Source organism: Pelodiscus sinensis, chromosome 16 (genome assembly GCF_049634645.1).
Source record: "Pelodiscus sinensis isolate JC-2024 chromosome 16, ASM4963464v1, whole genome shotgun sequence".
Classification (NCBI taxonomy): domain Eukaryota; kingdom Metazoa; phylum Chordata; order Testudines; family Trionychidae; genus Pelodiscus; species Pelodiscus sinensis.
Genome location: NC_134726.1, coordinates 1037496 through 1313841, shown reverse-complemented (window position 1 = coordinate 1313841; position 276346 = coordinate 1037496). Strand labels below are relative to the sequence as shown.

The 276346-nt window shown below is 59.2% G+C and overlaps 7 protein-coding genes and 2 long non-coding RNA genes across 25 annotated transcripts; 7 read left to right on the top strand and 2 right to left on the bottom strand.

The window, feature by feature from the left end:
* Window positions 1-13631: 13631 nt before the first annotated feature.
* LOC142818559 (uncharacterized) lies at window positions 13632-20058 on the top strand. 2 transcript variants are annotated; one of them, XR_012896077.1, is made up of 3 exons: window positions 13632-13796; window positions 15246-15762; window positions 19427-20058. It is a non-coding gene; the product is annotated as an uncharacterized LOC142818559 (long non-coding RNA). The 2 variants fall into 2 exon arrangements; XR_012896076.1 differs by having other exon boundaries at window positions 15246-15794.
* A 27047-nt stretch (window positions 20059-47105) lies between these two features.
* LOC142818544 (uncharacterized) lies at window positions 47106-51979 on the bottom strand. Its single transcript, XM_075898932.1, has 3 exons — window positions 51924-51979; window positions 48884-49587; window positions 47106-47795 (listed from the first exon to the last, which is right to left on the bottom strand). Exons 1-3 carry the CDS (start codon window positions 51977-51979, stop codon window positions 47536-47538), a joined length of 1020 nt encoding a protein of 339 aa, XP_075755047.1. The 3' UTR covers window positions 47106-47535.
* On the bottom strand, window positions 47106-52677 carry LOC142818558 (uncharacterized). The gene is made up of 2 exons (XR_012896075.1): window positions 52039-52677; window positions 47106-47298 (listed from the first exon to the last, which is right to left on the bottom strand). It is a non-coding gene; the product is annotated as an uncharacterized LOC142818558 (long non-coding RNA).
* A 27443-nt stretch (window positions 52678-80120) lies between these two features.
* TBC1D24 (TBC1 domain family member 24) lies at window positions 80121-110772 on the top strand. Of its 4 annotated transcripts, none has more exons than XM_075899019.1 (7): window positions 80121-80265; window positions 95138-96172; window positions 102861-103019; window positions 105781-105844; window positions 108794-108889; window positions 109294-109528; window positions 110349-110772. In XM_075899019.1, exons 2-7 carry the CDS (start codon window positions 95214-95216, stop codon window positions 110501-110503), a joined length of 1668 nt encoding a protein of 555 aa, XP_075755134.1. In that variant the 5' UTR covers window positions 80121-80265; window positions 95138-95213; the 3' UTR covers window positions 110504-110772. The 4 variants fall into 4 exon arrangements, with proteins under 4 accessions (XP_075755134.1, XP_075755136.1, XP_075755135.1 ...); XM_075899021.1 differs by lacking the exon at window positions 80121-80265 and adding an exon at window positions 81128-81342; XM_075899020.1 differs by lacking the exon at window positions 80121-80265 and adding an exon at window positions 86384-87430.
* Window positions 110773-148206: 37434 nt separating this feature from the next.
* On the top strand, window positions 148207-164546 carry ATP6V0C (ATPase H+ transporting V0 subunit c). The gene is made up of 3 exons (XM_075899018.1): window positions 148207-148413; window positions 161868-162051; window positions 163728-164546. Exons 1-3 carry the CDS (start codon window positions 148338-148340, stop codon window positions 163930-163932), a joined length of 465 nt encoding a protein of 154 aa, XP_075755133.1. The 5' UTR covers window positions 148207-148337; the 3' UTR covers window positions 163933-164546.
* A 4676-nt stretch (window positions 164547-169222) lies between these two features.
* On the top strand, window positions 169223-188571 carry AMDHD2 (amidohydrolase domain containing 2). 3 transcript variants are annotated; one of them, XM_075899010.1, is made up of 12 exons: window positions 169223-169364; window positions 172320-172465; window positions 175725-175861; window positions 176658-176797; window positions 177081-177135; window positions 181420-181632; window positions 184380-184468; window positions 184813-184957; window positions 185591-185698; window positions 186164-186232; window positions 186745-186846; window positions 187082-188571. In XM_075899010.1, the coding sequence occupies exons 2-12, from the start codon at window positions 172383-172385 to the stop codon at window positions 187168-187170; spliced, it is 1230 nt and encodes a 409-aa protein (XP_075755125.1). In that variant the 5' UTR covers window positions 169223-169364; window positions 172320-172382; the 3' UTR covers window positions 187171-188571. The 3 variants fall into 3 exon arrangements, with proteins under 3 accessions (XP_075755125.1, XP_075755124.1, XP_075755127.1); XM_075899009.1 differs by lacking the exon at window positions 169223-169364 and adding an exon at window positions 170796-170819; XM_075899012.1 differs by lacking the exon at window positions 169223-169364 and adding an exon at window positions 171128-171253.
* A 1292-nt stretch (window positions 188572-189863) lies between these two features.
* On the top strand, window positions 189864-200285 carry C16H8orf33 (chromosome 16 C8orf33 homolog). 4 transcript variants are annotated; one of them, XM_075899013.1, is made up of 8 exons: window positions 189864-190088; window positions 191572-191635; window positions 193136-193226; window positions 194963-195100; window positions 195661-196364; window positions 197313-197403; window positions 197555-197701; window positions 197851-200285. In XM_075899013.1, the coding sequence occupies exons 2-8, from the start codon at window positions 191627-191629 to the stop codon at window positions 198063-198065; spliced, it is 1395 nt and encodes a 464-aa protein (XP_075755128.1). In that variant the 5' UTR covers window positions 189864-190088; window positions 191572-191626; the 3' UTR covers window positions 198066-200285. The 4 variants fall into 4 exon arrangements, with proteins under 4 accessions (XP_075755128.1, XP_075755131.1, XP_075755130.1 ...); XM_075899015.1 differs by lacking the exon at window positions 189864-190088 and adding an exon at window positions 190691-190938; XM_075899014.1 differs by lacking the exon at window positions 189864-190088 and adding an exon at window positions 190691-191293.
* Window positions 200286-200938: 653 nt separating this feature from the next.
* On the top strand, window positions 200939-268374 carry LOC106731912 (uncharacterized). Of its 8 annotated transcripts, none has more exons than XM_075899002.1 (19): window positions 200939-201077; window positions 209075-209123; window positions 212022-212107; window positions 214665-214715; window positions 218160-222675; window positions 232537-232600; window positions 236312-237445; window positions 241277-241493; window positions 244337-244494; window positions 245779-245880; window positions 248399-248596; window positions 249314-249864; window positions 250692-250956; window positions 260232-260430; window positions 260508-260650; window positions 261906-262019; window positions 263303-263509; window positions 266872-266965; window positions 268100-268374. In XM_075899002.1, exons 7-19 carry the CDS (start codon window positions 236566-236568, stop codon window positions 268161-268163), a joined length of 3192 nt encoding a protein of 1063 aa, XP_075755117.1. In that variant the 5' UTR covers window positions 200939-201077; window positions 209075-209123; window positions 212022-212107; window positions 214665-214715; window positions 218160-222675; window positions 232537-232600; window positions 236312-236565; the 3' UTR covers window positions 268164-268374. The 8 variants fall into 8 exon arrangements, with proteins under 8 accessions (XP_075755117.1, XP_075755120.1, XP_075755116.1 ...); XM_075899005.1 differs by having other exon boundaries at window positions 212017-212107; window positions 263306-263509; XM_075899001.1 differs by having other exon boundaries at window positions 212017-212107.
* On the top strand, window positions 268322-275054 carry LOC102458993 (uncharacterized). The gene is made up of 2 exons (XM_075899017.1): window positions 268322-268454; window positions 269258-275054. The coding sequence occupies exons 1-2, from the start codon at window positions 268431-268433 to the stop codon at window positions 270161-270163; spliced, it is 930 nt and encodes a 309-aa protein (XP_075755132.1). The 5' UTR covers window positions 268322-268430; the 3' UTR covers window positions 270164-275054.
* Window positions 275055-276346: the final 1292 nt, after the last annotated feature.

Genomic DNA, 276346 nt, shown 5'->3' with positions numbered 1-276346 from the left:
TTGGTTTGGATTATTGATTCCTGTCCAGTCTGGAGATTGTCGCTTCTTTTGGTCCTAATTTGGGACAGGAAAGCCAATCCCTCCCCCCGCCCCAGGCATTCCCCTGGCTCGTCCAGGTCTCAGCTCCTGGCCGGATGGTCGGTGGGGGGCCTCTAGCGAAGATGGGCTGCGTGACAGCAGCTGTTATTTCTCTGAACGCGTGGCCGAGGGCCCCCCGCGCACTCCGTAGCCACGGCAGCTCTTGGGCGGCGGGCTCTCCAGGGGATGGGGCAGAAGGGTGCGAACCGGAGCCCCGCTCTGGCCTTGTCCTGCACAGGCCCGACTGTGCTACAAAGGGACGGGTCTCCGCTCCTCCGCAGGCTCTGAACTAGTCCGTATCAGCAGCCCCGCCGGCGGCCAAACGCCGCAGCCCTGGGGCTGTTCGACATTTCTTATCGTGTGTTACTGGGCGGTGGCTGCTGACCGGCCGCTCCCCGCTGCCAGGGTGGGCGTGCGACTCAGGGAGCAGTTTCTACAGAACATCCCCTCTGGCAACCGGAAGCACGACGCACCCTCTGCCTTCCCGGCCGTGGTCAGAGGGGCCCGCTGCTTGTGGGGCGCACGCCTGGCTCTGCCCGCCAGTGGGGAAGGGGTGAGCAGCACGGCCCTTTGGCTGCTGAACTGTCCTTCGCCGGCGCCTGCTCCGCGCGCTCTGGTGCGCTCCAGGACTGTCCACGCCGCTGTCAGCCAAGGGGGAAGCACAGAGGCCTGAAGCTCTGTCCACGAGGGAGCAGTTCCTCCCCCATTGCCATGGCCACGTGGCAGAGGTTGGCTCCTCCCTACCTGCCTGTGGGAGGAGACAGCCATTCGGCGAGGGCCAGCGACTCCCAAGCTCCCGCTCTGCGCTTGCCCCGCAGCCCGCCCTGCCGAGGCCCGTGCCGTAAATAACATGGCGCTCCCTGTGCCGGGCACACCCTTGAGCGACGCTGCCTGCGAGGCCGGGCACCATCGCCCTACCCCCCTCAGGCCAGCGCTCGGTTGCGATCGCAGCCCTTCTGGGAACACGGCCCCTCCGCCCACCTGCACACGCCGCTTGTCCTGCGATCGCCTGTGCCAAAGGGCCCGGCCGAGCTCGCCTCCTTCCCAGGCCCCGCCGGGCAGGCACTCGGGGCCTGGCGCCCTGTGCCCGACGGCAGCCCGGGCAGAAGGAGGTGACTGTGTTTATCGTCGCCAGCGATGCACTCATGGAGCGGAGGCCTGCGCTCCTAGCGCGGTGAACTCAGAACCCGACGCGACAGGCCTGGGGTTGGCAAACGGCTTCGTCACCCCGACTGGCTCTTCCCAGGCGCCGTCTCTGCTCACAGCTCTGGCGGGCGCATCCCTTTCCGGTGCCTACATCCTGTCTGGGGGGAGCAGGGAGCGGAGGTGGGTGGGCATTAGGACCCAGGGTGCCCCAAAAGTTCAGATGCCCTAGCTCAGGGCTACTCAACACGCGGCCGGTTTGTTGGTGGCGCGGGGCGGTTTGGGTTTACGCGCGGCCCGCAGGTCGGAGCCAAAACCAAAAAGTCGTCAATAGAACCGTCTTGTGTGGATCTGCGCGTCAGTAGTGACGTCCCTGGGCGGTCTTGCTCAGTACAAGGGCTGCCAGGTGTCGGGGATCGGGGGATGTTGCATCTCACTAATATCCGCAGAACTGAGGGTCTGTCTACACTAGCCCCCTAGTTCGAACTAGAGGGCTAGTGTAGACAGACCCTGACTTACACGGGGCCTGCGTGTTGTGCAGTCTCACCTCAATCTCTGTATTCATGCCCGTCAGTGTGAAAGAAGCTATTTGCATAGATTTGCATATATATTTGCATGTACATGCAACCACACTTAAGTTGTGGCCCGTGGCATGTGCTGTGAGTACCATTGGGGCCCCTGGGGCTTCTAAAGTTGAGTAGCCCTGGCCTAGCAGCTGCGTATGGCCAGCCCTGGTCCTGCTCCTCCGGGCAGTCTCTCTGCTCTCCTCCCCAGCCCCGGACAGGTCCAGCAGGCTGGGCCAACTCACAGGCTGACTGGTCCCCAGCAGCTAGCCCTTACAGCGGCAGGCTTCCCTCCTACACCACTCTGCCCCCCCAGACAATAGTCTCACACACACACACCAGCCAACTCCCCTCCGTGCAGTCCACACGCGGGTGTTAACACAGGCTCACTAGCCCACTTTACACGGGTACCTTTATTTCGAGTGGCGACAAGCCCAGCCCGCACACGTGGTCACGCCCCACCTCCCATGTGCACACGTACTCATCCCTGGCACCCACCCCAAACACGCACTTACCCACCCGCCCAGCTGCTGTGCATCACATACCTATGCACGTGCACACACGGATTCACTCTCCCCACCACATGGGGTCAGCCATTTTCCCTCCCTCCTCTACAGATCACACCGAGACCCCTCCACACACATCACTTCCCCCCACGCCCTGCCCTCCTGGCTTTGCACATGCACACGTGCCCCCTGGCATCCGCATGCACATGCACACACGGCCACCCAGGAATCTCGCATGCACACAGCCACCTGGTAATCTCACACGCACGCACGCACACATGCACACAGCCACCTAGGAATCTTGTACACATGCACACACGACCACCTAGTAATCTCGCTCACACGCATGCTCGGCCACCTAGTAATCTCATGCACATGCACATACAGCCACCTAGTAATACCATATGCTTGTGCACACGGCCACCTACCAATTTCACGCACACACAGCCACCTAGTAATCTCGCACACATGGCCACCTGGTAATCTCATGTACATGTACACACAGCCACCTACTAATCTCTCACAGACGTGTACACACACACACCTAGTAATCTCATGCACACGTGCACACGGCCACCTAGTAATCTTGTGCACATGAACACACAACTACCTACTAATCTCGCGTGGGTGCACACGCACAAAGACACCTAGCAATCTCGCACGCACGTGCACACGGCCGTCTAGTAATATCTCCCGTGGAGCACGGTCAGCACTCGAGCACCATAGAGATGGGGCTACAGCTGACCCAGAGAGGCCCTGTCACCCAGAAACATGTGGCAACCGCTCCAGTGGCCTTGGACTTCTCGGAAGCAAGGGCCTGTCTGGCCGCACCGGCAGCTCTGCGTGTGGCCCTCCCCGGGAGCACATGAGCAAAGCCAGGAGGTGGAGAATTCAGTCCACCTGCTCCTGTGGAAAGCGCAGGCGCGGAGGTCTGCTCCGAAAGGCATGCTTCTAGCCCAGCGGGACAGAGCTGCTCCTGGGGCAAGGCAGCAGCTGAGAGCTGCGTGTGTCCTGCTGCCTCGGCGCAGGCCGCGCGGGGAGCGGGAAAAGCGAAGTGGGCGTTCGTCGTTCCAGGCTCAGCGCAGGGAAAGCAGGACTCCTGGGGCGGGCAGTTCAGCGGGGTCAGGGCTAACCCAAGCCCAGCGGATGGGAGCGGTGAGGGAAGCTGGAGGAAAATCAGAGTCAAGCACGGAGAGGTAAAAGCTGTGTCAGGGGCTCCCGGGAGAGAGGAAACGAATGTACAATCCAAACAGAACGGGCAGGGTTCACGTGGCTGATGCTGCCTCTCTGGGGGGGTCTAATTTTACATTCAGCTGTTGGGGAGCTGGGAGGGCAGGACTCAGGGGAGCCGGGCCACAGCTGGGGGGGAAGCAGGGGAGCTGGATTCCCCTTATCTGTGGATGGACACACACGGCCTGGGTTATGGTTTGGCACAGTGAGCGTGGGAAGGAGCGAGTGGCCGGCCAGAGTCCTGTCCTGGCTTTGATCCGGTTCCCGGTGGCTAGACAGGTGTGTCTGCCTCAGACGAGAGCCCGTTCCACTCTCCAGCCCAGTGGAGGAAGGGTTAAAGCGGGGGGGCCGTGTTCAGAGAGACAGCGCGGATCTGAGAGGAGACCTTTGCGTCCAGTACGCCATCGACTCGCCCAACTCTTGGCACAGACTCAAACCCCGCGGTGGCGTTCGGCTGCCTCTGGCAGTAACGGCAGTGACGGTAACTGGATGCCGGCATTGGGACGAGCCGAGAAAAGAGCAGAAAGAGCGACAAGGAATAATGGGGTCGGACTGCGTGAGCCAAATCTGCCCTCGGTGTCACTCAGCTGCCGGCACTGGGGCAGTTACACCGGCGGTCGAGGCGAGTTCAAAAACGTCCGAGCGAACTTTTGGGGGGAAACGTTTGGCTTTTTCCATCCCCTCTGATGTTCTGACCAAAGGCTTTTCAGTCTCGCGGAAACCACGGCCGGAGATTTCTAAAGAAAAGTATTTTTTCGAATAAACGTCTCGTGAAAGCCAGTCGGCTTTGCTGCAGAGCCCCCGTATGGGAGGACTGCCATTGGCTCCTGCTGCCAAGACAGGTCGAGGAGGCCTCCGGGCCCCGCGCTGGCCTGCCGACGGGCCAGAATGTTGGAGCGCCTGGTCCCGGCACAGAGCTTCAAGCCTCCGGACCTGGCCTCGGCTCCAGGCCGACACTGCCCACCTCAGCCAGGCTGCTGGAAACAGCCACCACTGGTTGACAGATGATTGAATGTAAAAGACTTGGGGGTTATTTTTCTTTGCTTTCTGGTTCTGAGCCTGCAGGCCACAGGTCCCATTTTCGCACCATTCTCCTCAACGAGGCTAGAAACGTGGATTTGTGATGGACGCCGAGAGTCTCGTGAAATGACATGACTCCCGGGGCGGGCCAGCGCCCTGACCCAAACAGCCGAACATCTCTCTCCCCCAGGGTTGCCAGATGGTTGAACAAAAAATACTGAACAGCCCTCTCCCCCCGAACAGAAAAATTCTGTTGAGAAAAAAAAGGGGGAGACCAAAGTTGTTGAGGAAAAAAAAGGGCGCTGCGCCTTTAAATGGCCCCGCACTCCTCACCCCCCCCCCACCCTGCCAGACGTGGCAGAGAAAATTGTCCCCCCCGGGCTTCCGTCCAAGGGAAACGGGAAATTCCCGACATTTCACACGTCCGGTATTTCTGGGGGTTTTAACGGACGGGGGGGCCCGAATAACGGACAGTGCTCGTAAGCGCAGCGAGCGGGGGGGTTCGCTGCTAGAGGGGGGCAGCGATCGGGGGGGGTCACAGCCAGAGAGCGGGGGGCTCGTAAGCTCAGCGAGCGGGGGGGTTCGCTGCTAGAGGGGGGCAGTGATCGGGGGGGTCACAGCCAGAGAGTGGGGGGCTCGTAAGCTCAGCGAGCGGGGGGGTTCGCTGCTAGAGGGGGGCAGTGATCGGGGGGGTCACAGCCAGAGAGTGGGGGGCTCGTAAGCTCAGCGAGCGGGGGGGTTCGCTGCTAGAGGGGGGCAGCGATCGGGGGGGTCACAGCCAGAGAGTGGGGGGCTCGTAAGCTCAGCGAGCGGGGGGGTTCGCTGCTAGAGGGGGGCAGTGATCGGGGGGGTCACAGCCAGAGAGCGGGGGGCTCGTAAGCGCAGCGAGCGGGGGGGTTCGCTGCTAGAGGGGGGCAGCGATCAGGGGGGTCACAGCTAGCGAGCGGGGGGCTCGTAAGCTCAGCGAGCGGGGGGGTTCGCTGCTAGAGGGGGGCAGCGATCGGGGGGGTCACAGCCAGAGAGCGGGGGGCTCGTAAGCTCAGCGAGCGGGGGGTTCGCTGCTAGAGGGGGGCAGCGATCGGGGGGGTCACAGCCAGAGAGCGGGGGGCTCGTAAGCTCAGCGAGCGGGGGGTTCGCTGCTAGAGGGGGGCAGCGATCGGGGGGGTCACAGCCAGAGAGCGGGGGGCTCGTAAGCTCAGCGAGCGGGGGGGTTCGCTGCTAGAGGGGGGCAGCGATCGGGGGGGTCACAGCTAGAGAGCGGGGGGCTCGTAAGCTCAGCGAGCGGGGGGGTTCGCTGCTAGAGGGGGGCAGTGATCGGGGGGGTCACAGCTAGAGAGCGGGGGGCTCGTAAGCGCAGCGAGCGGGGGGGTTCGCTGCTAGAGGGGGGCAGCGATCGGGGGGGTCACAGCTAGAGAGCGGGGGGCTCGTAAGCTCAGCGAGCGGGGGGGTTCGCTGCTAGAGGGGGGCAGTGATCGGGGGGGTCACAGCTAGAGAGCGGGGGGCTCGTAAGCGCAGCGAGCGGGGGGGTTCGCTGCTAGAGGGGGGCAGCGATCGGGGGGGTCACAGCTAGAGAGCGGGGGGCTCGTAAGCTCAGCGAGCGGGGGGGTTCGCTGCTAGAGGGGGGCAGCGATCGGGGGGGTCACAGCCAGAGAGCGGGGGGCTCGTAAGCGCAGCGAGCGGGGGGGTTCGCTGCTAGAGGGGGGCAGCGATCGGGGGGGTCACAGCTAGCGAGCGGGGGGCTCGTAAGTGCAGCGAGCGGGGAGGTTTCACTGCTAGAGGGGGGCAGCGATCGGGGGGGTCACAGCTAGAGAGCGGGGGGCTCGTAAGCTCAGCGAGCGGGGGGTTCGCTGCTAGAGGGGTTCCTCTCAGTGGAGGGTCAGAGAACCCAGAGGCCGCCAGAGCCCTCTGCGGGGTGCAGCCGGTCCCTTGGGCAGGCTGAGTCTGCGGCCTTGGTCAATTCATTTCCCCATCTGCCTTGCTACCGCCCTGGGGCCAGGCGCTCACAAGAGCCATTGAGGCACCAGCAGAGGAGCCAGACTGAGGTGTGTTCTGCACTCAGCGACCCCCTGCAGTTGGGGGCTCAGCCGAGCTCTGCACCCAAATCTTTACTGGACTTTTTGGGAAGCCAGGCCCTCTCTGGCAGCCTCCTTCCCCTTCCACGTAGCTCCCTGCAGGCCACGGTGCGAGGCAGACAGCTCGCCTTGAAGGGAGATGCCTGGCCCAAGGAGTTCCCTCGTTAGTGGTGAACGAGCTGAGTGGGCGGGGGAGGCTAGTGGCCTGCCATGAGCAGGAGGTCAGACTCAATTATCAGGATGGCTCTTCTGGCCTCAGAGTTTGAGCCTATGAACCCACAGAAGAGAGTTCTGCCATCCACAGTGAAGGAGTGGTGCTCTTGGATGAAACCAGTAGCAGTAGTAGGACGTTATCCTCCAATCGTCAGTCAATACAGGAGGAGCAATACACAGTGTTGTGCCCCAGGGAAATGGCTCAGGACAGGCCGTGAGGGGCAATACTTCCCCCAGCAGGGGAGCTTAGGGCCTAGTCCTGTAGCTGGACTCTGGCCAGGGTACCAGTGCTCACATGAGTGATGGAGGCTCTCCGGGAAAGGCAGGGACTGAGCGCTTGTGACCGTGTGTTTGTACGGCACACGGGCGCCAGCCAGAGCATGCACGAGGCTCCGTACACGCAGGACAAGAGGGTCCCCGTTCCCCAGACCAGCACAAGGAGGGACAGAAGGCTGCTAGTGCAAACCACAAAGGAGAACCAGGGGCCGGTGAAACCACAATGGCTAACGGGATGACCAGCCATCGCTGCAAACCGAGCTGCCAAACCGCTGTTCCGAGCCTCCTGCTCATTGCAAGCAGTGACCTCGGGAGGGAAGTTTGGCCCTTGGTGCTGTAGAAAAAAGGCCTCTCGCCAGCAGTAACTCAGAGAGCGAAACCCTCGCAGAGCGCCCCTCAGCTCGAGCGCATGCGAGCGGCAGAGAGCGAGCAGGCCCCAAGCTGCTCAGCCAAGCTCTGATGTTATCTTCCAATGGCCACGCCAAGCTGCGCGGCGACGCTCCCAGAGCAAACGCCCTGTGAGCGCTCGCGATCTCCGCTCGCTGTGTTTAGACTTGGGATGCCAATGTTTATCCGCTCTTTAAAAAGCCATTCAGTGCACGTCCCAAATTAACTTCAGCTGTGAGCGCAATGGGAACATTCCGACATCAGATTTCAGACACTTTGGTGTTATTTAATTCTTGGAAACGCTTTTTCTTTTTAAATATAAAAATATTTTTTAAAAAATCTCCAAGGTTTCGGAGAGTGGAACCGCTCCCTGTGTGGTCTGCGGAGCCTGGCTGCAGAGCCCGTCCCGAAGGTTCACCAGCGCTGCTGTAAATTGTCTCCTTATCTTGCTCCTTCGCTTTCTGTTTTCACGGAGACCCATCTTGGGCAGGGGAAGGCTACGGAAGCCTCCGCAGTCGAGGCTCAGGCCCAGTTGCTACAGCATCCGGGGCTGGGCAGGCTCTCGGGGGTAACTCAAAGTTGCTCCACACAAGTACCCAGCCCCCGAGCGCCTCCTGCTGGTGCAGTCGAGGGCTGGGGTAGCTAGGAGTTCCCCTGCTTTCCATTTAGGGTTGCCAGATGATTTAACCAAAAATACCGAACAACCACCGCCCCCCAAAAATCACTGGGGACAATATTCTGTTGAGAAAAAAAGAAGGGGGAGACCAAAGTTGTAGAGCAAAAAAAATTTTAAAATGAAAAAATTAAAACCCCAGCGTGGCCCCTTTAAGAAATGCCTTTGAGGCTTTTTGGCCGTAACAGGCTGCTGGCGGCCGTCTGCCATCTTGTCTCCCTGCTCCGGGCCGGACAGCTCCCCTGCGGAACCCGGTGAGCACCCGGGATATTCGCCTCCTGGCCGGGAAAACAATCAGAAAGTCCCGGACGTTGTAGGACATCCCAGGGGTCCGGTATTCTCTGAATCCTTTTACCGGACAGGAGGCCTGTGCGGGTCCACGCCGGACACCGGGCAGCCCAATTCCCTTCCTGCTGCCCCGGGCGGGCGGGGAGCTCTCCATTGGGTGGCCCACCCTGCCCCGGAAGGCTCAGCCCCTGCCCTGTGCTTTGGGCCGCAGTAGGTCTCATGCGCTCTGGGCTTTCCAGGGCTCTGCGCCGGCCAGGGGCACCCGCATGCGAGCGGCCGTAGGGACCCGCCACGTCCCGGGGGCTGCCAATGGGCCCGGGAGCAGAGCGTGCTGCAGGCTGGGAGCAGCAGCTATTGGGGCAGCTCTGTGCCGGCCAGGGGGCGCCCTGCACGGGGGCTGCTCTCCGGAGGCCATTTCACCCCCACTTAAGGCTCCTTCGGCTGCCGGAGCAGCAAGCGGGAGCCGGGCTGTAAACAAGTCGGGCCCGGGGCCAGTGGTCCCTTCCAACCGAGTGAGCTGTGGTCCGGGCCCACAGCCACAAACCGCCCCATGGTGTCAGCTTCCAGCGAGGGCGTGACCCATGAGAGTGGCGGCCGTGTCGTCAGCAGCCCTGGGGCTCGGGTGCGGCTGCTCACTCGACTCCCGCGCCGGCAACCCCATGGCAGCCTCGCGCCCTGCTCCGCAGCTCAGCCGTGGGCAGCCGGCCCCACTCCCCAGATCACTGCCCCGGAGAGGCCGCCTTGCCTGCGCTACTCAGAGACGCGTCAGCGCTGGGGCCAGAAGGGCCCATCGTGACAATCTCCTGCCCGTCACAGGCCCAGGACCTCCCCCACCCACTCCCGCCACGGACCCCCAGCCTCTGGCTGAGTCACTGACGCCTTCAAATCACAGTTTAAGGCAGGGCCACTTAACTCTGGAAGCCCCAGGGGCCACGATGGTACTCACAGCACATGCCACGGGCTGCAACTGAAGTGTGGTTGCATAGACATGCAAATCTATGCAAATCTATGCAAATAGCTTCTTTCACACTGACAGAGATTGAGGCGAGACTGCACAACACGCAGGCCCCGTGTAAGTCAGTTCTGCTGATAATAATAAGATGCAACATTTCCCCGATCCCCACCACCTGGCAGCCCTTGTACTGAGCAAGACCGTCCAGGGACGTCACCACTGACGCGCAGATCCACACAAGACCGTTCTATTGATGCCTTTTTTGTTTCAGCTCCCAGCCGCGTGATGAGCCCCAAGGAAACCCACTGCACCACGGGCCGCACACAAACGGGCCACGGGCCACATGTGGCCCACGGACCGCGCGTTGAACAGCCCTGGGTTAGAGGCTTCAGGTTACAGAGAATCCCTCACTGACATGAGCTTAAACCGGCAAGTGGCCCAGGCCCCACGCTGCGGAGGCAGACAAAAACCCCTCCAGCATCTCTGCCAGTCTGAGTGGGGGACATTCCTTTCCACCCCCCACACAACCCCAGCCAGGCCCTGAGCCTGCGGCCGGGCCCACCAGCCACATCTCCGAGCCCTGCCCATCCCACATCGCATCACCGGCCGTTGGGTATGTTGATTGACGTCAGGTATGCAAAGGCCCAAACGCGCTCAGTCTAGCTAGAGACCTAAAGGGGAACAAGACGACATTCTACAAATACAGGAAAAGCCAGAGAAGACCAGGGCCAGGGTAGGCCCGTTGCTCTGAAGAGGGGAAAACAAACAATAACAGAAAATGTGGGAATGGCAGTGGTGCTGACCGACTTCCTTGTTTCGGTTTTCACCACGAACGTTGCTGGTGATTGGATGCCGAACGTAGTGAATGCCAGTGACAAGGGGGTAGGTTCGGAAGCTAAAACAGGAAAAGAACAAGTCAAAGATGACTTAGACAAGCCACCAGGGCCTGATAAATGCATCCCAGAATCCTCAAGGAGCTGATCCAGGAGGTAGCTGAGCCTTTCGCTGTCATCTGTGACAAGCCATGGCAGTCAGGAGAGATTCCAGAAGCCTGGAAAAGGGCAAATCTAGTGCCCGTCTTCCCCTTCCTTTCTCTGGGTGAGCGCAGGCGTGGGCTGGAGCTGCTGGCACCTGCCGTCCCACAGCAGGGCCGTATCTGTGGGGCCCGTTGAGAGGCGCGGCAGGCAGGCGCCACAGAAGCTCAGTGGTATGATTTAGGGCCAGGAAGTGGCGGGGGCTACACAAAACAAGCCGCCTCCGCAGAGCAGCGCAGCGTTACGAGTGGTCCTGGCCCTGCCGCACGCCTCTTCTTCCTTTTAGAGGCAGCACTGATTGCTCGGCCTCGTGGCTGCAGAGGGCTGCTGGTGCCAGCTGAGCGGCAGCCAAGTGAAATGTCAGGGGAAAGAAAAACACACTCCCAGGAGGTGGAATCAGTGAGCATCTCCCAGGGCGTCTGCCCCCCGCGGAGCCCTGCCTGGGCACCAGCAGCGGTGGGTAGCCGCTCACATCATCTGCTCCCCCACTGGCACCGAGTCAAGAAGAGGGCGAGGAATCCACCGCCCACGGTGCCCATGCATCTCGCCCTCAGCCGCCTCGCCCCCAACCTTCATTCGCGATCCCTGCTGTAACCAGGCATCTAATGGCAGACTCCATCTTTCGCCCACCCATGTTTCTGTCAGCGCATCATGCTGCTGGTCTCACCGCGCCTTGCTTCATATGCCCCCGCCCCCCGCACCTCCCGCGCCCCAAATACATTGCTCAATTCCAGCTCATATAGCTCTGACGTATGAGAGCTTGTAAGGCCCGGCCTGAGTCAGGGTTGGTCCTACCTTGGCGGGGGCTGGACTCTATGGCTCCTGAGGGCTCTGATGACACCCAGGTTGCTGTGCCGAGTGGTGGCCAAGCTCTGAGCTCAGCGTGAAAAGCCTGGCCGCGGTGCCTGAGTGCAGGTGTGTGCTGAGACCTTCTCCGCAGGGCGATCTGGACCCGAAGCCAGCGATGGGTCTGGCCCTGCAGAGACGCCCGTGGACATCTGGGAGCTGGGGGGAGCTGCACGTGTGCAGAAAGTGGGACCCAGGGAACCTGAGAGTGACAGCGACTGCAAGGGATGGAGACGGCAAGCCCCAAAGACCATGGCTAGGACCCTTATGTACCCTGCTCCCTGGGAACCACTGAGAAGCAAGAAGGGACTTCCAGGCGGGTGGTGACACCTGCTTCTGATGCGGCACCTGTGCAGGCTGAGGGGACCTGTGGGAGTGGGCTTTCCAAAGGGACGCAGGCACGAGCTCCCATTGACGTGCTGTGGGAGCTGGGCCCCCAGTCTGGAAACATCAGCAGAAGTTACGTCCGGCTCTTTCCGGCTCCCTCGCTTGCTCTCCACGGATTCAGTGCAGCTTCTACTGACCTCAGTGGGAAGGAGACCAGACTCGCAATTAACAGATCACAAGTTAGCAGAGTGCTGCTCTGACTGTGGAGTTGCAACTGTGGCTCCTCTATGTGGAGAAAGGGGAGCGGGAAGTCCCCGGGACAACGGACCTCGTAACAGCAGAACCTCAACGATTCGGGGCTCCTGCAGCTTTCGAGGTGCATCCAAATGTCTGGCAGGTCAGCTGCTGATGCGAGGCTTCTCTAGCTCTCTCGGGGCTGCAGAACTCTTTTGAAAATCTCTGGAGGAGTAGCTTTTCTCCCACGATTTCCGGCATTTCCCACGGCAAGACAGTCTGGGAAACACTGCAGGAATAGCCTTTCTTGAGGTATTTTGGCAACTTTACTTCCAGCAGGACTCCAGCAAGTACAAAGGCTGCAAAACCTAAAGATAATAAGAAAGAAAGTTAACGGAACTTTTTCAAACACTAAAAAGTTTGACTTGGGTGCAGTTCAAGTGTGAGGCGAGAGTTCAGGCAGGGCTCTTCTTCCCTCTGAATGAGGCACCCTCCTGCCTGGGGCTAACAATAACACCACAGCGCTGAAGAAGATACAGTACGTGGATCAGTGGATGCAAATAAACATACAGGCTGTGTCTACACTGGCACCCTTTTCCGGAAATGCTTAAAACGGAACAGTTTTCCCTTATAAGTATTTCCGGAAAAAGCGCGTCTACATTGGCAGGATGCTTTTCCGGAAAAGCACTTTTTCCGGAAAAGCATCCGTGTCAATGTAGACGCGCTTTTCCGGAAAAAAGCCCCGATCGTCATTTTCGCGATCGGGGCTTTTCTGCGGAAAAGAAATCTGGGCTGTCTACACTGGCCCTTTTCCGGAATAGTTTTTCCGGAAAAGGACTTTTGCCTGAACGGGAGCAGCATAGTTTTTCCAGAAAAACACTGACAATTTTACAGTAGATCGTCATTGCTTTTCCGGAAAAGCAAGTGGCCAGTGTAGACAGCTTGCAAGCTTTTCTGGAAAAGCGGCTGCTTTTCCGGAATAAGTGGCCCAGTGTAGACACAGCCACAGAAACTAACAACCCTTAGAGACAGGCCCACAGCACAATGGAAAGATCCAGATTCAGAGCTTTGCAAAGGTTAAGGGCATGTGGATCTGAGGCATCAGTCTGACCCAGGACAAGAGACGACGCGCAAACTTTGGATCCAGATTCCAATCCAAATGACCAAATGTTCTGGGCGAGAGTATTTCTATTCGTTAACTAATCCTATTCGGCACTAGAACTGTGTGGAGAATGGCAATTCTAGTTCATGAAGGATTTTGAGATTTCAAAACTTGCCTTTGTATTAAAATTTCAAAACTCCGAAGGAAATTTTTTTTAAAGTTAATTTGTTTTGGGATGATCAAAATATTTTGTTTCCATTTTGACTTTTTTTATTTTGTCTGATGATGTCATTCATGATGTGATGATTCCTCCCACCCAGGCTTTCTGAAAATTGGCTTATAAGTATAAATAGGCATCACTCAGACATGCTTGGGACAAAATCCCTCACGTAACCTATCAACGTTAATGCTACAATCTGCTGGATCTGTGTCTCCCATTTTGGTGCACGCATCGTTCCTGCAGATAGAGTTAGAAAGATGACGTGAAACTGTTTATAGTTTGAAGTGTGCTAATGAGACATCACTGGTGCTCCGGGAGTCTTAACCATTTGGTGATCAGCTTAACAACTTGTAAGCAGCCTTGTTTGCTCTGTAAATCCAAAGGTGATTGGACTTGTCAGTCATGTGACAGTACCACCTGGTACTGGGATTATTTTTTAACCCAGGCAGTTTCCATGGAAGGGGGAATGTAGCACGAGAGTCCCATTCTGGGGGGAAGACTACTTACGCAAGGGGAAGTTAGCAGGACTTGTCTTGGGCTGGCTTGGAAACAAAGAGAACTAAAGCCCCAAGTCAGAGTAAATGATCATCTTTGGCTTGAAGGCTTGCCTGAAACAAGATCAGCACTTTAGGGTAAGAATTTGCTTGCGATCAGTTTTTGAGTAAATTGGAACGAGCGCTGCGTTTTCTTTTCATTTTAACTTAGTATCTTACTTTGATCTGTTTTCACTTGCAAGCACTTCAGTCCTACTCTTTGTACTTAATAAAAACCCTTTCCTTTCCTCTCAGGCCCAGTGTGAATACTTGTTACCGGGGGGGGGGTGCGCATGTTCTCTCTTTCATTGATAAAGAGGGCGAACCTCCTCGTGAGCTTTCCTTGTATAAAACGTTTACTCAGAGAAAGACGGATTTCTCTGGGGGTTGGATCCTTTTGGGGGTTGGTTTCCTGGGTGCTGTGCCCTACAATGGCACCTTCCCAGAGCGAAGTGTTTCAGTGTCTGCATTGCTCCTCAGGGGGGCAGCAACCCCATCTCTGTGCCTTGGCTGGGGAGACCAGAGAATGTGTCCCAGCAGGACAGGGTGGGGTGGAGCCCCAGAGAGCAAGAAGGTGGGTGTCAGTGGCTTGTCGAGCACACTGGAGACCAATCCTGGGGGAGGGGGGTGTCACACATAGCATGACAGAACATGTTCTAAAAAATTGAAGTGAAAAGTCGTTTCAAAAGAAAACAAAGTGGTTTGTTCCACAAATGTTGACATGGGGCATTTTGACATTGCCAGAATATTTTTTCTAGTGTTTCTCTGAAGCAAAATACTAGCAAAACTGACCCAGTTTTGCTAGGTGTTGTGCTCGGAAAGGAATAGGTTTTTATCCGAGTCCTACTTTGCTCTATTTCTGCTGTCCCCAAGCACTACACGACCACTAACCAATTAACTCTTTCTAGCCCTTCACATTCAGACACCCTCGTCACTGTTGTTATTCTTATTGATGGGCTTGGATTACGGCAGAACGTCCAGGCCCCTAGTGTGCTCAGGGCTTCCTGGCGTTCGGGGTGGCACGTTCATGTCATCAGCGATAGTCCACCCCCCCAGGGCTCACAGCTTCTGTAGGCAGGGCCAGGGCTGGGTTGGTATTCGCATGGGGGAACAGGGAGATTAAGTGACTTCCCCAAGGCCACGGTGAGCCTGTGTCTGAGCAGGGGCTGAGCGCAGGCCGTGTCAGTTGAGGAAATTCTGTTCCACAAGAGTAGCTGCATTTTCCAAAGCGCTCGAACAATAAGCACAATCCAAATGGCAAAGACAACAGAGCATGAGCAAAGGAAATCAAATATAATAATTAACACACTCTTGGTCACATATTAACGGCTAGTAGCTCGTGGTAACCACTTCTGGATGGACTCTACCCAACATGCATTTAATTAGCGTTTGAAAAAGCCACAGCATGTTTTTAAAGGCCAATTAGAAACATATTCACTGAGGTTAGGCGCTATGTAGCAGAGGCCTGTGAGAACTAGCTATGTGCTGATTACAGCTCTGTTAATCGTCAATAAAGGCGCTAATCATCGGTGTGTGCTTCTCTCCCAGGCGGCAGCTTTATTCAGCCCTAATGAGACGCATACTTGGGAGCTGCCCTTCACAGCCAGCCGGAGCCAGGGAAATGGCCTTAGAAGCAGCGAGTTGCTGGGTAAAGAGATTCCCTCCCTCGCAGGCGCTTTCCGGCGCGACCCTTACACCGGGGGGACGTACCCACCCAGCGGGCCAGGCAGCAGGTGTGTCCCTGCCAGCGACGTGATGCGCAGGGCTGGGCAGGTCAGTGCGGCTTGTGCTGGGCGCTGCACATACACAGGCTGCGTGTGAACCCCTGTGATGAGCCGGGAGGCAGCAGGACTCGTGGGGGCCCCATGAATGCCCCCCAGTTTGAGTGGGGGTTGTACGGCAGGATGGCTAAGCCAGACCCCATTCCCAGGGGCGCATGCCTGGAGGGCCCACTCGCTTGCAGCCTGCTGCCAGGCTCCCTTGGCTGCACTGGTGTCTGCCCATGCGCCTGCCCCCGCTGCCGGACTCCGCTAATCCGGGACGTGTGCAGGCTGCGCCCAGGCAGGTGAGCTGGTGGGGGCCCAGCAGCCAGGAGGGGTAAGTGTGACAGCGCGTCGGGGTCCCCGACCCTGCACCCCCGTAGCAGCAAGAGGACACCCCGCCGGCCAGTACAACGGGGGTTATTGCTTCTCCGGGACACAGCCCGGCACAGACGTGACGTGGCCACAGGAGTCAGGGCCAGGACGCCTCAGACCCACAGGCCCCTGACCCCCCAGTACTCAGCTTAGTCTCTTCTCTCCATGTTTTCCCAGACCAGACTGCCCAGCTCCCAGGCCCTGCCCCCAGCCAGGTGGCGTCTCCCCCTCCCTCCCTTTGTCTCTCCCCCGGAAAGAGCCTTGTTCTCTGCCCAGGCTGGGCCGAGGTGTCTGGGCCAGGCCACACGTGGTGAGTCCGTGGGAATCTCACAGCCCAGCGCAGGGGGACCCGGGTCACAGAGCAGACCCCCCCCACGTCACAGTAGGGAAGAGACGGGTGCAGGGAAGACGCCAAGCGTTGGCTCGTGCTGGGGAGAGCCCCACCCACGTTCCCGTCAGGCCTCCCCGAATGGCGCTTTGGCTGGTTGGGCTTTGCTGAGCGCTTCTGGGGCACAGTCGGGGCAAATGCACAAGCGGAGCCTCTGCACCAGAGGCCAGAGGGGCTGGAACAAGGCAGCTGTTCCCATCCTGTGCGGTCTGGCCTGGGACACCCGGCAGGCTGGGGGGGGGCTGTCCATTACTGGCCCCCGCACCCTGCCCCTTCCTGCCATCGCCCTGCCCTCTCCCCCATGGCACCCATCCCCCGAGCACACAGCTTTGGGGATCGCGGGGGGGGGGGGCTCGGTGTCAGGTCAGATCGCGGGGGGGGCTCGGTGTCAGATCAGATCGCAGGGGGGGGCCGGTGTCAGGTTGGGGGGGCTCGGTGTCAGGTCAGATCGTGGGGGGGGAGGCTCGGTGTCAGGTCAGACCGCGGGGGGGAGCTCGATGTCAGGTCAGATCGCGGGGGGGGCTCGGTGTCAGGTCAGATCGCGGGGGGGAGGCTCGGTGTCAGGTCAGATCGGGGGGGCTCGGTGTCAGGTCAGATCGCGGGGGGGGGCTCGGTGTCAGGTCAGATCGCGGGGGGGGCTCGGTGTCAGGTCAGATCGGGGGGGCTCGGTGTCAGGTCAGACCGCGGGGGGGGGGGCTCGGTGTCAGGTCAGATCGCAGGGGGGGGGCCGGTGTCAGGTTGGGGGTGCTCGGTGTCAGGTCAGATCGCGGGGGGGGGGAGGCTTGGTGTCAGGTCAGATCGCGGGGGGAGAGGCTCGGTGTCAGGTCAGATCGCGGGGGGGGGAGGCTCGGAGTCAGGTCAGATCGCGGGGGGGGAGGCTCGGTGTCAGGTCAGATCGCGGGGGGGGAGGCTTGGTGTCAGGTCAGATCGGGGGGGCTCGGTGTCAGGTCAGATCGTGGGGGGGGAGGCTCGGTGTCAGGTCAGATCGGGGGGGCTCGGTGTCAGGTCAGACCGCGGGGGGGGGCTCGGTGTCAGGTCAGATCGCGGGGGGGGCTTGGTGTCAGATCAGATCGCAGGGGTGGGCCGGTGTCAGGTTGGGGGGGCTCGGTGTCAGGTCAGATCGCGGGGGGGGCTCGGTGTCAGGTCAGATCGGGGGGGCTCGGTGTCAGGTCAGATCGTGGGGGGGGAGGCTCGGTGTCAGGTCAGATCGGGGGGGCTCGGTGTCAGGTCAGACCGCGGGGGGGGGGGCCGGTGTCAGGTTGGGGGTGCTCGGTGTCAGGTCAGATCGCGGGGGGAGAGGCTCGGTGTCAGGTCAGATCGCGGGGGGGGGAGGCTCGGTGTCAGGTCAGATCGCAGGGGGGGGGCCGGTGTCAGGTTGGGGGTGCTCGGTGTCAGGTCAGATCGCGGGGGGAGAGGCTCGGTGTCAGGTCAGATCGCGGGGGGGGGAGGCTCGGAGTCAGGTCAGATCGCGGGGGGGGAGGCTCGGTGTCAGGTCAGATCGCGGGGGGGGAGGCTCGGTGTCAGGTCAGATCGCGGGGGGGGGAGGCTCGGAGTCAGGTCAGATCGCGGGGGGGGAGGCTCGGTGTCAGGTCAGATTGTGGGGGGGGAGGCTCGGTGTCAGGTCAGATCGGGGGGGCTCGGTGTCAGGTCAGATCGCGGGGGGGAGGCTCGGAGTCAGGTCGGGGGGGCTCAGTGTCAGGTCAGATCGCGGGGGGGGCTCGGTGTCAGGTCGGGGGGGCTCAGTGTCAGGTCAGATCGCGGGGGAGGCTCGGTGTCAGGTCAGATTGCGGGGGGGGGCTCGGTGTCAGGTCGGGGGGGCTCAGTGTCAGGTCAGATCGCGGGGGAGGCTCGGTGTCAGGTCAGATCGCGGGGGGGGCTCGGTGTCAGGTCGGGGGGGCTCAGTGTCAGGTCAGATCGCGGGGGGGCTCGGTGTCAGGTCAGATCACGGGGGGGCTCGGAGTCAGGTCAGATCGCGTGGGGGCTCGGTGTCAGGTCAGATCGCGGGGGGGCTCGGTGTCAGGTCGGGGGGGCTTGGTGTCAGGTCAGATCGCGGGGGGGAGGCTCGGAGTCAGGTCAGATCACGGGGGGGCTCGGTGTCAGGTCAGATCGCGGGGGGGCTCGGTGTCAGATCACGGGGGGGCTCGGTGTCAGGTCAGATCACGGGGGGGCTCGGTGTCAGGTCAGATCGCGGGGGGGCTCGGTGTCAGGTCGGGGGGGCTTGGTGTCAGGTCAGATCACGGGGGGGCTCGGTGTCAGGTCAGATCGCGGGGGGGGGCTCGGTGTCAGGTCACATCGCGGGGGGGGGCTCGGTGTCAGGTCGGGGGGGCTTGGTGTCAGGTCAGATCGCGGGGGGGAGGCTCGGAGTCAGGTCAGATCACGGGGGGGGCTCGGTGTCAGGTCAGACCGCGGGGGGGGCTCGGTGTCAGGTCAGACCGCGGGGGGGGGCTCGGTGTCAGGTCAGATCGCGGGGGGGCTCGGTGTCAGGTCGGGGGGGCTTGGTGTCAGGTCAGATCACGGGGGGGCTCGGTGTCAGGTCAGATCGCGGGGGGGGGCTCGGTGTCAGGTAAGATCGCGGGGGGGGGCTCGGTGTCAGGTCGGGGGGGCTTGGTGTCAGGTCAGATCGCGGGGGGGAGGCTCGGAGTCAGGTCAGATCGCGGGGGGGGCTCCCCACGTCAGCAGGTGTCTCAGGGGAAGTGGGGGGCAGTAGCGTGAGTGCACCCACCAAGTGCGCTCTCCATCCCCCACTCCTGCTCCAGCCCTGCCCCGTTCCAGTGCCAGTCCCAGGCAGGAGCCCCCGGGGGTCAGAGAGCCCCACGGGCAAGGGCCCGGTACAGCTCGACTGCTCCCCCAATGCCTTGTCCGTCCAGGGGCTCCAGTGGCAGGAGCAGCCCCCGGGCCATCCCTGGGCCTTCGCTTCATTCCCTCCTCCCTGGGCCCAGGGAGGCCGCCTCTTCCCAGAGCCCTCAGTCCCTCTGCCCACAGCCACTGGCCCATTCCCGCGCCCGGAGCGAGCAGCCCCCGCGCCGTGCTGCACCCCGCCCCCACGGCCAACAGCTGGAGCTGGAGGGGATGCGGGGGGGCGGGGCGGCCAGAGCAGGAGACACGGGCGAGCAGCTGGTTCCCGTTAGCTGCTGTCAGCCGTCACGTTCCTGCAGCTGGACAAAATCGCAACATCTCTCGTGTTATTAATTAACGTGTTTTCACAGAAAATAGAAACGTCTTTCAAGCCCAGGGACGAGTTAATCTGCTGCACAAATTGGCCCTAACAGCAGCCCCAGGCCCGCCGGGGAGCGGGAAGGGGCGAATGAGCTTCCCCAGACTGAGAGGTACAAGGCTGTTTGAAACCAGAGCAGGCCAGGTGCAGCACAGTCCCCCTCCGGCCATCTGCCCCTCTGCTTTCTGTCACCCGCAGCCAGCCGCCTTCCCCGCTCAGGCCTGGCAGAGCCCCGAGAGGACAGGAACCGAGCCACAGCCCGTGAGGAGTGCCCCCTCGGCGCAGGCTCAGCTTTGCCCCCGTGTGGCGGGCACATTTCCACCGAGCGCCGCTGGCCGAGTGTCGCCAGGGCACTGCTGCGAGGAAGCTCATGCAGCTGGGACAGTAGTGTGATGGCACGTCGGGGTCCCCCGACTCCTGCACCCCGGAGCGGCACCAACAGACTCCCCCAGCCAGTAGAACAGAGGGAGTTTATTGCTTCTCCAGGATACAGCCCAGCACAGATGGAATCTGGTCACAGGACAGGCCTAGGATGCCTCAGCCCCCCTTGAGATGGGGGAGACTGGGCCCCTAAATCCCAGCCCCTTGCTTAGGCTGCTTCCTCCATGATACCAGCCAGAAACTGCCTCCATTCCAGCCCTGCCCCCCAGCCAGGGATTGGTCTCAGCCTTCCTCCCTTTGTCTCTCTCCCTGGGAGGCACCTGTCGGACAGGTTGGGAGACCCTGGCCTAGTGACTCATCCGCTGTCCTGTTGGGCCGTGCTACAAACAGCCGCCAGTGGAGTCACCCACTGCCCAAGCTGTGACGGACCGGGCCGTGTCCGGGCACAGCTGAGGGCGTCCGCTCAGGGCGAATTGCTCGAATCCGGGCTCCTTACAGCCCCCAGACTGGTGACCTCTCCGAACAGGCCACAAACCAGTCCCACAGAGCGCTTCAGCTGCCTGCCTGAAGCCTCCCGAGCAAAACCCCTCCGACACCCCAGCAATATCCGTGCCCCAGATGGCCCCGGGCCTATACACAGGTGGGGGGTCCTAGCACCCAATCCCACCTACCCCGAACAAGTCCTGTCCGGTTCCAAGAAACCAGCCACAGATCCCTGGTCAATTTACCCTCTGGACCTTACCACAAATCATGTTGGGCCAATCCTTTAGAATCTAACAACTAAAGGTTTATTATCACAAGAAAGAAAAGCCTGAGAGTGAGGTTGTTAAAGGTTAGTACGTTACATGCACCGAATCTCCCAGTCCTCGATGCAGGCTTTAGCAGAGATGTTACAGCTGCTGGTTTAAAAGTCCTTGTTGCACATCCTAGCATCAGGATGGGTTCACAGGTCTTCTGGGCTCTTCGATCCCTGCAGTGCTGCCTCTGGGATGAAGTGCTGAGCTGAGAACAAAAATGGAGACCACCACGTGGCCTCTTTATACCTCCTTCCTGGCCTCTTCTTGGCTATCGCAGGTCACCTGGTCCCCGGCTTATTCCTGTGTTCCCTGCTGGTAGCCTTTAGGTGTGAGTCACCCTCATTCTTTAGGTGTGTCCTTGGCCCATTGAGAGCCATTGTCCCACAGGGCCTTGCTGATTAGCATGTCCATAGGCCGGGCCCTGCCCAATGCTCAACCACATGCAGGGAAATCTTCAGTGTCCACACAAGTACATGCTAATAATAGCACACACAGACATTATACACACACAGGAACAGCGTACATAGGACTATCAGACAGTGAGCTTCTATTCAACACCCCACATGGCCCCCCTTTATACCATTTTCTGGGGCCAACACCCCCACCTATGGGTGCAGCAGTGATCTGGTTGCTCCCCTCAAAATCCAGTAACATGACACCCCCAACGCAAAATTGATGCAGGAAGTGATGCCAGTAACATCACTGAGGGTATCACAGGCCTCCCCATGCTTTGGCTCTGTGTCATCTCATGTTCTAACCCAATGGCAGAAACAACAGTACAGAGCTGGGTGAGTGTATGAGAGCCCAGTGTGCCTAAAAGAGGCTTCATTATTGCAAGGTCTGCCCTATTGACACCCATGACCTTGCACTGTCTCACCAACCCAAGGTAGAACTTAGTAAAAACCACAGCTACTTGGATCTGCTTCTACGGCATGATCCCCATGTGTGTCAGGTGATTTTGCCCAGAGCTGAAGGAAATAGTGAATTTATCCAGGCCAGCTCTGGCAACTCTCTGAACAACAATTAACACTGTGTGAATGCAGGTATTCCACCCCAAATCGTGTAGGCATTTTTGCATTTAGCCATGAAAACAAAATGGTGGCGTGCCTCAGTTTCCCTTCTCACACAGGACCTTCTGGCTGGAACCTTCTTTGTCCTGTAAGAAGTTCCAAGACCAGTTACAAGTGTTAACCACGAAATAGCAAGATCACAATGTCCCCTTACATACCGTCTGTCGTTTGCTACATCTCCAGACAGATTACATGGTATTTTCATAAGATCATGCCCATTGTAAACCTTTACAATTCTCTGCCACAATACTACAGTGGTTACAAGAATTAACATCAGTAACAAGAACAATCCTATCTCAGGTGTATACTGACATTCTCCGTCAGGCCCCTTCTCTGGCCCCACCCCCCATTGCAGTTTTGGCCCTTCAGGTTTAAACTGCAAATCTTCTTGGCCAAAGCAAGTCCTGCCCCTCCCCCTTGTCCTCTGGGCTCCAGGCCTGAAACCTCTGGCCAGACCAAGACAATGGGCTGGCTGGGCGTGACTCCCTGGCTCACAATGGCCCTGGAATTCTCCCCCTTCCCCCACTCAGTGGGGTAACAGCAGTGAGCTGTAGACTCCCAAGTCTCTCCTCTGTCCCTCTCTAACCTCTGTTTCCACATGGAACCAGATATCAACCTCCCTGATTGATTATGAGTGTCCACCGTGTCCAGAGATGGGAGCTTAATCGCCATCTCCTGCATCCTAGGGAGGGTGACCACACAGCTGTTCTGCTCTGCATACTTAGCTACCCAGCCCTTCTCCTGAATCTGAGACACTAAGTTCCCACTCTCCTCATCCACCTGGGAACAATCCTGTCCCCCACACACTGACTTCCCAGCAAGCTGGTCACACACGGTCACTGGATTAGCAGCCTGCTCCAATTCTCTGGCTGTTCCTGCCTCATCTGGAACAACCCTCAGTCCCTCCGAGACCTCTCCACCACCATCCACACTGGGTTTCCCTAAACCCAAGTCAGTGGAGTCACTGCTAACAGACAAGTTCTGTCTGTCAGGCACCAAAACAAGTGCCTCACACACCAAGCTGCTGCCCTTTACAGGCAGAGCTTTCTCCTGAATGCCTTCTCCCAGCAAGGCCCTGTCACCTCCCTCAGTCACAGCAAATTGCTTGCTACAAGCACTGCCAGGACTCTCCTCCCTATGAGCTTCCTTAAGCCACAGTTCACCCTTCTCTGGCTCTGCAGCAGCCTTGCCCTGCTGAGCCACAACCAACTCCTCCTGCAATTCCCTTACTTCCTGAGTCATCTCTGGCCCCTCTGGTGGATTCACAGACAATCCCCTCTCAGGCACACAGACAGACTCACAAGAGACAGGGTCAGGGGCACCTTCTCCCCCTTTGCAGCTCTCTAGATGGCTGTAAACTTCCACACCATCATTAGGCTCCAGAGTTAACACGACCTCATTCTTTCCTTGTGCCCGGTCTAAGGGGTCACCCTGGTCCCACAGAGTCACTCCCCGCTTTTCCAGCCACACAGCAGCATCAGGCACAATATCAGTGTCCCCACCGTCTGGTCTCTGGGGTTCTGGCAAGACACTGCCTGGATCCACCCAAGTCACAGCATCCTCCTCCCCGGCAGATACAACCTTAGAGCCACCTCCTTTCTGGGCCTTCTCTGTATCCAGACCCAACTCTGGGACAACAGCCCTGCTCTCAGCCATCACAGGCCATGGGGCACCTTCATCAGAAAAAGGAAGAAACTCCTCCCCACACTCAGACAGACAACCAGAGACAGTTTCTCCCTTGTCCCAACACCCCTGGCTAATTTCAGGCAAACAGCTAGACACTGAGACAGCTTCCTTTACTGCCCCACTGCTACTTCCACCAGCCAAATTGCCAGCTTGCACACACTGTGCTTCTTCACACAACTCACTTTCAGCTTGTGCAGGTTCAATTCCACAAACCTCACCAGCCACCAACTCCTCAACTAAAACTTCACTCTGGCCAGCCACTCCAGACTGCCCCAGAGAAACATTTCCCTGACTTCTGGGCTCTTCCTGCCCTGGTTCTGATTCCAGCCTCACCTCTGAGGCATCAGACGGGCCCTCACCCCCAGGCTCACTGCCCCCCTGCACAGACACACAGCCGTCTGCCACAGGCACACATGTAGAGACACTTTCCCCTTGGTTACAGTAAAACAGACTAGCCTCAGAAAACTTCCCAGAGTCACCTGTACCCCCCTCACAGCCCCCATACCTGTTTTGGGGCTGGGTCACAACATTTGCCATGTCATAGTCACCCCACATGCCCACACGGTTGCACACTGAACTCCCAGGAGGATCCAGTCCCTTTTGATCTTTTGTTCTCTTAAGCTGAAGTTCAAGGCTTGCCATTCTCTCTGCGTGTTCTGCCTCTTGCCCCCGCCGTCTCTCAGCATATTCTGCCTTTTTCTCCTCAAGTTCCCGATCCATCTCCTTCTGTCTCTTAGCAATTTCTTCCTCTGCCTTCTGCCTTCTTTCAGCAGCTTCCTTGGCTTGCTTCTGCTCCTTTCATCCACATCTCTGGTTAGTAACAACACTACCAGATCTAGTTTAGAGGCCCTTTTCCTACAGGCAATGCCTCTCCCCAAGCACAAATCCTTCAGAGCACTTTTGCCCAGATTCTCATATAGTCCCGGGCTCATCGCAGCGGCTCTTTAACCAACCAAACTCTCAACACCAAAAATCAAATTTAGACAGCGTAGGGTCCTGATCCCAAAGCTCAATTGACCAAGATCTGTGGATCCTGCCGACTACGCCACTGTGACGGACCGGGCCGTGTCTGGGCACAGCTGAAGGCGTCCGCTCAGGGCGAATTGCTCAAATCCGGGGCTCCTTACAGCCCCCAGACTGGTGACCTCTCCAAACAGGCCACAAACCAGTCCCACAGAGCGCTTCAGCAGCCTGCCTGAAGCCTCCTGAGCAAAACCCCTCCGACACCCCAGCAATATCCGTGCCCCAGATGGCCCCGGGCCTCATACACAGGTGGGGGGTCCTAGCACCCAATCCCACCTACCCCGAACAAGTCCTGTCCGGTCCCAAGAAACCAGCCACAGATCCCTGGTCAATTTACCCTCTGGACCTTACCCACAAATCACGCTGGGCCAATCCTTTAGAATCTATATCTAAAGGTTTATCATCACAAGAAAGAAAAGCCTGAGAGTAAGGTTATTAAAGTACAGTACGTTACATGCACCGAATCTCCCAGTCCTCGATGCAGGCTCTAGCAGAGATGTTACAGCTGCTGGTTTAAAAGTCCTTGTTGCACATCCTAGCATCAGGATGGGTTCACAGGTCTTCTGGGCTCTTCGATCCCTGCACTGCTGCCTCTGGGATGAAGTGCTGAGCTGAGAACAAAAATGGAGTCCACCACATGGCCTCTTTATACCTCCTTCCTGGCCTCTTCTTGGCTATCGCAGGTCACCTGGTCCCCGGCTTATTCCTGTGTCCCCTGCTGGTAGCCCTTAGGTTTGAGTCACCCTCATTCCTAAGGTGTGTCCTTGGCCCATTGAGAGCCATTGTCCCACAGGGCCTCGCTGATTAGCATGTCCATAGGCCGGGCCCTGCCCAATGCTCAACCACATGCAGGGAAATCTTCAGTATCCATACAAGTACATGCTAATAATTGCACACACAGACATTATACACACACATGACCAGCGTACATAGGATTAGCAGACAGGGGGCTTCTATTCAACACCCCACATGGCCCCCTTTATACCATTTTCTGGGGCCAACACCCCCCACCTAGCAGCAGCAATCTGGCTGCTCCCCTCAAAATCCAGTAACGTGACACAAGCCCAGCAACCAGCAAGGCCCCCCCACACCACTCTGGGTTACAGAGCAGACGGCACCCCCACTACGTCACAGGTAACCCTCTTGGTGCCCCGCCCGTGGGAAGCTGGCGCTAGGCAAACGCTGACGGGAGGAGCCTGGCAACAGGTCGGGTGCTGCCTGACTTCTGGCTGGCACCGCGGGGCGCCCACCTGGCGGGCGCCAGGCCCACGCCAGTGACATCCCGCGGCACCGGCAACGGAAGATGGATTTGTTAGGGGCCTGCAGTGAGTCGCTCCCGACACAGGGACCCAAGGACTGGCAGCTCAACACCTCGCCCCAGACACCTGCCGGGGGGGGTGCTACCCCCGACCAGCTCTTCAACCCTGGACACAGCCCTGGCCAGCAACGGCCGCTTCCTCCCCCGCTGCACAAGACTCCGCAACGTGAGGCGAAAGGGGGACCGAGCAGAGCCCCACCCTGCCGCGTGGCTTTCCCAGCAGCCTCCGTCCGGCGCCTCCAGCTCACCCCGGCCGGACGGTGCAGGAAGGGCCAGACAGCAGCAAAGCAAACAAGGAGCGAGGCGCAACGGGCTCAGGTTGCGGTGGGGGGGTCCAGGTTGGTTATCAGGAAAAACGATCTCCCTAGGCAGGCGGGGAAGCGCTGGGCTGGGTTCCCTGGGAGGGGTGGAGTCTCCGTCCCTAGGGGTGTCTAAGTCTCGGCTGGACAAAGCCCTGGCCGGTTGATGGAGTTGGGTTGGTCCTGCCTAGCGCAGGGGGCGGGACTCGATGGCTCCTGAGTCTCTCCCAGCTCTACGGTTCTAGGATTCAAGCTGGCCGCTGGCTCGAGCCCAAATGCAGAGCCCACCTGGAAGAAGCGGGACCATTTCTGTGGGGTGAAGCGCCCTGCCCCTGCCGGCGACTGGATGGGGCTCGGGGGAGGCCCCTGCAGCAGCCCCCGCCATCGGCCTTACGGCCTCCCCTCTTCCCACCAGCAAGACTCCTCACTCCAAACCTCGGCAGCCCCCCGAGAGGAGGCGAAGCCTCGGTGCCCCCGCCCCGCCGTCGCTCTGTGGCAGGGCCCGGGGCCGTGTCAAACACGAAGGCCTGCCTGTGCGCCGCGCTGGCGTGTCCCTGGCCGGATTTCCCTGGGACTGCTCATGGAGCCGAGCTGTGTTCTCAGCCGCACCCATGCAAGCCTAGAGGAGCCCTGCACCCCCCAGGGGACGGCTTAGGCCCGAGGCCCATGGACTGGGCCCCCAACGACACCGACCCGCAGAAGCGGCGGCAGCAGCCCCGGCCCCCGGCCGCCCCCTGTAGCCCCGCTTGGCCCCCAGGCGAAGAGGAGGGGAAAGAGCTTGCTGCGAGGATGCTCTGCACCTGCCCCGCCTGGCTCCCGGCATCAGCCCTTGGTCTGCTCGACAGCTGCGTGCCCGGAGAAGGGGGAGAGGAGGCGCAGGGCTGTGCGTTTGGTGGAGCTCCGGCACCTCCGTGGAGACGGGACGAGCCACAAAATCCAGGTCCAGAGGTAGGACGAGAATGCCCCGAGTTGGAGAACGCCTGAGCCCAGCAGTCTCCTGTGGCCGGCTGTGGCATCTGGGTCTGGCTGCTGGGTCACATTCCAACTGCCCTGCAACCCTGGAAGGAAACCAGGCGGCACGGCCACGGGCCCTGGCCCCACGGTGCGAGTCACATCCCTGCAGCCCGTGCCCACCGCGCCGGGAGGCCGCCAGCAGCCCGCAGCAGGGACGAGGCCTCAAAGCGTTCCCAGCCACTGACGCTCTCGTCCCAGCGCAGGCGCCACGGCCCATGGCCAGAGAGCGCGTGCTGCGCTGGGCCGGACCCCAGGGCCGGGGGCCCCCAAGAGGCTCGTTATTCTGCGCATTTCAACGGGGCGGATGGGCTGGGGCGTCTCCGGAGCGGCGGGACGGCGCGTCACAGGGCCAGTTACAGACCTGCCCAGAAATCCTCTCCCACCACCGCAGTCGCCCAGACGAGGCCTCGGGACAGGTCGGGGCAGGTTTCACCACCGTCTGGGGACAGGCAGGCCTGGGCTGGGATCAGGCCGCTCCCCAGCTGGAACCAAGCGTCCCAGGAGAGGAGGAGGAGGAGGAGGACGCAGCCGCCATGGAGGGGACAGCGTCTCTGAAGTCTCCCCGGCACAGCAGGCGGGCGTGCTGGGTCCTCGTCCCGGCAGCTCCAGCAGGGAGCTGTGGTTCCCTTCCTGTGGGCTGCCCCGCAGGGCAGGGCTTGTGCTGGACGTCCGGGCTCCTTCTCCGGCCTGTGGGCAGTGGGGGAGGGGCGGGAAGTCCCTTTCCTCCATCAAGATCCCTCGCACGGGCGAGCCCGCCAGACCCCTGCGCTGGGCGGGTTTGGGTGGGAGCCACTGAACTGCCCCGTAGTCAGCTCCAGCCTCGGCCAAAACCCTCCAAATGCCTGTGGGGGAGCAGGCCCCCAGCAAACCCTGCGCCCCCATTGGGGCAGCAGCCAAGGTCTCGTGGGGCCTTGGCTCCGGCTAACCCGGAGTGCGAGATCCCGAGGGGCCAGCACCCAGACAGCTCCTTGGGCCCGGCCCTGCAGGCGCCCCGCCCCCTCCCCCAGCGAAAAGCAGGAGTGGGGAGCAGAGGTGGGATTTCCTGCCAAGGGCCCAGCCAGCCGGGGACCCGGGGCCAGAGCCGGCGCTGCCACACGGCGGGTGGGTGCGGGGCCCTGCTTGCAGCGAGGCGGCCTGGCTCCATCGACTTGCTTCCTTAGGGCTGCAGCTGCCCCGGGCAATGCTCCTGGGGATCCGTGCCAAGCGAGCGCCATGCCGGGTTTGCCCCTCCCGGCAGCACTGAGCAGGCCCGGGACTCCTCGGCGGCCCTGCGGCAGGGAGGGGGAGGCTGGCTGCCGCTCGGCGCGGCGGGAGGGCCCCCGGGAGGGAGCCCTTTGGGGAGCTTGTGATGAACACGCAGAGGCCAGAGCCCGAGACACGCCTCGTACACCCACCCAACCCCCGCCTGAACCTCGGGCCAGCTGGGCCTGTTCCCAGCCCCGGCCTCTTAACTCTCCTCGCCCCTGGGCCCGAGGTGGGCGCCAAGCGTGGACTCAGGCGCCACTCAGTCGCTCCTGCTTGTGGCCACCCCTCGGGCGCTCGCCCCCGCGCCTGTCAGGAGAGCTGCCGGGGGTGCCCTGCAGGCAGGAAAGGGGGCGCAGGGCAGGTGTTGCCTGGCAGCGCTGCACGGTTGGCGTCACGAAAGCAACAGGCCGAGGAGGGCCGCCTGCCATGGCCAAGGCCGGCCCCACTTCCCAGCCGAGCCCCTGGCACCGCGCTGAAAGGAGGGGACCCAGACGTGCTGTCACTGAGCCCTGGCTGTGCGCTGCTCCAGCCGCAGCATCGCGCCTCCCTCCCTCCGGAGCGCTGGGAGGCACCCAATGCTGCCTTGCAGAGGTGGGCCAGGGCCCCCGAGCCAGCAGGCTCACGAGGCTTCCCAGCACAGGAACCACGCAGACCAGAGACCCCCTTTGATCTGTGTCTGGTGCACGCAGCCAAGGCGCTGGGCATGAGGTAGCGCTGCCCTCCTGGGGTTTCTTGGCTGGCTAGTTTCTTTCCACAGCCGGCAGAAAGCGCCTCTCCCCGCTGCCACACTGAGCTGAGCCTCTGCTGGCACAGGCGCATGGTGACAGCGCGGGGCAGTGGTTAGCATAGGGCGTGAGGCGTCAGCAGGGCTGGACCCCGGGCCCTGCTCCCTGCTGTGACCCCTCAGGCCACGGATTCCCCGCCTTGTTTGCGTGCACTGATTTGGGGCTCTGGACGAAGAGCAATAGGTAAGACTTGGGGGCTGCCTGCCCCACAGCCCGGCAGGGAGTGGCAGGCCAGCCCAGGCTGCCTGGGAGACACTCCCTGCACATCCGGATTCAGCCCATTCTACAATACCCAGCGCCCTTGGAGAGCCCCAGCAGCTCTCTGGTCCCCCACCACCATGGCCCCAAATCTGGCCCCCAGGCACACGCTGCACGGTGCAGCACAAGGGAGAAGGGGACCCGGCCAGCACGCCCCCAGGCACACTCTGCAGGGTGCAGTGCAAGGGAGAAGGGGACCCGGCCAGCACGCCCCCAGGCACACTCTGCAGGGTGCAGTGCAAGGGAGAAGGGGACCCGGCCAGCACGCCCCCAGGCACACTCTGCACGGTGCAGTGCAAGGGAGAAGGGGACCCGGCCAGCACGCCCCCAGGCACACTCTGCACGGTGCAGCGCAAGGGAGAAGGGGACCCGGCCAGCACGCCCCCAGGCACACTCTGCAGGGTGCAGCGCAAGGGAGAAGGGGACCCGGCCAGCACGCCCCCAGGCACACGCTGCAGGGTGCAGCGCAAGGGAGAAGGGGACCCGGCCAGCACGCCCCCAGGCGCACTCTGCACGGTGCAGTGCAAGGGAGAAGGGGACCCGGCCAGCACGCCCCCAGGCACACTCTGCAGGGTGCAGCGCAAGGGAGAAGGGGACCCGGCCAGCACGCCCCCAGGCACACTCTGCACGGTGCAGTGCAAGGGAGAAGGGGACCCGGCCAGCACGCCCCCAGGCACACGCTGCAGGGTGCAGCGCAAGGGAGAAGGGGACCCGGCCAGCACGCCCCCAGGCACACTCTGCACGGTGCAGTGCAAGGGAGAAGGGGACCCGGCCAGCACGCCCCCAGGCACACTCTGCAGGGTGCAGTGCAAGGGAGAAGGGGACCCGGCCAGCACGCCCCCAGGCACACTCTGCAGGGTGCAGTGCAAGGGAGAAGGGGACCCGGCCAGCACGCCCCCAGGCACACTCTGCAGGGTGCAGTGCAAGGGAGAAGGGGACCCGGCCAGCACGCCCCCAGGCACACGCTGCAGGGTGCAGTGCAAGGGAGAAGGGGACCCGGCCAGCACGCCCCCAGGCACACTCTGCAGGGTGCAGTGCAAGGGAGAAGGGGACCCGGCCAGCACGCCCCCAGGCACACGCTGCACGGTGCAGTGCAAGGGAGAAGGGGACCCGGCCAGCACGCCCCCAGGCACACGCTGCACGGTGCAGTGCAAGGGAGAAGGGGACCCGGCCAGCACGCGCCCAGGCACACTCTGCACGGTGCAGTGCAAGGGAGAAGGGGACCCGGCCAGCACGCCCCCAGGCACACTCTGCAGGGTGCAGTGCAAGGGAGAAGGGGACCCGGCCAGCACGCCCCCAGGCACACTCTGCACGGTGCAGTGCAAGGGAGAAGGGGACCCGGCCAGCACGCCCCCAGGCACACTCTGCAGGGTGCAGTGCAAGGGAGAAGGGGACCCGGCCAGCACGCCCCCAGGCACACTCTGCAGGGTGCAGTGCAAGGGAGAAGGGGACCCGGCCAGCACGCCCCCAGGCACACTCTGCAGGGTGCAGCGCAAGGGAGAAGGGGACCCGGCCAGCACGCCCCCAGGCACACGCTGCACGGTGCAGCGCAAGGCAGAAGGGGACCCGGCCAGCACGCCCCCAGGCACACTCTGCAGGGTGCAGTGCAAGGGAGAAGGGGACCCGGCCAGCACGCCCCCAGGCACACTCTGCACGGTGCAGTGCAAGGGAGAAGGGGACCCGGCCAGCACGCCCCCAGGCACACTCTGCAGGGTGCAGTGCAAGGGAGAAGGGGACCCGGCCAGCACGCCCCCAGGCACACGCTGCAGGGTGCAGCGCAAGGGAGAAGGGGACCCGGCCAGCACGCCCCCAGGCACACTCTGCAGGGTGCAGTGCAAGGGAGAAGGGGACCCGGCCAGCACGCCCCCAGGCACACTCTGCAGGGTGCAGTGCAAGGGAGAAGGGGACCCGGCCAGCACGCCCCCAGGCACACGCTGCAGGGTGCAGCGCAAGGGAGAAGGGGACCCGGCCAGCACGCCCCCAGGCACACTCTGCACGGTGCAGCGCAAGGGAGAAGGGGACCCGGCCAGCACGCCCCCAGGCACACTCTGCACGGTGCAGTGCAAGGGAGAAGGGGACCCGGCCAGCACGCCCCCAGGCACACTCTGCAGGGTGCAGTGCAAGGGAGAAGGGGACCCGGCCAGCACGCCCCCAGGCACACTCTGCAGGGTGCAGTGCAAGGGAGAAGGGGACCCGGCCAGCACGCCCCCAGGCACACGCTGCACGGTGCAGTGCAAGGGAGAAGGGGACCCGGCCAGCACGCCCCCAGGCACACGCTGCACGGTGCAGTGCAAGGGAGAAGGGGACCCGGCCAGCACGCGCCCAGGCACACTCTGCACGGTGCAGTGCAAGGGAGAAGGGGACCCGGCCAGCACGCCCCCAGGCACACTCTGCAGGGTGCAGTGCAAGGGAGAAGGGGACCCGGCCAGCACGCCCCCAGGCACACTCTGCACGGTGCAGTGCAAGGGAGAAGGGGACCCGGCCAGCACGCCCCCAGGCACACTCTGCAGGGTGCAGTGCAAGGGAGAAGGGGACCCGGCCAGCACGCCCCCAGGCACACTCTGCAGGGTGCAGTGCAAGGGAGAAGGGGACCCGGCCAGCACGCCCCCAGGCACACTCTGCAGGGTGCAGCGCAAGGGAGAAGGGGACCCGGCCAGCACGCCCCCAGGCACACGCTGCACGGTGCAGCGCAAGGCAGAAGGGGACCCGGCCAGCACGCCCCCAGGCACACTCTGCAGGGTGCAGTGCAAGGGAGAAGGGGACCCGGCCAGCACGCCCCCAGGCACACTCTGCACGGTGCAGTGCAAGGGAGAAGGGGACCCGGCCAGCACGCCCCCAGGCACACTCTGCAGGGTGCAGTGCAAGGGAGAAGGGGACCCGGCCAGCACGCCCCCAGGCACACGCTGCAGGGTGCAGCGCAAGGGAGAAGGGGACCCGGCCAGCACGCCCCCAGGCACACTCTGCAGGGTGCAGTGCAAGGGAGAAGGGGACCCGGCCAGCACGCCCCCAGGCACACTCTGCAGGGTGCAGTGCAAGGGAGAAGGGGACCCGGCCAGCACGCCCCCAGGCACACGCTGCAGGGTGCAGCGCAAGGGAGAAGGGGACCCGGCCAGCACGCCCCCAGGCACACTCTGCAGGGTGCAGCGCAAGGGAGAAGGGGACCCGGCCAGCACGCCCCCAGGCACACTCTGCACGGTGCAGTGCAAGGGAGAAGGGGACCCGGCCAGCACGCCCCCAGGCACACTCTGCAGGGTGCAGCGCAAGGGAGAAGGGGACCCGGCCAGCACGCCCCCAGGCACACTCTGCAGGGTGCAGTGCAAGGGAGAAGGGGACCCGGCCAGCACGCCCCCAGGCACACGCTGCACGGTGCAGTGCAAGGGAGAAGGGGACCCGGCCAGCACGCCCCCAGGCACACTCTGCAGGGTGCAGCGCAAGGGAGAAGGGGACCCGACCAGCACGCCCCCAGGCACACTCTGCAGGGTGCAGTGCAAGGGAGAAGGGGACCCGGCCAGCACGCCCCCAGGCACACTCTGCAGGGTGCAGTGCAAGGGAGAAGGGGACCCGGCCAGCACGCCCCCAGGCACACGCTGCACGGTGCAGCGCAAGGCAGAAGGGGACCCGGCCAGCACGCCCCCAGGCACACGCTGCAGGGTGCAGCGCAAGGGAGAAGGGGACCCGGCCAGCACGCCCCCAGGCACACTCTGCACGGTGCAGCGCAAGGGAGAAGGGGACCCGGCCAGCACGCCCCCAGGCACACTCTGCAGGGTGCAGTGCAAGGGAGAAGGGGACCCGGCCAGCACGCCCCCAGGCACACTCTGCACGGTGCAGCGCAAGGGAGAAGGGGACCCGGCCAGCACGCTTCCAGGCACACTCTGCACGGTGCAGTGCAAGGGAGAAGGGGACCCGGCCAGCACGCCCCCAGGCACACTCTGCAGGGTGCAGTGCAAGGGAGAAGGGGACCCGGCCAGCACGCCCCCAGGCACACTCTGCAGGGTGCAGTGCAAGGGAGAAGGGGACCCGGCCAGCACGCCCCCAGGCACACTCTGCAGGGTGCAGGGCAAGGGAGAAGGGGACCCGGCCAGCACGCCCCCAGGCACACTCTGCAGGGTGCAGTGCAAGGGAGAAGGGGACCCGGCCAGCACGCGCCCAGGCACACTCTGCACGGTGCAGTGCAAGGGAGAAGGGGACCCGGCCAGCACGCCCCCAGGCACACTCTGCAGGGTGCAGTGCAAGGGAGAAGGGGACCCGACCAGCACGCCCCCAGGCACACTCTGCAGGGTGCAGTGCAAGGGAGAAGGGGACCCGGCCAGCACGCCCCCAGGCACACGCTGCAGGGTGCAGCGCAAGGGAGAAGGGGACCCGGCCAGCACGCCCCCAGGCACACTCTGCAGGGTGCAGCGCAAGGGAGAAGGGGACCCGGCCAGCACGCCCCCAGGCACACTCTGCAGGGTGCAGTGCAAGGGAGAAGGGGACCCGGCCAGCACGCCCCCAGGCACACTCTGCAGGGTGCAGTGCAAGGGAGAAGGGGACCCGGCCAGCACGCCCCCAGGCACACTCTGCAGGGTGCAGCGCAAGGGAGAAGGGGACCCGGCCAGCACGCCCCCTGGCACACTCTGCAGGGTGCAGTGCAAGGGAGAAGGGGACCCGGCCAGCACGCCCCCAGGCACACTCTGCACGGTGCAGTGCAAGGGAGAAGGGGACCCGGCCAGCACGCCCCCAGGCACACTCTGCAGGGTGCAGCGCAAGGGAGAAGGGGACCCGGCCAGCACGCCCCCAGGCACACTCTGCAGGGTGCAGTGCAAGGGAGAAGGGGACCCGGCCAGCACGCCCCCAGGCACACTCTGCAGGGTGCAGTGCAAGGGAGAAGGGGACCCGGCCAGCACGCCCCCAGGCGCACTCTGCAGGGTGCAGCGCAAGGGAGAAGGGGACCCGGCCAGCACGCCCCCAGGCACACGCTGCACGGTGCAGCGCAAGGGAGAAGGGGACCCGGCCAGCACGCCCCCAGGCACACGCTGCACGGTGCAGTGCAAGGGAGAAGGGGACCCGGCCAGCACGCCCCCAGGCACACTCTGCACGGTGCAGCGCAAGGGAGAAGGGGACCCGGCCAGCACGCCCCCAGGCACACTCTGCACGGTGCAGTGCAAGGGAGAAGGGGACCCGGCCAGCACGCCCCCAGGCACACTCTGCACAGTGCAGTGCAAGGGAGAAGGGGACCCGGCCAGCACGCCCCCAGGCACACTCTGCAGGGTGCAGCGCAAGGGAGAAGGGGACCCGGCCAGCACGCCCCCAGGCACACTCTGCACGGTGCAGCGCAAGGGAGAAGGGGACCCGGCCAGCACGCCCCCAGGCACACTCTGCAGGGTGCAGTGCAAGGGAGAAGGGGACCCGGCCAGCACGCCCCCAGGCACACGCTGCACGGTGCAGTGCAAGGGAGAAGGGGACCCGGCCAGCACGCCCCCAGGCACACTCTGCAGGGTGCAGTGCAAGGGAGAAGGGGACCCGGCCAGCACGCCCCCAGGCACACTCTGCACGGTGCAGTGCAAGGGAGAAGGGGACCCGGCCAGCACGCCCCCAGGCACACTCTGCAGGGTGCAGTGCAAGGGAGAAGGGGACCCGGCCAGCACGCCCCCAGGCACACTCTGCAGGGTGCAGTGCAAGGGAGAAGGGGACCCGGCCAGCACGCCCCCAGGCACACTCTGCACGGTGCAGCGCAAGGGAGAAGGGGACCCGGCCAGCACGCCCCCAGGCACACTCTGCACGGTGCAGCGCAAGGGAGAAGGGGACCCGGCCAGCACGCTTCCAGGCACACGCTGCAGGGTGCAGTGCAAGGGAGAAGGGGACCCGGCCAGCACGCCCCCAGGCACACTCTGCACGGTGCAGCGCAAGGGAGAAGGGGACCCGGCCAGCACGCCCCCAGGCACACTCTGCACGGTGCAGCGCAAGGGAGAAGGGGACCCGGCCAGCACGCCCCCAGGCACACTCTGCAGGGTGCAGCGCAAGGGAGAAGGGGACCCGGCCAGCACGCCCCCAGGCACACTCTGCAGGGTGCAGCGCAAGGGAGAAGGGGACCCGGCCAGCACGCCCCCAGGCACACTCTGCACGGTGCAGTGCAAGGGAGAAGGGGACCCGGCCAGCACGCCCCCAGGCACACTCTGCAGGGTGCAGTGCAAGGGAGAAGGGGACCCGGCCAGCACGCCCCCAGGCACACTCTGCACGGTGCAGCGCAAGGGAGAAGGGGACCCGGCCAGCACGCCCCCAGGCACACTCTGCAGGGTGCAGTGCAAGGGAGAAGGGGACCCGGCCAGCACGCCCCCAGGCACACTCTGCACGGTGCAGTGCAAGAGAGAAGGGGACCCGGCCAGCACGCCCCCAGGCACACTCTGCACGGTGCAGTGCAAGGGAGAAGGGGACCCGGCCAGCACGCCCCCAGGCACACTCTGCAGGGTGCAGTGCAAGGGAGAAGGGGACCCGGCCAGCACGCCCCCAGGCACACTCTGCAGGGTGCAGCGCAAGGGAGAAGGGGACCCGGCCAGCACGCCCCCAGGCACACTCTGCAGGGTGCAGCGCAAGGGAGAAGGGGACCCGGCCAGCACGCCCCCAGGCACACTCTGCAGGGTGCAGCGCAAGGGAGAAGGGGACCCGGCCAGCATGCCCCCAGGCACACTCTGCACGGTGCAGTGCAAGGGAGAAGGGGACCCGGCCAGCACGCCCCCAGGCACACGCTGCACGGTGCAGTGCAAGGGAGAAGGGGACCCGGCCAGCACGCCCCCAGGCACACTCTGCACGGTGCAGCGCAAGGGAGAAGGGGACCCGGCCAGCACGCCCCCAGGCACACTCTGCAGGGTGCAGTGCAAGGGAGAAGGGGACCCGGCCAGCACGCCCCCAGGCACACTCTGCAGGGTGCAGTGCAAGGGAGAAGGGGACCCGGCCAGCACGCCCCCAGGCACACTCTGCAGGGTGCAGTGCAAGGGAGAAGGGGACCCGGCCAGCACGCCCCCAGGCACACTCTGCAGGGTGCAGTGCAAGGGAGAAGGGGACCCGGCCAGCACGCCCCCAGGCACACTCTGCACGGTGCAGCGCAAGGGAGAAGGGGACCCGGCCAGCACGCCCCCAGGCACACTCTGCACGGTGCAGCGCAAGGGAGAAGGGGACCCGGCCAGCACGCCCCCAGGCACACGCTGCAGGGTGCAGTGCAAGGGAGAAGGGGACCCGGCCAGCACGCCCCCAGGCACACTCTGCAGGGTGCAGCGCAAGGGAGAAGGGGACCCGGCCAGCACGCCCCCAGGCACACTCTGCAGGGTGCAGTGCAAGGGAGAAGGGGACCCGGCCAGCACGCCCCCAGGCACACTCTGCACGGTGCAGTGCAAGGGAGAAGGGGACCCGGCCAGCACGCCCCCAGGCACACTCTGCAGGGTGCAGCGCAAGGGAGAAGGGGACCCGGCCAGCACGCCCCCAGGCACACTCTGCAGGGTGCAGTGCAAGGGAGAAGGGGACCCGGCCAGCACGCCCCCAGGCACACTCTGCACGGTGCAGTGCAAGGGAGAAGGGGACCCGGCCAGCACGCTTCCAGGCACACTCTGCACGGTGCAGCGCAAGGGAGAAGGGGACCCGGCCAGCACGCCCCCAGGCACACTCTGCAGGGTGCAGCGCAAGGGAGAAGGGGACCCGGCCAGCACGCCCCCAGGCACACTCTGCACGGTGCAGTGCAAGGGAGAAGGGGACCCGGCCAGCACGCCCCCAGGCACACTCTGCACGGTGCAGTGCAAGGGAGAAGGGGACCCGGCCAGCACGCCCCCAGGCACACGCTGCACAGTGCAGCGCAAGGGAGAAGGGGACCCGGCCAGCACGCCCCCAGGCACACTCTGCACGGTGCAGCGCAAGGGAGAAGGGGACCCGGCCAGCACGCCCCCAGGCACACTCTGCACGGTGCAGTGCAAGGGAGAAGGGGACCCGGCCAGCACGCCCCCAGGCACACTCTGCAGGGTGCAGTGCAAGGGAGAAGGGGACCCGGCCAGCACGCCCCCAGGCACACTCTGCACGGTGCAGTGCAAGGGAGAAGGGGACCCGGCCAGCACGCCCCCAGGCACACGCTGCACGGTGCAGTGCAAGGGAGAAGGGGACCCGGCCAGCACGCTTCCAGGCACACGCTGCAGGGTGCAGTGCAAGGGAGAAGGGGACCCGGCCAGCACGCCCCCAGGCACACTCTGCACGGTGCAGTGCAAGGGAGAAGGGGACCCGGCCAGCACGCCCCCAGGCACACTCTGCAGGGTGCAGTGCAAGGGAGAAGGGGACCCGGCCAGCACGCCCCCAGGCACACTCTGCAGGGTGCAGCGCAAGGGAGAAGGGAACCTGGCCAGCACGCCCCCAGGCACACTCTGCAGGGTGCAGTGCAAGGGAGAAGGGGACCCGGCCAGCACGCCCCCAGGCGCACTCTGCACGGTGCAGTGCAAGGGAGAAGGGGACCCGGCCAGCACGCCCCCAGGCACACTCTGCAGGGTGCAGCGCAAGGGAGAAGGGGACCCGGCCAGCACGCCCCCAGGCACACTCTGCAGGGTGCAGTGCAAGGGAGAAGGGGACCCGGCCAGCACGCCCCCAGGCACACTCTGCACGGTGCAGTGCAAGGGAGAAGGGGACCCGGCCAGCACGCCCCCAGGCACACTCTGCAGGGTGCAGTGCAAGGGAGAAGGGGACCCGGCCAGCACGCCCCCAGGCACACTCTGCACGGTGCAGTGCAAGGGAGAAGGGGACCCGGCCAGCACGCCCCCAGGCACACTCTGCAGGGTGCAGTGCAAGGGAGAAGGGGACCCGGCCAGCACGCCCCCAGGCACACGCTGCACGGTGCAGTGCAAGGGAGAAGGGGACCCGGCCAGCACGCCCCCAGGCACACTCTGCACGGTGCAGCGCAAGGGAGAAGGGGACCCGGCCAGCACGCCCCCAGGCACACTCTGCACGGTGCAGCGCAAGGGAGAAGGGGACCCGGCCAGCACGCCCCCAGGCACACTCTGCAGGGTGCAGTGCAAGGGAGAAGGGGACCCGGCCAGCACGCCCCCAGGCACACTCTGCAGGGTGCAGTGCAAGGGAGAAGGGGACCCGGCCAGCACGCCCCCAGGCACACTCTGCAGGGTGCAGCGCAAGGGAGAAGGGGACCCGGCCAGCACGCCCCCAGGCACACTCTGCAGGGTGCAGCGCAAGGGAGAAGGGGACCCGGCCAGCACGCCCCCAGGCACACTCTGCAGGGTGCAGCGCAAGGGAGAAGGGGACCCGGCCAGCACGCCCCCAGGCACACTCTGCAGGGTGCAGTGCAAGGGAGAAGGGGACCCGGCCAGCACGCCCCCAGGCACACTCTGCACGGTGCAGTGCAAGGGAGAAGGGGACCCGGCCAGCACGCCCCCAGGCACACTCTGCACGGTGCAGTGCAAGGGAGAAGGGGACCCGGCCAGCACGCCCCCAGGCACACTCTGCAGGGTGCAGTGCAAGGGAGAAGGGGACCCGGCCAGCACGCCCCCAGGCACACTCTGCAGGGTGCAGTGCAAGGGAGAAGGGGACCCGGCCAGCACGCCCCCAGGCACACTCTGCAGGGTGCAGTGCAAGGGAGAAGGGGACCCGGCCAGCACGCCCCCAGGCACACTCTGCAGGGTGCAGTGCAAGGGAGAAGGGGACCCGGCCAGCACGCCCCCAGGCACACTCTGCACGGTGCAGTGCAAGGGAGAAGGGGACCCGGCCAGCACGCCCCCAGGCACACTCTGCAGGGTGCAGCGCAAGGGAGAAGGGGACCCGGCCAGCACGCCCCCAGGCACACTCTGCAGGGTGCAGCGCAAGGGAGAAGGGGACCCGGCCAGCACGCCCCCAGGCACACTCTGCACGGTGCAGCGCAAGGGAGAAGGGGACCCGGCCAGCACGCCCCCAGGCACACTCTGCACGGTGCAGCGCAAGGGAGAAGGGGACCCGGCCAGCACGCCCCCAGGCACACTCTGCACGGTGCAGCGCAAGGGAGAAGGGGACCCGGCCAGCACGCCCCCAGGCACACTCTGCACAGTGCAGTGCAAGGGAGAAGGGGACCCGGCCAGCACGCCCCCAGGCACACTCTGCACGGTGCAGTGCAAGGGAGAAGGGGACCCGGCCAGCACGCCCCCAGGCACACTCTGCAGGGTGCAGCACAAGGGAGAAGGGGACCCGGCCAGCACGCCCCCAGGCGCACTCTGCACGGTGCAGCGCAAGGGAGAAGGGGACCCGGCCAGCTCGCCCCCAGGCACACTCTGCACGGTGCAGCGCAAGGGAGAAGGGGACCCGGCCAGCACGCCCCCAGGCACACTCTGCAGGGTGCAGTGCAAGGGAGAAGGGGACCCGGCCAGCACGCCCCCAGGCACACTCTGCAGGGTGCAGTGCAAGGGAGAAGGGGACCCGGCCAGCACGCCCCCAGGCACACTCTGCAGGGTGCAGCGCAAGGGAGAAGGGGACCCGGCCAGCACGCCCCCAGGCACACTCTGCACGGTGCAGTGCAAGGGAGAAGGGGACCTGGCCAGCACGCCCCCAGGCACACGCTGCAGGGTGCAGTGCAAGGGAGAAGGGGACCCAGCCAGCACGCCCCCAGGCACACTCTGCAGGGTGCAGTGCAAGGGAGAAGGGGACCCGGCCAGCACGCCCCCAGGCACACTCTGCAGGGTGCAGTGCAAGGGAGAAGGGGACCCGGCCAGCACGCCCCCAGGCACACTCTGCACGGTGCAGTGCAAGGGAGAAGGGGACCCGGCCAGCACGCCCCCAGGCACACTCTGCACGGTGCAGTGCAAGGGAGAAGGGGACCCGGCCAGCACGCCCCCAGGCACACTCTGCAGGGTGCAGTGCAAGGGAGAAGGGGACCCGGCCAGCACGCCCCCAGGCACACGCTGCAGGGTGCAGTGCAAGGGAGAAGGGGACCCGGCCAGCACGCCCCCAGGCACACTCTGCAGGGTGCAGCGCAAGGGAGAAGGGGACCCGGCCAGCACGCCCCCAGGCACACTCTGCACGGTGCAGTGCAAGGGAGAAGGGGACCCGGCCAGCACGCCCCCAGGTGCACTCTGCACGGTGCAGTGCAAGGGAGAAGGGGACCCGGCCAGCACGCCCCCAGGCGCACTCTGCACGGTGCAGTGCAAGGGAGAAGGGGACCCGGCCAGCACGCCCCCAGGCGCACTCTGCACGGTGCAGTGCAAGGGAGAAGGGGACCCGGCCAGCACGCCCCCAGGCACACTCTGCAGGGTGCAGTGCAAGGGAGAAGGGGACCCGGCCAGCACGCCCCCAGGCACACTCTGCACGGTGCAGTGCAAGGGAGAAGGGGACCCGGCCAGCACGCCCCCAGGCACACTCTGCACGGTGCAGTGCAAGGGAGAAGGGGACCCGGCCAGCACGCCCCCAGGCGCACTCTGCACGGTGCAGTGCAAGGGAGAAGGGGACCCGGCCAGCACGCCCCCAGGCGCACTCTGCACGGTGCAGTGCAAGGGAGAAGGGGACCCGGCCAGCACGCCCCCAGGCACACTCTGCAGGGTGCAGTGCAAGGGAGAAGGGGACCCGGCCAGCACGCCCCCAGGCACACTCTGCACGGTGCAGTGCAAGGGAGAAGGGGACCCGGCCAGCACGCCCCCAGGCACACTCTGCAGGGTGCAGTGCAAGGGAGAAGGGGACCCGGCCAGCACGCCCCCAGGTGCACTCTGCACGGTGCAGCGCAAGGGAGAAGGGGACCCGGCCAGCACGCCCCCAGGCACACTCTGCACGGTGCAGTGCAAGGGAGAAGGGGACCCGGCCAGCACTACTCTGCATGTGACCAGGGACCCTCTGGCAGCAGCCTTGTCCTGCCCCTGACCCGCCTGGCCCTTGAGGCAAGGCCATGCAGCCTGGCCGGAGCCCCCCTCGCCTGCCCAGCCCAAGTGCTTCTCTGAGAACCAGGCCTGGTGCCCAGCCAGGGCCAAACTGGCCCTTAGCTGCTGGGCAGCTGTTTATATACAGGGCTGCCCCAGCAAGCTGCACCCCGATTGGCTCCTTAAAAGCCTCTCCCTGATTGGCCAGCGCCCTGTGCCCGCTCCCGCCTGCCTTAACCCCTTCCGGCCAGCGTGGGCCAGTCGCCTCACCACAGGGGTCAAATGTTCCTGATGGGTAGGAACAAGTCGCCCTGTGGCCCCGAGAGACTAACAAATGGAGAGAGAGAATCAGGAGCTCTCGGGGGCAAAGCCACTTCCTCAGGGGGCGGGGGCTGAACCCGACCAGAAACTTCACACACCAGCGATTTATTCCATCCCCGCTACAAATCCGCTCCGAGAACTTGGCCAGGAGTGTGTGCGTTTGTTCTCCCTCGCCGCTCACCTCTCCCTTCCCTTCCCCCGGCCGTAACCCGCCAGGTGCCGGGTCGAAAGGGCTGGCGGCTGTGGGATTATGGCCGGGGCGAAGAAGAGCCCTTGGTTGGGTTACATTGATGAATAAACAGCTCTCAAGTGTGATGTCCGGGAGCGGAGCACAAGGAGGGTCACAGGCGTCGGAGTGAGACGTCCTCCAGCTTGACGTATTTGACACCGTTTCGAAATAACTGCCGCCTGTGTAGACGCAGACTAAGCTATTTCAGAGTGGTGTTGCCATGTGGACGTACCCCTAGCGACATCGCTGGGGAGGGAAAACTGCAGATTGGGGTCAGCACCGACCTGCACATAAGCTGTTGTCCACAAGCACAGAAGGCAGGCGGGATAGGCCTAGACAAGGGAGCTGAAGTGTGGCTAATGAGGAGCCTTCCAAGTAGGTCTGCCAAGCCAAGGGACTTTTGAAGACACTGGGACTATTGTAGGCCTAGCTGGCAAAGTCACAAAGCAAGTTTATTGTTTGATGGGTTGGATCAGAAATCCCCTTGGCATTGTCCCCCCCCCCACTGACACCCCCTTCCTGCCCTCGGGGGCACCCCACCACCCTGTGCTGCTGGGTCAGAAGCTCTGGCCTCCCCCAGCCCAGGCTCAGAGCTGGGGTTACCGCCCCCCTGCCGAGCGACACAGCTCCACTCCAGGAGGCACCCAGCACCCAGGAGACCAACCCCCAAAAGGGGACCAACCCCCAAACACATCTGTCTTAGTCTGTGTAAAAGAGAAAACTCCTCAAATTGGGTCCGCCCCCTTGATCAATGGCAGAGAGAGATGCGCAGTGGGTGCCCCTCCCCAGGTAACAAGTATTTACTCGGTGCTCGGTAGACAAGTGTTTTATGAAGTATAAAGAGTCGGAGTCCAGTGGTTTCAAAACAGACCAATCAAAATGACTAAATTAAAACAAACAAAACCCACCAGCTAATCCCGATCCCCCAAGGAATGCGTTTCATGCCAATTCTCACCCTAACCAGCTGTTCGAAGCATCCCTTTCACAAGCCAGGCAGCCTCCTAGCTCGGCCTGACCCCTCCCCCTTTCAGTCTTGGATGTTTCCGAGGGAGGGGGTGTCTCCTGGCATCTGGCAACTCCCCGATTGTTTGGTTCCCCCCTTACGTCCCTTCTGCCCCAGGCAGGAATTCTTTGGGCTCCCTTCAAACTTTTCTCACCTCAAGGGGAAGGTACCAGCTCCAGCCTGGGTTTCAGCACCAGCGGCCTGGGCTTTCTAGGCCCTACAGGACAATTCAAATATCGTTGGGTTGAGTCCTCGGGATCCCGAACGGGCCTTGTTCACACACTCAGAATAAAGAGCAGTGTCACACTTTCCTCCCCCACAGGCTGCCAGTGGGGAAGGACAAAGGAGGCAGCTGGCCCAGGGACATGCCAGATGCTCCAGGCGCACGGACAGGAGACACAGTCAGCCTGGAACTTTAAGTGACTGTCACATGATGCATTTTACACACAGCACCTCTGAGTTATTCACCTTCAGAGGCCAATGTTCAGAAAGCCAGGGGAGGTGACAAATGTGGCTTCACCTCGGCAGCCTTCTGTCTGCACAGGCCTCGCTTGTGAGCCACTGACACAGGCGCATGCTCCTTGGGCCAGATTTCTTAGATGTCTGCACTGCCCAGGCACTGCCTCAGTTTCCCTCGGGGGAGACACACCAGCAGCCAGCACTTTTTAAATCACTGCAGTGCCTGTTGTTGAGACTCAGTCACAGAGCGGGTAGCGCAAGGGGGGGTACACTGTGCTCTGGTCAGTGCAGAGAGCATGGGGGGGGAGTACACCATGTTCCGGTCAGTGTGGAGGGCTGGGGGTGGAACACCGTGTTCCGGTCAGTGCAGAGAGCATGGGGGGGGAGTACACCATGTTCCGGTCAGTGTGGAGGGCTGGAGAGTACACCGTGCTCCAGTCAGCGCGGAGAGCTGGGGGGGTACACCGTGCTCCGGTCAGCGCGGAGGGCTGGGGGGGAGTACACCGTGCTCTGGTCAGCGCGGAGGGCTGGGGGGGTACACCGTGCTCCGGTCAGCGCGGAGGGCTGGGGGGGTACACCGTGCTCTGGTCAGCGTGGAGGGTTGGGGGGGGTACACCGTGCTCCGGTCAGCGCGGAGGGCTGGGGGGGTACACAGTGCTCCGGTCAGTGTGGAGGGCTGGGGGGGGGTACACCGTGCTCCGGTCAGCGTGGAGGGCTGTGGGGGGGTACACCGTGCTCCGGTCAGTGTGGAGGGCTGTGGGGGGGTACACTGTGCTCCGGTCAGCATGGAGGGCTGTGGGGGGGTACACCGTGCTCCGGTCAGCGTGGAGGGCTGTGGGGGGGTACACCGTGCTCCGGTCAGCGTGGAGGGCTGGGGGGGTACACAGTGCTCCGGTCAGCGTGGAGGGCTGGGGGGGTACACCGTGCTCCAGTCAGCGCGGAGGGCTGTGGGGGGGTACACCGTGCTCCGGTCAGCGCGGAGGGCTGGGGGGGTACACCGTGCTCCGGTCAGCATGGAGGGCTGTGGGGGGGTACACCGTGCTCCGGTCAGCGTGGAGGGCTGGGGGGGTACACTGTGCTCCGGTCAGTGCAGAGCATGGGGGGGTACACCGTGCTCCGGTCAGCGTGGAGGGCTGGGGGGGGTACACTGTGCTCCGGTCAGCGTGGAGGGCTGTGGGGGGGTACACCGTGCTCCGGTCAGCATGGAGGGCTGTGGGGGGGTACACCGTGCTCCGGTCAGCATGGAGGGCTGTGGGGGGGTACACCGTGCTCCGGTCAGCGTGGAGGGCTGGGGGGGTACACTGTGCTCCGGTCAGCGTGGAGGGCTGTGGGGGGGTACACCATGCTCCGGTCAGTGTGGAGGGCTGGGGGGGGGGTACACCGTGCTCCGGTCAGCGTGGAGGGCTGTGGGGGGGTACACCGGGCTCCGGTCAGCATGGAGGGCTGTGGGGGGGTACACCGTGCTCCGGTCAGCGCGGAGGGCTGTGGGGGGGTACACCGTGCTCCGGTCAGCGCGGAGGGCTGGGGGGGAGTACACCGTGCTCCGGTCAGCGCGGAGGGCTGTGGGGGGGTACACCGTGCTCCGGTCAGCGCGGAGGGCTGTGGGGGGGTACACCGTGCTCCGGTCAGCGTGGAGGGCTGGGGGGGTACACCGTGCTCCGGTCAGCGTGGAGGGCTGTGGGGGGGTACACCGTGCTCCGGTCAGCGTGGAGGGCTGGGGGGGGTACACCGTGCTCCGGTCAGCGTGGAGGGCTGTGGGGGGGTACACCGTGCTCCGGTCAGCGTGGAGGGCTGTGGGGGGGTACACCGGGCTCCGGTCAGCATGGAGGGCTGTGGGGGGGTACACCGTGCTCCGGTCAGCGTGGAGGGCTGTGGGGGGGTACACCGGGCTCCGGTCAGCATGGAGGGCTGTGGGGGGGTACACCGTGCTCCGGTCAGCGTGGAGGGCTGTGGGGGGGTACACCGTGCTCCAGTCAGCGTGGAGGGCTGTGGGGGGGTACACTGTGCTCCGGTCAGCGTGGAGGGCTGTGGGGGGGTACACCGTGCTCCAGTCAGCATGGAGGGCTGGGGGGGGGTACACCGTGCTCCGGTCAGCGTGGAGGGCTGTGGGGGGGTACACCATGCTCCGGTCAGTGCAGAGCATGGGGGGGTACACCGTGCTCCAGTCAGCGTGGAGGGCTGTGGGGGGGTACACCGTGCTCCAGTCAGCGCGGAGGGCTGTGGGGGGGTACACCGTGCTCCGGTCAGCGTGGAGGGCTGTGGGGGGGTACACCGTGCTCCAGTGAGCGCGGAGGGCTGTGGGGGGGTACACCGTGCTCCGGTCAGCGTGGAGGGCTGTGGGGGGGGTACACCGTGCTCCGGTCAGCGTGGAGGGCTGTGGGGGGGTACACCGTGCTCCGATCAGCGCGGAGGGCTGTGGGGGGGTACACCGTGCTCCGGTCAGCATGGAGGGCTGTGGGGGGGTACACCGTGCTCCGGTCAGCGTGGAGGGCTGTGGGGGGGTACACCGTGCTCCAGTCAGCGCGGAGGGCTGTGGGGGGGCTACACAGTGCTCCGGTCAGCGCGGAGGGCTGTGGGGGGGGTACACCGTGCTCCGGTCAGCGCGGAGGGCTGGAGGGGTACACCGTGCCATGGTCCAGGCAGCATGGAGTGCCATCTGTCCCCATCCCTGCCCCTCCACCCGCTGCTCCGCCACTTCCAGGAGCATGGAGCCAGCAGCTCCCACCTTGCCCAGGGGCGGTAGAGACTGTCAGCCCCCAGGTAACAGGCCTGTCCCAGTCGGGCGATGTCTCTCTTTTCCTGTTTAACACAACTGGGCTGTTTCCAGCCTGGACCGGCTCAGAGCTGATGAACTGGAAGTGGACTTCTCCGTCACTAGTTAGCCATTCCTCCAGCAGTTGTGGCCACAACGTAAAAACGGTCCATGAAGAACGGGGCTCCCCATCTCTAAGAGCGAAGAATCCTCCCCCAGCAGCAATCAGTCCTTTGGCCCTCTTGCCACAAGCGGGACAGAAAGTTCTTTGCTTTCAGTCTCACGTGTTGATTGATCTTATCGCAATTCTTGGGGCTCGTCCAGATCCGTGTCTTGGGTTTTAATTTGATCTGGTTTTCATTTTCCAGGATTACCCTGCATCTTACTCTGAGCTTCCCTGATTGACCTTAACACACACATGCAGGCACCAAAAAATAAAATTGCCAGATTCAATCAGGCATGTTTGTTCAAGACCTTTTGGAAATTTTTGGATTCTGTCCAACTTTTCATTTCTTACATGCGTTTGCTGTACTCTGATATTTATAGTTTTATTTCACATAAATGGCTCCTTATGTTTCCCTCTTCCTGTTCCTGAGGGAGTGACCGTCAGGGATGCTGTCTGTCTGTCTGTCTGCTGGGGATGCTGTTTGTCTGTCGGGGTTCCTGTCTGTCTCTCGGGGATGCTGTCTGTCTGTCTGTCTGTCTGTCTGTGATGTTGTCTCTCAGAGTTACTGTCTGTCTCTCAGGGATGTTGTCTGTCTGTCTGTCGGGGTTCCTGTCTGTCTCTCGGGGATGCTTTCTGTCTGTCTGTCTGGATGTTGTGTCTCAGAGTTACTGTCTGTCTCTCAGGGATGTTGTCTGTCTGTTCGGGTTGCTGTCTATTGGGGATGCTGTTCGTCTGTCTGTCGGGGTTGCTGTCACTGTCTGTCTTTTTGTCGGGATTGCTGTCTGTCTGCCTTGTCAGGGATACTGTCTGTCTGGGTTGCTGTCACTGTCTGTCTGTCGGGGTTGCTGTCTTCTTTCTTTCAGAAACTCCCTAATGTTTTTTCCATGTTCCATAAATATTTTTGACTGGATTCTACATTTGCCAGACATTGTTCAGTCTTTGACCAACTGCTTAATTTCATGGAGGATGTTTTCCTCCTTAGTGGTTAAAGGATCAAGAGGCAGGGATCAAACAGAGACAGAAGAGACTCCACCATGCACATTTGTAGACTGACTATTTCAGGCTCTTTACAGCATTAAATGGTGATGAATGCAGGGGGCCAACAGGATGACCTGGGGATGGGCTCTGCGCTCAGAATCAGGGGCCCGAGCACTATCCCACCTCTGCTACTGACTTGCTGTTTGGCCTAGAGACTGTCACTTCATCTCTCTCAGGGCGGTCGCCATTAGTCTGTAAAAACAACAGGTAGCTCTGTGGCACCTTCGAGACTAACCCACATGCATCGACTCATGAGCTTTCTGAGCAAGACCCGCTCCCTCAGACAGGCTGGAGTGGAGATAACAAACCAAGAGCTCTAGAACCGCAGAAGCACCTGTCATTGCAGGACCCGTGCTAACGAGGCTAATTGTGCTTCAGTCCATGCTTATGGGCATATCAAGAAAAGGAACCCTGTGAGCCCGAGTTCTGCTAGACCCTCGCTGCTCCCCCACCTCTAGGGCCAGCAGGGGGGTAGGGAGGAAGTGTGAAGTTGGGGCCAAGGCTGTGACGCGAGGTGTCCGCTTTTTGCCTGGAACGCCCCTCCAAAGGGTTCTGGCAGCTCCGCTCAGCACCGACAGAGCCCTTCAAAGTGTGGTGGGGGCAGGGCTGGCGGGCTCCCCACCTGCGACCACACAGCTCCTGGAAGTGGCAACACGACCCTTGGCTCCTGCGTACAGGCACTGCCCCCACTGGTCAGGAACAGAGGGGAGACGAGATTAGTGCTCCGAGGGACAAGAGAGGGGCCCGTAAAATCCTCTCTGGGGAGGGGAAAGGCATTAACAAGGACTATTTACTCCCTCCTGCAACAAGAGCTGGGAGCACCCAAGGAAAGCAATAGGCAGCAGCCATTAAAACAAATAAAAGGAAATATTGTTTCACACGATGCTCAGTGGAACTCCTCGCCAGAGGGTGTTGTGAAGGCCAGGACTGTAGCAGGGCTCAGAAAAGAGCTAGCTAGATTCCTGGAGGGCAGGTCCATCAGTGGTGTGAGCCAGGTGGGGCGGGGCTGGCGTCCCTGGCCTCTGTTTGTCTGGCAATGGGCGACAGGGGAGGGATCACGTGAGGATTCCCTGTCCTGTTCCCTCCTTCTGGGGCACTGGCCGCTGTGGGCGACAGGACCCTGGGCTGGATGGGCCTTGGTCGGACCCAGCCTGGCCGCTCTCATGTTCTTAACTGTGGCCAATGGAAGCCGGGGAGATGCCTGCGGGCAGGGCGGCGGGCAGGCTGCACAGCTGCCCGCACACCCCTGCACCTAGGAATCAAGGGACATTGCTGCTTCTGGGAGCCATCTGGGGTGCTCCCAGGGCTGGAAACCCTCCCTCCATCAACCCCCTGCCCCAGCCCGGAGCCTCCTCCCACACCCAAACTCCCTCCCGGAGCCTGCTCCCCAACCCCCTGCCCCCTCCCACAGCCAAACTCCCTCCCCGAGCCTGCTCCCCAACCCCCCGCCCCCTCCCACAGCCAAACTCCCTCCCCGAGCCTGCTCCCCAACCCCCCGCCCCCTCCCACGCCCAAACTCCCTCCCCGAGCCTGCTCCCCAACCCCCCGCCCCCTCCCGCGCCCAAACTCCCTCCCCGAGCCTGCTCCCCAACCCCCCGCCCCCTCCCGCGCCCAAACTCCCTCCCCAACCCCCCGCCCCCCTCCCGCGCCCAAACTCCCTCCCCAACCCCCCGCCCCCTCCCGCGCCCAAACTCCCTCCCCAACCCCCCGCCCCCTCCCGCGCCCAAACTCCCTCCCCGAGCCTGCTCCCCAGCCGGGACCCTTCCGGCAGCCCAACCTCGTGGTCCAGCCCTGGGGCTGCCAGCCCAGCCGGGAGCCCCCGAGTCCCGCTGGCTCGGGCGGGTGTAGACGGACCCGGTCGGGGTGCAGAGGGAGGCGCGGGGCGGGGGGCCGGGCCAGGTCCCGCCCCGCAGGGCTGCCTTTAGCCCCGCGGCTCGGCCCGGGAGGGGCGATGGGAAGGGGCGGGCGCTGCGAGCCGCCGGGCCCCGCCCTGCCCAGCCGGGGGGGGGGGGGACGGACCTTTGCTTGGCCCCGCCCAGCAGCGCCCCCCGACCCCCTGCAAACGCCGCTTTGCAGCAGCCGCCCCCTCCGGCACCTGCGCCCGCCCGGGAAGTGCGAAGCCACCCAGGGCGCTGCAGGCCGGGCCCAGCCCTGCGAGTCCTTCCCCGGCTGACGGGGGGACCTGCCCGTTCCCCTTTGGAGTGCGCCTGAGCGGGGACCCGCTGGAGGGCTAGGGACCCCCCCCGCCCCCCCGAGCCTGAGCGGGGACCCGCTGGAGGGCTAGGGACCCCCCCGCCCCCCCCCCCCGGGACTGAGCAGGGACCCGCTGGAGGGCTAGGGACCCCCCGCCCCCCCGAGCCTGAGCGGGGACCCGCTGGAGGGCTAGGGACCCCCCCGCCCCCCCGAGACTGAGCGGGGACCCGCTGGAGGGCTAGGGACCCCCCCGCCCCCCCCGAGCCTGAGCGGGGACCCGCTGGAGGGCTAGGGACCCCCCCCGCCCCCCCGAGCCTGAGCAGGGACCCGCTGGAGGGCTAGGGACCCCCCGCCCCCCCGAGCCTGAGCGGGGACCCGCTGGAGGGCTAGGGACCCCCCCGCCCCGCCCCCCCCGAGCCTGAGCGGGGACCCGCTGGAGGGCTAGGGACCCCCCCGCCCCGCCCCCCCCCCCCCGAGCCTGAGCAGGGACCCGCTGGAGGGCTAGGGACCCCCCCCGCCCCCCCCCCTGGACTGAGCAGGGACCCGCTGGAGGGCTAGGGACCCCCCCCGGGACTGAGCAGGGACCCGCTGGAGGGCTAGGGACCCCCCCCGGGACTGAGCAGGGACCCGCTGGAGGGCTAGGGACCCCCCCCGCCCCCCCCCTGGACTGAGCAGGGACCCGCTGGAGGGCTAGGGACCCCCCCCGGGACTGAGCAGGGACCCGCTGGAGGGCTAAGCCCCCCCCCCGAGCCTGAGCAGGGACCCGCTGGAGGGCTAAGCCCCCCCCCCCCCGAGACTGAGCAGGGACCCGCTGGAGGGCTAGGGACCCCCCCCGCCCCCCCCCCCGGGACTGAGCAGGGACCCGCTGGAGGGCTAGGGACCCCCCCGCCCCCCCCCCCCGGGACTGAGCAGGGACCCGCTGGAGGGCTAGGGACCCCCCCGCCCCCCCCCCCCGAGCCTGAGCAGCGACCCGCTGGAGGGCTAGGGACCCCCCCCGGGACTGAGCAGGGACCCGCTGGAGGGCTAAGCCCCCCCCCCCCCGGGACTGAGCAGGGACCCGCTGGAGGGCTAAGCCCCCCCCCCCGAGACTGAGCAGGGACCCGCTGGAGGGCTAAGCCCCCCCCCCCCCCCCGAGACTGAGCAGGGACCCGCTGGAGGGCTAAGCCCCCCCCCCCCCCGAGACTGAGCAGGGACCCGCTGGAGGGCTAAGCCCCCCCCCCCCGAGACTGAGCAGGGACCCGCTGGAGGGCTAAGCCCCCCCCCCCCGAGACTGAGCAGGGACCCGCTGGAGGGCTAAGCCCCCCCCCCCCCCCGAGACTGAGCAGGGACCCGCTGGAGGGCTAAGCCCCCCCCCCCCGAGACTGAGCAGGGACCCGCTGGAGGGCTAAGCCCCCCCCCCCCCCCGAGACTGAGCAGGGACCCGCTGGAGGGCTAAGCCCCCCCCCCCCGAGACTGAGCAGGGACCCGCTGGAGGGCTAAGCCCCCCCCCCGGGACTGAGCAGGGACCCGCTGGAGGGCTAAGCCCCCCCCCCCCCCGGGACTGAGCAGGGACCCGCTGGAGGGCTAAGCCCCCCCCCCCGGGACTGAGCAGGGACCCGCTGGAGGGCTAAGCCCCCCCCCCCCCCGAGACTGAGCAGGGACCCGCTGGAGGGCTAAGCCCCCCCCCCCCGAGCCTGAGCAGGGACCCGCTGGAGGGCTAAGCCCCCCCCCCCCCCGGGACTGAGCAGGGACCCGCTGGAGGGCTAAGCCCCCCCCCCGAGCCTGAGCAGGGACCCGCTGGAGGGCTAAGCCCCCCCGGGACTGAGCCTGGCCTGATGAAATTGCTGGGTCTTGGTCTGGCTGCTCAATGGGGCCGGGGCCCTGCAAGCAGCTGGCTGCTCCCTTGGCCCCGTGCCGATCGCCCGGAGGGCGGAGGGCAGCGAGGGCCGCTGGAGACGCGCAGGGTCTCGTGGAAACAGGCCCGTCTGGCGAGTGCGAGGCCCCCCGGGAGCTGCCCGGAGGAGACACCGGCCAGGCCGAGCCGGGCGCCGGGCCCTTCCCTGGAAGAGGAACAGCGCCCTCTCCTGACCGCCCCCCGAAGCGCCTGGCTGGGCTGGGCAGAGAAGCCGAAGAACGCCCAGCCGCTTGCTCCGCACCCCGGGATGCCGGGCTGCTGGGGACGTCCTTCAGCAGGGCAGGGCGCCTGAGCGACGGCTGCCAGTACGGCCAGACCAGCGCTCACAGCGCTGCGCCTCCTACGGCTCGTCCTAGGGAAGGGGCCGGGCCAGTAACTCTAGGAGCGAGGGGGCGAACGCGAGGCTCCAGTGACGCCTGTCTAGCAGGGACGGGGCCCTTAGGGGAAGTCCTGGCTGGGACCCCTGCAAGCCCTGGCTCAATGGGGCCACGTGGGCTGCGGGCGACCCTGTTCCACAGGCAGGTGCAGTTCTGCTCCCGTGTGCTCTCACACAGTGTCCACGCCGCATTTCACTGGCCCTGCCTGTGGCCTAAAGGGATTCGGACCCGATGCCAAGAGACCACTCTGAGCAGCGCCCCGTCTGCGGGCGTGGGCCTGGCAGGGCTGTTTGCTCCTGAATTCTCGCCCAGCACAGCCAGCTCTGGGGCGAGCTCATTCGGACCCTGCCTACCTGCATGTCTGGTGCTTGCTGGACTCCCCCCAGTGCCCAGGCCCCCTGTGTCCCATTGCGGGGAGCCCTGGGCAGACCAACACTGCACCTGTCCAGCGCTCATGTCTGCACTCACCGGAGGGGCAGTGCTCCAGCATCCATCTTCCAGGGTCTGCGTTAGCCCTGCCGAACTGAACCCTGAGGAAGGGAGTGGACAGGAGAGTTTCTCCCATTGGCTCCCGCAGCGAGGCTGCCCCCAGGAATCGAGGTACGGTGCGTCGACTGCAGCTAGGCAGTGCCTGATCTTCTCTGTGTGTAGCCCTGGCCTCAGCTGCAGAGGCCCCCGTCCGGGGCGTGCCCAGGCCCACACGGCAGCTGGGGCAGAAAGGCAGGAGTTAGCACGTAGTGCTGGGAGGCTCCTCGCAGGCAGCTTCTCCCAGGCTGCTGCTGGCGTCCAGTCCATCGCCAGAGGCCAGTCATGCTGCTGAGCCCTGGGCTCCAGCTCCCATAGCGCTCGCTCTCCTCGGCAGCTGGCGAGTGCAGCCCTGCCTGGCTCTCCGGGCTCGGAGGCTCTGGAAACATGGGCACCGCCTCCCCGCTCCTCCTGCCCAGTGCTCCTGGCAGGCAGCAGGCTGGGAATAAGGCTGCACGAGCCAAGCATGCCCTGACCTCCGCCCGCGTTGCTGGCCATCAGGTTGCGTCCTGCGGTGGTCTCGGACCGTGGGCAAAAGCTGCTGCAATGCGGGTGCAAGGAGCCCTGTGAAGTTCCCTCCTGCCCAGGTAAGCGGAGGCTGCGCCCTGAAGGAGCAGGGTTTATTCCCCCTCCCTTGCCCTTCTCGTCCCCGTCGCCTGTCCGCATCCCTCCCTCACGCCCCTGCTGATTGCAGGCTGATGGGCTCATCTCCTCCAGGCTAGTGACACACACAGACTGGCCCCGAAAACGATTGACCCCGGTCTGGTCTTCCCGTGGGAGCTGGGCCCCGGCTGCACCGTCCGGCGCCCTGGTGCGACCGTCAGCTCCCAGTGCTCCCGGTCTGAGGCAGGGTAACTCCCCAGCATGCCTGGCCTGGTCCTGCGATGTGCCCCCGCCAGGGTGCAAGAGACGGGGCAGTGCCCCACGCCAGGCCCGGCCTCTGCGCCATCCGCACTCCCCGGTGGGCCTCGCGCCCAGCCCCAGGGCCTGGGAACCAGGCGTGGCTTGTTGCCTAGCAACACTCTGCCACGCCACACTCTCCCCCGGACTCGTGAACACCTCGTAAGGGCCGGCCGAAGGGCAAAGGGGGCGCTGCGTGAACCAGCCGGCCTCGTGCCCGCCCTGGCACTAGCATGTTGCAGCAGCCCCGCTCAGCCTGTCCCGTGCACGGCCCCGCAGACCTGGGGGGTGTCTGGATCTAGCGGACCTGCCCCAGGGACTGGCCCCGGGACCCAAGGCCCATGCTGAGGCTGCGAGGGCCCGGCCACCCGCAGGGACACCTGCAGTGTTCTGCCAGCCCCCAGGCCTCCTACATAAGAGCGTAGGAACGGCCAGGCTGGGTCCGACCAAAGGCCCATCCAGCCCAGTGTCCTGTCTGCCCACAGTGGCCAATGCCAGGTGCCCCAGAGGGAGGGAACCGAACAGGGAATGATCAAGCGATCTCCCTCCTGCCATCCATCTCCACCCTCTGACACACAGAGGCTGGGGACACCGTTCCTTACCCATCCTGGCTAATAGCCATCAATGGACTTAACCTCCATGAATGTATCTAGTTCTCTTAAACCCTTATATTATGGGATCAAGTAAATAACTAGGACTCACGAGAGTTCCTGGCAGGTAACGTGACACCATACGGGAGCTCCCTGCCCCTGCCCAGCCAGCATGCTCACTCCGACAACATGCCTGGAATCTCCTCTCTGCCCGGCTGCACAGCACCCCGTCGCTGCTCCAGCCAAGGGCACAGAGCAGGCAACAGCCAGGCCGGGGCAGCACCGTCCGTTGCACGCTCAGCCCCAGGCGCAAGCTGCCCAGCTCTCGTCCAGCGAGGTTTGATAGCCAGCTGCGAAGGCCACACACACAGGGAGGGCTGGTGTCAGGGGTGTGAGCAACAGCCACGGGGCTGGGGGAGAGAAACCTTCATACTGACTGGAGCCGCCCAATGCAGGATGCGGACTTGGCTGCGTGTCTGGGTACGTGCACTGAGCAGGCATGTGCAGGGTGGGTGCACATTCACAGCATCTGCATTGGGTGGGGGAGGCGTGTTTAGGGTGAACACGTGTGGGCAGGGCCTAGAGCACTCACAGAAGTATCTAGGGCATGCCGGTGGGTGGGTGTGCTAGGGAGCTCAGTGAGGAGGGAGAAACAGTAGCAGGAAAGGTGGAAATGGCAGAGGTGCTTAACGACTCCTTGGTTTCAGTCTTCCCCGAGCAGTCTGACGAAGGAATGCCTCCCAGTGAATGCTAGTGGGAAGGGGGTAGGGTTAGAAGAGAAAATAAAAAAGAACAAGTGAAAAATGACTTAGAAAAGTTAGCTGCCTGCAAGTCCCCAGGGCCTGATGAAATGCACCGTACAGTACGCAAGGAGCTGATAGAGAGGTATCTGAGCCTCTAGCGATCGTCTTTGAAAAATCATGGAAGTGGGGAGAGATTCCAGAAGACTGGAAAAGGGCAAATCTAGTGAAAAAAGAACAACCCAGGAAACTACAGACCAGTCAGTTTAATTTCTGTGCCAGGGAAGATAATGGAGCAGGTAATTAAGGAATCCATCTGCAAACAGCTGGAAGATAATAAGGTGATCGGGAACAGCCAGCATGGATTTGTAAAGACCGAATCATGTCAGACCAATCCGATAGCTTCCTGTGATAGGCTAACGAGTCGTGTGGCTAAGGGAGAAGCGGTGGATGTGGGACACCTACACTCCAGTAAGGCGTTTGATACACTCTCGCATGATCTTCTTATCAATAAACTAGGCAAATACAACCTAGATGGGGCTACCCAGGTGAGTGCATAATGGCTGGACAAGCGTTCTCAGGCTAGGTCTACACTACAGAGTTTTGCACAAAAAGCCCTTTGCACTGCCAGTCGCGCGTTGCTCCCGTTTCGGGGTGGCTGGTCGGAGAGCAGGGCCCACTAGCTGCCACTTGCAGTTTAATCTCCCAATATTTTGCAAAATGGCTTTTTCATGTTGCCATGTTCTCGGGGCCTGAGGAGGAAAGCGCGTGGCCCAGGCCCAGGCCCAGGCTTCCAGTCCACCTGGGCAGCGTGGAGCTGAGCGTGCGCTGGCAGCACTGGCTGTGATGGGGACAGCTCTGAGGAGAGCGGGCAGTAGCAGAGGGGGCTGCTTCGCATTAGTCCTTGCCAACATGGTGCATTTCTTCGGTTCTGCGCCAGTCACGCTCTCCCTGGGTCATCTCCCCGGGGGGAATCAGCGTCGCGCCAGGGACAGTGCCCATGCACGCCGCCTGGGGCTTTGGCCCCGAGTTGGTTACCTGGAAGCAGACTCCTTTTCTCAATCCTATTCTGAACCTACAGGGCTGGCGGCTGCTGTATCCGAGGCAGCAGCGCGAGGAGCCAGGCGGGAGCTGGTCCACGAGGGGAGCCAGTTTAAAAACCAGCTCCCCTTATGGACCGGCTGCCTGTTGTCCTGCGCTGCTGCCTCTGAGAAAAAGGCAACCGCGCGGGGTGGCAGCCCCTGTCCAGGGCGGGTCTGAGCTCCCAGACCTGGTGTGAGCCAGAACTGAGCCAGGCCGCCCGCCCACCCGCCCACCCGGCTTCCAATGCACTCGAAATGCAGAGCCGCCGCAGGGGTAGGGCCCAGGGCCCATCGCAAGCCAGGCCGCCCGCCCACCCGCCCACCCGGCTTCCAATGCACTCGAAATGCAGAGCCGCCGCAGGGGTAGGGCCCAGGGCCCATCGCAAGCCAGAACTGAGCCAGGCCGCCCGCCCACCCGCCCGGCTTCCAATGCACTCGAAGTGCAGAGCCGCCGCAGGGGTAGGGCCCAGGGCCCGTCGCAAGCCAGGCCGCCCGCCCACCCGCCCACCCGGCTTCCAATGCACTCGAAATGCAGAGCCGCCGCAGGGGTAGGGCCCAGGGCCCGTCGCAAGCCAGGCCGCCCGCCCACCCGCCCTCCAATGCACTCGAAATGCAGAGCCGCCGCAGGGGTAGGGCCCAGGGCCCGTCGCAAGCCAGGCCGCCCGCCCACCCGCCCGGCTTCCAATGCACTCGAAATGCAGAGCCGCCGCAGGGGTAGGGCCCAGGGCCCGTCGCAAGCCAGAACTGAGCCAGGCCGCTGGCCAGCCTGCTAACAAGTGCACTGGGGAGCGTGGGGGGATGTGTGCAGTCGAGAGCAGTGTTTCTCAACCAGTGGTGTGAGTTCCCTTAGGAGTACTCAAGACAAGGCTGGGGGTATGTCAACACAACTGAAATTTGGAAAAATGGAATTTTTGGTTTAAGTGTTACAGCGCTTTATTATTTTTTTACTTTTTACACCCAAAAATGTCATCACCCGCCCACCTACGATTAAGTAGTTTAAACAAATGTGTTGCAATGGTAGGAACAAAATTGTGTGTCTAAAAACTGGGGGTACTTTTTTTAAAGGGGTGGTGTGATGGCGCATTGGGGGTCCCCCATCTCCTGCACCCCAAAATGGCACAGACTCCACCAGCCAGTGGAATTGAGGGTGGTTTATTGCTCCTCCAGCACAGCGCAGCACAGATGTAATCTGGTTACAGGAACTGGGGGCTAAGAGGCCTCAGTGCCCCCGTTGAGATAGGGGAATCCCAGCCCCCTCCCCAGTTCCTTCTCCCCTGCTTTCCAGCCAGGAACTCACTCCCTCTCCTCCAGCCCTGCCCCCCAGCCAGGGCAGCATCCACCTTCCTTTGTTCCTCTCCATGGGGGTCAGCTGGCCAAACCAGTTGGGATACCCTCTTTGCATAGTGACTCATCGCTTGTCTGCTCGGTGGAACTACAGACAGCAGCCAGAGAGTTAGCAGGTTACCCCCCACTACGTCACAGGTACTTTATTAAAAAAAAGGTTGAAAAACTCTGGTTTATCGCATTAACCTATAAGCTTTTGCTTATCAGTTAATCGGTGAATCGGCTGCACTATTACACCCTTAGTCTGTGCATCACAAAGGGCACTGTGCAAACATCCGTGGTCTCGCCTTCCTGGATGCAGTTCCCAGAGAATCGGGCTGCTCGATAAGACATTTTCCCTGTCCCCAAGAGTCTGAATTGGGCCCTCCCACTGGTGTAAGTCCCTGGGTCTCTGTTTCTGCATTTGCAATGACACTACCCTGCTTTGGAACCTCCTTTGAGACTCATGCATGGCAGTGTCTGTAGTCTCAGGCCAGGTAACCAGCTAGCAGGACCAATCCACTGACTTGGGTAGCACAACACTCAGTTACACGTGCAAAGGGCCTGGCCCGAGAAGTGCATTTTTCTCACCACCTCTGCTATGCTCTTAGCCACTGTGAAGTTGCCCGTGCCCACCTCTGCTTTTGTATCACAGAAAACGTGTCCGGGTTCTAATGTCTGACCCTGCCAGCGAAGCCAGGCAGAGATTACTAACCTCTGGAAACACGGACAAACCAAGCAGTGAGACCTACGCAAGAGAGGCAAGCTCTTGTCTAATGACCCCAGCCCACGAATCTGACTGCACCCCTAACCCATCCCCATGCCCCTCACCCCTTACTAACAAAAAGCCACTGAATTCCAGGCCCTTTAAGACAGGTTCCACTGGAACAATTTCCTGTTCCTTTCCCCCAGCTTTCTTAAAGTGCTAAGAGCCATACCCTCAGAACTCACTGCTAAAGCCACCGCACTGCCTCTGCTACCGGGGAGAGGGACATACTAACACAAGGCCAAGGGTTTCCTAATCCCAGGGGAGAGAAAAGTCTGTAAGCGGTCGGGGAGCTCGGGAGGCACAAAGCAAGCAGCCCAGCCCTGTCCCAGACAGACACTTGCTCCTTGACTTTGGCAACATGTCCGCTCCATGCTGCCAGGCCAATCAAGCCAAGGGAATGGATTCCAAGGGCAGGGAATGTCAGCGGGCTGGGGGCAGGGCAAGGCAGGAGTGCGGCTGAGCCGAGCCGGTGGGGGAGGAAAATCAGTGCAGCCCGGGAGTGAGGATGCGCTGCCCCCAGCCAGCTCTCCCTGCGCGAGGGAAGAGCGCACTGCAGGGCATCCCGGATGCTGCTCGCTCTGGTCTGAGCCGCGTGGTGCTGAGCCCCCGCCACAGCTCCGCTCTCCCCCGCCGTCGCCGTCATGCGGCTCATCACTCACTGCCAAGATGCACCATTTCTGCTCAGACTTTCCGGGGAGGGGAGAGCCTCCCCGCCGGCCTCTCCTCCCCCAGCCACGCCCCCAGGGGACTAAGTTCACTCCCAGCGTCTCTTGGAAAGGGGGCACTGTCCGAAAGCTGCTGGGCTGGAGGCAAACTCGCCCGCTGTGATCGCCTGGAATCTTAACATGCGCGTTTCAAGGGAGGGGGCCCTCCTCTCCCAGCTTCTACCCCCCACCCGCCCAGACGGAAACCTGAGCTGCACAAAGTCAAGGAGCGTTAGGTGCTTTTCTCCGCTGGGTGGGAGCCAGTGTCTGCAGGCGCCGCTGCTCCAGCTGATAAGAACGGCCGCACTGGGTCAGACCAAAGGTCCATCTAGCCCAGTATCCTGTCTGCCGACAGTGGCCAGCACCAGGTGCCCCAGAGAGGGTGGACCGAAGACAATGATCAAGCGATTTGTCTCCTGCCATCCCTCTCCAGCCTCTGACAAACAGAGGCCAAGGACACCATTTTATCCCCTGGCTAATAGCCTTTTATGGACCTGACCTCCATGAAATTATCTCGCTTCTCTTTAAAGTTAGATATGATCCGGAATGAAATGGAGGCAGAGCTGAATCCCAAGCTAATGGGGGCGCTGGGCAGGGGGCTAATCCCCCCACATAATGTCCAAGTAATGGTTTCAATCGGGGACCATCTCAAGAGCAAAAGCTACAGGCACCCTAGTACCTCCACCTCTGGGCTGTCTTTGCCACCTGTTTGGCTGCTTTCCTGCTTTCAACCAGGTGATTCAGGCCTCTTAAGGTTGCAGATGGTTTCAACCAAACTACCAGACACACTTGAGGTGACATCACAAGCTACATCACATCTGAGTTAGTAGAACTGACCGGACATTTCTATTGTCTCCATTTGTTTCCCGAACAGGAAGCTCAAATACTGGACTGTCCGGTTCAAAACCAGACCCCTGGCAACCCCAGGGCCTATCCTCTCTTCCCTGCCACAGCATCATTCCCCGGGGAAGGTTCTCCAGGCTCGACCCTGCTCTCCCAGCACCACAAAACAGAGGCAGCTCCCCGGAAGCCGATGCAGCCACCTGCCTTGGAGTGGGACGCCAGGCCCCCTCTAGATCCGACAGGAAATGCCCTTTCCAAAGGGCTGGGTTGCACTGCTCCTCTTTTGACTCCTCCTCCCTTTTCTCTCTCCACTTCCAGCAAGAGGGTGGCACAGGGACCCGAGAGTCACAGCTGGGAAGCGGCACCTTTGCCATCCACTCCAGCTGGAACTGAGCATGCTCAGTCTCTTTGAAAATCAGACCTACCCTCAAATTTCTACCACCCTATACTGGAAACCCACCGACCATTACACTCACCTTCATGCCTCCAGCTTCCATCCCAGACATACTTCCCAATCTACTGTACACAGCCAAGACACAACCGGATTTGATCCAATCCCACAGACAGAGACAAACACCTCTAGGATCTATATAGAGCATTCCTAAAACTGAAATACCCACCCGGAGAAGTGAAACAACAGATCGACAGAGCCAGACGAGAACCCAGACAGGAACTCCTCCAAGCCAGGCCAAGAAGAGAAAACAACAGCATTCCACTTGTCATCACCTACCGCCCCAACTCAAACCCTCCAGCGCATTGTCAGCAACTACAGCCTGCCCTGGAGAATGACCCTCGCTCTCACAGGCCTTGGGGCACAGGCCAGTCCTCCCCTACAGACAACCCCCGAACCTCTAACAAATTCTTTCCAGTCACCACGCAACTCACCTCCGTCTCACTCACCCAGGACCCCACCCCTGCAATCAGCCTCAGTGCCAACTCTGCCCACACAGCTACACCAGCGATTTCAACACTGGACCCACCACATCAGAGGTTCATGTAACTGCCCATCCACGAACGTGATCTATGCAATCAAGGGCCAGCAATGCCCCACTGCCATGGATCTGGGCCAAACTGGACAGTACAGGAAAGCATTAATGGACACAAATCTGATATCCGTAAAAGCAAGACACAGAAACCCGGTGGAGAACACTTGAACCTGCCCGGGCACTCATGAATGGATCTCCAAGTCACCGTGTTGGTTCAGGCCAATTCCACAGGCCAAATACACAGGGAAGGATTGGAACTTAACTTCCTTCACAAGTTTAATTCTTATGCAAATGGTATGAACAATGGGTTGGCTCGCATAGTACCTTCCACATCCTATGACTTGACCAACCAACCCAGCAACGGAGGTGCTATCTGTCCTTACCAGCCCCCAGTAACTACCTGACCCATCTACTCACTGTCTCTCTTTTTCCACTTTTCTCCTTTCCCCTCCCCTTCCCTTATTGATTCTTGGATCTGGACTTCTAATGCTCCAGCCATCTGAAGAACTGGCCGTGCCCACGAAAGCGCGTGATCCCATTCCCATGTTCTGTTAGTCTGTAAGGTGCTGCTAGTCTATTGGTTGTGGTTTAAGTTTTTCCTCAGCCTGTTGTTATCCACCCTCACTGTTATTTGCATGATGGTGCTGCCCAGAGCCCTACAGCCGGGTAGTAAAGCCCCAGTTCTTTGGGCAGTAAGGGCAGAGACATTCCTGCCTCAAGCACAGGTTTGTTCAGCCAGTTCTAGCCCTTCTGCCTTTCCAAGCGCCTCCTTGCACAGAGCATGAGATGCCCGGGCATGACGTGATGTCACAGCCTGGGACTTTAAAACTGCTCAGAGCAGCGTTGCACCGCGCGGCCTAGCTCTGGGTTCGGACTCCGGGGACTTCTGGGGCCAGAGCACAGACTCCAGCCCCGCAAAGTGGAAGGCAGAAGGTAGGGGAGGGCAGAGAAGGGGGAAAACTAGGGGGAAGGGGCAGGAAAGGAAGGGGCATGTGCGGAGGGAGAGGGGGTGGGAGAGGAAGGGGCATGTGCGGAGGGAGAGGGGGTGGGAGAGGAAGGGGCATGTGCAGAGGGAGAGGGGGTGGGAGAGGAAGGGGCTTGTGCGGAGGGGGAAGAAAGGGGAAGGCACCACGGGACAGCGCGGAGGAAAGACAAATGCCAGGCGGCCAAGTGCAGACAATGAGGAAAAGGGCAGGAGGGGAGGTGTCAGTGGGAGGGGGACAGGGTGATGCTGGGAGAGGAGAGGGGAAGGGCATTGGAGGTTAGGAGGGAGGGGAAGGTGCTGAGAGAAGGCTTGAAAGAAGGGGTGGGCATGAGAAAGGTGGGGCTGGAGCAAGTCATGTGTGAGGGCACAGAGGGGCATGAGGGGAATGGGGGCAGAGGGTGGAGGGGGTGGACATCAGGGAAAAAGGGGCAGGGTCAATAAGGGAAGGGGGAGGCACCAGGAGGGTGCAGGGCTAAGGGAAGGTGCAGGTGCCAGGGGATTCTGGGGGTGAAGCAGAAGGGGAGACACCTGCAGAGGAGGGACCAGCACCAGAGGAGAGAGGCGAGGGAGGTGTTAGGAGAGGGGATGAGGAGGGGTAGCTCACATGATCAGAGTGGGGCTACTGGAGGAGTGGGCACAGGGGGGAGAGAAGGGCTGGTGGAAGGGGGTATGTCACAGGAGGGCTGAGGGCAGTGAGAAGGGCAGGAGTCAGGCCAGCAGAGGAGGGTGAGGAGTTGGGGGGCAGCGGGCACCAGGGGAGCTGATGGAGCAAGGGGAGGATACATGGTAGCAGAGGGGAAAGGTTGAGGTTTATAAAATATTTATTAATAACTTGGGTGCCACAGTGGCACATCCAAACAAGCCACAAACTCAGTACTGGTGCACAACACAAAATTCATTCTGCTCACGGGAGGAAACTCTTAGGCTCTGTCTACACTGGTGGCTTCTTGCGCAAGAACATCTTACGGAAGGGTTCTTGTGCAAGAACACGTCCACACTGCCATGCGCAAGCTGTGCTTTTGCACAAGAAAGCTCCGATGGCCATTTTAGCCATCCCAAGAAATCCCTGCCGCATGTCCACACGGCCCTCTTGCACAAGAGCAGGCGGGCAGTGTGGCTGCTCTGTGGGTTCTTGCACAAGAACGGCTGTACTTGCGCAAGAAGCCGCGAGCGTAGACATAGCCGTAGAGGGAACACTTCCCCCAGCCTCTCCGCCCCGAGTCAATGTCACACACTTTGGGTTAATGCAATCACAGGACAGTTGCATGAGGGGGCTTTGGTGGAGACCAAACTAATCCTTGTTGGTAGGAGGATGGTGGAAAAATTCCTTCAAGACTTTCTGGTCATGTGTCCATCTTGCCCCGAGCGTGTTACCTACAGAGGCCTGGTTAATGGGGGTCAGGGTGTGGTTAACGGTCAGGGGGTATGGCTAATGAGGCACCACCAAAAATTATACAAACCTGCCTCCCCTGTTCCTTGCTGTTCTCTGCCAGTGGTTTGTGGCTCTACACATCCCCTCTGAACCAAACGATGGCTCAACTCCACACCACTCCCCGCTGGTCCTCTGGTGGCTTTGCTCTCATTTCTTCTGGGTTTGTCCATGTTTCTTGAAGTTCTTCACCTCTTGGGTGACGTCTCCAGCTAGACTCTGGCTGGAGGACCAGCTGCTGAGAAACATGAGGCGAGCTTTGTTCTTAGGCTCTGTCACTGGGCTTTCCAACTAGGAGGTCTTCTAATTCTGAAAAGAACCCGTCCCACGTGGCTCCCGTTTCTGCAGGCGGATACTAGGGAAAGATTTGCTCTGGGCTGTTGTCTTTCCACTCGAACTCCGTCATCAGTCACTGATGCTTTCCTTTACAACAGGGCTACTCAGCATGCGGCTGTTTGTTTGCGGCACGCAGTGCAGTTTGGGTTTACGTGGGGCTCATATGCAGCCCCCGGCTTGAACATGGTCTCCGGGAACACGCTTCACAACGGCCTTTTGTGGTTGTCCATAAGGGTCTTCTGCTGAGATGCATTTTAGTCATTAAATTCACGGACTGTCATTGCTCCATACAAGTGCTGCCCTGAGGGTGGAAATGGGGTAAATATTGCATTGTATTAATATCAGCAGAACTGACATAAATAGGGCCAGCGTGTTGTGTAGTCTTGCTTTAATCTTTGCATTCTTGCCCATCAGTGTGAAAGAAGCTATTTGCATATATATTTGCATATATTTGCATGTCTATGCAACCACACTTAAGCTGCGGCCCTAAGCGTGTGCTGTGAGTATCATTGTGGCCCCAGGGGCTTCCAGAGTTGAGTAGCCCTGCTTTATAAAATCCCCACCGGGGGGCAATTAGCAGTAGTTGTCCCAGAGGAAGGATGGTTGAGCGCAGTGTCGAAGCCCATATTCTTCACAGAGCTATTGTTCTGGTCTGAATGTGGCATAACTAATGTGTTTTATGCAAGATGAGTCTTAGGCGGGCTCATTGGGAAGGGTCTGATTTACTAATGCTGACTATCTGCTTTGGTATTTGAGATTAGGAACACTGGCTATGAGGCTGTGTTTCAAACGTGCTACTTCGGGTGATGCCCTTTGGATAAAACAATGGAAAACCCATCAGCAAAGACAATGGACTGTGAAAAGCTTCATCTTCCTGAGCATGCTCTGAACAGCCTGCGAGGAATGGCAGCTACAACCCTGCAGACATGTGGCCTGGGATTGGCTCTCAGCCTGGGATGCCGGTGTTCTGCCCTGGAAGACAAAGCGTCCTGCCATACACAGAAGCTATGAAAGGCAGGGGAGTGACATCACCAGACTTCCTGGGAAACACCTGGAAACAAACCCTGAGCTGGGGGAAGAAGAGTTGAGCCCAGACGGGAGGGGTGTCTAGCCAGGGAGTGAAAATCCCAAGCTGGAGGACAGTGAAGCCGGCTTTTAGGAATCTCAGTGATGTGCCTGAAACAACATTTAGGACGAGAAATGATTCTGCATAGCCAGTCTCTTGAGGGTGTGCGTTAGCTGCATGTTTGTTTTATTTGGTCGGCAATCCGCTTTGTTCTGTTTGCTAACCTCTTATCATCACCTACCATCTACCCTCTCCGGTTAATAAACTTGGGTTTGTTTATTCTAAAACTCAGTTTCTGCAATTCATAATCGGGGAGGGGGCCAAAGGGCTGTGCTTATCTTTCTCCACACTCAGGGAGGAGACAAATTTCATACCCCTTGGGTCTGCACTCTCTGGGAGGTGGGCACCTAAGGGCCCCTGGGGGCAAGTGCCTTAAGCCAAGTCTTCCCAGAGTCTGTGTCTTGCTGCAGCTGGGCATGGCCCTGCCTGTGCGGGAGCTAGAGGAGATTTGAGAGCCTGGCTCAGCAAAACAGAGGAAAGGGGGCCCAGCCTGGTGGAACAGTAGGGCCAATGGTATCCGATGGCACCCCAAAAGGTTGATTTAAATTTTTTCACAGACCCCCAAACTCCATGATCAGCCCACGACCAGGTGCAGATCAGCTGACTTAGGCGTGCAAGGCTCGGATTCTCAAGCTGAAAATTCACTAGGTGACGTAGTGTGGGTACCTTGCTGGTTGCTGTGCTGGGCAGTGGGTTGTGAGTGACCTCCACTGGCTGCTGGCTGCAGCACGGCCCAGCAGGGCAGGGGATGAGTCATTATGCAAAGAGGGGCTCCGAACCTGTCTGACAAGCTATCTCCCAGGGAGCGGAACAATGGGAAGAAGGGGAGTGGAGCCCTGGCTGGGGGGCAGGGCTGGAAGTGAGTTAGTTAGTTTGGGTCTGGGAAGCAGGGGAGAAGGAGCTAGGGAGGGGGGCTGGGATTGTAGGGCCCAGCCACCCCCCATCTCAAAGGGGGGCACTGAGGCCTCCTAGCCCCAGTTCCTGTAACCAGATGACATCTGTGCTGTGCTGTATCCTGGAGAAGCAATAAACTCCCTCTGTTCTACTGGCTGGTGACGTCTGTTCGGGCCACTACGGGGGTGCAGGAGGCGGGGGACCCCGACGCGCGCAGGGGAACCCATCTCCCTAACGCATGAAGCTGGCTCTGCACAGCACTGTGTGCTGTCTGCTCCCCGGGAGACCAGCGGGCGTCCGTGGCTGGCAGTGCAGCAGGAGAGGGAAACCCTGGGGTGGGCGGCTGAGTGCGCGTGCCCCAGACCGCAGCTGCTCCTTCGTCACCGACCGGCGCCGGGAGCTGAGACCCTCTCTCGCTCAGCCTGTCGCACGCTCCTTGCACGAAGCAGCAGTCACCGGTCTGGGGCAGATGGAAGCTACTAATCAGGGCTGCTCAGCTGTTTACATGCGATTAACTGGTCAAGGGCCCTGCGACAGCCCTGCTGCTTGTGTTAACACGCGAGTGACATTCGTCTGCCCAGCTTCCAAGAGTGGGACCCTCTGCCTGAGTCTCACGAGCCTGAAAGAAACGCTGAGGAGCCTGCAGACGCGCTGGCTCAGGAGAGCGAGCGGGCGGCGAGGAAGGGCAGAGCAGAGCCCGCCCCTCCTCACTTCCCGCTCTGGAGCTGACGCAGTTTGCTCCGAACAGACTCATCTGCCTTCAATTCCACGGCTGCCGCTCACGCTGCAGAGCCATCCTGGTTCTGCACAGGCTCCTGGAGCACCAGAGACCCGGTTTCAATCAGAGCCAGGGTAGGTGCGGAGCAGAAACGAGCGGATGGGTCGGAGCAATTCCAGAGGAGGCTGGTTTGTCCATGGGTGGGTGAAACCAGTGGGGCTTCGGTGGGAAGGACCAAGTTTCCTGTTTGCCCACATCCCCTGTAACCAGGGCAAGGGCAGCGCAATCAGACGAGCGACCAATCTCTGCTCCTGGGCAAACGGCCTCCAGACGTGACTCCATCCCAACAGCAGGCAAAGGTGGCGAGCCCCAGGACAGGAGAAGGGAGCCGATAAAACCAGGCTGGCAGCCACAGGGCCACCACCACCTCCCAGCTACAGAGCCACATAACCCCCGCTGGACCCAAGTGTGACCGTTGTATCGACGAGTGGGAGGAACGCTAAGGCGCCGGGAACACCTACAGCAGAGAAGCAGGAACTGGCCAGAGGATCTTCCCGCCAAAGCAGGCTGGCAGAAGTTAGGCTTGGAGAAAGAGGGGAACCAAGGGAAGGAGGAATTTCTTGCTCAGGTGGACTAAGGGCAGTCTGCCAGCCACAGCAACCTCCACGTGGCCAGCTGGCCCCATCCTGCCTTCCCCAGGACCTCAGCCTGGCAGGGTGCCTCATAAAACCCCAAACAGGTTGACTCCGATTCTCCTGGCATTCTGGGGCTTTGCCTCCTGCTCAGGGACCCAGGCCTGCCCCAGGGGACGCCTATGCTGGTGTTCTTGGGCCAGAGACCTTGTCTGCCATACTGAAAAAGCGATTTGTCTCGCACACCATGATCGGCAGCCTGGACTGGGTCCCTCCTTCTCCTCCCCCCCCCCCCCCCCCCGGCCTCTCTCCCCCAGCGTACATACTTTGAGAGGACGGGAGCTGGGGCAGGAGAAAACCCACACGCTGTTGTTGTTGGTTTTGGCCCAGCAACTGCAAGTTGCTTCCAGCAAGAGCAGGATGAATAATTGCCCAATTAACTGAAGGAACTGCCAGATGTGTGTTTGCTTTCATACCAATCCAGCCCCACGTGTCTAGCGTGGCGGAGAACCTGGGGGTGGGGAAGGAAAAGGTCGGGACTTTGCGAGTGAACGCGGCCGCAGGGGCAGGCCTGGCTGCTGGTTAAGTGTCTCTCCCTCCCTTTCTTTCAAGGGGGAAATGGTCTGTTTAACAGCCCTGGGGAGAATGAAATTCATCCCGCCCGCCGGAGCGCCGCCGCATGTGCCAAAAGTCCACCCGGGGAGAGGAAAGTCAATCCCATGGTTTGATTTTTATCAGGTGCACATACAGTGAACGCTCGCCAGGCAGGCACGGGGGCCATGGGACAGTGTCACACTAAGCAGGGGGTTCGGGCAACCCAACATGAAATCTAGCCCTTGGGGTGCACAGAGGCCGCTGCACTCTCGAGGGGGCTCGGAATCGCTCTTCTCCGCCCCCCCCGTAGCGCTGCCCATTGCCAGCGGAGCCCCACACACGACAAGGCCCTTGCGGAGACCTCACCGCGTTGGCCGCATCAGCCCTGCCGGCTGAGGACCCGAGGGAGACTCCCAAACCCAGGTGACGAATCTCAGGGACCGTCCCAGAGCAGGCGGGCTGGAGCACCTGGCTAAAGAGGAACAAGTCGCCAGCACACGGCGGCATTCACCCAAGAGTGCTGAAGGAACGAAATGGGAAATTGCAGAACTAAGTGCGCATGTGACCTGCCATTTACAGCAGCTGGAGGACAGCTAATGTGACTCCAGTTCTTTAAACGGCGCCAGAGGCAGCCCTGGAATTGCAAGGCAGTAACCCTGACTGCAGGACCAGGCAAGATGATTGAAGCTACAGTAAAGAAGAGAATTACCGGACACGGGGTTTGTTAGGAAAGAGGCAACGTGCTTTTTGTACAGGGAAATTGTGCCTCGCCAATCCAGGGGCCAACAAGCCGCCGCACAAGGGGGATCCAACGGATCCAGTGGATATAACGCACTTCGATTTCCAGAAAGGCTTTGACAAAAGGGAGCTGTCATGGGACAAGGCAGAAGGCTCAGTGACTGGTCAAAGGGTAGGAACAAAAGGCCACCTATCAGAATGGAGAGAGGGAACTAGTGGTGTCCTGCCGGGGTCTGTGCTGGAACCAGCCCTATTCAATGTATTCAGGAATGATCTGGAGAAAGGGGTAAACAGGGAGGTGGCAAAATCTGCAGAGGATAAAGACCTGCTCAAGATAGTTGAGTCCCAGACAGACGGGCGAGCTGCAAAAGACTCTTAAGTTCTGTTCATCGTATTGCTCGTGTCACCATCTTCCTGGGGGGCTATGCGTGCCGGCCATGGCATGGCTAACTGCAGGGCTCCGGCACAAACACATGCTCCCCTGTTAGGTCTCACACCTGCCACTGGGCAGCAGCAACTTGGGGGCCATCGCAGCCACATTCTCATTAACGAAGGCTGAAGGTTCTGCCATTGGGGTCTTGCTCAACACCTCACCCCTAGCTCTGTGCTGCAGGATCAAGCCCTACAGCTGAGAACGAAGGAGCTGGTTGGTCCAAGCAGCTTAGAAGAAGAGGAGACCTATCTAAAGCCAATGCCAATGGCCCTGGTCTTTGAATCCCCACCATACCTGAGAATCCCCTGGCTTGTTTCCACAGCACATCCCTTCCAATGCGGAGTCAGTACAACATCCCACCAGCTGAGCGGGTCCCGTCACGTCTCATTCCGCAAGCCCAACACCGGCGCCCCTGCAACAGGCGCCACCCGGCAAAGCGCTTCTCCCGCCTCTTCCTGAGGGCGCTGGATGGCTCCGACAGCAATGCGCAGCTCCTGACCCCTTGCAGCAGCGGGGCAGGCCCGGTGCCCACCATGCAAATACCCTCAAGGAACTAGCAGCTACAAGAGGCCCTCTGTGACAGATGGCAATTTCCTGCACTAGCCTGGATAAAATGTATTGAATTCACTTAAACCTTACGGAATCAAGTTTAATACCTTTGGGGTCCATCGTATTACAAATGCAATTTGTATGTGTTATTGTAGGATTGGTTGTATCTTTGCCAGGAACATGACTAATGGACGTGTTGGGAACTTCAGAGAACTGTTTTGGACAATATGCATGAAGTGGGTTTCCTCAGAGGTACTTGGGAGGCCTTTGGAAGCTATGCCTTGGGGGAAAGAACCCACTGTCTACTCATTCCCTACTCTGGGGAATCCCCCGGGTCAAAGACCACTAATGCATAGTTAGTTCTGACTCTTAGCTGAGACTTTTATGAAGTTTCAGTTTATCACCTGCCAGGGTCCAAGTTGAAGTTCAGGTGACCGTTGATAACCTTATTAGCATTCATGTAGGTTCTTTTATTAGTTTTACTTGTTGATGAATCACTGTTAATTCGTGTGATTAACTCAAAAATTAATTGCCATTAAAGTCAATCCTTATTCACCACTGTTTAACTATGCTGTTAAAAATAGAATATCGGTTGAAAGTTATGAAATATTATGGAGGCTTATCTACATTTCAAGTCACCTCACACAAGTACTGTAGTGCAATCTCTTTATCACGAAAGTGCAACTTACAAATGTAGAATTTGTTGTTGTAGAACTGCCCTCAAAGCCAAACAGTGTAAAACTTTAGAGCCTACAGATCCACTCAGTCCTCCCCCTTGTTCAGGCAACCTCTTAGGGAAACACCTTTGCTTCTGTTTAAGGGCAGTAGTGCTGCCTGCTTCTTATTTACAATGTCGCCTGAAAGTGAGAAGAAGTGTTTCCGTGGCACTTGAGTCGCCAACATTGCAAGGTATCTCCATGCCAGATATCTAAGTAGCCATATGCTCCTTCCTGCCTTGGCCACCATTCCAGAGGACCTACTTCAATGCTGATGACACCAGTTAAAAATAGTAATGCATTAGTAATTTGTGCCTGGATGCCTTGTGGCTCCTGTCCTGTTTCCCTGCATTCTGCCGTCTGTTTCACGTGAAAGCAGGGCTGGATGATGGCCCAGCACACGTTTGCTTTAAGAACAGATTTGACAAAACATAAAGACGGTCCCAGGGAGAAATTTCTAAAAATAGCCACAGCACTGTACCCAAGGTCTGACAGTCTGATGTGCCTTCTGAAATCTTAAAGGGAGGAGACATGGAGCTTTCTTTCAGAGGTCTGAAAGGAGCACCACTCGATGCAAAAACTATAGAAACCGAATCACCGGAAAATTGCTGGTGGCATCTGACACAGATGATGAAAATGAACTCTGCTTTGGACCATTATTGAGCCGAACCTGTCATCAGCCTGGACACGTGTCTTCTGCAGTGGTGACAGAAGCATGAAGGGACATATGAATTCTTAGCACATCTGGCACATAAATATTTTGTGACGCCGACTACACAGTAGTAGCATGCAAATGCCTGTTCCCACTTTCAGGTGTTACTGTAAACAAGAAGCAGGCAGTACTGTCTCCTGCAAATGTAAATGTACTTCTTTGTGTGAGCTACTGGCTGAACAAGAAGCAGGACTGAGTGGACTTAATGCACTGAAGTTTGACATTGTTTTATTTTTTAATTCAGTTATTTTTCCACATAATTCTACATTTGTAAGATCAACTTTCATGATAAAGAGGCTTCATTACAGCACTTGTAATGGGGGATCTGAAAAATACTATTTCTTTTGTTTTTGCAGTGCAAATATTTGTAATAAAAACAAATATAAAGCGAGCACTGTACATTTTGTATTCTGTGTTGCAATTTGAATCACTATTTTTGAAAATGTAGAAAACATCCAAAATACTTAACTAAGTGGTATTCTATTATTGTTTACCAGTGTGATTAATTGCAGAATTAATGACAATTCATTCTGGAATCGCTTGACAGCCCTCGTTTGACTCTGGTTTCTTTGCCCCCAGAAATAAATAAGCTTGCACGGAAGGAGCGTTGTGGGAGGTGAACTGTGGCAGTTACTCTGGGACAAGTGCTGAAGAGAAAGCAAACAGGCCCACTTGTGCGGTCGCATTTTGCTAGTGAGTTAATGGCACCATGAGGGAGTCGCGCAGCCTGAAAAGCCCCTGGCCAGAAAGGAGAGGCGTGCAGGGGCAAAGGCCAGGGAGCTGGGGGTTGAGCTTGGCTGCCCTGCCCAAGTAGCAAAGGGACACACAGGCCTGCTGCCCTGAGCTGTGCCACCCTCCATGAGCAAATGGCAGATGCTGAGTCGCGGGGAAGCCATTCAGCCAGCAGCCAGCTCTGCCCCGCCAGTGGGACGAGCCGACCGTGGCCGAGGGACTTTCCAGACAAGGGCCCCCCGAGGAGCTGGGGCTGAGGGCCAGCACAGCAAAGGAGCAGGGCGTGGGACCCCTGGGCCCTTGGAAGAGATATGGGAAAGGGCCAAGCACAAGCAGCCCTGCTCCATTCCTGTGAAACGCTCGCACAGCCCTCTGGCCGGGCCCCTCAGCCTCACTCACCGGCGGGCAGCTTCCCGTGCGCGCCCCCGCTCTCTGTCCGCAGCCCCTCAGCCTCACTCACCGGCGGGCAGCTTCCCGTGCGCGCCCCCGCTCTCTGGCCAGGCCCCTCAGCCTCACTCACCGGCGGGCAGCTTCCCGTGCACGCCCCCGCTCTCTGGCCAGGCCCCTCAGCCTCACTCACCGGCGGGCAGCTTCCCGTGCGCGCCCCCGCTCTCTGGCCAGGCCCCTCAGCCTCACTCACCGGCGGGCAGCTTCCCGTGCACGCCCCCGCTCTCTGGCCAGGCCCCTCAGCCTCACTCACCGGCGGGCAGCTTTCCGTGCACGCCCCCGCTCTCTGGCCAGGCCCCTCAGCCTCATTCACCCAGATCTCTGCCGGCGCGAGGGGGGGCAGCTTTCCGTGCGCACCCCCGCTCTCTGTCCGCAGCCCCTCGGTTTCCCCTGGCACTTGTGCAAACAGTGGCATGAACTGCACGGCCACGGGGACTCGGGCTCATAGCGATTCACGCTGGACACCCCTTGAGACTCAGGGCCCCGCTGCCCCGGCGGGAGCCTGGAGCTGCCGATGCGAAGGGGAAAGAGGTGGCCTGTGCAAAGCCCTGTGGGAGGGGAGGTGCCCAGAGGCATCTGTACCCACCATGCAGAGCACGCTGTAAGAGACTCTGGGGACCCCCCAGCCGAGGGAGCCACCACCCTTCAGTGCAGCCCACGCTCCTGCTGCCTCCCGGCCAGACGAGGTGCTAGGGGAGGCTGCTGATGGCACCATCCAATGGGGCATCAGGACCCTGCTGCAGGAGAGGGGCCGAAGCTCTGGGTCTGCAGGAGTTTCTGAGGGGGGGTAGCAGCTTGCCTCTCCTCAGGCCTCCTCCCTCCCCACCACCCTGCGGGGCTGCACGTGGGCTGTAAATGCTTTCGACATGGCACGTTCCCAAGCCTGCGCCATAAATCACAGTCCCAGGCCAACAATAAGGCAGGTAATAAGGCCACTGTTTTGTCCCGCCAACGGCACAGAGGTGGCAGCGGGGCGGGGGAGGGATGCCTATTAGCACCGAGCGGGGCTCTCCATGCCATGGAGACTGTTTGTTCAGCTGGAAACCAGCATGGTGCTTAGCCCAGGAAAGCACGTTAATGAAAACAGAGTGTGGAGGAGGGGCGGCTCTGGCACAGAGTGGCAATTCACTCGCTAGCCCGGCTGCGGGGGAACCTGAGCCCCACGGAGCCTCCATTCGCCCACTTGCTGTTCACACCTTTAGGAGCAGGAATGGCCCCGTGCCGGGTCAGGGCTAGGGAGGTGCTGGGCCCGGAGCACTGTTTGGAAAGCTGAGTCCCCTGGCCATTCGGCCCCCCTCTGGCGACCTTCCCCGGGGCCTCTAGGCCTTCGCAAGACACATCCAGAGCATCCTAAGGAAAGCAAGAGACTGGTGCAGACTGGCCCTGCAATACCCTGCTATGGGGACTACTGGCTGGGTTGCTACTGGTCCATGGTGAATGCACCTCCAGCCTGTCTGGCAATATACCCCGCTGGTCAGACCTGTGTTGCCACGCAGTCTTGCCAGTTACACCTCGCTCCCGACACGGGGAAAGTACTCACTGATCTGCCCAAGGAGGTTGCCAGCCAAAGGCAGCTTCTCCCTAAATACCGGGGCCCACCGCAGACCTCAAAGGCTGGGTCGATGGCAAGGCAAACGGGGCTTAGAGCCTGCGACACTCTCAAAGAGCAAACATCGAGTCCTACGTATTGATCTGCTGCACAGAATGTGGCCATCGCGTGGTTTCTGGGACAGCACGCCTGCCCCTTAGACTACACCGAGCGACCTCAAAATCTTCCCGCCAGGCAAAGCCTGAACAAACAGACTGCGTTTACAGGAGACCACGAAGGTCAGAAAACTGCCACTCCACCGGGGAGGCAAATTCCAAAGTGTGCCCCCCCGACCCTATGTAAGAACACTTCGATTCTAATCTCAGGGCTGGTGACAAGCCCGGCCAAAAGACCCTGACTGATCAGATGCAACCTAATGTAACGGGGGGCTCGCGAGCTGACAGGACCCACCCCCATGGGCCTCTCCAACATCTGAAACTGCACCTGGAAGCAAGTGGGCAGCTGGTGTAATTGACAAGCGTCACAGAAACTCCTTCTGGCTTGTATTTGAATCTCTCTTCTTCCTTAAATGTGTTCCTTTATAATTCAACTCCAGTGCTGCGTGCGATACAGGAGCAGTGGTTTTAGGTGGAACTGGGAGACTGTGGGACACGGCTCCTTGGGAAAGAGAGGATCTGGGATTTCTGGGGCTATCCCGTGCTCAGGGCTGGATAGCACATGGGGACTCTGGAGAGGGTGCATCTGCTGCCATGGGCTGGTGTAGCACAGAGTGTAAGTGGCTGACAGGCTGGCCATATGTTCTCAGGGCTAACAACCGGCTGGGTCAGGCAGGACTCCCTCAGGCTGAAGGCAGGTGAGGACGAGATGACTCACAGCCCCGAGTACCAAGCTAGAGGCCACTGAGCAGTGATGCTCGGGTGAGTACCAATGCGTGTGCCAGCAGGAGCAGCTGGCCAGTCCTGGGTGAGCACTGAGTCCCCAGGAGGGGCTGACAGCATCACCCCGGGACGCAAGGAGAGGGCAAGAAGTGAACAAAGCAGATGGGGTGGGAAACACGGGCAGTCCGGCCCTCACCTCAGCACACGGCAGCTGCCCTGGAACCGCGGCTCCCAAGCTGGTCCGTGGCCACGTGCTGGCTGTCCCTGGAATGCTGGCTGCTGCATGGCGATGGTCCCTCCTTGTGTCTCGCTGCTCCCCGCGCTCTGGCATGGGACTGCTGGGCTAGCCCAGGCGAGCAGGCGGGCACCCCGCACAAGCGCCGTGCTGCACGAGGACGTCGTGCACACTGCGAAAGCGCGTGTGCCCAGTTACCCGCCCGGCAGCTCCAGTTTTCCACACTGGGGCCAGGCTGCCCAGCTTTTTCTCCCTTCCAGTGAGAGCTCTGCGCCTGCGGCAGGGCCGGAGCCAGAGCCCACAGGCCCTAGAGGCCGTGCGCTCCGGAGACTGACTCCTCCTTCGCTGGCTCTGGGACCGCTGCTCCCCTAGGCACAGAGCCTGCCCTCACACACCAATGTCCATCCCGCCCAGCTGGTGGGCCCCCCGCTCCTGTATCCTCGAGCAGCCCGTCCTCGGCTCCCAGGCCCACGTGCTGCTGCGTTGGCAGCTTTCCCCTCATCCCAGCTCGCTCCAGCCACTTGGCCACGTCTCGTCCAGACTCCGCGTCCGTGGCAGCCACCCCCGGCCCGCATGTGACCTGCCTAGTGCTCCTGCAAGGCACCTGCCTGACGCCGCTGGAGACGTAAGCTCGTCAGGTTGCCATGGAAACGGGCGGAACCACAAACGTGCCCCATTGTTCTCTGGGGCCGACATGCCTCACTCTGGCCTGGGCTTAAAGGGCAGGCTTGTCTCCACAGCCCCCAGCTCCCTTGGCTTCTGTAAAGCTGCTAACTAGGGACCCAACTGTGGTGGCAACTTTCCGTGGTACAGACACTTGTCTAACAGGGACTAGTCTTCGGTCCCCAACTAGGGATCTCAGCCGTCGGTTAACTGAAGTCGAGTGACCGCATGAATTCTTATCGGTTACCACAAGGGAAGCCAGTTGAAAAACCAGCTCCCCTTGCGGGCCGGCTGCCTGACGCCGTGCCTGCTGCCTCGGATCCAGAGGCAGCAGCGCGGGGTGGCAGGGGGCTCCTCGGGAGTGGGTCTGGAGAGCACTGTCCGAGGGGGGCTGAGCCAGGCTGTCTGCCCACCCAGCCCTGAACACACTTTAAATGCACGGTCGCAGCAGAGGTAGGTCGCGGACCCATCGCAAGCCAGGGCTGAGTGGCAGAGGGGAGGCGGGAATGCGTGTAGTCGATAGCATTAACTGACAGGCTTTTGCTTAGCGGTTCATTGATTAATCGACTGCACTATCACGTCCCTATCCCCAACCTCATGTCCATTGCTCACTAACCCACTGTCAGATTCATTCATAACTGGCATCCACTCTGTTGTGGTCTAGACCTGGTGAGTGAGGTTCCACGGCTCCTGGGGCCTATAGCTGCCTCATCCTGAACAGTCACATGTTCTCCACTCCTTTTGAAAGCCTCTTCTCCGCTGCCTTCACTTCACCTGCCAGCTACTTCCCCAGCGCAGCATCTGCAGCCTCTCTGGGCCCTAGAGCACTGCTCTGACCTACCAGCTCACCCTGCGCCCACATCTGCACCGGTTCTCCACTGGCAAGCATCCAGGCCAGATTTGCCTCCTTGAAACTGGCCTCGGCTCCCTGAGGGACTGTGTCCCCACCCCTTGCATGACCACAGCCTCCCACAGCAGCACTGAGCCCCTGCTGCAATGAAACCGTCCTCCGGCAGAGGGCTCTCCAGGGAGGCAGTGTTGCTATTCCTGTTCCTGAGCGGCGTCCAGATACCGCCATGTGTGCACCAAGCCAAGAATTCAGGCAGCTAGCTAAGGCTCTTCTCTAGCCCCCTTGCCAGAGCATCCAAGCGCCGCACAAAACGTCCCTGTGCAGAAGGGCAGGGCCATTGTCTCCACCATATGGATGGGAACAAGGAAGCTAAGTAACCTGTCCAAGGTCACCCAGGAATTCTGTGGCAGAGCAGCGAGCTGGCCGCAGGGCCCACGCTAGTCACTGACCACTGAACCACCCTTCCCCTCAGGTAGTCAGAGCCCATTTTTGTAGCACGCTCAGTGCCATACTCTGCCGCCCTGTGACCAGCGCCCCCCGCAGGCACTGGGAGCTCCATGTCCCCAGGGCTTCCAGGCCAGCTGGGAACTGTCAGGACAGCAGTTGCTGCAGGGCCAGACCATCTCCATTGCTACAGGGCAAAAAAGCACAAGAGAAAGTGACTCTGGCCAAGTGTTACTTAGGGCTCTGACTCCACTAGGCATTGCACCATGGCCCGCCCATTCGCAAAGGCTAGGCTCTCTCCTTGCCACAGCAGGTTCAACCCAGCGTCCCCATGTCCACGGGGCTGAGAGCACTGCCCCTCCTCACCAGCAGTCTCTTGGGTGGGGCTTTGAAACATGCTGCAGACACTGGTGACGTAGCAGAGAAGCCCTCAGCCCAGACGGTCAGGGATTTCACCAACCTCAGCTCTCTTGTGAGGCTGAGAAAGGACTGGAAGCCCACGCTACAAAGACACCATCAGCTGTAGGCTGCCTAATCAAAAGTGTCCTTTGCAAACCCACCGGCCGGTAAGTGGAGAGGGGAAGTAGACGGTACGGAGAGAACGCTTCAGCAGGTGGAATTTGACAGAGGGGTTTGGAACGTGGCCCCTCGCTACCACGGACTGTACATAACTTCACCCCAACCGCCATCTTTGACCCCTCTTGCTGCACTTTTCCCAGTCCTCTTTCCCTGCTACACCCTTCAGTGTCTCCTCACTCTGCATTTCTTCACTCTCGAATGAATAGTTCATGATAGTCGATTATATTTCTTGTATCACCAGCCTGGGAAAAGCATCAATGCTTTTATCAATGGATTTTTCACTATGGCTTGTGGAAATGGCGCCATCACACACGCTTAACTAGTGAGTCTCAAGCAACCACAGCCGCACGAGCCACATATTATCAGGGTTACTTTGTAATTCCAGCCCTGCCGAGGAGCTCTGGCACTCTCGCCAAAGGAAATGGAGCTCAACACGCCTGACTTAAAACAGAGGGTTACGGCAGCCTCCAAAGCACTGTGAGAGACAGGGTAGCAGAGATGGAGCCAGGCAGCAGCATCTGATCTCCAGGCATGGCTAAGCCCAATCATTTCTGGTGATGAGGGTCCTGTAGCATCTTCCTTGTTTCTCTTTACGGTCCACTTGCATTTGGGCAAATATCACAAATACTAGGAACTCCTAAAGCCCCACTCACTCCAGGCTCCTTTCAACTGCAACAGCAAGCCCCTGCTCTGTGTGGTTTGCTTTATGTCCTTTTCCCCTGAGCTGTCTGTCTGTGCAGTTGGATAGCAAACCTTTTAGGGCAGGGATCTGTGAGCTGTTGAGCAGGTACTCACCAATCCAGCACAACATAGTGCACTGAAATAGTGCTGCATAAAAGATTCACTTATTCATTTGTACGTACTAATCTTTCATGTGCTGCTTACTTACCCAGCTGAACACAGAAAGTTTGTTTTCTTACTGCTACATACAAGAAAACAAACTAAACATTATGGCTACATCTACATTGGCAAGATTTTGCGCAAATACTCTTTAACGCAAGAGTTTTTGCGTTAGAGTATTTGCGCAAGAGAGCGTCTACACTGCCATGTGCTTTTGCGCAAAAGCATCCGTGCCAGTGTAGACGCTCTCTTGCACAAGAAAGCTCCGATGGCCATTTTAACCATCGGGCTTTCTTGTGCAAGAAATTCATGTTGCCTGTCTACACTGGCCTCTTGCGCAAAAACACTTGCACAAGAGGGCTTATTCCTGAGCGGGAGCATCATAGTTCTTGCGCAAGAAGCACTGATATCTTACATTAGAAAGTCAGTGTTCTTGCACAAGAACTCGCAGATGGTGTAGACAGGCAGCAAGTTTTGGCACAAAAGCAACTGCTTTTGCGCAAAATCTTGCCAATGTAGACACAGCCTAGGAAAGTTCTTCCTGGCTGAAAGGAATTGGTGTTGGTGCTGGCCATTTCAAGCTTTGCCAAAAGGCACTGACTTTGTTACTGAGCTATCCAAATCTTAAAAGTGCACCTACAATGACAAGAGTACTTTGTACTTATATAGTGCTCTTCCTCTAAGCAGATCATAATGCCTAGCTCAGACCTCAACGCAATTCACAACCTTTAACCTCCAGCTGAGTCCTAATCTACACAGAGCAGAGTGGAATAATTATTTCTGGTATCTTGCTTACAACACTCCTGTTAATATGTCCCAGAATGATGTTTGCTTATTTTGCAACAGTGTCATGCTGCTGACTCATATTTAGCTTGTGGTCCACTATAACCCCAAATCCCTTTCTGCAGGACTCCTCCCTAGACAGTCATTTCCCATTCTGTACGTGTGAAACTGACGTTTCCTCTCCAAGTGAAGCACTTTGCATGTGTCCTTATTAAACGTCACCCTATTTACGTCAGACCATTCGTACAGATCAGTCTGAATTATGATCCTACCCTCCAAAGCACTTTCAACGCCTCCCAGCTTGGTATCATCTGCAAACTGTACGCTTTCTATGCCATTATCTAATCATTGAAGCCAGTTCTGTGGCTTAAAGATCAGTGGCATGGGACTCACCAGCTGCTGAGACAAGAGGCCCATCAAGCTTTTGTCCAGCCCCATGTGTGACATTTCTCACTCTCCAAGGCCCCTGGAACTGGAGGTGGGGGGGGGGGGGGCAGCCAGCACTAGTGTGAGACATGGAGTTAAGGGCCCCAAGTGAGCATGGCAGCTCAGTATGGGGTCTAGGGTTACCAGGTATCCAGTTTTAAACCCTCCTGCCCAGATGAAAAGGGCCCCAGCAGCTCTAGTCAGCATTGCCAGCTGAGCCATTACAAGTCTGGTCAGCAGTTCTGCAGGCCTAAGGCAGGCTAGTCCCTGCCTGTCCTTACTTCTGCCCCACTCTCCTCCTGCCTCTCCCCCAGCCCAGCCCCCTCCTGCCCCAATCCCTTCCTGCCCCTCCCCCAGCCCAGCCCCCCTCCTGCCCCAATCCCTTCCTGCCCCTCCCCCAGCCCAGCCCCCCTCCTGCCCCAATCCCTTCCTGCCCCTCCCCCAGCCCAGCCCCCCTCCTGCCCCACTCTTCTCCTGCCCCGCCCCAGCCCAGACCCCCTCCTGCCCCAATCCCTTCCTGCCCCTCCCCCAGCCCCCCTCCTGCCCCAATCCCTGCCCCTCCCCCAGCCCAGCCCCCCTCTTGCCCCAATCCCTGCCCCTCCCCCAGCCCAGCCCCCCTCTTGCCCCAATCCCTGCCCCTCCCCCAGCCCAGCCCCCCTCCTGCCCCAATCCCTGCCCCTCCCCCAGCCCAGCCCCCCTCTTGCCCCAATCCCTTCCTGCCCCTCCCCCACTTCAGTGACAGGGAGTGAGGGGAAGAGAAGGGAGCCAAGAGGCTCTGGGAGACAGACCCATAGTCTCCTATAGACAACCACCCAACCTCAAGATGATTCTTACCAACAACCACAGGACATACCACACTAATACCAACCCTGGTACCTTCCCTTGCAACAAACCCCGTTGCCAGCTTTGTCCACATATTCATTCTGCGGATACCATTATTGGACCTAACCAAGTGAGTTATAAGATCAAGAACACATATTCCTGCGCATCCAGAAATATAATCTATGCTATCGTGTGCCGAAAGTGTCCGTCTGCTATGTACATTGGACAAACGTCTCAGACACTTCGCCAAAGGATCAATGCCCACAAAACAGATATCAGACAAGATCACAAAGAAAAAACAGTTTCTTGCCATTTTAACCAGAAAAGACACTCTCTCAATGACTTAACCACCTGCATTCTGCTACAAAGACCTTTTACATCTGCACTTGAAAGGGAATCCTCTGAACTGGCATTCATGTTAAAATTCGACACTCTCCGAGAAGGAATGAACAAACACTCAAACTATCTTACCCATTACCAAGATAGCTTCCCCAGTTATCACCTCTAATACCATTAACTCACAAACATCCCACTCTCCCTACCTCTAATATCATCAATTCACAGACACTTACCTTCCTTCCTCCCGCCCCCCCCCCCGCATCCCCCTCCTGTTCTGAAATGTGATTTGTCCTTTTCATATGTGTTCATTTTTTTAATTGTATCCTTTGGTATATATGGTTGTGACTACTTTCTTCCACTATTTGATCTGAGGAAGTGGGTCTGGCCCACGAAAGCTCATCATCTAATAAACCATCTTGTTAGTCTTTACAGTGCTACATAGTCCTGCATTTTACTGAGCCAAGGGAAGAGTGAGGGGGCGTGGCCGGAGGGGAGGGGCGGGGCTAAGTGTCCCGTTGTACCCCCTAGAGGTGAGAGGCCCTGTCTGTCAGAGCACTAGGCTCGCTCTGGCTCCGCCCTGTCAAATGGCAGGGGGCGGGGCTCGTGCTGCTACAGCGCATACGCAAAATAATCCTGGCGGCGACTTGCCCCGGGCGCAGACAGCGGCGCATGCGCCTGGCTCCTCGCCTGCGAGGCTGGAAGGCGATCGGCGCCTGCGCCCTGGCGCCGTGTGCGAGCTCCCATGTACGCCTGCGCGGGGAGCGGCTGGTACCCGAGCGGGCTGGTAAGGGAGCGAGCGGGCGCGGCGTGTGATGCGGGGGAGGCAGTGGGGGGAGCGGGGGCAGCGGCACTGGGGGGAGGGGCTATGGGGGCTGGGGGGGAGGCAGTGGGGGGAGCGGGGGGAGCGGCTGTGGGGCAGTGGGGCTGGGGGGGAGCAGTGGATACCTCCTTGGGGCTGCGGGGCAGCAGGGGGAGCGGCTGTGGGGCTGGGGGGGAGCAGTGGATACCTCCTTGGGGCTGTGGGGCAGCGGGGGGAGCGGCTGTGGGGCAGTGGGGCTGGGGGGGAGCAGTGGATACCTCCTTGGGGCTGTGGGGCAGCGGGGGGAGCGGCTGTGGGGCTGGGGGGGGAGCAGTGGATACCTCCTTGTGGCTGTGGGGGGAGCGGCTGTGGGGCAGTGGGGCTGGGGGGAGCAGTGGATACCTCCTTGGGGCTGTAGGGCAGCAGGGGGAGCGGCTGTGGGGCTGGGGGGGAGCAGTGGATACCTCCTTGGGGCTGTGGGGGGAGCGGGGGGAGCGGCTGTGGGGCAGTGGGGCTGGGGGGGAGCAGTGGATACCTCCTTGGGGCTGTGGGGCAGTGGGGCTGGGGGGGAGCAGTGGATACCTCCTTGGGGCTGTGGGGCAGCGGGGGGAGTGGCTGTGGGGCAGTGGGGCTGGGGGGGGAGCAGTGGATACCTCCTTGGGGCTGTGGGGCAGTGGGGCTGGGGGGGAGCAGTGGATACCTCCTTGGGGCTGTGGGGCAGTGGGGCTGGGGGGGAGCAGTGGATACCTCCTTGGGGCTGTGGGGCAGCATGGAGGGCTGTGATGGACTGGAGTTGGTGCCTGGGGGATACTGGGGTGTGCCTGGGGGGCTGATTGGGTGGGTGTAGCAGGAAGGGGCTGTGCAGGGAGCGGCGGTTGGGTAGGGATGTCCCTTGGGGAGTAGAGGAAAGCTGTATGGGAGTTTGGATACAGCATGGGGGGGTCCATATCAGTGCACAGGGGTTGGAATGTAGCAGTGGGGTTCAGCGGGACTAGAGGTGTTCTTGGGACGGCCGTGTGTCTGGTGACGTGGTGCACAGGAATCACCGGTAGATGGAGAATGGTAGGTACACTGAGAGCCGGGATGCACCAGCTACTACGGGGATTGAAGAAAGGCCTTTAGGCTCAGATAGTGGTGGGAGGGCTGGAGATTTTAGTTTGTCAAGGGGTGGGGAGACTGAGTACCAGGGGAAGATTGGGGAGCCTCTCTGGTATTTCTAGAAGATATAGGCTAAGCCAGTGTTGCCTGCTCTTTCTCTATCAATTGGCATGGATGTTGACACCATAAGCAGTCGGAATTGTTAGTAGTTACTGAGTGGTTGTTTTGGAAACACAAGTGACAAGCATGGATTTAAATCTGAAGGACCTATCTCATTTTTTTATTCACATGATGTGAAGTTTAATGTAGCAGACTGTTTGCTGTTGGATTAAAATTTCCATTATCCTGTAGATTAAGGGAACCACTTTGTGTAAACAACAGTGAAGTGTGCTTGTTATTTTCTACATGTTTGTTTAAAATCCAGTAAAAACTTCACAGTGCACACAAAGTAGAAATATAGATAAACCAGGCTCCAAAAATTAACCTGATGGTAGCATTGAAGATTATGGGTTTGATTCCTACATCCTCTGTTACAGGGCATCCCCACCATAAGCCGCCCTGGTATACATCTGTTCTGCACTAAAGTCGTTGATGCTTGTAGGAACTGATGTGTTATAAGTCCTCCCATTCCCTGATCTTAAGTTGCACAAAAAATCCACCAATTTGCGCAAATGGAAGTCAGCTGCAGGAAAAAAATTCCCTGCTGTAAGTTGTTTCGCTGTAATTCCAAGTTTTTTGGCACTTATCTTGGACTTAATGCAAGGACGGCCTGTATAACAAAGTGTCTTCAAAACATCCATGTGCGTTTATATTTAATAGAGGCTGATTGCAATCATGAGTTACCAATTAAGTCCTGGCAGTGACTTTTTTTTCATTTTGCACAATATCTGGTTTTGTGTAAGGGGAAACAGGGCTACGTGAGAGCATGTAATAGCTAGGTGCAAAATAGCAATGCTCTAGGATGTAAATTTCGATTAAGCAACTAATTGAGTAGTCGATGGAATTTTGGATAACTTCTTGGTACAAGTACTGAGGGAACCGTCCAGGGGCCATGCACAGCTTGACCTGCTGCTCACATACAGGGAGGAACTAGTAGGGGAAGTAGAGGTGGGTGACAACCTGGGAAGCAGTGATCATGAGATGGTCGATTTCAGGATCCTGACCAAAGGAAGTAAGGAGAGAAGCAAAATACACACCCTGGACTTCAGAAGAGCAGACTTTGACTCCCTCAGAGAACTGATGGGCAGGATTCCCTGAGATGCTTACATGAAGGGGAAAGGAGTCCAGGAGAGCTGGCAGTATTTTAAAGGAGCCTTATTGAAGACATAGGAAGAAACCATCCCAATGCACAGCAAGAAAAGCAAACGTAGTAGGCGACCAGATTGGCTTACTGGAGAAATCCTTGGTGAACTTAAACACAAAAAGGAAGCTTACAAGAAGTGGAAACTTGGACAGATGACTAGGGAGGGGTATAAATGTCTAGCTCAAGAATGCAGGGGAGTTATCAGGAAGGCGAAAGCACAACTGGAATTGCAGCTAGCAAGGGATGTGAAGGATAACAAGAGGTTTCTACAGGCATGTTAGCAATAAGAGGGTGATCAGAGAGGATGTGGGGCCCTTACTGGATGAGGGAGGTAACCTAGTGACAGCTGATGTGGGTGTGACGTAGTGGGGGTACCTTGCTGGTTGCTAGGCTGGGCAGTGGGCTGTGGGTGACCTCCGCTGTCTGTACCACGGCTCAGCAGGGCAGGGGAGGAGTCATTATGCAAGGGGGCTCCGAACCTGTCCGCCCAGTTATCTCCCAGGGAGCAGAACAATGGGAAGAAGGCGGAGTGGAGCCCTGACTAGGAGGCAGGGCTGGAAGAGAGTGGTAGTTTCGGTCTGGGAAGCAGGGGAGAAGGAGCTAGGGAGGGGGGCTGGGATTGTAGGGCCCAGCCACTCCCCATCTCGGGGGGGGGGGGGGGCACTGAGGCCTCCTAGCCCCAGTTCCTGTAAGCAGATGACATCTGTGCTGTGCTGTATCTCGAAGAAGCGATAAACTCCCTCTATTCTACTGGCTGGTGGAGTCTGTTTGTGCCACTACGGGGGTGCAGGAGATGGGGAAACCCCAACACGCTGTCACAGTGGGAAAAGCTGCTTTCTTTGCCTCTGTCTTCACGGACAAGGTCAGCTCCCAGACAAATGCATTAACTAGACAATGCAGTATGGGAAGGAGGTGGACAGCTCTTGGTGGGGAAGGAACAAGTTAGGAACTATTTAGAAAAGCTAGACATACACAAATCAATGGGTCAGGATTTAATGCTTCCGAGGGTACTGAAGGAGTTGGCAAATGTCCTTGCAGAGCCTTTGGCCATTACCTTTGAAAGCTCGTGGAGATCGGGAGAGATCCCGGATGAATGGAAAAAGGCAAATGTAGCGCCCATCTTTAAAAAAGGGAAGAAGGACAATCCAGGGAACTACAGACCAGTCAACCTTAGCTCAGTCCCCAGAAAAATCATGGAGGGGATCTTCAAGGAATCCATTCTGAGGCACTTGGAAGAGGGGAAGGTGATCAGGAATAGTCAACATGGATTCACAAAAGGCAAGGCATGCCTGACCAATCTGATTAGCTTCTATGATGGCTCTGTGGATTTGGGGAAGTCAGTGGATGTGATATAGTTTGACTTTAGCAAAGCTTTTGATACGATCTCCCACAATATTCGTGCCAGCAAGTTAAGGGAGTGTGGATTGGATAAATGGACTGTAAGATGGATAGAAAGCTGGCTAGACTGTCAGGCCCAGCGGGTAGTGATCAACGGCTCAATGTCAGGTTGGCGGTTGGTTTCTAGCGGAGTACCCCCAAGGATCTGTTCTAAGAACGGTTTTGTTCAACATTTTTATTAATGACCTGGATGAGGGGATGGATTGTTCCCTCAGCACGTTTGCAGATGACAGTAAGATGGGGGAGAGGTAGATACGCTGGAGGGCAGGAATAGGGTCCAGAGTGAAATCTGATGAGGTTCAACAAGGACAAGTGTAGAGTCCTGGGATGGAAGAATCCTAAGCATTGTGGAGTGTGTTCCCAGTGGAGGTCATGTTCAAAGGATCCCACCTGCGGGTTGTGTGTTGAGCCCCACGTAAACCCAAACTGCACCACGGGCCACAAACAAATGGGCTGTGGGCCGCATGTTGAGTAGCCAAGCTGATAAGGCTCAGCTTCTGAGCAGTGTGCAGTGGGACTATCAGAAGTGGGGAATAAGCGGTGCTATGTTCAACCTTTACAGCCCCTGGATTTTGGGAACAAAAATGGGTGGGGAGGTAGTACCATTATTCTGGTTCTCTACCACCCGAAGAGGAAATTCCTAAATTACTGGCTTTGCAGCAGCACAACAGAGCTAGACCATAGAAGACAAAGTCTGAGCTAAAATGTCTTGGCTTTCAAGAGTATGGAATTCAAATCCTGTTGAGGTTGCACTTTTATTAACTATTCTATTATTATCTTCCTTCCATGCAGTCATATTCTTACTGCTTTTCAAAAGCAGGTTAGAGCAAAAACTTTTCGTAAGTTCTGAAAAGCCTTGTTAAAACCAGAAAGTTCAGTAATATAAAGATACAACATCTATTCAGAGCTACCTCAGAAAAGAGCACAGTCTTATTAATGTGGCTTCTTGCAGATACAGCGATTGTTATCGCTGAACTATTGTAATTTTTGTATGTGTTACCAAATTAAAACATTTCACTTGCTGCATGTAATGTTTGTATATACCAGATGTAGAATCATAGAATACTAAAACTGGAAGGGAGGTCATCAAGTCCAGTCCCTGCCCTCATGGCAGGACCAAGCGCCATCAATATCATCCCTGACAGATGTTTATCTAACTTGCTCTTAAATATCTCTAATAATGGAGATTCCACAACAGCCTCCCTAGGCAATTTATTCCAGTGTTTAACCACTCTGACAGGAAGTTTTTCCTAATGTCCAACCTAAACCTCCCTTGCTGCAACATATGCCTATTGCTTCTTGTTCCACCCTCAGAGATTAAGGAGAATAATTTTTCTCCCTCCTCCTTGTAACACCCTTTTAGGTACTTCAAAGCTTATCATATCCCCTCTCTCTTCTTTTCCAAACTAAGCAAGCCAGATTCTTTCAGTCTTCGCTTATAGATCATGTTTTTTTAGACCTTTAATCATTCTTGTTGCTTTTCTCTGGACCCTCTCCAATTTCTCCATCTTTCTTGAAATATGGTGCCCAGAACTGAACACAGTATTTCAGTTGAGTCCTAATCAGTGCAGAGTACAGTGGAAGAATTACTTCTCATATGCCTTGCTTACATTACTCCTGTTAATGCATCCCATAATGATGAAACAAAATGCAGGACAATGTAGCACTTTAAAGACTAACAAGATGGATGGTTTATTAGATGATGAGCTTTCATGGGCCAGACCCACTTCCTCAGATCAAATAGTGGAAGAAAGTAGTCACAACCATATATACCAAAGGATACAATTTAAAAAAAATGAACACATATGAAAAGGACAAATCACATTTCAGAACAGAGGGGAGATGCGGGGGGGGGGGGGGGGGAGGAGGAAGGTAAATGCCTGTGAGTTAATGATATTAGAGGTGGGGAAGGGTAGATGTCTGTGAGTTAATGATATTAGAGGTGATAATTGGGGAAGCTATCTTTGTAATGGGTAAGGTAGTTGGGGTCTTTGTTCAACCCCCCCGCAGAGAGTGTCGAATTTTAGCATGAATGCCAGTTCAGAGGATTCCCTTTCAAGTGCAGATTTGAAAGTCTTCTGAAGTAAGATGCATGTGATTAGGTCATTGAGACAGTGTCCTTTCTGGTTGAAATGGCAAGAAACTGTTTTTTCTTTGTGATCCTGTCTAATGTCTGTTTTGTGGGCATTGATTCTTTGGCAAAGTGTCTGAGACGTTTGTCCAATGTACATAGCAGACGGACACTTTTGGCACATGATAGCATAGATTATATTCCTGGATGCGCAGGAATATGTGTTCTTGATCTTATAACTCACTTGGTTAGGCCCAATAATGGTGTCAGCAGAGTGAATATGTGGACAAAGCTGGCAACGGGGTTTGTTGCAAGGGAAGGTACCAGGGTTGGTATTAGTGTGGTATGTCCTGTGGTTGTTGGTAAGAATCATCTTGAGGTTAGGTGGTTGTCTATAGGAGACTATGGGTCTGTCTCCCAGAGCTTCTTGGAGTTTAGTGTCCTGTTCCAGTATAGGCTGTAATTTATTGATAATGTGTTGGACAGGTTTAAGTTGGGAGCTGTAGGTGATGACAAGTGGTGTTCTATTGTTGGTTTTCTTGGGTCTGTCTTGTAGTAGACGGTTTCTAGGTATTCGTCTGGCTCTTTCAATTTGCTTTTTTATTTCTCCGGGTGGGTAGTTGCGGTTTATAAATGCTTGGTAGAGATCCTGAAGTTTCTGGTCTCTGTCAGTGGGATTAGAGCAGATGCGGTTGTATCGAAGGGCTTGGCTATAGATGATGGATCGTATGGTGTGTTCTGGATGGGAGCTGGAAGCATGTAGGTAACTGTATGAGTCAGTGGGTTTTCTGTAGAGGGTGGTGTCTAATTTTCCATTGCTGATTTGTACTGTGGTGTCCAGGATATGGATCTCTCATGTGGAATGGTCCAGGCTGAGGTTAATGGTGGGGTGTAGGTTGTTGAAATCTCTGTGGAACGTCTCCAGTGATGATTATGGGGTTTTGTTGTTTTGTTGTGCAACAGCGTCACACTGTTGACTCATTTAGCTTGTGGTCCACTATGAGGTCTAGATCCCTTTCTGCAGTACTCTCTTAGACAGTCATTTCCCATTCTGTATGTGTGAAACAGATTGTTCCTCCCTAAGTCCTTATTGAACTTCATCCTATTTACCTCAGACTATCAGCCTTGTGATCACCCTCTCCCCCCCCCCCAGTGCTTAATGAGCGGGCAGGCCTGACTTAGGAGAGAAGGCTTTAAATGCTGGAGGCAGACGGACCAGGAGAGCGAAGCAGATGGGAGTCTGAGAGGGAGTGAGAGATTCCCCCCACTGAAGGAGCAAGGTGAGAGTACTAGCTTTGCTTTACGGGACGGATGGTTCTTTTTTTCCCGTTTCAGGTGATTTCATTCTTTCAGTTAGGTGTCAGTTGGGATTGTGTGTCTGGGAGTGTGTGAGCCTTTGTTCTCTTGATTACACTTGATCAGCCTGACTGAGCCTTGTGATCACCCTCCCCCTGTGTGTTTGAGGAGATGGTGGCTGTGCTGCCCGCTGAGGGGAAGTGGTGCTTTGGAGAGGAAACGATGCTTCTCGCCAGCTGCCGGCTGCATGGCTGCCCCCTGCTCTTCCTGAGTCTCCAGGCCTGCACTCGTGCTGCTGAGCGGGGCTGGTCACAGCCTTTGGGGGTCTAGCTGGGGGATAGAGTTGGGGGCCACTGGAGCAGCCACTGAGCTCGCAGTAGGGAGAGCAGCCTGGGACTGGGGGCTGCTGGAATTGGTGCTGAGCCTGCGGGGAAGGAGGTGTCATATGCAACTTAGGGCACCATGCCACACAATTTAGTGGTGCCCTACGCAGCTGTATATGCCTAAGGATGGCCCTGCCCCCAGATCATCTTCTGCAGTACTGCTGCCTACTCAGTTATTTCCCATTTTATATCTGTGCATGTGGCTTTTCCTTGCTAAGTGTGGTACTTCGTACTTTTGGTAACAGAATATCATTTGTTGAAGTCATTTTTTCCCAGACAAATTCTCCAGTTCATCAAGGTCCTTTGGAGTTCTAATCCCGTTACCCATACATTTTATAAGCATGTTCTCCGTTTCATTATCCATGTCACTAGTAAAAATATTGACTGTTCCCAGACTAGATACATGCTTCCTGATCAACAGCAAATTACTGACTACGGTCTTTTAACCAAGTGCTTGCCCATGCTATGGCAGTTTCATGTAGACCACAGTTTCCTAGTTTGCTAATGAAACTGTCATGTGGTAGCTGGTACTATTACTGCACTTCCCACTAATTATTGTACAGATGGAAGAAGAAAGCTGATAGGTGTGCACTGATACAATGTTACTGTTGTGGTCACAATGCTAATGCACACACTGGTGTCTTTAGATATTTTCTGCAGGCACGTACAACTGAATTGCTTCATCACTTCTTTTCCAATGTCTCTGATTTCCCTTAATTGTTTAGTGTTATGATCACTCCTGGGTTTTAGAAGTATATTCCCGCTATCTATTAATGTTCCCCCTCTTTGTAAAAATTCGCTACAAGCTTCGACTGATGTCGTTTCTATGCTGGTCATAATCTAAATTTGTAAATAATAGTTGAACGTGGTGAAGGGTAACAAGAAGGGTTTCTCCAGGTAGGCCTCAGGAAGGTCAGGGAAAGTGTTGGGACCTGTACTGAATGGTGAAGAAAAGCTAGTGATGGATGATGCACAAAAAGCTGAAATACTCAATTTTTTTTGGTCTCGATCTTCACAGATAAGGTCAGCTCCCAGACTGCTGCACTGGGCAACACAGAATGGGTAGGAGGTGAGCAGCCCTCTGTGGTGAAAGAACAGCTTAAGGAGTGTTTAGAAAATCTGGATATGCACAAGTCCATGGGGCTGGATCTAACACATTTGAGGGGGCTGAGAGAGTTGGTTGATGTGATTGCAGAGCCATTGGCCATTATTTGAAAACTCAGGGCAATCGGGGAGGTCCCAGATGCCTGGAAAAGGCAAATGTAGTGCCCATCTTTAAAAAAGGGAAGGAGAATCTAGGGAACTACAGACCAGTCAGCCTCATCTCAGTCCCCGGAAAAATGGAACTGGCCCTCAAGGAATGCAGAGATTCTTTTCCTCTTCTTTGAAACACTTAGAAGAGAGGAAGGTGATCAGGAGCAGTCAGCATAGATTCGCCAAGGGCAAGTCATGCCTGACCAACCTGATTGCCTTCTGTGATGACATAACTGGCTCTGTGGGTGCGAGGAAAGCAGGGGATGTGATATACCACCTTGAAACTATGCGCTCATATTTTTAGGGAAATGTTTTAAATATGAATATGCATAACTTGAATATCCTTTATGCAAAACAGGGCACGTAACCTATCATTCAATATCTTGTAATTCTCTGAATGTGTATAGTCAATCTGAGTGCATGTATCTTTCTTGTCTGTGAAGTTAGAAATGTGACGCATAAACCTGAAAAATAGTGATAGAGATGCAGCCGTGTTAGTCTGGTTTAGCTGACACAAAAGACAGGACTATGTAGCACTTTAAAGACTAACAAGATGGTTTATTAGATGATGAGCTTTCGTGGGCCACACCCACTTCCTCAGATCAATATGTGGAAGAAAATCAGCACAACCATATATACCAAAGTGATACAATCAAAAAAATGAACACATGTGAAATTGACAAATCAAATGTTAGAACAGAGTGGGGGTGAGGGGGGAAGGTTAGTGTCTGTGAGGTGATGACGTATTGCTTATTGCTTCAAAGAGACTTTAACTCCAGACTTCAACGAGACGCTTCAGAATTGTCATTCACCCTTAATTTGACACTTTATGTATGTGTTTAAACAAAGACTCTAATTCTCACCCATTACAAAAATAGCTTCCCCCAACTATCACCCCTAATGTCATTACCTCACAGACACTAACTTCCCCCCCTCACCCGCACTCTGTTCTAAACTGTGATTTGTCAATTTCACATGCCTTCATTTTTTTAATTGTATCACTTTGGTATATATGGTTGTGACTATTTTCTTCCACTATTTGATCTGGGGAAGTGGGTCTGGCCCACGAAAGCTCATCATCTAATAAACCATCTTGTTAGTCTTTACAGTGCTACATAGTTTAAGCATAAACCTGTCTGTTAATCTAAGTCAGGCCTGGGCAAAATATAGCCTGTGGGCCGGATGTGGCCCGCCGAGGCAGCCGGGAGCCCCAGGCAGGCTCCCCAGCTTACCCATAGCTCCACTGCCATGCAGAAATAAGAAACCCAGCTGCAGAGATCCCTTTCTGTTTTAAAACTGGAGGGGAAAGGGGAAGTTTTAGGAACCGCCCCACCCCCAGCACATTGCCATTGGCCCATTTCTGGCAGAAACCAGCCAATGGAAGCTGCTTGTTGAACTAACAGGCAGCTAAGAAGAATCATGCCCCCTCCTGGGCTCGAATATTCATGATGCACATGGCCTGGCAATCAGGCAGACCGGCTGGGAACATTTTAAGCTCTGCAGTCAGGCAGGCTAGTTTGGCAGCTGGCAAGTAAGTCTCCTGGCCACGGCCTGCTTCTGGTACCCCAGCCCTTTCCTTTCCTGACTCTCTGCCTCTCCCCCCACTCACATACCCAAACCGTCTGTTCCCCTCTTGCACCCATACCCCCTTCCAGATCTGGTACCCCAATCTCCTGCCCCAGATCACAATCCCCTCCTACCCTAGGTCCCATCCCAAACCGCTGCCCTTCAGACCCCTACCCTAGGTCGCAACTGCCTGCTTCATCCCAACTCCCTCCCAAACCCCACTCTCTCTCCTGCACCCCAGTCCCTTACCCGAAGCTCCCTTCTGCACCCAACCTCCATCCCAAACCCCACATCTCCATTAATATCATGGGAAAGTACGGCCCTCAACCACTTTCCAAAATCTTGGCATGGCCCCCCCATCAAAAATTATTGCCCACCCTTGATCTAGGTCTTCTAGGGAAAGCCACGAGTGGTACTTAAGGAACTTACTGGCTCAAAGCAAAGATCTGTGATTGGTCTTATTTTTCTGGTCAGCCTAAACTGTGGTTGGTCCTGCAAAGACTATTGCCCATGCCACCTGGTGCTGGAATCCATCTTGAGCTTGGTATTTTTCTGGGGTGCGGGTGGGGGAATTGAACAAAGATTTCCTTCCCTGAAAGGTTTATTTAAGGGATGGGAATCAAACAATGATGATCCTCAGCTGGCTTCCCAGACTGCTCCCCATCTCAAGAGAACACATGAAAGGACCTGGGGAAAAAAAAGCAAAGAACTCAGAGAGTAGAAGCTGTTAGAGCCAGGGCAGAGAAAAGGCTTGAGGCACTTTACCTAAATAAGGGTGGGGAGAGAGCTTAGCTGCAGCGGGGGTTTTAGTTTAGTAACTTACTTTGATTTGTCATCACTTGCAACCACTTAGGTCCTGCTTTTTATATTTAATAGAATCACTTGTTTATTATCAAACTCTGTGTAAATATTGTTACCCGGGGTGAGGCGAGAAATGGCTGAGAGTATCTCTTACATTTGATATTTGAACATGTGAACTCTACGGCCTTTCTCTATGTCAATCTTTTATACAGAGTAAGATGGATTTATTTGGGCTTTTGGTCCCTTTGGGGGCTGGACTCCTGGGTGCTATCATATCCCTGTAACTTAGCCCTCCTAGAGTTTATCCATAAGCAGTGTCTGGGTTACACTTCTGGAAGCCTGTTATCCAAAGTCTGTGCCTTTTCCTGGGGAGCAGGGCAGGGTGATGGGGCTCACCAGAGGGCAGGTAGGCAGGCTCCGTGGTATGACTTATAGGGCAAGATTGAGGGAATTGAGTATTATGCATGTGTAGCCCCAAAAAAAGTGATTCTGGGCTAAATATGCAGAAACCTGTAATGGTGCCCATAATCCTGATTTATAAGGATCTGGGAAGATGACATCTAGAATACTGTATTGCATTAGTTCTGTGCATCTCAGCAACAGAAAGACATGGGGTTTTGACTGTAATAAAACTGATAAAGAGGGTGAGATGAGAAAAGATTAAAAATTATGCTCAGCTTGTCTAAAGGGAGACAATTGTCTTAATTACGTTGAGACTCTGTGAATGTCAAGAAGGGATAGAATTATTTTACATGCATCAAGGGGATATGAGTAGGAAAACAGAATGAAATTAAGAAAAGGATTTTTTTGCTGACTCAGAAGAGCTTCCTGAGTGAGATCTATTGCACTATGAAATAATTAAAGGGAAGTGATGGAAGCTCTGTGAACTATTCTCTCAGGATTATCTGCACTTGGAAGATAAGACCTCATGAAAATATCTTACTTCCTTAAATCATGCACTGAATGTGGATTGTCTCCAAATTGCCATGTTTTCAGTTAATTGACTAGGGGAGCATTGGACAGGCCTCTGTAATTTATTAATTCTGCCTTCTGCCACATTTTCCATTCCATTAACAGAATTACCGTTGCCTGCTTCCTTTTATTTGCTTGTCATCTGGGTAACTTTCTTTTCACTATCTTTCTTAAAGCTGAAGTGAAAGAGAATGTTCTCGCTGTCCCAGCAGAAGAGGCGATGCCATACAAAAATAAGATTTTCCACTGAAACTCTGCATCAAAAATGAACAGTTGGGCCAGAAAATAAAGAGACCCGGCTTTCACTAACAAAGGGCCATAAAGATGTCAACTGAAATTGCATAGGGATATTGATGAATGATTAGTAGATACCCACGGCACAACAGAACAAGAGCTTTTCAGCAGAACTTATTGCAAGAGAAATGACACTTAAACTCAGCTAAGCTGGCCATATTCTAATGCGAGTGATGATATTCTTATTTCCTAGATCTCCCCTCACATGTTCAGCTCTAGAAGTTATTCTTCTCTTTTGCTTGAAGAAACTGTCTATAATATTATTACATCTTAATGTACAAATCAAGAGAGCACCTGTTTTCAAATTTCAATGACATTTTTAAAATCAATCATTTAAAAATTGATCTGCGGTGTTTTTATTGTTTAAAAATCATACAATGTTGACCATAATAAGCCTGACTCGCATTAAGAGGAGTTACTTGCATATCTTGTCAATTCCCTATGAACTGATTGGTGTTAAAATAATGATGTTTTCCAAAACTGGCATTTCACCTACATCTTGCATACTTGTAGCATAACAGTGAACCACGATTTTGAAATCAACATTCATCTAAAGTAGCAGAGGTTTCATTGGCTTAGCTGACAATTGCCTCCTTTCCCCAAACATATTGCATCCTGATTTGTACTCCACAGATATTGTTGGACAGCTATCAAATTTAATTGCAGCATATATTTTTATAAACATGTTATACAACGTGCTAAAAGAAAGAAAAGAGACTATTTTCCCCTCCAGATAAAGACCACCAGCCAACCTCCTAATTGTACGATGCAGAGCCATTCCCATACTTTTACTAACTTAATAGTTATTTTTCCTTATCACTTACTGCAGTATTACTAACCTCTGTCTCCTCTGCATCCCTGGTACGCTCATATTTGAGTAGAGGTTATGTATAAATTGTCACATCTACTCCCTCAAATGTGAGTGACTATTAATTTTCCCCTCCATTAAAAAAACACAACAAAAACCATCCCAACAACTTTGAGTAGTCATAACTTCACATTCTCCAAGAGCACTGAGGCATAACTGAGATGTTGATGGTTTATACACCAAGGGGTCTATGACTGGGAATGCAGCAATTTCCTATTGGTACAAAAATACTGCAGAAGAAATGAAGGTCAGCTAATACACACTTGTACCTTCATTCCCTTAACATATTCGCTCTTTCTTCCAGCTTCTTCTCTACCCCCTATATTTGTAGAAGTTGAGTTTAATAAATGCTATTCCTACTATTTTTATTTTGGAAGAATACAGGAACAATAGAAATCAATGCACCCTAACCTAAAGAGGATTTTCATTAGCAAACATGAGTTACTTAGAAAAGCTAGCTAAAGTTGTAGGTGAGTGTGCAGATATTTGCACCACAGGATAAACTGAACATACCACATTAACACTGGAATCCATTTCTGCACACTAGGATCCAGTTAGTTCAGTGAATTGGAGCGATTTATTGGAATGCTTTCTTTCAAGAGCAGTGCACAGAGTTCAGCGGATTGCCTAAATGAGGTTAAAGGCAATTGGATCTCCCTGTGAATTGCCACACACTGTGTAAGCAGCACCAGCCCTCGCTACTGAAATTGGGCTTCTGAGCCAGCACCCTGCGTGTAGATGTGAATAATGCCCTCGTGCCCCGAGAGCTGGGTGAGTGCGTTCTACTCTGGCTTTCTTCATGCCATGGGGACAAAGTTCTTTAAGATCTGGAGCCCTACCATGAACTAAAACTGCTACTCTGCACGCCTCACTCCCTCAGCTGGCTGCGAGGCCAGGGTGAGAGCTGGTTCATGGAAGGGTAGCAACAGAAATCTGGCATTAGGACCCTGTGCTTGAAGTAAAGTTGCATTAATGGCATCTTAATGTGATCCAACTAGAATGCATTTAATTACTGTGATGTGCACAAAACAGCAGGAGTTATTTAAGTCAATAGTGATCCAGAGAGAGAATTGGCACTAGAGACTTTTTAAAGGAAACTGGGTCTAAGAAAGTGTAGGATCACTTCCAAAATCTCTCAGATTTTGAGAGCTAAATGTACTGTCAGACTGCACACAGAGCATGCTGCTAACAACCAAATGCAAAGGGTTCCAATGATCATGATTCTTAAACCCAGAACCTGCGCATACCTTTTGATGTGATTGATTACATTTACAACTAATGTAAAGTAATTCCCATTGGCTAGGGGAACTGCACATTGGAAAATAGTTACATCTACACTTGGGCTGGTTTTGACTGTATTAGTTAAGCGTGGATTAACAACACACTGTGGTGTAAAAATGGAATTAAAATATTCTAAATCTGCATCTGGAAACTTGCTTCCAGTTGGAAGCTCTTTCATAACAACACAAACCAACCAGAATTTCTTTGCCTTGAAGAGGATGGGGAATGTTCTGCTACAAGAAACCTCTAACATTCTTTTCTTTCTCTTCCAGGAGAAAGTATGAGTCCCCTACAGCCCAGATAAGGTCTTTGCTCTTCTGTCTTTCTGCAAAAACATTCCCTGCAGCCATGGATGAATATACCCGCTTTGTGGATTGGGACAAGATGGATGCCACCATCCAGACCCAGGACCCAAAGGAGCTAATCTGCTCAGATTTCCAGGAGTTCAAACAGCTTGCCCGACAGGGCTATTGGGCCAAGAACCACTCTTTGAGAGCCAAAGTGTACCAGAAGCTAATTGGCAACATCTCATGTCGCACAGTGACACCAGATGCAAACGTGTACCGGGACATCGTTGTGAAGATTGTCGGCAAGCGTAACACAGGCACCCTCCCATGGCCAGAGTTTGTGGATAACAGTCTGGTTCCCAATTACTGTTTGAATGCTGAGGGCATTGGGGCAGTCAGGAAGATTATCTGCTGCATCGCAAATCAGTTCCCTGACATATCGTTCTGCCCAGCGTTGCCTTCTGTGGTGGCTCTGCTCCTGCACTACAGTCGAGATGAGGCAGAGTGCTTTGAGATGGTCTCTCGCATCCTTGCTTGCAATGACCCCTCCAGGCGGCTCATTGATCAGACATTCCTGGCGTTCGAGTCCTCCTGCATGACCTTTGGAGACCTGGTGAACAAGTACTGCCAGGCAGCGCACAAGCTGATGGTGGCCGTATCTGAGGACGTATTGGAAGTGTACTCTGACTGGCAGCGGTGGCTCTTTGGAGAGCTGCCCTTGATGTATGTCACGCGGGTTTTTGATGTGTTCCTGGTAGAAGGCTACAAGGTGCTCTACCGGGTTGCACTAGCCCTTCTCAAAGTCTTCCACAAAGTGAGAGCTGGACAGCCCATGGAGTCGGACAACGTGCAGCAAGACATTCGAGCTTTTGTTAGGGACATTGCCAAGTCGGTGTCTCCTGAGAAACTGCTGGAGAAAGCCTTTGCCATACGGCTTTTTTCCCGGAAGGAGATCCAGCTTCTGCATATGGCCAACGAGAAAGCCCTGCAGCAGAAAGGCATCACCGTCAAACAGAAGAGGTAAGGCCCCCAGGTGCTCTATTTACTCGGCCCTGCCTAGCAAGATCAACTGGCTCTTTCGCTCTAGGGAGGGGCAGCCAACTCTGAGAGGTCAGTTAGGAAGCTCAGGTCTCTGATAGCTCATCGTGTTCCCTTTATCACAGAGGAGTCGTCTTGGGGAGATGGCAACATGTGGGGCTGCAGCAAAGCTGCCGACTTTGCACGAGTGTTGCTGAAATTATAACGACATATAATCTTAACTGTTATGCCACTTGGAATGTAGCAGTTTTGACAATTTGCTCCTCCAGGAACAAACTTCCAACTATTGATGTAATCACATGTTCACTACAAATATTAAGAGGTGAAGAGCAATTTTTAGTTTTTTTTTTTTTTTTTTTTTTTTGCTGAAAGTCATTGAACTATAATGGATCTCTATTTACAAGTGATATTTGAAAAGGAACTTTACAGTCAAAAAAGCCTCTTACAAAAATCTGAGAAGACTTTGTAAGGTGTGTAGGTAGAGTCTGTCTGTTTAGTGATAGCTAGGAACACATCTGATTACAAATGAGTGCTTTGGAATAAACCAGTCACAACAGAATGGCTAAATGCTGGGACAAAAGTTGGGTCATGCTTTCTCATCAGACCTGGGAAAAAGGCAAGCGGGGAACTTGCACACTGATCCAATAGCTATCTGACCATGCTAGAGTACATGATATGCTACTTCACAATGATGAAGAATGGGTAGGAATTGTGTCCCTAGCCTCCATTCATCAGGGAACGGAAATGGGTGACGGGAGGGATCACTTGATGATTCCCTGTTCTGCTTACTCCCTCTGGGACACCTGGCTTGGGCCGCTGCTGGGTGACAGGACACTGGACTAGATGGATCTTTGGTCTGACCCATCTGGCCGTTCTTATGAGACACAGGACAGTAAAGTTCCCTGAGGGAGTTCCTCATGCATGTAGACCAGGTGCAAGAAGGAAGTCCTTGGAGTACAGCTTTCGGGCCTCACTTTCCTTGGCAGCTCTCTCAATGTTTAGTACATTCTCTTAAACCCAACAAGGCAAGCCTTAGGGAAGATTTGTGGTGTATGAATAAAAGTTGATTTAGAAACAGATCCTATAACTCTACAGCCACCATACAAAGCTGTTTGACTGGAGGAAATCTCTCCTAAAGGCTGTTTTTTGAAACCTAACTAACTCTCCTGTCCTTCACACGGAAAACTCGCCATTGAAAAAAACCTGGGAGCATAGTTTCTGGAATGGTATAATCCAGAGTGATGATCTTCCACGTTCTTCTTCTAAATTGTGGGACCAGGAGGTACTCGCAACTAGTGTACTTCTCAGGGCCACTGGCGCAGAACAGGGAGATTGACTCAGTACCCCTGAAGGACTTTTATTTGTGATTATGGAAATATATCCTTGGTCAGATCTTGGCCATTGAAGTAACATCCTCCTTGATGGTGCTTTTACGTGCCGCTGTTCATCTCTTCGTAAGGTAGACATTCCCGTCCAGCTGCTTCCTACATCCTGCAGACCTTGATGTGTGACTTCTTCATGTTGCTCAGACCTCTAAAGCAGTGGTAGGCAGCCTGCAGCCCATCAGGGCTCTGTGTGCGGCCCATCAGACATTTTGTTTGTTATTGTCCGTGTGCAGGGCTGCCAGCTTCTGCTGGTTTTCGTCCACATGTTTGGGGCTTTTTCCCCGACTGGTGCCACAAAAGTGGCACGCACATAAAGAAAACCAGGGCACGTGAAGTGAGGTGGGTGCTGACTGCACACGGCATTGACTGAGAGCCGTGCACTCCCTCTGCATCCAGTCACCGTGCTGCTGCTGTTCAATCGGCACTCCCTGCTAATTCTAGTTATGAATCATGGGAGACCATCTTGGTTCCAACAATCTTGAGAGTCACTCATGCAGCCCACTGCTGCTCTAAGAGTCAGCACCTTCCCTTGGCAGGCGCACTCAGCATCCCTTCAGGGCTTCTGTCCGCGCAAGTGTTGGTTAGAAACTTTGGACGAGGGAGGCTACCGAAGCAACCAGGACCTCCAGGCCACTGCTGCCGATGCACTACACTGGAAGCATAGACTGTGCGACAGTCTGGGTATCTCACGTCCTTCTCCCAATTGGGGAAGGTCAGACAAGGTGAAACAGCCAGTGTGTATGCTCTTCAGAGAGAGAGAGAGAGAGTGGGAAGGGGAGGAGGAGCCAGGAGCTGCTACTAGGCTTAGAAATGATTTATTGATAACCAACCCAGAGCACCAAAGGTGTGGTTTTAGGTTCCTTGCAAGCAAGGTGCAGTGCTTTCATTGCCAGGGGAGAGCACCAAGCAGAGTCACTGGCTAATGAAAAGTGTTTTCGCCTTTTCTGTGCCATTTGCTGGAACATGACATAATCTCTGATCTTTGGAAGAGAGATTGTGGAGTAGGTTTGACCCAGGGCAGTAGGTTGGCAAAAGCATGTGCAACAGAAGCGCTCTTTCCAGTCCCTTGTCCAAACTGGTTTGATAGCGAGTGAGATTTGGGAACTATTGCCTTGCCATCCTGCTGTGCATGAGGAGAAATGGACTGAGGGCTGAAGGGAGAACAGGAGAACTGATGCTAACTGAGGAATGTTGTTAACCTTTCCTCTTCGTTTCTTTGTGGGTGGTGTTTGAATCCAACCTTATTCTGTGTTTTTCCATAGGCTCCTTCCATGCATTTTTCTGGGGATATAGGAAATCACTGATCTGTTTTCCTGTCTTTTTTTATGTCTTTCTCCTCGTGCACTCTCCTTCTGTCAATTCCATATCCGCTGCATCCCTCCTGTTTGCAGTGTTTCATCTTCTAAAAGGTAGGTTAAAATGTTAAATGTTTGTGCTTTGCTCGTTTCTTCTGTCTTTGCTTGACTGCATTTTCAAAAGCAGTGTCAGCCTTGCCACGCTGGGGCATTAGCAGCCGTGCTGATTGCAGCAATAAACAACAAGGTAAATAGTTCATTCCTGGATATGTCCTTGAGAGAAGTCTTCAAATGAGGGTTCATGTGACCATCCTGCTGACCTAGCATTATTGGTCTATGCAGGAGGCCTCGATTTCATTCATAAATATAGCTCATCCTCTTGGGATGGAAATTCTAGTATGAGTGATTGGACTCTTCAGGCCTTGTCTACACTGGAAAAACTACACCCTGTTAGAAAACATGTTAACTAGAAGTGTTTGTACAGTGCCTAGCAGAGAGGGACCCTGGGCCATGACCAGGATTCCTAGACACCACTGCAATACAAGTAATAAAGCTCAACTAATCTGTCAGAACTTACATGGTTATTGTTAACCCTAACAGGGAGAACAATTTAAAACATGACTTGTCCATGGCCTACATTAGGCGCTAGATTGCTTAGCGCACTTTCCTCCGTGTTCAAGTTCTGAAAGAGTTTGGAAAAAATCATGGATTTAAAAACTCACCCTGGTTGTGGGAGGTTTCAGAGCTAGTACAAGATCTTGAGAATTAGAAAAGGTGATTCAGTGGCTATGTATTTATCTTGAATCGTCATGTTCATTATATGCAAAGTGTATCTGCTCTGGTTGTTGCTGATGCGTGAAATGAAAGCTAGTTTGATCTTCCTGAGCTCTGGCTGTAAAGCATTCTCATTTTAGTGATGGATCTGTCTAAGAACCCAACTTCCCACCAAAACTGTAAAGATTTGAATGTGCTACTCTGGCAGCATGGCAATTAAGAAGTGAGAGTCCTTTCTTCCATACATTTGATGTATTTTAAACACATTAAATAGAAAATTGCAATGCAAATGCAGGTAAACTAATGGTGAAAGATAAAAAGAACACTCATGAATGGCAGAAATCTTTAATGGGTAAATGACTGCAGCTTTGCAGTATTAGGTCCAGCTCTAGTGGCTATGACAATTGCATGGCTAATCCATCGTCAGGAGGCTTTCTCAATACGTTATTGGCTCTTTCTGGATAATGAGAGATGACTTCTAGTGGGGCAGCACTAACGCAGAACTCGTAGTACTAGCTCCTAGATTCTATCCCCAGCAACATGCATAACCAGAGTTCCCCACCAGCGTTCCCTGTAAGCTGAGCTCCCTGGGGTCACCCAGGAGAAATTGAAATGCCGCCCAGCCGATTAGCAAAGTGCCCACAGAGTATGTGGGCAGAACGAGTCTCGACTGGTGATGCACATCCACACGTGCCTCGGTGCACATCACAAAATTTGTTCTGCACGTGGATAGAAGAAAATGGAGGGAATGCTGATGCTGGGGCGCAGGAGTGACGGGGTTTGTGGCTCTGGGGAGATATGCCTTCAGGTGCTGGAGGATGGCTATGGATTCATGTGGGAGCATTGGTTCAAAATGGGGTCTCACCTGCCTTGTGCCAGACAGAGCCAACTGCCTCTTACTCAGCATCTCCCCCCAGTCCTGGGGCGGGCGGAGACGCATCATCGTCCACTAGAGCTGGGGGCTACAGGTTACAGCCGGCGTTCCCTGTGGGCTGTGCGCTCCTGCAGCCCTTCGGGGGGGTTCGTGCCGCCCAGCTGATTAGGGGAGTGCCCATAGCTAGGTCTTGTTTCTGCGGTGGCACACGTTTGCACACACCTCGGAGCACGGAACATTTATCTTGCACATGGAAGGAAAAAATCCCCAGCGGGATGGAAAAGGTTAGAGGGCATTGTCCCCCTCTCCCACCCAGCCTATCTGAGCTGTTCGTTTGAATTTGCCGTCTCTTTGAGAGGCCCCTGCCCCGCTCAGTGCAGGCAATTTCAGGTGTCACTTCTGCAACACTGAAACACAAATGTAATTCTTCTGGCTTCCGTCCCATCAGTGCTGGTCAGTCGCTGGCTAATGTGGGGATTTCTGCTACCCGAGGAAGGATATGGAGGACTTCCCCGATTCTCTCCCGCGAGGCCACCCTTTCTAATTGCAGAGATGTGTCAGTGCACGGGGTCTCCGATCTAGGTTCGGTTCCTGGCTCAAACACAGATTTCCACTGTGACCTCATACGAGCCCGTCTTTCCTGTATCTCCGTCTCCTGTCTGTAGAACGGGCATAACGCTCCCTCACCTCCCAGGAGTACTGCGCGGGAAGTACTGCAGTGATGGGGTCTGTCTGAGTCCCTAGACGGGGAGAGGAGGCCAGGGCTGCAGTGCAAGTGGTGATCCCCACTGCCTGTCGGAAGGTTAGTGAGCTTCAGATAGCGACTTGTGCCTGAGCTGACACCCGGTCTGCCTCCCCATTAGGAACGCTGACAGCGAGGCAGCCCCGAGGAGCCCCAGTTGCTATCGGAAATGACACAGGATTGGTGATTTTGGGCAGCTCAGCAAGCCGTGGAGTAGGGAATGATGCCCCTACGTGACTGCTCAGGACTCCCAAGTGGCGATGTAGCATTGCTCACGCTGTGGGGCAGAGGTGGGGAGCCAGGTGCGGCCCCTGCCTTGCCTGAGTCCATTCTCCGAGGCTCAGGGACGGATGGACGGACACGCCCGCCACTCCACCATGGGGCTGGAGCACACAAAATCTTTCTTGTGTGCGGCCCCCACCTGATTTGTCTGAGAGTCAGCAGGCCCTGCCCCACCCCTGCTGTAGGGCGCTCGTAGCTACACTAACACACTCCGTGCATTACTTATGAGGGTGTCTCTGCATTCTGGGACGTGTTGGGGCAGGAAAAGAGCTAAACCAAGAATGGCCGACAAAAATAGCATCAAACCTAGCAAGAGCTCGGGCCCCCTTCCCACATTCAGGCCACCCTCCTGGGGTCAGAATTGAGTCTCCAAAGCATAGCCTGGCTGACTGCGCTCTGATTGCTTAACACCTTGTCTGAGCCCTTCTGTCTCTTCCACCAAACGTACTTGGTTATCGCATTTATACTTCTGGTGCAGTAACGCTTCTTACAGCTTCTGCTTTTCTGGGTGTGAGTGGATTGATTCCATCTCTAGCCCAGGGCAAGGGAGGGTGGGTAAATGTACGGATCCTGGTATTGCCATGCCTGAGAGCTCAAGTCATGAGCCAGGCCCCACAACTCAAGAGGCTGGATTTTAAAATCAAATTTGGGGTCTTTTACTTTGCCTTTTGGTTCCTGTAACGTGCCCTTGGATCACTTTTCAAACTTTTCTCTGCAACCGCGAGGATGCAAAACGTCTTTCAGCCAAAAGCAGAGATTCTCAACAATGCCATGACTTCAGGAGCCAGGCCTTTCAGATGGCACCAAATATCATGAACCTCGTGATAAAATTGTGCAAGTGGCAATTCTGTGATCTCTGTAATTCTGGTGTGACTAGGATATTTGCAGGAATTCTCTAATTCCACATGTATAAACAGGACTAGAGACAAGCAAATGCCACTGTGTTTGTCTGGACCTGGTATACATTCTCCCCTGTGGGGTGCTGCTATTAGTGGGGCTGCCCTTGAGTGGCAGATCAACCTGAATTTATTTTTAAGGCTGTGATGTTTCTGCTTTTCATTCAACCATGTAGCTCCTCTGCACCAGCCATTGGTAGCATGGCTGAGTTAGAACTGCAAAGTTCTCCCCAGTAAAGCCACTAATCCTCACGGATTCCACTGAACAGCAGCAGTGTGTCAAGCCATACTGTCCTCGCCTGGCCTGGTGCTTGGGACAGCAGGGTACTGTACTGAGGCATGTTCTCGTGTTCAGTCGCCCCTTTGCTCGTTGCTTGTCAGATTTCTGTCTTGCGCTTAACATTGTCTCCCCTGGTCTACAGGCAGAACGTGCACTTGGCAGTGCATGCGGAGAACTTCAAGTCTGAAATTGTCAGCGTGAAAGAGATGAGAGACATTTGGTCCTGGATCCCAGAGCGCTTTGCACTTTGCCAGCCCCTATTGCTCTTTACCACCTTGGAACATGGCTGCAGCCTAAGCAGGTAATCTAATCTTTCCATGTTGTACGGGTAGAAAAGAACAGCCAGCCAGGGCTTTCTGAATACAGAAGACCTCGTGCAAAGCAGGGCTCACCAAAGTGTGCAGCCAGAGACTAGTATAGGAATGACAGATTGCAAATGTCAGGGAAGACTGAATCTCTTGTCCCCCAACTGAGTTAGTTGCTGCAAAGATAGAGACCAAGGCCCTGCCTCCACTTGGTGTGAACACTAGTCCTGAATTCCCACTGTTTGCATGCTAGCCCTAGGAGCTGTCATTCATTCAGAGAAGCACAGAAATGCAGGGCTGGGATAGGGATGTTAAATGTCGATGAATCAGCTGCTCGAGTAGTCGATGGAATTTCATGGACTGCTCGAGTAGTCGATGTGGGGTGAGGTGCTCGCTATTCCCGCTGCACCTCTGCTTTTTAAATGTAGTAAGAGCTGCCCACGGCTCCTGCTACATTTCAAAGGCAGAAGAGCAGAGGGGACTGAGCAGCCCCCACTCGCCTCGGTTCTGCCTGTCCCTTTGGAATGTAGCGAGGGTGCCTCTAGGAGCTGCATGTCAAAGGGAGAGGCACAGCAGTCTGGGGCGGGGGTGATACGTCAAGTCACTGCTCCACTACCCAATAAACATGCTTATCGGGTAGTCAACTAGCCACGTACATCCCCAGGCCGGACGGGACCTCGAGACATCTGGTCCAGCCCCTGCACAGCGGCAGGGCCAAGTAAACTGAGACCAGCGCTGACACGTGTTTCTCCAGCCTCTCCGCCAGTGGTGGGGATTCCGCAGCCTCCCTGGGAGGCCTGTTCCAGACTTTCACTAGTCTTGTAGTTAGATGTTGTTCCTAATTTCCTTTGTCTGCCTTGCCTCTCCCTATCCCAGTGTCAGTGGCCGTTGAGAACAGCCGGTCGCTGTGCTTCTCACACCAGCCCTTAACAGATGCAGTCGTCTTTTCTTAAGACTAACCGTGCCCAGGCTTTTAACCTTTCCTCGCCGGGTCAGGTTTTCTAAACTTGTATTAGTTTTGTTGCTCTCCTCTGGACTCTCTGCAGTTTGTCCAGACCTTTCCAAAGGCTTGGTGCCCAGAACTGGACCCGGCTCTCCAGCTGAGGTCTCATCCGTGCCAAGTAGAGCAGGACAGTTGGCTCCCGTAGCTTGAACGCTCGAGAGCAGTAATAGCCTTTTCCCAATTGCATCGCATTGTTGGCTTGTGCTAACCTGGTGATCCACTGATACCACCAGGTCCTTTTCACCAACACTGGCTCCTAGCTCAGTCGCTCTCAACCAAGAGTCCGGGGCTGTGAGCAGATTCCCGGGGGTCCACCAAGCATGGCCCGTGTTAGGCTTGTTGAGGCCCAGGGCGGAAAACTGCAGTACTACTGCATGGGTCTTAAGCCTGGGGCCCTGAGCCCCATCACCTGGAGTTGAAGCCAAAGCCTGAGCAATGTAGCTTTGTAGGGACCCCTCTGGCATGGCACTTGCCCTGCTGGCTGTCCTTTAACACCTGCCCTGACTCTTCTACGCCGAAATCCAGTTATTGGGCAACACGGGGGGGTCTCCCATTGGCTTCCCTTACTCTTCTCACCTGGAGTAGCAGAACAGGGTTGGCAGGAGAATGATCTTCAGGTCTTTGCTAGACTCACTATCTCAGAGAGTCAATCTGGGCTGCATTGTAGCTGGAGCCTGACATAACTGGGTCGGGTTAAGCGGCCTTACGTCGACCTACCACTGTTGTGTAGATCAGGCCTAACACTCTCTTGAACAGGAAACGGGGGGTTAAATGACCTGCTGAGGTTTTTTCCAGCCCTAATCTTCTGTGATTCTGTGAGCGTTGGAGCAATGCTCACACTGGCTCTCTGTTTCACCTAACACTAAGGACAGGTTACCCCCTCTACTCTTGGGCAGAAGGCAAAGAATAAGCCGCAGAATAAAAAAGACACTTAAACGTGTGCTGGATGCGACTGGCAGGAAGCGTGTAGCAGGGGGAGAGCTGTCATGGATTTTTAAAAGTCCAGGTACACGGTTTAAAAAACAACTGCAAATAGAAATAGCCTGGCGAAAACGCCTTCCCCGCTGCGTCTGAAATGTCTCCAAATGCTACAGCCACAACATGCCAAAGTCTGGTTCCCAAGACACGTGACTGGCAGCCATAGCCAGGCCTCCGATGAAGGGTCATGCCTTGGCGAATGGGAGGGGGGGTGGGTTCCTTGTGCCCCAGCACAGAGTGCTGAGGAGGCAGAAAGCTCTTCATGCCTCATGACACCAAGCGCCAGGGCCTGGTTCTCTGCTGTGCGGTGCCTTGTGTAGCCAAGTCACCCCATTCGGCTCGGTGCAAGGATGTTACGTTTCCTTGACTCACCTAGTCGCTCTGGGAATAAGCCGGGGAGCGTGCTGGCTCTTAATGCATTGAAAAGGCTGGTGCACAGCGGGGTCCGGCACGAGCTGGGAATCCGCTGCCCTGGCTTGTGCCGGTCCCCCTGCTGCACTTGGGGCTTTTAACTGTGTGAAGAGCTGGCGTTTGCTTATCGGCTAGTCGCTTAGCTCCCCCCATGCTGCTCAGGTGTCTCTGCAGGTGCAAGGCAATGGGGAGCCAGACCCCTCCCTTGGAGACACTAGCAGAGGTGCGGTCAGCCCTGCAGTCAGGGCGTCTCGTGCCAGCAGGCAAGCCTGGGGCTGGAGAGGCTGTGGGGCAGGGGCGCTTGCATGCAACAGCTGATGTACGCAGGGGGCGATCGCTGACGGAGCCGTCTCTTCGCACGCCAGGTTCTATTCTCACAGCGAGGGGCACGAGCCAACGCTGCTGCTGATCAAGACGACAGCCAGAGAGGTAAGGGGCATGGAGATGCCACCCGCCACCCGTCCTGCGTGCAGTTTGTTCCATGGAGCAGGGGGAGGCGGAGAAATGCCTTCCTCATGGGCGCTCCCTGTGCTGACGAGCCAGGGGGACCTGCAGATGAAATACTTTCACCTGGGTCCAGGCCTGGCATCCCCTTTGTGTCCGTAGGTGGTGGCAATAGCTCCAGATTGCAGGAAGCAACTCCCCCAGAGCCCTTCTGTCCCTGCCCTGTTTGCTAGGTGAGCGCTCAGCTGCACATTTGTGGCCCAGAGAAGGCGTTTCCCTCCTGCACAAGGATCACCTGGATGGCAGCAGTGCTGCAGAGTAGGATGCCAGGTACCATGCAATTAGTCGTGAATTCGTAGTGGTTACACGACTGTTGGCTAGTACCCGGGGACGGAGCCGGCAGCCAGGGCGCTCCCAGCCCCACCCTGCGCTATTGCCCCTCTGTCAGAGGCTGCAGGGCAGGATGGCAGGCGGGAGCCAGGCTGGGAGGAGAGCCAGTTTAAAAACCAGCTCCCTGCACAGACCAGCTTGGGGATCTGAGCTCCCCAAGCAGCAGCCCGTTTGTGGGGGGTCCACCACGGCATCCCCTGGCCACAGGGCGCTCAGACCCCCCCATGGACCAGCTTCTGTCTGTGGCGAGCCCAAGCCACTGTGGACGGAGGCTGCTTCGCAACAGCCTCCCCTACCCCACCCCCACGATGCTGCCTCTGAGGAGGGTGGCACTATGGAGCTGGTGCTGGGGGAAGCCAGCTTTTAAGTGGGCTCCCCTCACTGCACTGGAGGGGGCAGGGGAGGCAGCCTGGTCTGCAGAGCTGGCGCGCAAGAGGAGCCTGCTTGAAAGCCATTCCTGCACTTCTCAGTCCAGCCTGCCGCCCTCAGTCTCGCGTCTATCAGAGGCAGCAGTGGGGGGGGCAGGTGGATCCCGTGCTCGTGGGGAGCCTGTTTAAAGCCAGCTCCTCATGGGCACCAGCTCCCGCTTCCCCCGCGTTGCTGCCTCTGATACAGAGGTAGCGGGGGGGGGAGAGAAATGCATGTAGGCGATGAGCCCAGGTTATCAGTTAATCATGTGGCCGACTGCACGTTGGTGTCCCTACTGCAGGGTTTCCTGCTACACCGAAACCGCTCTCAGAATGCTGCTCCTGTGGCTGTGGTGCAACCAAACACGCTGCACAGGGACACTGCGGGGCGCTCTGAGATGAGGAGCGGGCCGGGCCGGGCCGCTGGGGACAGAGGGAGGCCTGCTGCTGGCGACTGTACCTGACAGTATTGGGCTTCTCTCTGGCCTTGTGGGGTAGCTCTACCAAAACCCTGCAGCCCATGCTGCTCACGTGTAGCCTGCAGGGGTCGGTTACGTGGGGTTTGCCTGCAGGTAACTAAAAGCAGATTTGGGGTCACTATTTCTAATCCTCAGGCCACAGTGGCTAGGAAAGTGGCTGACGTGGTGGCCGTGAGACCCAGAGGAAGAGGAAGGCCTCCTGGCCAACAGAGTGCTATTAACGCCCATGCTGCTGGCCTCTGATCTGTCGGGTCAGCCCTTAGAAGCTGCAGAGGCAGGGGAGACGAGTCGAAAAGGGCACTGGTTTTTTCCGGGGTTTATAATTGCGTATTAGAAGCTGGAAACATGAAGGCTTGTCTACACTGGCACCCTTTTCCAGAAAAGGGATGCTAATGAGACACTTGGGAATTGCAAATGCCGCGGGGGATTTAAATATCCCCCGCGGCATTTGCATGAACATGGCTGCCGCTTTTTTCCGGCTTGGGGTTTTGCCGGAGAAAAGCGCCAGTCTAGACAGGATCTTGCGGAAAATAAGCCCTTTTCCGGAAGATCCCTTATTCCTAATTTCAAGTAGGATCCTTGATATTTAAATCCCCCGCAGCATTTGCAATTCCCAAGTGTCTCATTAGCATCCCTTTTCCGGAAAAGGGTGCCAGTGTAGACACAGCCAATGTGTTAATTCCCCCACCCATCCTCCTCAGAGCCCAGGAGTTTTTTCTTGCTTCTTATGGAGGCAAATTCCAGCAGTGGGCCACCTTTCCGTTCCCTCCTCTGCAAGCTGCATTGCCCGTTTCTTCTTGCTGCTGGGTGTCAGTAGGGGAGACGACGTGCTGGTGCTGACCGAGATAGAACTGCTTGCCTGACCTAGCACGATGGGTGCTGGCAGTGTGAAACCGTGCTTTCTGCCAGAGTCCAGAGGGGCTGCATGCTGAGCGGCCCTACCAGTTAATCCAGCTGCACCTGGCCCTCGGCTCCACGATTGGCTGTGGGAAGTCTTGCTGGTGTGGAGGAGGTTGCTGAAGGCAGCAGGGACACGTCGCATTCTCTGGAATTATTGCCTGTTCGCTGCTGCACAGCCAGCAGTGCTCTGCGATGAGCATTGATGCTATTGCAACTAAAACAAGGACGTGGCCTTTGAACGTCCGCAAATTTAGCATCTTGCATTTAGGTCTGTCTATGATGCTTCTGCCTGTGGTACTTCCATGTCCCCCTCGCCATCACCATAGTATCTGAGCACCTCCTAACACCCTGATGGACTATTATCTCCATGGTACAGATGGGGAACTGGGGTGCAGAGCGGCTAAGTGACTTGCCCAAGGTCACCCAAGAAGTCTGTGGCAGAGCATGGAATTGACGCTTGTTCGCCAGAGTCCCAGGCTAGCATGCTAAGCACTGTCCCACCCTCATCCTCCGAACCCGTGGGGGGGAAATAATGTTTAAAATGTAGACGTGCCAGTTCCACTGCTGATCCGAATCTAGCTTTCAGGCTAAATGTCTTGTGACTTCTTCCTCCACTGATCTGGAGACTTTCAATATTAAACTACATTAGACCTTAAGTTGTGGGCTCCAAAACCTATTGGTATCCGTGAATGTAAACTACCCAGTGTCGTCTCCGTGGTGACTGGTGAAAAGCCCCCTGACCTTGCCCTTTGCTCTAGGTCTGCGGCGCTTATTTGTCAACCGACTGGAGTGAGCGCAGGCGAAGAGGTACTCAGCTGAGTTTCTTTGGGACTGGAGAGTGCTTTGTATTCAGGGTAAGTGGTGAGGCCAGTGTGGGATGGCACCCCGTGTCCACAGGCTGACGAGCTTCTATCCCAGCCCGGCCCTTCTGGAATCCCCTAGGAAGGGTTGTGGGAGAGGTTTCCTGCCCAGCTTTACAGGGAGGGCCATTCCCCTGGGCACAGAATGAGTCTCACAAGGCCTGGGCATGGAAGATGATCATTCGGAAACCACCACGCATCACCACGCCTTACCCTCGTCCCGCTACAAGGAAGAAGTCTCTCTGGCACATTCCTGCCCTTTATACCAAAGGCTGGTCCGCATGGCTCACCGGTTGTACTGGCAACGCCAGCAGCTCCAGGGCTGCTCCACATTCAGAACTCGCAGGGGACCAGATGCTGACCACTGACTCCTGGCTGCCTTTTCTCCTTCTGCCCAGCTGCAGCCGGAAGTGGAGCGCTATGAGTGGGTGATAATCAAGCACCCCGAACTGGCCGTGACGGCTTCTGAGCAAGGGACTAAGTCTCCGCAGGTTTCCAGTGTCCTGTCCTCCAGCAGCATCCACTCAGATGCCTCAGATCGTCTCTCCCCCTTCCTAGCCACTCGCCACTTCAACTTGCCTTCCAAAACCGCTTCCATGTTCATGGCTGGCAGCAATGAGTGTGTCATCATAGGTAAGTCTGTGCAGGGTCCATGCAGTTCCCCTGCCTGCTCGCCCTGCTCACCCCAGCAGGAAACCAGCCAAGCTGAGTGTAGTATTTATGACATTCCAGCAGTAGCTAGAGCAAGAAAAGTGACTGAAAACACAGTCTGTTCTCAAACCTTGCATCTCGATATTTGTGAGTACTAGATGCTGCAAGCCCAGCCAAGGCACAGCTCCAGCTGCGTTCTGCTGCATATGGTATTACGGATCATTCTGGCCTACAAACTTAGCTGGCAGTGAGGTGGTGTTGAAGCACAAGGTAACTAGTCTGCAGTAGCTTGTTCTGCTGCGCCTGTCAAATGGCACCAGTACAGTCTTCGAAGGTCTGTGCAGTAATTTGTCTCTTGCAGATCTGATCAAAGGCAGTGCACTTAGAGATTCCTTTGATACTGTTCTAGAGGATTGTATCAGTCCCGCTGCTGTTCCTTTTGATTCCCTGATTTCTCTCTCCCCGGTTTGATATTGCTCACTAAGTTGACTAAGGGCTTCTGTCTTGATTTGTTCTATGTAATTGAAGTTCAGATAACTAGTTAGTAACTTCCTGGAGCCAGTCTGACTGGGTGGTTGTTCCTGAACTTGCCAAAATGGTCACTTGCAGTTCTGCTAGCTTCATGACAGTTCACGCATAGAAACAGGTGTCTAAAAGACAGCAGCTGAGCGTGGTGCTGGGTCGCTCTTTATTCCAGCTGTCCCTGGTGGTAAAAGCCGTCAAGCCCCTTCTCTCTGTAGCTGTAAGTGTCACATCCCAAGAAATGCAGAAGTAATATCCTGTGTGTTCTTCCTCTCTCTAGGAGGTGGCGATGGCCAAGCCCTCTACCTTGACGCAGACCTGAACCATGGGAGAACCAGCCACTGCAATACTTTTAATAATCAGCCACTGTGCTCTGAAAGCTTCCAGATCTCCTCCTTGGAGGTGTGGGGCTTCAAGGACACTATGAGTGTCTGAGGCTAGACCCAGCATCAATTAATGAGCCTGTTGGACGTCTCAGAATTCCCAAGAGAAATACCAGTGCAAGACCAAGCTAGCACAAAAATTCCACTTGGCTCCTTCTAGCTTAGTGGCTGTTAAGGAGCACACTAAATGCAGGGCTGGCTTGTTTAGTGTTGCTCCTTATACAGGCTAAGTGGTGCATTTGGTTAATTCCTTTTACCTCTAGCAAACTGGATTCAAATCCTGATTTAGGTAACAAGTGAAAATGTGGGTGTCTCATTTGAGTCCTGAATGGACATGTGTTCGCATCCTGTGACCACCATGCAATCGGTGCAGTGAACAGTCTGTGAGGCCCAGGCTGGAGCTGCTGGGGACGGAGGAATATTGGTAGAACTGTGCGTGGCTTGTACATCCGTTTGCCACGTGCGGGAACAGAATAGTGGTTGCTAAGTTATTAATGCAGGCTATTGGTCAGTGCTCTCTAGACGTGAACTTTGCAGATGGGTCCTCCAATCAGGCAGATCCATGCAAGCATCTTCAGCCCTCTTTCCTGAGCAAATCAGCAAAGCCCTTGGCCTCTGAAAGGAATGATGCTTAACAGCTGTTTTTCCCCACATCTGAACCCTTGTGGTGTTCATCTGCTTTCGGAGGCTGCCCCTCTGTAGGAAGCAGCCACTCTGGGAAAACACATCCTCTGGGGGCTGACTTTCTGTTGACATTCTTACCACATATCAATTGTGACTTCCAGTTGTAGTATTGTGACTCGCGGCTCAGGCAGCTAAAAGCCGGCAGGATACACGCAGAGCACAAACTCTCCCCTGTGACACGAGGCTTTGCACCACCTGCAGGGACAGAACATGATTGTATCCATCAGTTCTGGCTTGTCTGGGAATGTACTAGTTCCCCACACAGGCACTAGGGGGTGCTGCTTCTCTATCACCTGGGTCTGCCTAGTGCCTGGAGAGACTAGTGCTCTTTCACTACCATCCAGGCATGATTTGTCACTAATGCCTCGGGGGGAGGGGCAGGTGAACCATCCTTTCTCGGTGCCCAAGAGTTCTGGCGCCCTTCTCCGCAGTGAGGAAGCGATTCCCCATTGCCTGACCCCTGCTGCTAGCAGTCCAGCTTTGAGACTTGCCCTGTCCATGCGTGTGAAGGAGATTCCTCTGCACACCTCAGCAGGGCGCGTTCTACAGCCAGAAGGCGGGAAGAGAGAGCGGGCTCCCTTGCCAGGTGCAGACACAGCAATCGCCCTACAATGGAGCGCCGTGATGATCACATTTTTGAGAGGTGCATTTCTTTGCTAAAGGGAGATGAAATATGCAGTGCAAATCAGTGACGGGGGCTGGGCAAGATCTGCTCAGAATCCAGGGCTGAGATGAGCTGGTTAGCGCCCCCATCGAAGGGCCTGGCAGGCAGGGCATTGCCTCTCCAGAGTCCCCAGGCGGAGGTGGGCCTGGAAGATGAGCAGCAGCTTGTCGGAGCCCTTCCTGAAGAACCCAGGTCAGGGATGGCCTGTGGCTGCACCTCTTTAAATGACCGAAGTACGTCAGCCTGTGTGTCGTCAGGATCTCCTCGGGCTGCGCGTCCTGCCAGCGCAGGAACGCCACAGGTGGGCAGGGCAGCACCGTCCTTGCCCCGGGCATCCTTGCAGGGCCTTGCGTGTGCTTGCAAGGGCAGCGTCATGGGGCCAGCCCAGAACCTGGGCTCTGGCCTGGCGGAGTCACTTGTGTCTGGAAAGCAGACGCTGCCAGGGTTAAGCCGAAGCCCATGTTCTGTTCGACTCCAGCGGCTCTGTTCCGGCTTGTTTTGCTGCTTGCTTGGAAAAGGCCTCTCTGGGCCTGTGAGCTGCAGAGGCCGTTGACTGACAGCCCACGGGGCTGCACACGGCAGGTGAGTGAGTGAGTCAGGCTGGCCCCTGCTTACAGGGTTAGTCTCCAGATCTGAATTGACTGAGCTAAGCCCCTTTTATCTTCTAGTCGTGGAACACGCCCACCCCTGCCGCTGCATCATTGCCCGTAGAAAGAGTTCATGTCAGAGCCCCGTAGGTCAGTCAGCAGGCGTTTCCACCCCCGACGGCTCGTCACCACCCTGCTCCGAGGAGCGGCGTCAGGACAGGCAGGGCTTTTGTACCTGGGCTGCGCAGGGAGGCTTCCCCAGGGCCGACGGCTCGTCCCCACCCTGCTCCGAGGAGCGGCGTGCTCAGGACAGGCAGGGCTTTTGTACCTGGGCTGCGCAGGGAGGCTTCCCCGGGGCCGACGGCTCGTCACCACCCTGCTCTGAGGAGCGGCGTGCTCAGGACAGGCAGGGCTTTTGTACCTGGGCTGCGCAGGGAGGCTTCCCCGGGGCCGACGGCTCGTCCCCACCCTGCTCCGAGGAGCGGCGTGCTCAGGACAGGCAGGGCTTTTGTACCTGGGCTGCGCAGGGAGGCTTCCCCGGGGCCGACGGCTCGTCACCACCCTGCTCCGAGGAGCGGCGTGCTCAGGACAGGCAGGGCTTTTGTACCTGGGCTGCGCAGGGAGACTTCCCCGGGGCCGACGGCTCGTCCCCACCCTGCTCCGAGGAGCGGCGTGCTCAGGACAGGCAGGGCTTTTGTACCTGGGCTGCGCAGGGAGGCTTCCCCGGGGCCGACGGCTCGTCACCACCCTGCTCCGAGGAGCAGCGTGCTCAGGACAGGCAGGGCTTTTGTACCTGGGCTGCGCAGGGAGGCTTCCCCGGGGCCTGGCTGGCCCTGTTTGCACATTGCTGACAGTGAGGGGAGGTTTGCTGCTGACCACGGGCCGGGAAGAACAAGCGCAGGTCCAGGGTCTGCAGACAGTCAATGGCCCGGGTGTGGGTGGATCATCTCCCAGTGGCTGGCTCTGTACAGTCTCTACAGGGGATGTGGCACAGGCGGCAGATCAGGCGCCAGGCTTGCACTTGAGGGGCTAGCTGAGCCCCCGCTCCATCGCGGTGCGGATGCACCTACCAAGCCTCCACACGTGGCCTGACTTCACTTCCTGCCTGAAGGAGCGCCCCACATTGGGGCACGGGTTGTGTGGCGAGTAGCTTCTCGGGAGCGGTCTGTGTCTAGGCACAGAGCTTGCGGTGTGAGGGGCAAGGGCATTCGTATGGCTTGGAGCGCACATTGCCTCACACGGGGACTTGGGGGGCCACTCGTATGGCTTGGAGCGCACATTGCCTCGCACGGGGACTTGGGGGGGCACTCGTATGGCTTGGAGCGCACATTGCCTTGCACGGGGACTTGGGGGGGCACTCGTATGGCTTGGAACGCACATTGCCTCGCACAGGGACTTGGGGGGGCACTCGTATGGCTTGGAACGCACATCTCACACGCGGAACTGGGGGGGCACTCGTATGGCTTGGAACGCACATCTCACACGCAGAACTGGGGGGGCACTCGTATGGCTTGGAACGCACATCTCACACGCAGAACTGGGGGGGCACTCGTATGGCTTGGAACGCACATTGCCTCGCACGGGGACTTGGGGGGGCACTCGTATGGCTTGGAACGCACATCTCACACGCAGAACTGGGGGGGCACTCGTATGGCTTGGAACGCACATTGCCTCGCACGGGGACTTGGGGGCACTCGTATGGCTTGGAACGCACATCTCGCACGGGGAATTGGGGGGGCACTCCTATGGCTTGGGACGCACATTTCGCACGGGGAATTGGGGGGGCACTCCTATGGCTCGGGACCCACATCGCCTCGCACGGGGAATTGAGGGGGCACTCCTATGGTTTGGGACGCGCATCGCCTCGCACGGAGGACTGGGGGGGCACTCCTATGGCTCGGGACGCGCATCGCCTCGCACGGGGAAGTGGGGGGGCACTCCTGTGGCTCGGGACGCGCATCGCCTCGCACGGGGAAGTGGGGGGGCACTCCTATGGCTCGGGACGCGCATCGCCTCGCACGGGGAAGTGGGGGGGCACTCCTATGGCTCGGGACGTGCATCGCCTCGCACGGGGAAGTGGGGGGGCACTCCTATGGCTCGGGACGCGCATCGCCTCGCACGGGGAATTGCGGGGGCACTCCTATGGCTCGGGACGCGCATCGCCTCGCACGGGGAATTGGGGGGGCACTCCTATGGCTCGGGACGCGCATCGCCTCGCACGGAGGACTGGGGGGGCACTCCTATGGCTCGGGACGCGCATCGCCTCGCACGGGGAAGTGGGGGGGCACTCCTATGGCTCGGGACGCGCATCGCCTCGCACGGGGAATTGGGGGGGCACTCCTATGGCTCGGGACGCGCATCGCCTCGCACGGGGAAGTGGGGGGGCACTCCTATGGCTCGGGACGCGCATCGCCTCGCACGGGGAATTGGGGGGGCACTCCTATGGCTCGGGACGCACATCGCCTCGCACGGGGGATTGCAGGGCTGGCTTGGTGGCTCGGGTGACCCAAGTGCATGGAAGGCTCCATGGTGTGCGCCCTGCTGCTGGAAGCAATGGTTGGCGAGTCGGTGCAGCTGTGAGCAGTGACTCCCCCCTTGCCCATTGGGATGTGGGAACCAGCGGCCCCTCTGCTGCCTGCCATCCACCTTCAGTCGGCCCTCGGAGGGGAGTCATGAAGCAGCAGGTTCAGGTTCCCCGGGGGGGGGGGGAGGGGGTGGTGCTAAAAGGCCCTAGGGGGAGAGTGCTAGATCCCACTAGTCCAGGTGAGTGTCCTGCAGCAGGGTGAGCAGGAAGGAGCGAGCGAGGAATCCGTTGCACAAAGCTCTTCCTGGTCTCGTAGCGATTCCTTGGGCCCCTTGGTGGCTGTGTAGCGGATCTCTGCGAGCCCCCGGCTGCCCTGAGCTGGGCCCTGCTAGCTACGGGGCTGTCCCGTTCTCTGGTTACACGATGGTGACGAGCCGCCCACGCGGGTTCCCGGCAGCGGCTGAGCAGTGGTGCGTGTGCTGCACGCGGCGCTCTTGGGACGGGGGCATAAGGCCCATTCTTAAGACGCCCAAGAGAGGGAGGCTTCTGGGTCTCTGCATTGCAGCCGAGTTGGAAGAGGGACTTGTACCGTCGGCCCGTCTGCACGCCCACCCGGCGGTGGAGCCCTGCGCTCGGTGCCCTGCGATGATGCGGGTAGCGTGGCGCTCAGGTTCTGGTGGAGATTCAGTTGCCTTTATGGCCACCTCTGGCTTCCTGTTCTGCACTGCAGCACTGGAGTGCACAGCGGGTGTCTGGGGCCAGGGAAGGCTTGAGACCAGAACCATCCCCAGCCTCTGAAAATGGGCTGAACTCCCCGTCCCACACCCAGCACTGACGCTGTCTCCCACCCAGTGTCTGTGTCACTGGGACGCGAATTGCTCCTCAGAACCGTGTCCCCTTCCACGCTCTGTCCCTGGCACCAGGGAGGTGACAGACAAGGAGCCGCCGCTGCTGCTGCCTTCTCCACTGGAGCAAAGAGCCCGAGTGTCACAGAAAGGGCTAAAAGCAAAAATCTCCTTTAGCCTCCACAAATGAATTTTCTTGCATATCAATCAGCTAACCCCATCACTGGTGTGTCTGAAAACAGAGCAGTGCTGAGCCTCCTCTTCCTGGCCGTGGAACTGAGTTTGTATTGACGCGGGGACCTCATAGCAACACTCATGTCTCAAATGGACAGGGACCAAAACCTCGCCTGCAGCTGGGGGGGGGGGGGGACTTCAGCAGCTACAATCCACATCTGGAATTCGCCAGGCGCACAGATGCAGAGGGGCTCAGATACCGTCTCCTCAGTGTGATGAAGCTCTGTCTTCTGAGATGAATTCTTACCAGTCTGTAGGTATTAGGAATGCAAATGGTTTTCTGAGTGACATTTTTCTCCAGTGATAGAAATGTAGCCGTGTTAGTCTGGGGTAGCTGAAGCAAAATGCAGGACAATGTAGCACTTTAAAGACTAACAAGATGGTTTATTAGATGATGAGCTTTCGTGGGCCAGACCCACTGATCTGAGGAAGTGGGTCTGGCCCACGAAAGCTCATCATCTAATAAACCATCTTGTTAGTCTTTAAAGTGCTGCATAGTCCTGGATTTTATTTTTCTCCAGGTGATTGTGGTGCTGTCTAATTGTGATGTTTCTAGGCCATGTAACGACATCTTCCATTCATGTCAGTGTTGAGTGTTTGTCACTGCACAGAAATCGGATGGAATTGTTAAAATAAAATGTAAATATGAGCTGTTGGCTTTAGCCTGTCAGCAGAGCTGTCTGGGATAGGTTTCTTCTTCTGAAGCCAGATTTTCTAGTAGCACGTGGTCTATGTCATGAGAAATAACCGCCTTCAAAAGCTGCAAGGAAAAATGGGTCTCTCCCGTTTGTGGGTGGGAATAGTGGTACAGACATTAAGTGACTCAGCCAAGTCACACAAGGAGTCTGTTGCAGAGCAAGGAATGGAGCCCAGATCTCGCAGTCCCAGTCCAGGGTAAGAATCCCAGGACCACCCTTCCTGCCCCCTTTTCAGGTGCTTTATCCTGGGCCCCCCGGCAGACAGTCATGTGGCGATATGGCTTGCAGAACACCCCCCCACACACACACACACGGCAGGCAGGCATGTGGCGATATGGCTTGCAGAACCCCCCCCCCACACACACACACACGGCAGGCATGTGGCGATATGGCTTGCAGAACACCCCCCCACACACACACACACGGCAGGCAGGCATGTGGCGATATGGCTTGCAGAACACCCCCCCACACACACACACACGGCAGACAGGCATGTGGCGATATGGCTTGCAGAACACCCCCCCACACACACACACGGCAGACAGGCATGTGGCGATATGGCTTGCAGAACCCCCCCCCACACACACACACACGGCAGACAGGCACGTGGCGATATGGCTTGCAGAACCCCCCCCCCACACACACACACACGGCAGGCAGGCAGGTGGCGATATGGCTTGCAGAACCCCCCCCCCACACACACACACACGGCAGACAGGCACGTGGCGATATGGCTTGCAGAACCCCCCCCCCACACACACACACACGGCAGACAGGCACGTGGCGATATGGCTTGCAGAACCCCCCCACACACACACACACGGCAGACAGGCATGTGGCGATATGGCTTGCAGAACCCCCCCCCCCCCACACACACACACACACGGCAGAGAGGCATGTGGCGATATGGCTTGCAGAACCCCCCCCCACACACACACACACACACACACGGCAGACAGGTGGCGATATGGCTTGCAGAACCCCCCCACACACACACACACACGGCAGGCAGGCATGTGGCGATATGGCTTGCAGAACCCCCCCCCCCCCCACACACACACACGGCAGACAGGCACGTGGCGATATGGCTTGCAGAACCCCCCCCCCACACACACACACACACACGGCAGACAGGCACGTGGCGATATGGCTTGCAGAACCCCCCCCACACACACACACACGGCAGGCAGGCAGGTGGCGATATGGCTTGCAGAACCCCCCCCACACACACACACACACGGCAGACAGGCACGTGGCGATATGGCTTGCAGAACCCCCCCCTACACACACACACACGGCAGGCAGGCAGGTGGCGATATGGCTTGCAGAACCCCCCCCCCCACACACACACACACGGCAGACAGGCACGTGGCGATATGGCTTGCAGAACCCCCCCCCACACACACACACGGCAGACAGGCATGTGGCGATATGGCTTGCAGAACCCCCCCCCCCACACACACACACACACGGCAGAGAGGCATGTGGCGATATGGCTTGCAGAACCCCCCCCCCACACACACACACACACACGGCAGACAGGTGGCGATATGGCTTGCAGAACCCCCCCCCACACACACACACACGGCAGACAGGCATGTGGCGATATGGCTTGCAGAACCCCCCCCCCACACACACACACACACACACGGCAGACAGGTGGCGATATGGCTTGCAGAACCCCCCCCCCACACACACACACACGGCAGACAGGCATGTGGCGATATGGCTTGCAGAACCCCCCCCACACACACACACACGGCAGACAGGCATGTGGCGATATGGCTTGCAGAACCCCCCCACACACACACACACGGCAGACAGGCAGGTGGCGATATGGCTTGCAGAACCCCCCCCCCCACACACACACACACGGCAGACAGGCATGTGGCGATATGGCTTGCAGAACCCCCCCCCCACACACACACACGGCAGACAGGCATGTGGCGATATGGCTTGCAGAACCCCCCCCCCCACACACACACACGGCAGGCAGGTGGCGATATGGCTTGCAGAACCCCCCCCCCACACACACACACGGCAGGCATGTGGCGATATGGCTTGCAGAACCCCCCCACACACACACACACACGGCAGACAGGCAGGTGGCGATATGGCTTGCAGAACCCCCCCCACACACACACACACGGCAGGCAGGTGGCGATATGGCTTGCAGAACCCCCCCCCCCACACACACACACGGCAGACAGGCATGTGGCGATATGGCTTGCAGAACCCCCCCCCACACACACACACACGGCAGACAGGCATGTGGCGATATGGCTTGCAGAACCCCCCCACACACACACGGCAGACAGGCATGTGGCGATATGGCTTGCAGAACCCCCCCCCCACACACACACACACACACGGCAGACAGGCATGTGGCGATATGGCTTGCAGAACCCCCCCCCCCCACACACACACACACGGCAGGCAGGCATGTGGCGATATGGCTTGCAGAACCCCCCCACACACACACACACACACGGCAGACAGGCATGTGGCGATATGGCTTGCAGAACCCCCCCCCACACACACACACACAGCAGACAGGCATGTGGCGATATGGCTTGCAGAACCCCCCCCCCACACACACACACACACACACGGCAGACAGGCATGTGGCGATATGGCTTGCAGAACCCCCCCCCCACACACACACACGGCAGACAGGCATGTGGCGATATGGCTTGCAGAACCCCCCCCCCCACACACACACACACGGCAGGCAGGCATGTGGCGATATGGCTTGCAGAACCCCCCCACACACACACACACACACACACACAGCAGACAGGCATGTGGCGATATGGCTTGCCGAACCCCCCCCCCCCCACACACACACACACACACACACACAGCAGACAGGCATGTGGCGATATGGCTTGTAGAACCCCCCCGCCCCACACACACACACACGGCAGAGAGGCATGTGGCGATATGGCTTGCAGAACCCCCCCCCCCCACACACACACACACGGCAGAGAGGCATGTGGCGATATGGCTTGCAGAACCCCCCCCCCCACACACACACACACACGGCAGACAGGCATGTGGCGATATGGCTTGCAGAACCCCCCCCCACACACACACACACACACACGGCAGACAGGCATGTGGCGATATGGCTTGCAGAACCCCCCCCCCCCCCCACACACACACACGGCAGACAGGCATGTGGCGATATGGCTTGCAGAACCCCCCCCCCCACACACACACACACGGCAGACAGGCATGTGGCGATATGGCTTGCAGAACACCCCCCCACACACACACACACGGCAGACAGGCATGTGGCGATATGGCTTGCAGAACCCCCCCCCACACACACACACACGGCAGACAGGCATGTGGCGATATGGCTTGCAGAACCCCCCCCCCCACACACACACACACACGGCAGACAGGCATGTGGCGATATGGCTTGCAGAACCCCCCCCCCCCCCACACACACACACACGGCAGACAGGCATGTGGCGATATGGCTTGCAGAACCCCCCCCCCACACACACACACACACACACGGCAGGCAGGCATGTGGCGATATGGCTTGCAGAACCCCCCCCCCCACACACACACACACACGGCAGACAGGCATGTGGCGATATGGCTTGTAGAACCCCCCCCCCACACACACACACACGGCAGACAGGCATGTGGCGATATGGCTTGCAGAACCCCCCCCACACACACACACACATACACACACACGGCAGACAGGCATGTGGCGATATGGCTTGCAGAACCCCCCCCCCCACACACACACACACACGGCAGACAGGCATGTGGCGATATGGCTTGCAGAACCCCCCCCCCCCCCCCACACACACACACACACACACACACGGCAGACAGGCATGTGGCGATATGGCTTGCAGAACCCCCCCCCCCACACACACACACACATACACACACACGGCAGACAGGCATGTGGCGATATGGCTTGCAGAACCCCCCCCCACACACACACACACACGGCAGACAGGCATGTGGCGATATGGCTTGCAGAACCCCCCCCCCCACACACACACACGGCAGACAGGCATGTGGCGATATGGCTTGCAGAACCCCCCCCCACACACACACACACGGCAGACAGGCATGTGGCGATATGGCTTGCAGAACCCCCCCCCACACACACACACACGGCAGACAGGCATGTGGCGATATGGCTTGCAGAACCCCCCCCCCACACACACACACACGGCAGACAGGCAGGTGGCGATATGGCTTGCAGAACCCCCCCCCACACACACACACACACGGCAGACAGGCATGTGGCGATATGGCTTGCAGAACCCCCCCCCCCCCACACACACACACACGGCAGACAGGCATGTGGCGATATGGCTTGCAGAACCCCCCCCCCCCACACACACACACACGGCAGACAGGCATGTGGCGATATGGCTTGCAGAACCCCCCCCCCACACACACACACACGGCAGGCAGGCATGTGGCGATATGGCTTGCAGAACCCCCCCCCCCACACACACACGGCAGACAGGCATGTGGCGATATGGCTTGCAGAACCCCCCCCCACACACACACACACACACGGCAGACAGGCATGTGGCGATATGGCTTGCAGAACCCCCCCCCCCACACACACACACGGCAGACAGGCATGTGGCGATATGGCTTGCAGAACCCCACCCCCACACACACACACACACGGCAGACAGGCATGTGGCGATATGGCTTGCAGAACCCCCCCCCCCACACACACACACAGCAGACAGGCATGTGGCGATATGGCTTGCAGAACCCCCCCCCCCACACACACACACGGCAGACAGGCATGTGGCGATATGGCTTGCAGAACCCCACCCCCACACACACACACACACGGCAGACAGGCATGTGGCGATATGGCTTGCAGAACCCCCCCCCCACACACACACACACACACACACACACACACACACACACACACGTGCTGTCCGAGAGCTCACTTGAAACAGGAAGGGGGAGTCCCGGGGTTGGCAGAAAAACTTCCCTTGCTCAGCTCTTTGTGTGCGAATGGGGGGGGGGGTTTGCAGGTCAGTGGCTGAGGCCAGAGAGCCCAGGCATGGGCTTGGGAGCAGCTGTGGGTGCTGCCAAGCTTTGTGCAGGGGGTGCGGGGGTTAACGCTGCACCCTGGGAGGGGGCTTGGGAAGTCGGCGGCTCGTGGTTCTGTGGCAGACGGACCCGTGTGCCTGTGCCCGCAGGGCTCGTGGAAGGAGACCCGGGCCGTGGCTGAGGCATGCAGCACGTGGGCGCAATGGAGGAGGAGCGCTCTGTGCCAGGCCGGAGGTGCAGCGGCAGGGCAGCTTTGGGGATGGCACAGGCAGGTCCCTCCCTCCCCACGGCCCCGCTGCCTGGGAGCTGTGCACCACGCCTACAGCCGGGCCGCCTGTAATGTCGGCCACAAGCCAATGGGCTACAGGAGCCTCTGCCAGAGGGCAGCCGAAACGCAGGGGACTGCAAACCGTGCAGCGGGCTGCACCTCCCAGCAGCGCCCCAGGCCCAGCCTGGCTGGTGGCTGCAGCGGGAGCAACCCACCGCTCTGAGCACCGCTCCCATCACTGCTCGCACACAAGGCTCCAAGGCCGCCTGGCCACTAGCCCATCGTGGCTCCCAGTGCGGGGGCTCCAGCTTGGACATCTGAAGTTGGCCGCAGCCCGTCTGCAGGACAGGCCAGCGCCTGATCTGTGTAGGGGGAACGTAACTGACATTTCTTACAGGGACGCCTGGTCCGCATCCTCAGGGCTGCCACGGGGCTGGTGCAGGAGCCAGGGCGCTCTGGCTGGGGGGGCTGCATGAAACACCCCCTGCCGCTCCCTTCACCTTTGCCCAGGGGCCAAGTTGCCGCAAGGTCGGCTCCCGCCAGTGCAGCGAGGGGCCAGCAGGACTGGCTGGAGCACCCCCTGCACGGCCCCTTTCTTGCCTGAGGGCGCAGAGGGGCACCCAGGGCTCCGCCCCGCGGGCCTGGGCCTGCCACTCAGGCGTGGGGCACTGGGTGCAGTTCATGCCATTGCTGCTCCCTTCTTGGTTTTCTCTGACTCATCCTGGAGTGTAAGAGCCCCACCCCGCCCTGCCGGCAGACAGGGAAAGCCAGAGAGCAGCCCCGGGGGCTGGCTGGGGACCCCAGTGCACAGGCCTCCTGCGCCCCAGGCTGCTCCAGGCCGGCCAGCGCTGGTGTCGCTTTGGCCAGCCTGGCAGGAGGAGCTGGCTGGCAGCAGCGTGTCCTTGTCAGCACTGCTCGGGGCGCTTGTGTTTCTCCTGCAGGCTAGCCTGTCCCCGGCAGCGCTGTCTTGCTTCCTGCATGGCTCAGGAGCAAAGTCCTGGCCTTGCCCTGTCTGGTGGTGAGCCCTTCCCCCGGCGCTGCCAAAGCGCGGCTTGTTCCGGGCTGCGTCTGCGTCTCCTCTGCTGGCCACCTGCCCTGGGCTCTAGATCCAAGGGGCTGGCGTTTGAGCCCCGCAGTGCGGCGCGGCCCTGGAGACCCCAGCGCAGAGCCCGTCTCGGGCCAGCACCTACCCGGGGCTCCCGTCCCTCGGCGCGATCCCTGACGTCTCTGCCCCCGGGAGGTCCCCCACCCTCAGCTCTGCCGGAGCCTGGCAGCGGGCTTGGGACTTCCCCAGAGACGGCCTCTGTCCCCGTGAGTCGTGGCCGGGGCGGTGACTCCCAGCAGGGAGCGTGTTCCTCGCTGACTCCCCCAGAGGGGAGAGAGGGAAGCAGCCCCTCCCCACGCCAAGGCCGGGCAGGGGAGACTCGGCACTGCGTGTGCTCCAGGCAGCGGGGCTGCCCACAGTTCGAGCGCCAGCTCTGGCCACCTGCTGCTTCGGAGAGATCTCCAGGCCTGTGCGGCTGCCCTGCCCGAGGGATCTAGCAACGGTGCGGCTAAGGGCGCCCTCCAGCCGTGCCTGGTAGCCCTTGCGTGCGTGTGACCTGCCCCCGAGCCAGCTGGCCTGCCCAGTCCTCCTGGGCACTGCCTGTTTCATTGTGGCCGGTAGCACAACGGGTGCTGCTCAGCTCCCCTCGCAGCGCCTCCTGCTGGCACTGACGCGCGCTCCTTGCAACTTCTGCTCCTGCGCTGTGCAGGCGGCAGCCGGCAGTGCTGGCCCTCGGAGAGGCAGCGCAGTCGTGCGAGTCCCACCCCGGCCAGGCTGCAGGCTCCCAGCACGAGCCTGTCTCATCCCGGCCTGCGCTCGAGTTCTAGCGGAGCCCGTTCGCAGCTTCCGTTACACAGACTCGCGTGCACGTTCACACGCCCCTCTTGAAAGAGCACGTGCACACTTGGGGCACGAGCATCAGTAGTGAGAGCAGTGCCCTGGGGGCAGCTCGCTCACCGGGTCCTGTGGGAAGGTGAAGTTGCCACGCCGCTCGGGCCTAGGCTCAGCAGCCCGGGAGCCGTTACGTCCTGTCCCAGCATTTCGTGCGGTTCCACCGGCAGCGGCCTGCGCTGGGTCTGCGCCATCTCCGTGTGGCAGGCTCCGGCGCTGCGTGGCGCTAGCGCAGCGGGCTGCTCGTGCCGTTCATCACCCTGGTCCTCACTGAGCGGGGGCCCAGAGAGCGGCAGCCTTGGAGCAGCTACAGGCAGTGACCTGTACAGGTTGTGGGGTGGGGTTGCGCCATCAGCAGCCCCCCAATGACGAGCGCGGTGGCTAGAAGCGAGTGGCAATTGCAGCGCGGAAGCTGGCGACTCCAAAGTCCCACCAGGCAGTGAGTGTCTCCTGCGAGGTCATGAGCCAGACCCTGCCGTGTGACTCCAGATGTGCCAGGAGCAGTGACTGGTCTGGCAGAAAGGGGGTTCCCCAGCTGTGGAGGGGCTAAGAGCACAAATATTTCCAGGTTGGCAGGAGCCACGTTGCAATGGGGTACGCCAGCAGGAAGGGGGTTCTGAATCGCTGCGCGCGTTGCAGCCATCAGAGCAGGCTGGGCCGCGAAGGGACGGGATGCCCGTATCTCCGGCACCGCCGCTCGGTGCAGAAAGCTACAAGCGGCGGCTTTCTGCAGAGCAGGAGATGAATGCGGGGATGTCGCAATGCCCACGGGGTCCTGGGAGACCCTGGGACCCCTAGTGCCACAGCGCATGGCACTTGGGCAGCAGGACGGAGCAGTTCAGCACAGGCCGAGTGGGGGCGGGTGGAAATGTGCGAGGCAGATTAGAGGCATGCGAGCGACGCCTTTCCAGCGGGTTAGACCTCCCTGAAAAGAACAGCTCCACAGCGCCGGCTCATGGCTGGCGAGTTCTATGGCTCATGGTGCCCATGCTCGGTCTCTCCCCTGGCCCTGCCTGGAGTGGGCCCTCCCCACACGTCCCCCCCCGGCTCCAGACTGTCCCTGCCTTGCGCAGCTTTCAGTCGGCTCCCCCTTGCCGGCGCTGGCTGCTGGCTGCTGCTGCCAGCGTTTATAGGTGACCGGGAGATGCCCGGGCGTGACGTGACGTCATGACCCGGGACTTTAAAACTGCTCGGCGCAGTGTTGTGTCGCGCAGCCTAGCTCCGGGTTCAGAGTCCAGGGACTTCGGGGGTCGGAGTGCAGACTGTGGCCCCGCAAAGTGGAAGGCAGAAGCTAGGGGAGGGGGAAAACTAGGAGGAAGGGGTGGGAGAGGAAAGGGCTTGTGGGGGGGGAGAGGAAGGGGCTTGTGGGGGGGGAGAGGAAGGGGCTTGTGTGGAGGGGGAAGAAAGGGGAAGGCACCACGGGACAGCGCGGAGGAAAGACAAATGCCAGGCGGCCAAGTGCAGACAATGAGGAAAAGGGCAGGAGGGGAGGTGTCAGTGGGAGGGGGACAGGGTGATTCTGGGAGAGGAGAGGGGAAGGGCATTGGGGGCTAGAGAGGGGAGAGGGAGGTGCTGGGAGAAGGCTTGAAAGAAGGGGTGGGCATGAGAAAGGTGGGGCTGGAGCAAGTCATGTGTGAGGGCACAGAGGGGCATGAGGGGAATGGGGGCAGAGGGTGGTGAGGGGGTGGGCACCAGGGGGGAAAAGGGGCAGGGGCAGTGAGGGAAGGGGGAGGCTCCAGGAGGGTGCAGGGCTAAGGGAAGGTGCAGGTGCCAGGGGATTCTGGGGGTGAAGCAGAAGGGCAGACACCTGCAGAGGAGGGACCAGCACCAGAGGAGAGAGGCAGGGCAGGTTTGTAGAGGGAGGTGTTAGGAGAGGGGAGGGGGAGGGGTAGCTCACATGATCAGAGTGGGGCTACTGGAGGAGTGGGCACAGGGGGGAGAGAAGGGCTGGTGGAGGGGGGGTAGGTCACAGGAGGGCTGAGGGCAGTGAGAAGGGCAGGAGTCAGGCCAGCAGAGGAGGCTGAGGAGTTGGGGGGTAGCAGGCACCAGGGGAGCTGATGGAGCAAGGGAAGGAGACAGAGCAGCAGAGGGGAAAGGTCGAGGATTATAAGATATTTATTAATAACTTGGGTGCCACAATGGCACATCCAAACAAGCCACATGAACTCAGTACTGGTGCACAACACAAAATCCATTCTGTTCATGGGAGGAAACTCTTAGGCTCTGTCTACACTGGCAGCTTCTTGTGCAAGGGTTCTTGTGCAAGAAGTCTTGCACAAGAACACGTCCACACTGCCTGTGCGAGCTGTGCTTTTGCACAAGAGCATCCATGGCAGTGTGGATGCTCTCTTGCCCGAGAAAGCTCCAATGGCCATTTTAGCCATAGGGGTTTCTTGTGCAAGAAATCCCTGCCAAGCATCCACACTGCCCTCTTGTGCAAGAGAGCTCACACCTGTTAGAAAAGAGCGTAGCTCTTGTGCAAGACACCCTCTCGTACCACGCCGTACTGTAAATTTCCTTGCACAAGAGCAGGCGGGCAGTGTGGCTGCTCTGTGGGTTCTTGAGCAAGAACGGCTGTACTTGTGCAAGAAGCCGCGAGCGTAGACATAGCCGTAGAGGGAACCCTTCCCCCAGCCTCTCCGCCCCGAGTCAATGTCACACACTTTGGGTTAATGCAGGACAGGTGCATGAGGGGGGTTTGGTGGGGGCCAAACTAATCCCTATGGGTAGGAGGATGGAGGGAAAAGTCCTTCGAGAGGGGTCACATGACATCTTTTATTTCTGGTCACGTGTCCATCTTAGCCCGGGCATGTCACCTCCAGAGGCCTGGTCAACGGGGGTCAGAGGCATGGTCAACGGGGGTCAGAGGTGTGGCTAATGGGGAACCACCAAAAGTTATACAAACCTGCCTCCCCTGAGCCTGCTGGGTCTTGTACGTGGCACAACACTCGTCAAGGTGAGGGTGAAAAGTTGGCTCAAGCCTCGTGGAACGAGGTGTACAGCTAGTTTGGATTAGGAAGCCTAATCCGAACTAGCTAGTCCGTGCCGCATGTAGCCGCGCGGCACGGGGTCCGACCTAGCCGGCATTTAAAAATGGCGCCAGCTGGCTTTATGCAAATGAAGCCCGGGAAATTCAAATCCCGGGCTTCATTTGCAACTCCGTATGACTACATTACCCCCCCTAGTTCGAACTAGGGGGGTAGTGTAAACATACCCTGACACGCAGTGACGTGTAACACTGTGCTACGCACTGCAGTGCTTAACGAAATCGCGCTTTGCAGCTGCACTCTGAGACGCAGTGACATGTAACACTGTGCTTGGCACTGCAGTGCTTAACGAAATCGTGCTTTGCAGCTGCGCTCTGAGACGCAGTGACATGTAACACTGTGCTTGGCACTGCAGTGCTTAACGAAATCGTGCTTTGCAGCTGCGCTCTGAGACGCAGTGACATGTAACACTGTGCTTGGCACTGCAGTGCTTAATGAAATCGCGCTTTGCAGCTGCGCTCTGAGACGCAGTGACATGTAACACTGTGCTTGGCACTGCAGTGCTTAACGAAATCGTGCTTTGCAGCTGCGCTCTGAGACGCAGTGACATGTAACACTGTGCTTGGCACTGCAGTGCTTAACGAAATCGCGCTTTGCAGCTGCGCTCTGAGACGCAGTGACGTGTAGCACTGTGCTTGGCACTGCAGTGCTTAACGAAATCGCATTTTGCAGCTGCGCTCTGAGACGCAGTGACGTGTAGCACTGTGCTTGGCACTGCAGTGCTTAACGAAATCGCATTTTGCAGCTGCACTCTGAGACGCAGTGACGTGTAGCACTGTGCTTGGCACTGCAGTGCTTAACGAAATCGCATTTTGCAGCTGCGCTCTGAGACGCAGTGACGTGTAGCACTGTGCTTGGCACTGCAGTGCTTAACGAAATCGCATTTTGCAGCTGCGCTCTGACACGCAGTGACGTGTAGCACTGTGCTTGGGACTGCAGTGCTTAATGAAATCGCACTTTGCAGCTGCGCTCTGAGACGCAGTGACGTGTAGCACTGTGCTTGGCACTGCAGTGCTTAACGAAATCGCGCTTTGCAGCTGCACTCTGAGACGCAGTGATGTGTAGCACTGTGCTTGGCACTGCAGTGCTTAACGAAATCGCGCTTTGCAGCTGAACTCTGACACGCAGTGACGTGTAGCACTGTGCTTGGGACTGCAGTGCTTAACGAAATCGCATTTTGCAGCTGCGCTCTGAGACGCAGTGACGTGTAGCACTGTGCTTGGCACTGCAGTGCTTAACGAAATCGCATTTTGCAGCTGCGCTCTGAGACGCAGTGACGTGTAGCACTGTGCTTGGCACTGCAGTGCTTAACGAAATCGCGCTTTGCAGCTGCGCTCTGAGACGCAGTGACATGTAGCACTGTGCTTGGGACTGCAGTGCTTAACGAAATCGCATTTTGCAGCTGCGCTCTGAGACGCAGTGACGTGTAGCACTGTGCTTGGCACTGCAGTGCTTAACGAAATCGCGCTTTGCAGCTGCACTCTGAGACGCAGTGACGTGTAGCACTGTGCTTGGCACTGCAGTGCTTAACGAAATCGCGCTTTGCAGCTGCACTCTGAGACGCAGTGACGTGTAGCACTGTGCTTGGCACTGCAGTGCTTAACGAAATCGCGCTTTACTAGGGAGCACTTGTGATTTTCATGGCCTAGGATTCCAGTAAGCGATCCATTGAATTGCTTGTGCATATCTTGCTGCCACCTGCTACCACAGTTGGTAGGAAGCTAGTGAGGATTACTTATTGAAAACCTGCTTCTATTGAAGCCATAAACAGCACCACCCCCACACGCCCAAACCTGGTGAGAAACAAGAGGCGCTGGAGAGCACAAGGAGTTTGGGAGGGCGCGGAGAAGAGTTCTGAGCGCGCGGAGGGACGGGCGGGCACGTGTGCTCCCTGTGGAGCGTTCAGAGGCACTGCAGCAGCTGCGTTTGCTCCTCAGTGACGTGCTCAGCCTCTTGGTAAGGTCCCTAACGAAAGCCCCGTGTTTTTTCTGACCCGCGTTTGTTTCCCGTTGCTCCGTGTGCTCCCTTCTTTTGTATCTGATGTTGCAGCAGCTGCCAGAACATGGCCCCCTCCCGCATTGCTCCGGCTCAGATGTTTTCTCATTGGCAGACCCTCTGCGCCCAGTGGTGCCTCTGAAGACCACGTCTGCAGCAGCGTGGGGCAGGCCGCAGGCGCATGCTTGGTAAGTGCTCGCACAGCGCTGGGATGACCCAGTGAAACACCCCTCCAGTAACGTGCCAATTGCCTTCTCACTGAGCCGTGGGAGCCCAAGCATGGCGAGCGTGTGCCAGGGCAGGGCCTTCTGCCTGGGGAGAAAAGCAACGTGCCAGGGTCGCCAAGCAGCTGTACATTTCCCCCTCTGGCCGCAGGTGGAGCCCAGTGCGAGGGCAAGACCCTGTCCCTCTGTGCTTGCCTGCTGGTGCTCGGTGCACCTGGGAAGGCGGGTGGCGGCGAAGAGGAACTGGCCTCCAGCTAGACGGGCGCCTCGCGTTGACGCGCCCTCCCCGGCACGGGCCACGCGGAGTTAGAGCCACTGGGGCCTCCCCCACCGCAAAGGCTCTCCAGGGAGGGGGACCTGCCTGCAGGATGCCCCCAGCAGGAGCCAGGCTGACGGCACTGAGCCCTGGCATTGCAGGAGGGACTAGGCCCATCCGGGGACGCTGAATTGGCCCCTGGTTAACGGGGCCCATCGGTCGGGGGGAGCCAGATGCGCAGGTGTCCTAAGCAAGACTGGTTTGCAGGGGCTCTCCGGGGCAGTGTCTGTCCTGGCCTCCGGGGTCCTGGTGCTGCTTTGGAGGGGCGCAACGCAGCCCTGCCAGCCTGCTCGCTGGCCGCTAGCCAGGGCCGCCTCCCTCAGTGTCTTTCCAGAGCCTTGGGTACAGCTGCTGGGGCGGGAGGGAGGGGCGAGGTCCTGGCAGACAACGATCAGACCAGGCGAGTCCACGAAAGGGTGTGACCTGTCCTCCCCGGTCCAGCCAGAACCCACTGGCGGGCGCTGGCGCTGGCGCTCTGCTTTCCCGGTACACACAGCGCAGCGCAGCCAATGCCAGCCAGAGGTCGGCTTCTAGAGGCGTGGGCGGGGGCCTGCTAGCTGCTGAACCGGCCCTGCCAGAGTGGGCGACTGACAGCGCTTCACAATAACGCCCCCCCACGCCAGCACGAGGGGGGCTGTGATCTCACAGCTGTGGAACAGGCATGGCCAAAGCGGACGTGATCCCAGGCCTGACCCCTGGGCTGTACAAGCCCCGTGTCACTGTCCCAGAGCGGCAGGCTAGCCCCCTCCCCCCGGCCGTTGCTGGGTTTCACTGTCGCTCCCCCTTTCTTCCGGCGGGCGCAGCCCTGCCTCCCTGCTACCTGCCTGTCTCGCTACTGGATGGGGAGGGGAGCAGCCGGGTCACTGCTGCGCCCATGGGGGGTTGCCCCGAAAGTCGGTACAAAGGGGCCCTGGGAGGGGTCAAGCAAAAGCCCTTCTCCCGAGTCTGTGCGCGCTGGTCATGTGATCGTGTCGTGTCTGTGTGTGGAGTTAGACACATGGAGGCTGCAAACGTCTCTGTGTGGCTGAGCAGTGGGCCGGGAACGCCCAGCCAACGGATATGCTAATGAGCGAGGCTCCGGGGACAATGGATCTCTAAACACCAAAGCCACACCCGGCCACGGACCATGTGACCCTCTCCAGCTGGGAAGAGACCAGGATGGATCCAAAACGCCATGTGGAAGACTCCATTTCTTGTCTTCAGTTTTGCTCCGAATCCCAGATGCAGCCTCGCAGGGAACAACGAGCCGGAAAGAACCGTGGACCCGTCCTGGCATAGGATGTAACCAGAGACTTTTAAACCAGCGGCTGTAACATCTCTGCTAGAGCCGGCATCGAGGACTGGGGGATTCGGTGCATGTAACGTAGGATCCTTTAGCAACCTCACTCTCAGGCTTTTCTTCCTTTAGTAATAAACCTTTAGTTGTTAGATGCTGAAGGATTGGCCCAGCGTGATCTGTGGGTAAGGTCCAGAGGGGAAATTGACCAGGGATCTGTGGCTGGTTTCTTGGGACCAGAAAAGCCCGTTCTGGGGAGGTGAGATGGGTTCTATAACCCCTCACCTGTGTGCAGGCCCGGGGCTCACTGGGACACAGGGTATCTGAGGGGTTTTGCTCGTGAGGCTTCTGGCTGGCCGGCAGGCAGCGGGAGCGCTCTGGGACTGGTCTGTGGCCTGTTTGGAAGGTCTCCAGTCTGGGGCTGTACAGAGCCCCGAGTTTGAGCAATTCGCCCTGAGTGACGCCCTCAGCGGTGCCCAGACCCGGCCTGGTCTGTCACACTGCCCCATGCCCACCTACAGCAACGGGCCTGCTGCTTGCAATGGTCGCTACTCTTCATTTCCTACCGCATCTGGCGCCTTTCCCATTCTCTGCCGGGACGTCTGCACAGCTGCGTTAGCTCGGAATCACTGAGGCGGTCCCAAAAGAAGCTGGTGCGTGTCTACACTACACTCAGGCCAGCCTGAACGCCAGTTACACCATTAACCCCCGTCGGCCAGCACCAGCATAATCGGGGGGGGGGGAACTTGTCCCTGGCCTGCAGGAAATCCCTCCACAGCCTGAGAGCTCAGAGGCTGCGTCTGGACCACACCTCCCTCCACAGAGAAATGCAGATTAGGCACGTTGAAATTGCTAATGAAGCAGGGATTTAAATATCCCCCGCTTCATTAGCATAAACATGGCTGCCGCTTTTTTTCAAAATGGAGTTTTGGGGGGGGGGTTGAAAAAAACGGCAGTCTAGACACGGATCTTTTGAAAATACAGGCAGGCCCCGAGTTACGCGGATCCGACTTACGTCAGATCCGCACTTACGAACGGGGCTTTCTCGCCCCGGAGGTCGCAGGCAGCGGGACCGCCCAGAGCGCAGCGATCCCGCCACCTCGACCTCCGGGGCGAGAAAAGCTGCTCCGGGTGCCCCTAGTCTGCTGGGGACCGTCTCCAGCAGACCAGGGACACCCGGAGCAAAGCCGCAGCGGCGGCGGGGTCCCGCGCCTCTGAGGCTTTGCCAGAGCAAAGCCTCAGAGGCGCGGCACCCTGCCGCCGCTGCAGCTTTGCTCCCCATGTCCCTGGTTTGCTGGGGGGGGGGCACAGCTAGTGCCCCCCCAGCAGACCAGGCTTTTGTTGTGGACCCTGGGGTAGAGCAGCTGGGGTGCTGCCGGGATGGTCCTGCAGGGACCTACCTGGCAGCCCAGCTGTTCTGTCCCCGGCTCGAGATTCAGCCGCTGTTGAAACTGATCAGTGGCTGATTCCAGGAAGCTGGGGGCAGAGCAATTCTGCCTCCAGTTTCCTGTTGTCAGCCCCTGGTCAGTTTCAGCAGCAGCGGCTGAATCTGGAGCCAGTTCCGACTTACATACAAATTCAACTTAAGAACAAACCTACAGTCCCTATCTTGTACGTAACCTGGGGACTGCCTGTAAACCCTCTTTCGAAAGATCCTCAAAAAAAAGTTCCTCAAAAAATGAGGATTATGAGATCTTTCGAAAAAGGATGTGTTTTTCGACAGATCCACGTCTCAACTGCCGTTTTTTTGAAAACTCCATTTTGAAAAAAACCGGCGGCCATGGTTATGCTAATGAAGCGTGGGATAATTAAATCATTAGCAATTTCGACTCATCTGTCGAGAGAGGTGCGGTCTAGACTCAGCCAGAGTCTCTCGGGAGAGGCGGTGCCGGGGGCCAGTCGCGCAGCCGTGGCAGGGCCAGGCCTTAGTAAGCGATGACGAGCTGCTTGCTCCCCCAGGCTCGCTCTGTGCTGGGAGCAGGGCCGCCCAGCAAGCCAGGGTGGGGCTCTGGTGCACCCCGCTCGTCCAGCAGGGGCGTCCCGCGCGGGGCTGTGTGGCCCCCGGGGCACTGCGCCGGGCCGTGCACACTCAGACCGCGTGGAACGGGGACAAGCGAAGCCCAGCTGACCTGAGGCCGCCGCGTTGATCCGCGCTGGTGGGTTTTCAGCCACCCGCGATCTCCCAGCGATCTCCGGCAGCCCCGAGGCCGCACGCGGGGCTGTGCATGCGCTGGGAGGAGAACGCTCCCCGTCCAGGCAGGGGGGTTCAGCTCAACAACGAGCGTGCGAGGCACGTAACGATCGTGAGATGGAGGCGCCGCGACGGCATTTCATTGCCCCATGTCACCGAGGTGCCGCGCTGCAGCTACAAGTGGCCAGACGCTCAGCCCGGCCTTTCTGAAATCCTGCCAGTGCACGTCACGACGGACTCGGTCACATCTCCTCTTGCCTGCAGCCCACTCACCACTCAGCACCTTCCTCCTGCTTGTGTTACGGGCCGGGTGAGAAGGGGAACACGCTGTCACTCGCCCTGCACACCTCTACCCCCCACTACCAGCCTGTGCAATTCCTGATCCTGGCAAACCCAGGCCAGATTAAGGGGGGCGCTAGCCAGGCAGCTGCCCAGGGTGCCAACCTATTGGGGGTGGCTGATGGCAGCTGTAAGGCGCACAGCATGCAGGGGGCGGGGCTGTGCATGCACCGTGCGCCTGGGGGCGGAGCTGCGCATGCATCACGCACCCGCTGCCTGGGGCGCAGGAATGGCTCGAGCCGGCCCTGGGCAAACCCCTTGGCTCTGGCTGGCGTTGCCACGGGGCTGGGAGCTGCTCCTGAGCAAAGCCCTGAGCTCAGGATGCTCCTGACCAGCCGACATCAGGGAGGCTGGAGTTCTCCTGCATGTGCAGGGGCCTTAGATCAGGGTGCAGCCCGGCAGCGGGTGCGTGTCCTTCTCTGGGCTCAGAGCCCTGGGTCATGGCCGGGCTGATGCCGCCTCTCGGGGGGTGAACTGGACCCCACAGGGAGGGTGCAGGGTGCAGCCCCCCCCGCCCATCAGCTCGAGGGCAATGGTGGTGGAGGAGCAGAGGCCCCACTTCCATCCTGCCAAGGGCTGCGGCCCCAGGAGGCGGGTTTTGTGGTGCAGCCCACAATGAGGTTGCCGTGTCAGGCCCCGTTTCCGTGGTATCCGAACACCTCACAATCGTTAGTGTGTGTCCTCACACAGGCACAGGAGGGCCACGCTGCCGATCGTACACATACAGGGAAACTGAGGCACGGGGCGGCTAAGTGATCTGCCTGAGGATGCACAGGCAGTCTTTGGCAGAACAGGAACCGAGCCCCAGTCCTGCGCTAGTGCCTTAACCACTAGACCATCCTGCCTCAGTGTTGTCAGCTGCTGTCTGAAAGGACGCCAGATCCAGCGGTTTCGGAAGCCCGGCTCCTGGGCTGCAAGGTCACAGTCCGGAGCAGACAGCAGCCGTGCCAAGGCCTTGCTCTGTGCACGAGGCTAGTGCAGGACGTGCTGTGTGCGTGCGTCAGCACAGGGCCGGGCTTGCACGAATGGCTCAAACGGCCGGGGCCGGGGCCCAGAGAGAGAAGGAACCGAATGCTGGTGGCCGGGACAGTAGCGCGCTGGTCACTTGCTGCCTGGATCAGAGGCGAGCTTCCTCCAGGCCCCCCGCCTGCACGAGCGGGGCCGCGAAGGGGGCGTTTCTGGCCTGCCGAGGCTCCTCTGCCACGGCGTGGGCGTCAGTGGCCTTTCCTCTGGGGCCTAGGGAGGGGAGCCTGCGGCGCACACGTTCCTCCTGCTGCTGTGGGCGGGGTTGCCCTGCGCCCCAGGACCCCGTCCCCAAAAGGGGTCGGATAAAAGCCTCCCTCCCCCCCGTCTCACTTGGCTAGTGAGACTGGGAGCTCGTGGGGGCAGGTGCCGTCTCCTCCTGCTGGTTTGTACAGCGCCTAGCGCAAGGGGCTTGGCCTCGGCAGAGGCGGGAGGGGCTGCTGGATGCAAAGAGTGAAGAATCACGTACGAAAATGAAACCCAACAGGCTGCCAAGCCAAGAGCCATTCCCCTCCCCGAGCGGGCTCGGCGCCAGCCCCCCGCCGTGATGACAGAGGCGCCGTTTCCCGCTGTCGCCTGGCTCAGGAAGGCCCTTGGAGCGAGAGCTCGGAGAGGGGAGATCTGGGAACGGCCGCAACGGCCACTTTCCACAAGCCAGGCCGGGGGGCGGCAAGAGGAAACCCTCCCGGCAGCTCGTCCCCTGCTGCCGTTTTCACTTGCTCGGTGAAGTAGAAAACAAAAACCTCTTGCAAATGTTCCCACCCCGCTGCCCGGAATTAGCTCCCGAGGAGGGGGCCTGCCCCTGCCAGCACCAGGAGCTGACGCGGCCCCCGGGACTAGGTCCTTGCTGGGGGTCCAAGCAGCCAGGCCGGCTTTCCAGACCCGGTCAGATGTGGCCTGAGGGTTTTGCTAGATCAGCTAATCCCCTCGGCTCCCCGTGGCTGCAATGCTGCGTGTGGGCTGCAAGGCCAGAGCCAGGGGGTTAGGAGACCCCAAACCTGATCCGGATCTGGCTCCGTTCCATCCCCCCAAGCGATAGACAAGGCCAGAGCCAGGGGGTTAGGAGACCCCAAACCTGATCCGGATCTGGCTCCGTTCCATCCCCCCGAGCGATAGACAAGGCCAGAGCCAGGGGGTTAGGAGACCCCAAACCTGATCCGGATCTGGCTCCGTTCCATCCCCCCGAGCGATAGACAAGGCCAGAGCCAGGGGGTTAGGAGACCCCAAACCTGATCCGGATCTGGCTCCTTTCCATCCCCCCCGAGCGATAGACAAGGCCAGAGCCAGGGGGTTAGGAGACCCCAAACCCGATCCGGATCTGGCTCCGTTCCATCCCCCCGAGCGATAGACAAGGCCAGAGCCAGGGGGTTAGGAGACCCCAAACCCGATCCGGATCTGGCTCCGTTCCATCCCCCCAAGCGATAGACAAGGCCAGAGCCATGGAGTTAGGAGACCCCAAACCTGATCCGGATCTGGCTCCGTTCCATCCCCCCGAGCGATAGACAAGGCCAGAGCCAGGGGGTTAGGAGACCCCAAACCTGATCCGGATCTGGCTCCGTTCCATCCCCCCCGAGCGATAGACAAGGCCAGAGCCAGGGAGTTAGGAGACCCCAAACCTGATCCGGATCTGGCTCCGTTCCATCCCCCCGAGCGATAGACAAGGCCAGAGCCAGGGGGTTAGGAGACCCCAAACCTGATCCGGATCTGGCTCCGTTCCATCCCCCCAAGCGATAGACAAGGCCAGAGCCAGGGAGTTAGGAGACCCCAAACCTGATCCGGATCTGGCTCCGTTCCATCCCCCCAAGCGATAGACAAGGCCAGAGCCAGGGGGTTAGGAGACCCCAAACCTGATCCGGATCTGGCTCCGTTCCATCCCCCCGAGCGATAGACAAGGCCAGAGCCAGGGGGTTAGGAGACCCCAAACCTGATCCGGATCTGGCTCCGTTCCATCCCCCCAAGCGATAGACAAGGCCAGAGCCAGGGGGTTAGGAGACCCCAAACCTGATCCGGATCTGGCTCCGTTCCATCCCCCCAAGCGATAGACAAGGCCAGAGCCAGGGGGTTAGGAGACCCCAAACCCGATCCGGATCTGGCTCCGTTCCATCCCCCCGAGCGATAGACAAGGCCAGAGCCAGGGGGTTAGGAGACCCCAAACCTGATCCGGATCTGGCTCCTTTCCATCCCCCCGAGCGATAGACAAGGCCAGAGCCAGGGGGTTAGGAGACCCCAAACCTGATCCGGATCTGGCTCCTTTCCATCCCCCCCGAGCGATAGACAAGGCCAGAGCCAGGGGGTTAGGAGACCCCAAACCTGATCCGGATCTGGCTCCGTTCCATCCCCCCGAGCGATAGACAAGGCCAGAGCCAGGGGGTTAGGAGACCCCAAACCTGATCCGGATCTGGCTCCGTTCCATCCCCCCAAGCGATAGACAAGGCCAGAGCCATGGAGTTAGGAGACCCCAAACCTGATCCGGATCTGGCTCCGTTCCATCCCCCCAAGCGATAGACAAGGCCAGAGCCAGGGAGTTAGGAGACCCCAAACCTGATCCGGATCTGGCTCCGTTCCATCCCCCCGAGCGATAGACAAGGCCAGAGCCAGGGGGTTAGGAGACCCCAAACCTGATCCGGATCTGGCTCCGTTCCATCCCCCCGAGCGATAGACAAGGCCAGAGCCAGGGGGTTAGGAGACCCCAAACCTGATCCGGATCTGGCTCCGTTCCATCCCCCCGAGCGATAGACAAGGCCAGAGCCAGGGGGTTAGGAGACCCCAAACCTGATCCGGATCTGGCTCCTTTCCATCCCCCCCGAGCGATAGACAAGGCCAGAGCCAGGGAGTTAGGAGACCCCAAACCTGATCCGGATCTGGCTCCTTTCCATCCCCCCGAGCGATAGACAAGGCCAGAGCCAGGGAGTTAGGAGACCCCAAACCTGATCCGGATCTGGCTCCTTTCCATCCCCCCGAGCGATAGACAAGGCCAGAGCCAGGGGGTTAGGAGACCCCAAACCTGATCCGGATCTGGCTCCGTTCCATCCCCCCCGAGCGATAGACAAGGCCAGAGCCAGGGGGTTAGGAGACCCCAAACCTGATCCGGATTTGGCTCTGTTCCATCCCCCCGAGCGATAGACAAGGCCAGAGCCAGGGGGTTAGGAGACCCCAAACCTGATCCGGATCTGGCTCCGTTCCATCCCCCCGAGCGATAGACAAGGCCAGAGCCAGGGGGTTAGGAGACCCCAAACCTGATCCGGATCTGGCTCCGTTCCATCCCCCCGAGCGATAGACAAGGCCAGAGCCAGGGGGTTAGGAGACCCCAAACCTGATCCGGATCTGGCTCCTTTCCATCCCCCCCGAGCGATAGACAAGGCCAGAGCCAGGGGGTTAGGAGACCCCAAACCTGATCCGGATCTGGCTCCGTTCCATCCCCCCCGAGCGATAGACAAGGCCAGAGCCAGGGGGTTAGGAGACCCCAAACCTGATCCGGATCTGGCTCCTTTCCATCCCCCCCGAGCGATAGACAAGGCCAGAGCCAGGGGGTTAGGAGACCCCAAACCTGATCCGGATCTGGCTCCGTTCCATCCCCCCGAGCGATAGACAAGGCCAGAGCCAGGGGGTTAGGAGACCCCAAACCTGATCCGGATCTGGCTCCGTTCCATCCCCCCCGAGCGATAGACAAGGCCAGAGCCAGAGGGTTAGGAGACCCCAAACCTGATCCGGATCTGGCTCCGTTCCATCCCCCCAAGCGATAGACAAGGCCAGAGCCAGGGGGTTAGGAGACCCCAAACCTGATCCGGATCTGGCTCCTTTCCATCCCCCCGAGCGATAGACAAGGCCAGAGCCAGAGGGTTAGGAGACCCCAAACCTGATCCGGATCTGGCTCCTTTCCATCCCCCCGAGCGATAGACAAGGCCAGAGCCAGGGGGTTAGGAGACCCCAAACCTGATCCGGATCTGGCTCCGTTCCATCCCCCCGAGCGATAGACAAGGCCAGAGCCAGGGGGTTAGGAGACCCCAAACCTGATCCGGATCTGGCTCCGTTCCATCCCCCCGAGCGATAGACAAGGCCAGAGCCAGGGGGTTAGGAGACCCCAAACCTGATCCGGATCTGGCTCCGTTCCATCCCCCCCGAGCGATAGACAAGGCCAGAGCCAGGGGGTTAGGAGACCCCAAACCTGATCCGGATCTGGCTCCGTTCCATCCCCCCGAGCGATAGACAAGGCCAGAGCCAGGGGGTTAGGAGACCCCAAACCTGATCCGGATCTGGCTCCGTTCCATCCCCCCGAGCGATAGACAAGGCCAGAGCCAGGGGGTTAGGAGACCCCAAACCTGATCCGGATCTGGCTCCGTTCCATCCCCCCGAGCGATAGACAAGGCCAGAGCCAGGGGGTTAGGAGACCCCAAACCTGATCCGGATCTGGCTCCGTTCCATCCCCCCGAGCGATAGACAAGGCCAGAGCCAGGGGGTTAGGAGACCCCAAACCTGATCCGGATCTGGCTCCGTTCCATCCCCCCGAGCGATAGACAAGGCCAGAGCCAGGGGGTTAGGAGACCCCAAACCTGATCCGGATCTGGCTCCGTTCCATCCCCCCGAGCGATAGACAAGGCCAGAGCCAGGGGGTTAGGAGACCCCAAACCTGATCCGGATCTGGCTCCTTTCCATCCCCCCGAGCGATAGACAAGGCCAGAGCCAGGGGGTTAGGAGACCCCAAACCCGATCCGGATCTGGCTCCGTTCCATCCCCCCGAGCGATAGACAAGGCCAGAGCCAGGGGGTTAGGAGACCCCAAACCTGATCCGGATCTGGCTCCGTTCCATCCCCCCGAGCGATAGACAAGGCCAGAGCCAGGGGGTTAGGAGACCCCAAACCCGATCCGGATCTGGCTCCGTTCCATCCCCCCGAGCGATAGACAAGGCCAGTGGCCCAGCCCCACTGCAGGGGGCCTTGTAGGGCAGGGTCTCGAGCGCTGGTTCTTCCACGGTTCAGAATGGCGCCCGTGAAAGGGCAGGTGCCTTTTTCTCTCAATAACTCCCCCCCAACCCTTTTCTTTTGCTCAGCAAAAGCTCCTTGGTGACCCCATAGAAGCATGGGGTATGTCTACACTACAACGTTAGTCCGAATTAACGTTGTAGTGTAGACGTACCCATGGTCTGGTGTCCCTCGGTCTTACCCAGCTGAAGAACCGCGGGGCTAGAGCCGCAGCGGCTGGCGCTGCCCCGGGAAGCCGGATCCCTTTTCCCTCCGCAGGCTGAAGCGCCGGGTGCGCGAGCTGCGGGGCCCGGGGCCGGCGAGGGGCCCAGGAGAGCGGGAGGCTCAGCACGTGCAGCGCTCGCTGGCGACGGTCCTGCCGCGGCGCCGGGGACAGACAGTCCCAGCCCGGCCGGGAGGGCGGGGCACGAGGAGCCACTGGCTGAGTTCTCGGTGCGGTTTGCTGTTTGGCGGCTGGGCCCGTTCACCCCCCACTGCCAGCCCCTTTCCACGAGGCGCGTGGCCTGCAGGCGTTCTCCCCCGCGCCCCGCCCCGCAGCTCGCGCTGGCTTGCGGCCCCCGGCGCGGGCACAGCCCCCGTGGCAGCCGGGAGCGCTGCCCGAGCAGGAGAGAACAGCCCCGGGCCCACGAAGCGGCTTAGCAAGCCAAGCAGGCGCGAGGTTCTCCCCAGAGCCCCGGGCGTGCGGCTGGGCGGCCTCGTGCCGGAGGCCGCACGTGAAACGCAGGCGAGCAGCAAGGCAAGCGCTTCTCAGGCCACGTAGCAGCCTCTGCAGCCCCAAGAGCCCACGCGTGGCTCCCCAGGCCCTGGCTCTGCGCCAGCACGCCTCGGGGAACGGGGGTTCTCAAAGGGGGCTGCGAGGCCGTCCCAGAGGGAGCCCCGAGGGGTGTCTCCGAAGCTCTGGGGAACGGGGGTTCTCAAAGGGGGGCTGCGAGGCCGTCCCAGAGGGAGCCCCGAGGGGTGTCTCCGAAGCTCTGGGGAACGGGGGTTCTCAAAGGGGGGCTGCGAGGCCGTCCCAGAGGGAGCCCCGAGGGGTGTCTCCGAAGCTCTGGGGAACGGGGGTTCTCAAAGGGGGGCTGCGAGGCCGTCCCAGAGGGAGCCCCGAGGGGTGTCTCCGAAGCTCTGGGGAACGGAGGTTCTCAAAGGGGGCTGCGAGGCCGTCCCAGAGGGAGCCCCGAGGGGTGTCTCCGAAGCTCTGGGGAACGGGGGTTCTCAAAGGGGGGCTGCGAGGCCGTCCCAGAGGGAGCCCCGAGGGGTGTCTCCGAAGCTCTGGGGAACGGGGGTTCTCAAAGGGGGGCTGCGAGGCCGTCCCAGAGGGAGCCCCGAGGGGTGTCTCCGAAGCTCTGGGGAACGGGGGTTCTCAAAGGGGGCTGCGAGGCCGTCCCAGAGGGAGCCCCGAGGGGTGTCTCCGAAGCTCTGGGGAACGGGGGTTCTCAAAGGGGGCTGCGAGGCCGTCCCAGAGGGAGCCCCGAGGGGTGTCTCCGAAGCTCTGGGGAACGGGGGTTCTCAAAGGGGGCTGCGAGGCCGTCCCAGAGGGAGCCCCGAGGGGTGTCTCCGAAGCTCTGGGGAACGGGGGTTCTCAAAGGGGGCTGCGAGGCCATCCCAGAGGGAGCCCCGAGGGGTGTCTCCGAAGCTCTGGGGAACGGGGGTTCTCAAAGGGGGGCTGCGAGGCCGTCCCAGAGGGAGCCCCGAGGGGTGTCTCCGAAGCTCTGGGGAACGGGGGTTCTCAAAGGGGGCTGCGAGGCCGTCCCAGAGGGAGCCCCGAGGGGTGTCTCCGAAGCTCTGGGGAACGGGGGTTCTCAAAGGGGGCTGCGAGGCCGTCCCAGAGGGAGCCCCGAGGGGTGTCTCCGAAGCTCTGGGGAACGGGGGTTCTCAAAGGGGGGCTGCGAGGCCGTCCCAGAGGGAGCCCCGAGGGGTGTCTCCGAAGCTCTGGGGAACGGGGGTTCTCAAAGGGGGGCTGCGAGGCCGTCCCAGAGGGAGCCCCGAGGGGTGTCTCCGAAGCTCTGGGGAACGGGGGTTCTCAAAGGGGGGCTGCGAGGCCGTCCCAGAGGGAGCCCCGAGGGGTGTCTCCGAAGCTCTGGGGAACGGGGGTTCTCAAAGGGGGCTGCGAGGCCGTCCCAGAGGGAGCCCCGAGGGGTGTCTCCGAAGCTCTGGGGAACGGGGGTTCTCAAAGGGGGGCTGCGAGGCCGTCCCAGAGGGAGCCCCGAGGGGTGTCTCCGAAGCTCTGGGGAACGGGGGTTCTCAAAGGGGGGCTGCGAGGCCGTCCCAGAGGGAGCCCCGAGGGGTGTCTCCGAAGCTCTGGGGAACGGGGTTCTCAAAGGGGGCTGCGAGGCCGTCCCAGAGGGAGCCCCGAGGGGTGTCTCCGAAGCTCTGGGGAACGGGGGTTCTCAAAGGGGGCTGCGAGGCCGTCCCAGAGGGAGCCCCGAGGGGTGTCTCTGAAGCTCTGGGGAACGGGGGTTCTCAAAGGGGGGCTGCGAGGCCGTCCCAGAGGGAGCCCCGAGGGGTGTCTCTGAAGCTCTGGGGAACGGGGGTTCTCAAAGGGGGGCTGCGAGGCCGTCCCAGAGGGAGCCCCGAGGGGTGTCTCCGAAGCTCTGGGGAACGGGGGTTCTCAAAGGGGGGCTGCGAGGCCGTCCCAGAGGGAGCCCCGAGGGGTGTCTCCGAAGCTCTGGGGAACGGAGGTTCTCAAAGGGGGGCTGCGAGGCCGTCCCAGAGGGAGCCCCGAGGGGTGTCTCCGAAGCTCTGGGGAACGGGGGTTCTCAAAGGGGGGCTGCGAGGCCGTCCCAGAGGGAGCCCCGAGGGGTGTCTCCGAAGCTCTGGGGAACGGGGGTTCTCAAAGGGGGGCTGCGAGGCCGTCCCAGAGGGAGCCCCGAGGGGTGTCTCCGAAGCTCTGGGGAACGGGGGTTCTCAAAGGGGGCTGCGAGGCCGTCCCAGAGGGAGCCCCGAGGGGTGTCTCTGAAGCTCTGGGGAACGGGGGTTCTCAAAGGGGGGCTGCGAGGCCGTCCCAGAAGAGCCCCGAGGGGTGTCTCCGAAGCTCTGGGGAACGGGGGTTCTCAAAGGGGGCTGCGAGGCCGTCCCAGAGGGAGCCCCGAGGGGTGTCTCCGAAGCTCTGGGGAACGGGGGTTCTCAAAGGGGGCTGCGAGGCCGTCCCAGAGGGAGCCCCGAGGGGTGTCTCCGAAGCTCTGGGGAACGGGGGTTCTCAAAGGGGGCTGCGAGGCCGTCCCAGAGGGAGCCCCGAGGGGTGTCTCCGAAGCTCTGGGGAACGGGGGTTCTCAAAGGGGGGCTGCGAGGCCGTCCCAGAAGAGCCCCGAGGGGTGTCTCCGCTCCAAACCCGCTTGGACTCCAGCGTTTCGAATGGCGTTCACCGTATAGAAAGGGGGCTGCGCTGCGGCGCGCGGGGTGCACGGAGCCGCCGGGGCAGAGGCAGCGAGGCCGTCCGCTCCGCGCGACGGGAGGAGGGTGGTTCGCGGTTGGTTCGCTAATGAGTGGAGCCCGGGGCTAGGGCCGGGAGCTGGGGCGCAGGCGATCTCACGGCTGGTAACTCCTGTCCTCGTTCCCCCGTGGGTGAAACAGGAACAGTGACACGGCTCCTTTGCGAGCGCTGCAGCCGGCGGCCTCGTGACACGGGCGGGAAGGCGGGGAGCTGGGGGTTAGCTGGGAGCAGGGCAGGCTGCCTGAGGGGCACGGCACCAGCTTTCGCCTGCACACAGGTTGATTACAGGAGGAGCCCCAAGAGCTAAGAGCCGCTGGCCCTGTTGGCGTTGCAGGACGACAGCCGGAGGGCACAAGCCAGCCTCCGTGCGCAAGGCTCCGTGTCACTTCCAGGCGGCCACTCATCCCTTCCCATGGTGCTTCTGGGCCCAGCCTGGCCCCGCTCCCGCCAGCGTGACCTCGCACGGAGTATGCTTCCGAATTGCGGCCCCAGCCTATCGTCCGGTTTTGTCTCCGTTCCCGGCGCGAGGACGGCTCAGCCTGCGGGGCGCAGCCTTGGGAATCGGCCTGTTCCAGGCACGGCCCCTTGCTTCTGACGCACGTGGCTGCAAATGCTGCGGGGGATGATTAAAAAATCCCATCTGCCTTCCCCGGGACTTGCAGCATGAAGATATTTCACTTCCTGCCACGGCCTGCACAACCCAGTCACATAAAACCCCCGTCTGGACTCACATGACTTCCCAGTGTTGTATTAAGGCAGCGTGGCCTAACAGTTAGAGCTCAGCGCCCTGAGACGCACTCCCTCTGCGCTCGCAGTGAGCCCCCCCGCCAGCAGAGCCTCCCCCCCACCGGCCAGAGCCCAGCTCAGCACAGACCCTGCGGGGCCCCGCGTGGTGCAGCGGGGCAGCCGGGCCGAGGGGCTGGCGCACCCCTCGGAGACACATGGCCCCTAATGGGAAAGCTGCCTTGCGAGTGTCCCCCGTGACGCGAGTCCTGTGCGGGCCAGGGCGCTCCTGGGCGCCTTGCTGGGGACAGTGCTGGCTGGGGGGGGGGGCCGGGATCCAGGGCTGCCAACTGCGCCCCCCCCAGCCGGGACCCCGCTGGTGTGAACGGCCTTTGCTCTGGGACATAGAGGGGCCTCCAGTTTGTTCTCCTTGGCCTCACGCCCGGGCTAGTTCCCTGTCCCAAAAGGAGGCACAGCTGGAGGGGAGAGGGGGTACATTTGGGGGTGCTGTGGGGCGGTGCTGGAGGGGAGGGAGGGGGTACATTTGGGGGTGCTGCGGGGTGGTGCTGGAGGGGAGGGGGGGTACATTTGGGGGTGCTGCGGGGCGGTGCTGGAGAGGAGGGGGGGTACATTTGGGGGTGCTGCGGGGCGGTGCTGGAGGGGAGGGGGGTACATTTGGGGGTGCTGCGGGGCGGTGCTGGAGGGTAGGGAGGGGGTACATCTGGGGGAGCTGCGGGGCGGTGCTGGAGGGGAGGGAGGGGGTACATTTGGGGGTGCTGCGGGGCGGTGCTGGAGGGGAGGGGGGGTACATTTGGGGGTGCTGCGGGGCGGTGCTGGAGGGGAGGGAGGGGGTACATTTGGGGGTGCTGTGGGGCGGTGCTGGAGGGGAGGGAGGGGGTACATTTGGGGGTGCTGCGGGGCGGTGCTGGAGAGGAGGGGGGGTACATTTGGGGGTGCTGCGGGGCGGTGCTGGAGGGGAGGGGGGTACATTTGGGGGTGCTGCGGGGCGGTGCTGGAGGGTAGGGAGGGGGTACATCTGGGGGAGCTGCGGGGCGGTGCTGGAGGGGAGGGAGGGGGTACATTTGGGGGTGCTGCGGGGCGGTGCTAGAGGGGAGGGGGGGTACATTTGGGGGTGCTGCGGGGCGGTGCTGGAGGGGAGGGAGGGGGTACATTTGGGGGTGCTGTGGGGCGGTGCTGGAGGGGAGGGAGGGGGTACATCTGGGGGAGCTGCGGGGCGGTGCTGGAGGGGAGGGAGGGGGTACATTTGGGGGTGCTGCGGGGCGGTGCTGGAGGGGAGGGAGGGGGTACATTTGGGGGTGCTGTGGGGCGGTGCTGGAGGGGAGGGAGGGTGGGACACTTAGGTACCAGGCCAGGTGGGCAGTGCTGCAGGTGGGACACTTAGGAGCCAGGCCAGGTGGGCAGTGCTGCAGGTGGGACACTTAGGAGCCAGGCTGGGTGGGCAGTGCTGCAGGTGGGACACGTAGGAGCCAGGCCGGGTGGGCAGTGCTGCAGGTGGGACACTTAGGTACCAGGCCAGGTGGGCAGTGCTGCAGGTGGGACACTTAGGAGCCAGGCCAGGTGGGCAGTGCTGCAGGTGGGACACGTAGGAGCCAGGCCAGGTGGGCAGTGCTGCAGGTGGGACACGTAGGAGCCAGGCCAGGTGGGCAGTGCTGCAGGTGGGACACTTAGGAGCCAGGCCGGGTGGGCAGTGCTGCAGGTGGGACACTTAGGAGCCAGGCCAGGTGGGCAGTGCTGCAGGTGGGACACGTAGGAGCCAGGCCGGGTGGGCAGTGCTGCAGGTGGGACACGTAAGAGCCAGGCCGGGTGGGCAGTGCTGCAGGTGGGACACTTAGGAGCCAGGCCAGGTGGGCAGTGCTGCAGGTGGGACACTTAGGAGCCAGGCCAGGTGGGCAGTGCTGCAGGTGGGACACTTAGGATCTAGGCCGGGTGGGCAGTGCTGCAGGTGGGACACTTAGGAGCCAGGCCGGGTGGGCAGTGCTGCAGGTGGGACACTTAGGATCTAGGCCGGGTGGGCAGTGCTGCAGGTGGGACACTTAGGAGCCAGGCCGGGTGGGCAGTGCTGCAGGTGGGACACTTAGGATCTAGGCCAGGTGGGCAGTGCTGCAGGTGGGACACTTAGGATCTAGGCCAGGTGGGCAGTGCTGCAGGTGGGACACTTAGGAGCCAGGCCAGGTGGGCAGTGCTGCAGGTGGGACACTTAGGAGCCAGGCCAGGTGGGCAGTGCTGCAGGTGGGACACTTAGGAGCCAGGCCGGGTGGGCAGTGCTGCAGGTGGGACACTTAGGAGCCAGGCTGCAGGGTGTGAGTCTGCAGGGTGTGAACTGCCCCACATCCCTGGGAAGTTCCCGGAGGCGGAGGTGTGGACAGCACACCGGTAGATGGCCATGGCTCGCTTATAATACCGTTATTTAAGGGTTGGGCGGGCAATGTGGTGGGATGCGCAGCGTCGATAAATGAAAGGAACGATGCTAAAGAGCTACAAGGTGAGTGGGATTTGAGTAATTTTAAAACTTCATTCCCACATTTGTATTCAGCCACACAAATAGCATTGCAGGCTCTGCTGCACGCTCCCATTGTTAAAGGGCGGGTAGACGTCTCTGCGCCCGCGTGTCGCTGCCCCTGCATGGGTCCTACCCCGTCTGTGCTGGGAGAAGTGAAGTAAAACCCAGCAGACTCCGTGGTGGCTGGACCCTGACTGGAGGCCGCTGGGAGACAGCGGGAAGCGACACAGCCGCAGCAGCAGGAAGCTGAAGATCAGCGTGAGAGCAGAAGTAGCAGGAGCCCAAGATGGCCGCACCGCAGTTCCACAGCAGTGGACAGTCCAGGTTGCAAACTGTGGTGGCAGCAGCCAGAGGAGCGGGAATTCCCCAGCTAAAGGCAGCCGAGGGCGCCTCCGCAGCCTTGCGGGGCCAACGGCCTCGATAGCTGTGTGTATCCCCGGAGCTCCCTGTCCATAGGATGGCTGGGGGGCGCCCCAAGCCTGCACTTTGGAGAGCCTCGCGGGGGCCCTCGACCATCCTCTGGCCGGGTCCCAGGCGAGCTGGAGTCGGCTGTGAGGAGAGGCTGATGCAGGACAGCAGCAGGGGTCCACCCCCTCCCGCACTCACCGCGGAGGTGGGATCCGGAGTGGCAGTTGCCCACCCCGCCGCCCTCTTCCAGCCTGCTGCGTCCCACTTCTCCACAGCCCCCGGCCCTGGGTGCTCCACTTCCCGCTGCCAGGGAGAAGCGAGGCGCAGTGGGTTGGGAAAGAGCAGGGCGGGGCAGAGTGGAGGGGGGTCCGATCCCTGCTGCCGCCCTGTGCCAGCTAGTGTTGCCCAGTGGAGGGGCCAGAGTAGGGGAGGGAAAGGGGCGCAGGCGTGGGGCTTGAGGGAAGAGGTGGAGTGGGGACAGGATGACGTGGAGGTGGGGCCTGTGGCAAGGGAGGTTGCCATGGGCCCCACACCTGGGGCACTTAGGGGATGTTGCCCCAGGTCCTGTGCTCCTCCTGCTTCTCCCTAAACATGACGAGGAGTCCTGCAGCACCTTATGCCCAAATAAACACGTTAGTCTTTAAGGTGCCCTAGTCGTTTTCCAGTTACAGACCAATATGGCTGCCCCTCTGATTCTTATCCCTACTTCATGGATAGGGAAACAGAGGCTAAGGGGTGTCTATACAAGGACCTTACAGTGGCCCAGTTGTACCACTGCAGCTGCATCCCTGCAATGTGTGTCTGCAAGAAAAAGGCACCAAAAATAAAGAGGAGGCTGGAACAGCTTTCACCAGGAGAGGTGAACACAACTGGGCTGTCCAGCTTGGACAAGAGACACCGGGTGGGGGTGGGGGGGAAGAGCTATAAAATCCTCACTGGTGTGGAGAAAGTAGATCAGAAGGTGCTATTTGCTCCTCCTCACAGCACAAGAAGGAGAGGCCATGGCAGGTTAAAACCAGCCAAAGGGAGCCTGTCTTCACCCAAGGCACAGACATCCTGCAGTGTGGCCCTCTGGCTAGAGCCCTGCAAATCTGCGGATATCGGCTTTGTTGCCCTGGATGTCCCTGCGAAAATCTCTGGCTCATTTGTGCAGATAGAGATGTGGATGCAGACAGGAATTTTGTTTAAAACAAACAAAGGAATATTGTTCTTCAGATGCAGCAGGTGGGCCTGTGGAACTCCTTGCAGCAGGATGCTGTGGAGGGCCAGCCTATGAGAGCTGCAGGTCCATGGGTGGCTGCTAGCCGGGATGGGCAGGCATGGACCCCGCTGGCAGGATGCCTCAGGGGATGCGGGGGGAAGAGGGGGCCCCGGCTGCGCACGCTGCGTCTACGCGGCCAGGCCCCCGCATCGCCCCGCACGCCGGCAGCCCCGAGGGGGCGGGGACTGCTGTTCGATACACGCCCCTTATGCAAATGAAGCTGAATCACGCTCAGCTGTGGCCGCCGCGGCCCAGCCTCAGCCTGGAGGAAGCGAACGAGGGGGTGGACTAAACCATCTGCGCAACCTTGAGGGGGGAGGGAGATACGCAAATCCCCCATCAGGCCGCTTGGAGAGCGAGGGATGGGCCCCCGTTTGGTTTGTAAGGGGGGACAGCGCACTGGGCTAAGGAATAGCGTCCGCATGACCACGAGTGGGGCGCGAACCCCCTCGACTGTGAGTGGTCTCATCCCCGAGGGGCGGGGGAAGGAGGGGACGCCGGCGGGGCGGGTCACGTGACCGGTCGACGGCAGCCATTTTGTCCTGCGGTGGTCGGGTATTTAGAGCGCAGCGTCCGCAGGCAGCGCCCGTCCGTGGAGCCGCGAGCGCCTCGCCTGCCCCCCCAGCGCGCACCGCACCGGCCCGGCCCCGCCATGTCCGAGGGCAGCGCCCCCGAGTACGCCTCCTTCTTCGCCGTCATGGGCGCCTCGGCCGCCATGGTCTTCAGCGGTGAGCGGGGGCCCGGGGGGCGGGCAGTGGGGGGGCCCGGGGGGCGGGCAGCGGGGGGGCCCGGGGGGGCGGGGGGCTCTAAGGGGCTGGCAGCCGCGCGGCCGGGGGGGGTCTGAAGGGGCGGGCGGGGCTCCCCGCGGAGCAGCTGCCTGGCCCCTCGCTGGGTGCCCCCCCCCGCCCCGAAGCTCTTCGGTTCGCTCCGCCGCCATCCGGGCAAGCGGGGCTCGCGAGCCTCGGGGGGGGGGGGGGGGACGCGGAGGGTCTGGCTGACGTCACTGGAGAGCTCCGCTGGCGGAGCGTCCCGGCCGGCCACGTGACTGCTGGGCGGGCGGCCGAGCCCGGGAGCCCCCTGCCCGGCTTCCCCGCGGGGCGCTGCCGGCTGGGAGCCCGGCCCGGCGCTGGGGGCTGAGTACGAGGCTCTCCACTAACTGCGCTTCAGCCGCCCGTGAGCCCGCAGCCCTCGCGGTGCCAGTTAGCCTGTTAGTACCTGCTGCCATTAATGGGGGTGTAAATGTGAGCCTGGCGTGAGCCTTCTCCAGGAGCCTGTACTTAGTCCTAGTGAACTAGACTTGTGAATCCTAGCCATACTGACAGCTTTGCTTGCTCTTTTCTAGGGGTGTGAAGGACTAGTTGACTATGCCAGTTGACATGCTAGTGGACTGTTTGCTTCCCCCTCCCCCCATCAGAAAGTGGCAGTAAGATGGGGGAAGAGGCTGCATGTGGTGGTTCAAAGTGGCAGTGCATCAGCTGGAGACTCCTCCAACACTGGGCTCCATGCAGTGCTGCTGCTTTGAAATGCTTCAGGGAGCAGGTGTCAGGGGCAGTGCTGGATGGAGTCCACACTGTGCTTTCACTTTTGAAGTGTAGCAACAGCCCTAGAATTGCCCTATTGACTAATCAAATAATTGATGCAAAATGCATTGACTGTTCGATTAGTCGATATTTAACATCCTTACTCTTCCTTTCATGGACCAAAGCGAAGTGGAACCCTCCCTTCCATTTTATGTATGGGAGCATTTTAAGGAAGCCACTCATCACCACCTGATACTAAACTCAAGCAGTGAATCATTCATGGGTTTGTTAGCCACCTAGTCCTACAAAGGAGTCCATTGGTGTCATACTGACTTGACTTTGAAAACTCAGGCATCTGTAAACATGGCAAAGGCCACTGATAAATAGTATATAAAACATTGCATTACTGCTTTCCACATATAACTAGCCTTTTTCACTCCTGTGTTTGACACTTGTGATTATGTACATCCTTGCTCAGTGTAAAATGTATGCACTATTTCTTCACTAGGCAGCTGAATTAATCTCTTACAGAATTACACAATCAGGAAAAAACAAGCCTCTCTGTTGCCAGTTGTAGATGGGAGATAAAATTAAGCTGTTTAGGATTAAATTTTTACTGTTAAATGTCAGGAAACCTAAATTTCAATGTATGCAAACAGACAAAATCCCTTGATTGAAACTTAGCATTTTGCACTCTGCCTATTTGCAAACTCACCACTACCATTTGAGGATACTGACTGTATTTTGATAGTTCATTCATGCTTAAAGCTGTAACTCTTGAATTTCATATGCTGCCATTTAATTATCTAACCCAATATTCAACTCAACTTACATCAATAAAACACTAAGATATCTGTTGCAGATCTTTTGTAAAGTACATTATACAGTGATCAACTCAACCTTACTTGGTTAGCCACACTCCAGCATAATCTGGCTGCCAGACACCGTGGCTACATCTAGACTGGCATGATTTTCTGCAAATGCTTTTAACAAGTTTTTGGTTAAGCATTTTTGGAACAGAGCGTCTAGATTGGCACGGACACTTTTCTGCAAAAGCCAAAATAGGGGTCTTGGTGGGTTGAGAGGAAACACTCTTCTAAGACTTGAGTTTCCTTACCTTCTCTGCTTCACTTAAGACAACAAATTTACCACAGTGTCCAAAAGCTGTATTAGCGTTCAGTTGTAAGTGCTTGAGAGAGCAGTCTTAATAGGTTTAGAGTTAGACCCCTCCAGAATGGAGGTTGTTGTAACTGTCTCCTGACAGAATGACTCCACTGCCCTGGTGATGTCTGTGGTAGGGCTTTTACTGCCTCTTGAGCTTGCCCAGAGCTCTTCTGGCTGTTGGAGAGCTTGACAGTTTACCAGCAAAAGTTGGTTCAGTAAAGAGATGACTTCACCCACCTTGTGTCTGATCACTTCACTTTTCAGCTCTACTAAAACATGCCTCATCACCCTTCAGGTAACATGATACCTGCTGTTGGTAGCCTGACTGCTAGCTGCCACACCTTTACAAAACCACCTTCCTGCTATGACTGGGTCTCAGCCTGCTCCTAACTGTATGAGCACAAAGAATGGTAATGAGGGAGGACTAGCCACTGTCTTGATGTGAACTGATCCTGTCAACACATTAAAGGGATGATTTACTGTGAAGTCTAATGATGCTGTTGCATCTGACCAAGCTTTTATGTGACTGTCTTAAAGGCAGCCATTTCATACTCCTGTTAGGAGTTGACCAGTTTCTTAAAGGAGGGACTACCCTAAACTAACCTGGAAAGCTAACCATTTATGGGCTGGGCATAGATCACTCAATAATACAGCATTGCCTTTCTAGCTCCAGGCTTTCTTCTGAATGGCTGGCTATTAGCTGAGCCTTGCTGACATTCCTGTCAAGATAAAATGAGGCAATATCTTTGTCTCACATGATCTGTTACTGCACATGCATGGCTAGAGCATTAATATCTACAATGTCCAGTAGCACTTCTAACTGGGAGATAGCACAACAGTATGTTCCAGTGCTTCTTGCCTGAGCACTAATTGTTTCAAGATGACTGATTTTAGAAGTGAGACATTTGCAGGTCTGTGGGGGCGGGGCGGGGGGGGGGGGGGAGGAGAGGCAGGACCTTTAATGCTCTAAAACAGGGTTTCCCAACCTATGGGTCACCATTATATTTCAGAAGGGTCGCCAAGTGTCTCCCCAGGTGGGTCACCAAGTCTTTCTGAATTATCAAAATGGGTCCCCTTTTGGGAAAAGTTGGGAACTACTCTTCTAGAATGTCTGGGTTCAGTCAGTGCAGCAAACTTGACATGTTTTACTAACCTTTTCAAGTCAGTCTACCTTGAAAGTCTTATGCACTGTTTATTGTGAGACTTGTATTTCAGAGACTTCTGTCTTTAGTAAACATGTTCAAGGCTTGTTCTGTCCTGGCAGGCTTGATGTGGAAACAGTATTGCATATAGTCCTTTGTGTTTGGTTTGAACACTGGCTCCTGATTATAGTAAATAGCTAGCAGGACTTTAGTGGCAACTAGCAGCATCTGGCAGACGGTGACCTTCATGTATCTGGAAATCTTCAGACTTACTCACTCTGATCAAGTGAGTAAACCACAATCATTGCTTGCGGTTTAAATAGCTTTTTTCTATTTCCATTGTAAAACATGGGGTGGCTAAATGTCAGATGCTGTTGAGTGGTCAAATTATATAATCCTTTCCATGTTATGACTCCTACAGCACATCCTCTCTCAAAGAGGCATGGTATTTAGGCCAAGTGGCCTGCCTTTGCATGTACACCAGTGGAGACTTCATGCTTGGAGTGTTGCTGTCAGACTCCTAAATCACACTAACACGAAGTCAAACTGCATATAGATTATAGCCTTAAACTCTGAATTTGTCCTAGAGGGCTATGCTGCAAGCATAAATTATTTCTTCCATCAGTCTTCCAACCTCAAATAGCAGAGGATTAGTCGTGTGCAAATTAGTTCCTTTTATTACTGCTGCAGAACTTTTATCAAACACAGGCCTGCTTACAGGTAAATCTTCCCTGCTAGGTTCTTTCACTACAGTCCTAGTATCTGTAGACTGCCTTGGAATTACTCCATCACATTGACTAACTCTCCATGGCTGTGCCTGGCTGAGTTGCCTGGCTTGCATTAGAACAGATCTTGGTGGCAACATGAACATGGAACCCTGGACTGGCAGGGCTGCAGCGGCCCTTAGAGATTCTGTCCAGTCACCTGGACTGGGGTAGGACAGTCCCTGGCAGTCTGCCTAACTGCTTTGTTAAAATAGCAAGAGCTGGGGATTTAGTCACTATTCTTACTAGGAAAAGCTTTGTCTGCAGCAAGGACAACTTAGGTAAAAATTAGGGTAAAGTTGATTTACTACTTACTCTACCTTTGGTGCACATGGAGAAGAATCAATCACTAACCTCTGGTAAGTTTCAGAGGTAGCCATGTTAGTCTGTTTCAGCTCTAACAAGGAGTCCAGTGGCATCTTAGACTGACAGATTCTCCTCTGGCAATGTGGTGGTCTGTAAGATGCCACAGGACTCCTTGCTGTTTATCTTTTTGAGCCTTAACATTCCCCCTCATTTTAGTTTTCTTAAGACTAAACATGTCTAACTTTTCCTCACAGGCTAGATTTTATAAATCTTATTTTTTGAGGTCTTCTCTGGGATATCTCCAGTTGGGCACTTCAAGGAAGATGTGGACACTCAGAACTGGACACCGTATTCCAGCTGACGCCTTTCTGGTGAAGAGTGGAACAGGGCAGTTTCTGAGTGGTGCATCCATACAGTGAAAATGCATCCGAGAATGACACAGCCTCTGATGCATTCTAGGGATGTGATAGTGTGCATGTGTATGCAGTTAACCGATGAGCCTGGGCTCACTAGTTAAACTTCATGGTTACATGCACCCCTTTCCTCCTCCCCCCATGCTGCTGCCTCTATTGTGAACTTAGTTTCTATATTTAAGAGTATAGGCTGCGTTTCAGAGTTATGGGCATCTTGTTGGGCCATGGGAGGACAGTGCCCCATACAGACTCTGTGGGCAGTCTGAAACTAGATGTTGGCTTCTGCCAGCAGACCAGAAAGGGGCGAGTTGAGTTAGTGGCAGAACAAAGTGGAACTCAGTTCCTGTAAACTTGTGCTTGGTCCCTTGAACGGTATCCAGCATTGTATACTGTAGGAGTGTGGCAAGGTCTCTAACAGGAGGGCATGTTGGCCTAACACGCTGAAACACTTGTGAACATGCACAGAGCTCTGAGGCTAGCTGTCTCAGCCTGAAACAAACGTTCAGAGAACCAGCCTCTGACCTGTTGCTGCTTTTAAAGCTTTGAACATAGGAAACAGATGGGCATGTTCCTACTCCATAGCAGAACTTCAGGAAAGGGAGGCAAGGTTAAACCAGTGAGGGGTGGCTAGACTTCTCCGACAGTGCCCTGACTAGCTGGAGACAAGGATTCCAGCATCAAAGGTGAAGCTTTGTTTTACTAATCCCATTGGCTGGCTGCCAGACTAACGTTGCTGTCCCTATTAGTTGGTTGCTTAAAACAAGGTCAGTCTGACCTCTGTCTGCAGTTCCCTTTTGGAAAAGTCACCCAGAGGTGCTGTCCCCATCTTTATTCACCTTCAGCCTCTGTAGCAGCAGCTTATGGTGCTGCAGCTTCCAGGCTCTGAGCCTCAGCTGGGTCATAGAATCATAGAATCATAGGACTGGAAGGGACCTCGAGAGGTCATCGAGTCCAGCCCCCTGCCCTCAAGGCAGGATCAAGCTCCGTCTACACCATCCCTGACAGATGTCTATCTAACCTGTTCTTAAATATCTCCAGAGGGAGATTCCACCACCTCCCTTGGCAATTTATTCCAATATTTGACCACCCTGACAGTTAGGAATTTTTTCCTAATGTCCAATCTAAACCTCCCCTGCTGCACTTTAAGCCCATTACTCCTTGTCCTGTCCTCAGAAACCAAGAGGAACAAATTTTCTCCTTCCTCCTTGTGACACCCTTTTAGATATTTGAAAGCCGCTATCATGTCCCCCCTTAATCTTCTTTTTTCCAAACTAAACAAGCCCAGTTCATGAAGCCTGGCTTCATAGGTCATGTTCTCTAAACCTTTAATCATTCTTGTCGCTCTTCTCTGTACCCACAATCTATTGCTGGACAACGTGAACCACAATCTATTGCTGGACAACGTGAACCAGTGGAGCCTCCTCTTTCCATCTCATGTTTTCTGCTCCTGTCTCTAGTCCTTATTAGTCATCAGTGGAAAACAAAGGATCAGTTTCACTTCACGTTGAAGAGTGATTCACATCAACCCATCTCTGGTATCTGAGCAACTTCTTTGCCTGTACAGTAGGGATGTAAGCAGCTAGAAACTATCCAGTAAGCATATGCTTATCGGATAGTCAACTAGTGACTTAATTATTCACTCTTCTCCCTCCCCTGGCACTGCCTCTCCAGCGGGGAGGGGGAGCAGGAGCTGGTGCTAGGGGGATCTGGCTTAAACAGGTTCTCCCAGCACTCTCTGGGGGTGGGGTGAAAGGAGCACAGCAGGGAACTGGTGGTGTCCACCTCTGAAATGTGGCAATAGCGGGGCTCTTGTACACTTCAAAAGCATGTGGGGAGCATGGGGCTAGTGGGGGACTTAAGCAGTCCTCTGCTGGCCCCATGCTACCTGCAATGCTCTGCCTTTGAATGTAGCAAGAGCTGGTGGGGCTTTTGCTACCTGTCAAAGGCGGAGGTGCCCTGATCAACTCAAATAGTCAGTCGAATTTGTATCAACTATTTGATTAGCTGATCTAAGTGTAACATCCCTGCTGTACAGCTGAACTTGATTAGTCTGTGGAGGTAATGAGTGGGTGTAACTTGGAGAATTATGGGCAGGAATCTCCAGTGAAACAGAGCAGGCAAACCTGCAGAAAGCAAAGTCCAGTCAAAGGAAGGTGATTCTGTACTGATGGGCATTGGAATTAAGTGAGTTTACAGAACAAATGTGTAACTTACTGGAGGAAAACTGAGGTTGAAGGAATAGGTTTCCTCTAGTTCAGACAAGCTACTGTGGTGGTAAACTTCATAGTGTACATCAAGCCTAGATGAAAGGTCTTGTATCTTGCTGAGGGGAAACAGGGAGCCTGTTCAGCAATTACACAACTCTAAAAATCCCAAATTTTAACATCCTAAACACTGCAATCCAAGCTTACCTTGAGTGAGTTACATATGTAGCTTTCATTCCAGAGCCTTGGTGACAATCCATTGTAGAACATAAGCCTGGCCCTGCCCTCTGAGCGGGATCATGCTTATGGGGCAATCTTAATTAACACATGGCTCATGTCAATTCAGGATTTCTTTAGACGGTAGAGAAATGAGGAACTTGAGACTTGACTGGTGGGCAAAAGTGAACTGCTTAGGGTTGTAGTTGAGTAATATAGTAGAGTCTGACCCCATGAGTTACTAGCATATTCACAACCTGCTTCCATGTTCTGCCCAATAGAGTAGTCAGCAAGCTGAGATGAACTGCAGCTGTGAATTAAGCTATTACTGACTGGAGGGGAGGGCCATCTGAGGTCCCTGAGTTCTGTAGCCTGTTTAAATCAAGTTTAATGGGGTAACCTTTTACATAAGGTCACTTAATGTAAAAACTTAATGGGTGCCAGCCAGTGGGAGCTGCATAGCCAATGCTGGAGACCGCACACAGCCTCCTGATCTCTCCTGCACCCATGGGCCACAGACATGCAGCTTCTGGCCCATGCTGTGGAGACTGCCCATGGGCAAGGTGACATTAAGCAGCAGGCTTAGTCACACAAGACCATACTGAAAGTGCATACGAACAAGTCACACAATGGCTTTCTAGTCTGGTCCTTTGCCAGCTCCCCAGCTGAATACCTCCTCCACCCTATTAGCCACACTGAAATCTATTAGCCACACTGAAATCCCTTAGTCACTTGCAGTAATATAACTTGTACCAGAAACTAAGCTAGGACTTTAGCAACAAGTATGGATTCCAATTGAAGATTTCCTTTGGTTTTGCTTCTAACCTTGTTCTGCTTTGGAACGCCAACTCTGCCAGCCCCTCAAGTCGGCAGGAGCTGCAACCTGGACTAAGCAGTTGACAAAGCTGTGAAACTAGCTTCCAGGAGAAGCATTGCCAAACTGTTCAAGTATGGAAATATTCTCAGATTTCAGATTTACAGAAACAGGAAGGCATGTTTGGCTGTCCACTGAATTCTTCCTCTACAGTACTACTTTCCTGCAGCACTCTCAGGCTGTCCAAGCCAGACAGACTTACCATGGTCTTGTTCTAAAAGTTACCTTCTGCACAGTTACATGTAGGCTGCTGTACAGCACTCACCAGCTCCTGGGGAGCCAGCTGTCCCCATAATACTTCCTTTGTATCCGAGACAGGGAGGCCAGGTGGGAGCAGACTGCCACCCTGCATGTAGCTGCTGAATTTTTCAGCAGTTAAATGGTTACTTAAGCACATTCTCACCTAGCTAACTGTGCATATTCAAAAGATTTTTCTTGTATATAGTTCTTGCTTTCCTTTGTTTGTGAACCTATTACATAGCAATAGGAGAGACTCTGTTAGTTTAGGAAGGGTTCCTCCAGTCTCATGCAAAGACTGGAGGAGTTAGGGGTAGAAAGTAGAGATGTTGACAGGTAGCTGGTCAGACAGTTATCCAGTAAGCATCACCTGTAAGGGAGATGCATTAACCAGTACCTGGGAGCACCCCCACCTGCAGACCAGCCATAGGCAGAGGGCTGCTCTAGGCCTGCTGGGCTCCTGATGCAGGGCTGCCCCAGGCAGGGGCCACAGCAGCCCTTTCCTGGGGCCTGGGAGCAGCAGTGCTGGAGCAGCTGCCTGTGGTGAGGGCCTCCAGCCCAACCCCAGCAAGTGGCAGGGCCAGTCCAGTCCCCCACCCACTCCCCCTTAATCAGTTGTGTGTAGTGGCAGCTCTGCATTAACCCATTGCGTGGGGCTCTGCACCCTAGTAGAGGAACTGAACTGGCAGGTTTAAAGGAACTAACCCACGTCTTGCCAGTCAGGCAGGGAACAGCAGCTTACAGTAAGCACTTCCACTTCCACGTCCAGGACTGGGGTCACTGCTGAAGGAGATGGTTATCTGGCTAGCTTTAAATACAGACCTCCTGGCTCTGCTCATACCAAGCAGTGAGACCCACCTAGTGCAGGCAGAAGTTATTCAGTCTTGGATGAGTAGGAGGGGTCTGTATGGCATCGCACCTCTACAATGTCTTTGCTGCAGTCGACTGGTAAAGGGCTAGGGCCCCAGATTCCTTTCCTTGGGCAGATGAATGCCCTGCTAGTCAGCCTGAAAGGCCTGTCCTCCACAGAGTAATGCAGGGGGCTCAAGCTGCCTACATCTAGCAAAGTGCACTACTGCAACTAAACATGTATAAACTAGGTGTTTAATATGGGGTAATAGACTATTCAGTTAACCTCATGGATTCTTCTGGTGTCTCGGGGGGCAGTGCGCTCTGGCCCCCCTCCCGAGGAGCCCCTGCCACTCTATGCATGTGCCAAGTGGGAGCTGGTCCACAAGGGCAACCAGTTTAAATACCACCTCCCCTTATGGACCAGCTGCCTGTCACACCGTGCTGTTTGAGGCACAGCTCAGGGTGGCAGCAGGGCCTGACTGGAGGGGAGGGCCATCGGAGGTCCCTGAGCCAGGCTGGCTGCCGGGTTCCTAATACACCTGAAATGCAAAGCTGCAGTGGGGGTAGGTTCCAGAGCCAGGACTGAGCCAGGCTGCAGGCCAGCCTGCTAAAAAATGTACTGGGGTGGGGAGAAATGCATGTAGTCTGTAGCATTGACTGTTAAACTTTTGCTTGTTTAATCGACTGCTATTGCATCCCTAGTATAAACCACACGCAGGTCATACTACACCACACAAGCATCTGATGGGTATGGCTTGCACACTAGCAGCATGTTGCTAGAATTATTCTGGATTAGCTCTCCTACTTATGGATGTTGCATTTAGTGATTAATCTAACTGAATAGTTGATGGAATGTGCATTCCATTAGTCGATGAGGGCGCAGCCACCTTTAAAAGTAGCAAGAGCTGGCAGGACTTGTACATTTCGAAAGCAGGGAGCACGAGGTCAGCAGGGAACTGGAGTACCCCCAGTTCTGTGCTCCTTGCAGTGCTGCTGCTTTTGAAACGTAGCAAGAGCTCCTGCCACGTCTGAGGCAGAAGCGCCACCAGTTTCTGCTGCATGTCCTCCCTGTGGAGATGGGGGAGCCAGCTCCTGCTCCCCCTGCCTGATAGACAGCAAGTGTGGGAAGTGACTAGCCAGAACACATGCTTATCAGCTAGTCCCTTATGTCCCTAAGCTGAAGAGCAGCAATTGTTCGAATTCCCTGAAGGGGGTATGGGAATGTCTGTCTGTCTAATCTCACATGGTGGGTAGAAGATGAGCAGGGACCCGGCACCCTTTCATCAACACATCTGGCTCAGTGAGATAAGCAGCAGGCTTAAAACAAAGGCATTCAGCCAATGCACAGGCAGCATGTGACACTTACTGCCAGGAGGTCTGAAAGCCAAAGGTGTAACAGACTTTATCTGCAGTTGATGCACCTCTCCATGAGCAGTTAGCCAGGATGGTCAGTGACACAGCCCATGCTCTATCGAAGGACAGGCCTACACAATGGGGGTCAGGTGTTAGCAGCATTGCTCCAATTGACACACCTTAGAGCTACTCCCTGCAGGGTTCACACCATGCTGTCCTGACAGAATAAACTCTCCCATCAACTCTTCCTATGGTACTCTTGATTTCAGCAGCTCAATAGAGGGAGCAGCAGCCAATTTAGTGGGTCTTCACAAGACCTCCTAAATGGACTCCTGGTAGACAAGTTGCTGCAGGATCAATCCACCCTATAGTGGAGACCTGCCCTAAATGCCCCAGAAACTGAATGGATGGATCATTGACTACCTAGTTCTGGTCATTCCCTCTGAAGCACCCAGCACTGGCCACTGACCAGATATTGGGGGGCTAAAGGGGCCATTGTTCTGTCCAAATATGGAGAGCGTAAGAGTGGTGCTATCAGGGATGGCACAACTTTCTGTTTAGTTTTCCAAAACCAGAGCCCAGGCTTGAATACACTAAATACTCAAAGCTTACTACTCTACTGGGTAGAATGTTCCTCTTCCCAGCAAGGGACTGATTAGCTCCAAATCCCCTATAATTGATAGCTACACTGGCAAGAAACGGACTAGTTCCTGTTCACAACTAATGCTGCTTTCCAAAACTACAGCCCCAAACAGCATTTGGGACACTGATCTAGTTGCAGGCTGAAAGTACCAAAATACTTGATCCCTGTCAGTGTTCCCCTTCTCCATGTTCCTAGAAAATAGTTAAATGTCAGTATTCAGTGGGGGCAGTGGCCTAAAATTGTAACCCAGCATAGTTCTAGAAATGTTCATTTTTAAGGCTCTCTGCCTTCTAAGGCAACTAGAAATCTTAGTGATGTAGCAGTGATTTGACATCTGAAGCAAAAAACTCAGGTAGGGCAAGGTCAGAATTTACATGTCTGGGAGCTAAGTTCTGTTACTCCTCTTTGTATCTTGTGCAAGAAGTGCTGCAGCTTCCTGACAGACCCAATCACTGCCTTAGAGGCCAGCTGGGACCATTATTACAAATCTGAGACTATGGCATGTCTCAAATTCCAAGAGTCTACTTCTAGGCAAGTATTTCAATCTTGGACTTGCTGCATGGCAAGACTCGAGGTTCCTGTTACACTTGCCTTAGAGAAGTTGCCTCTAGAGCTGTTCTAAGTATATCAGCTACTGTTTAGCAACCATTAATGCAGCAATGGGGAATTTGGAAGGAAAAAGCTGAACAGACTCATTGTCCAGTTTTCTTAACCAGACTTCAGCTTGGTAGCCAACCCTTACAGAATATAGCATCTTCCTGAGTTTGAACGCCTAAGTTTGTGCCTTCTCCCAGCAATGTAGACGTTGCAAGTAAACCCCTAGTAGAGAAATCACTGTAAAAGGTATGAACCAAATTACTGTAGACTGCATTGACTCTGAAAAGATTAGTTTTGTAACAGACCGTGTGTACCTCAGCTTAGCAAGAGAAATTCAGCCTGGGGCTTCAGTTGATCTTTCTGTGACTTGTAAGGAATATTACAAGGAATCAAATAGCTTGTTCCTAATTACAAATGTGGAGGATGTTCTTGTAAACCCATTGGCTTGAAGTATTGAACCACTTTAAAGTATAGCTGTTACCTAACTGCGTTTCTGCATTGAAGCCTGAAATTTCACTGAAGTACCAGCTAGAAGCACAAGTGTTTCATTTGAAATCCTCTATTCAGAAGCTCTGTGGTAGAAATCTGTCCTGGGAATCTCCTACATTACTGTCCTTTAACAGAAGGAGCCATTGAAGGTGCCTAGAATGGGAGGCCTCACCCAGGCTCTGAATACCAGGATGTCCCACGTCTGCGCCTTATCCCTGGAGGCCAGGGGTGGGGAACCGTTCTTGGGTCGCACAGAATCAGTCAAGCTGCACAAGTGAGAAGCAAAAACTCCTCGCTGATGTGGCCTCTGAGAAGCAGAAAGACATTCCCCTCGCACACCAGGGCCCAGGCTAGTAGATTTGTGTGGGCTCCCCAATGCTGGGGGTGGCCCTGAGCCTCGGGCCAGATCCAGGAAAGCCATGGGGCCGCATCCAGCCCTGGCCCTATGTTTCCCATGCTTGCTATAGGCTCCTATTGAATAACTGCTGGTGCTTAGCAGTGTAAACTTCTGTTCCCGGCAAGGGAGAGCTGTAAGTAACCTCATCAGTCAGGGAGCTGAAGTCAGTAAAACGTTCCTGCACCGCAGCTGGGTTCTGAGAATAGCATGGGATTCTACACGCCTCTAGACGGCCTGCTGTGCGAAGGCAGACTTACTCTAGAAGTTTCTCAGTTGAGGATTTTTGTGGCTTCCTCCATGCAGGGCTGTTTCAGTTGCATCAGCCTGTGTAATGGTTGCGGTGCAGTTTCACTTCTCAGAGCAGGGTCCCTACTTGTAGTACACTTCCCCTTAGTGGTGACCTGGATCTCCCTATTGTGTGATCTTGGAAATGGAAGTGGTGTGCACATTTCAGTGCAGCTAGATGGAGTGGGTTGGACATGTCACTTGAGGACTGCTCCTCTCTACAGGGGCTCCAATATAGAAGTCCAAAGCCCTACAGAGGAAGGATGTCCCCAAGTTCTCAAGCTGTAAACGACACAGGACTCCTAGTATGCCTCTTGCGTTGATCTGAGGTGCTTCCCTTGGTGCACTTAAGTAGTTACACTAGACATATAGCACCTGTTATCTGCTTCCTAACACAGTTCACCCCGTTTCAGTGAGCATACAGTCTCTGCTGCTCATCAGCTCAACACAATTCCGCTGGCTGGCCACAGGCTGGGAAGCTTAATTCCATTTAATTGCTAGGAAATGGCAATGTCCAGATGACACAGCGCATGCTAAGCTAACTGCAGTGTGGGGTGGGTAGGTGGAGCAGGCTCCATCCCAGAGCAGTGCGTTCTTGCTTCCTCATTTGGAGATATTTGAAGCTGATGGTGAAGTTCTGTGCAACTTACTAGGATACTGTCCATGAGACTCCTGCTCTGTGCATATGGTGTGAGGGATCCCACTAAAACCCTTCCTCTCCTCCAGCCCTGGGCGCTGCTTACGGAACAGCCAAGAGCGGCACAGGTATCGCAGCCATGTCTGTCATGAGGCCGGAGCTGATCATGAAGTCCATCATCCCTGTTGTCATGGCGGGGATCATAGCCATCTATGGCTTGGTAGTGGCAGTCCTCATCGCCAACTCCCTTGCACCGGGCATCACACTATTCAAGTAAGTGGCTACACCCGTCCATAGCAATGATGGGAGTGTTGACCTGAAATTCTTGACCCATGTCAAATGGCTGGTAGGACTTAAACCCTACTGCAGAGAAGATACTTCTAAGGAGTGCTTGGCTACTGTGGTGATGAGGGCAGGGCGTATAGAGCATTTTATAGCTCTAGAATGGGCCTGGCTGTTGCAGCATTACGAGCTAAGGTTCAAATCCCCTTTTCACTGCCCTACTAGGAACTCGCTATGCTGGAGTTTCACTACATGGTCATACCACCTTGCCATTGGTTGGAAATAGTACTATAACCAGCATCTAAAGCTGTCCCGTAATGTCATTAGCTACTGAATGTAAATGGTCCCTGATTAAGCAGATGACTTAATCCATACCCCTTTCAAGGTGTGAACTTAATCAGGCTGGTCATACTCAAAACTTGAGCTTTGGTATTAGATGTTTATGAATAATTCATCTTGCTGCTTATTTCAGAGTACTTCAGTGTGTAGGTAAATTAACCCTGTAGCTACACTAACCTCAACAGTTGTCTCTCTGCACCAGGGCACTCAAATCCAGTCTTTCAGGCTTCCTGAGAGGCTGGAACTAGCCTAAGAATTGGTAGCCTGCAACAGTAACAGACTGGCTTAGGATGGCAATAACACCTGTTTCCCTCCTAGCAAGGGACACTATAAAATGTCTTGATCCTAAGTGGGTAGCAAAGCAGAAGTTTCTTCAGTCCTTAGAAATGAAGGAAGGGCCTCTAGGCGAGGGCAGCTCTGCTTCAGTAGCAGATTGGGAAACCATCTCTAAGCTAAACGGAGTACTCTATGCCTGGATTCCTAAAGAGGCGCTAGCGCACTAAGCCTGCATTTACATCGAGCTATTTCGGAATAGCTGGTGGTGGCTTGCAATAACAATGCACATCTACACAGCAGCATTATTTCAAAACACTGTCAAGCTGCAGGACAACTTACCCTGACTCCTGGAACCCTCACTTCATGAGGAGTGCGGGAGAGTGCTCTTCCTGCTATGTAGCCAGTGCCAAAAGCCAAAGTAAGCCACTTTGACTCTTGCCCTGCTGTGTAGACATGCCCTCGCTGTCCAGAGTGGTCGTGTTCAACCTCTTGGTGCTAGGAATAAGACTGCATCCTAATGCAGGAGTTACTGCACTGTGCTGTCAGCAGCAGAAGTGAGACACAGAGCTGGCACGCCATGTAGTCTGGCAAGTGACTTTGGAGCAAATGGCCTTCCTGCATTGCGCAGCTACCACCACATCCATTGCTATAAGACTGAATGCCTGAGTAATGAACTGCCCAGAAAACATGCGCAGCTGTAGACAGGCTTGAATTTTGAATGGACCCTTTGAGTCTTGCATAGCTTCATATGTTGCCAGTATTTGGAACACTGCTGGAGCTGTCACATGCTGCCAGGGCTTGTGCCCTGTCGGTGTGCGTTTAGACAACGAATTAATGAGTGTGGTTGGCAGTCTTACTACTCCTAGGGTCACCTCCCGCCACTGGCAGGTGTCGAGTTGGGAAGGTCCATCTCCACCTTGGCAGGGAAGGAGCTGCTCTTCCAAAGGGCTAATGGGGGAGCTGCCAAGTCTCTGCAGAATCAGCCGTTTGACCAGTCCTTGAACTTGGGACTTGTCATTCACCACTAAACCTGTCTCCTCCTTGATCTACAGGAGCTTCCTTCAGCTGGGCGCTGGCTTGAGTGTGGGGCTCAGTGGCCTGGCAGCTGGCTTTGCCATTGGCATTGTGGGCGATGCAGGTGTACGGGGCACAGCACAGCAGCCCAGATTATTCGTGGGAATGATCCTGATCTTGATCTTCGCTGAAGTCTTGGGTCTCTATGGCCTCATTGTTGCCCTCATCCTTTCCACAAAGTAAACACCACAGAGTATGATGTAAAGAATTCAACCGACCACATTTAAAACAAACAAGCTCCAGAATGAAAATGGTCTCCACAATGTGTACAGTTGTCTTAATTTGGTAGTGGGTTTCCTGTAAATGCGCAATGTGTTAGTGACTTGTCTGTCCTGTGTACTTCAATATTGAACTGGATGGGCTGCCCAAGCCCAGGGCGGGCTTGGTGGGGCCTACATGCATCTTCCCAGCCACTTGCCATTAGAGTAAGACTTCATGTATCAATAGGAACTAGACCATGTAACTTCTCTTCACTGGATGTTTATTTATAAAAGACTTGACATGTTCATACATTATGGAGCAAGAATTTTCAATTTCCCATGCTATATATATTCATAGGTAGGTAGACTATTACATTGTGGGGTTAATTGTAAGTGCAGAGAATTCCTTGGCTGTAACTTGATTCTAAAGATTGCTGTAGTGTCCTGGTATTGGAGTGAGAATTGTTTGTGTTACTAATACAGCAAATGTCAAACACTCATGTGTTTCCAGTATGTATGCTGCAGCATCAGTCATGCACCCAGTGCTGGGTTCGGCAGTTATACAAGGTTCCAAATAAAACTTCCTCCACTACCGTAGCAGAGTGTGGCTTATTTTACATCTGAAACAGGCCTGCACTGCGCCTCCTAGATGTCCCTGAGGATCATGGGAGGAGGCAGGGTTCCCCCACAACTGAGCCTAGAGCAATGGAGCACTAGCTCATAGAGCAGTGGAGCTAATGCTGCATCTGGTTGTAAGCTTCATGTCCTACCAAGGAGAGCTCTTGACCTAATGGCTGCCAGAGCAATACTCTGCTAGCACTGGGCAAGATGCTGCCTGCCCTCGGTCCTTCCAGCCTGCTGCATGTAAGTCAGTTATGGTGCTGCTGTTGGCTCAGCTGTGGCTGCATTAGTACTTGGTGAACAGCCTTTGGAAAGGGTGTGGGGCTGACAATACACAACTGACCACCCCTCTACTTTCCCAGTATGCGGACTACAGCAGAAAAGCTACATGGAAGCAACCAGAGCCTAGAAATGCACCAGAATTCACTGCTTGAGGGCTCAAAATGGAACACTTAGTAGCAGGAGGCCAACTCCCTTGAACAAACTCCTTAGCTCCCTGCTAGGGATGTTAAAGGAGTAGTTGAGTAACCTCCAGTTAGTATTGGCTACTTAACTAGTCCCTGGGGCGGGGCTGGCAGCCAGTGTAATCCAGTTCCACTCCCAAGGAGTTCCCTGCCACTAACACTGGGTGTCCGGCAGAAGGTGGTCCACGAGGGGAGAAGGTTTAAAAAACAGCTTCCCTGGTGGACCGGCTGTTTCAGCAGCACATGGCCTTTGATACAGGGTGGCAGCAGCCCCTGTCTTGAGAGGGTGGAGTGGGATCTGAGCTCCTGGACCCAGTATAAGCTGGAACTGAGCTGGCTGGCCTGCCTGGCTCCTAATACACTTTAAATGCAGCTCCACAGCTGGAGGAGGTCCTGGACCTGTTGCAAGCCAGGACTGAGACAACAAGCTAGCCAGCAGCCTAAAAAAATGTGCTGGGGGGAGGGGAAGGAATATACATGTAGTCGATAGCATTAACCTAAGCTTTTGCTTACTGGTCGATTGACTACACTATTCCATCCCTACTCCCTGCCATGCAGAAATCACCAAGGAGCTTATTGAGCAGCTAGTGCTGCTCTGCTCCGGAGGCCATAATGGTACAGCACATGCTGAGGGCTACAATTGAAGTGTGGCTGCATATATGCAAATAACTTCTGCACTTTTAATGAGCAATGACAGTCCAGGAATTTAACTACTAGGCACATCAACAGAAGACCATTATATTGGCTCCCATGTGTGGGTTGTAGAGCCCTGTGTAAACCCAAACTGCACCCAGGAGCCAGTGTTGAGTAGCCCTGTGCTACAGTGCACATGTTCCTGGGGAGGGCTTGAACCTATGCTAAACCTTCCTTAGTGGGACTTCCCCTGAGGACAGGCTTTCTGCTGCAGCAGGTGCAGAATGTACCCAGTGATGCACTGGAGCTCATGAGCAGCAGGTGATGCTGGAGGCAGCCTGACTGGCTTTACCATGGTCCCCAGTGGGCAGTGCCAGGCATGTTAAGGCATCTTGCTGTGAGATGAAACAATCTTTTAAACACAAATCTGCTGGGCTGGGATAAATGCAGCTGGGAATGCCAGGGCTTTGGCTCTTGGGTGAGGGTGCTTGGCTGTGGCGCCTGGACTACTGAGGTCTGAGTATCTCTGCTAGCTTGAGGCAAATGTGCCAGCAGCCTTGAGCACCCACTTGTGGCTCAGGGTGGTCCTGCAGATACCCCACCACAGCAGTCTAGTCACTTAGTGGTCCTATGGTGTTTGAAACTACTGTCTCATTTTGCTTTAAAGTCCCCTTGAATCCTGTTTGGTACAAGCCAGGAGTAGGCCCAGCAGAAGCTTGCAATCAGCCCCAAGTTGCAGATTGTAGGCTGCAGCCTTTCCAAGAAGTAGCATATTTTCCCATGTAGCATATTTTCTAGAAGTGAGTGATGAGCCAGTCACCTGAGCCTCTCCATTTGTTAAAACATCTTCAGTGTGTTAGTCAGGGTGCCTTTTAAAATACATGTCTGCAGTGGTGGTTCTGAAGTAAACTGGCAGGAATGCTGGTGAAGCTAGTCTTTTCTGTCCTGCTGGGCTAGAACGCTTCTCTGGTACTTCTCATACCAAACTTTCAGAAACTTTATCTGGAAAACACCCCACTCAATTCGGAGGCATTTCTCTGGGTGTAACCTGGTAACTTTTGAAACTTTATCTGATCAATCTAGAATGGTCAGGGGATGTTCTAGGCATCCCTGGGCAGAACTCGATTGACATTAGAACAATGGTTTTCCCTGGCTGTGCCTGCAGAGAGCTAGCAATGTGCTCAGCCTGGAGAAGCATCAAAGCCTGCAATGCCCTAATCATCCCATCAAAAAACCTTTTCCAAGAGATTCCTCCACGTGGCTCAGGCAAAATCCCTTCCCAACAGCCCCCCTACATAGCCCCAGCGCTCTGGAAATGCAACTTTACCACACCTGTTTGCTGCTCCACACATCCATGGCCTGATCACCCCAGGAGCTGAGCAGTCATACATGAATCTGGAGAGAAGAGCTGACTGCTGCCATTCTGGGTGAATTCAGGCCTACTGACTTGTCCTGTGACTTCTAGCCAGCCATCATACTGATGGAACCAAACTGCCTACCTCGCTGGGGATGAGTGCAAAGGGCTTTGAGATGAGGGCAGGGGACCAGGCCGGATCCTGGGAACATGACTGCATTTGTAAGGCAAAGGTAGCGTGTCCCTATTCTAGTTTACTGAGCTCAGAAAAAGGAATAAAGATGCTTTACAAGGCTATTGTTATAGTGGTTGTTCCTAACAATCCCAGTCAGGAAGAAGGGCCCCATAGTGCGAGGTGCTACAATGAAAAGACAGCGCCTGCCCCAAAGGGTTTACAATCTAGGTGTAAGGTAGCAGAGGCTAACATGGGGAGAGAACGAGGTAACACTGAGATGTAAGAGAGCGTCTACACTGGCATATGTCTTTGTGCAAGAGATGTGCTTTTGTGCAAAAGCATCCGTGCCAGCATAGATGCTGTCTTGCGCAAGAAAGCTCCGATGGCCATTTTAACCACTGGGCTTTCTTGCGCAAGAAATTAACATTGCCTGTCTACACTGGCCAACTGCGCAAGAGGCTTATCCCTGAGCGGGAGCGTCAGAGTATTTGTGCAAGAAGCACTGATCTCATACAATAGAACATCAGTGTTCTTGCGCAAGTACCTCCGCCAGTGTAGACAGGTGGCAAGATTTTGCGCAGAGCACGGCTGCTTTTGCGCAAAATCTTGCCAAAGTGTAGACAGCCCAAGAGTACTTGGGAACCTCTTCCAAGAGCTCTGCATCACACTGCTTGGAGACTTACCAGCACTAAATGCTGCCAACCCCCTTAGAGTCTGGCTGTGCAACATCGCTCAGTCTTGTCCAGTGAATGCTGATTGTGACCGGCAGAGAGCGAATCCACTGAGACACTCAGCAAGTGCAAGGGCTGCCAAGAAAAAGAACTTTGTGTTTTCAAGTCCTGTCCCCAATTCAGACTGCATCAAAACCAGGGAGGCAAGCCTAGAAGGAACGGAGCTGGGACGTGGCCGTGCTAGTTCATGGCATCCTTTAGGGATAGTTCCCCAGATCTGTCAGCTACTAATGGGTTGCAACAGGCAGCAGAAGTCACGTCCATTCCAGCTGGGCAGTCGCCTTTCCCAGATGGGCAGCGAAAGCTGATTAGTTATGCAGGGCCAAACACACACAACGTGCCCAGTGCTGTTCAGGACACCAATATCAAGACAAGCCACTCCCCTGCAGCGCATGACCTAGGGGCCTGGGAAGACCTTCCGGTTTGGCTGCCCCTAAGATATTCAGGGCTCGGGGGCATGTCTACACTGGAGACCAGCACCCGCTGCACTTGGCCCCGGCAGCAAGAAAAATTGCAGCGTTGCTCTTTGGGTTCAGGCTGGAGCTTGACACCTAGAGTCCCAGAGCCCAAACTCCAGCCCAGGCCCATACCCCACACTGCGACCCACCCCCACACCTGGCCCCCAGCGACCCGCCCCCACACCTGGCCCCCAGCGACCCACCCCCACACCTGGCCCCCTGCGACCCGCCCCCAGCGACCCACGCCCACACCTGGCCCCCAGCGACCCGCCCCCAGCGACCCACCCCCACACCTGGCCCCCAGCGACCCGCCCCCAGCGACCCACCCCCACACCTGGCCCCCTGCGACCCGCCCCCAGCGACCCACCACCACACCTAGCCCCCTGCGACCCTCCCCCAGCGACCCACCCCCACACCTGGCCCCCTGCGACCCGCCCCCAGCGACCCACCCTCACACCTGGCCCCCAGCGACCCACCCCCACACCTGGCCCCCAGCGACCCGCCCCCAGCAACCCACCCTCACACCTGGCCCCCTGCGACCCGCCCCCAGTGACCCACCCCCACACCTGGCTCCCAGCGACCCACCCTCACACCTGGCCCCCTGCAACCCGCCCCCAGCGACCCACCCCCACACCTGGCTCCCAGCGACCCGCCCTCACACCTGGCCCCCTGCAACCCGCCCCCAGCGACCCACCCCCACACCTGGCCCCAGCGACCCGCCCCCAGCGACCCACCCCCACACCTGGCCCCAGCGACCCTCCCCCTCTCCCATGTTCCGCCCCCTTCGCTCCCTCGGGGTTTGCGCGAGCGACCTCCCCAAAATGGCGGCGGCGGCTGACTGGCTCCTTTGCTCGCCCCTCCCATCATGGCAGCCCCTGGCGGCCGATCACGTGCTCCGGCCGGGCGCCCCGCCCCAGGCCCCTCCCACCAGCTGCGCGAGCTCACGTGACCCGGCGCCGGGCAGGGGCGGCGTCGCCAGGTAAGGAGCCGAGCGGCCGGGCCCGGGTCCCTGCCCCCCCCCCTCGCCCCGCCCCCCTGGGACCTGTCCCCCCGGGTCCCTGCTCGCCCCCCCCCGGGTCCCTGTCCCCCCCCCTCGCCCCGCCCCCCTGGGTCCTGTCCCCCCGGGTCCCTGCTCGCCCCCCCCGGGTCCCTGTCCCCCCCCCTCGCCCCGCCCCCCTGGGACCTGTCCCCCCGGGTCCCTGCTCGCCCCCCCCCGGGTCCCTGCCCCCCCCCGCCCCGCCCCCCTGGGACCTGTCCCCCCGGGTCCCTGCTCGCCCCCCCCGGGTCCCTGTCCCCCCCCCTCGCCCCGCCCCCCTGGGACCTGTCCCCCCGGGTCCCTGCTCGCCCCCCCCGGGTCCCTGCCCCCCCCGCCCCGCCCCGCTGGGTCCTGTCCCCCCGGGTCCCTGCTCGCCCCCCCCCGGGTCCCTGCCCCCCCCGCCCCGCCCCCCTGGGACCTGTCCCCCCGGGTCCCTGCTCGCCCCCCCCGGGTCCCCGCCCCCCTGGGTCCTGTCCCCCCGGGTCCCTGCTCGCCCCCCCCCGGGTCCCTGTCCCCCCCCCTCGCCCCGCCCCCCTGGGACCTGTCCCCCCGGGTCCCTGCTCGCCCCCCCCCCCGGGTCCCTGCCCCCCCCTTGCCCCGCCCCCCGGGACCTGTCCCCCCGGGTCCCTGCCCCCCCCTCTTGCCCCCCGCCCAAGCCGCCAGCGAGGCCGAGCCCCCGCCCCTCGGCGAGTCGGGGCGCCCCCGGCCGGTTTCTGCGGGCTCCTGGCGGGTCTGGGCTCGGCGCGGGGGGCCCGTGGCCCGAGGGCTGGTCGCGGGGACTCGGCCGGCGGCCCGGGAGCTCCCTGTGGCTGTGCCGGCGGCGGGTGCTGCAGCTCGCCTGGGGCTGCCCGCAGGGCTCGGAACCGGCCTGTGGAACTTGCAACCTGCTGTGTCCCGACTGGCCGGTGTTTCCCAAACGCAGCTGCTCCTGGCCAAGCTTGCCAGCTGCCTGCACCGCCCCTGGGATTCCCACCGGAGCCCTGGCTTCCTGCTGTCCGAGTCCGCGCTGCTCCCGGTCGGGCAACAGCCTCTTGTGCAAATCATTTGCGCTGGAGGGCCAGTGCAGCCAGCACAGGACTGTCTTGTGCAAAAAGCCCCGATGGTGAAAATGGCGATGGGGCTTTTTTGCGGAAAAGCGTGTCTAGATTGGCACGGACGCGCTTCCACAAAACGTGCTTTTCACAAACACGTCCCTGCCAATCTAGACGCTCTTATCTGCAAATGCTTCTAATGGAAAACTTTTCCGTTAAAAGCATTTGCGGAAAACCTGCCAGTGTAGACGTAGCCCCCCTGTGTTGGCGGCTTAAGGAGTGTCGTCGCTCCCCTCCGCCCCGGCTGGGCCAGAGGCGCTGCTCTGCGGCCGTGACGGGCCTGTGGCCTTGCACACGCTGGACACGGGTTAGTGGGGAAATGCTCGAAATAAATCCGCAGTCCTGGAGCAGCCCCGTCCCCTCAGGCGCTTTGTGCCGTGTCCCCGAGATCGAGATCAGGTTACTTCCATCCTCCAGCCATGCAGAATCCTGCACGGCAGCCCCCCTGTTCCAGCTGGGTGACACGGAGCCTGGAGCCTCGTTCTTGGCACACGCACAATGCGCCTCTGGTGGTGCGTGCCCATGGTTCAGCCCTGGGTTTGGCCCACGGGCTGGGTCATGAGCTTCCCTGGACAGGGCCAGGTATTGACCCGCACGCTGATCCCTGCCCCCCAGAGCCTTGTGGACTCCAGAAGAGCTCCGTGCAGATGTAAGGGTCTGGGCAGCAGCTTGCACAGTCGGGGTCCAGGCAGTACAGTGAAACAGAGGAGCGCAAAGAAGTGATGCTCACTAAATTAAGAGGTCTGGTCTTGCTTCCCCCTCCCTTTTTTCTGCCATCTGCCCTTCTGCCCCACAGTTATTTTTTGGAGTCACAGTGGCACCCGCAGGTCCCATAGCAGTAAGTATTGGGGACAACTTGTTCTTCCTGGCCTCTGGGGACAGGACGAGAAGCAATGAGCAGAAACTGCAGCCAGGGAGGTTTAGGTTGGACATTAGGAGAAAGTTCCTGCCTGTCAGGGGGTTAAACGCTGGGATACGTTGCCAGGGAGGTGGTGGAATCCCCGTCTCTGGGGATATGTAGGAGCTGGTTAGATGAATGTCTAGCAGGGATGGTCTAGACCGGTCAGTGCTTCCCAAACTTTTCGGCAGCTCCCCCTCTTTTTGATCTTTGAGAAATCCTCACGCCCCCCTAACCTGCAGCAAAACTTGGGGGAGGGGAATTAACCAGGGGGGCTGGGTTACCTTGCACCCCCTCCCTGGAATTTCTTCACGCCCCCCCGGTTTGGGAACCCATGGTCCAGACAGTGCTGGGTCCTGCCATGAGAGCAGGGGACTGGACTCGATGCCTCTCGAGGTCCCTTCCAGTCCTAGGATTCTATGACTGTGTGACCCCTGCCCGGTCGTTGGCACCTGTCGAACGTATTCGCACTCGTCTTCTCTCTGTGCAAAGCAGCACCTGCTTCCCCTCCGCCCGCCCGGCCCAGCTCGGTGCCCTAACCCCCTTCCCCTCCACCCTCCTGGCTCAGCTCGGTGCCCTAACCCCCTTCCCCTCCGCCCGCCCGGCCCAGCTCGGTGCCCTAACCCCCTTCTCCTCCGCCCGCCCGGCCCAGCTCGGCGCCCTAACCCCCTTCCCCTCCGGCCGCCCGGCCCAGCTCGGCGCCCTAACCCCCTTCCCCTCTGGCCGCCCGGCCCAGCTCGGCGCCCTAACCCCCTTCCCCTCCGCCCGCCCGGCCCAGCTCGGTGCCCTAACCCCCTTCCCCTCCGCCCGCCCGGCCCAGCTCGGTGCCCTAACCCCCTTCCCCTCCGCCCGCCCGGCCCAGCTTGGCGCCCTAACCCTCTTTCTCTCCTTCCTTGTTTTTCTGCCTAGGCCTCGGGGAGGTTGCAGGACACGTCCCATCATCTGCATCACTCCCCTTCACTCAGCCCAGCGATGCCGTCCAACAAGTCTGTCTCGGACGCGCCAATCTTGCAGTTCACTAACTGCCGGATTCTGCGGAGCCACCAGTTGCAAAGGTGAGCCGACGGGCCTGGCTGCATGCGCCCGGTGGGGCTGTGATGCCGCCGCAGGTGAGGCCTGGGCACTGGGAGCCCTTTGGGAGAACGGGGTCCAGCAGCGCGTGCCTGGCGTGGCACACAGAGCTCTGTGCAGGGCCGCTGGCTGGGGCACCACCTGGCTTGGAGAGCTGCAGTTGTTCCCACAGCGGGTCCAAGGGGCACTGACCAGAACGGGGCAGACCCTTACCAGGCCCGCCTGATCCATGCGCCCCTCTACCCGCATCCGTGTGAGGGCAGGGAGGGGCCCGGCCTGGAGCTCGGCCAAGGAGGCTGTGGCCTTGGTTCGTGTTTGGGTGCCATGCGGCTCCCTGGGGCGGGGGTACCTGCTGTTCATTCGGTTCTTGCCCCTGCTGGGTCAGGCTCCAGGCCCTGCGCTGGGGGGCCTGAGGGCTGCTACCTGAGCTCACCGCGGGGCAGGGGGGCTGAATGGCACAGAGATGTGAAACCCCATTTCGTTAGCTGGCTGGTTAACGGTGGAGTGAGGCTGGGGGCTGCTCTGGCCGGGCTGGGGGCAGCCCTCGCTGGTTAACCTCACCCCCCCGGTCAGCCCTCGCTGGTTAACCTCACCCCCCCGGGTCAGCCCTCGCTGGTTAACCTCACCCCCCCGGTCAGCCCTCGCTGGTTAACCTCACCCCCCGGGTCAGCCCTCGCTGGTTACCCTCACCCCCCGGGTCAGCCCTCGCTGGTTACCCTCACCCCCCCGGGTCAGCCCTCGCTGGTTACCCTCACCCCCCCGGGTCAGCCCTCGCTGGTTACCCTCACCCCCCCGGGTCAGCCCTCGCTGGTTACCCTCACCCCCCCGGGTCAGCCCTCGCTGGTTACCCTCACCCCCCCGGGTCAGCCCTCGCTGGTTACCCTCACCCCCCCGGGTCAGCCCTCGCTGGTTACCCTCACCCCCCCGGGTCAGCCCTCGCTGGTTACCCTCACCCCCCCGGGTCAGCCCTCGCTGGTTACCCTCACCCCCCCGGGTCAGCCCTCGCTGGTTACCCTCACCCCCCCGGGTCAGCCCTCGCTGGTTACCCTCACCCCCCGGGTCAGCCCTCGCTGGTTACCCTCACCCCCCGGGTCAGCCCTCGCTGGTTAACCTCACCCCCCGGGTCAGCCCTCGCTGGTTAACCTCACCCCCCGGGTCAGCCCTCGCTGGTTAACCTCACCCCCCGGGTCAGCCCTCGCTGGTTACCCTCACCCCCCCGGGTCAGCCCTCGCTGGTTACCCTCACCCCCCCGGGTCAGCCCTCGCTGGTTACCCTCACCCCCCCGGGTCAGCCCTCGCTGGTTACCCTCACCCCCCCGGGTCAGCCCTCGCTGGTTACCCTCACCCCCCCGGGTCAGCCCTCGCTGGTTACCCTCACCCCCCCGGGTCAGCCCTCGCTGGTTACCCTCACCCCCCCGGGTCAGCCCTCGCTGGTTACCCTCACCCCCCCGGGTCAGCCCTCGCTGGTTACCCTCACCCCCCCCCGGGTCAGCCCTCGCTGGTTACCCTCACCCCCCCCCGGGTCAGCCCTCGCTGGTTACCCTCACCCCCCCCCGGGTCAGCCCTCGCTGGTTACCCTCACCCCCCCCCCGGGTCAGCCCTCGCTGGTTACCCTCACCCCCCCCGGGTCAGCCCTCGCTGGTTACCCTCACCCCCCCGGGTCAGCCCTCGCTGGTTACCCTCACCCCCCCGGGTCAGCCCTCGCTGGTTACCCTCACCCCCCCCGGGTCAGCCCTCGCTGGTTACCCTCACCCCCCGGGTCAGCCCTCGCTGGTTACCCTCACCCCCCCGGGTCAGCCCTCGCTGGTTACCCTCACCCCCCCGGGTCAGCCCTCGCTGGTTACCCTCACCCCCCGGGTCAGCCCTCGCTGGTTACCCTCACCCCCCCGGGTCAGCCCTCGCTGGTTACCCTCACCCCCCCGGGTCAGCCCTCGCTGGTTACCCTCACCCCCCCGGGTCAGCCCTCGCTGGTTACCCTCACCCCCCGGGTCAGCCCTCGCTGGTTACCCTCACCCCCCGGGTCAGCCCTCGCTGGTTACCCTCACCCCCCGGGTCAGCCCTCGCTGGTTACCCTCACCCCCCCGGGTCAGCCCTCGCTGGTTACCCTCACCCCCCCGGGTCAGCCCTCGCTGGTTACCCTCACCCCCCGGGTCAGCCCTCGCTGGTTACCCTCACCCCCCCGGGTCAGCCCTCGCTGGTTACCCTCACCCCCCCGGGTCAGCCCTCGCTGGTTACCCTCACCCCCCCGGGTCAGCCCTCGCTGGTTAACCTCACCCCCCGGGTCAGCCCTCGCTGGTTACCCTCACCCCCCCGGGTCAGCCCTCGCTGGTTACCCTCACCCCCCCGGGTCAGCCCTCGCTGGTTACCCTCACCCCCCCGGGTCAGCCCTCGCTGGTTAACCTCACCCCCCCGGGTCAGCCCTCGCTGGTTAACCTCACCCCCCCGGGTCAGCCCTCGCTGGTTAACCTCACCCCCCCGGGTCAGCCCTCGCTGGTTACCCTCACCCCCCCCCGGGTCAGCCCTCGCTGGTTACCCTCACCCCCCCCCGGGTCAGCCCTCGCTGGTTACCCTCACCCCCCCCCGGGTCAGCCCTCGCTGGTTACCCTCACCCCCCCCGGGTCAGCCCTCGCTGGTTACCCTCACCCCCCCCGGGTCAGCCCTCGCTGGTTACCCTCACCCCCCCCGGGTCAGCCCTCGCTGGTTACCCTCACCCCCCCCGGGTCAGCCCTCGCTGGTTACCCTCACCCCCCCCGGGTCAGCCCTCGCTGGTTACCCTCACCCCCCCCGGGTCAGCCCTCGCTGGTTACCCTCACCCCCCCCGGGTCAGCCCTCGCTGGTTACCCTCACCCCCCCGGGTCAGCCCTCGCTGGTTACCCTCACCCCCCCGGGTCAGCCCTCGCTGGTTACCCTCACCCCCCCGGGTCAGCCCTCGCTGGTTACCCTCACCCCCCCGGGTCAGCCCTCGCTGGTTACCCTCACCCCCCGGGTCAGCCCTCGCTGGTTACCCTCACCCCCCGGGTCAGCCCTCGCTGGTTACCCTCACCCCCCGGGTCAGCCCTCGCTGGTTACCCTCACCCCCCCGGGTCAGCCCTCGCTGGTTACCCTCACCCCCCGGGTCAGCCCTCGCTGGTTACCCTCACCCCCCGGGTCAGCCCTCGCTGGTTACCCTCACCCCCCCGGGTCAGCCCTCGCTGGTTACCCTCACCCCCCGGGTCAGCCCTCTGGCGTGCGGCTCTTCCCGCAGGGAGGACCTGTGGGTGCGAGAGGGGAAGATCCTCGACCCGGAGAAGCTGTTCTTCGATGAGAAGGGGTCTGCTGACGTCCAGCTGGATTGCAAGGGCAGCATCGTGGCCCCCGGGTTCATTGACGTGCAGATCAATGGTGAGCCGCTCCGGGCCATGGCGCAAGGCAGCCGAGAGTCCAGCGCCGGCCCGCTGCCCGTTGGACTCGGCGCCCTGCTCTGAGCGCGGACCTTGGGGGATGAGCCGAGTCTGCCGATAAGAGTCGCGCAGCCTGGGCCTGGCGCAGCCCTCGGGCCTCGTCCGGCGACCCAGCTTTGTGGGCACAAGGCAGCGTTTGCCAGCAAAGCGCTGGGGATGGAGGGGGCCGCGCCGCGCCCTGTGGGGGAGGGGGGCCGCGCCGCGCCCTGTGGGGGAGGGGGGCCGCGCCGCGCCCTGTGGGGGAGGGGGGCCGCGTCGCGCCCTGTGGGGGAGGGGGGACGCGTCGCGCCCTGCGGGGGAGTGGCAGGCAGTCGGGCGGCTGGTGGGGGGCAGGGGGCGGGGGAGTGGCAGGCAGTCGGGGGGGCGGGCGGGGGAGTGGCAGGCAGTCGGGGGGGGGCGGCGCTCTTGTCCCCGAGCTCTAGCAGGGCCGTGGGGCAGCACAGGCGGACGGTCACCCCGGGGAGAGGCCGGTAGCGCTGGCAGGCGGAGGGCGGAAGGCAGGGTGGGCCGGTGCCTGGGCAGGGGCAGTGCGGGGGGAGGGGTCTGCCCTTGGGGGCTAGTCCCCAGGGCGACAGGTGCACCCCCCCGTTCCCAGGGGTTCGCTGCGCAGCCCTGCCCCCTGCCCCACTCCTGGGCTTGGCGCCTCCCACGGCTGATCTCCAGCCGCTCCTCCCATCGGCCCTGGCGCGCCCCTGCCCCCCGAGCGCCCGGCTCCCCTTGTCTCCTTGGCGGCGCAGGGGGCTTCGGGGTGGATTTCTCCCTGGCCACGGAGGACGTCGAGTCGGGGATCTCGCTGGTGAGCCGGAAGATTCTCTCCCACGGCGTGACCTCCTTCTGCCCGACCCTGGTGACCTCCCCGCCGGCCGTGTACCGCCAGGTGAGAGGCTGCCCCCGTGCGCCGGGGCTAGGCAGAGGGGAGGCTTGTCCCTGGGGCGGCTGCCGGCCGTGTCCCCGGGCCAGGCATGTGGCAGGGGGGCTGGGCTTGTGGGCCCCGAGAGGGCGTCCCCCTCGCAGGGCCGAACCCTTTCTGTGTCGGGCTGCAGGCCAGGCGCCGCAGGAACCCCCCGGCCCAGGCAGCTCCTGTGTCCCGGCAGGGGGCTGCCTCTTGCGCTGCGGCCGGGGGGGTGTCCACGAGGCTCTGACAAGCCCCGTCCGTCTAGGTCCTTCCTCAGATCAGCGTGCGGAACGGAGGGCCCGGCGGAGCTGGCATCCTGGGTAAGGCCCCTCTGCCGTGGGCGGGGGGCAGGGCCCTGGCTCCCAGATCTCCAGACGCTGGCGGCCCAGTCCCTCCCTCAGCCTGTCGCGCTCCCCTTCCTGGGCGTGGGTGCGGCGGGTCGCCCTGCTGGGCTGGGGCCGGGGGCTGGGGCCGGGGGGGGTGTGTCGCCCTGCTGGGCTGGGGCCGGGGGGGGCGGGTCGCCCTGCTGGGCTGGGGCCGGGGGGGGCGGGTTGCCCTGCTGGGCTGGGCCGGGGGCCACGATGGCGTCTCTCGCGCGGCGGAGGGGAGCAGCAGCGTCCGGGGGTGGCAGGGAGCCCTCGGCCGGAGCCGTGGGGCGAGGCTCCGCTGGGGGGGCTGCACCGCAGGGACCTCGCTCTGCTCCTCGGGCCGAGCCGCTGGCATTTGGGCCAAGCTTGTGAGGAGAGGGGGAGTTGGGCAGAGGAGGGGTCGGGGGAAGAGCCATTCCAGGGGCCCGCAGCTGGTGAGGTCGGGGAGCCAGGCCGGGCACGTTCCAGGGACTCCCCCCTCTCCACTCCCGGGGCGGGCGGGGGCCGGGCACGTTCCAGGGACTCCCCCCTCTCCCCTCCCGGGGCGGGCGGGGGCCGGGCATGTTCCAGGGACTCCCCCCTCTCCCCTCCCGGGGCGGGCGGGGGCCGGGCACGTTCCAGGGACTCCCCCCTCTCCCCTCCCGGGGCGGGCGGGGGCCGGGCACGTTCCAGGGACTCCCCCCTCTCCCCTCCCGGGGCGGGCGGGGGCCGGGCACGTTCCAGGGACTCCCCCCTCTGCCCTCCCAGGGCGGGCGGGGGCCGGGCACGTTCCAGGGACTCCCCCCTCTGCCCTCCCAGGGCGGGCGGGGGCCGGGCACGTTCCAGGGACTCCCCCCTCTCCCCTCCCGGGGCGGGCGGGGGCCGGGCACGTTCCAGGGACTCCCCCCTCTGCCCTCCCAGGGCGGGCGGGGGTTGGGCACGTTCCAGGGACTCCCCCCTCTGCCCTCCCGGGGCGGGCGGGGGCCGGGCACGTTCCAGGGACTCCCCCCTCTCCCCTCCCGGGGCGGGCGGGGGCCGGGCACGTTCCAGGGACTCCCCCCTCTCCCCTCCCGGGGCGGGCGGGGGCCGGGCACGTTCCAGGGACTCCCCCCTCTCCCCTCCCGGGGCGGGCGGGGGCCGGGCACGTTCCAGGGACTCCCCCCTCTCCCCTCCCGGGGCGGGCGGGGGCCGGGCATGTTCCAGGGACTCCCCCCTCTCCCCTCCCGGGGCGGGCGGGGGCCGGGCACGTTCCAGGGACTCCCCCCCCTCTCCTCCTGGGGCGGGCGGGGGCCGGGCACGCTCCAGGGACTCCCCCCTCCCCTCCCGGGGCGGGCGGGGGCCGGGCACGTTCCAGGGACTCCCCCCCTCCCCTCCCGGGGCGGGCGGGGGCCGGGCACGTTCCAGGGACTCCCCCCTCTCCACTCCCGGGGCGGGCGGGGGCCAGGCACGTTCCAGGGACTCCCCCCTCTCCACTCCCGGGGCGGGCGGGGGCCGGGCACGTTCCAGGGACTCCCCCCTCTCCGCTCCCGGGGCGGGCGGGGGCCGGGCACGCTCCAGGGACTCCCCCCTCCCCTCCCGGGGCGGGCGGGGGCCGGGCACGTTCCAGGGACTCCCCCCTCTCCACTCCCGGGGCGGGCGGGGGCCGGGGCACGTTCCAGGGACTCCCCCCTCTCCCCTCCCGGGGCGGGCGGGGGCCGGGCACGTTCCAGGGACTCCCCCCTCTCCCCTCCCAGGGCGGGCGGGGGCCGGGCACGTTCCAGGGACTCCCCCCTCTGCCCTCCCGGGGCGGGCGGGGGCCGGGCACGTTCCAGGGACTCCCCCCTCTGCCCTCCCGGGGCGGGCGGGGGCCGGGCACGTTCCAGGGACTCCCCCCTCTCCTCTCTCGGGGCGGGCGGGGGCCGGGCACGTTCCAGGGACTCCCCCCTCTGCCCTCCCGGGGCGGGCGGGGGCCGGGCACGTTCCAGGGACTCCCCCCTCTGCCCTCCCGGGGCGGGCGGGGGCCGGGCACGTTCCAGGGACTCCCCCCTCTGCCCTCCCGGGGCGGGCGGGGGCCGGGCATGTTCCAGGGACTCCCCCCTCTCTCCTCCTGGGGCGGGCGGGGGCCGGGCACGCTCCAGGGACTCCCCCCTCTCTCCTCCTGGGGCGGGCGGGGGCCGGGCACGCTCCAGGGACTCCCCCCTCTCCACTCCCGGGGCGGGCGGGGGCCGGGCACGTTCCAGGGACTCCCCCCTCTCCCCTCCCGGGGCGGGCGGGGGCCGGGCATGTTCCAGGGACTCCCCCCTCTCCCCTCCCGGGGCGGGCGGGGGCCGGGCACGTTCCAGGGACTCCCCCCTCTGCCCTCCCAGGGCGGGCGGGGGTTGGGCACGTTCCAGGGACTCCCCCCTCTGCCCTCCCGGGGCGGGCGGGGGCTGGGCACGTTCCAGGGACTCCCCCCTCTCCACTCCCGGGGCGGGCGGGGGCCGGGCACGTTCCAGGGACTCCCCCCTCTCCCCTCCCGGGGCGGGCGGGGGCCGGGCATGTTCCAGGGACTCCCCCCTCTCCCCTCCCGGGGCGGGCGGGGGCCGGGCACGTTCCAGGGACTCCCCCCCCTCTCCTCCTGGGGCGGGCGGGGGCCGGGCACGCTCCAGGGACTCCCCCCTCTCCCCTCCCGGGGCGGGCGGGGGCCGGGCACGTTCCAGGGACTCCCCCCCTCCCCTCCCGGGGCGGGCGGGGGCCGGGCACGTTCCAGGGACTCCCCCCTCTCCACTCCCGGGGCGGGCGGGGGCCGGGCACGTTCCAGGGACTCCCCCCTCTCCGCTCCCGGGGCGGGCGGGGGCCGGGCACGTTCCAGGGACTCCCCCCTCTCTCCTCCTGGGGCGGGCGGGGGCCGGGCACGTTCCAGGGACTCCCCCCTCTCCCCTCCCGGGGCGGGCGGGGGCCGGGCACGTTCCAGGGACTCCCCCCTCTCCCCTCCCGGGGCGGGCGGGGGGCCGGGCACGTTCCAGGGACTCCCCCCTCTCCGCTCCCGGGGCGGGCGGGGGCCGGGCACGTTCCAGGGACTCCCCCCTCTCCCCTCCCGGGGCGGGCGGGGGCCGGGCACGTTCCAGGGACTCCCCCCTCTCCCCTCCCGGGGCGGGCGGGGGCCGGGCACGTTCCAGGGACTCCCCCCTCTCCCCTCCCGGGGCGGGCGGGGGCCGGGCACGTTCCAGGGACTCCCCCCTCTGCCCTCCCGGGGCGGGCGGGGGCCGGGCACGTTCCAGGGACTCCCCCCTCTGCCCTCCCGGGGCGGGCGGGGGCCGGGCACGTTCCAGGGACTCCCCCCTCTGCCCTCCCGGGGCGGGCGGGGGCCGGGCACGTTCCAGGGACTCCCCCCTCTGCCCTCCCGGGGCGGGCGGGGGCCGGGCACGTTCCAGGGACTCCCCCCTCTCCCCTCCCAGGGCGGGCGGGGGCCGGGCATGTTCCAGGGACTCCCCCCTCTCTCCTCCTGGGGCGGGCGGGGGCCGGGCACGTTCCAGGGACTCCCCCCTCTCTCCTCCTGGGGCGGGCGGGGGCTGGGCACGTTCCAGGGACTCCCCCCTCTCCCCTCCCGGGGCGGGCGGGGGCCGGGCACGTTCCAGGGACTCCCCCCTCCCTTCCCGGGGCGGGCGGGGGCTGGGCACGTTCCAGGGACTCCCCCCTCTCTCCTCCTGGGGCGGGCGGGGGCCGGGCACGTTCCAGGGACTCCCCCCTCTCCCCTCCCGGGGCAGGCGGGGGCCGGGCACGTTCCAGGGACTCCCCCCTCTCCCCTCCCGGGGCGGGCGGGGGCCGGGCACGTTCCAGGGACTCCCCCCTCTCTCCTCCCGGGGCGGGCGGGGGCCGGGCACGTTCCAGGGACTCCCCCCTCTCCCCTCCCGGGGCGGGCGGGGGCCGGGCACGTTCCAGGGACTCCCCCCTCTCTCCTCCCGGGGCGGGCGGGGGCCGGGCACGTTCCAGGGACTCCCCCCTCCCTTCCCGGGGCGGGCGGGGGCTGGGCACGTTCCAGGGACTCCCCCCTCTCTCCTCCTGGGGCGGGCGGGGGCCGGGCACGTTCCAGGGACTCCCCCCTCTCTCCTCCTGGGGCGGGCGGGGGCCGGGCACGCTCCAGGGACTCCCCCCCTCCCCTCCCGGGGCGGGCGGGGGCCGGGCATGTTCCAGAGACTCCCCCTCTCCGCTCCCGGGGCGGGGGGGAGGGGCCGGCTCTGGGCCCCCCTGGGGTGCGGAGGAGAAGCAGCCGTGGGTGTTTTCCCTGCTGGCGGGCAGGGGTCCACCTGGAGGGGCCGTTCATAAGCAAGGAGAAGAAGGGGGCGCACCCAGAGCAGCACCTGAGCACCTTCGAGGCGGGGGCCTTCCAGGACGTGCTGGCCACCTACGGGCCCCTGGACTGCGTGCGGATCGTCACCCTGGCCCCCGAGATGGGGCGGAGCAGCGAGGTGATCCGGGAGCTCGCCCAACGGGGCGTCTGCGTCTCGCTGGGTGAGGCTGCGCGGCCGCGTGGGCAGGGCCGGCTGTCCGCTCCCTCGCTGGCTCGGGCCTGACCCCTGCCCGGCGCGGCGCAGGAGAGTCGCTTCCCGTGGAGCCAGGCCCTGCCCTCGCCTTCCCCCCACACCCCCCCACTAACCAGCTGATCGGGGCAGGCAGGAGGGGGAGGTGCTGCTCTGTGGGGCCTGCCAGCAGGTGGGAGGTGCTGGGTTCGGAGGGGAGGTGGTGGGGGGCTGTAGGTGGGGGGGAAGCACTGGATACGGGGGGAGGCGGCGGGGGGAGGCGCTGGGTTCTGGGGGGAGGCAGCGCGGGGCTGTCGGTGGGGGGAGGCGCTGGGTTCTGGGGGGAGGCGGTGGGGGGCTGTCGGTGGGGGGAGGCGCTGGGTTCTGGGGGAGGCGGCAGGGGGTTGTTGGTGGGGGGAGGCGCTGGGTTCGGGGAGAGGCGGCGGGGGGCTGTCGGTGGGGGGAGGCGCTGGGTTCTGGGGGGAGGCGGTGGGGGGCTGTCGGTGGGGGGAGGCGCTGGGTTCTGGGGGGAGGCGGTGGGGGGCTGTCGGTGGGGGGAGGCGCTGGGTTCTGGGGGGAGGCGGTGGGGGGCTGTCGGTGGGGGGAGGCGCTGGGTTCTGGGGGGAGGCGGTGGGGGGCTGTCGGTGGGGGGAGGCGCTGGGTTCTGGGGGGAGGCGGTGGGGGGCTGTCGGTGGGGGGAGGCGCTGGGTTCTGGGGGGAGGCGGTGGGGGGCTGTCGGTGGGGGGAGGCGCTGGGTTCTGGGGGGAGGCGGTGGGGGGCTGTCGGTGGGGGGAGGCGCTGGGTTCTGGGGGGAGGCGGTGGGGGGCTGTCGGTGGGGGGAGGCGCTGGGTTCGGGGAGAGGCGGCGGGGGGCTGTCGGTGGGGGGAGGCGCTGGGTTCGGGGAGAGGCGGCGGGGGGCTGTCGGTGGGGGGAGGCGCTGGGTTCGGGGGGGAGGCGGCGGGGGGCTGTCGGTGGGGGGAGGCGCTGGGTTCGGGGGGGAGGCGGCGGGGGGCTGTCGGTGGGGGGAGGCGCTGGGTTCTGGGGGGAGGCAGCGGGGGGCTGTTGGTGGGGGGAGGCGCTGGGTTCGGGGGGCGGCGGGGGGCTGAGGCGGAGCGTGCGGCAGAAGCGTTGGTGCAGCAAATCCCCCTACAAGGGCCCATGGTGCTCCGGCCCCCATCTCCACTGGTGAGAGACAGCTTGTTCTGTGGCTGGACCAGCAGCGCCCGGGGGGGGGGGACCAGCAGCGCCTGGGGGGTGTGTATCAGCAGCGCCCGGCAGGAGGGGTGTGGATCAGCAGCGCCCGGGGGGGGGGGGGTGAACCAGCAGTGCCCGGAGGTAGGGGGGTGTGAGGATCAGCAGCGCCTGGCGGGGGGGGGTGTGGGGACCAGCAGCGCCCGGCGGGGGGGGTGAACCAGCAGTGCCCGGAGGTAGGGGGGTGTGAGGATCAGCAGCGCCTGGCGGGGGGGGTGTGGGGACCAGCAGCGCCCGGGGGGGGGGGACCAGCAGCGCCTGGGGGGTGTGTATCAGCAGCGCCCGGCAGGAGGGGTGTGGATCAGCAGCGCCCGGGGGGGGGGGGGGTGAACCAGCAGTGCCCGGAGGTAGGGGGGTGTGAGGATCAGCAGCGCCTGGCGGGGGGGGGTGTGGGGACCAGCAGCGCCCGGCGGGGGGGGTGAACCAGCAGCGCCCGGCGGGGGGGGGGGTGTATCAGCAGCGCCCGGCGGGGGGGGGGTGTATCAGCAGCGCCCGGCGGGGGGGGGGTGTATCAGCAGCGCCCGGCGGGGGGGGGGTGTATCAGCAGCGCCTGGCGGGGGGGGTGTGAGGATCAGCAGCGCCTGGCGGGGGGGGTGTGGGGACCAGCAGCGCCCGGCGGGGGGGGTGAACCAGCAGCGCCCGGCGGGGGGGGGGTGTATCAGCAGCGCCCGGCGGGGGGGGGGGTGTATCAGCAGCGCCCGGCGGGGGGGGGGGTGTATCAGCAGCGCCCGGGGTGGGGGGGTGAACCAGCAGCGCCTGGCGGGGGGGGGGGGTGTATCAGCAGCGCCCGGCGGGGGGGGGGGGGTGTATCAGCAGCGCCCGGGGGAGCCCTTGGGGCCTGGCGAGGGGCTTTGTAAGTGAACGCTCGTCCCTCCCACCACAGAAACTGCTCCCGCAAAAGCGCCCTCCTCCCCCTCTCGTGGCTGAGGCCTGACACGGCGAGCCCTGGGCACACTGGGAGGCTGCAGCAGGATCCAGGCGCGCCCATGCTCCCAGGCTGGCCCGGGGCAGGAGGGGCATTGCCAGCAGACTTGCAGTGGGCTGGCACACCGGCCCGAGGGCGGGGGGCAATGGGAGGAGTCAGCGGGGCCCCGGGGCGCGTGGGGAGGGCGGGGGGCAATGGGAGGAGTCGGCGGGGCGCGTGGGGAGGGCGGGGGGCAATGGGAGGAGTCGGCGGGGCGCGTGGGGAGGGCGGGGGGCAATGGGAGGAGTCGGCGGGGCGCGTGGGGAGGGCGGGGGGCAATGGGAGGAGTCGGCGGGGCGCGTGGGGAGGGCAGGGGGCAATGGGAGGAGTCGGCGGGGCCCCGGGGCGCGTGGGGAGGGTGGGGGGCAATGGGAGGAGTCAGCGGGGCGGGGGGCAACGGGAGGAGTCAGTGGGGCGGGGGGTAACGGGAGGGGTCAGCGGGGCGCGTGGAGAGGGCGGGGGGTAACGGGAGGAGTCAGCGGGGCGGGGGGCAACAGGAGGAGTCAGCGGGGCTCTCTTTACAGGCCATTCGGTGGCCAATCTGTCCCAGGCGGAGGAGGCCGTGCGGCACGGGGCCACCTTCATCACCCACCTGTTCAACGCCATGTTACCTGTGAGTACCCGCCCCGGCTCCGGCCAGTCCGCGCTCCCCGGGACTCGGCGTCTGCGCGCGTCCGCCTGGGTTGGCGGCGCTGAGCGCAAAACCCCTCTTGCCCCAGTGCCGGCCGGCTGGCGAGGGCTGGCCCAGGCCCCGTGCTCTGCGCGTGGCCCCGGGTGGGCCTGGGTTCCGTGGCCCCAGGCCAGGCTCCCGAGCAGGCAGCAGAGTGGCCCAGCAGCATGAGAAGTCGGGACAGGGTGCAAGATGAGAGAGCGCCCCTCCCCGGGACCCCGGCCGCCCTGGGTGCTGGCAGGCTGCGGGTTTCTCTGCGACGCGCGCCCGTTCCGCCCCTTGCGCAGTTCCACCACCGCGACCCTGGCATCGTGGGGCTGCTGACAAGCGACCAGATTCCTGCCAGGCGGAGGGTGTTCTACGGCATGATCTCCGACGGGATCCACACCAACCCTGCGGCCCTGCGCATCGCGCATCGCGCACACCCCAAAGGTGAGTCCTGGGCCCGGCTGCCCGATGCCGTGCGCCCGGGTCTGCCGGCCGACCGCCTCCGCCAGGGGTGCGCCATGGGACGGCTCCCCTTCAGGGCGGGGCTGGCCTGGGCCCCGGAGAGAGGGAGCCGTCACTGGTTGGGCCCGGTGCCGGTTCCTACGCAGTGATGCCGAAATCCCTGCTGCGGTCGGTGGGGGGTGCTCCCGGGGCTCCCCAGGAATGGTCCCTGCCAGCACCCCGGCGGGGGCAGGGCAGAGATGCCCTGAGATTGTCCCACGGTCTTACCCTGGGATGTGGCCTTCCAGCCGGGGGGAGGCCGAGAGCGGCTCTGCCCTGCCCGCGCTGCACCTGTTTGTGGCTAAGCAGGGACGTCAGGGCCCCCGCGCCTGCATGGTCCCTGGGACTCCCATGTACTCGCCAGCCCAGACCTTGGGTGACCTGCCCGCCTGGCCTGCCTAGGCCACCGCCCGGGTGTGCCCGAGCTGGCCAGCCCTGCCGCTGCTCTCAGGAGGGTCCCGGCTCCTGCCGTTGGCCCCCAGGGCGCAAGGCTGGGTCCTGCCCCAAAGGCCAGGCCAGGATCTGCCAAGCGGGGCCGCAGGCTGGCGCCAACGTGGCCCCTCTGGTCTCCCGTAGGCCTGGTGCTGGTGACGGACGCCATTGCGGGAATGGGCCTGGCCCCGGGCAGGCACACCCTGGGCCAGCAGGTGGTGGAGGTGGACGGGCTGAACACGTACATTGCAGGTAAGCGCTGCACACGCCGCTCGGCCCCCTGGGACACGCTGCGGAGGGCAGAGCCCGGCCCCCCGGCTGTGTCTGCCCCGCACCGGGCTGAGGCCTGACCAGGGGAAAGGCCAGTGGCGTGAGCAGCACCCTCTGCCAGTGCCGGAGGTCCCGCGCTGCGAGCCCAGCCCCTCTGCGAGCCCCAGCTCTCCCGGCCGGGTGCCCCTGGACGCGAGGTCCCCAGAGCAGAGGGCGGAGGCCGGCATGGGGGTGCCGCAGTTAGAACAGGTCAGAAAACTGACGTGGGTGGACACCTGCGGACTCGGGCAACCCAGCGCGCGGGCGACGGTGACAAGACCCCTGCAGGCCGCGGAGCCCCGCCACGGAGCCCCGCCACGGCCCCAGGCTCGTCCCACGCGTGGGGCAGGGCTGTAGCCGCACCTCGCTGCCAGACAGCCTTGCCCAGTTTCCTCTCTCCCTGGCCAGGGACCAAGACGCTGAGCGGCAGCGTAGCGACCATGGACTCCTGTGTCCGGCACTTCCAGGAAGCCACGGGTGAGCCTGCACCTCTGTGGGGTGGAGGAAGGAGATCTCTGCAGCAGGGCTGGGAGTGCAGCGCCCCAGGCAGCAGGGAGAGGTCAGGCTTTACCCTCGCCAGCTCCTCCGCAGCCACAGGCGCAAGGGGACCAGGGCTGAATTACCCTGTCGTCCGCCCCCAGCCGCGCTGACCCTTCCCCCAAGCACCGGCCCGGGGGGCCTGAAGAGCCACGTGGCCGGGGGCTCCCAGGCTGGGCCGGGACCTGTCGTACTAACGTGAGGGGTCAGAAGAGAGACGTGGGAACGGGGGACGCAGAGAGGCCCGGGGTGGTCAGTGTCCTGGCAAGCAAGCGCAAACATTCCAACGCCGAGGCTTGTTGGGCAAGTACAAGAGAGAACAAGAACCAGACACGAGCTTTCAATCGGAATCGGAAACGGAAACGGAATCGGAGTGCCAGGTGGTGGCAGGCCCTGCGCTGGCACCTGCCTGGGCGAGACTCGGCTGCGGTAACAAGCTGTTCTCCCCTCAGGCTGCAGCGTGGAGACAGCCCTGGAGGCAGCGTCCCTGCACCCTGCCCAGCTTCTGGGAATGGAGCGCCGCAAGGGGACCCTGAGCTACAACAGCGACGCAGGTAGCTCCCCGCCCCGCTCCCCGCGGCGCAGGAACATGCTGCCCTCCTGCGTGGCCTGGCGCCTGGGTGGGGCAGTGGCTCCCTTGGCCCCCTCCCGTGCCGGTCGCAGCAGCCGGGCGATGGCAGCCTTGGGAGGCAGCTCTGCCCCTGACTGCAGGCCCCGGCGTCTCCTCCAGGAGCAGGCGCTGTCACCGCTACGGCCCTGATTCCCGCGGCTTCGCTTCTGTCTCTGCAGATTTTCTGCTGCTGGACGACAGCCTGCACGTGCGCGCCACGTTCATCGCGGGCGAGAGGGTCTGGAGCCACGACGGCTTCGCCATGTGAGGGGGGAGATGCCGGAGCCTGGCCGTGCCCCTCCCCCGTGACCAGCTGCCGCACTGTCCTCTCCTCCCGAAGACCTTGGCCTTTCTTCCCCCGTCCCTTGGAAGTGCCCATGAGCTGCGTGACCCTGGCAGCCCTGCCTGCAGGGAGAGCCGAGGGCCGTGGCGACTGGGGCAGCCTGCTGGAGCCACCTGAGTCTCCGTCCTCTCGGGAGCACTGGGTGAGCCCTGCTGGAGAGGAAGAGGACGCGGCTCCGGGCTGTTCTGTCAGCGAGACGCCCAGCACGTAACTCGGACGTCGCTTCCCAGAGGAGGCCTCTGGCTGCCCCCACAGCGCCTCTTCATGCCCCAGTGTCCACTGCCCCTTGCCTAGAACAGCCCAGTGACAGGCCGGCTGGGGGCCTGCGGAGGGCCCATCTCTCCCCACCAATGGGAGCCAGGGACTGAGTCCATGCTGCACCCCTGCTGTCCCGCACCCCAAAGCAGGGTGCTCTCAGGTGCTAGGCCAACCCAGAGCCTCCTGGGACGAGACCCTGCCCCCTCTCCTCCTGCCTGGCAGAGCCGTGAAAAGCAGGAGCTCCTGGCTCCTCGGCTGCCTTGCTGCTTGGTGCACGGACGCCACGCTGCAGCAGAAAGCCACGGTGCTCTTGAGCCATGTAGGCATGCAAAGCGGGTCCCGCAGGCCTGGCCTCGCCCCGGGGCTCACCGCAGCTTGCGGGGCGGGTGGTTTCCTTGCCTCGGTGAGGAGGTGCCATGTGTTTGCTGTGGGGGACGTAACTGGGACGCCATTCCCCGGCCGCAGGGTTCTCTCCTTTCTATGCTCGCTGGAAGCTCTGCATGGCATTATGCCCCTATTAGATGGCTGCTCCTTCTCCTACTGCGTCTCTTCGCTGGCGGGATCGGCTCGCTGGAGGAGGCTGAGCTTGATTCTGAACCTACTGCAAGAAAATGGATCTGAGCCGCCCCCTCGTAGCCAGATCCGACCATCCCTGAGCCGTTGCTGGGCCTTAGCAAACGTGGAGTTTGGAAACTGGCAGGTTTCAGTGAGGTTCTTTTAGAAGTTCACTGGAAACATCAGAAAGGGGCTCCTTGGAGTTGGGAGCCCCGCCTCAGAGACCTCTGCCTGAGGTCTGCAGGCCCCTGCCCCCGGAGATGTCTCACAGGCACCACTGGGGTTCCAGCCTCACCAGCGGCGCTTCGCAGCCAGGGAACCTCTGTAGGAAAATGGAGGCAATTCCAGGACCAAAAAAGGTTGAATAGACCTTGATTTTGGGACTATTTTGCTTAATTTTCTCAACATTTCTTCATCAGCGCGCACTGAAGGCCGCAGCGAGTCGGACACGCAGACTGGCGTGTCTCTGCGATCCCACAGGATTAATAAAACTGTCTGTACACATGGTTGAAATGCTCCCGCGCACCCTCTCCTGTGCGTACACAGCACACTGTGGGCTGAAAGGGCGTGGTAGCAGGCTGGGAACAAGCTGGTCGGCTACAATACAGGGGTCACTGTGACAGGTGCCCTTCCCCCCCCCTGTGGGGTACAGCCTGGAATCGGGTCCTGCTGGGCCCATCTGGATCACACTGCCTGTAACAAGCTTCAGAGCCCTCCAGGCTTGGCCTCATATGCAGGCAGGGGCTGCACCCTGCTGTGTGCATGAATATTTTGGCCCGTCGCTGCATGAATCAACAATAGAGGCTCCAGCCAAAATCCCCTCAACCCAGAACCCTGGACTGATACTGTCCTTCCCTAGTGGAGAAGCCTGACCAGTAAAGATTAGTAGATTCGCTAGCCTGCCCCTCCCGCAGGGCGGAGGAATATGCACAACCCTTGACAAGAGTTGAGATTGTTCCTGAAACGCTTCTCACACGACACTTGTTGAGGTGAAATAGAAACTAATGAACTACAGAAAGGTCAGACTTTAAGAACTGAAGTGATAGCAGCCCGATCAAAGATTACCTAAACAAAACAATCTAACCCTTATAGCTAAAGATGATTTGGATTGGTGGCTCACGCGGTTCGATAGCACAGGCAGGACTCCTCTCCCTGGCTGGGACCAGCACTCTCCCCGTCAGTCTGTTCTAAGATGTTTCCGGGTGTTCTCCTAAGAGGAGAAGCAGGCATCTTGGTAGGGTCAGTTCCCTCTTTTAGAGTCTCTTCCACAAAGTGGGAACCTCTGTGTTCCAAGCCAAGTGCCTTGCTCAGTTGGTGTGAAAACAGCTATCGAAATGGAGTCCAGTGTAATGCGAGCTTGTGACATGCCCTTGTGCGTTTTCCTGAGTCCTCTATCTCAGCCCAGTACCCGTATTCTAGCTAGAATGTCCTCGGGAAAGTCCATCAAGTGTGGCTAGTCTTGTCCTTGGTCCACAGTGAGTTGTGTATTTTCTGGGGCCATTCAGCTTGACTAGTTCCTTCCCAACTAGGTGTAAAGCTTTGTGGGTGTTACACTGAGCAGTTGATATGCAGTTGAAGGAGGGGGATGCAGAGGGGGGAGCATGCAATGCAGAGAGGGGGATGCAGTGGAAGGAGAGGGATGCAGAGAGGAGGAGCATGCAGTGGGAGGAGGGGGATGCAGGGGGGGAGCATGCAATGCAGAGGGGGATGCAGTGAAAGGAGAGGGATGCAGAGAGGGGGAGCATGCAGTGGAAGGAGGGGGATGCAATGCAGAGGGGGATGCAGTGCAAGGAGGGGGCGGGGGGTTGTGCAATATGAAAGCCGGCACCCCACCTAGCGCGGCTCCTTTTGCTCCGCTTACGGGCCCCACGGGAGGCGGCTCCTGCCCCGGCGGCTGCTCCCGAGTTGGGCGGGGGAAGCGCTGCCGGAGGCTGCTCCGCCCGGACACGGCGCGCGGCGGAACCAGGGGGCGGGGCAGCAGCGCGGCGGGGAAGGAATTCGGGGCCGGACCGACCCCACGTGACCGAGAGGTGAGGCGCGCGGTCGCTGCGGGAGGGCGGGGCTGTCCCGGTTGGAGCCCAGCAGCGCGCGCAGCACGTGGGGGGCGACCGGGTGCAGAGCCCCCCCCCCGATCCCTCTGCAGCCCCGCCCCCAGATCCCAGCCCCCCCATCCCTCTACAGCCCCCCCCGATCCCTCTGCAGCCCCGCCCCCAGATCCCAGCCCCCCATCCCTCTACAGCCCCGCCCCCAGATCCCAGCCCCAGCCCCCCCATCCCTCTACAGCCCCGCCCCCAGATCCCAGCCCCCCCATCCCTCTACAGCCCCGCCCCCAGATCCCAGCCCCCCCATCCCTCTACAGCCCCGCCCCCAGATCCCAGCCCCCCCATCCCTCTACAGCCCCGCCCCCAGATCCCAGCCCCAGCCCCCCCAGCCCTCTACAGCCCCGCCCCCAGATCCCAGCCCCCCCCATCCCTCTACAGCCCCGCCCCCAGATCCCAGCCCCAGCCCCCCCAGCCCTCTACAGCCCCGCCCCCAGATCCCAGCCCCCCCCATCCCTCTACAGCCCCGCCCCCAGATCCCAGCCCCAGCCCCCCCAGCCCTCTACAGCCCCGCCCCCAGATCCCAGCCCCCCCCATCCCTCTACAGCCCCGCCCCCAGATCCCAGCCCCAGCGCGGAGAGGAGCCAGGTCCCGCTTTCAGCCTCAGTGGCCGTTGCCCGAGGGGTCGGGGTGGGACGTGTCGGTAACGGGAGGGTCGAGTAACCTCGGGAAACCCTTCCGGGTCGTGGCCAGTATCTAGGCGCAGCAGGGAGCGGGGCGGGCTGCTGAACACATGCACTGTCCCGGGGGAAGGAATGTGCATCGTCTATGGCATTAACCTGTAAGCTTTTGCTAATCGGTTAATCGGCTGCACTGTTACATCCCTAGTGAGCATCCCCCCGGTGACTCCTGTTGGTGGCTGAAGGAGCTGGCGTCTTGGCGATGGAGCACCAGTGGAAAGCTCAGCCCTTTGCTCCTGCGTGGCCTCTAGAGCAGTGTTTCTCAACCAGTGGTGCGAGTACCCTAGGGGTACTTGAGAGACGGCTGGGGGGGGCACGTCAACACAACTGAAATCTGGAGAAAACGGAATGTTTAAGTGTTTAGTATTTTTGTACTTTTTACACCCAAAAATGGCATCGCCTGCCCAGCTATGATGAAGTTGTTTAAACAAATGTGTGGCAACGGTAGAACAAAGGGTGCGTGTCTGAAACCTGTAGGTACTGGGGGTACTTACAATTTTGTTTAAAAGGGGTTCTATATACTAAGGTTGGGAAACACTGCTCCACAGGACATGTATGTAGCCCCTTCTTGTCTCCCGCCCTTCGAAATCACCCACAGGAAGGAGCTTTCCAAAAGAGCTCTGAGGCAGAGCGGCCATGCTCCTTTCACCCCCGAGATGTTACTTGGAAGCGTTCCCGTGGGCGCTTCCAGTGTCGGCTTTGATGCGCGCTCACTCATTGTCTCATGCTTCTAGGTCGTAGGAGCCAGGTAGGATTCCAGAGCTGAGCCTCAGCCAGGCAGCTGTCCTAATGGAAGAGGTAATCGCTCGGTGCACTCTCCTCTGCTTTCCGCATGCAAGTTGATTGATACAACTAAGGCTGCCACTGCCCTGATCTTTCAAGGTGTCTTCCTGCTGCCCTGTGCAGAGGTTGCCATGCATTGTCTTGCCTCCTTAAAGCTCCCCCCGTTCACCACATGAGCAGGCCTGCTGTGTGTCCATCGCTTGATGTGTTGTCAGGGCTTTTTTAAAAGCTCTCTTGTGTTTGTGGTGATAAATGCAATGGAACAGATTCTTCAAAGGTCAGTACTTGGCTGCCAATAGGACATTCAGGTATCATAGACTCCTAGGGCAGGACGAGACCTCCGGAAGTCATCGAGTCCAGCCCCTGCCCACTTACAGGTAAAAAGGTGGTGATTGCAAAATGAAACTAATTCAAAATCTTTCAGAAAATTAAAGAGGGACCAAGATCATTTCCAATTCTTCTTTAAACTAGCACCTTTAAACCTACACAAATTATTTTCATTTCAGCTTTTCCCTATGGTATAATCTTGAGGAATTTATTAATTGGGCATGGGCCTGCTTTGAGCGCGGGGTTGGACTAGGTGAGTTCCCAAGGTCTCTTCCAAGCCTAAGCCTCTGTGATCGTGTGAAAGCTTGGAAATCACGTAGCGTCAGCCCTAAGATTTATCACTCTGGTAGGAATGAAGGAAGAATCCGGGCCAGAGTTTTAAACCTAACTAGTGATTTTGTGAGCCCAACTTGAGACACCTTAAAGAGGTCTGATTTTCAGACAGTGATGGGTTCCCACCCTCTTGAATTCAGGGCCCCTAGAGGTACCTCAGGTTGAGCCCCCAAAATGATCAGTCAGTTTTGAAAACCTTGCCCCTCTTTTGGGATTTGGGAGTGCTCTGCTTGTTCAGTGTAGCTCATTTATGTATGTTCAGGTGTATCTGTTTGGTTTTGTTTGACATACCCAGCCTTTCTATTGTATCAGAAACAGATGAGGTAATGCAACCAAGAGAGGTTGGGTGGGGATGGGGTACAAGTTATTACAAAGGAGATAATCTCCTAACTGAGAGATCTGTTAGGCTGGAGACTGTTTTGCAAAGATGATTGGTGGGAACCCCATTACGTAGGACCTTTAAATTAAATAGGGCATCAAACTGGGAAAGTCCTCACCGCATGGAAATGCACTGCATGACAGTCAGCTGACACATCTTTTCTGTCACTAACTTCTATGATCTAGCGGCCTCATCAATAGGCGTCAAACAACTTAACCACAAACCACCACCACCACCCCACCATTGAGCCTGGATTAATACAGGCCCATAGTCCTTTTATCCTCCATTGCTCTGCAACTGACGTGCAGCGTTCCGGATATTGAAGGCCAGATGGAACCATTGTGACCCTCTTATCGTAGCTCAGGCCAGAGCGTTTTAGAACAACCATTTATGGGGTCCACTGGAAGGGTGTGAGGTTGGTGCACCTGCACCCCTCACTTCAGGAATAACTAGGTGTGCCCTTCCCGATATTCCAGGCTCCCCAAGGGACATTCCGCGATGAGCTGGAGTGGTGTATTTTGCAGCTGGAAACAGGCCTCCTGCGTCTCGGTCCAACCCCAGAACAAGGTACGTTGCCCCGCTCACGTTTTCTGCCTAAAGTCTAAGCTCTGTGCTGGTTTAGTTCACCCAGAAGCCATTCTAATAGCTCTGTCTATTGAATCGTAATTGAGATTCCTTCTAAATTTGAAATGTAGCGAAACCTTTGGGCCTTATTTAACGTCTGTTCCACTTTAGACTCTATCTGCCTCACCTCACTTACTCCTGTGAGCTGGGCTTTCCTTCCTCGTGCATTGTTTCTTCTCTCCTCATTGGCCTTTTAGCCCCTCTGCCTCATTCCTCCCTTCCCCTTAGCCGTGCCCCTCCGCGTATGTTTCGACCCTCTCCTTCAGGCTTTCTGCAAGGCCTTGCAGCTCCAACAGCGGTTTCACCCCTCAGGGGGCTTCAATCACTCTTACTCTGCCGCTGATGCTTCAGCTGAGATGCAGTCCTGCACTGTCCAGTGGCTGCCGCTGCGCAGATCAACAGGGATGCCCCTCAAATAGGTGTCGCTTTATTTTTTAAGCATGTTCCTCGTTGCCCGTGTGACAAGGGTGAGGGAGACCCATCCAATGCAGAGCCCAGTGCTCCCACCTCTCTTCAGTTGTGCTTGTCCTGAATAGCTGGGCAGTGTGGCTCAATAGCCAGAGACAGTAGCTTTGCCTCCGTTGTCAGGGCTGTGAGGCCTAGTGGCCAGAGTCCATAGATGCACTCCTCGTAGCGGGCAGTAAGGTCTAGTGGCAGAGTGGTCTCAGTTGGGAAGGGAGCCCCCATGCACGGGAAAGGGCGTGGCAGCCCAGGTGGTGAGGTTCTGTCCAAATCACGCTGACTCAAAATTCCAGTTCACTAACCACGCCTCTGCCGCAGTGCCCCAGCCCTGCTTTGTGCTGTCGTTCCCATTGCTGCACCCTGGGCGTTCCGCAGCCACCACAAGCTCTGCAGGGCCTCCCTGGCTCTCGGCACCTGCCTGGCTCGCAGCGTCTCCAGCTTCAGCTGACCCTTGGCTGGAGCCAGCGGCATGGAGCCCTCCTCCCTGATGGCCAGCCCCAGCTGAGCTGAGCGTACACGTCTGAAGCATGCCCAGTAGGGCGTGGCTTCCTCAGCCCCAAAGGAGGGTTAACCCTTCCCCAGCCTGTCACACCTGGGAAAAGAGGAAATCATGTCAAAGAGAAACTTTGCTGCCCATTAGAATCCTGGCTTCAGGAGTATTCAGGGACACTTCGGGAGTGGAACTGTGCCCATCCCGATTCCCAGCTATTCAGGACAAGCACCGTGCCCAATATCATGCCCCCGGCAGAGACCACTTTGTGAGGCATCTGGCTGAGTGTGTCATGGTGCACATGAGGATCCAAAATTCCTTCCTGGACCCTGCAGCCACTGGCTTATGCAGAAGCATGAGCTGTGCCTTTTCTGTAGGAGAGCATTGCTCCGTGTGTTGTTGGTCACACAAGTACCCTGAAGATAGAGCCACCTGCCAAGGACAGGTGGGATAGAGATGTGTGCAGTAACAACGAGCACATAGGAATTCGCTTCCTCCCCCGGAAGCATCGCATGGTGTTGCGTCCATTTGTACAGAGCCTGAAGCCACTGAGAAGGGGCTAATTCTGTAGGTGGTGTCCCAGGGCCGCGACCGGCAGCCGTTCCAGTCTTCGTGCAGCCAGAGAGTAGCAACTGGGCACTTGGAGACCTTGCTCTGCTCTAAGTAGCGTGTGGGACCCGCTGTGATGTGTTTGTTCTCTTTGTGTCGGTCGGCTTGTGGAACGCAGCAGAGGAGACGCAGCGCGTCCTCAGGATCCTGCGCTCCCACAAGGCTCCCTTTGTGAAGAAGCGGCAGGTGATGAGCCACGTGTTCGGGGATTACCGACTGAAGATGGCCGAGGAGCGGAAGAGGGTGGAGAAGGCAGGTGAGGCTGGTTCCTCTGATGTGGTGTCCAGGTGTTAGCAAATGGTCTTTCTTGAAGCTTCTCATCCAGTCATTCCCATGAGGAGTAACCCTTCTCCCCCCGCCCTGTTCTTTACAGGGCCAGTCAGAAGCCGTTCGGGTGCAGGGGCCTGGAAGCACGTGTTAGCCCAGGGCTGAAGTAAAGACTGAAACTTTGTGGCGTCGCTGTGGGGTGGGGCCCAGTGTTAAGGAGAAGTGCGTAATGTGGGAAGTGCTATTAGCGGCAGCGGGAATAAGGCCTACCGTGGCCCTGAGCAGGGCGGATGGGATCCGTGGGGGAGTGTGTCCCCCAGTCTCTCTGTGTGTGCGGCAGTCCCATGTGGCAGTGGAGACCGAGCTAGCTCTGCTGAACCCGCAGTCCCTTGCTGGTGCCAGTGAAATAGCAGAACCAAAGCTCACGATCGCATTCTGCATACACACGGGCTGGGTGTTTCTTACAGAAGTGAATGGTTCTAAATGTGGCACCAGCATGGGAAGAAATCAGAGAATTGATAGAGATGCAAATCTTCCTCTTCTCTCTAGCCATGAAACCTGGGAAAGCGCAGATACAGCAAGGGAATGCGCAGGCTTCAGGGAGCGTGGTGTATCGGAAGCGATCTGGACAGACCTCTGAATCAATAATTAACTGGTTTGCGCCATCTGATAACAGCTTCCAGTTCAACTTTGCACTTTCTGAGAGGGATCCACAAGCAACCGACGCAACTTTGGAAGAGGGCCAGGGGGTAGGTGGCTCCGAACAGAGGCCCACCCGTGCACGTTCCTCAAAACTGGAAGGTTGGAGTGGAGGGTTGAACTTATCCACCCCTGGACAAGAGCCCAAGTTTGCTTTCAATTTTGTCATCCCGGATAAAGACGGCCCCATGATGCCATGTGTTGTTCCAGTCCAAAGAGTGGAGAGTCTAGCAGAAGACATGAGATCAGGTGACATATCATCTGCAGGACCAATGAAGCATTCAACTTTGTTAGACCCTGCTAAGCCTGAGGCCATGGGCAGTGTGGGTGGAGGATCAGGGAAAGAGATCCCCATTTCCGAGACCCAAAAACCAGAGCTTGCCCCTGTCGATGAGGTGGGAGCAGGGAAGGCAGCAGCAGCTGGAGCACCCAAGAAGAAGAAGAAGAAGAAGAAGAAGCCGTCCAATAGTAAGAAGGAGATGGCAGAAGCTGAGGTCAACAGGAAGGTGAAGGTGGGAGCCAGTGGTTGTGAAGACACGGACAAGACCTCGCAGGTACGAAAATGGATTCCTGGCTAATAAACAAACCTAACTCACTGTGCAGGCTGCAGGCTGCCCTTGGAATGTATGCGGGGGGGGGTCTAACTCTGGGGGGGGGCACGGGTGGGACCGGATCTGAACCCTGTTCTGTTTTATGCAGCTTAGCCCATTAGGGTTTCATTGTGGCCGGAAACCTAACCAGTGGGGGTGGACTCGGTGGCTCAAGTTGATGTTGCTTTGCCCTTCCCTAGAGCCATGCCTGGGCGCCTGGGAGCACTTTGCAGACACAGAACGAGGCCTTGCAGCACCCCACTGCACCAACGGTGGGATTGAGGTGCAGAGAGGGTCACTGAACTGGCTAAGACCAAGACTAGAGCCAGGAACAGAGTCCTGGAGGCCTCCTGTGTCCCAGTGCCTGTCCCTAGGTTGTTCATGGCACAGAAAGAGGTTGAAGGTACCAACCGCTGTGAGTCCTGTGTTAAGGGATCGTTCAAGTCCGCCTGGCCATCAGCTAATGCTGCGCTGAAGTCTCTAGTCTCCGTTACGTTTTTCTTTAAAATGTCAGTGAATTGAGGTGTCCTGAGTGGTCCCACGCTGGCAGCTCTGGAACGTGAAGGCTGCAACACAAGAAGTTGCCGTGTGAGTTTCCTCCCTCACTCAGCGTCTGTGCCCCAGAGTGTGAGGGAGGAGGCGTCATTGTCTGTGGCCGTTCAGTTGTCGGGCTCTCGGCTGAGAGGCAGCTGCAGGGTTTGTGTGAGGTGGGCAGCTGTCCACTAGGAACTGGACTGAGACCCACAAACTCACCTCCGAAGATGAATCTCAGCAACTACTGCCCCAGACCAGCCTGAGGCAAAAAGCCCCACCGTCCTTTCCCTGTCGCAGAGGCGTCGGGCCCCCAGGTGGGCACGGCTTTCATTTTTGGCCTGTTTATTTCCCTCCTCTCCCGTGTTCTGTTTTATGCAGCAGTCAGATGAACAGCTGTGGAGAGAAGTGGACTGGTGTGTGGAACAGCTGGAGCTTGGCCTGAGGACACACAAATCTACTCCAAAGCAGGGTGAGTGAGTGAGTAAACCAGGGGGGGGAGGGAGGGGAAGGGAGGCAGGAGCAGGGGTGCAGGGAAAGAGCAAAGCAAGACGTTTACTTTGTGTGTGTGTGTGCGTGTGCGTGTGTGTGCGCGCGCTTGTCTCCCTTTTGCAATGCTTCAGCTGAAGAAGCTTACCGTGCCATCAAGACCCTGCGCAGTGACAAGGCCGTGCTGGCGAAGAAGCGCCAGGTCATGCGAGCCATGTTCGGAGACTACAGGAAGAAGATGGAGGAGGAGAGGCAGAAGCAGCTGAAGCTCATGCAGGCAGGTAAGAGGCAGGCTGACGCAAGGGCCAGGCCTGACAAAAGGGAGCAGGAGTATTGATCCCTCCGTGGCCTGGCTGCCCTAGAGAATGGGATTCTGGTGCCTGAGAAGCCTTCATGGTTTTCTTTCTGTCTTTCTCTTCCCCTCTGGAAGCTGCCAAGTCTGCTGAGGTCACGGAGGTGCGGGAGAACGCCCGCAGAAGGAGCAGCCACATCTTCAGGAGGCGTTCAGAGGCTTCCCGGAAAAGCCCAAGCGCTGCTGGATCCCCTTCTCACCCTCCCAGCCGTGCAGAGCCCTCCCAGGCCTCTGGCACAAGCTCGTTCGTATTCCCCACTTGCCAAGAGGAATTCCGCTTTAACTTCTTTTAGGAAAGCCCCTGAGCGTCTCTTGTCTTTGCTTGGTTCCCAACGCCTGTATGTCTGAAGGGGTGAAAGGGAGTGAGCGGGGAAAAGGGTCGTGCGGTGGGAAGCGTGCACAGGTTCACGGTGGAAAGCTTGCCTTACATCAAGTGTTCGGAACAGCTCAGTCTGTGGCTGGCCTCAGCCCCCTGAAGGAAGTGCCTTTGCCAGTGATCGGGCTGGAAAGAGGTGGACTTGCGTTTCTTTTATCTTCATGGCCATTTCATGGGATAATCTTTTGGTGAAAGGGAGATTTTGTCCCCGCCTTTGCTTCTAATACCGCAAATCAGTTCTGGTGGGAAGGAGGAGACAGGTACAGTCAGAAGCATGTTAACAAGAGGATCCAGGTTTCTGGGCGTGAATGAAGGAGGCAGCAGGAAGAAGCACTGGTGCATTACACAATGGAATGGTTGTTTTCTGTGTTCGGCGTGAATGGATCATGTGGGTCGAGGGTTCACAGATGCTGGTCAGTGTTGGTGTCACATCCCCTGCAGCGTGCAAAGATTCAGCATTGCTCCAAGTGGGGGACCCACAGACCATTGGCCGCTTGGAGTGTAGCCTGAGAAAAGAACCCTTCAGATGAACCTAAGCCAGCCCAGTGCTCATGGGGCAGCACCTGGCACCACCAGAGAAGACAGGAGTTGAGTTTGGTTCGTTGCTCTCCGGGCCAGATGGGGAGTGGGAGCTCTGTGCAGGAAGCACAGTCACTCTTGGAAAAAGAAGCTTTCCTTTTGAGCAGCCAGTGCCTGGCCGTGCCTGGCTCTCTCTCCCCAGAAGCGAGTCTGCTCCGTGGCGGGGCTTGGGTGGGTGTGAGAGAACATGGAAGAGCCCAGCAGAGACCGACTGAAATAAAAATCTTCGGGCGATCACAGTTCATCGAGCTGTTAATGATAAAATACCATTTCCTGAGCGTTCTGGATGTTTTCGACGTGCACCTACCAGACATGGATGCCAAGTACAGCGCAGTAGCTTGCGCTATAATAAATGAAAGCCGTGGTATTTGTGATCCCCCCGCCCCAGCATGTGTCCAAGCTAATGACAAATTCTCCTCCATGGCGATCCCGCTGTTGGTTTTCATCATAGGAGTCAGATGCCACCAGCAGAGAGGTCCCTAGGGGGGCTCAGGACCCGGGCCAGCCTCCTCTCCCTGCTGCAGGCCCCACTCACCCCGGCCACACCCTGCTCTGCACCCACCAGAAACCACCCAAGGAAGTTGCTGGTACCCGGGGGCGGGCCTCTGCCGCTGTGTTGAGTCGGCGCCCGGCGGCAGTGCCGGCGTGCTCTTCCAGCTGAGGGAGCAGGGCTGGAAACAAAGCAGTTGAGTTGGGTTTGCCGGTCGTTGAGCTGAGGAGAGTTGTGTGGCAAAGGCAGCTGAGGCCTGAGCTCAGCCCGCCCCTCCAGGCTTGGCACTTTCCTCTGTAATGAGATCCCAGCAAGGGGTCTGGCACACAGTCCCATTCCAGTCAGGTCCCCGAGAGCTTTCCCTGCTCCCTGATTGGTCCAGTGCTGACAGCTCCTTTTCTCAGTGCCATTTTGGGCGTGAGACCCAATGCTAAGAGCTGATTGGCCAGGCAGTCCCTCTGCTTCTTCCCGGATTGGTTGAAGGAGGGAACTGCGGTGCATGAAGTGATCAGGTAGGCCAGCAGAGCATCTCCCTGCTTAGACATTGAAGAACACTCAGCAGAGGATCTTGGGCTCCCTGCAAAGCTGGGTGCAGCTGGGATTATCTGGAGTTCCAGCCACCACCTCCGTCATCCCAGGGCCAGCGGAGAGAGAAGCCACCTGAAGTCACACCCCCACCCCCCGGATCTTTATCTAAAGTAACAGTTTGCGTAGCATTCACTACGCTTATTTCATCTTTTTTTTTAAATAGCAGTCAAGAGAGGAGAAGAACCTGCACTTACCAACCACTGAGGGATAAAATATTTTGTATCTTCAATGAAAAATGAACCCTGAATTATTTTTAATCAAACAAAAAAAGCCTTGATGTTTAATTAAAACAAGAGCAAAGGAAATAATACTTGATTGAGACATAATCAAAGAAAAGACTTAATATTCAGACACTAAGGAAGAATTGGACTTGGGCTACTTGATTTCACATAGAAACTCTGGCTGCAAAGTTCCTGCCCTAGGATTCTTTGAGAGACTCTTCCCCTGAAGGTATTCCCACCTGTAAGAGGCTTCTGCTAAACATTTGAAACCAATAAAAAAATGGATGTTTCAGGACTCTAAAGAGCTGTTTCAAGACATGAGCTTGTAACTTTCCACTGAAACTGTTTTATTCAAGGGGTAGAAGAAATTTTATTTTTCTCTCTTGAAGAAAGTATCTGTTTTATTGTCTGTTTACTGCTTATGCTATTTTCTTTCTTGGTATTTTCCATCTGAAGGAAGCTTTTTAAGCTAAGTTACTTTACATTTCTGTTTGTTTTTGAATTTTTTTTCTAGGTAAATTAGCAGGGTGCTTTAATTATTGGATCATCTTCTTAATAGAACTTTCCCTTGGACAGTGAAAACAGTGAGTCTTTTGCATTGAACCCTTGTGGTGGTAGGCATCTCACTCTTTCTCCCTAAGGTCTAGCTAAGGCACCTGTCTTCTAGTATCTAAGTGCCGAGATGGAAGAAGTGTGGGTTGTCTACTTGTGCCTCTTCTTGCTTATCTTGGTGCTTATTTTAATGAGACGTGACCCCGATTTGGAGGCAGCAAAGAAAGTTACAGAAACACCAAGCACCCCGGCACCAGCTACCTATTATTCCAGTGGCCCCGGCAAACATCTGGAATACACGGAAGAAGAGATGGAGAAATCCCTGGAGAAGCTAACCAGCATCTTGTATGACAGAGATGCTAGAAAAAGGGAAACCCACCATGAGCCGAAAACAGCAAAGGCAGAAGCCCATCACCATCACAAAGCACCTGACGCAGCTTGTGAAATGGGCCAGGGGCCGGGACATTCCACGCATCCATCTAGCCAGCACAGGGGTCAGGTAATGGAGTGAGGCCACCCAAGAATGTCCGTGTCAGCACTCGGTTGATATATTTCCAATAGGACTCAATAGGAGTGGTGGGTTGGAGGGGACATGCACACACACTCCCTTATGCTATTTTCAACAAGCTCCAACAGCTGTCCCTGTGCTCCATGCAGTGAGTATTGCCCATAGATGTTTCCCATGTGTCTGTGTATGACGCTGGTAAATCCACTTTAGTCTGGAATGTGCTAAGCAATAGAAGTAACTAGGATTTTTTTTATTATTATTATTTTAAGAAACAATGGAGCAGATCCTCACCTGGTACAAGTCTGCAAAACTCCTTAGACTTCAATGTGTTCGTGTCCATTTAAACCAGCAGAGGATCTGGCCCAGCATATATAGATGCTCTGCTGACACCCATGCTTGCCTGGTGCAGGTATCATGTCCATTATATCCTGGCCCTTCTGTGCAGTGATCATACCTATTGCTTTGGAGTGGCTCCTAACTTGTAAAAATATGAAAGATGCTGTTGTATAAAATGCACCTTGCCGTAGGCGAGTAATTATTGGAAGGCATTGGGAACAAATCCTTTACCTTTATACATTATAAATCATTGTTCTCATCACACGAAGTCAGGTTTTTGTGCTTGGGCTGAGAGAGTTTTGTGGCAGTTTTGCAAAGCTCTTACTCTCTGCTTGCAGCTGTTGAGGGAGGGACATACGTCTTCCATTGCCAATACCCTGCTTGTGAGATAACAGAGTCTTTCCTTGGGGGGGAGGGAGAGGGGATATTTCTAATAGCTGAGTCCCTGGTGCCCGAGGAGTAGACAGGCACTTGATCTCTGTATCCCATTTCTTGTCAAAGCAGCAAGAGATGCTCCCGGCTTCCCTTGCTGTGAGTCACCACTGCGGCTGCCTTTTCAGTTAGCTAGGCTCTGAGCAGCTGACTAAGAAATCCTATTTTAAATCCCAGTTGTCAGCAGCAGACAGATTGGCTATTTATGGATTAAAATAGTCTGACTGAAGAGAGGCAGTGGTTGAGGATATCCGAAATGTGAGATTATTTCATGCAGCGTGTATCGAGAGACCTAATCATTCAGATAACAGCAAATTCCCTGGCATATTATATTGGTTTGAAGTCGATGCTATTGGTTTTACCTCGTCTGTAGATTGAAAATGGCAAAGATCTATATTTGAAGTACTCTGGCCTGTCCAGTGGAATGATGGATTGGATTTGTTTATAGACGTGTTTGTAGCAATTGAGAGTGTAAAGAAATACTGTCATCCTGGTTTTGTAGTTTAGAAACACTGTGTATCTGGCTTCCTTTCATTTGTCCCAAAACTAGTATTTTTCTTCACCATCTTAATGCCATAAATCAGCACTTTTTGGGGCTGTCTTGGGGCGCTTGACACAACTGTTTAGTGTGCCTCTGAACATCACCTCCATGTTTTTGTTTTGGGACGTGCATGGTCCATTAAAATAGCAGAAACTTCCCTATCTCCCCCCCACCTCCAGGAGCCCCCGGGGCCAGTGGCCGATGGAGCGTTTAACCGTGTAACAGTGCAATTGAAACAGTTACATGGTTAGTGGGCTTTTTAATTTTTACATCCCTAGTTACAACCTGAATAAGCATTTGTCAATAGCTTAAACTGCCATACCTGGCAAAACTACTGTTGACTTCACAAGGAATGAGCACAGGGCCAAAACCAGCAGGCTGTTGCTTTTTTGGTTAGCCAGAAGCCTTCAGTGTAATTCCAGTGTTAATGTCGGGAACAGCCACCTCCGCAGACACAAGAAGCCTCAGCTTGATGGGGATGCATCTCTTCCTGGCGAGATTTCCATGTTTCCAATGTGGCTGATTCTAGCAGTGCCAGTGGGAAAGCTTGGGCCCTCCAGTGGCAGTATTCAGCTGCTCTCTCTGCTGATGTCCCTTCTCCCCTGTCAGACTGTCTTGCATGCCAAGAAAGCTGGGAACTTTCAAGAACAGCTGTTGTTGACTTCTGGTATCTGATAATGGATGATCTTTAAGTCTGGGCCATTGCCACAGTCGTAACATTGAGGACTTGTAAAAGCGTATGACTCTGCTATTGCCATAGCCAGTGAAGCTGCTCTAAGTAAGGGGAACATTTCATTACTAAAGCCTGAGTGTTGTAAGAACTGTGAAGTGGCTGATCATCCCATTTGTAAAATAGTCACTGTGGATGCACCAAAGCCACTTGTATAGAATCATAGAACTAGAAGGGGCTTTGAGAGATTAAGTCCAGTCCCCCGCCCTCACGGCAGGACCAAGCACCTTCTGCATAATGCCCGAGAGGTGTCTATCTGCTCTGAAATATCTCCAGCGATGGAGATTCCACAACCTCCCCGGCAACGTATTCCAGTGTTTCACCACCTTGACCGTTAGGAAGGGTTTTAATGTCAAACCTAAACCTCCCTCCCGTGCTGCAATTTAAGCCCGTTGCTTCTTGTCCTGTCCTCAGAGGTCAAGGAGAACAATTTTTCTCCCTCTTCCTTGCAACATCCTTTTAGATACCTGAAAACGGCGCTGATGTTCCCCTCTCAGTCTGCTCCTTTCCAAACTAAACAAACCCAAATCCTTCTCTCTTCCCTCATAGGTCATGTTTTCTGGCCCTTTAATCATTTTGTTGCTCTTCTCTGGACCTTTTCCAATTTCCCCACATCTTTCCTGAAATGCGGTGCCCAGAACTGGACACAGTACTCCAACTGAGGCCTGATCACAGCAGAGGAGAGCAGAAGAATGACTTCTCGTGTCTGGCTCACAACACTCCTGTTCATGCATCACTGTAGCTTGAGAAGCATTTCTTGAACAGAACCTGTTAGGTACAAATTGGCATTGCTGTAAGCAGTTGTCATAGTGTTCTGGATACGCCCCAAAGGGAATCTTTGCTCCCCACATGCAGGATCCATGGGTTTTCTTGTGGGAGAGGGCAGTCTGACTCATGGCATGGATATCAGCACTGTTGGCCTGACCCACAGCTCCAGGGGGGTCTTTCCAGTAAATTCACCCACCCCAATTTCCTCCCTTCATTTTCATACAGCTTTAATTTGGAGGAAGAATTTTAACTTCATGTCTAACTTGTGGCTGTTGCATTAGCACTGAGGCAGAGTGGCGGTTGCTCTCCTTGGGGGTCTGTATGCCAGCATGCCGATGCTATAAATACAACCAGGGGTGCCTGCTGTGCACTGTAATAGTTCTCTCCTTGCCATTAGCACGAGAGGGGAGCTCCACAGTTTGTGTCTCTTTCCCTCAGCTCTTTGGTTTGCGACACTCTTTCCCAGGGAAGTAAACAGCAGTAACCAAAGTCCAGCCACGCGGGTGCTTGTGTTCCACAGAGGGGATAAGGAGCCTTTGGCCTCTGCGTTCCTGCTCCAGAGGCCGCTAGGTGGAGAGTGACTGGCGGTTCTTGCGTCCAACCCGCCAGTGTTTCTGAGACTGTTTACTGTCTCGGTCCAGTTGGCCACAATCTCTGCAGAGCCCAAGGAGAACGTTAGTAATGAGACTGGTCCCGTCCATGCCAGACCTTTGGGTGAACACCCAGAGGGCGTCAGTGCCACGGGCTGTCGGACTTCACACTTTTAATCAAGCGCCAACACTGGTCACTTATCGAATGCAGGGCACAGGTTTCCAGCAGTGAATAATGCTGCTCGTTTTGGTTTTCTCCTGGTCACGGCTCACTGCTAACTTTATTTTGCTTGTTATGAAATTGGCCGCCTTTAGCTGCATGGATAGCAAGTCAAAACAACACGTCTGTCTTCTCATGACTGACGTCAGGTAGCATAGACTTCGTCTACAGAATAAAACTCAACAACCTCCCCATTAGGCAAAATAGAGAGTGAACAAGCCAGCGTGGCCTGCAAAGGACGTACATTCAAAGTCTGATGGTCAAATAGGGGGCAGTATGTTTCAAAGATGGGAACGTAGAAGGGCCAGTTGCTAGATCCACCAGCCAAGAGCCTATTTGAAAATCTGAGTCTCAGTTATCCCCGTTGTGCACCAGAAAAGAAACTACAGAGCTCAAGCTTTCTTTCCAGATTTTGCTCCCAAGAGACATTGCCTTGGTTATGCTAGTCTTTTGTCTCATCATTGGACTCATACTGGAATTAGATCTACCCCAAGAGCTGTAGCTGTCAAAAATAGGCTTGTTTCGTAGGCTGAGCCGATGAGGGACTAAGCAGGTGTATTGAACATGTAGACCTTGCTGTTTCTGCCAGATGGGAAGAGAAGCTCCAGGCTGGAAGAACATATAAGGTGAATTCTAGGTCAAACCAAGATAGCAGGTTGTTTCAGCCAGCGAATGAAAATTAACCCAGTTTTGACAAACTAGGCTTCAAGTTCCCCTCTAATGGTGGGCAGCGGACTGGAATCTCGCCCAGCAATAATGAAGTGTTTATGTCAGCGCTCGCAGTGACAGATTTACAGCTAGTCGTATATCTGGCTCTGGGCTCTAGGCAGCTGAAGTGCCAGTGAAAACTGATGATGGAGTCGAGAGGGCCTTGAAATAGCGCCCTGTCCCAGAGGGAGACGGGCAGGGGCAGGGGAGAGCCATCACCGAGCTAGAGAGGGCTGCTTTAGGCAGTAGACATGTGAGCAGGCTCTTTCCAAGCAGGGGCTGAGCCAGAGCCTGTGCCTTTAGACGGGCATCACCCTTCTTCCTCAGTCAGAATTTGCCTCCACCTGGGCTACGTCTAGCCTGGCATGATTTTCCGGAAAAGTTTTCTGTTAAAAGCATTTTCGGAAAAGAGCATCTAGATTGGCAGGACGCTTTTCCTCAAAAGCACTTTTTCCAGAAAAGCGTCCATGCCAATCTAGACGCGCTTTTGCGCAAAAACGCCCCATCGCCATTTTAGCCATCGGGGCTTTTTTGCACAAAACAGTCCTGTGCTGGCTACACTGGCCCTCCTGCGCAAATGATTTGTGCAAGGGGGCTTTTGCCCGAACGGGAGCAGCACAGTATTTCCGCAAGAACACTGACGATCTTACATGAGATCGGCAGTGTCCTTGCGGAAATTCAAGCGGCCAGTGTAGGCAGCTGGCAAGTTTTTCTGCATAAGCAGCTGATTTTGTGGAAAAACTTGCCAGTCTAGACACAGCCCTGGAGTCCTGGCTTTAACGCCGACCGTGTACCTGGCCCTTTGGCGGGTACTTTGGCTTCTTGTATGTTCCTGTGAAATCTTTGCTCTTGGCAAGACCCGCTGACTCCTCCTTCCCGAGTTTGCTCCTTCTGCGCGTTTCTAAAGTCCCAAACAGGGCTCCACGTTAGTGTCGCGACCCATTAGTGAAGTCACTGGCAGAGCCCCTGAGCGCATCTGCTGCTGCTCTGGAGCCAGCCCTCACTTTCTGCCTCTTCCAGTCTCTGTGCCTGCCGGACGAGCGCCAGGGGCAGGGCGGGGCTGGCCCGCACGCGTTCTGGGAGCACCAGAGAGGAGTCTAAGGCTCCTCCAGGGAAGGCTGATGTCTCTGCGTGGGCACTCTAGTTACAGCCAGGCCCTGCAGGAGTGTCAGGCTACACCAGTCCCATCCAACGTGATATTCCACACAACTGCTACTGAAATGCAGGCGCCCTTGGAAGCCGGGAACCCACAAGGTCACCTGAATGTCATGTCCCGTCTCCGCCAATGACGGGGAGAAGGTCAGTTGTAATTATACCACCTGCTGCATTTTGCCTCTCTCTGTTCGCCATCTCCCAGGGCTCATCCAGGCTGAGCCAGCCTTCTGCGCCCGACGTCGGGACGCTCTAGGTTCTCGCCTAGCGGCTGCTTCCACGGGTGAGTGGGAGGGAGGGAGAGCTCCAGAGACCTACCATGCAGGTGGAGATGGGCAGTGGGGACCGGCAGGAGCAACAGCAACACCTACTCCAGGAGCCCCTTTGAGACATTTAGAAGGGGTGGGAAATTGAACTCCCCCCCCCCCCCCCACAGTTCAGTCCCAGATTGTCGGTGCGTGTTTTCTGTGCTAGTGCCAAATACAGACTCCAGGGCTGAGGCATCAAACAACCAGCTAGCTCCCAGCAGCACCTGGAAACAAACAGAAGGGGGGGATTCACACGAGATTCCTGCCACAGCTAGAGTGTGCCATGAATGGCAAGCAGTCCTCCCTCCCCTCTGCTCTTACCGAAAGAGCAACCGACAGAGGGCTCCGAAAGCAGGTGGCAGGACTAGAGGCCGTCCCTAGACGATAGGATGAAGTTGGTCCAGAAGGGCAAAGCTATATTGAATTTCCACAGCCTATTACCAGTGGGCTCAATGCCATCCAGACCACCCAGTAAAGATTGTCCTTGCTCCAGTTAAAACCAACCACTTTTATCATAGCTCTGAAAGCACTTTACAATGGGCAGCGGATCCATTGTACCCATTCTACAGATCAGAACACAAGCACGGCCACACTGGGTCAGACCAAAGGTCCATCCCGCCCAGTGTCCTGTCTGCCAGCAGTGGCCAGCGCCAGGGAATAAACAGAACAGGTAAATTATCAAGTGATCCATCCCTTGGCGCCTATTTCCAGCTTCTGACTGAGGCCAGGGACACCATCTCTGCCCAAACAGGCTAATAGCCACCCATGGACCTATCCTCCAGTTATGTGTTAGTTCTTTTTTAAACCCTGTTATAGTCTTGGCCTTTACAACATCCTCTGGCAGGGAGTTCCACAGGTTGACTGTGTGTTGTGTGAAAAAGTACTTCCTTTTGTTTGATTTAAACCTGCTACTTATTAATTTCATTTGGTGACACCTAGTTCTTGTTTAATGGGAACAAGTCATAACTTTTCCTTATTTACTTTCTCTGGCCCTGTCCTGATTTTATAGACCTCTGTCATAGCCCCCATTAGTCAAGTCTTTTCCAAGCTTAAAAGTCCCAGTCTTTAGAGCCCTGTGTGGATACAGAATTTGTATCCACATCTGCATCTCTATCCACAAAAACGAGCCATGGATATTGCCATCAACGCCTGAGGCTGGAACGCAGCTGTCCCTGGGATTTGAGGGCTTTACCAGTCTCAACCTCTCCTCACAGGGCAACCAGGGTCTGTCTACACTACCCCCCTAGTTCGAACCAGGGTGGTTAATGTAGGCAATCGGAGTTGCAAATGAAGCCCGGGATTTGAATTTCCCGGGCTTCATTTGCATGTTGCCAGGCGCCGCCATTTTTAAATGTCCGCTAGTGCGGACTCCGTGCCCCGCGGCTACACGTGGATGAACTAGGTAGTTCGGACTAGGCTTCCTATTCCAAACTACCATTACTCCTCAAGTAACGGAAGTTCAGAATAGGAAGCCTAGTCCGAACTACCTAGTCCATGCCGCGTGTAGCCGCGGGGCACGGAGTCCGCACTAGCGGACATTTAAAAATGGCGGCGCCTGGCAACATGCAAATGAAGCCCGGGAAATTCAAATCCCGGGCTTCATTTGCAACTCCGATTGCCTACATTAACCACCCTGGTTCGAACTAGGGGGCTAGTGTAGACAGACCCCCATTTCCTGCCCTAAGCCGCCAGAGGAGGCCTGGCTGTCTAACACCCGCAGACTCGCCTTGCAGCCCGATTAGCCGCGGGTTTTTATCACAGCCTAGCTGCCCCCTGGTGTGCACTGTTAGGGTACGGCTAAACTACACCCCTATTTCGAAAGATGCTGTAAACCTCATGTTTTGAGGAGTGCAGGATCTTTCGAAAAAGGCCTTTCTTTTTGAAAGAACCCCGTCTGGACGGCGGTTTCACTTTTGACATAGCGTTTTTTGAAAATGCCGTGACGCGATTATGCAAATGGAGCGTGGGAAATTCAAATCCCGGCTTCGTTTGCGATTTCGATCTGTCTGATCTACATCCCTCTTTCGAAAGCGGGCTGTAGTCTAGACGTAGCCTACTTGTGGCCAGGAAGTCCTGTGCAGCCAGACCGCCTCTCGCGAACCGAAAATGGGGTCAGCACTCGCCTGGGGGGGTTAACCCTGCGTGGGCCAGAAGGCGGCCGTGCTGATGTGTCTTGTTGTGTGGTTTGTGTGTTTCTGAACAGGACAAGGCAGCTCATCCTGGAGGCCCCGGGAACATCCTGGCTGAAATTGGTGAGTTGGCTGCACAGTGACGTCACGGGCATGGCCACGCTGGCTGGAGTCCTCTCATCTGCGCATGCAGCGGGAGCAGCAGCCCGACCACACCGGCTGCCCAGAGTCCTGCTGCAGCTCAGTGAGCCGAGATTTCCCTGGGGAGACAGTAAATCCGGAGGAAGGAAAGGCCTGAACTTGAGTAGGGCCGTCCTGGCTCCGTCCTGTCGGGGTGGGCGAAGGGTGGGAGCATTCGCTTCCTGCACATTGAAACTAAGGCGGGGCTTCCTCTTCCCTCCCTTAATACCATCCACGCTGCAGCCAGCCTAGCCACGCCGGTCAGCCACGCTCAGCACTCTTAGTGCGTAGTCCACACTGCCCCTTGACTTCCTTTCCGCATGGCTCGTCCTCTCCTGATGCCTTCTGGGGAGCCAGTACGGCAGCTGACTTGGGCAGTGCCTGGGAACACGCTGAAACTGACCGTTACCTGTTGGCACGGCACCCTGACCCCGGGGCACCTGGGAGACCTCGTCCCCTCGGGTCCCCAACGCTTTGATGCCAATCTCGTCACCAGGGCGAGCTGGGCAGCTGCGCAGGTCGCCTGATGGCAGCTGTAAGGGGCGCACGGTGTCCCTTCCAGCTGCCATCAGGAGCCGCGTGCCCGGCTCCCGCAGCACCGGCCCGTCTGCATCCCCGCGGCGCCGGCCAGCAGCGCCCTTCCCCCCACGGCTGCGGGGCCCTGCACGCGCCCTGCCCTGGGAGCAGCACCGCGCGCCTGGGCCCAGGGCACCAAAGGGGCTCGGGCCAGCCCTGCTCGTCGCTGAGGGCCCGGTGCCTGGCGTGCAGCAAAGCTCGACTGGCTGGCACAGGCCCCCCGCACAGCCCTGGTCTCTCACCCCTGTTGCCAGATGCGCATGCAGCCACGGCGCATTGCAGGGACTGGCTGGGTTACCTTGCAGGAACCAGCCCTTGGGCAGCAAGCTCCCCCCACGCCGCCCATATTCAGCGTGACTCTGCCTCACTCACCTTTCCCCTCCTGACGCCTCCTGCCCCCTGCCATCTTGTTCTTAGCAAGCACTCCCCCAGCCGGGCTCCCTCCCTTCTTAGCCGATGAGCCATGCACCCAGGCGCCGCAGGAAAAGCTCAAATCTGACCCAGCGTGTGTCCAGTGAACCTGATTCGATCGGCTCCGGCAGTGCGGACTGCACATGGGGAAGGAGGGGAACTCCACCGTCTCTGCTTAGTAGTTTGGTTTGCCCAAGTCCCTTGCCTGGGTCTGTTTCGTGTTGCTCGGCACGGCCCTGGGAACGAGTTCGGGTGCTTCCCTCGCTGTGGGGGGTCAGCACAGGCCAGCAGAGGGGTGCCGTGGGGCGGCGGTGCTGGCCAAAGTGCCCAGGAGAGGGGGCCGAGCCGTAGCTCCCACGCAGCTGAGAGCCCAGTGGGGCTGTGGGCTGTGATTGGGCCTGAACCCGCGGAGAGCCTTCCGTGCTGCCGGAGGGGAGAGGGGTGGCGCAGGGCTCTCCCCAGGGCCGCTGCTCTGTCACTGAATGAACTGATAAAGGAGCCCCAGGACTGGTCCCTGGGCTCGCCGGAGCTCGGCTCAGGCAGCAGGGACGCCAGGCGCGCCAGTGCTAGCCCCCGGAGTGGTTAACCTGGTGGTCTCAGAGCTCATCAGCCATAGAAGTCGGGAGGCATTGCTGGTTCAGAAAGGGATCGGGGTATCACACAGGGACATCTGGATGACCTTGTAAATGGGAGTGATAGCAAGAGGATGGAATGGAATAGTGAGAAGTGTACGGTTCTGCATTTAGGGATTAATAACACGAATTGTAGTTATAAGCTGGGGACACCTCAGTTGGAAGTGACGGAGGAGGAGAAGGACCTTGGAGTCCTGGTCGATCACAGGGTGACTATGAGCCACCATTGTGACATGGCCGTGAAAAAGGCTAATACGGTCTTGGGATGCATTAGGCGAGGTATTTCCAGTAGGGATAAGGAGGTGTTAGTGCCATTATACAAGGCATTGGTGAGACCCCATTTGGAATACTGTGGGCAGTTCTGGTCTCCCATGTTTAAGAAGGATGAATTCAAACTGGAACAGGTACAAAGAAGGGCCACTAGGATGATCCGAGGAATGGAAAACCTGTCTTATGAAAGGAGACTCAAGGAGCTTGGCTTGTTTCCCGTAACCAAAAGAAGGCTGAGGGGGGACATGATTGCTCTCTTTAAATAGATTAGAGGGATAAATACCAGGGAGGGAGAGGAATTATTTAAGCTCAATACCAATGTGGACACAAGAACAAATGGATATAAGCTGGCTAGTAGGAAGTTTAGACTTGAGATTAGACGAAGGTTTCTAACCATTAGAGGAGTGAGGTTCTGGAACGGCCTTCCAAGGGAAGTAGTGGGGGCAAAAGATCTATCTGGTTTCAAGATTAAACTAGATGGGTTTATGAAGGGGATGGTTTGATGAGATAACAGGATCTTGGCAATTAATTGACCTTTCATTATCAGCGGTAAATAGGCCAATGGTGGGATGATAGGAGTTACTATAGAGAACTTTTTTCTGGGTGTCTGGCTGGTGAGCCTTGCCCACATGCTCAGGGTTTAGCTGATCGCCATATTTGGGGTCAGGAAGGAGTTTTCCTCTGGGGTAGATTGGCAGAGGCCCTGGAGGTTTTTCGCCTTCCTCTGTAGCATGGGGCACGGGTCACTTGCGGGAGGATTCTCTGCATCTTGGGGTCTTTGAACCATCATTTGAGAACTTCAGTATCTGAGATATAGGTGAGTAGTGGGTGGGTGAGATTCTGTGGCCTGCCTTGTGCAGGGGGTCAGACTAGATGATCATAACGGTCCCTTCTGGCCTTAAAGCCTGAGTCTATGAGCTGGATCTTTCCCTGTCTCCTGCTTCCAGAACAGGCCGTGCAGGAGACCGTGAACACAGACCCGAGTGTGAGAAGACGCCAGCAGCAGCCCGGCCCCAGGAGCCGCTACGAGGCTCAGTGGTAAAGCTCGCTCGGTTTGGTGGGTTGCCCGTGGCTGCCACGCTCAGACGCTGCTTTGTGGGACCAGCGGAAAGGAGACGAAGTGGCCAGGACTGGCTGCGCGGCAGCCCCAGCAGGCGCTAGTCGGGGGCAGGGCAGTGGCAGAGGCTCAGCCTGACGGTTGGGTTGCAGCGCCACACGGCGTGTCACGAGGTCGCTCCGTGGTGAGGGAGGCTCCCTGAGGCAAGTGGGACGGGCGTCTGGCCCACACCTGCCAGGCAGGGGTAGAAAGCCAGGCCGGGACCGAGACCAAGGAACGTGTCACTTCACTCCCCATTCTGCTGCTGACGGCTCTTCCCCCTTTGCCTGGGGGAGGCGAGCTGGGCCGCAGGGAGCATTACTCCGCCTCCAGAGAGGCAGGAGCTGACGCAGGGCCGGTGTGTCCAGGGCTCGTGTCGTTTGGCGCGGGTCCACGCCCGAGCCACGTAGGAGACATCGACGTCGGCAGGGGTGTGGACCAACCCTCGGAGATGCCAGAAAAGCTAGAAAAAAACGTAAAAAATAACAACTAGCCTAGTCGCACCTTCCAGACTAACCACACGGGAGGGAAAACCATCGACAGGCTTTGTTGGTCCTTAAGGTGCTACTAGACTCTTGGTTGTTTTTTACCTTTTTCCTGTTACAGACTCACTTGGCTCCCCTCTGAAGCCAGGAAAGCGAGCGCCAGCCCAGCAAACGCCCTCTGGATTTACAGCATGTAACCAGCACAGAGGCTCCGTCGACGGAGCCATGTAGATTAGTGGACTCGAGAAAGGGAAATGAAGCGGCGATTTAAATAATTGCCGCTTCGTTTCCATCAAAATGGCTCCGCGCTGTGCTGATCAGCTGTGTGGCGGCACAGCGCTGCAGTCTGGATGCTCCGCGGTCGACAAGGGAAGCCCTTGTCAACTGCCCCAGTAAACCTCATTCCACGAGGCTTCCCTTGTCGGCCAGGGAGTGTCCAGACTACCGCACTGTGCCCCCAAACAGCTGTCGGCACAGCCCGGAGCCATTTTGATGGAAATGAAGTGGCAGTTATTGAAATCACCACTTCATTTCCCTATGTCTAGAAGCTCATCTATGTGGCTCCGGCGCCGGAGCCATGTAGTCTAGACACACCCCGAGTCTGTACCCACAGCAGTGCTGCAGTGTCTGTGCTGTGTTGGAGACACAGCGCCCACGCTGGGGAGCAGCGAGAGAGGCTGATTCTAAAGCCACGTGGGGGGAGGACAGCCGAGGCCAATGGAGAATGACATCTCAAGGGTCAAATCACGGTGGCAGCTTTCCTAGCCCTCAAAGAACTGACCTGAGACTCAACATCCCGACCTCTCTAGTGCGGGATGTGACAGCAGCAACCCAGGTCTCGGCCAGGGGCACAGGCCGGTCTAGCTGGCTCTCCAGCAAATCGGGGGAGTAGAGACCAAGATATTCCTAATGGTTATGGGGAAATTAAAAACCCCTCTGCACTCTGCTCCATGAGCCATGAAACCATCCGAGATGCCTGGGGGAGGTTACAGTTCACTCTTACATTCGGGCTGCACCATTAGCATTGAGTGAGCATTAAGAGCATGCAAGAGTTCTCGCAGTGACTGTTGGGTTCGTGCTTTTCTTGTGCATGGTATCGTGCGTGCGTCTGATCTCTAGGCTATATATAAAGCCCTGGGCCAGACCTACGTGTGCATCGTTTCCTGACGTCAGTGGGGATCCAGCCATGTGACGTTAGCGTACACGCAGCTCTAACTGTGTGAGCCAGTGTCTGTCCATCATTCCAAAGGTGTGAACTGTGCATCTTGTAACAAAATACATTGAGGCTACATCTACACTGCAGGCTTCTTGCACAAAAAGCTCTTGCACAAGAGTGCATCCACACTGCCATGTGCTTTTGCACAAGAGCGCCCGTGGCAGTGTGGACACTGTCTTGCACAAGAAAGCTCTGATGGCCATTTTAGCCAATGGGCTTTCTTGCACAAGAAGCCCCTGCTGCCTGTCTCCACTGGCCTCTTGTGGAAGAGCTCTTGCGCAAGAGGGCTTATTCCTCGTGGGGAGAGGGCTAACTCTTGCGCAAGAAGCCCTGTTTCCCACGCTGGACTGTACATTTACTTGAGCACGAACGCGCGTGCAGTGTAGACGCTCTGCAAGGTTTTGCGCGGGAACGTCTGTTCTTGTGCAAAGAGCCTGCGGCGTAGACGTAGCCTCAGTGCATGTCATATGGACGTAGAGCGGGTGGCTGCTTGCAGCATGTGCAGTACCAGGACTTGCCTCTGATCTGTGGCACCAGTGTAAATGCAGTCGGCACCCTGAGTCATTACACTGGTGTCAATCACTCCAGGATGGTCAGAACTGAGGCCCATGACTGCAAGGGGCCCTGAGCCTGCGGGTAGGAACTCGGGCAAATCACCAGATAAAATCTCCCCTCGGCTCAGGCGGGAAGCGGCTACCCAAGGTGTGCATGGTGGGGCTCTCCGGGCGTCCAGCACGTCTCTCCTACTCCCCGCTGGTGCCAATTGCCTCCTGCCCTCACTGTGGTTTGTTCCTGCAGGTCTGACATGGCTCCTCAGCCTGAGGCTGACAAGCTCTAGAGGGGCTCCGGGTGAGTGTTTCTCATTAGCCCAGTGGCCTTCGCAGAGCTCCGAGCACTCGGCTCAGCAAAGTGCTTCCTGCCCGTGACTCGCCGTAACGGACGCGGCTGCCACCTCAACCCGCCATGTTCCCGCATGAGCCAGGGCTAGAACCGGCTGCTTCCGGGCCGCTGAAAGCTGCCGTGGCTCCAGTCTCCCTGCTGTGGGCTGGGCCTGGGGGGCCGCCTCCGGGACGTCTGGTGGCCTGCCCTGACCCCGGCACAGGGCAGAGACAGGAGCCTCCACCAGAGCCTGGGGAAGTGGGTTCCCGCGGGCGGTGACGGGACCGTGGCTGTGGGACCAGGGAAACGCGCTTTGCCTGCAGCTGGGAGAGGGGGTGTCGTGTTCCTTTGGCTCAAGGACTCCCAGGGGTGCTGGAGGGAGCTGGCTAGTAGCAGGGACCTTATTGCTGGCTGGGGGGCTCTCGGGGGAGGGGCCCGGTGGCCAGGCCCCGCTAGGGCGGCTCCCTCGGGACCGATCTCCCTTGCCAGAATCGCCCAAAGGCCCCCGGGACGTGTCAGCGCACAGGGCGCGGCGGGGGAGCAGGGCTGCGGCTACGGGACATTCAGGCCCCTTCCCTCCACGTGCCCCGGCTCCCTGTGGGGAGGGGCAGCGCAGCGAGCGGCTCCCAGCCGGGCCCGTTCCCACAAGTCCGGAAGACTCGGTGACCCAGGGCAAAGCTGGACCGGGGGAGGAGGGGGCCGAGCCGCCGGGGGAGACGCGTGGTGACCCGCGGCGGGCGGTGTCTGGACTCAGCAGGCCCTGGGGCAGCGGCTGACAGCCGGGTTCCTGCCCAGCGCTGTGGTCCCAGGGAGCCTTTCAGCACCTGCCCCTGCGCTCCCGCGAGTGCCAGGCTGCCCCCCTCCGCCGCCAGCGCTTCCAAAGCTCTCACAGGCTCTGGCAGGGGCAGGGCAGGCGGGTCCCCTTTCCCGTCCCCTTCGGGGCTCCTCCTAGGAGCAGCGGCAGTGGCAGACCCGGGCTTGCGGCTCGGTGCTCAGAGGTCACCATAGACCCCCCTTCGCTCTGAGCTACGCCCCAAGCTGGCAGATGGGGGGCCTCCCCCTGAGCGATTCTCCTGGAGGAAGAGCCGCCCCCCAGCCCCAGCCCCAGCCCCAGCCGCCATGACACGAGAGGAAGGCCTGTTGCTGACCCCCCGGTCCGCTCAGCAGTGCTCTGTACCCCTTGGGGCTGTCCTGGGGGGCCGCTCGAGCTGAGCTGAGGCCCAGGCCGGGAAGGCAGAGCGCCTCGCACGCCGGGCCCTGTGGGCTTGGCTGGTGCCAGTGGAGGCTGGGAATTGCCCGCAGGCGACTGGAGAGCAGAGTGGGGCAGGCCAAGCCCAGAGCTGGGGCGATTCCAGCTCTTTCATTCCTGCCCCGCCTCGTGCTAACGTAGCTCGTTCCCGGGGCTGCCCGGAGCACGGCCCCCGGCTGCCAGATGCTCTCCCAAAAATACCGAACACGCAGGCTAAAAATGTTTGAGAACAAAAAAAGAACACGCGTGTCGGGCATGCAAACCAAACCCCGCACCGCCCGGCTTCCGCACACAACCACAGCAGGCCCCACCCGGCTTCCGGCCAGGGCCCGGCCGGAAAAACAAAACGCTGGCCATTACCCACGGCCGGTGTGTTCTGAATTTTATACCGGACAGAGGGCGCAAAACCCACGGGTGATCCACCCCCTCTGGCAAACAGACCAGGGACACTTCACTGCTCGACTGTGCAGGGTATTGGGGTGTCTGGGATGAAGTGGGGGATTGAGGGGGCTCGTAGGGGGAGGTTGAGAGGAGGCACGTGGGGGGGTCGGGGGCTCGCAGGGCAGTTGTGGGGTTTCCGAGGGGAAAGCTGTGTGGGGGGCTCTGAGGGGGGAGCCGTGGGGGGGCTCGCAGGGCAGTTGTGGGGTCTCTGAAGGGGGAGCCTTGGGGGGGCTCGCAGAGCAGTTGGAGGGTCTCTGAGGGGCAAGCCGTGAGGGGGCTTGCAGGACAGTTGGGGGGGCTCCGAGGGGAGAGTTGGGGGGATCTCCGAGGAGGGAGTTGGGGGGCTCGCAGGGCAGTTGGGGGGGGTCTCCGAGGGGAGAGTTGGGGGGGCTCACAGGGCAGTTGGGGGGTCTCCGAGGGGAGAGTTGGGGGGGCTCGCAGGGCAGTTGTGGGCTCTCTGAGGGGGTAGTTGGGGGGGCTTGCAGGGCAGTTGGGGGGTCTCCGAGGAGGGAGTTGGGGGGGGCTCGCAGGGCAGTTGTGGGCTCTCTGAGGGGGGAGTTGGGGGGGCTCGCAGGGCAGTTGGGGGGTCTCCGAGGGGGGAATTGGGGGGGCTTGCAGGGCAGTTGGGGGGTCTCCGAGGGGGGAGTTGGGGGGGCTAGCAAGGCAGTTGGGGGGTCTCCGAGGCGGGAGTTGGGGGGGCTCGCAAGGCAGTTGTGGGCTCTCTGAGGGGGGAGTTGGGGGGGCTCGCAAGGCAGTTGTGGGCTCTCTGAGGGGGGAGTTGGGGGGGCTCGCAAGGCAGTTGGGGGGTCTCCGAGGGGAGAGTTGGGGGGGCTCGCAGGGCAGTTGGGGGGTCTCCGAGGGGGGAATTGGGGGGGCTCGCAGGGCAGTTGGGGGGGCTCCGAGGGGGGAGTTGGGGGGGAGGGGCTCTCAGGAGCTGCCTGCCCAGGGTGAGGACCCGGTGCCCGCATGTGCCGCGTGTGTCTGACCCGCACGGTGCTCCGGGCGTGGCTGCCAGTCTGTGCGCGGGGCGGGTCCCGAGCCTGGCCAAGCCAGCGGGCTCCCGCTGCAGGGACCCGAGTGGCGGGTCCGTGTCTCGCGCCGGACGCGGGGCCCAGTGACGTCGCGGGCCTGGGGCAGCCACTGGCCACAGCCGGAGTCCAGCGGGCTGAGCCCCCGGCAGGCGCGCCTTCCCGTTGTGGGTTCCCAAAGTGGGGGGGCGAGGAAATTCCAGGGGGGCGCGAGGTGGCCCAGCTCCCCTTTAAATCTCCCCCTACGTTTTGCTGCTATTTTTGTCAGTTCCTTGTGCTGTTATGGGGGGGTCTCAAAAATCCAAAGTGGCCATGATGCTGGGAAGTTCGGGGACTGCTGCTCTCGTTGCTAACAGGAGCCAGGCGGGGCCCCGAGCGGCGCTGGGAGCCTGTGGTCGCGTGCAGAAGGCCCAAAGTCGCTGCCCGGCGCCCAGCCAGGCATTGCACATTGCACACGGCACGTGTCCGGTGGGGTCTGGATTCTTTTACCGGGCAGAGGGCGCGAATACCGGACTGGCGGGCAGGAAACGGGGCTCCTGGCGGGCAGGAAACGGGGCTCCTGGCGGCAGGCGGGTGACTCCCTGGTCACAATCGCTGCACGCGAGCGGGCGGGTCCCTCCCGACTGTCGGCATGGGCAGCACGAGCCAGGCCACGGCACCGCGCCGCTCACTGGTTGTGCTGTTCCCTCCCGGCAGGGCCTGGCGAAAGGGGCGTCTCCTCCGTGTTCCGCTTTCCAGACTTGCTGCTTCCTGCTGCCGTTCTCCCCGGCATGGCCCTGACCCCCCGTTTCCGCCGGCTCCTGCGGGCCGTGGAGAAGAGGAGACTCCGGAGCGGCGCAGAGGGTGCTGCCCTTCCACACTGTCCTGTCCTTTGGTGGGTTGTGACCGGCGGAGCCCAGCGCCCCGGCAGGCCAAGGCAGAGCCATTTCCTGCCTCTCAAGCTTCCACTCCCAGCCTGCGTCCAGCTGCAGCCTCGGCCGCTCCCAAATTCGCTACTTCCCCTTCCGCCACGAGGCCAGCTTGGCCCGGGCCCTGTGTAGCCGGGCTGCGCGGGGAAAAGAAACCCGTCAGCTCCATCCAGGCTGTTCCTCTGCTCGCCGCAGTGTGTGACCGGCAGGCCTGAGCGCGGGGTCTCCACCCGCCAAGCGCTGCCTGGGCTTGCAGCCGAGCACTGGCCTGGCCTCGGCGCGCGAGGGGGTCGGCCGTGGGCCTGACGTCCCGCCAGGCAGACCACAGGCCCCAGCTGGGGCTCCTTTCACCGTGTGACGGGGAGCAGGGTCCCTGGGGCGCTGCAGCGATGGGACAGGCAGACGCGCCCTCCTGGCCTGCCTCTGGGGCACGATTCCCAGCAGCCCTGGGCTCTCATACAGCTCTGCTGGGCCCCTCGCTGCCGCCCCATAGCCCTGCCCCCGTCCCGCCAGTGCCCCTCGGGCCCGCCCCGTAGCCCTGCCCCCGTCCCGCCAGTGCCCCTCCCTCCCGCCCCATAGCCCTGCCCCTGTCCCGCCAGTGCCCCTCCCTCCCGCCCCGTAGCCCTGCCCCCGTCCCGCCAGTGCCCCTCCCTCCCGCCCCATAGCCCTGCCCCCGTCCCGCCAGTGCCCCTCCCTCCCGCCCCGTAGCCCTGCCCCCATCCCGCCAGTGCCCCTCGGGCCCGCCCCATAGCCCTGCCCCCGTCCCGCCAGTGCCCCTCCCTCCCGCCCCATAGCCCTGCCCCCGTCCCGCCAGTGCCCCTCCCTCCCGCCCCATAGCCCTGCCCCCGTCCCGCCAGTGCCCCTCGGGCCCGCCCCATAGCCCTGCCCCCGTCCCGCCAGTGCCCCTCAGGCCCGCCCCGTAGCCCTGCCCCCGTCCCGCCAGTGCCCCTCCCTCCCGCCCCATAGCCCTGCCCCCGTCCCACCAGTGCCCCTCCCTCCCGTCCCATAGCCCTGGCTCCGTCCCGTCAGTGCCCCTCCCTCCCGCCCCATAGCCCTGCCCCCGTCCCGCCAGTGCCCCTCCCTCCCGCCCCATAGCCCTGCCCCCGTCCCGCCAGTGCCCCTCCCTCCCGCCCCATAGCCCTGCCCCCGTCCCGCCAGTGCCCCTCCCTCCCGCCCCATAGCCCTGCCCCCATCCCGCCAGTGCCCCTCCCTCCCGTCCCATAGCCCTGCCCCCGTCCCGCCAGTGCTCCTCCCTCCCAACCCATAGCCCTGCCCCCGTCCCGCCAGTGCCCCTCGCTGCCGCCCCATAGCCCTGCCCCCGTCCCGCCAGTGCCCCTCCCTCCCGCCCCATAGCCCTGCCCCTGTCCCGCCAGTGCCCCTCGGGCCCGCCCCATAGCTCTGCCCCCGTCCTGCCAGTGCCCCTCCCTCCCGCCCCATAGCTCTGCCCCCGTCCCGCCAGTGCCCCTCGCTGCCGCCCCATAGCCCTGCCCCCGTCCCGCCAGTGCCCCTCCCTCCCGCCCCATAGGCCTGCCCCCGTCCTGCCAGTGCCCCTCCCTCCCACCCCATAGCCCTGCTCCCGTCCCGCCAGTGCCCCTCCCTCCCGCCCCATAGCCCTGCCCCTCAGCCCCACTGGTGCCCTTCAGTCCTGCCCCACAGCCCCTGCCCCCCTCCAGCCCCACCGGTGCCCCTCACTCCCGCCCTGCAGCCCTGCCCCCCAGCCTTCCGATGAACTCTGGGCACGTGAGTGGGGCCAGGCGTTGCTGGAGGGGGGAGCGAGGGCCACGCTCCAAAAGCCTGCGCATGGTCGGCCTGGGGGGCTGGGAAGCTGCTGTTGACTGCAGGGAGGGCGAGTCTGTCCCTAGACCTGGGGGGTTGGGCCGGGCTGGCTCCCGCAGCCACCGCACGCGCATGGCCCTGCCCAGCCGGGGGAGGCCCCCGCCGCCGGCACCTGCCACGTGGCTCTGCCAAGCTGAGCGCAGATGCCCGGCCCGAGGTGCTGGGCCAAGCCGCGCTCAGCGCAGTCCTAGCTGGGCTCTGTCACGGGTGCAGCCAATAAAGCCGGCGCTGTGGCTGCCGCTCGCTTGCCGACTGGCTAACCGAACTGGCGCGCTCTCTGCCCACTTCTTTGCCGTTCTCTGGTGTCGCCCGGGCGATGGAGCGAGTCCCGACGTGCCCTGGGGGTCCAGGAGCGGGGCCGCTGAGCCTCGCCGCGGCGCTCGCTCTCGCCAGCCACACGCTCCCTCCGCGCTGGTGCCGGGATTTGCAGGGCGCTGTCGGTGCACGCGCCAAGGCGCCATCCCCGGGGCTAGACTGGCCTGGAGAGCAGAGGCCAGAGAGCGGCCGCTAGAGCAGCCCTTCTTGACTAAACACCCTAGACCCCAAGGGGAGAGAGGGCCCCAGGGCCATGGGGGCTGCCCCTCCGATGCAGGGCGCAGGAGCTGTTGCTGGCAACGCCCCCAGCCCGTGGGAAGGCCACGGATGCTTCCCAATGAACACCGAGCCAGAGCCAGCAGGCCAGAGCTCCCCGTGGCGCTTTGCCTGCAGTGCGCCCTGGTGTGGGGGGCAGGCCGGAACCCCCAGGGAGGCGGCTCGCCGGGCGCTCGAGTGCTGCGTGGGGCTGAGGTCGAGCGAGACGGGGCTGCTCCAGAGCAGCGTGTCCCCCGGAGCCCAGCCTGTGTCAGGCCCTAGGAAGTGCCCTGGCAGGGCGGATTTGGCGCCCGTGCTCATGGGGCGGGTGCCTGGCGGCACCGGAGCGACACTGCGGAGTGATCGTCGCCAGCCCCGTGGTGGCAAATCTCAGGGGCTTTCGCCCGTCTCGCCACGTCGCGTTGTCCCGAGGTCCCGTCCCGCGACGCTCCGCCGGCGTGTTGAGAGCAAATGTGGTTGGAGCCTCCCCGCCCTGGCTGCTTTCTGCCCCCGGGGGGGAGGGGAGAGGCTCCTTAGGACACCACCCCACCGCCTCCACCAATGGTGACCAGCCCCGCCTGGCTCGCTGGGCTTTGCTGCGTTCCTCGTGGCGCGCGCCCTTTGAAGCCCTGGCGCGCTGGCGATCCCGTGCTTCAGCCCGGACAGGGGACTGGGAACAGCTGACGGGCCCCTGCTGCAGGGGCTGCGCTAGGCCGGGGAGGCAGCAAGGCAGCAGACGGGGACCGGTGTGCGGGCCGAGGACGCAGGAGCAAAGGCAGCAGCCCGGTGGCCAGACAGACGAGGGGGCTGCGCCCATTGTGGAACGCCGTCGCCTTCCAGCAGCAGTGCACACCTGAGCACACGCCAGCCAGGGAGCGGCCTGAGCCCGCGCGCGAAGAACCCGAGGGGCAGTCGTGTGCCCTAAAGCAGGGCCTAGGACGCACGTTCCTCTTGTGCCCCCAGCGTTGAGTCCGTGCCACCCGCTCCAGCCCACGTGGGAGCCTTGGCCCCTCAAGACTGGGCTGTGGGTGTCAGCTGGCCACCCGTGGTCCCTGGCGTGGTCCCTGGCGTGGCCCGTGCACGCTGCGCCTCCCTTCGCGCTCCTCTGCACTCTGCAAGGCGGCGGCTGTTGGCTCCACACCGCTGCCTCAGCTGGTAGGGACGGACAAGAGCCAGGGAGCAGCCTGGTTCTCGGTGCTCACTACTCCTGGCTACAAAGGTCACATTCCTTCGTGTATCTGGCTCTGCTGCGTCTGGGACGTCCCTGACTAGCACTGAGGCCTGCACCGTCTGCAGCGTCTGGGGATCCCGGGGGGCGGGGTCTGCAGACAGTCACCCAGGAACATTTAAAACATGGGGGCGCTGAAATCCAGCCCCCTGGCCCCAGGCCACTCCCTGCTCCAGCCAAGAGCAAAATCCCGGCACATGGGGCTGGCAGCTGGGACCCCAGGCGCATGGGGCAGTGGCTGGGAGCCCGGGCTGGGGGTGCTGCAGCCCCTCCTGTACCTTTAGGTCCCGCGCCTACATTCACAGACGATGGCTGCGCTTTCCCAAGGGGGCTGCACCTTGGCTATAAATAGGGATCACGGGGGGTGGCGTCGCCAGGAAGGACACTGCCGGCGCCGGCCTGTAAACGGAACCATGGTGGGTGAAAATGCTGAATCAGGTGCCTGAAATACTCTGCAAAGATGCGAGTTTCGCCACCCGGGTTTGGGACACTCGTTCCTTTCTAACCAGGAAACCTGCCGGTTTTGTGGCCACACGTCCCAACTGAAATGCTTGTCACTCTCCTTGAGACAGTGAAGATTTGCCAGCACTCAGCTGACACAAAAGGCTTTGCTGGCCCTACGGTGACTCCCCCCCGCCCCTCACTGATTTTACTAGACAGCGCGTCTTAGGTGAGTCCTAAATGGTTTGCTTTGGTTTCCTTCACGATGTCCAAACCGCTGCCACCCCCGGCTGGCTCGGTGGCCTGCTGAGCCTGCACGGGGAGCGCGGCGGGGAAGTCGCCGTGCTGCTGGAGGTGTTTTGCAAGGGCTGACCGGATGTCACTTGCTGGTGATTACTGTAACTAAGCCCGGAACTTCAGCCTTGTGCAAGGATGACACACGCGCCCGTACCAGAAAGGGAGTTTCCTTCAGCGAGCTGCTTCCCAGATTTCATGCCAGTTGGCGCCCTCGTGACCAGCCAGCAGGTTTGCAGACGTGTTGGCAGGTCTCAGAGGGGGGCTGGGTGAATCTGGTTCAGCAAATCCCACGAGGCGTCCGGTGGCACGGTACAGACCGAGACGTTTGGGAGGGAACCAGGCTCGTGCTTTCGGGAGCGCCAGCCTCCTCGGGCCAGAGAGCGAGGGAGCGAAGGGGACAGCGCGGGGCGTGTGACAGCCCTAAGGAACTGACTGGACCTGGCGGTGCCAAGGTGAGAGCACCTGGACGGGCTGCTCCCAAGAGCCACCGAGCTGGGAACAAAGGGGGAGGCAGCAGAGCCGCTACCCACAGCAGAGAGGGGCAGACCCCGGGGCGACGCCATGGCAGGGCGGGGGGGCGGGGGTGACCTAGGAAGGAGACTCCCCCACAGCCAGGTCTTTGGGTGTCCCAGTGGGAAGAAGCAGAAATTCCACCCTAGTCGGTTTGGCCGAGAGCCCCTGGAAGGCGCCGAAACGCAGCCACAGAGCGGCCGAGGGCTCCTCTCCTGGGCTGCGGCGCCGCAACGCGCTGGAACAGCGCCCCTTCCCCCTCCCCCGTCCTCCGGCGCCATCAGCTGAGGGCTCCCAGCGCCGACCGCGCCCCGCCCGGCTCCTGCACCCAACCAGAGGCTCCCAGCGCCGACCGCGCCCCGCCCCCACCCGGCGTCTGCACCCAACCAGAGGCTCCCAGCGCCGACCGCGCCCCGCCCCCGCCCGGCTCCTGCACCCAACCAGAGGCTCCCAGCGCCGCCCCCCGCCCCCGCCCGGCGTCTGCACCCAACCAGAGGCTCCCAGCGCCGATTGTGCCCCGCCCCCGCCCGGCGTCTGCACCCAACCAGAGGCTCCCAGCGCCGACCGCGCCCCGCCCCCGCCCGGCTCCTGCACCCAACCAGAGGCTCCCAGCGCCGCCCCCGCCCCCGCCCGGCGTCTGCCCCCAACCAGAGGCTCCCAGCGCCGACCGCGCCCCGCCCCCGCCCGGCGTCTGCCCCCAACCAGAGGCTCCCAGCGCCGACCGCGCCCCGCCCCCGCCCGGCGTCTGCCCCCAACCAGAGGCTCCCAGCGCCGACCGCGCCCCGCCCCCGCCCGGCTCCTGCACCCAACCAGAGGCTCCCAGCGCCGCCCCCCGCCCCCGCCCGGCGTCTGCACCCAACCAGAGGCTCCCAGCGCCGATTGTGCCCCGCCCCCGCCCGGCGTCTGCCCCCAACCAGAGGCTCCCAGCGCCGCCCCCGCCCCCGCCCGGCGTCTGCCCCCAACCAGAGGCTCCCAGCGCCGACCGCGCCCCGCCCCCGCCCGGCTCCTGCACCCAACCAGAGGCTCCCAGCGCCGCCCCCCGCCCCCGCCCGGCGTCTGCACCCAACCAGAGGCTCCCAGCGCCGATTGTGCCCCGCCCCCGCCCGGCGTCTGCACCCAACCAGAGGCTCCCAGCGCCGACCGCGCCCCGCCCCCGCCCGGCTCCTGCACCCAACCAGAGGCTCCCAGCGCCGCCCCCGCCCCCGCCCGGCGTCTGCCCCCAACCAGAGGCTCCCAGCGCCGACCGCGCCCCGCCCCCGCCCGGCGTCTGCCCCCAACCAGAGGCTCCCAGCGCCGACCGCGCCCCGCCCCCGCCCGGCGTCTGCCCCCAACCAGAGGCTCCCAGCGCCGACCGCGCCCCGCCCCCGCCCGGCGTCTGCACCCAACCAGAGGCTCCCAGCACCGACCGCGCCCCGCCCCCGCCCGGCGTCTGCACCCAACCAGAGGCTCCCAGCGCCGACCGCGCCCCGCCCCCGCCCGGCGTCTGCACCCAACCAGAGGCTCCCAGTGCCGCCCCCGCCCCCGCCCGGCGTCTGCACCCAACCAGAGGCTCCCAGCGCCGACCGCGCCCCGCCCCCGCCCGGCTCCTGCACCCAACCAGAGGCTCCCAGTGCCGACCGCGCCCCGCCCCCGCCCGGCTCCTGCACCCAACCAGAGGCTCCCAGTGCCGACCGCGCCCCGCCCCCGCCCGGCTCCTGCACCCAACCAGAGGCTCCCAGCGCCGACCGCGCCCCGCCCCCGCCCGGCGTCTGCACCCAACCAGAGGCTCCCAGCGCCGACCGCGCCCTGCCCCCGCCCGGCGTCTGCACCCAACCAGAGGCTCCCAGCGCCGACCTCGCCCTGCCCCCGCCCGGCTCCTGCACCCAACCAGAGGCTCCCAGCGCCGACCGCGCCCCCGCCCGGCGTCTGCACCCAACCAGAGGCTCCCAGCGCTGACCGCGCCCCGCCCCCGCCCGGCTCCTGCAGCCAACCAGAGGCTCCCAGCGCCGACCGCGCCCCGCCCCCGCCCGGCGTCTGCACCCAACCAGAGGCTCCCAGCGCCGACCTCGCCCTGCCCCCGCCCTGCGTCTGCACCCAACCAGAGGCTCCCAGCGCCGATTGTGCCCCACCCCCCAGCCGCTCTCACCGCCTGCGCCTGCTTCCATCCAGTGCTCAGCCGAAAGAACAGAAAGTAGCGCCCATTGCATGTCTGGTATTTTCTGACTTTTTTTACGGACAGAGGGCACAAGAACTACCGGACACCTGGCAGCCCTCGGCAGCGACACCCCCATGGGGGGGCAGCACAGGGGTGGGCTGCTATAACCACCACCAGGGGGAGTTGAACCTGGGACCTCTGGAGCTTAGTATAGGAGAACTACCCCCTGAGCTCAAAGCCAGCTGGCTCCCCGCCCCTGCTGCAGAGGTCTCTTGGTCTCATCTGTTGCTGTGGTCTAGGTGCCACCGCATGGGACAGTGAACCACAGGTGTGTGGGTTGCACTGGCAGAAGCCATTCTGGCTACGCTGCATGGCTGGTGGGGGCAGGGAGGCCAGGGGATGCACGCAGGAAAGGGGGTGGGGGAGCAGTAGGCAGAGCCAGAGGAGAGACCGGGCCCCGACCTTTGCTGGAGCCAGGCCTTGGGCCAGGAATATTCCTGGGGCCCAGGCACCCCAGCCCCAGAGGACTTGCTGGCCTGCTCACGAGCGCTAGAAAAGAAGCCCAAAGAACAAGCCTCCGACTCGTTACAATGACGGTAAACGAGTCTCTCGGGGTCACTGTGCCAAAGGCAGCGTCCTACGCTCACCGCAGCACCAGAGGAAGACCCAGGCACCCAGGGACAAGAGCAAATGGGGAGAGGGCAGAGGAGCTCAGTGCGTTCTTTGGGCTGCTTCTCACCACGCAGGTTGGTGGCAGAGGAGTCAACAACTCCTGTGACCCCCGGCAAGGTGTGCACGGGGCCTCGCTCGCACCCCAGAAAGGAGGGGCCTTGGGCGGGGTGCTGCCGGCTGCCCTCAGCTCCTCCTGGAGCCAGGCACTGGGCACCTCTCCCTCCCCTGCCTTGACGGCGGCCTGGAGCGCACAGCGTGGCAAGGCAATTTAAAGGGTCCAGTGCTCCAGCTGCCGCCACCGCTGCCAGGAGCCCTTTGAGTCACCAGGCCCATGGGTAACTGCCTTCTTGGCCCCTCCCCGATTGGCAGGCCTGGCTGATGGTGAGTGGACACTGACCATAGTGAATGCCCGGGGGCAGGAGGTAGGTTCAGAAACTGAAATAGCAAAAGAGCGAGTTAAAGACGGCTTGAGAAGTGAGGCATCTTCCAGTCCCCAGGGCCTGATGAGATGCATCCCAGAGTACACAAGGAGCTGATCGAGGAGGTAGCTGAGCCTCTAGCTGTCACCTGCGAAAAATCATGGAAGTGGGGAGAGATTTCAGAAGACTGAAAACAGGCAAACATAGTGCCCATCTATAAAAGGGAAATAACAACCCAGGAACCTACAGGCCAGTCAGTTAACTTCTGTGCCAGGAAAGATAATGGAGGAAGTAACTAAGGACTCCATCTGCAAACGGCTAGACGATAATAAGGTGATAATTAACAGCCAGCGTGGCTTTCATAGACTCCCAGAATACAGCCGCTCCCCGAGGTGCGACCGTTCGCACTTACGAGCAAAGCTCCCATGGAGCGGTCCCCGAGTTACGAATGCGACCCGTGCTTAAGAACAGCGCGGTCGCGTGTAACTCAATGGGGTCCGAGTTACGAATGGATCAAGTTCCAGCCAAGTGTTTGGTCGTAACTCGGGGAGAGGCTGCACTAGAACTGGAAGGGACCTTGAGATCATCAAGTCCAGTCCCCTGCCCTCATGGCAGGACCCAGCTCGGTTTATATCATCCCTGACAGATGGAACAAATCACGTCAAACAAACCTATTAGCTGTCTCATGGATAAGGAGGAAGCAGTAGATGTAGGATACCTAGACTTTAGTAAAGCATTTGATATAGCCTCACATGACCTTCCAATGAATAATCTAGGGAAATACAACCTAGATGGAGCTACTATAAGGTGGGGGCATAACTGGTTGGAGCACAGTTCCTAGAGAGTAGTTCTCAATGTTCACAGTCATGTTGGAAAGACCTGACACGTGGGACCCTGTGGGGCTCAGTTCTAAGTCTGGTTCAGTTCAATATCTTCAGCGACGATTTAGATGATGGCGCAGAGAGTTTGTTCATAAACTTTGCAGGTGATCCCAACATGAGAAGGGTTGCGACTGCTTTGGGGGATGGGATCTGGACAAACTGGAGAAGTGGTCTGACGTACATGGGATGAAATCCAACCCGGACAAATGCAAAGTGCTCCACTTAATCAGTGTCACACACACAGAATGGGAAATGACTATCAAGGAAGGAGTGCTGCAGAAATGGATCTGGGGGCGGTGACAGGGCAGCTGCCCCACACTGGCCCTTTAAGGGTTCAAACCCAGCTCTGGGAGAAGGCGGAGAGTGTGGAGCCCACTGCTGGGGCAGATTCAGCCAATGAGGGCCCAGCTGGGGCTGTATAAATAAGGGCTTCGGGGGAGGAGCGCGGCCACTCTTGCTCTGGCTGGGGAGCAGGAGGGACCTGGCTGACAGGGGAGCTGGTGGCTTGGCTCGCCCAGGCCGCAGGGACACAGCCGGGGTAGGCAAAGGCAGCAGGCCAACAGCCCTTGCCAGTGATGAGTGGCCACTTCAAGGGGCAGGTTGCCCGAGGTGGGACTAGCTGAATACTGGCAGTGGGTCACTGAGGCAAGGTGGGTGAGGGGGATTGGGGTTCCCTGGGAGAGGAAGGGCCCTGACCTTGGGAAGTACGAGGAGGAAAGGGCACTGTGACCAGGGAGGGACACAGGGCTGAACCAAAAGAAGACCTGGGTCATGGACAGGCAGAGGGTGCTCTGAGGCAGGAGAGCTGATTCCCTGAATGACCAGCAGGAGGCGCTGTGGGAGTGAGTGCTGGCCCCATGACCAGGTCATAGTGGAGCCCAGTTAAACAGGACTCAGCAGTGTGACACTGATGCAAAAAAAAGCAAACGTGATTCTGGGCTGCGTTAACGGGAGTGTTGCAAGCAAGACCCGGCAGGAAGCCGTTTTCAGCTCTACTCTGCACTGCTCAGGCCTCAGCCGGAGTGTTGTGTCCAGCTCTGGGTGCCACCTTTCAGGAAAGATGCGGAGACATTGGAGATGGTCCAGAAAGAGCAACACAAATGATGAAATGTCCAGAAAACATGGCCTAGGAGGGAGACTGACAGAACTGGGCTTGTTTAGTCTGGAAAGGAGACTGAGCTGTCAAGCACCTAAAAGGGTGTTCCAAGGAGGAGGCCAAAGGAGAGGACCAGAAGCGATGGGTTAAACTGCAGCAAGGGAGGCTGAGGCTGGACATTAGGGGAAACTTCCTGTTGGGGTGGCTAAGCCCTGGAATAGTTGCCTGGGGGTGATGGAGGCTGGAGAGATTTCAGAGCCGGTCAGACAGATGCCTGTCAGGGATGGTCTAAATGGGGCGTGGACTTGCCATGGGGGCGGGGCCAGGACTTGTCTCTTCAGGTCCCTTCCAGGTCTCTAAGAACACAAGAGGCCACACTGAGTCAGGACAAGGGGCCTTCCGGCCCAGTCTCCTGTCTGCCAGCAGTGGCTGATGCCAGGACTGAATAAGCAATCAAGTGCTTGTGTCACCCATTCCCGGTGCCTGACAGCCAGAGGCAGGATCGCCTTTCCTTCCCGTTCTGCCTGGCCGCCCTTGATGGACCTGTCCCCTAAGAATGTGTCTAGTTCTCTTCTGAGCCCTGGTCTTCTCCACCTCCTCTGGCAGGGAGTTCCACAGGTTGACTGTGCGCTGCCCGGAGAAGAACTTCCTTTCCTTTGCTTTAAACCTGCTGCCCATTCGTTTCATGGGGGGCCCCTCGTTCTGGTCTTGTGGGGACAAGTCAGTCACTTTTCCTGAGTCGCTTTCTCCAGACCTCGATCCCCGCCCCCTTCTCCCCTGAACAGTCCGGGTCTGCTGATCTCTCGGCAGGGCAGCGGCCAAGCCCTGGCGCCCTTTCCTGGACTTTTCCCCGTGCCCAGCTCCGAGCACAGCCGGGGGGGGGGGGGCGCTCGGTCCCTCCGGAACGATCCCCGCGGCGCTGCGTTTGGGGAGCCCCGCACCGGGCCGGCGGGGCTGCGAGCCGGGCAGACGCGGGCGGGCCGGTGCTGGTGCCCGCCGGGGGGAGCCCGGCCGCTTCCTTTCGGCTCCATTGTTGGAAGCGGCGCTTGGGCGAGCTCGGTCCCCGCCGCGCAGGTAGGTGCCGCGGGGCCCCCGGGGCGGCCGGCGGGAGGCTGCGCGGGGAGCCGGGGCCCCAGCTTGTCCCGGCCGCGTGGGCGGGTCCCCCAGAGCCCGGCGCCCTGGCTCGCTGGGCTTTGCTCTGCAGCCTGGGCCCCTTTCCCTGCCCGGCCCAGGCTCTCTGCGGGGGGGTCTCTCACCGGGCTCCCCCCCAGCCCCTCCCTCAGCTGCCAGTGGCACCCCGTGTGCCCGGCCCCCCCCCCAGCGGTGCCAAGGCGGCCGGGGGCCCGGTTGTGCCCCGACAGGCGGGTGCTGGAGCGCTGGACCCAATGGCGACAGTAGAACTGCCCGGCTGCTCGAACTCCCCCGGTGCAGCTGGCGATGTCATGGCAAGTGTGTCCCGCAGCCTGGTGGAAACCACCTGGCAGCCCTGGGTGCGGTGCTGCTGGAGCCATGGGGCCGGGCGGGGCTGTGCCGGGTGCCCTGTGGCCCTGGAGCCCTTCACTTGCTCTGCCTTCCTCCTGCAGGGCCCAGTGACCTGTGAGCAGTGACCCTCCTGGGACACAGGGCGGGGGCAGTGGTGCTGCTCCCTCGGGTACAAACGGGGGGAGCTGTCATTCCCAGGGTCCCACGGGCCATGGGAGCTGCGAGCAGTGTCTGGCTCCCAGGCCTGTGCGTGACGTCAGCTGGTTATCCCTGGTGCCACCTGCCCGTGGCTAGACAGGCCTGGTACTCGGGCCGGCAGGGGAGCTGGTGTGTCTTTTAACAGCAGCCTCCTGAAGCCAGGGAATGTCTGACCTGGGCAAGTGCCCCCCCTGGCCAGTCCCTCCCCACCTCCCATTTCTAGAGCTGGTTTCAGAACCGGCCATGCTGTTGTCTTTCCCGTGGGGAATCGGTCACCTGTCCCATGAGCCTCATCATCAGGAGACCAGCTGGGACTGGCGGCTCCCTCTGGGTGCAGGAAAAGACCCCGCTGTGCTGGCGGCGGCTGCCGAGGCGAGATGGGGCGCGGTACAAGCGAGGCAGGCAGCTTAGGAGCGGGTCCGCATGGGGAGCTTAGGAGCGGGTCCGCGGGCAGCTTAGGAGCGGGTCCGCGGGCAGCTTAGGAGCGGGTCCGCGGGCAGCTTAGGAGCGGGTCCGCATGGGGAGCTTAGGAGCGGGTCCGCGGGGAGCTTAGGAGCGGGTCCGCGGGCAGCTTAGGAGCGGGTCCGCATGGGGCAGCTTAGGAGCGGGTCCGCATGGGGAGCTTAGGAGCGGGTCCGCGGGCAGCTTAGGAGCGGGTCCGCGGGGAGCTTAGGAGCGGGTCCGCGGGCAGCTTAGGAGCGGGTCCGCGGGCAGCTTAGGAGCAGGTCCGCGGGGAGCTTAGGAGCGGGTCCGCATGGGGAGCTTAGGAGCAGGTCCGCGGGCAGCTTAGGAGCGGGTCCGCGGGGAGCTTAGGAGCAGGTCCGCGGGGAGCTTAGGAGTGGGTCCGCGGGGAGCTTAGGAGCGGGTCCGCATGGGGAGCTTAGGAGCAGGTCCGCGGGCAGCTTAGGAGCGGGTCCGCGGGGAGCTTAGGAGCAGGTCCGCGGGGAGCTTAGGAGCGGGTCCGCGGGCAGCTTAGGAGCGGGTCCGCGGGCAGCTTAGGAGCGGGTCCGCGGGGAGCTTAGGAGCGGGTCCGCATGGGGCAGCTTAGGAGCGGGTCCGCGGGCAGCTTAGGAGCGGGTCCGCATGGGGAGCTTAGGAGCGGGTCCGCATGGGGCAGCTTAGGAGCGGGTCCGCATGGGGCAGCTTAGGAGCGGGTCCGTGGGCAGCTTAGGAGCGGGTCCGCATGGGGAGCTTAGGAGCGGGTCCGCATGGGGAGCTTAGGAGCGGGTCCGCGGGGAGCTTAGGAGCAGGTCCCGGGCAGCTTAGGAGCGGGTCCGCATGGGGAGCTTAGGAGCGGGTCCGCAGGCAGCTTAGGAGCGGGTCCGCGGGGAGCTTAGGAGCAGGTCCCGGGCAGCTTAGGAGCGGGTCCGCATGGGGAGCTTAGGGGCGGGTCCGCAGGCAGCTTAGGAGCGGGTCCGCGGGGAGCTTAGGAGCGGGTCCGCAGGGAGCTTAGGAGCGGGTCCGCGGGGAGCTTAGGAGCGGGTCCCGGGCAGCTTAGGAGCGGGTCCCGGGCAGCTTAGGAGCGGGTCCGCGGGGAGCTTAGGAGCGGGTCCGCGGGGAGCTTAGGAGCGGGTCCGCGGGGAGCTTAGGAGCGGGTCCGCGGGGAGCTTAGGAGCGGGTCCGCGGGGAGCTTAGGAGCGGGTCCTGGGCAGCTTAGGAGCGGGTCCCGGGCAGCTTAGGAGCGGGTCCGCGGGGAGCTTAGGAGCGGGTCCGCAGGGAGCTTAGGAGCGGGTCCGCGGGGAGCTTAGGAGCGGGTCCCGGGCAGCTTAGGAGCGGGTCCTGGGCAGCTTAGGAGCGGGTCCGTGGGGAGCTTAGGAGCGGGTCCGCATGGGGCGGTTTAGGAGCGGGTCCGCATGGGGCGGTTTAGGAGCGGGTCCGCATGGGGCGGCTTAGGAGCGGGTCCGCATGGGGCAGCTTAGGAGCGGGTCCGCGGGGAGCTTAGGAGCGGGTCCGCGGGGAGCTTAGGAGCGGGTCCGTGGGGAGCTTAGGAGCGGGTCCGTGGGCAGCTTAGGAGCGGGTCCGTGGGGAGCTTAGGAGCGGGTCCGCGGGGAGCTTAGGAGCGGGTCCGTGGGCAGCTTAGGAGCGGGTCCGCGGGGAGCTTAGGAGCGGGTCCGTGGGCAGCTTAGGAGCGGGTCCGTGGGCAGCTTAGGAGCGGGTCCGTGGGGAGTTTAGGAGCGGGTCCGTGGGCAGCTTAGGAGCGGGTCCGTGGGGAGCTTAGGAGCGGGTCCGCATGGGGCGGCTTAGGAGCGGGTCCGTGGGGAGCTTAGGAGCAGGTCCGCATGGGGCATTTTAGGAGCGGGTCCGCATGGGGCATTTTAGGAGCAGGTCCGCATGGGGCAGCCTGACCGAGGAAAGGAAGTGGCACGTAGCACAGACATTCATTTTCCCTTCCCTCCCACAGGGGCTGCAGTCACAGACAGAGCACTGGGCTCACGAGGGCTGAAGACACAGGACGGTGCAAGGAGGTGAGATGGGGCAGCCTGCGTTTTGGGGAGAATGGTGGCAGGTAGCGGGGGGGGGCCTGAGGCATCTGCCTCTCTAGCCGGTGCCCTCACTCTTCCAGCCCCCTCCTGAGCTGCAGGGAAATGAGCTGGGCCTGCCGGGCCCCGCCCCTCCCTCTTCCTGAGCGCTGGAGACCAAGCGGGGGAGGCAGGCCAGTTTGGGAGTCCCCTGGGCGGGGCCGGGGGTCAGGCTGAGCTCCTAGGCCGGGGCTCAGACAGGCTCCAGGCTGCTCCGGGTGGTGGAAGGAGGTGGAAGGAGAGGAACTGAGCGCAGTCGGGAGACTTCTGGGCCTGTTCACTGCAGAGAGCCAGGGCCAGGGCTCGCCGGGGCACGGCCTGGCCGGCGAAGGACTCTCCCGCCGTGGCTGAGGCACGGTGACAGCACCCTGGGCGAGTGTGTGCACAGCACCCTCCCTCTGGATGCCCCTCCTCCACAGAGCTGCCATGCAGGGCCCCCTCCCTGGGGACAGCGTCTTTGCCCTCACGGGGCTTCCTGGCCGCAGCTCTCCTGCTGGGCCACTAGAGATCAGTTCCCCTTTCTGCTGCCTCAGCCTCCAGGCCGCTTCCCCCGGGGACCGGCGATTCAAAGGCGCCTGGGGCGCCAGCCACCACCACTGCTGCTGTGGCAGCCGGCGCGCCGGGCTCTTTAAATCCCCGCTGGAGCACCGCGCTGTGTGCCCCAGGGAGCTCTGAGGGCTGGAGGACTGGCTGCCCAAGCCCCGCCCCTCCTGCCTGAGACTCCGCCTCTTCTGGGAATACAGAGCCAGCTCCCCCTCCACCTTGCCCAGGGGCCCACAGGGGCTGTCGGCACCACTGCTCAGGGCCTTGTCCTAATGGAGTCCTAGCAACCAGCTCAGGGCTCCTTCTCACTTTCCCTGGCTCCTGCAGCACTGCCCTGTCCCTCCATGCCCGCCCCCGCCCGCCACACTCCTCCAGCTCCAGCGGGGAACCGAACTCCCTCTGGCCCCGCCGCTGGGCCCTGACACCGCCCCTCGAGGCAGCTCAGAGGACCCTCCTCTGCGCGTTTTTGGGGCAGGGTGTGGCAGGGCCTAGTTCTCCAGCAGGGGCCCCAGAGGGCCGGGGGGTAGCCGGTGACAGGCGCTTTGGGGAAGACATTAATACTGGGGCTTGTGAGCAGAGCTGTCCTGACCCACACACAGCTGTGCTCGGCTCCCAGAAACGTGGGGCACCGCTGCGTCTTAATGCCCGCCCTCCCGCTTCCTTGTACCCCAGCTCTGCGGCTCGGTCCCCGGAGAGGAGCTGGCTAACGGCGACACGCCGGCCCGAGCTTCGAGCGGAACACCGAGCGTGTGCAAGAGCCGTTCAAGGGCACTTCACGGGCATCTGCCAGGCCCTGCAATGCGCTGCTGGCCTCTGAATTCACTGGCTTAGTTCCAGGACCTTAGTTTGCCATTTGCTCTGCGCCAGGGCTACTCAGCTCCGGAAGCCCCGGTGGCCACAGTGATACTCACAGCACGTGCTGAGGGCCGCAGCTTGAGCGTGGTTGCAAATCTATGCACATAGCTTCTTCCACGCCGCTGGGCACAGATACAGAGATGGAGGCGAGACTGCACCACACGCAGGCCCTATTGAAGTCATAGAATCATAGAATCATAGGACTGGAAGGGACCTCGAGAGGTCATCGAGTCCAGCCCCCCACCCTCAAGGCAGGACCAAGCTCCGTCTACACCATCCCTGACAGATGTCTGTCTAACCTGTTCTTAAATATCTCCAGAGAGGGAGATTCCACCACCTCCCTGGGCAATTTATTCCAATATTTGACCACCCTGACAGTTAGGAATTTTTTCCTAATGTCCAATCTAAACCTCCCCTGCTGCACTTTAAGCCCATTACTCCTTGTCCTGTCCTCAGAAACCAAGAGGAACAAATTTTCTCCTTCCTCCTTGTGACACCCTTTTAGATATTTGAAAACCGCTATCATGTCCCCCCTTAATCTTCTTTTTTCCAAACTAAATAAGCCCAGTTCATGAAGCCTGGCTTCATAGGTCATGTTCTCTAGACCTTTAAACATTCTTGTCGCTCTTCTCTGTACCCTTTCCAATTTCTCCACATCTTTCTTGAAATGTGGCGCCCAGAACTGGACACAGTACTCCAGCTGAGGCCTAACTAGTGCAGAGTAGAGCGGCAGAATGACTTCACGAGTTTTGTTTACAACACACCTGTTGATACAACCTAGAATCATATTTGCTTTTTTTGCAACAGCATCACACTGTTGACTCATATTCAACTTGTGGTCCACTATGACCCCTAGATCCCTTTCCGCCATGCTCCTTCCTAGACAGTCGCTTCCCATCTTGTATGTATGGAACTGATTGTTCCTTGCTAAGTGGAGCACTTTGCATTTCTCTTTATTAAACCTCATCCTGTTTACCTCTGACCATTTCTCTAACTTGCTAAGGTCATTTTGAATTATGTCCCTATCCTCCAAAGAAGTTGCAACCCCACCCAGTTTGGTGTCATCTGCAAACTTAATAAGCGTACTCTCTATCCCAATATCTACATCATTGATGAAGATATTGAACAGTACGGGTCCCAAAACAGACCCTTGCGGAACTCCACTTGTTATCCCTTTCCAGCAGGATTTAGCACCGTTAACAACAACTCTCTGACTACGGTTATCCAGCCAATTATGCACCCACCTTATCGTGGCCCTATCTAAGTTATATTTGCCTAGTTTATCAATAAGAATATCATGCGAGACAGTATCAAATGCCTTACTAAAGTCTAGGTATATGACATCCACCGCTTCTCCCTTATCCACAAGGCTCGTTATCCTATCAAAGAAAGCTATCAGATTAGTTTGGCATGACTTGTTCTTCACAAACCCATGCTGGCTATCCCTATCACTTTATTACCTTCCAAGTGTTTGCATATGATTTCCTTAATTACCTGCTCCATTATCTTCCCTGGGACAGACGTTAAACTGACCGGTCTGTAGTTTCCTGGGTTGTTCTTATTCCCCTTTTTATAGATGGGCACAATATTTGCCCTTTTCCAGTCTTCTGGAATCTCCCCTGTCTGCCATGATTTTTCAAAGATCATGGCTAAAGGCTCAGATACCTCCTCTATCAGCTCCTGATCTCAGGAGCTGCCGATCTCAATGCAAGGCAATAGTTACCCCATTTCCACCCACAGGGCAGCACTTTGAATGAGAGAGACAGGCCAAGGATGTCACTACGAAAGGCATCTCAAGAGAAGACCATGACACTGACTTCTTTGCTTTGGCTCCCGCCGGGGGCCGCGTGTGCAGTAGCTTTGCAATATCCCAGTAGTGCCTGCCGGCCGGTATGAAATCACGTCTCTAAAATATTGCGGTGCTGCCCCGCGGCCATGGAGCACGGGCAAGCTGCACAGCTCTGTGCGGGGCCCACACAGCTAAGGCCGGCTGGCTTGGGAGCCGCTTCGCTCCTCAGGCTGAGGGGCGGCCAGAGCTGGAGTGGCGCTGGCTGGAGGGGCATCCCCGCACTGTCCCTTGCCCGCGTTCCATACTCGCCTTTGCTAGGAGAGCCTCGGGGGGGGGGGGCTGTTTTAGGGGCCAGGGGAGCCGCTTTGTAGCAGGGGCTTTGGATACAAATGGCTGTTTAATGCCCTCAGCTTCCACTGTGGTTTTTTTCAAGCTCCTTCCTTCCTATGTAACCGTGTCTCTTTTCAAAGGGAGAGGTGGGAGGTGTCCCTCCTCCTCCTGACCCCTCCAGCTGCTGGATGTGGCCTTTCCCCTTCACTCTGCGCTCTTGGGCTCCCAGAAGAGCGCCGGGTCTCCTGTGGGTGCCCGGTTCTAGGGGCTTCTCTCGCCCGCCAGTCTGAGCAAGGAGACGGAGCTGCTGACGGGACTCCCATTCGCTCCGGCGTGCACCCTCTTGGGTTGAACTGGAATAGAAACCCCAGAATTTCAGGACGTGGGAGAGCTCATGGCCTCTGCCACTGCAGCCAGGCGGCTGGTGGCCACCGGGGTGCTGCTGTGCATGTTGCTTTGGGAGGCAGCGGCTCGGGACCTCCTCCGGAGCCCCCGGGAGCAGAAGACAGAGCACTCCCTCCTGATAAACGAGCTCAACGCAGACAACCCGGGGGAAGACACCTCTGAGTTTGTGGAGCTCTACCACACCAGCGGCCGAGCGGCCCCCTTGGATGGCTACTGCCTGGTCTTTTACAATGGCAATGGCAACCAAGCCTACAAAGTCCTCAACCTCCAGGGCACAGTCACCGATCATCAAGGCTTCTTTCTTGTTGGGTCTTCCACGGTGAAACCCCGGCCCTCCGTCATCTTGCCGAAGAACACAATCCAGAACGGGCCTGACGCCATTGCCCTGTATCACGGGGAGGGGAGCTGCCGGGAGGGCATGAGGGTCACCAGCGAGGGACTGGTGGATGCCTTGGTCCACACGTCGAGGAGGAGTGACCGAGCAGATGCGCTGCTCAGCGTGCTGACCCCCAGCAGGGATGCTTTCCTGGAGGACCCGTCCTTCAGGACCACAGACGAGTCGATAGAAAGATGCCCTGGGGCAGGTTCTCAGTGGGTCTTCCAAGTGGCCACGCCCACCCCAGGCAAGGAGAACCACTGCATCCCCACTTCCCTGCTGACCGCGCTGATCAGCGAGGTCCACGCGGGCAGCTCGCCTGGGGAGTCGGCGTTCATTGAGCTCCAGGGACCCCCCTCCACTGTCCTGAGGGACCTGGTACTGGTGCTGATCGAAGGGCGGACCAGAGAGGTGTATTTCTGCATGGACGTCTATGGCAAGACCTCTCCCGACGGCTTATTCCTCATTGGTCCTGCACAAGCCAGAACCCCAGGTAGGATCCCACTCTTCGCGCCTGAGGGCGGGGGCAGGGGGATGGCAGCAGAGTCCCACGGTCCTGTCCTCGCCCTGGGAGGGGGCCCCAAGCGGGGGAGGCCCAGAGCGGGCTCACGAGCGAGGTTGGAGCCCATTCTGGGCACTGTCGAAGGAGGTGCCGTTGGCTTTCTCCAGAGAAGCAGTGCCGGGGTGGGGGGGGGGAGTAGACTCTGCCCCAGTTCTGGGGACAGTGGGCACCACTGTACCTCAGTTTGCCCATCTGTAGTGCAGGGCTGACTGCCCTCTTCTTGGGAGGTCATCTAATAATGGCAGCGAGTCCCACGTATCCCGCCCCCCTTGAAACCCGGCCCGGAACGCCTGTGAGCCAGCGGTAAAGTTACCAGACTAGGCTTGTGCTGACTTCTCCTGGCTTCCTGCATTTCCTGTGGAGAAATGGGTGGGGAGCCAGTATCTTGTTAAAGGGCCCTCTGAGCAGAGGAGTCTGGCCGGTGGAGACTGACTCAGCAGAGGTCTCGGGCAGCTCCGGGAGTGAGGGCTCACAAACACCTGACCGCGTTAGACTTTTCAGAGCTGCCGTCTGCGGCCCAGGCGGCCCCGCCAGAGCAGCTGCTAGTTGCTGGCTGCTTTTTAAAAAGCCGACCAGTCGCTTAGGTGCATCTGCGCAGCACCCTCAACTCAAAATGCGACGTGCAACGAGCGCGCTGCAAACTGCTCATCGTATTTTGACTCTATGTCAAAATAACGTATTTTGAAATTTGGCGTGTCTACGCAGCGCCAGATTTTGGAGTAACGTGCTATTTCGAGACCTCCCTTATCCCTTGTGGAATGAGGGTTACCGGGATGCCCAAATAGAGCGCCTGTTATTTCGAAATAACGGGCAGCTTGTGTAGACGGAGCGTGGCTATTTCGTGCAGCATAGAGGTGCCCTTAGAGTTAGGCGACATCGGAGGAAAACGAGGACTCTGGCTGTTTGAAATCTGGCAAGAGAAGTAGAGACTATTTGGCACGACTCGTTTTCTAGAGACATGTTGAATGTTGCTGTAAGAAGGGCAGAGTTACAGTGGAAGAAGAGACGTCCCTTCGGATACCTGTGCATCGCAGAGGAGCAGAATGGGACGCAGGCCCTCTGCCTGAATCCTCCTCCCAAGCACTGTGGTTCTGCCTTCGTGGGCTGGTGTGTGTGTTGGGAAGAAGGATGGTTTAGTGGTTAGATTGCTGGCCTGGAACTCAATTCCCTCTCTGCCACAAACTTCCTGTGTGACCCGGACAAGCCTCTTCCAGTTGAGACACTGAGGCACGGAGAAGGGCTTCGTGACGGCCTGTCCTTCCGGGAGGATGTGGTGTGCAGATAAGCACCTCAAAGGCTGTGAGACGCTAGATACCACAAGAGTCAAAGCCATATATGAACTTAGATTTGTGTCTCCGTACAACGGACAGACAGACTCACACGAATGTGGCAACTGAGTAAAGAGGAAACTGAAAGTGCTGCTAAGTGCACAGAGTTGACTGAAAAAGGTCAAGGGACCTCTCTTCTTCCATAGTAACTTTGTCCTACTTACAGCAACAGCAGGTAAAACAGGTTTTTAGGTCACCCACCTCTCTTTAAGACTAGTCATTCCAAATAATTTCTGCTTCTCTTGCTGAATTTCAGACGGCTGGCAGTCTGTTCTCGGTGTCCGCTTTCCTTCAGAAAGATGGTGCTTTAAACTTACACCAGGACCACCTGCACTTTCATGGAGTTTGAGGACTGTGAAAAAGCGAAGGGGATTCCAGCTACCTCTGGCTGTGAACTCCTGCTGACTCAAGCTAAGCAGGGATAGCCCGGTGGGGTGTGAGGCCCTTGGAATACGTTGACTGCTGTTAGATCAGCAAGGGACTCTTGAGTCACTATGAAACCAGTTCCCCGGGACAGCAGTAGGAGATACTGTGGAGAGGGTCTGTTTCAGGTGAGACGTTGGCCACTTTTGGCCCATATGTCTTACGGGGTTCCTAGTTTTTATTTTTTAGGGGTATAAGATTTTCAAAAGAGAACTGATATTGGGTTCCTGCATTCCTGGGGCCCCTCCCAGTGAAGCACCATTAAAGGACCTGATGTTGCAGAGAGTGAACACTTAGCAAAATCAGGCCTCTCTAAGGAGACACCAACGTTGAGGTGCCCCAGATCTCTAGCCTCCTTTGAAATGTAGGCTGGGTCTAGGCCCCAGTGCCCCCACTAGGAAAATAGAGCCGTGGCCAGGCCTTATTCCACGGTGCCGCCCAACTTAGTAGGCAAAGCCCAGGAGTAGGGATTGTGTGGCAGCTCTGTCACTGAGCCTCACCGTGGCCCCCCTCAAGAGCTCCAGTCTCCGGTGCTTGTTCCCAGCTGCCAATCAGGGACTGGACTTCCCTGCCTTTTCCCAGCACCGAGGTTTCATTCCTCAGGCTGCGTCTGACCCACACCCCTCTGTCGCCGGAGGGCTGCAAATGAAGCACTTCGAAAGTGCAAATCAAGCGGGGATTTAAATATCCCACGCTTCATTTGCATAGTCGTGTCATGGTGCTGTTTCGAACAAGCGCCATTTTGAAACTGAAACTGCAGTGTAGATGGGGTGAGTATAGGTTCTTTCGAAAAAGTGCTCCTTTGTGGAAAAAACCACGTCTAAACCACGGTTTCAGTTTCGAAATGGTGCTTGTTCAAAACAGCGCCATGATGCAATTATGCAAATGAAGCGTGGAATATTTAAATCCCCGCTTCATTTGCACTTTCAAAGTGCTTCATTTACATCCCTCTGCCAACAGAGGGGTGTAGTTTAAACACAGCCTTAATGTCTTGCACTTGGAGGGCGTGTCTAGACTACAGGGTTTTTTTGAAAAAAGTGGCCTTTTCTCAAAAAAACTGCCCCTGCGTCTAGACTGCTGCTGCGTTCCTTCGAAAGTAAATCGAAAGAATGCGGCAGTTTTTTCGACTGTGGAAAACCCTGTTTTATGAGGAAGAACGCCTTTTTTCGAAAGTGCTCTTTTGAAAAAAGGCGCTATATAATGCACACTGTGCTTTTTCAAAAGAGAGCATCCAGACTGCCTGTGTGCGCTCTTTCGAAAAAGCGGCTTGCTTTTTCGAAAGTACCAGTTGCAGTCTAGACGCTCTTTTTCAAAAGAGGATTTTTTGAAAGTATCTTCCGAAAAAGCCTCTCTCGAAAGAGGCTTGCAGTCTAGACGTGGCCGAAGAGTCGCTGGTTGAAAGTGCTAGAGGAATATTATAACATTCTACCTCCTGCAGTGGGGATTAGCTCGCAAGTGAAATACAGTAATGTCATCACCACCATAAGGAGGAGCAGGGGATGAGGAAATGCATCAAAATGAAGGCTGAACTTTGACCCTTAGCATCACCCTCTGCCTCTACCAGACCCTCACATGTTGATATGCAATCACAGAGTGCAGATGGAATTTCTTAAGCAACTATGTGTGATAAGAACCATATATTCAGCTTTCGGGCTTGCCTGGGTCTGCAGATCTCATTGAGAGTTAGGCCAAGTCTGAATAAAATCACATCAGAACTTCTTTTTCTGTTTTGAGCGTGTTGATTGTCTGAGCAGAGCGCGGGGCAGGTTTGTCTCCTTACGCAAGCAGAGACCAGCTGTGCAGAAACTGCCCCCCACAACCCACCTTTGGGCTCAGCAGCCCAAAAGAAAGCGCTTTGTAGCAGCTGCAAAGGGTGGGGCCAGACTCTGAAATCCACTCGCCCTGCGCTAAGGGCTGTGATCTGCTGCTCTGTGAATTCCCTGCTGAGTTGTTGCCTGTGGGCATCTTTTTTCTTCCTTGTCCCTCTTTCTCCACCCTCCCTGTGGTGCAGCTGACCTGCCGTTCCCGCCAAACTCCAGCAGCCCTCTCCTCGGCACTGGCCCCCAAGCCATCGCCCTGTATGCCGGAAACAGCAGCAGCTTCCCCGTGGGGGGAGCAGCATCTGCTACCAACCTGCTGGATGCTTTAGTGTACGTGCGCCAGGGGAGCGCAGACCCAGAGCTCCTGGAGATCCTGACCCCGGGGAGGCCTGCCCTCGAGACTCACAGGTGAGAAGGCAGCTCAGTGGGGAGGAGCTTTGGGGCTGGTTTCGGCTCTTCTAGGGCAAGAGCAGACCCCCGAGAAGGTCTCCGTCACCTGGGAGAGGCCCCTTTTCCGTTCAGCCCCACGGTGGCCTCACCACGCACCGGCCTCTCTCCGGCTGCTTGACTTGCCAGTCTCCCCTTTGATCCCGAGTCTGGACTGGAACTCAGCGGCCCATCTCGACCCTGCTCAGCCACTGGCCCCGTTTTCTGCCCTGCCCTCGTTCCGAAGGAGACGCTGGAGCACTAAACGTGGGCGTCTCGGTCAGTAGCGCCAATGCGGCGACGGAGGGACTGAACTGACGGGCACCCCTGCTTGCGGGAGAGGCATGGGCAGCCGGTGGCGTGGAGGGGGGACCGGCTGGGGAACGGCCTGGCCAGGTGGGTTAGAAGCCTCGTCTGGACCTGGGACTGAGTGCTCCTGGCTGGCTGAAGAGAAGGCCCTGGCGCCCGTGGAGATCGGTCCCTCTGTCCAGGAGGGGGGTCCAGAGGGACCCAGCCAGGGCTCTTGAGTCACAGCTACTTGTCGCTGACCCCCGGGTCGGGCAGGGTGCATCTCGGACCCCCCCCCCCCCCGCACGTGCAGCAGGGTCTGCCCCGGCCAGAAGGGAGCCCTGCTCCTCAGAGCAACGCGCCTGGACCCCTGCAGCCCTTCACGCGCTGGGCTCCACCCTCGGGCCCTGGGGCCTGGCTTCATGTGTAGCTGCTTTGGTCCCAGTCTCCCACCCTGGCCACCCGCCAGCTCCTGGGCTGGACTCTGAGACCCGGCGCAAGGAGCTCCCGTCTCAGTCCCTGGAGGCAGGGACCCCCCCAGGCTGGAGGCAGGGACCCCCCCCCCCGGGCTGGAGGCAGGGACCCCCCCAGGCTGGAGGCAGGGACCCCCCCCCCGGGCTGGAGGCAGGGGACCCCCCCAGGCTGGAGGCAGGGACCCCCCCCCCCGGGCTGGAGGCAGGGACACCCCCCCCGGGCTGGAGGCAGGGACCCCCCCAGGCTGGAGGCAGGGACCCCCCCCCCGGGCTGGAGGCAGAGACCCCCCCCCCGGGCTGGAGGCAGGGACCCCCCCCCCGGGCTGGAGGCAGAGACCCCCCCCCCCCGGGCTGGAGGCAGAGACCCCCCCCCCGGGCTGGAGGCAGAGACCCCCCCCCCCGGGCTGGAGGCAGAGACCCCCCCCCCGGGCTGGAGGCAGGGACCCCCCCCCCCCGGGCTGGAGGCAGAGACCCCCCCCCCCGGGCTGGAGGCAGGGACCCCCCCCCCCTGGGCTGGAGGCAGAGACCCCCCCCCCCGGGCTGGAGGCAGGGACCCCCCCCGGGCTGGAGGCAGGGACCCCCCGGGCTGGAGGCAGGGACCCCCCCCCCCCCCGGGCTGGAGGCAGGGACCCCCCCTGGGCTGGAGGCAGGGACCCCCCCCCCGGGCTGGAGGCAGGGACCCCCCCCCCCCCGGGCTGGAGGCAGAGACCCCCCCCCCGGGCTGGAGGCAGAGACCCCCCCCCCGGGCTGGAGGCAGGGACCCCCCCCCCCGGGCTGGAGGCAGAGACCCCCCCCCCCCGGGCTGGAGGCAGAGACCCCCCCCCCCCCCGGGCTGGAGGCAGGGACCCCCCCCCCTGGGCTGGAGGCAGAGACCCCCCCCCCCGGGCTGGAGGCAGGGACCCCCCCCCCCCGGGCTGGAGGCAGGGACCCCCCCCGGGCTGGAGGCAGGGACCCCCCGGGCTGGAGGCAGGGACCCCCCCCCCCCCCGGGCTGGAGGCAGGGACCCCCCCTGGGCTGGAGGCAGGGACCCCCCCCCCGGGCTGGAGGCAGGGACCCCCCCCCCCTGGGCTGGAGGCAGGGACCCCCCCCGGGCTGGAGGCAGGGACCCCCCGGGCTGGAGGCAGGGACCCCCCCCCCCCCCGGGCTGGAGGCAGGGACCCCCCCTGGGCTGGAGGCAGGGACCCCCCCCCGGGCTGGAGGCAGAGACCCCCCCCCGGGCTGGAGGCAGGGACCCCCCCCCCCCGGGCTGGAGGCAGGGACCCCCCCCCCCCCCGGGCTGGAGGCAGGGACCCCCCCAGGCTGGAGGCAGGGACCCCCCCCCCCGGGCTGGAGGCAGAGACCCCTCCCCGGGCTGGAGGCAGGGACCCCCCGGGCTGGAGGCAGGGACCCCCCCCCCCCGGGCTGGAGGCAGGGACCCCCCCCCCGGGCTGGAGGCAGGGGACCCCCCCCCCCGGGCTGGAGGCAGGGACCCCCCCCCCCGGGCTGGAGGCAGGGGACCCCCCCCCCCGGGCTGGAGGCAGGGACCCCCCCCCCCCGGGCTGGAGGCAGGGGACACCCCCCCGGGCTGGAGGCAGGGACCCCCCCTCCGGGCTGGAGGCAGGGACCCCCCCCCCGGGCTGGAGGCAGGGGACCCCCCCCCCCTGGGCTGGAGGCAGGGACCCCCCCCCCGGGCTGGAGGCAGGGACCCCCCCTCCGGGCTGGAGGCAGGGACCCCCCCCCCCGGGCTGGAGGCAGAGACCCCCCCTCCGGGCTGGAGGCAGGGACCCCCCCCCCCCCGGGCTGGAGGCAGGGACCCCCCGGGCTGGAGGTGGCTCCGCCCTGGGCAGGGTGCACACTGGCTCAGGCTCCCAGCGCCCGTCCCTGGAGGGGAAGGCTGCACCGGTGACACTACTCGCTGCAGCTTGAGAGGTCCAGTGAGCGGGGGCCATGGGGGGGGCAGCCTCCCCTGGCCCCTAGAGCAGGTGTGGGCGGCAGCAGGGCGGCTCCGTACCAGAGAGCCAAGCGCCAGCAGCCGGGCTGCAGGTCCCATGTTCTTCCTTCTCATTTGTGTCTCTGCCCCTGCAGCCACCAGCCGGGCAACGTGTCCGTGAGCCGGTGCAGCTGCTGCTCTGTGACCCGGGACTCCTCCATCTTCACCCTCGGCAGCCCCACCCCCAGACAGCTCAATGACTGTCCCAGCAGCCGCTTCAGTCAGGCCGTCTCCCTCTGCCTCCGGGTAGCAGGTGGGTCCTAGCTCCCCCAGGGAGAGCCCTACCAGTCTCCTTTCTAGCCTGCCAGAGCCCCCAAGACTTCAGCTCCTCCCCTGCATCCTGGGGGGGCTCATGCTACCAGGGCGCCTGTGACGCCAGCACTGGGCTTAGCACGAGGCATTCAGCCTCGTCCCGCAGCATCGTGATCACCACACGCCCCGCTCCTCTTCTCCCCGTTGTCCCAGCTCGGAGCCCAGGGAGAGCGGGAGGGGCATCGCCCCCCCAACCGGGGTGTTAAAAGAAGTATGGTGGAGTCCCACGTTTGGCCTCAAAGGTGACACTCGCCCCGTGTGGAGCGCTGGCACTGACATGCCCCGAGCCCCCTGGGCGTCACGGGTGCGTAAGCCCGGTCTGCACAAGGGTGGAGTTCATGCCCACACTGCCACGTCCCTGCTGGCAAGGCAGAGCCCCGCTGTGTCCTCCCAGAGGACCGAAGCTGACACCCCCGTAAGGTCTGAGGCAGAGCAGGCGTCCGCTCTTGCAGCGGCTAATAGCTCGTCCTGTGTCTGTGTGTAGCTTGCAAAGCCCTTTGCAAAGGTAAACCCCTTGGGCTGGGAGGAGGCAGCATTATCCCCACTTCACAGGTGCAGAAACTGAGGTCCAGCAAGTCTCAGGATTTCAAGGCCAGGAAGGACCGTTAGGATACCAGCCTAGGCGGACACCCTGCCCAGCAGCAGCCAGGCACCATCCCCCGGTTCTTTGAAAAGCAGCCCCTCCAGGACAGGCAGGGAGTCCTGCCATGGGGCTCACAGAAGGTTTGGGTGGGGAAGCGCCTAGCTTAAGCTAGTGCCTGGAGGTACTGCCAGGCTGGGGCTAGAAATGAGGTTTCCTGATGCGTGCCCCAGACCGGCAGCCCTTGAGGCACGTGATGGGGGCGATGACCCCAGGCCTGTCTCTCCAGGCAGAGATCTGCAGGAAAGCAGCAGGGTCTGGAAGCCGGGCGATCGCACTGGCTGGGTTCAGCCGTTCACACCGGGTGCAGTTCACCTGGAGATGGCTGCTGCTGGCGTCTGTTCTTCATGACCTCATCCCCCAAAGGGGCTTCTCGCTCCCGCTCCCCTCGGCAAACGGATTCCAGGCTGAGCCTCCGTGTGGCTGTGCTCCATGCAAGGCGGCGCGCTGGCCCTCTGGGGCTCTGACTGAGGGCAGGGCTGCAGCGGGTACACATGCACCGGCAGCTGGGACGCGCCAGCTGGTGAGAACCTTGAACGTGTGGCTCTTCACGCCTTCGGCTCTCACCCAATCTCTGTTTCTCAGATTGCCACCGGCAGCTCCCGGGAGCCCGGGAGATACAGACGGCTCTAGCCCAGGCCCTTGACGAGCTGTGTCGCTGTGGCGCGTCTGTTGTGTACTTGAAAGGTGAGTGTGGGGTCTTGGACCCTGACTGGCCAGGGGTGGCACCTGGCTTCACTGGTGGGCATGGGGGAATTTGCTGCTGAAGCGATGGCTGGGGCCACATAGTCCCATAGATAGCTCTGCCAATGCATTTTAGTCCTGACCTACTGCTGTCCCTGCTAGGCCATCCCTGAGCCTTTCCTGTCCCCCAGACCTGTGCGGTGGGGGTTCCTCATGTCACCTGGCTAGACCCGGGGCCTCAGGTAGCTTTGAGAGAAAGTCCCAGTGCATGGGTCCCCACCCCCGCCACACAGCTGCTGCAGGAGGGAGGTGACCTCGGTCCTGTAAACAGGACGGTAATTGACAGAGGCTAGATTTTCTTTCTCAGGCTTCCTCCTTGACGTGCACTGGGGACCAGGTTATGGCTCTGCCCAAGTTCAGCTGTGTGGCAGCAGCAGTCCCTGTGTAGTGACCCTCCAGGCAGCACGTGGCGCACAGAACCTGACCACAAGTCTGTCAACAGCCTGGACCAGGGCAAGTTTGCTCACCTGCGGGGGGGCCCAGCCACACTGCGGCTGGGCAGCTGGCAGGGGCTGAAGTGCAAGGACAGGCGTGGTGTGAAAGGAAGCAGCTAGTCTGGGTGCCCCATGAGCTGCAGCACAGAGCGCTGCTCCAGGCAGGCGGAAGGTCTGTGAAGCCTGTTTGGTGCTTGCTCCCTTCAGATTCTCTTGCCAAATTCTGCGGCTGGAAGCTAGCCCCGGAGGGGAGCGGGCAGAGGGAATCAACACCCCGGAGGGGAGCGGGCAGAGGGAGTCGACGCCCCGGAGGGGAGAGGGCAGAGGGCAGAGGGAGTCGACGCGCCGGAAGGGAGAGGGCAGAGGGAGTCGACGCGCCGGAAGGGAGAGGGCAGAGGGAGTCGACGCGCCGGAAGGGAGCGGGCGGAGGGAGTCGACGCGCCGGAAGGGAGCGGGCGGAGGGAATCGACACCCCGGAGGGGAGCGGGCGGAGGGAGTCGACGCCCCGGAGGGGAGCGGGCAGAGGGAGTCGACGCCCCGGAGGGGAGCGGGCGGAGGGAGTCGACGCCCCGGAGGGGAGGGGGCGGAGGGAATCGACACCCCGGAGGGGAGGGGGCGGAGGGAATCGATGCCCCGGAGGGGAGCGGGCGGAGGGAATCGACACCCCGGAGGGGAGCGGGCGGAGGGAGTCGACGCGCCGGAGGGGAGGGGGCGGAGGAAGTCGACGCGCCGGAAGGGAGCGGGCAGAGGGAGTCGACGCGCCGGAGGGGAGCGGGCGGAGGGAGTCGACGTGCCGGAGGGGAGCGGGCGGAGGGAGTCGACGCGCCGGAAGGCAGCGGGCGGAGGGAGTCGACGCGCTGGAAGGGAGGGGAGCGGGCGGAGGGAGTCGACGCGCTGGAGGGGAGCGGGTGGAGGGAGTCGACGCGCCGGAGGGGAGGGGAGCGGGCGGAGGGAGTCGACGCGCTGGAGGGGAGCGGGTGGAGGGAGTCGACGTGCCGGAAGGGAGCGGGCGGAGGGAGTCGACGCACCGGTGGGGAGCGGAGCGGAGGGAGTCGACGTGCCGGAGGGGAGCGGGGCGGAGGGTGTCGATATGTCACAGGGGAGCGGGCAGAGGGGAGCGGGCGGAGGGAGTCAACGCTCCGGAGGGGAGCAGGCGGAGGGAGTCAACGTGCCGGAGGGGAGCGGGCGGAGGGAGTCAACGCGCTGGAGGGGAGCGGGTGGAGGGAGTCGACGTGCCGGAAGGGAGCGGGCGGAGGGAGTCGACGCGCCGGAGGGGAGCGGGCGGAGGGAGTCGACGCGCCGGAGGGGAGCGGGCGGAGGGAGTCGATATGCCGCAGGGGAGTGGGTATAGGGGAGCGGGCGGAGGGAGTCAACGTGCCGGAGGGGAGCGGGCGGAGAGAGTCGACGCGCCGGAGGGGAGCGGGCGGAGGGAGTCGACGCGCCGGAAAGGAGCGGGCGGAGGGAGTCGACGTGCCGGAAGGGAGCCGGCGGAGGGAGTCGATATGCCGCAGGGGAGTGGGTAGAGGGGAGCGGGCGGAGGGAGTCGACGCGCCAAAAGGGAGGGGAGCGGGCGGAGGGAGTCGACGCGCTGGAGGGGAGGGGAGCGGGCGGAGGGAGTCGACGCGCCGGAGGGGAGGGGAGCGGGCGGAGGGAGTCGACGCGCCGGAAGGGAGCGGGGCGGAGGGAGTCGATGCGCCGGAGGGGAGGGGAGCGGGCAGAGGGAGTCGACGTGCCGGAGGGGAGGGGAGGGGAGCGGGCAGAGGGAGTCGACGCGCCGGAAGGGAGCGGGGCGGAGGGAGTCGACGCGCCGGAGGGGAGGGGAGCGGGCAGAGGAGTCGACGCGCCGGAAGGGAGCGGGTGGAGGGAGTCGACGCGCCGGAGGGGAGCAGGCGGAGGGAGTCGATGCGCCGGAGGGGAGGGGAGCGGGCGGAGCGAGTCGACGTGCCGGAGGGGAGCGGGCGGAGGGAGTCGATGCACTGGACGGCAGTTGTGGCTCGGCTGATGCAGCTCTCTGCTTTGCTCTTCAGAGCCTGTTGCAACCTGCCAGAGTGCAGAGCTTGTGTTCACCGGACTCCTGACTGCCAAGTCAGCGGCGCAGCTGAGCAGCCTGGGTCAGGCCTTCGCCAGCGTCCTGGAGAGCCCCAGAGCAGCAGGGTTCAGCAGCTGGAATGCCACCATGGAAAAGGCCTGTTCCAAAGATGCTAATGTCACAGCGTCTCCTCCAGGTACCCGCATCTTGCTGAGTGGAGAGACTGGGCTGCTGGAGCGGGCTCTCTCTGGCTCCTCCAGAAGGATTCTCTCCGTGCTATGTCCTCGGCTTAGCTGGCAAGCCCTGGCGCCGCTGGTCGCCGGGGCTGAGGGGGCAGGGAAGTCGGAGGTCTCTTTTGGGTGTGCTGGAGCAGAACGCAGGCGTGTCGCTCAGAGGCCAGGTGTGCCCTGGACTCGTCACGCCCACGTGCTCACGCGTGAGGGCGTCGCTGTGGGGGTCCCTGGTGCCAAACATTTAGCGATGTTCCTCAGGGCCAGGGTGCTTGTTACACCTGCCTGGGGCTCACAGGGCGGCGAGGGGGAATCTCGGCTGCTGCAAGGCAGGGCCTGTGCTCTGTCCCTTGCTTGTCCAGCACCCGGCGCAGGGGAGTCCGACTGGATCGGAGAGGAGGAGTGTGCAGGTGGGGTGAGGCCGAGCTCTTACCCAGCACGTTCACCAAGGCAGCCTGGACTCTCCCTAGCGATGTGAACGTTTAACCCGCAGCTCGTCCCCAATCCCCCTGGCCAGAGACTCCTCTCTGAACATGGCCTGTGTCCTCAAGTGAAGTAGAGACACCATGGACCCATGCCCAGCCCAGGTGCAGCGCCAGCAGGCCCTGGTACCTTACCTCGTCTGGTTGCAGCCAGGGACACCCCAGGCAAGCCGGACTGGTGCTATTTCTCCCCTCTTAAAGGTGCCTCGTCGGAAGGGACCAGTGAGCCACCTTCGCGCCCAGCCCCGCTGCTCATCAGCGAGGTGAATCCGGACAATCCGGGCAGCCGGGAGGACAGGGAGTACATCGAGCTGCTCTCCACCGGCCGAACACGCTTTGACCTCCAGGGTTATTGGCTGGTCCTTTATAACGGCAAAACCAACCAGGCCTACAGGGTGGAGAACTTGACGGGCTACCATACGGACGCGCGGGGCTACTTCCTGGTGGGGGGCGCGGAGGTGACCCCACGGCCCATGATTGTTCTGCCTCCGAACACCATCCAGAACGGGGGCGATGCCGTGGCCCTCTACCACAGCACCACGCGAACCTACAGCATGGGCATGGCCGTGACCGAGGCAGGGCTGGTGGACGCAGTGGTCTACAAGTCCCGGGCGTCGGACAGGGCAGACAAGCTGCTCAAAGTGCTGACCCCAGGGCAGAGCATCCTGTATGAAGATAACTCCCACAGCAGCCAGGACGAGTCTCTGAGCCGGTGTAACAGCCAGAGCCCCAGACTCCACAGCAGCTTCCAGGTAAGAGGCATTCGCTCTGCGTGGGCGGGTCTCAGCTGTGTTCCCTGCAGCCCTGCGGCCTCGCACAGCGCCTGGGCCCTCTGAGTTTGGCTCACGCCCACTCCCTCTTCTTACCACCTGATGGCGCCACCCCTGCCCTTTGCCAATCAAAGGGTTAATGTAGAGCAGCCAGGGCAGAGGTTCCCTCTCTGGCCCCGCATGGTGCCATGTCCCTGCGCCGGGAGGATGTTCGCCGCCCTGGGACGCTGTCCAGTGTCCTTACAGAGGGATTTGTGCGCAGCCACCCATCTGCCAGCCCGAGAAGACTCAGGAGGGCAGGAGACAGGAGCTCTGCTGGGTGGGAAAGATAATTATCCCACCCCCGACAGGCGCCCACCCACGATGCAACTGGCATGCGATGGTGGCTGCGAGAGATCTCGGATGGGGGTGCCTGACCACCTCCATGGGCCCCAGGCCAAGAGGTGTGTGGGGAGGGGCACAGCCTCAGACACAAGTGGGGCCAAGGGCAGTCAGCCCACACCATGGCGCGACCCTCAGGCCCTCAGAGCCACCTGCAGCACTTGGCACGCTGCTCTGGTGACAATTCAAAGGGGAGGAGGCCGGGAGCTCTGGGCCCCTTTGAATTGGTCCCCCCCCCATTGGCGGGCCTGGCTGTGGGGAGGCCCTGCTGCTGCCATGCTGGGAGGAGAAGCCACACCTGTGCTGTGGGCCCCATTCCAGTGGGGAGTCAGGCTGCAGCTGTGGGGTGGGGAAATCCAAGCCACCTAACGGGAAGTGGGTCGAAGGGTCCCCTGGCCCTCATGGGCTGGTGTCTCTGTCTCTGCAAGGTGACTGTGACAACGCCATTTGGGGAGAACGCCTGTGCCAACGCCTCCGCCCCGGCCCCGGCCTTGCTACTCAACGAGCTGAGCCTGGCCAATGGCACTGCCCTCTTCGTTGAGCTGAAGGGGAAACCCGGAGCCCCCCTGAGAGGCTACACCCTGGTGTTCTACTCTGGGCAGGATGGCAACGCCTACGCCCGCATCCCGCTGCAGGGCACGATTGGGGCCACGGGGCTGTTTGTGCTGGCACCAGCGGAAGCGCCTGGCCCTGGTAAGGCTGACAACTGCACGCAGGTGCTGAGCCTCGAATCGGGCTCTCTTGGCGGGTGAAGTCCAGAAGGCCGGTTCTGGGGGGACAGCTGGGTGGAGACAAGGGGCTGAAAGGAGGGAAACGGGCTACAAAGCCTTTGGTCTGCGGGCAGGAGCTTTCAGTGAGCTGTTTGGTAGCCGATGCAAAACAGATTGAGGGGTTCAGTTAAGTGCCTTATGGACAGGAGCTACTCTCCCTACCGAGCCGTCTGCCTCAGGGATCCATGGGCCCCGAGACAGAATTCCCCTCTTCCCCCGTAAGGCACCGAGCCGTCTGCCTCAGGGATCCATGGGCCCCGAGACAGAATTCCCCTCTTCCCCCGTAAGGCACCGAGCTGTCTGCCTCAGGGATCCATGGGCCCCAGGGACAGAATTCCCCTCTTCCCCCGTAAGGCACCGAGCCGTCTGCCTCAGGGATCCATGAGCCCCGAGACAGAATTCCCCTCTTCCCCCGTAAGGCACCGAGCCGTCTGCCTCAGGGATCCATGGGCCCCGAGACAGAATTCCCCTCTTCCCCCGTAAGGCACCGAGCTGTCTGCCTCAGGGATCCATGGGCCCCAGGGACAGAATTCCCCTCTTCCCCCGTAAGGCACCGAGCCGTCTGCCTCAGGGATCCATGAGCCCCGAGACAGAATTCCCCTCTTCCCCCGTAAGGCACCGAGCCGTCTGCCTCAGGGATCCATGGGCCCCGAGACAGAATTCCCCTCTTCCCCCGTAAGGCACCGAGCCGTTTTCCTCAGGGATCCATGGGCCCCGAGACAGAATTCCCCTCTTCCCCCGTAAGGCACCGAGCCGTCTGCCTCAGGGATCCATGGGCCCCAGGGACAGAATTCCCCTCTTCCCCCGTAAGGCACCGAGCCGTCTGCCTCAGGGATCCATGGGCCCCGGGGACAGAATTCCCCTCTTCCTCCTTAAGGCACCGAGCCGTCTGCCTCAGGGATCCATGGGCCCCGGGGACAGAATTCCCCTCTTCCCCCGTAAGGCACCGAGCCGTCTGCCTCAGGGATCCATGGGCCCCAGGGACAGAATTCCCCTCTTCCCCCGTAAGGCACCGAGCCGTCTGCCTCAGGGATCCATGGGCCCCGGGGACAGAATTCCCCTCTTCCTCCTTAAGGCACCGAGCCGTCTGCCTCAGGGATCCATGGGCCCCGGGGACAGAATTCCCCTCTTCCCCCGTAAGGCACCGAGCCGTCTGCCTCAGGGATCCATGGGCCCCGAGACAGAATTCCCCTCTTCCCCCGTAAGGCACCGAGCCGTTTTCCTCAGGGATCCATGGGCCCCGAGACAGAATTCCCCTCTTCCCCCGTAAGGCACCGAGCTGTCTGCCTCAGGGATCCATGGGCCCCAGGGACAGAATTCCCCTCTTCCCCCGTAAGGCACCGAGCCGTCTGCCTCAGGGATCCATGGGCCCCGGGGACAGAATTCCCCTCTTCCTCCTTAAGGCACCGAGCCGTCTGCCTCAGGGATCCATGGGCCCTGGGGACAGAATTCCCCTCTTCCTCCTTAAGGCACCGAGCCGTCTGCCTCAGGGATCCATGGGCCCCAGGGACAGAATTCCCCTCTTCCCCCGTAAGGCACCGAGCCGTCTGCCTCAGGGATCCATGAGCCCCGAGACAGAATTCCCCTCTTCCCCGTAAGGCACCGAGCCGTCTGCCTCAGGGATCCATGGGCCCCGGGGACAGAATTCCCCTCTTCCCCCGTAAGGCACCGAGCCGTCTACCTCAGGGATCCATGGGCCCCGGGGACAGAATTCCCCTCTTCCCCCGTATGGCACCGAGTTGTCTGCCTCAGGGATCCATGGGCCCTGGGGACAGAATTCCCCTCTTCCCCCGTAAGGCACCGAGCCGTCTGCCTCAGGGATCCATGGGCCCTGGGGACAGAATTCCCCTCTTCCTCCTTAAGGCACCGAGCCGTCTGCCTCAGGGATCCATGGGCCCTGGGGACAGAATTCCCCTCTTCCCCCGTAAGGCACTGAGCCGTCTGCCTCAGGGATCCATGGGCCCTGGGGACAGAATTCCCCTCTTCCCCCGTAAGGCACCGAGCCGTCTGCCTCAGGGATCCATGGCCCCGGGGACAGAATTCCCCTCTTCCCCCGTAAGGCACCGAGCCGTCTGCCTCAGGGATCCATGGCCCCGGGGACAGAATTCCCCTCTTCCCCCGTAAGGCACCGAGCCGTCTGCCTCAGGGATCCATGGCCCCGGGGACAGAATTCCCCTCTTCCCCCGTAAGGCACTGAGCCGTCTGCCTCAGGGATCCATGGCCCCGGGGACAGAATTCCCCTCTTCCCCCGTAAGGCACCGAGCCGTCTGCCTCAGGGATCCATGGGCCCTGGGGACAGAATTCCCCTCTTCCCCCGTAAGGCACCGAGCCGTCTGCCTCAGGGATCCATGGCCCCGGGGACAGAATTCCCCTCTTCCCCCGTAAGGCACCGAGCCGTCTGCCTCAGGGATCCATGGGCCCCGGGGACAGAATTCCCCTCTTCCCCCGTAAGGCACCGAGCCGTCTGCCTCAGGGATCCATGGGCCCTGGGGACAGAATTCCCCTCTTCCCCCGTAAGGCACCGAGCCGTCTGCCTCAGGGATCCATGGGCCCTGGGGACAGAATTCCCCTCTTCCCCCGTAAGGCACCGAGCCGTCTGCCTCAGGGATCCATGGGCCCCGGGACAGAATTCCCCTCTTCCCCCGTAAGGCACCGAGCCGTCTGCCTCAGGGATCCATGGGCCCTGGGGACAGAATTCCCCTCTTCCCCCGTAAGGCACCGAGCCGTCTGCCTCAGGGATCCATGGGCCCTGGGGACAGAATTCCCCTCTTCCTCCTTAAGGCACCGAGCCGTCTGCCTCAGGGATCCATGGGCCCTGGGGACAGAATTCCCCTCTTCCTCCTTAAGGCACCGAGCCGTCTGCCTCAGGGATCCATGGGCCCTGGGGACAGAATTCCCCTCTTCCTCCTTAAGGCACCGAGCCGTTTTCCTCTGGGATCCATGGGCCCCGGGGACAGAATTCCTCTTTTGCTCCGCCTGGCACCGAGCCGTCTGCCTCAGGGATCCATGGGCTCTGAGACAGAATTCCCCTCTTGCCCCTCCCGGGCTGTTAGGAGGAAGTTCATCCTGATTCTACACTTGTTCTGTGGAGAAACAGAAGGCCCTTAACTCTCTCGTTGGCACTACACTCGCTTAGACTTGTATAAGGAGCTCTATGAGCCAGCCCCCTGCAGTGCCGCTGCCCCCGACCTGGCATGGGGAAGAGGCAGCGGTTGCTTTTTCCATGTCATATGCATTAAGAACATAAGAGCAGCCAGACTGGGTCATACCAAAGGTCCATCTAGCCCAGTATCCTGTCTGCCCACAGTGGCCAGCACCAGGTGCCCCAGAGGGAGTGAACAGAACATGGAATCATCATGTGATCCCTCCCCTGTTACCCATCTCCAGACAAACAGAGGCTAGGGACACCATTCCTACCCATCCTAGCTAATAGCCATTGATGGACCTAACCTCCATGAATCTATCTCGCTCTTTTTTGTATCCTGTTAAAGTTCTAGAATTCACTGCATCCTCTGGCAAGGAGTTCCACAGGTTGACTATGCGCTGAGTGAAAAAAAAATTCCCTTTGTTTGTTTTAAACCTGCTGCCTATTCATTTCATTGGGTGACCCCTAGTTCTTATATTGTGGGAATAAGTAATTCCTTAATCACTTTTTCTATACCAGTTATGATTGTATAGACCTCTATCATACCCCCCCTTAGTCTCTTCTTTTCTAAGCTGAAAAGTCCAAGTCTTTTTAATCTCACATCATATGGGACCCGTTCCAAACCCCTAATCATTTTTGCTGCCCTTTTCTGAACCTTTTTCAATGCCAATTTAACTTTTTTGCGATGAGGCGACAACATCTGTGCGCAGTATTCGAGTTGTGGGTGTACCGAGGCCATAAGATATTCTCTGTTTTCTTCTCTATCCCTTTTTAATGACTCCTAACATTCTATGTGCTTTTTTGACTGCTGTTGCCGCTGAGTGGATGTTTTCAGAGAACTATCCCCAATGACTCCAAGAGCTCTCTCTTGAGTAGTTGTAGCCAAATTAGTCCCTGTCATATTGTATGTGTAGTTGGGATTATTTTTCCCAATGTGCATTACTTTACATTATCCACATTAAATTTCATTTGCCATTTTGTTGCCCAGTCACTTAATTTGGGGAGATCTTTTTGAAGCTCTTCAGTCTGCTTTGGTCTTAACTACCTTGAGCAGTTTAGTATCATCTGCACATTTTGCCACCTCACTGTTTACCCCTTTCTCTAGATCATTTCTAAATAAATTGAATAGGATGGGTCCCTGGACAGACCTTTGGGGGACCCCATTAATTACCTCCCTTCACTTGGAAACTTACCATTTATTTCTACCCTTTGTTTCCTGTCTTTTAACCAGTTATCTATCCATGAAAGGACCTTCCCTCTTGTCCCATGACAGCTTACTTTACTTAAGAGCCTTTAGTGAGGGATCTTGTCAAAGGCTTTCTGGAAATCTAAGTATACTATATCCACTGGATCTCCCTTGTCCACATGTTTGTTGACCCCTTCAAAGAACTCTAGCAGATTAGTAAGACAGGATTTCCCTTTACAGAAACCATGTTGACTTTCCCCCAACAAATTATGTTCTTCTATGTGTCTGACAATTTTATTCATTACTAGAGTTTCAACTAATTTGCCCAATACTGACGTTAGACTTACCTGACTGTAATTGCCAGGATCACCTCTAGAGCCCTTTTTAAATATTGGCGTTATGTTATCTGTCTTCCAATCATTAGGTATGGAAGCCGATTTAAAGGACAGGTTACAAACCACAGTTAGTAGTTTCTGCAATTTCCCATTTGAGTTCTTTCAGAACTCTTGGGTGAATGCCGTCTGGTCCCAGTGACTTGTTACTGTTAAGTGTATTAATTTGTTCCAAAACCTCCTGTAATGACACCTCAATCTGGGACAGTTCCTCAGATTTGTCACCCAAAAAGAATGGCTCAGGTTTAGGAATCTCTCCCCAGTATTCTCAGCCGTGAATACTGAAGCCAAGAATTCATTTGGCTTCTCTGCTATGACTTTATCGTCTTTGAGTGCTCCTTTAGCCTCTTGATCATCCAAGGGCCCCACTGGTTGTTTAGTTAGCTTCCTGCTTCTGATGTACTTAAAAAAACATTTTGCTATTACTTTTTGAGTTTTTGGCTGGCTGTTCTTCAAACTCCTTTTTGGCTTTTCTTACTATATTTTTACACTTAATTTGACAAAGTTTATGGTCCTTTCTATTTTCCTCACTAGGATTTGACTTCCACCTTTTAAAAGATGTCTTTTTATCTCTAACTGCTTCTTTTACCTGGCTGTTAAGCCACGGTGGCACTTTTTTGGTTCTCTTACTGTGTTTTTTAATTTGGGGTATACATTTAAGTTAGGTCTCTATTATGGCATCTTTGAAAAGTTTCCATGCAGTCTGCAGAGATTTTACTTTTGTCACTGTACTTTTTAATTTCTGTTTAACTGACTTCCTAATTTTTGTGTAATTCCCCTTTCTGAAATTAAATGCCAGTGTTGGGCTGCTGATGTGTTTTTCCCACTACAGGGATGTTAAATTTTATTACATTATAGTCGCTATTTCCAAGTGGTCCAGTTATATTTACCTCTTGAACTAGATCCTGTGCTACACGTAGGACTAAATCAAGAATTGCCTCTCCCCTTGTGGGTTCCAGAACCAGCTGCTCCAAGAAGCAGTCATTTAAGGTATCTAGACATTTTATTTCTGAATCAAAAAATGAGGAGTACAGGATCTTTAAAAAAAGAGGGGTTTTTTAAAGAACCGCATCGAGACAGCGATTTCACTTTCGAAATACCTTTTTCAATAGAACACTGTGATGCGATTATGCAAATGAAGTGCGGAATATTTAAATCCCCGCTTCATTTGCACTTTTGATCTGCCTAATTTACATCCCTCTTTCGAAAGAGGGATGTAGTTTAGACATGCCCTCTGATATATTTTGTACCCTGGTATGATTGTGTCCCATTGATTGTCCTCACTCCACCAGGTTTCCTTGATGCCTCTTATATCAGTATCCTCCTCTAATAAGAAGCACTCCAGTTCACCCACTTTACTATTTAGATTTCTAGCATTTGTGTATAAGCACTTTAAACATTTGTCACTATTTATGTCTGCCATTTCCTGATGTGTTAGACTCTTTTTCATTTGGTTGTGTCTCATCTGATCTGACCCAGACTTCCATCCTCTTCTCCTGACTAGAACATAGAGCATCTCTATTAATAGACCCTCCCCTAAGAGATGTCTCTGCCTGATCCACGTGCTCCTCCGCACCCATCGGCTTTCTCCCAGCCCTTAGTTTAAAAATTGCTCTACAACCTTTTTAACGTTAAGTGCCAGCAGCCTGGTTTCATTTTGGTTTAGGTGGAGCCCATCCTTCCTGTAGAAGTTCCCCCTGTCCCAAAAGTTTCCGCAGTTCCTAATAAATCTAAACCCTTCCTCTCTACACCATCATTTCATCCACGCATTGAGACTCTGAAGCTCTGCCTGCCTACCTGGTTCTGCGCGTGGAACTGGAAGCATTTCAGAGAATGCCACCATAGAGGTCCTGGATTTCAATCTCTTTTCTAGCAGCCTAAATTTGGCCTCTAGAACCTCTTTCCTACCCTTCCCTATGTCATTGGTACCTTCATGTACCACGACTACCGGCTCCTCCCCAGCACTACACAGAAGTCTATCTAGATGTCTCGAGAGATCCGCAACCTTCGCACCAGGCAGGCAAGTCACCGTACAGTTCTCCCAATCATCACAAACCCAGCTCTCTCTGTTTCCAATGATCGAATCTCCCACTACTAACACCTGCCTTTTCCTAATGACTGGAGTTCCCTCCACCGGAGAGGTATCCTCAGTGAGAGAGGAGACCACGACATCTTCTGGAAGGAGAGTCCCAACTGTGGGATGGTTTCCCTCTGCTCCAGTTGACCGTTCTCTTTCCCTGAGCCTTTCATCCTCCTTAACAGTGCTGAGGCTGTCTGACCGGAGGTGGGACAGTTCTGCACTGTCCCAGAAAGCCTCATGTACTTACCTCTGTGAACGGCCATTCTGGGTCAGACCAAAGGTCCATCCAGCCAGTGTCCTGTCGGCCGAGAGTGGCCAATGCCAGGTGCCCCAGAGGGAGTGAATCAAACGGGTAATGATCAAGTGATCTCTCTCCTGCCATCCATCTCCACCCGTCTGACAAACAGAGGCCAGGGACACCATTCATTTCCCGTACTGGCTAATAGCCATTAATGGACTTCACCTCCATGAATTTATCTAGTTCTCTTTTAAACCCTGTTATAGTTCTAGCCTTCACAACCTCCTCAGGCAAGGAGTTCCACAGGTTGACTATGCGCTGCGTGAAGAAGAACTTCCTTTTATTTGTTTTAAACCTGCTGCCCATTAGTTTCATTTGGTGGCCCCTAGTTCTTATATTATGGGAACAAGTAAATAACTTTTCCTTATTCACTTTCTCCACACCACTCATGATTTTATATACCTCTATCATATCCCCCCTTAGCCTCCTCTAGCTGAAAAGTCCCAGTCTCTTTAATCTCTCCTCATATGGGACCTGTTCCAAACCCCTAATCATTTTGGTTGCCCTTCTCTGACCCTTTTCTAATGCCAGTATTTCTTTTTTGAGATGAGGAGATCACATCTGTACACAGAATTCAAGATGTGGGCGTCCCATGGATTTATATAAGGGCAATAAGATATTCTCCATCTTATTCTCTATCTCTTTTGTAATGATTCTTAACATCCTATTTGCTTTTTTGACTACTGCTGCACATTGAGTGGACGTCTTCAGAGAACTATCCACGATGACTCCCAAGATCTCTTTCCTGATTAGTTGTAGCTAAATTAGCCCCCATTATACTGTACGTATAGTTGGGGTTATTTTTCCCTATGCGCATTACTTTACACTTATCCACATTACATTTCATTTGCCATTTTGTTGCCCAATCACTCAGTTTGCTGAGATCTTTTTGAAGTTCTTCACAGTCTGCTTTGGTCTTAACTACCTTGAGCAGTTTAGTATCGTCTGCAGACTTTGCCACCTCACTGTTTACCCCTTTTTCTCCAGATCATTTATGAATAAGTTGAATAGGATTGGTCCTAGGACTGACCCTTGGGGGACACCACTAGTTCCCCCTCTACATTCTGAAAATTTACCATTTATTCCTACCCTTTGTTTCCTGTCTTTTAACCAGTTCTCAGTCCATGAAAGGATCTTCCCTCTTATCCCATGACAACTTAATTTACGTAAGAGCCTTTGGTGAGGGACCTTGTCAAAGGCTTTCTGGAAATCTAAGTACATTATATCTACTGGATCCCCCTTGTCCACATGTTTGTTAACCCCTTCAAAGAACGCTAATAGATTAGTAAAGCAGGATTTCCCTTTACAGAACCCATGTTGACTTTTGCCCAACAAATTATGTTCTTCTATGTGTCTGACAATTTTATTCTTTACAATTGTTTCAACTAATTTGCCCGGAACGGACGTTAGATTTACTGGTCTGTAATTGCCGGGAGCGCCTCTAGAGCCCTTTTAAATTCTGTTGTTACCTCTCTTAGCTCCTCCAATTCAGCCACCCTGGCCTCCAAAGCCCTCACCCAGGAGCTCCTTGCACCGAATGCACACGCAGGCCAGATAATCGTGCATACCTCCTCACTTGCCTTACTTTCCTACTGTGCTGTGCAAAGACTCCTGCTTCTCAGAGTGCCCGGAGCTGCTGGGCAGTCTGTGCTTCCAGCTGGCAGGAGCTGCATTGCAGCTCCAACCAGTCTGTAATCACCCTCCTTTCCATTCTCTTCCGGAGGGGGGTGTTAAATTGATGAGCTGGTACTGCAGCTCTCCAAGGTTTTCCCGCATCCGGCTTGCTGGCTAGGGGCTCTGTACAGGAGAGGGCAGCCTGGCTCTAGCAGCCTGGTGAGGTAGGATGAGTTGTGGCTCTGCAGGGAGCAAGCAGCCTGTTTTGTCCTCCTCCACTTTGGATCTGCTGCTGGCCTGAATGCTAAGAAAGCTCCATTGCAGCCTCCCTGCAGAGTGTTCCTGGCTGTGCCTGCCTTGCGTGTGTGCGGCCCTGAGGCCTCGCAGGGAGACACCAATGAAATCTGCTTCTTGCTGCTCTTGGCTTGTCACTGCCCTGTCTCAAGTGTCCAGATGCTCCCAGCTTGTCCCCTCTGTTTTCAGCCCAGGAGGCCCCATCTGCCAGAGGTGGGACTCGTGCGGTGGCAGTGTACCGCGGCGGCCAAGCGCCAATTCCTGCCGGCATGCCGGTGACGCTGGAGAACCTGGTCGACGCCCTGGTGTACACGTGGGAATCGGGCGCGGGCAGAGGAGAGCTGGGCCGCCTTGGCCCCTCGCACTTTGTGCCCTACGCGGAGGAGAGGTGAGGGACCGCCTGGCTCCCCGCCTGCCTGGGAGAAGCCGGGTGAGTGAGCGCTGACTCCTTTCTCTTGGGGACAGGCTGGTGTCGCTGAGCCGCTGCTCCTGCTGCGATGCGCGTGCTGCGCTGGAGTACGCCGTCTCGGACCCCAGCCCTGGCTTGGAGAACAGATGTCCCCTGAAGTCGTTTGCTGTGGCTCTTGGCCTGTGCCTGCTCACACCCAGTAAGGGGGGGGCTTGGGGCGTGGGCTGGGCTGAGTGTCCCTCCCCACACGGGCCAGAGGGTGTGGTGAGCGAATGCTGAGGTGGGGGTGCCGTTCGGCCCTGCAAGTGTCAGGCTGGCACTGGAGGGGTGGCATTGGCAGGCAGAACAAGGTATTTAACTCCAGACGCCTCTCTGGAAAGGCCACTTGCTTGTCAGCAATGGCAGGAAACCCGCCCCCCCATCTCGCTGGCGATACCGGGGCAAACACCCCGACTGCTGTGCAGGAACAAAGCGTACGATGTAGCCCTAACCCAGGGCCGTCGCGCGGGGGTGGGGCCCGGGACAGATCGGCCAGTGTGGGCCCCCGGAGCATTTTTTTATGCAGGTGCAATCCTGGTGGCAGCCACGGTGGAGGGTGATGCTGGGAGCCGGTGGGGCTGGGTTGCTGCTGCTGCTGGAGACTGAACCAGGGGCTCTCCAAATCTCGGGTCCTGGAGCAGCCACCCCAGTCCGCCATGCGTAAGGGACAGCTCTGCCCTCACCTCCAGCTTGCAGAGGACAGCGTCCTACAGCCTCGCGGCAAAATTCGTCAGGAGCTGGACGTGTTCAGGGGTTGCCATGGCTCTGGCTCATCATGGTCGCAGCCAGAACCTGCTTGGGGAATAGGTGGGACTGCAGCCATGGGGTCAGACCACTTGCATGGTCCGTCAGCCAGCGGGAGCGTGGCTTTCCCCGGAGGGAGCTTGGGGCTGGAGTCCTCATCCCCTTGCCTGTCTTGTTTCATTGCCATGGGCACCCGAATTCCCAGGGGGTAGGGAGCATTCGGTAAGGCTGGCGTGTATGGAAACCCAGGAAAGAGGCCCACCTCCAGGCCAAATGAAATAGCCAATGTTCCTGTAAACCAGAAACCTCCTCGGGGAAAGGGAGTGAAGCTCCGTATCTCCTCACGAGTTTGGCATGAGCCTCGCCAGTGGCGGTGACACATGACTGGAGCTAACGTCTGAGTCCTGTCTCGCCTGAAGAAACCCCCCTCACTCCAGTCCTCCACGAACACCGGACTGACTGGGTGGAATTCCCTCGCTGCCGCTCTGCCATTTTGTCCTCTTTGCCCTCCAGCTGCGGCTGTTTCCACGACTGCCCCTCCAAGGAGTAGCCAGTCCCCAGCACGGCCTCGCTCCTGCGGTCAGACAGGACTGGGTGTTTCCAGCTGGAACGGCTGTAGACTAATTGCCAGGGCCAGCTCCCTTGAGTGACATCTCCCCTCTCTCGCCTAGATTGCTCGGTGTGGACGGCAGCCCCCGAGGGGGCTCTCCACAGCCTGGAGGGGGCACTAACGAAATCCATGGAGGAGACCTGTGCCTGCGGCGTCTCCCAATTCTACCTCCACGGTCAGTGCCAGAGCCACCACCTTCACCAGTAACCGCTTTATATTGCTCCTCTTCTGCTCCAGCCCTGCAGCCCAGCCTGCATACCCTGGCTGACGTGAGGAGGGGTTGTGAGAGCAAGGAGCCGGCAGCCCCTGGTGCTAAAGGAAATGGTTGCTCCCCAAGCCACATGCGACACTTGGAGGCCTCTTTCCCTGGCAGTCTGGGGCTATTCCAGAGTGCCAGTGGGGGGGAGGAGGTTGTGGTAGCAGAGGAAGTGGCAAGAGGCCAGGTCTGCCCTGAAGGAGGTGGAGGGTCCGACGGAGAAACGGCCGGTGCCGCGTGGAGGGTGGGAAAACGAGCCTCCTTCCTGCCATGCTGCAGGAGGCACAGGGAGAGGCCCAGCACCTTGCAGGAGGTCTGCAAAGGGACCTGGCTCCCACACGCTCCGCTACTTGTGCTCTGGGCCTAGAGCAGGTATTTGATACCAGGCTTCTGCAAAACGCCTTCTCTGAACTTTGGCCAAAGCATCTCCCTGAAGCCTGGCTTCGGTACAGCCCCTCTGGGGGACTGAGAGCGGTGTGTGGAGCAGCTGTGGCCAGTCACTCCCCAAATAAGCAGGTTTGCAGAAGTGACCCTAGAGACTGTGTCCCATTGAGACGTCTGTGACATAAATTCACGGGCCTCAGTGTTCAGAAGAGAAGTCACTCTGGGGCCTTCCTGGAGAGATCTCGGTGGCCTGATTTCCAGCTGGCAGGTGCTCGGCGCTGTCTGGCAGTCGGTCCGCATGAAGGCGTCTGGGATCGGGGCCCCCAGCACTACTCAGCAGGTCTGAATCCATAGGCCAGGCCAGCTCTGGAGACGTGAGAAGTATTGCTCTTTGGGGAGGGAATTGCTGACTGGCAGGCTTGGAAACGTGTCACTCTGGCAGGCTTGGAAACGTGTCACTCTGGCAGGCTTGGAAACGTGTCACTCTGGCAGGCTTGGAAACGTGTCACTCTGGCAGGCTGTCTCCCTACCGGCCATTCCACCCTGAACCGAGCAGAGAGGGCACAGACTGGAGCTTGGAATGGGAACCTGATGGCAGCCTGGCCTAGCACCTCTCCAGACTGAAATCCAAGAGGGGCTGGTGGGAGACAGTGCATGGGTGGATTGGGGATTCGGCTTTGCAGCAGACTGGTTTGGATTTGACGGGGCTGAAATCTCATGAATTTTTGAGCTGAGAGCGCAGTCATGTTTTGGGGGGGGGGGGGAGGAAGGCGCATCCAATCCAAACTGAACCAGAATCTCTTTTCCTTGCCTCCCAGCAGAGCTTAATTTCACCTGCACCGACTCCATGTTGCAGCTCACAGGTCAGGTGTGGGCCAAGTCGCTGGAGCAGCAGCATCTAATCCTAGACTGGCACAGGAACTTCACCACCAGCCCCCATCCCTTCTCCGTGGCGGGGAGAGTCCTGAGGGCGAAGGGGAAGTGCGGTGCGCCCGCCGGCACAGTGTCAACACCACCGGGTGGTGGTGAGTAAAGGGAAACTGGCACAGTGATGTGCCCACGGGCTTGAATGGGCAGTCTAGGGTCCCAGCTCTCCACCACTGCACGCGGAGGGGACAGTCTAAAGCAGGTGACATCTAGACCTTCAGCTGCATGGAATGGTCTGGTAAAAGCCAACGCCGCCTGGCAAAAGAGACGTAAGATGATTCAGCTTCTGTACAGTTAAAGGTGACGTGCCAGTCCTCTCCCCTCGGCGGCAGTGACGTGCCAGTCCTCTCCCCTCGGCGGTAGTGACGTGCCAGTCCTCTCCCCTCGGTAACAGTGACGTGCCAGTCCTCTCCCCTTGGCGGTAGTGACGTGCCAGTCCTCTCCCCTCGGTAACAGTGACGTGCTAGTCCTCTCCCCTCGGTAACAGTGACGTGCCAGTCCTCTCCCCTCGGCGGTAGTGACGTGCCAGTCCTCTCCCCTCGGTAACAGTGACGTGCCAGTCCTCTCCCCTCGGCGGTAGTGACGTGCCAGTCCTCTCCCCTCGGTTACAGTGACGTGCCAGTCCTCTCCCCTCGGCGGTAGTGACGTGCCAGTCCTCTCCCCTCGGTAACAGTGACGTGCCAGTCCTCTCCCCTCGCTAACAGTGACGTGCCAGTCCTCTCCCCTCGGCGGTAGTGACGTGCCAGTCCTCTCCCCTCGGTAACAGTGACGTGCCAGTCCTCTCCCCTCGGCGGTAGTGACGTGCCAGTCCTCTCCCCTCGGCGGTAGTGACGTGCCAGTCCTCTCCCCTCGGTAACAGTGACGTGCCAGTCCTCTCCCCTCGGTAACAGTGACGTGCCAGTCCTCTCCCCTCGGCGGTAGTGACGTGCCAGTCCTCTCCCCTCGGTTACAGTGACGTGCCAGTCCTCTCCCCTCGGCGGCAGTGACGTGCCAGTCCTCTCCCCTCAGTAACAGTGACGTGCCAGTCCTCTCCCCTCGGTTACAGTGACGTGCCAGTCCTCTCCCCTCGGCGGCAGTGACGTGCCAGTCCTCTCCCCTCGGTTACAGTGACGTGCCAGTCCTCTCCCCTCGGCGGCAGTGACGTGCCAGTCCTCTCCCCTCGGTAACAGTGACGTGCCAGTCCTCTCCCCTTGGCGGCAGTGACGTGCCAGTCCTCTCCCCTCGGTAACAGTGACGTGCCAGTCCTCTCCCCTCGGCAGTAGTGACGTGCCAGTCCTCTCCCCTCGGCGGCAGTGACGTGCCAGTCCTCTCCCCTCGGCGGTAGTGACGTGCCAGTCCTCTCCCCTCGGTAACAGTGATGTGCCAGTCCTCTCCCCTCGGCAGTAGTGACGTGCCAGTCCTCTCCCCTCGGTAACAGTGACGTGCCAGTCCTCTCCCCTCGGCGGCAGTGACGTGCCAGTCCTCTTCCCTTGGCGGCAGTGATGTGCCAGTCCTCTCCCCTCAGTAACAGTGACGTGCTAGTCCTCTCCCCTCGCCGGCAGTGACGTGCCAGTCCTCTCCCCTCGGTAACAGTGACGTGCCAGTCCTCTCCCCTCGGCAGTAGTGACGTGCCAGTCCTCTCCCCTCGGTTACAGTGACGTGCCAGTCCTCTCCCCTCGGCGGCAGTGACGTGCCAGTCCTCTCCCCTCGGCGGTAGTGACGTGCCAGTCCTCTCCCCTCGGTAACAGTGACGTGCCCGTCCTCTCCCCTCGGTTACAGTGACGTGCCAGTCCTCTCCCCTCGGCGGCAGTGACGTGCCAGTCCTCTCCCCTCGGTTACAGTGACGTGCCAGTCCTCTCCCCTCGGCGGCAGTGACGTGCCAGTCCTCTCCCCTCGGTAACAGTGACGTGCCAGTCCTCTCCCCTCGGCGGCAGTGACGTGCCAGTCCTCTCCCGTCGGTAACAGTGACGTGCCAGTCCTCTCCCCTCGGCGGCAGTGACGTGCCAGTCCTCTCCCCTCGGCAGTAGTGACGTGCCAGTCCTCTCCCCTCGGCGGCAGTGACGTGCCAGTCCTCTCCCCTCGGTTACAGTGACGTGCCAGTCCTCTCCCCTCGGCGGCAGTGACGTGCCAGTCCTCTCCCCTCGGTAACAGTGACGTGCCAGTCCTCTCCCCTCGGCGGCAGTGACGTGCCAGTTCTCTCCCCTTGGTAACAGTAACGTGCCAGTCCTCTCCCCTCGGTTACAGTGACGTGCCAGTCCTCTCCCCTCGGCGGTAGTGACGTGCCAGTCCTCTCCCCTCGGTAACAGTGACGTGCCAGTCCTCTCCCCTCGGCGGCAGTGACGTGCCAGTCCTCTCCCCTCGGTAACAGTGATGTGCCAGTCCTCTCCCCTCGGCGGTAGTGACGTGCCAGTCCTCTCCCCTCGGCGGCAGTGACGTGCCAGTCCTCTCCCCTCGGTTACAGTGACGTGCCAGTCCTCTCCCCTCGGCGGCAGTGACGTGCCAGTCCTCTCCCCTTGGTAACAGTAACGTGCCAGTCCTCTCCCCTCGGTTACAGTGACGTGCCAGTCCTCTCCCCTCGGCGGTAGTGACGTGCCAGTCCTCTCCCCTCGGTTACAGTGACGTGCCAGTCCTCTCCCCTCGGTAACAGTGACGTGCCAGTCCTCTCCCCTCGGCGGCAGTGACGTGCCAGTCCTCTCCCCTCGGCGGTAGTGACGTGCCAGTCCTCTCCCCTCGGTTACAGTGACGTGCCAGTCCTCTCCCCTCGGTAACAGTGACGTGCCAGTCCTCTCCCCTCGGTTACAGTGACGTGCCAGTCCTCTCCCCTCGGCGGTAGTGACGTGCCAGTCCTCTCCCCTCGGCGGCAGTGACGTGCCAGTCCTCTCCCCTCGGTAACAGTGACGTGCCAGTCCTCTCCCCTCGGCGGCAGTGACGTGCCAGTCCTCTCCCCTCGGCGGCAGTGACGTGCCAGTCCTCTCCCCTCGGCGGCAGTGACGTGCCAGTCCTCTCCCCTCGGCGGTAGTGACGTGCCAGTCCTCTCCCCTCGGCGGCAGTGACGTGCCAGTCCTCTCCCCTCGGCGGCAGTGACGTGCCAGTCCTCTCCCCTGTATCCAGAGGTCTGCCCTCTGAGGAGCACCTTGGAACGGTGCCCTGTCTGGTGACAGCACAGCCGGCCTTCCCTGTAGCCCTCGGGATTCCAAGTGGGGGCAGGGAGGCGCCCCCGTGGGGCTGCAGCGCCACGTCTTGCACTTGCAGAAGCATTCCCCGCCGCCCAGGACGGACAGCAGTTCCAAGAGGCTCCAGTTCAGCCCACAATGCACTGCAGCGAGCTTTTTCCAGAGCCCAGTCGGGGGCATTGCGGGCTGTCCAGGTCCCTAATGGGGACACTGTAAGGAGCCTTGCTAAGTACAGCATCCGCTACATGAGCAATCCCTTTGCATGGCTCAGCCTCGTCTCCACCCGTGTGCCTTCCCTTTTCCCACAGCCTCCTTCCACGCCTGGGAAATAGCCCTCTCTGTCTTGGGATCGGTGCTGCTCACGCTCGCACTGGTCCTTGCAGCCATCTGTTACTTCAAAAGGTAAGGCCCCCTCATGTCTGCCCATTGCCTGATGTAGCAGGGAGTGCCACGAGTGACTCTTTCCCTGCCCCATCATGCAGCAGCGACCCCGCTCAGAGGGGTGCTTACTGCTCTACCCAGTGGCCTGTGCGCTCCGCAAGAGGCTGCCCCTCCATTCAGTGGCAGGAGTTGCCTGGGGCAGCAGAGCAGCTCCTGCAGTTTCAGGTCATCGTGTAATGGAGGCTTCCCATGAATTCCGAATCTGGTCAGTGCCTAGAATACCCTGGTGCCGTACTGACCCACCCCTTTGCTGCTGCTCTGCAGGCTTGTGCTGATCGCCTCTGTGGTTTGGCCAGAGGGGAGCTGGAGGCCTAGCAGGAGCGTAGGGGGCTCTTGGCACCCAGCATAGGGAAGGAGGTGCCTGAGGGGAGATGTGGGGAACTGACTAACGACTGGTTCCTGTCCCTGGCTTCTCCCCATTGCTAGCCCAGAATCGCAGACAGGCAGGCACTGGGATGGCTCTGCTAATGTTGTCCACAGTGAAAAAGGAAAAGCCTTGAACATATTTTATTTTAAACGTTATTTGTAACTCGGACAGAGAAGTTCTTTTCTCAACATCTCTTCCCCATTTGTTCAAATAGTTTTACTTTGTATATTTGACAGAACACCATCTAAACAATTTCACTTTCTCTCCATCTGCTAAGAACAGTATTTAAATCTCCATGGGGGAGTAGAAAAACCCTTTAACATTTATTTAAAAGGAACTTTAGGTGTGGGAGCTTAAGAATGGATTCCTATAAAAATCAGTCAGGCACACACTCATGTTGAATTTCTTGAAACTAATTATATGCATTGTCATCGGTAGGTCCCAGTGTTAACGCCCACAAGCTGAAGGAAACAGTCAATACCCCTGAGTCTTGTCTGTAGACTGGACACTAGTTGCATTTAGTCAGTAGTTGGAAGGTTGTCAGCACAAAAACGGGGTTTTTTAAAATGTAGGTTTAATTTTATAGTAATTCTAAAGCCAGAGCCTCAGAATTGCTGACCACGAGACCCTCACTATACTGTGCTGCATGTTTAGGGGCTGTGTCTTTACCAACCCTCTATGAAGGAGCAAAGCAACTAACCTTCTTGCATTTTGACCCATTTTTTCAGACACTCCCTGAATTACACCACCATTGAAATGAATGACCGCAGCCAGATGGCAGCAGACTTCTAACCCTTCCAGGAAAAACTTCATTGGCCAGATCCGTTCTCCTAGGAGTGGGTGGGCGTGCATCTCATGGTGAAGTGGTGCACAAGCTCTGTTCTGCACCAGGACTGTTGCACAGACCCACTCTCCCGTCAGAATGTCCCTTTAAATTTAAAGTGCCTTGGTTATTTTTAAAACAGACTCGTCTGCAGCAGAGTAAAAGATTTAAGAAATGGGCTCTGAGGATTTCTTCTTGCCAGACAGAGAGCTTGGAAGGCCTGGAGCTGTGGCAGGATGGCTGTGCCCGCTATGAATGGGGTGAGCAGAAAGCAAGTTTGTTCCCTAGCCTTCTCCCAAGACCAATGGTTGGTAAATTAAGTGGTGGCGGCTTGCAGAGCTGCAGGAATTGATGCAGGCTCTGGTCAGCTGGGGCTAAGACTATTGCAAGGACAGACTGGCTTACCCTGAAAGTTGAGTCCAGTTCTTGTTCAGCTTGATTGGTGCAATACATGTGAGTAAAATTGCTATTCCAGTGGATAAACAACCTTCCTGGACCCTTTCCATTCCAGTCCCAGGTTAGATGCTCTAGGCTAGGGTGGGGAACCCTTTTTGAGTAGAGGGCCGCTGATCCCCAGGCAAGTAGATCTTGTGTGCTCCAGCCCCATGGTGAGATCAGGGGGGAGCGCAGAGCGCCAGCACAGGTTCCCCAATTCTGGGTGGGGACCCTGAGCCTCAAGAACCAGATCCAGGCAAGCCGGGACCCACTGGCTCCCCACCTCTGCTCTAGGCCTTTCAAAGGCCCGGCCACACTGATGACGGGGGGAACAGGGTTACAAGCCTCAAGGGGTTAACATGAAGAGGGGATGGTTTTGCATGTGATTAATACATAAAGTTTGCTTCAAAGGTGAGCCAGGTAGAACTTCAGTGGTTGCGAATCTGTTATTTCTGCCCCACGAGGGCCTGGCTGGACTGTGTCTAGCCCCTAACCTAAATGCCTCAAGCAATGTCTTCAGTGCTGAACAATGCGAGAGAGGCCTGAAGCTCCAGGAGGCAGCAGGGCAGCTGCTTGGTGCGGGGGGAGGAGGATGGCGATGCAGCAGATTTCCTCTGGTCCTTCTCAGGTGAAATGGGATCTTCTGCCTCTGCCCAGGGAAGAACTCAGAACCAGACAGCTGGGGCTCCCTGACCGTCTGCAGATGTGCCGGGCTCCTCAGCCAGCTACAGCTCAAACACTCTCAGAGGCTTCAACAAGGGCCGGGAGCTACCGTATTTCATACTCATCTGCTGCACTCACACAACCCTGTCAGAATTCTCACCCCGCGATGCACCCGCCCGGCTCTGTGCAACAGTCCCACTCCACCTCCTGTGATGTACCCCTCGGCCCCGCCCCAGGCCACCTTCGGTATCCCTCGGCCCCGCCCCAGGCCACCTTCCGTACCCCTCGGCCCTGCCCCAGGCCACCTTCCGTATCCCTCAGCCCCGTCTCTCAGCCCCGCCCCAGGCCACCTTCCGTACCCCTCGGCCCCGCCCCAGGCCACCTTCGGTATCCCTCAGCCCCGTCTCTCAGCCCCACCCCAGGCCACCTTCCGTATCCCTCAGCCCCGCCCCAGGCCACCTTCGGTATCCCTCAGCCCTACCCCAGGCCACCTTCCGTATCCCTCAGCCCCGCCCCAGGCCACCTTCCGTACCCCTCGGCCCCGCCCCACGCCACCTTCCGTATCCCTCAGCCCCGCCCCAGGCCACCTTCGGTATCCCTCAGCCCTGCCCCAGGCCACCTTCCGTATCCCTCAGCCCCGCCCCAGGCCACCTTCGGTATCCCTCAGCCCTGCCCCAGGCCACCTTCCGTATCCCTCAGCCCCACCCCAGGCCACCTTCCGTATCCCTCAGCCCCGCCCCAGGCCACCTTCGGTACCCCTTGGCCCCGCCCCAGGCCACCTTCCGTATCCCTCAGCCCCGCCCCACGCCACCTTCCGTATCCCTCAGCCCCGTCTCTCAGCTCCACCCCACGCCACCTTCCGTACCCCTGAGCCCCGCCCCAGGCCACCTTCCGTATCCCTCAGCCCCGTCTCTCAGCCCTGCCCCAGGCCACCTTCTGTATCCCTGATCCCCGTCCCTCAGCCCCGCCATCTTCTATACCCCACGCCATCTTCTGTACCCCTCAGCCCCCCCCACGCCACCTTCCCTTGAGTTCCCTGGGGTCAGGGAAAGAACGTGGTTCCCCGTGGTTCCCTTGGGAGAAGAACATGGCTCCCCTTGGGTCCCCTGGAGTTGTGGGAAGAACATGAGTCCTGCTAGTCAAACTATATATGGCTGCATCAGTGATTTTTGCTCATTAGCATTGTTACGTACAGCACCTGCTTGCTCCCAGTGCTGTTGGCATGGTTTCTCTAGACCAATACTCTCCACGCACTATTGTTTAAAGCGCTCCTGACTTTCAAAGGTCAGCCCTCGGCCTGGCCCACGTACACTAGGATGCCAGCCTGGAGCTGTCGGGGCAGGGTTCAGATCTTGTGCCCTGCTTGCTGGAATTGGTCAAATTGCACCCCAAGAGCTATGGCTTAAAACCTAATCAATGTTTCTGCAGCTGCTTATGTTACTCACTGGTAGGGAACTACGCTGGCTGCAGGACGCCTGGTTGCCTGGCTCCCCTTTGTCATCACTAGAGGGCTGGGCGGACGCAGTTTGTAGCCGCATCTGTATCTGGGCCGTGGAGACCCCCACCCACCTCTGCAGGGCTCCAGTAAACCTCACTGCGAGCTGGCAGGTGACAGCTCCCACACGCTGCCCATGCCTCCTCCAGCTCTCACTGGAGAGACCAGGTCGCTGTGAGACGCTCCCTGCACCCAGCTTCTCCTCTCAGCAGAATTCCAAGGTCCACCGACCTCAAGGGGCCTCTTTCCAGGGACGTGGGTGGGCATTGGCTCAGGCCCGGGGCGCTGCTGGGAAGGGCCGGTAGCAGAACAAGCTGCTCCCTGCCCTGAGGCTTCCCTGCTGATGGCAAGGCCCAGCTCCTAAGCTCTGCGTCTTCCACCGAGGCCATAAAAGCGGAGCGCTGAGGTTCTGACCCCAGAGGGGCTGGCCGGGGCGGGGGGGGGGGGGGACGAAAGGAGGGGCTACGGGCACTGCTGTCGTTGGCCCAGCTCTGCCTCCCCCACCCTGCGACTGGCTGTTCTGCCGGCTCATCCGGGCCTGCAGGGAGCTCGGATGAGACCGACTGATGCTGTTTTGGGTGAAGTGCTGTTCCACGTTGTAGCTGCCTGACTGGTGACAGCAGGCTCAGCCTGGCAGCGGATGGGACCTGGGGCAGCAGAGCAAGTGGCAGGGGGCACGGATGGACGGCTCCCAGAACGACACGTCGACACTTCGCTGTTAGCAGCACAAAGGGGGTTTCAGCATCATTTCCACCACCCCTCCCCCTGCAGCATTTCTGCAGAGCCACTCAGCGGAGAGGCCAGGCCTGGCTGTCCTGGCAAGAGATCAGAGCCACTGCATCACCATAGACATTTCCATGGCAGCCACAAAGCGCACATCGGCTCTTTTCACGGGTGCTATCCAGCGCAGATTAAGGCAAAGAGGTTGTTGTTATTACCAGCTATCCAGGGAAAGCCACAAGCAGAAATGGAGTCGCCTTCACTCTCCTTTCAGAGCAGTCATGGTGTCCCTCTGAGTTTTACTCCCTCCTTTGTGTGAGAGGGGAATAATGTTAATGCAAGCGATGCACAATGGAGTCTGGTCCAGAGCTGGTTACAACTAAACAGCAGCCGCCCACTGTGGTGTGCACTAGGCCTGTTCGCTGGAAAGCTGAGGGGGAACCAAAGCCCTCCAGGTACAAGGACTTGTTCCTGTGCTGTACTTAGCTGCAGACCAGCAGGTCAGCCTTTGTCAAACCAGGATCTCGCCCCAGTACCTCCAGCTCTCCTGCTCTTTAGCAGTAGGGGACGAGCAGACTGGCTGACACCCGCTACCACCAGTTCACACCTCCACCTGCTCTAGATGGGGAACAGCTGCTGTGGTCAAGTATCTTCTAACCAACAAGGCCTGAACTCCAGGGGCAGAGCTATGCTGCACACTCCCCTTGCTACAGTACTCAGCTGGCAGGTGTGTTGAACTCCAGGGGCAGAGCTATGCTGCACACTCCCCTTGCTACAGTACTCAGCTGGCAGGTGTGTTGAACTCCAGGGGCAGAGCTATGCTGCACACTCCCCTTGCTACAGGACTCAGCTGGCAGGTGTGTTGAACTCCAGGGGCAGAGCTATGCTGCACACTCCCCTTGCTACAGGACTCAGCTGGCAGGTGTGTTGAACTCCAGGGGCAGAGCTGTGCTGCACACTCCCCTTACTACAGTACTCAGCTGGCAGGTGTGTTGAACTCCAGGGGCAGAGCTGTGCTGCACACTCCCCTTGCTACAGTACTCAGCTGGCAGGTGTGTTGAACTCCAGGGGCAGAGCTGTGCTGCACACTCCCCTTGCTACAGGACTCAGCTGGCAGGTGTGTTGAACTCCAGGGGCAGAGCTATGCTGCACACTCCCCTTGCTACAGTACTCAGCTGGCAGGTGTGTTGAACTCCAGGGGCAGAGCTATGTTGCACACTCCCCTTGCTACCGGACTCAGCTGGCAGGTGTGTTGAACTCCAGGGGCAGAGCTATGCTGCACACTCCCCTTGCTACAGTACTCAGCTGGCAGGTGTGTTGAACTCCAGGGGCAGAGCTGTGCTGCACACTCCCCTTGCTACCGGACTCAGCTGGCAGGTGTGTTGAACTCCAGGGGCAGAGCTGTGCTGCACACTCCCCTTGCTACCGGACTCAGCTGGCAGGTGTGTTGAACTCCAGGGGCAGAGCTATGCTGCACACTCCCCTTGCTACCGGACTCAGCTGGCAGGTGTGTTGAACTCCAGGGGCAGAGCTGTGCTGCACACTCCCCTTGCTACAGGCCTCAGCTGGCAGGTGTGTTGAACTCCAGGGGCAGAGCTGTGCTGCACACTCCCCTTGCTACCGGACTCAGCTGGCAGGTGTGTTGAACTCCAGGGGCAGAGCTGTGCTGCACACTCCCCTTGCTACAGGCCTCAGCTGGCAGGTGTGTTGAACTCCAGTTAATCAGCAAGAACTGGCCACAGCACAATAACTCATGGTCCTGACTAGGTCACCAATTCCCAGACTCCCTGCTTGAGCAAGAAACAACCTCTCCCGTCCTTAGCGCAGGAGAAATGCCGGCCTCTCCCCCAGGGCTGGAACCAATGCACCTGGGCAGGGCTCATTCTTCCCCCCAACACATTATGGAGGATTCATCCTGGGGCATCCATTCTGTGGAGACCCCTCTGGAGCACTCTTGTTTCACCAGCGCCTGTATGAGCTATTGCACCAGCATGTAGATTTCCCATGGACCATATCATAGAATAATAGGACTGGAAGGGGCCTCGAGAGGTCATCGAGTCCAGCCCCCCACCCTCAAGGCAGGACCAAGCTCCATCTACACCATCCCTGACAGATGTCTATCTAACCTGTTCTTAAATATCTCCAGAGAGGGAGATTCCACCACCTCCCTTGGCAATTTATTCCAATATTTGACCATCCTGACAGTTAGGAATTTTTTCCTAATGTCCAATCTAAACCTCCCTTGCTGCACTTTAAGCCCATTACTCCTTGTCCTGTCCTCAGAAACCAAGAGGAACAAATTTTCTCCTTCCTCCTTGTGACACCCTTTTAGATATTTGAAAACCGCTATCATGTCCCCCCTTAATCTTCTTTTTTCCAAACTAAACAAGCCCAGTTCATGAAGCCTGGCTTCATAGGTCATGTTCTCTAGACCTTTAATCATTCTTGTCGCTCTTCTCTGCACCCTTTCCAATTTCTCCACATCTTTCTTGAAATGTGGCGCCCAGAACTGGACACAGTACTCCAGCTGAGGCCTAACTAGTGCAGAGTAGAGCGGCAGAATGACTTCACGCGTTTTGCTTACAACACACCTGTTGATACAACCTAGAATCATATTTGCTTTTTTTGCAACAGCATCACACTGTTGACTCATATTCAACTTGTGGTCCACTATGACCCTGTGACGGGGCACTCGCGCCCCGCACTGAGAGCGCGCCGGGAGGCGCCGGGCAGTGTGACGGGGCACTCGCGCCCCGCACGGAGAACGCGCCGGGGGGCGCCGGGCAGCCACACCGGGGGGCGGGGAACACGGCCCAGCCCGCCGCGGCGGGCTGCAGGAACACGCCGGCAGCCGGCGCAGGGAGCGTCGGGAGGCAGCGGGTGCCGGCCGGCAGGGCCCAAGAGGGAGGGGCCGGCGAGGCACAGGGGGATGATGTCACGGGGGAAGGATGGCTGGGAGGCGTCGCAGGGGAAGTGACGCAGGGGGCACGGAGCTGGCGGGGGATTTAAACCCGGGGTCGGCACGGTGCAGGGAGGCGCGGCAGACGGAGCTGGAGGAGGGGAGAAGGAAGGAGAGGTGAGGCAAGCGGGGTCAAGGGAGACGGGCCGGGAGGCCTGGTGGAGTAGGAAGCGGCCCAGGGCGGGGTCGTGGAGCCCGTGAGCGGGTGTGTTTTGGGGCGTTCCCCCATCCGCGAGGGAGGGACCACGGGTCCCTACCTTTAGGGCCCTGGGCCGGGGTTCGGAGAGGGGGCGGGCCCAAACCCCCCTACTCCGCCAGCAGGCCGATCCGGCTCGGGTGTAACGCGAGTGTGCGTAATAAAAGGGGCCACCGGCCTTAATGGTGACTGCTCAGGCTGAACTCTCGGTACCACAATTAGCTCGTAGTGGACTCTGAGGGTCGAACCTGTTTACAGACCCCTAGATCCCTTTCCGCCATGCTCCTTCCTAGACAGTCGCTTCCCATCTTGTATGTATGGAACTGATTGTTCCTTCCTAAGTGGAGCACTTTGCATTTCTCTTTATTAAACCTCATCCTGTTTACCTCTGACCATTTCTCTAACTTGCTAAGGTCATTTTGAATTATGTCCCTGTCCTCCAAAGAAGTTGCAACCCCACCCAGTTTGGTATCACCTGCAAACTTAATAAGTGTACTCTCTATAAGACCAGGAATCTTCAAGGTGACATCATTAGTTTGTTGTAGCGTCAAGTGACTTTGTTTGTGACAGCTGCCAACAGCAGTGCGAGTGCTTTCCATGCTGCCCTCTGGATATGCTTCAGGGGTGAAGTGAGCCTACGCCTCAGAGTTCGGGCTAGGTTACGCTCCATGGCCCACTTGGGCCTCAGCCTTTGTGCTGAGGCAGAGAACAGAAGGAAATGGCTCTGTGATGTGAACTCTTGTGCATGAGATACTGGAATAAGCCCCCAGATCTCTCCCATGGTCTGGGTGATGCAAAGGGCTGACTGCGCTTGGATCTGTCCTGTCTGCCCCTGGCTCCACCCCTTCTGGGGCACAGAGCTAACCACCCCCACATGCACCTTGCCCCATGACCCGCACTGGCTGTTCATCCCTGCTGCCCATAGAGCTCCACTTCAGCTGGAAACAGATAAGGGCTGGTCATGCAATCAAGCATGTGCAATCAAACCCTGTACCCATCCAGAGCTACGTAAGAATTCCCTCCAGGCACATCCATCTGCAGGCCTGGGAGCTATATTCTGTGAAGTACTTTGGGCCTGGGGATGAAAGGTGCTGTAACACAACAGCTTGCCTTTCGTCCGTCAGAGGCGTTTATTGCAAGACCTTTTAAGTTTATTGGACATGCACACTTAACATCAGCGGCTCTATTTTTATTAAAGTCATCTAGCAGCCGTAGTGATCCAAGGAGGTAAATTCCAGATTCCCAGATAGGGTACTTCGGGGTACTTATCCAGCTGCAAAATTTACATCTGGGTAAGTTTACTGCTCCCTTATGTGTTTGCAGCAACTGATAAATGTATAAGCCTTTATTCCCCTAGGCTACCAGTCTGAGCCTGAGCTCACTCCAGCAGCTTGGTGCTGGTTTAAATTCTTTTACTTTAGTGGAGTCTCTCCCAAGTTCCACTGGTGTGAGCAAGGGGAGAATCAGATTCTACAGGTCTCCCCTGCCAGCAGAGAGCAGCACTGCTGCACAGTGGTCTATCTACCATACACTGCACGTTTTGAGGACGGGCAAGGGGGCGATGGAACGAGCATTAGCTCCCCAGATTAGCAGGGCAGGTTTGGGACCTGGCTCAGCTCTTGAGATGGAGAATTCTTCACAGAGGCAGCAGCGTGGAGTGGCAGGGAGCTCTCCGGCAGTGGGG

Excerpts from the sequence above, each read along its gene's own strand:
- ATP6V0C (XM_075899018.1), top strand. The coding sequence starts at position 148,338 with ATGTCCGAGGGCAGCGCCCCCGAGTACGCCTCCTTCTTCGCCGTCATG. Across the intron at positions 148,414-161,867 it reads GGCCGCCATGGTCTTCAGCG|CCCTGGGCGCTGCTTACGGA; the intron begins GTGAGCGGGGGC and ends CCTCTCCTCCAG. Across the intron at positions 162,052-163,727 it reads CCGGGCATCACACTATTCAA|GAGCTTCCTTCAGCTGGGCG; the intron begins GTAAGTGGCTAC and ends CTTGATCTACAG.
- LOC142818544 (XM_075898932.1), bottom strand. The coding sequence starts at position 51,979 with ATGGGACACAGGGGGCCTGGGCACTGGGGGGAGTCCAGCAAGCACCAG. Across the intron at positions 49,588-51,923 it reads AGCAAGCACCAGACATGCAG|CCCTCCAGCGGGTCCCCGCT; the intron begins GTAGGCAGGGTC and ends GGGGGTCCCTAG. Across the intron at positions 47,796-48,883 it reads CCCCAGGGCTGGACCACGAG|TGGGGGCAGTGCCTGTACGC; the intron begins GTTGGGCTGCCG and ends GTTCCTGACCAG.
- C16H8orf33 (XM_075899013.1), top strand. Across the intron at positions 195,101-195,660 it reads GAAGAGGGTGGAGAAGGCAG|CCATGAAACCTGGGAAAGCG; the intron begins GTGAGGCTGGTT and ends TCTTCTCTCTAG. Across the intron at positions 196,365-197,312 it reads ACACGGACAAGACCTCGCAG|CAGTCAGATGAACAGCTGTG; the intron begins GTACGAAAATGG and ends TGTTTTATGCAG.
- LOC106731912 (XM_075899002.1), top strand. The coding sequence starts at position 236,566 with ATGGCCTCTGCCACTGCAGCCAGGCGGCTGGTGGCCACCGGGGTGCTG. Across the intron at positions 260,431-260,507 it reads GTGCCCTACGCGGAGGAGAG|GCTGGTGTCGCTGAGCCGCT; the intron begins GTGAGGGACCGC and ends TCTTGGGGACAG. Across the intron at positions 263,510-266,871 it reads GTCAACACCACCGGGTGGTG|CCTCCTTCCACGCCTGGGAA; the intron begins GTGAGTAAAGGG and ends CTTTTCCCACAG.
- TBC1D24 (XM_075899019.1), top strand. The coding sequence starts at position 95,214 with ATGGATGAATATACCCGCTTTGTGGATTGGGACAAGATGGATGCCACC. Across the intron at positions 105,845-108,793 it reads TCAAGACGACAGCCAGAGAG|GTCTGCGGCGCTTATTTGTC; the intron begins GTAAGGGGCATG and ends CCTTTGCTCTAG. Across the intron at positions 108,890-109,293 it reads GAGAGTGCTTTGTATTCAGG|CTGCAGCCGGAAGTGGAGCG; the intron begins GTAAGTGGTGAG and ends CCTTCTGCCCAG.
- LOC102458993 (XM_075899017.1), top strand. The coding sequence starts at position 268,431 with ATGGCTGTGCCCGCTATGAATGGG. Across the intron at positions 268,455-269,257 it reads CTGTGCCCGCTATGAATGGG|GTGAAATGGGATCTTCTGCC; the intron begins GTGAGCAGAAAG and ends GGTCCTTCTCAG.
- AMDHD2 (XM_075899010.1), top strand. The coding sequence starts at position 172,383 with ATGCCGTCCAACAAGTCTGTCTCGGACGCGCCAATCTTGCAGTTCACT. Across the intron at positions 176,798-177,080 it reads CGCCGGCCGTGTACCGCCAG|GTCCTTCCTCAGATCAGCGT; the intron begins GTGAGAGGCTGC and ends CCGTCCGTCTAG. Across the intron at positions 186,233-186,744 it reads GCACTTCCAGGAAGCCACGG|GCTGCAGCGTGGAGACAGCC; the intron begins GTGAGCCTGCAC and ends TTCTCCCCTCAG.